General features: G+C 57.8%; 10 protein-coding genes across 26 annotated transcripts in view; 6 read left to right on the top strand and 4 right to left on the bottom strand.

Moving 5' to 3' along the window:
* Positions 1-13,501, top strand: part of STRIP2 (striatin interacting protein 2) — a 24,567-nt gene extending 11,066 nt beyond the window's left edge. The window contains exons 15-22 of one of the 3 annotated variants that reach the window (XR_008448481.1): positions 815-912; positions 1,997-2,123; positions 4,015-4,115; positions 5,875-5,941; positions 8,711-8,815; positions 9,670-9,874; positions 11,523-12,253; positions 12,404-13,501. Coding sequence is in view for 2 of the 3 variants with exons in the window: in XM_054058436.1 (XP_053914411.1) it covers positions 815-912; positions 1,997-2,123; positions 4,015-4,115; positions 5,875-5,941; positions 8,711-8,815; positions 9,670-9,874; positions 11,523-11,773 (954 nt within the window). In the remaining variant the exon portion in view is untranslated. Of the gene's footprint in view, positions 1-814; positions 913-1,996; positions 2,124-4,014; positions 4,116-5,874; positions 5,942-8,710; positions 8,816-9,669; positions 9,875-11,522 lie in introns of all 3 variants that reach the window. The other 2 variants (XM_054058436.1, XM_054058448.1) reach the window with 2 other exon arrangements.
* A 480-nt stretch (positions 13,502-13,981) lies between these two features.
* SMKR1 (small lysine rich protein 1) lies at positions 13,982-22,899 on the top strand. The gene is made up of 3 exons (XM_054058491.1): positions 13,982-15,002; positions 15,606-15,663; positions 16,852-22,899. The coding sequence occupies exons 2-3, from the start codon at positions 15,661-15,663 to the stop codon at positions 17,077-17,079; spliced, it is 231 nt and encodes a 76-aa protein (XP_053914466.1). The 5' UTR covers positions 13,982-15,002; positions 15,606-15,660; the 3' UTR covers positions 17,080-22,899.
* A 999-nt stretch (positions 22,900-23,898) lies between these two features.
* NRF1 (nuclear respiratory factor 1) lies at positions 23,899-80,041 on the top strand. Of its 3 annotated transcripts, none has more exons than XM_054058461.1 (12): positions 23,899-23,989; positions 33,931-34,162; positions 35,192-35,306; positions 39,763-39,889; positions 40,606-40,746; positions 46,032-46,190; positions 47,073-47,270; positions 48,269-48,370; positions 52,296-52,453; positions 54,651-54,775; positions 61,925-62,074; positions 79,869-80,041. In XM_054058461.1, exons 2-12 carry the CDS (start codon positions 33,940-33,942, stop codon positions 80,030-80,032), a joined length of 1,662 nt encoding a protein of 553 aa, XP_053914436.1. In that variant the 5' UTR covers positions 23,899-23,989; positions 33,931-33,939; the 3' UTR covers positions 80,033-80,041. The 3 variants fall into 3 exon arrangements, with proteins under 3 accessions (XP_053914436.1, XP_053914452.1, XP_053914444.1); XM_054058469.1 differs by lacking the exon at positions 23,899-23,989 and adding an exon at positions 30,675-33,818; XM_054058477.1 differs by lacking the exon at positions 61,925-62,074.
* Positions 80,042-99,777: 19,736 nt separating this feature from the next.
* Positions 99,778-150,213, bottom strand: UBE2H (ubiquitin conjugating enzyme E2 H). The gene is made up of 7 exons (XM_054058484.1): positions 149,977-150,213; positions 125,260-125,336; positions 124,188-124,262; positions 111,093-111,132; positions 110,073-110,125; positions 106,076-106,204; positions 99,778-102,049 (listed from the first exon to the last, which is right to left on the bottom strand). Exons 1-7 carry the CDS (start codon positions 150,027-150,029, stop codon positions 101,925-101,927), a joined length of 552 nt encoding a protein of 183 aa, XP_053914459.1. The 5' UTR covers positions 150,030-150,213; the 3' UTR covers positions 99,778-101,924.
* Positions 150,214-154,086: 3,873 nt separating this feature from the next.
* On the bottom strand, positions 154,087-168,163 carry ZC3HC1 (zinc finger C3HC-type containing 1). Its single transcript, XM_054057906.1, has 10 exons — positions 167,940-168,163; positions 166,203-166,313; positions 165,281-165,432; positions 162,153-162,236; positions 161,582-161,709; positions 159,069-159,226; positions 157,684-157,909; positions 157,190-157,396; positions 156,784-156,993; positions 154,087-154,493 (listed from the first exon to the last, which is right to left on the bottom strand). Exons 1-10 carry the CDS (start codon positions 168,002-168,004, stop codon positions 154,425-154,427), a joined length of 1,410 nt encoding a protein of 469 aa, XP_053913881.1. The 5' UTR covers positions 168,005-168,163; the 3' UTR covers positions 154,087-154,424.
* A 2,018-nt stretch (positions 168,164-170,181) lies between these two features.
* On the top strand, positions 170,182-186,214 carry KLHDC10 (kelch domain containing 10). The gene is made up of 9 exons (XM_054057917.1): positions 170,182-170,318; positions 174,462-174,683; positions 175,199-175,353; positions 177,963-178,111; positions 179,045-179,129; positions 181,253-181,319; positions 181,903-181,950; positions 183,509-183,648; positions 185,225-186,214. The coding sequence occupies exons 1-9, from the start codon at positions 170,213-170,215 to the stop codon at positions 185,432-185,434; spliced, it is 1,182 nt and encodes a 393-aa protein (XP_053913892.1). The 5' UTR covers positions 170,182-170,212; the 3' UTR covers positions 185,435-186,214.
* A 5,181-nt stretch (positions 186,215-191,395) lies between these two features.
* LOC104061371 (uncharacterized) lies at positions 191,396-199,480 on the bottom strand. The gene is made up of 19 exons (XM_054057882.1): positions 199,399-199,480; positions 197,489-197,836; positions 197,281-197,389; positions 197,078-197,194; positions 196,844-196,911; positions 196,636-196,770; positions 196,324-196,509; positions 196,124-196,226; positions 195,892-196,033; positions 195,629-195,812; positions 195,427-195,526; positions 195,225-195,343; positions 193,950-193,987; positions 193,641-193,753; positions 193,399-193,547; positions 193,084-193,178; positions 192,714-192,792; positions 192,327-192,435; positions 191,396-191,959 (listed from the first exon to the last, which is right to left on the bottom strand). The coding sequence occupies exons 2-19, from the start codon at positions 197,834-197,836 to the stop codon at positions 191,886-191,888; spliced, it is 2,268 nt and encodes a 755-aa protein (XP_053913857.1). The 5' UTR covers positions 199,399-199,480; the 3' UTR covers positions 191,396-191,885.
* Positions 199,481-204,835: 5,355 nt separating this feature from the next.
* Positions 204,836-218,169, bottom strand: TMEM209 (transmembrane protein 209). 2 transcript variants are annotated; one of them, XM_054057897.1, is made up of 15 exons: positions 218,001-218,169; positions 216,738-216,879; positions 216,567-216,625; positions 215,148-215,279; positions 213,421-213,656; positions 212,879-213,083; positions 212,094-212,269; positions 211,458-211,529; positions 209,702-209,798; positions 208,695-208,820; positions 208,104-208,201; positions 207,826-207,940; positions 207,656-207,753; positions 206,488-206,561; positions 204,836-205,266 (listed from the first exon to the last, which is right to left on the bottom strand). In XM_054057897.1, the coding sequence occupies exons 2-15, from the start codon at positions 216,875-216,877 to the stop codon at positions 205,212-205,214; spliced, it is 1,683 nt and encodes a 560-aa protein (XP_053913872.1). In that variant the 5' UTR covers positions 216,878-216,879; positions 218,001-218,169; the 3' UTR covers positions 204,836-205,211. The 2 variants fall into 2 exon arrangements, with proteins under 2 accessions (XP_053913872.1, XP_053913866.1); XM_054057891.1 differs by having other exon boundaries at positions 204,840-205,266; positions 213,421-213,659; positions 218,001-218,165.
* On the top strand, positions 216,950-247,691 carry LOC128852719 (cadherin-related family member 5-like). The gene is made up of 22 exons (XM_054071889.1): positions 216,950-217,011; positions 217,904-218,043; positions 218,101-218,205; positions 222,673-222,682; positions 222,929-223,063; positions 223,688-223,828; positions 226,486-226,586; positions 227,461-227,678; positions 228,995-229,054; positions 229,129-229,221; positions 231,211-231,297; positions 231,386-231,496; positions 233,833-234,003; positions 234,081-234,171; positions 236,583-236,689; positions 238,212-238,412; positions 240,078-240,203; positions 240,977-241,055; positions 241,527-241,717; positions 243,003-243,023; positions 244,052-244,161; positions 247,619-247,691. Exons 1-22 carry the CDS (start codon positions 216,950-216,952, stop codon positions 247,689-247,691), a joined length of 2,433 nt encoding a protein of 810 aa, XP_053927864.1.
* A 2,474-nt stretch (positions 247,692-250,165) lies between these two features.
* Positions 250,166-276,905, top strand: IMPDH1 (inosine monophosphate dehydrogenase 1). 12 transcript variants are annotated; one of them, XM_054083213.1, is made up of 16 exons: positions 250,166-250,288; positions 255,420-255,515; positions 257,373-257,421; positions 258,762-258,863; positions 260,187-260,261; positions 260,344-260,550; positions 263,316-263,430; positions 264,998-265,197; positions 267,516-267,606; positions 269,113-269,208; positions 269,291-269,434; positions 270,978-271,113; positions 272,023-272,154; positions 272,231-272,314; positions 276,402-276,418; positions 276,590-276,903. In XM_054083213.1, the coding sequence occupies exons 2-16, from the start codon at positions 255,421-255,423 to the stop codon at positions 276,739-276,741; spliced, it is 1,695 nt and encodes a 564-aa protein (XP_053939188.1). In that variant the 5' UTR covers positions 250,166-250,288; position 255,420; the 3' UTR covers positions 276,742-276,903. The 12 variants fall into 12 exon arrangements, with proteins under 12 accessions (XP_053939188.1, XP_053939198.1, XP_053939179.1 ...); XM_054083223.1 differs by lacking the exon at positions 250,166-250,288 and adding an exon at positions 250,322-250,329 and having other exon boundaries at positions 255,417-255,515; XM_054083204.1 differs by lacking the exon at positions 250,166-250,288 and adding an exon at positions 252,207-252,352 and having other exon boundaries at positions 260,187-260,246; positions 260,347-260,550; positions 276,590-276,905.
* The last annotated feature ends 249 nt before the right edge of the window (positions 276,906-277,154 follow it).

Genomic DNA, 277,154 nt, shown 5'->3' with positions numbered 1-277,154 from the left:
ATCTGGAGCAGAGTTGAGTGGAAAGTACAGTCCAAGAGGAGGGTTTCAGAGGATCAAGGGCTGCAGATACCCAGGGGCACTAAATGGTTGGAGGTGGGTCAGTGGTTGGAAGACAGGAAGCGTGTGGAGGCCTGGGAACAAGGAACAAAGTCCTCCACACTGGTGGGAGCTCAAAACTGGGCTTCACAGGTCCCTTGAGCCTTTATCCTTCTTGCTGGGATGAACCGTCCATTACGATATCTCGTTGATGTCCAAGCGAGGTGGCTTGCTGGGCCAGGGAGCAAACTAGGCCATCAGGACACTACATGGCTCAGCAGGCGAGGATGGAACACCCTCAGGTCTCTGCCACCCTGGCTGTGCTCTCAACAGCTTCCAAACTGTGGAGGGCCTGTAGGTCATGACCTTCCTTGCAGCCTTCCCATGGCCCCAGGAGATTCCCAGAGGAATGCAATGAGTGTCCTGTAGCTTGGCTGCATTAAGGTGCTCATTGGGTCATGTGCGCTGCGTCTGTAGGGAGACACAAACACGGATTTAGCTGCACTGAGCTCCTGGTGGACCTTGCATGGGTTTATCTGTGCTACTGGAGCTCCGATGCTCACAACACCTTAAGCAAATGCCACAGCAGAGTTGCCATGCTCCTCTATGTCCAGGGTGAAAAAGGAGAGGCTGAGCCTTGGCACATGCACTCCAACACGATGGGTGGCTGATGAAACCCCATAGGCTTGGCTTGAAGTTTTCCAGTTTCAGCAGATGAAGGAGAAGGAAGGAATGCCCCTTCCCAGGAGCGTCCCTCCATGCCTGTCCTCCCCTACAGATCGCTTTGCTGAAGATCCTCCTGGCTGCAGCGCCAACCTCCAAAGCCAAGACAGACTCCATCAACATCCTAGCAGACGTGTTGCCTGAAGAGATGCCGTAAGTCCCTACCAAGGTGGCAACCGGCCATACCAGCCTTGCCATGGACTGAGCAGGAGCTGGGGTTTGCCAGCAGAAGCATAGAATCACTTGGTTGGAAAAGACATTTGAGATCATTGAGTCCAACCGTCCCTGACCACTACTGAACCATCCCTGAGCACCTCGTCTGCCCGGCTTTGAAACCCCTCCAGGAATGGGGACTCTACCACCGCCCTGGGCAGCTTGTTCTAGTGCCTGATAGGTTTGGGAGGCTCCAGATTTGCCTACCTCTCCTTAGATAGGTGTGAGCTGCTGTTGCCACCATGGCAGACGGGTGGAAGCCAAGGAAGTGGTGCTATTTTTTCAGGACTGTCGGCAGATGCTGTGCTCTGCTGGCATAGTGACACACGTCATGAAACTCTGCTGATTGACACAAATAATGAAGACACGTCCATATGAGTTCAGGCTGGGAGAGCTGGGGTTGTTCAGCCTGGACAAGAGAAGGCTGCAGGGAGACCTTAGAGTAGCTTCCATTATGGAAAGGGGCTCCAGGAAAGCTGGGGAGGGGCTCTTGATCAGGGAGTGCAGGGATAAGATGGAGGGAACAGTTTTGAGCTGAAAGAGGGGAGACTGAGATGAGATCTTAGGCAGAAAAGTTTTGCTGTGAGGGTGGGGAAGCCCTGGCCCAGGTTGCCCAGAGAAGCCGTGGCTGCTTCATCCCTGGAGGTGTTCAAGGCCAGGTTGGATGGAGCTTGGAGCCACTGATCCAGTGGGAGATGTCCCTGCCCATGGCAGGGGCTGGGACTGGATGGGCTTGGAGGTCTCTTCCAACCCAAACCATTCCAGGATTCCACAGTTCTACAAACACGTGGCAGATGTCCTTCACACTGCTCCCCCAGGATTGCTGGCAGAAGACAATCAGCTTTTCTTTGCCCTTTTTTCATGCATTTTGTTGTCACCACGCAGGAGGAGATGGAAACGGGGGGCCCTGGGAGGATCAAAGGTCCCTGTGTCTGTAGAGCCTGCCCAGATAGGTATGAACTCAACAGTCCCCATGTCCTCCTTGCTCCTGTACCCACTGTTCTGTTGCCTTCCTCCCACCCAGCATCACTGTTCTTCAGAGCATGAAGTTGGGGATTGATGTGAACAGGCACAAGGAGATCATCGTGAAGAGCATCTCGGCTTCACTGCTGCTGCTCCTCAAGCACTTCAAGCTGAACCACATCTACCAGGTGAGCGCAGAGAAGGTGTCAGCCAGTGTGTCCTGACAGACCTTCTCCTAAAAGACTTCCTCAGGAAGGGGTTCCGTGAGCTGCAGGTCACTTTTCCATAGCGGTGCAGCCCAACTTCAGGGCAGGATCTGTACAGGTCTCCTCGGGCAGGGACAACCTGTACCTCTGCCCGTGGTTTGACAGGGACATTTTCGCTCACGTGGAATGAGTTTTCAGTCTTCTGGAACACTGTGGTTGATCAGGTTAAAGTCCAGGAGGTAGCATGAGCATGAGCCTGCCCAGTGGTCAGACAAGACTGTCCTTGCTCTCTCCTACCTCCAGTGGTCAGAAATAGTGCAGGGCGGGACCTCTCGAGGTCAGCTAATCCAGCCCCTGTCCCTGTGGTGGGATCAGGTTCTTGGGGCTCAAGTTTCAGCAGAGCCTGGAGGCCTGGGTCATAGATGCAGTCTGGTTTCTGGACCCGTGGGAGGCCTCTCCTTGGTTCAAACACCAGCAGGGACTGGTGTGGGCTGTGGCCTGGGCCCCTGTTCTCCGCCTGTTCTGCAATCAAACAATTGGCATTTCGTAATTGTTTTTTCATTTAAAGATTTCAGCACTGTATAAATCCATTTGTTGTGAAGCCCCCTGCTATTTATCTGAGGACAGATATAAATATTTTGGTGTTGTGTTGATGGTTGGACTTGACCTTAGAGATCTTTTCTAACGTGATCGATGCTGTGATTCTATAAACCCATGTACTGGAATGGATAAAATGAAAAAAACCCCAAACCACAACTCCCCTCATACTTTCACAATCCTGCCTTTGCTCCAGGTCCCTTCAATGATTTTTCTCGCTTCACCTCTGAAACACCTCCCTTCACTTCTTCCTCCATGGCAGGAGGACCCTTGCAGCCTGGTGCCACACGTGGAGAAAGCTGTAGGATTTCCTCTCCTGATTCCACTCTTGTGTCTGGTTTTGGGTGACCCATCATTTTTTTGGGTGCTGGTCACCCCTGTATTAAGTTGGCCTCCAGAAGTCAGGGACCACCCTGAAAACCAGCGCAGGGGCTGACACGATGCTTCTAGAAAGCAGTAGTGGACAATGGAGAGCGTGGCTGGTCCAGACTCCGCTGGGAGCACCCAGCGTGAGCACATGGACCTGCACACTCAACACAGATCATGAGGGGTTTGTCTCGCTTCTGTCAAGGTGAGGTTGGATGGGCTTGGAGCCCTCTGATGCAGTGGGAGGTGTCCCTGCCCATGGCAAGGGATGGAACTGGATGGGCTTGGAGGTGTCTTCCACCCCAACCATTTCAGGATTCTATGATTGCAAGTTAGCAGGAAGCATGAGACGAGAGGAGAGGACAGGACAGGACAGGACAGGAGAGGATATTGCTGCTGTTTCTGTCCCTTTAGAGCACAGAACAGTTTCATTGGGTTACGCAGCTGCACATACTCAGACCATTTAATGTTTAGAGGGAAGATGATTTAAAAGCAGGTGTCGAGGTGGGGGTCATTTTTTCAGTCAGATTCCAAACAGGGCCCGGGATCAGCATGTGGCAGCTGTGGTAATTAGGGTACATTCTCATGTAAGAACTGTCTCCTCCTTCCATCTGCCCCAAACACTGCTTTGCCACAGGTTTCTATCTTCAAAAGCTGTGCTGCATTCCTTAAGTGCAGCTGTTCCTAAACTACCACCTCAAAGTTTGTGTCCCTGCTCTCTAGCAGTTCTCCAGAGGTTGGGAGTTGCTGTAGGTGATGCCAGCCTGACACACGACAGGAAGATGGTCTGCAAGGTGCCCAGAGCAAACCACGAGGCTGCTTTGCTCTTGGCTGAAGATGGGTTTCCATTCCCAGGTGATGCTTCCTGTCATTCCAGCTAAAGCTGACCTGTTTTCCTTCTCTTCCTCAGTTCGAGTACGTGTCCCAGCATTTGGTGTTTGCCAACTGCATCCCGCTGATCCTCAAATTCTTCAACCAAAACATCTTGTCTTACATCACAGCCAAAAACAGGTACAACTACTTCTGGGGAGGAGAGACATGATTGGACAGGGAGGCTTTGTGCATGAGGAACCCAACACGTGAATATGTGGTGGGACCAAGTGACACCTCCCACTGGATCAGGGGCTCCAAGCCCCATCCAACCTGGCCTTTAACACCTCCAGGGATGGGACAGCCACGGCTTCTCTGGGCAACCTGGGCCAGGGCCTCCCCACTCTCATAGTGAAGAATTTATTCTCTATGTCCAAAATAAATCTATCCCTTCCAGTTTAAAGGCATTCCTTCTAATCCTGTCACTCCAGGCCCTTGGAGAAAGCCCCTCCCCAGCTTTTCTGGAGCCCCTTTCCACACTGGAAGCTGCTCTAAGGTCTCCCCACAGCCTTCTCTTCTCCAGGCTGAACAACCCCAACTCTCCCAGCCTTTCCTCACAGCAGAGGGGCTCCAGCCCTTGCATCATCTCTGTAGCCTCCTCTGGACCCATTCCAACAGTTCCATCTCCTTCTTACATTGGGGACTCCAGAACTGGAAACAGGCTCCAGGTTGGGTCTCCCCAGAGTGGAGCAGAGGCGCAGAATCCCCTCCCTCCCTGCTGGTCCCACAGCTTTGGTTGCAGCCCAGAACATGAGTGGTTTCTGGGCTGCGAGTGCACATTGCCGGCTCCTGTGGAGCTTCTTCTCCCCCAGCACCCAAAGTCCTTCTCCTCAGGGCTATTCTCAATAGAAAGCAATGTATTAATTCTCTTGCTGATAAACATTTCCGCTTCGGATCCTGTCCTTGAAAGGCTCATAAGCGACGAGGAAACGTAGAACAGGAGCATTTGGCTCCGTCTGCCCTCTGCTGGAGGTTCCAGGGGCAGGATGCTCTGCAGTGAGGTTGAGGTTTGCAGCGGGGAGCTCTGATCCAGGGAGGTTTCCGTTTGGGAGGCAGCGGCCAACAGTGCCCGGCACGGCCCTGCAGAAAAGATCGCGGGATTTGGTCATGTTCTGATTTATGGAACCAAGTCCAGTGATGCCACAACGGGAAATGTCAAGCGGTGCCCCTACAGTGACGACTGGTGTCAAATGAGCCGAGGGGCTCCTGGTTCCGAGCTGGCTCCCTCTGAGCACTCCTGCCTCTACCTGCAGGGCACTTCCAGCTTTAGGGATAGGATGGGCATGGATCTGTCGGAGCAAGTCCAGAGGAGGCCACAGAGATGCTGCGAGGGCTGGTGAACCTCTGCTCTGAGGACAGGCTGGGAGGGTTGGGGTTGTTGAGGCTGGAGAAGAGAAGGCTATGGGGAGACCTTAGAGCAGCTTCCGGTAGGGAAAGGGGCTCCAGAAAAGCTGTGGAGGAGCTCATGGTCAGGGAATGTAGAGACAAGAGGAGGGGAAATGGCTTTAATTTGGAAGGGGGAAGATTTAGATTAGATCTTAGGAAGAAATTCTTCACGATGAGGGTGGGAAGGCCCTGACCCAGGCTGCCCAGAGAAGTGGTGGTTGCCCCATTCCTGAAGGTGTTCAAGGTTGGATGGGGCTTGGAGCCCCTGATGCAGTGGGAGGTGTCCCTGCCCATGGCAGGGGGTAGGACTGGATGGGCTTTGAGGTCCCTTCCAACCCAAACCATTCTGTGATTCAAACTCTGTGCTGCTGAAGGCAGCACTGCCACTGCTGCTCAAACCCCCAGCATAGGGAAGACATTGCAGATCACTGGGCGTAATCACGGAGCTCAGCTTAAAATCTTGCTTTCCTGTTTACCTGATTCTTATGAGTCCCCTCTTTCCTGTCTTCTGCAGCATCTCTGTCCTGGATTACCCACACTGCACAGTCTGTGATTTGCCCGAGCTCACTGCAGAAAGCCTGGTAAGCAGCACTGAAAGGGTCCCTGTAACCAGTCTCACTTTGTGCAAAAGAAAGATTTGTGTTTTCATTTTCCTGTCTTCTTTTTCTGTACACTCAGCCTTTCCAAAATTAGGCTTATTTTCCCCTCCAGACTTGAAAATTCCATCACTGTTCAGACTTGCTGTCAGCTGTGGGGAGGTGGGGAAGGGAACTGCTGCCATCGGGCACCTCAGGATTTAGAGTTTTCTCTTTGGCTTCTCCAAATGGGAAAAGGACACTCCTTTGTAAAAGGCTTGGCTCAGTGGCCATGGCCTCCCAGGTTTAAATTGCTCTGAACACTCATTTTCATGGAATCAATTATTTGGAAAAAACCTTTGAGATCATCAAGTTCAACTGTCCCTGTCCACAACTGAACTATCCCTAAGCATCTCATCTGCCCAGCTTTTAAACCCCTCCAGGAATGGAGGCTCCACTACCGCCCTGGGCAGCCTCTGCCAGGGACTGAGAACCCTTGAGGTGAAGAGATTCTACCTGATGTCCAATCCGAACCAGCCCTGACACAACTTGAGGCCATTCCGTCTCATCCCATCCCCTGTCCTTTGGGAGAAGAGCCCAGCACCCACCTCTCCATAGCCTCCTTTCAGGCATTCGCAGACAGCGATGAGATCTCCCCTCAGCCTCCTCTTCTCCAGGCTAAACAGCCACAGGGCTCTCAGCCACCTCTCAGAACCCTTGTTCTCCAGCCCCTTCCCCAGCTCCGTTCCCTTCTCCGGACACTCCATCCCCTCAAGGTCCTTCTTGGAGTGAGGGGCCCAAAACTGAGCCCAGGGTTCAAGGGGCAGCCTCCCAAGCGCTGAGTCCAGGGGCACAATCCCTGCCCTGCTCCTGCTGGCCATGCTGTTTCTGGTACAGACCAGGATGCCATTGGCCTTCTTGGCCACCTGGGCCACTGCTGGCTCATGTTCAGCTGCTGTTGACCAACACCTCCAGGTCCTTCTCCTCCAGGCAGCTTTCCAGCTGCTCTTCTCCAAGCGTGGAGCTGCTCAGGCTGGTGCCCATCCAGGCTCCTACCAACCGTATATGTCCCGATGGGGACATCTAGTGACACACTGCTGAGTGCTCCAATGGCTCCTGCTAATCCTTACTCTCACAGTGGGCTTTAGGTCTGTAGGAGCAGACAGAACTTGTTTAGGGCAAATATTCCCAGCTACACTTTCCCAGCAGGATCTGCTCCCCGGTTTGGGGGTTTTTTAGTTGAATGATGTGCCTCATCACCTCCCTCCAGCAGACAACGATGTCGGCCTCATATGGGTGACCAGTTCAGTTGGAAAATACACAGAAACCAACTTGAATTCCACCATTTGTGTTCATACTCAAGAGGATTCCTGTGACTGAAAGGATTTAATTGGAATTGAGCATGCCTGAGTGCTTCAGAGGTGCACTTTGTGCACACATTTGTGTTTCTTCAGCCAGCGTTGCTGTAGTTTTTTCTATACTCCAGTACACTGATTTTAGCATCAGAGCTGTAACGCGTTTCTTAGCAGGTGTAACAGACGATTATGCTTTCCTTGGGCTTGATCACAGGAGAGCACTCGGTTTATTCCTGTGGAAGACACGGATGGGTTCAGCAGTGCTGCCTGCAGAGGAGGGACCTGTTGGCTGCAGGTGTAAATCAGGAGCAGCTGTGGTCCTGGCAAGACAGCAGCTGCCACTTGCACAGGAGCCTTTGGCACAGACGTTGCCTCTCCTGGCAGAAAAACGCATTTGCTCAGTGGGGCTTTTACCAAATCCCAGAATAAATCAGTCAGCTGTACCTCCATTTTGACCTCTAGAAATTACGGATACACCCATGGTTTTGCCAGCTTACCAGAATGACAGATTTGGTGCTGGCTTTTAGGAGCAAAGGCAGTGCTAGTGGGATTTTTTGGGGTAAATCCAGTTTAAAGCTGGATTGGACGCTGACAGAAGGGGCTCCTGGGGTGTCCCCAGTGTCCTCCTACTGATGCTCTGAGCCTGGATTGTGCAGTGATCTCTAGGGCCGGCCAGGAGTGCTGAGTCTAGTTCTATTCAATATCCATGATCTGGATGAAGGGATTGAGTCCTCCCTTAGTGACTTCACGGGTGACACCAAGCTGGGCAGAAGGCTTGATCTGCTGCAGGGCAGGGAGACTTTGCAGAGGGACCTGGCCAGGCTGGCTCCATGGATGGAGAGCAGGAAGGCTCTGCAGAGGGATCGGGTCAGGCTTGATCCATGGGCTGAGACCAATGGGATGAGGGGCTGGAGTGCGTCCAAAGGTGAACAAGCTGAGGAAGGGGCTGGAGAACAAGGGTTCTGAGAGGCGGCTGAGGGCACTGGGTCTGTTTAGCCTGGAGAAGAGGAGGCTGAGGGGAGACCTCATCGCTGTCTGCAACTGCCTGAAAGGAGGTTGTGGAGAGGTGGGTGCTGGTCTCTTCTCCCAAAGGACAGGGGATGGAACAAGAGGAAATGGCTTCAAGTTGTGCCAGGGCAGGTTCAGATTGGACATCAGGAAGAATCTTTTCACAGAAAGGGTTCTCAGTCCCTGGCAGAGGCTGCTCTGGGCGGTGCTGGAGTCCCTATCCCTAGAGGGGTTTAAAAGCTGGGCGGCCGAGATGCTCAGGGACAGTTCGGTAGTTGACAGGGACAGTTGAACTTGATGATCTCAAAGGTCTTTTCTAACCAAGCAATTCTGTGATTCTGTGAGTTGTTCCAGCTGTAGCTGGCTTTGGGTAGCTTATGGATCAGGCAGCAATTGATTCTTTGTTTTGCAGGAAGCCGGAGACAACAACCAGTTCTGCTGGAGAAATCTATTCTCTTGCATCAACCTGCTGAGGATCCTCAACAAGCTGACCAAGTGGAAGCACTCAAGGACAATGGTAAGGTGATGTTCCACCTCCCTGCCTTGCTTCAGCTGAGTCTTCCTGCTGGGAGCTTCTCCTGGCAGTGCTGGGCCTCTGCTCCTTCATAAGTCGCCCATTTTTCTGTCACAGATGGAGCCTTAAATGCAAAAATACCTTTTGTTTTCTGAAAAATACCTATTTCTGTGACCCCGGCTCCCTGTGGCCACTGCTGGCTATGCTGAACATTCCTGTTCTGCCTGCTTGGAGTCGGTGTCGCACGTGCCCCAGGTGTTACAGCCCAAAGCTGCGCAGAGAGCAGCCCCGGAAAAGCCCTCTGAGCTCATCCAATCCAACATCAGCCAACCCCACCGTGCTGACAGAAACCTGTCTCTAAGTGCCATGGCCACATGGTGTTTGAACCCCTCCAAGGATGGAGACTCCAGCACCGCCCTGGGCAGCCTCTGCTGGGGCTTCACCACTCTTTCTGTAAGGAAATTTTTCCCAATATCCAATCTAAGCCTCCCCTGGCGCATCCTGCGGCCGTTTCCTTTCATCCCATCCCCTGTCCCTTGGGAGAAGAGACCAGCACCCGCCTCTCCACAACCTCCTTTCAGGCAGTTGGACACAGCAATGAGATCTCCCCTCAGCCTTCTTTTTTCCAGGCCTCTCATAATCCTTGTTCTCCAGACCCTTCCCCAGCTCCTTTCCCTTCTCTGGACATTCTCCAGCCCCTCAAGGTCCTTCTTGGAGTGAGGGGCCTAGAGCTGAGCCCAGGAATTGAGGGGTGGCCTCCCCGGTGCCGAGTCCGGGGACAAAATCCCTGCCCTGCTCCTGCTGGCCACACCATGGCTGATGCAAGAGTTCATTGGTTTGGGCTGATTCCTTGGCAGATGCTGGTGGTCTTCAAATCGGCCCCGATACTGAAGCGAGCCCTGAAGGTGAAGCAGGCCATGATGCAGCTGTACGTCCTCAAGCTGCTGAAAATCCAGACCAAGTACCTGGGACGCCAGTGGAGAAAGAGCAACATGAAAACCATGTCTGCCATCTACCAGAAGGTGCGACATCGCATGAATGACGACTGGGCTTATGGCAACGGTGAGTGGTGCCGCGGGTGTGTCTGAGTTCAAATCTGCATGTGGGAGGTTGGATGTGTTTTGGGCTGTGATCCATTAGGATCCCATAAACTCGTTTGGATCAATATGGGGATATTTTCAGAAACCTTAAGGCTCTGTTCGGCACCATTAGGAGGAAACAAATGACAGAGTAAATGAATCACGGAATTGTTTGGGTTGCAAAAGACCTTTGAGATCAGGGAGTCCAACCGTAAATGCAGCACTACCAACTCCACTGAACCCTGTCCCTGAGCTCCTCATTCCACATGGCTTTTGAACCCCTCCACGGATGGGGACTCCACCGCTGCTTTGGGTAGCCTCTGCCAGGGCCTGACAGCCCTTTCCCTGGAGGAATCTTTTCCAATATCCAATCTAAATGTTTTTTCCTGGAGCATTTATTTTTATCTCTGTGTATCTGGATTGATATCAGCTCAGGCCTTTCCCTCCCTTAAGAACAGCTGAGCTTTCCTGATGAATTTACCAAACTTTTATGAAGTGAATGAGTATTTCGCACAGAGGTAGAGCTTGTAAAAAACAAAGTACTGCAATTTTTAACACATTATATTTTTACATAATATATATGTATTATGCTTCATTGTGGCCAGCAGGGTGTGGGAGGGGATTCTCCCCCTCTACTCCTCTCTGGTGAGACCCCACCTGGACCCTGTGTCCAGTTCTGGATTCCTCAATGTAAGAAGGACCTGGATCTGTTGGGATGGGTCCAGAGGAGGCCACGGAGGTGGTGTGAGGGCTGGAGCCCCTCTGCTGTGAGGACAGGGTGGGAGAGTTGAGGTTGTTCAGCCTGGAGAAGAGAAGGCTGCGGGGAGACCTTAGAGCAGCTTCCAGTATGGAGAGGGGCTCCAGGAAAGCTGGGTAGGGGCTTTCTCCAAGGGCCTGGAGTGGCAGGATGAGGGAGAATGGTTTTAAATTGGAAGGGGGAAGATTTAGATGAGTCATTAGGAAGAAATTCTTCACTATGAGGGTTGGAGGCCCTGGCCCAGGTTGCCCAGAGAAAAGCGGTGGTTACCCCATCCCTGGAGGTGTTCAAGGCCAGGTTGGATGGGGCTTGGAGCCCCTGATGCAGTGGGAGGTGTCCCTGCCCATGGCAGGGGGTAGGACTGGATGGGCTTTGAGGTCTCTTCCAGCCCAAACCATTCCATGTTTCTATGATATGAAAATCCCATGATTGTCACAGCCAGTTGTTAGCATTTCAGCATCATTCATAGTTAAATTTGTCCACGTTTTAGAGAACTTTGCTTTCAGTAGCCCATAATAGCGCTCCAGGTTTTAGCAACATGCATTTCACCTTGACCTCCACTTCAGACATCAGTAAAAGCAGAAGCTCAGGAATTGCAGAGCAACCTTAAAGCACACAGTGAAACTGAAATGATGGCATTTCTACTGGAAGCATTTCTATTTACAAGTTATTTTAATGCATTTCATTTAAATACCTTAAATTACAATGCACAGAGATTGGGAATTGATTAGGAATGATAATTAGGAATAACTGACTGGCTAATATTTCATCAATTTGGGCATGTGGTTGCTGTAAAACCTTCATCCTTTCTTTTGCCCAGACGGCACCACAGTTGTCTTTTCCTCAATGCTTTGGTGTTGTTTCTCCAATGCAGATATCGATGCGAGACCGTGGGATTTCCAGGCTGAAGAATGCACCCTGAGAGCCAACATTGAAGCCTTCAACAGCCGGCGCTACGACAAACCTCAGGACTCAGAGTTTGCACCAGTGGACAACTGCCTGCAGAGCGTGCTGGGGCAGCGTCTGGAGCTCCCCGAGGACTTCCACTGCTCCTACGAGCTCTGGCTGGAGCGGGAGGTGTTTTCCCAGCCCATTCGCTGGGAGGAGCTGCTGCAGTGCCAGTGAGAGCAATGCCTCCTCTGCCTCTGTCCCACTCTGGGTGCTGTGGGATGAGGAAAGGATTATCTCGGACCTGGGGGTTCGTAAGCACAGCTGGAAAAGCATCACAGTCTTCCCAAAGAGACCACAGCTCTTTATTTCTCCCCAGACACCCCCGAGTATGCCACTGCCACCTTTCTGGTGGACACCCCTTTCCCATGATTCCTTGGAGACCATGTAGTGCCAACTGATCTACATGGAGGCCATGGAGCAGCCTCTAGCATCGCACCAGTTGCAGCATGAGGAGCGAGCTTCTCTGGTCCATACTGCAGATCGACACGAGCGTAAGAGAGCTCAGAGCTGTCTCCTGGCTGGGTTGACAACTGACAAGGATCATAATCTGTTACCTTTCCACTGCTCCACTTTCCTCTACCACTCCCTTCACTCACCCATGGCATGAGAGTAGAATGGTTGGAACGCTCTGCAGTGTTCGGAGCTGTGAAGGAGGTGAGTGCCACGTTTCTCTCCACCTGATTGCAGAAATTATCCTTCAAAAGCAACGGTAGATGTCCAGATAGCTTCTTTCACCACTCTTTAGCCCTTCTAACCCCGGAGGAGATAGAAAGCAGCATGTTTAATACCCTAATATTTACACAGATGTTTCGTTATCTGGAGGAATTTTTATGCCGGGCATTAAAGCAGGGAGAAGAGGTGCTCCGGGTGACAGCATACCGCCCCCGGATGAGGAAGAGAGCAGACGCTGCGGTTGTAACCTTCAGAATGAGTAGCATGTTAAACTGTAAGCTTTCTGCAAGCCCAACACCACAACTTTTTGGGTAAAGTCATGCTGCACGAAGACGGCAGTGGCAGGCAGGTGGGAAGACTTCACGTCCAGCTGGAGTTGTGGGCTGCGCTGATGGATGAATATGGGCCCCTGGCACCAGGATGGCTGACAGACCCTTCTTGTGAAAAGGCAGGCTGTGTGTTGCTGCGCTTCCCTAAGGAAGTGACAGAGCCCCCAGAATCCTCTGCAAAGCTGTATCAGCCCAGGACTGGGAATATGAGATCTGACCTCACAGCGACAAAACCAGGAGCTCAACTTTTGTCGAAGCAGCATGTGGCAATGCAGGGAGGCACTTAGGTCATACTATTATTGATTTATTGAGTGATAAACCCATGAGTATTTCTCATTACAAGATTTGTGCTCATTGCTGTGGAATTCAACCGAGAATGTTTCCTTATCATGGTTTGTAAAAGGCATTTTTCAGAGAAATAGCATTAGTGAACCCGCTCACAGTTTTAAATCTCCTTTTGTTCAGAATAAATCAGAGCAACTTTTAAAGTGCATGCATTTACCTAAGCTTTTTTTCCTTCCTGCGTCTTAATTTCAATGCCTCTTTTGCTGTTTTGAAGGACAAAATCACCCTCCACGAAACAAACCATGAACTCGGCTCAGACCCCTGCCATCTCCTCTGTCTGCCAAGGAAAGTGCTCCTCTCTGATGTATTTCTCTTTCAGCTTAAAACCGTTCCCTTCGTCCTACCCCTGCACTCCCTGGTCAAGAGCCCCTCCCCAGCTTTCCTATAAGTTCCCCTTTACATAGGGTGCCACAAACTCAGCCTTAACCTTAATCCTAACCTTTCCTGCAGAGAGTTGTCCTGCGGACAGTTGGGTGCTGCAGAGTTGCTTCTTTCCACTTAGCAAGTGCCTTTTGCACTTTTTAGGCTGAGCTAGGGGGCATTGAGATGAGATATTGGGGAGAAATGGGGGGGGGCGAGGCCCTGGCCCAGGTTGCCCAGAGAAGCCATGGCTGCCCCATCCCTGGAGGTATTCAAGGCCAGGTTGGATGGGGCTTGGAGCCCCTGAGGCAGCGGGAGGTGTCCCTGCCCATGACAAGGGGTGGAACTGGATGGGCTTTGAGATCCCTTCCAACCCAAACCATTCCACGATTCTATGATCGAAATTTATTTTGTAGCCTCCGGTTCCCAAAATTAAAATTAATTAATTCTATGATTAATTTTAAATTAATCATAGAATCATAGAATAGTTTGGGTTGGAAGGGACCTCAAAGCCCATCCAGTTCCAACTCCCCTGCGATGGGCACCTCCCGCTGGATGAGACTACCCAAGGCCCCATCCAGCCTGGCCTTCAACATCTCCAGGGATGGGGCAGCCACGACTTCCTTGGGCAACCTGGGCCAGGGCCTCCTCACCCTCAACGTGAAGAATTTCTTCCTTATATTCAGTCTAACTCTCCCCCTCTCCAGTTTATACCCATTGCACCTCGTCCTGTCACTCCAAGCCTTTGTAAACAGCCCCTCCCCACCTTTCTTTTAGCCCCTTCAGGTACTGGAAGGTCGCTCTAAGGTCTCCTTGCAGCCTTCTCTTCTCCAGCCTCAACAACCCCAACTCTCACAGCCTGTCCTCAAAGCAGAGGGGTTCCAGCCCTCGCATCATCTCCATAGCCTCCTCTGGAGCTGTTCCAGCAGTTCCAGGCCCTCCTTATGGTTAGGATTCCAGAGCTGGTCACAGAGTCCAGGTGGGGTCTCCCCAGAGCGGAGCAGAGGGGCAGAATCCCCTCCCTCCCTGCTGGTCCCACAACTTTGGATGCCATTCAGGACACGGGGGGTTTCAGGGCTGCGAGTGCGCATTGCCAGCTCATGTCAAGCTTCGCATTGACCAAGACCCCAAGTCTTTCTCCTCAGGGCTGCTCTCAATTGCATCGTCCCCCATCCTGGATTGAAACCCAGCGTTGCCCCAGCCCAGGTGTAGGACTTTGCCCTTGGCCTTGTTGAACCTCATGAGGGTCACACAGCCCCACTTCTCCAGCCTGTCCCGCTCCCTCTGGATCCACACCATCCTTTTGGTGTGGTGACTTCCCCTCTCAGCTTGGTGTCATCTGCAAACTTGCTGAGGGTGCACTAAATCTCACTGTCGATATAATTAATGAAGATATTAAACATCACTGGTCCCAGTATGGACTCCTGAAGGACATAACATGTCACGGAAGGTGAAGACTCCCTTGGCCCCACAGGCTTTTCCTGCCATTTCCCTCAGCCCGTAACAAGCTCTTCCCGCCCTTTTCAGGCCGCGACCGTTGCCCGCGCAGACTCCGCCCCCTCCGCGCTCACTGACTGAAGGGCGTGGTCTCAACCCAGGCCCCGCCCCCGAGGGTGATTGACGGGGCGCGGGTGCCATGGCAACGCGACGCGGAGGGGAAGCGCGGAGGCACGGAGGGCGGCTGCGATCCGGGCCTGGTATGGGGTGGGTGGAGGGATGAGGTTCCACCTCGTCCTTGGAGGGAGGGATGGGGTGGGAGGAGAGGGTGAGGTCGCACCTGCGTCCTTGCAGGCAGCGGTGGTGTGAAATTGAGATGAGATCTTGGGGAGAAATGTTTTCCTGTGAAGGTGGGGAGGCCCTGGCCCAGGATGCCCAGAGAAGCCGTGGCTGCCCCATCCCCGGAGGGGTTCCAGGCCAGGTTGGATGGCGCTTGGAGCCTTTGATCTAGCGGCAGGTGTCCCTGCCCATGGCAGGGGTGGAACTGGATGGGCTTGGAGGTCCCTTCCAACCCAGACTGTTCCAGGATTCGCAGTCCCTGACACTGAGCTGAGGTTCAGGTTTTCCTCGTTCTGCTGTCTCCTCCTGCGTTATTAGAGAACAACTCAAGGGCTGTGTTGCAAAACTCCGAGTCCTGGGATCTGGCAGAGTTTGTAGATGACTTCACAGGTCTGCAAAGAAATGCTTTTAGTTGTGGCACAGCTCGACCTGTTCTTGCAAGGCCCTGGCTTTAACCGTTGTTTCCTTTTCCCCCTTTCACTGCTAACGGTACGGTTTGTAACCTGCTGCCTTGTGTGTTGCAGTGTCCACCTGCAGGGCCTGATGCGGAGTTCCCGTGCTCACTAAACAGACACAACCATGGTAAAAACAGTTTGAGTCTTTTGAAGCTTTATGTATACTGTTTTTTAAGGAAACGGAGTTATATCTAACAGGTTCCCTCACAGGGCTGCAGGACCTGCATCTGCCCAGATTCATGTTGTGTGCAATGATACACCTGATTCTGATTTTTAGCTTTTGCTGCTGTTCTCAGCAAGAAGCTGTAAAACTTGGCACACATATTTAGCCCCCTTGTCCAGTGGGAGGCGTCCCTGCCCATGGCTGGCAGTGGAACTGGATGGCCTTTAGGATCGCTTCCAAGCCAAACCACACCACTCCAGGATCTTATAAAGCCTCAAATCTTGTTTTCTGTGGGCAAGCAAAAATACTACCAGCCATGCTGTTTCTGGTACAGGCCAGGATGCCATTGGCCTTCTTGGCCACCTGGGCCACTGCTGGCTCATGTTCAGCCACTGTCGACCAACACCCCCAGGTCCTTCTCCTCCAGGCAGCTTTCCAGCCACTCTTCCCCAAGCCTGGAGCTGCACGGGGTTGTTGCGTCCCAAGTGCAGGACCCGGCCCTGGCCTTGTTGAACCTCATCACGTTGATATCTTTACTTCGTTCTGGTGAGACCCTATCTGGACACTGTGCCCACTTCTGGAGTCCCCAACAGAAGAAGGAAATGGATCTGTTGGAACAGGTCCAGAGGATGCCATGGAGATGATGCGAGGGCTGGAGCCCCTCTGCTCTGAGGATAGACTGGGAGAGTTGGGGTTGTTGAGGCTTGAGAAGAGAAGGCTGTGGGGAGACCTTAGAGCAGCTTCCAGTGTGGAAAGGGGCTCCAGGAAAGCTGGGGAGGGGCTTTTTCCAAGGGCCTGGAGTGATAGGATGAGGGGCAATGGCTTTAAATCGAAGGGGTAAGATTTAGATGAGATCTTAGGAAGAAATTCTTCACATTGAGTGTGGGGAGGCCCTGGCCCAGGTTGCCCAGAGAAGTGGTGGCTGCCCCATCCCTGGAGGTGTTGAAGGCCAGGCTGGATGGGGCTTGGAGCCCCTGATGCAGTGGGAGGTGTCCCTGCCCATGGCAGGGGGTAGGACTGGATGGGCTTGGAGGTTCCTTCCAACCAAAACTGTTCCACGATTCTAAGATCTCAGTGCCTGCAAGAGGGGAAGCACGTAACATCTCATTCTAGGATTCTATGACTGTTTCTGTGGTCATTTTCTCTCCACAGGCAGGCAAAAGTAAAAAACCCAAGCATGGCAAAGGCAACAAACCCAAGCATGGCAAAGGCAAACGCTCCAAGAAGAAAGCAAAGGGGGCAGCAGAGGAAGTGAACATCCTCAGCCCAGCTGCCATGCTTAACGCCTACTACATCTGCCACAATGCTTCCGCCTGCCTGTTTTTCCGTGGCTTTGCCTGGCCTGGCTCCCCCAAAAAGAAGGGGAAGAAGAGAAAGTAACCGAGTGAATGGAAATCAAAGGACGCAGCGAACACCGAGCTCCCCAGTGCAGAAGAGAGGTTTTTGCAGAGCAGATTTGTGCTGACCTCTCCAGCTCAAACATTTTGTCACGGCCACTGCTGTGTCTGAACAAAGATGCTCTTACAGCTCCACCGTAGAGACAAATGGTTGGTGACACCATGCCTTTGGGAATTCACCCATGGCCCCTCACCCACTGCGTCTGTGCCTCAGCGGTCCGGAGGATTTGTGGTGACCTTCGCTTTACCCGTGTCACTGCTATCCTTTGATAGCTGGAATGTGCTCTCCAGTACTGTTGAGCACCTCCATCTGGTGTCATCAGTGCAGGTGGAAACAAGCTCAGAGATGGGTACCATGGGTGGACAGTGCTGAGTCTGATCTCGATAACATCAGCTCATCTATGTGAAAGTCACCCAGCGCTCGCTCTCTGGGTCAGCAGAGCCATGCATCTGCCATTCACCTCCTTCCAAAGAAATGGCTCCATGTGCTCAGATGAGCAGTACTTGAAGCTCCAGTGAACTGCCACCAGCTCTGCTTTGGCTGTAGGGAAGACCTGGAGATGCAGCTTAGGTGTTGTCAGTGATGCCGTGCCTTCAGGACATGAAGGACATAGATCTGTTGGAGTGAGTCAAGAGGAAACCATGGAGATGATGCGAGGGCTGAAGCCCCTCTGCTGTGAGGACAGGCTGAGAGAGTTGGAGTTGTTGAGGCTGGAGAAGAGAAGGCTAAGGGGAGACCTTGGAGCAGCTTCCAGTATGGAAAGGGGCTCCAGGAAAGCTGGGGAAGGGCTCTTGATCAGGAACTGCAGGGACAGGATGAGGGGAATGGTTTTGGGCTGAAAGAGGGGAGATTGAGATGAGATCTTAGGGGAAATGATTTCAGTGAAGGTGGAGAGGCCCTGGCGCAGGTTGCCTAGAGAAGTGGTGGCTGCCCCATTCCTGGAGGTGTTCAAGACCAGGTTAGATGGGGCCTGATTCAGTGGGAGGTGTCCCTGCCCATGGCAAGGGTGGGACTGGATGGGCTTTGAGGTCCCTTCCCACCCAAACCATTCTGTGATCCCTTCTATGACACCAGAGCAGCTGTGAGCATGCAAGGCCGCTCTCCCCACGAAGTGGCACCGATGTGCGCAGGAAATGCGTTGGAGTTTCAGTTGGTTTCTCGGGGATGAACATGTGCAGTGTCAATCTGGTGGAGCAGAAGCCTGGCTCTCAGGGCCACTTCTGACTGCTCAACTGCAGGAGGAGCTGCAGCTCTGTTCCAATAACAGAACAGTCAATTATGCGATCATCTCAAACCAATCAAGTCCTGTCAAGCCTTGTGCTGTTTCTGCAGCTTAAAATGGTCCATCTGAGAAGAAATGTTGACCAGGTAAGATGATAGTTTTGTGGTGTTGCTCATAGGGCAGCTGCTGTAACATGGGCTGCTGTGCTGCATCTGTTTCATAGAATCATTATGGAATAGTTTGGGCTGGAAGGGACCTCAGATCATCTCCATGGCCTCCTCTGGACTCGCTCCAACAGATCCATGTCTTTGCTGTGCTGAGGACTCCAGAACTGGACACACGGCCCCAAGTGGGGTCTCCCCAGAGTGGAGCAGAGTGGCAGAATCTCCTCCCTGGCCACGCTGGTCCCACAGCTTTGGATGCAGCCCAGGAGGAAGCACTGGGTTCTTCATCTTGGCAAGAGACTGTACTGCTCTCCATCTTCTCCTGCAAACGGAAACTGGGACCCAAATTGATAGTGGGGGCTGCCCCATGATGCCAACTGGCTCCAGCCTCAGTGCTCAGAAACATCCGTACCTTAAAGCTCTGTGTAGCAAAGGTATCACACAAAAATGATTTTTAAACAATTGGGTTAAGATGCTAAATACAGAGATCACAAGAGGTCTCTTGTGAACACTGATACTTGGAGGAAAAAGCTGCAGGTCTGTGCTGTGACCAGAGACTTCCTGGTGGGTGATGGGAAAGTGAGAACATGAGTAAGTGCTGAGGAAGACACAGCAATGCAAACATAGCACAAACTGGTCCTGCAAACCACATCTCTGATTCGGCAGAACGCACGAATTGCAGGCAAACTGGCGAGGGAACAGGGTACCCACCATGTTCTGCTTGATGTGTAGGTGCCATCCAGAGGGACCTGGACAGGCTGGAGACGTGATCCTGTGCAGACCTCATGAAGTGCATAAAGGCCAAGTGTAAGGTTGAGAGTAGAGAGATTGAGATGAGACCTCAGGAAGAAATCTTTTGCTGTGAGGGTGGGGAGGCCCTGGACCAGGTTGCCCAGAGAAGCCGTGGTTGTCCCATCCCTGGATGTGTTCAAGGCCAGGTTGGATGGGGCTTGGAGCCCCTGATCCAGTGGGAAGTGCCCCTGCCCGTGGCAGGGGGTGGGATTGGATGGGCTTTGAGGTCTCTTCCAGCCCAAACCATTCCAGGATTCTGTGAAGAAAAACCCAGCTGCAATAATTAATGTAACTAATTACTTAACCAATACAACCTGGGCCAGGGCCTCCCCATCCTCACAGGAGTACATTTCTCCCTAAGATCTCATCTCAATCTCCCCTCGTTCTGTCCCTGCAACCCTTGATCAAGAGCCCCTCCCAAGCTTTTCTGGAGCCCCTTTCCATATTGGGAGTTGCTCTAAGGTCTCCCTGCAGCCTTCTCTTCTCCAGGCTGAACAACCCCACCTCTCCCAGCCTATCCTCAGAGGAGAGGTGCTCCAACCCTTGCATCATCTCCATGGCTTCTGGACTTGCTCCAGCAGATCCATGTTTCCTGTGCTGTGGACTCCAGAACTGGACCCGGGGCTGCAGGTGGGGTCTCTCCTACTCCCTGTGATATGTAAAATTGTACCCAAAAAAATCAAATTCAGTGTGGATACAGAAATGCAAGTTCTTCACAAAGTGATGAGTCCAGGGAAACCAACATGGCCATGGTTTGGTAGCCATGAGGAATTTGGGCTAAAGGCCATAAGAAGGGGGATCTTTCATGACTCTGGTGTCTCTGATGACAAGGGTAAAATTGTGTGGGACATTCCCTCTGTCTAATTTTCTGCTAAAAAGAAAACAGCCAGCCTGTGCATTTGGGCATCTCTGTTTAGAGAAGGGAAACTCCTCCTGACTGCAGCGCGGCAGAGCCTTGGCGCAGGGGAGGGGAGCAGAGCCAGATAGCGCCTTGGAGGGGAAGCGCAGTCGTCTTGAGCTTATCAGTCCCGCGCAGCTATGAACTCGGCCCCGCTCGCACCCCCTAAGAATAGCCAGGCGTGGCTGCGTTCAGACAGCCTGCGTGGGGGAAAGTTGCCCTGCCTGCCTCACAGCTTGGTGAAATGAAAATATCCACCGCATCAGTCTGCAGAGATGGCTTGGGGAGTTTGTTTCCCTAAGAAAAGCAGATTGGACCTGAAGAAGCATCTCGTGATGAGTGGATGTACAGTCCGATATAAAAGGCATTGAAGCAGCACCTTGTTTGAATCATAGACTCATAGAACGTCCCGCAGTGGAATGGACCGACAAGGACCATTGAGTCCAACTCCTCTCCCTGCACAGCACAATCCAAGGTTCACACCGTGGGGCTGAGGGCCTTGGCCAAACGCTTCTGGAACACTGTCAGGCTCGGCACTGTGGCTGCTCCCCTGGGAGCTGGTCCAGTGGTCCACCACCCTCAGGGGGAAGAACGTTCTCCTGGTGTCCAACCTAACCCTCCCCTGGCACATTTTCCTCCTATTCCCTCAGGTCAGAGAGAAGAGCTCTGCACCTACTCCTCTTCCTCCCCGTGTGAGGAAGTTGCAGAGCGCCATGAGGTCTCCCCTCAGCCTCCTCCAGGCTGAACAGACACGGTGACTTCAGCCGCTCCTCACACGTTTCCCCTCTAAACTCTTCCTCAACTCTGTGCCCTCCTATGGATGCTTTCCAGGAGCATTGGATCCTGTTAATCCTGCGGTGTCCAAACTGCCCCCAATGCTTGAGGTGGAGCTGGCCCAGTGCAGAGCAGAGCGGGACAAACTCCACCCTTGCCCAGCTAGTGATGCCGTGCTGGATGCGATCCAGGTAGCAGACGTTCTAACTCTGAGGCAGCTCAGACATTTTGTGGCAAGCAGACCCTGAGGAGAATCCTGCCAGGAACCTGTCTTCTGCTGCACAACCACATCCTTTACCTCCAGCGTGTGAGAGATCCACCTTCCCATATAATCCTGGTAAGGTAACAGATTCTTGTCTGTTGCAACGCCTGTTGTCATAAAATAAGCACAGGCTTGTGCATTCGTGAAGTCCTAAAGCTACACTCACGTCTCTGAAACTATTTTTGGAGACATCTCCCTCCTGCCTACGTTTGCTCAGCAGACAGGAACAACTTGTTGGACTGACCTGGTCTGCAAGATGTGCTACCAAGGGCACCCGTCTCATCCCTTCCCAAAGGTGTGACTGCTCTTTGTGGTCCCTAGAAGCCCACAGCCCCTTTTCACACATGCAGACCCTCTGGTTGAGGTGTACTCATGCTCCCACAGAAGAGAAGTCATCACAGGAGATTGTGGTCTTCACCCAGGGCTCTTACTCATGCATGGACCCTTCTGTGGCACCTGAAAACACCCAAAATGTGTGCCCCTAGGCTGGTGGCACTTTCAGGCCAGACCTGTTTTAGGCTGTTGGCCGAAGCCCAGAAGCTGCTTGTGCTGTTGTAATAAGACACTCGCCTTACAGAGTAGTGCCAACTGACTGACCCAGGCACTCGTGTTCCCCTTCTGCTTCCCTGTGCCTCTTTTCCTACGCAATCCTTCTGCATTACTCATCTGTTTTCCTGTTCTGTCCCAGAAGTCACCAACCAAGGATCCGGTGACCAGCTAAACCAGCCTGTACGTCGTCTCCTGCCCCTTCTTGCACGGCCTTGCAGCGCCTGAGCCCACACATCCAGCTGGTAACTTGATAACATTGTCCTCACATGATCCCTCTGGCATTTTCTCTCCCCAGACCCAAGATGGGGACAGGGAAACTTTTCTGGGCCTGCCCTGTCACCAAAGTTCCCTCTCCCCATTGTGCATCACTGTTCCTCCCCCATCTTCCCCTGGATACGGCATCTCCTAACCAGCCCCTGGCGTTTCCGTGCCAGCCAGGCTTCCCACCCTTCGGCTGGCCAAACGCACATTTGTGCTCACAATTAATCTCTTCCCAACCCTTCTCACATAGGGTTATGGGTCAGCACAGCCTGGGTCTCCATGAGAACCTGGGGAGGTACGTGCTGGTGTTTCCAAAGAGAAAGAGTGAGTTTGTTCATGTTGGGAAATGTGGTTTCTCTGGTGGACCTTTCTGGTACATCCTAAATGAATGTCCATGCTCCCCATCCCCGGAGGTGTCCCAGGCCAGGCTGGATGGGGCGGGAGGTGTCCCTGCCCATGGCAGGGGGTGGGACTGGATGCAATTGGAGGTCCTTTCCAGCCCAAACCATTCTGTGATTCCATGATCTGGGCCAAGGGACGATTTAGGCCAGCGGTGTAGATGAACATAGGTTCTGTGGTAGAGCCACGAAGGTGGCTCTGCACGGCGGCAGCTGCTGAGACTGTAACAGCAGCGCGGTTCCCGTGTGAGAATCGGCAGCTTTGAACCCGCGCCCCCCCCACTGCGCCCCGCAAAGCAGAGGCGTCGCGACCTCACCAATATGGCGCCCGGCGGCGCGGTCCTCATGCTCACCCGCAGGGCTGAGCCGCCGCGACCTCCCAAAGATGTCGCCCGCGCCCCAGCCACTGCATCCCCGCAGAACGAAACGGTCGCGACCCTCCCAAGATGGCGCCCGGTGACGCACACATTGACCCTTCCAAGATGGCGCCTACACTGCCCCCCCCCCCCCCCCCCCCCCCCCCTTTCCCCCCGACTCCCACACGTCCTTTGCCCCCTCCAAGATGGCGCCTGCGCCCCCTCTCCCCTCTATTGCGTTCCCGCAGATCAGACCCGCGGTCCCACAGAGCTGAGCCGCCGCGACCTCCCCAAGATGGCGCCGGGCAGGGAGGCCATCGCCCTCATCAAGATGGCGTCCATTCCCCACCCCCCGCAAATTTCGCATTGAACCACGCAGGGCACATCCGCCCCGATCTTCCGAAGATGGTGCCTGTACCCCTCCCTGCTTCCTATTGTGCCCCCGCAAGGCAGAGTCTCCCCGACCCCGGCGCCCGCTCCTATCGGACTCGTCGCCGCGAGCCGGTGCCCAGCCCCTCGTCCTGCCTAAGATCGCGCCCGTGCCCACCCTCTTCCCTCCCGCATCTTTACTGCGTCCCCGCAAGGCAGAACAACCCCAAAATTCCCAAAATGACACATGTGCCCCTCTGCCCACACCCTCCGCCAACTGCGCTCCCACAGGGCACAGTGTCCCCAACACTTCCCCCGCGCCGTGACCCCGCGCGGCCCTCAGCCCCTCCAAGATGGCGCCCCCTTCTATCGGGCCCGCCGCGACCTCACTAATATGACGCCCAGCCTATCGCCCTCACCAAGATGGCGTCCCTGGTTTCCCCCTCCTCCCCCTCCCCCCATGGCGCACACGCAGGGCAGATCCGCCCCGACCTTCTCAATATGGTGCCCGTGCCCCCTCACCATCCCCCAATTGCGCCCCCGCAAGGCAGAGTCTCCCTGCTCCCCCACTCCCCCCCGACGCAGCACTCGCCCTTCCCAAGATGGCGCCGCGCTCCTCGCCCTCCCCAAGATGGCGGCGGCGCCGGGCTGTGACGCCGTGCGTCGCTCCCCTCCCCCCCCCCCCCCGCTCCCCCGCCCCGGCCTCCTCCTCCACCGCCGCCGCCGCCGCCGCCGCCGCTTCTCCCGCCGCCGCCGCGCGCGGCCCCGCGCCCGCGCCCCCCCCCGCGCCGCCCGCGGCCCCGCCCGGCCCCGCCGCCGCCCAGCGCCGCAGCGCAGCCGCTCTGAGGTGAGCGCCCTACCGCGCAATCTCCCAGCCCCGCCGGCCCCGGCGCAGCCGCAGCAACGCGGGGCCCCGCCGGCCGCTCCGGACCCGTCGCGCCGGCTCGAGGCTGCGGAGACGGGCTCGGGGCGCGGGGGCGGCTATGGCGGAGGGGGGCTCGGCCTGAGGCGCGACTGGCCGGCGGGCCCTGCTCCTGCCTCCATTTCCCCTGCCCTCCCGCTTTCCTCCTCCTTCTCCCCTTCCCTTTCTTCCCTCCTGCCTTTCTGTTTTCTTCTCCCTTCCCTTCCCTTCCCTTCCCTTCCCTTCCCTTCCCTTCCCTTCCCTTCCCTTCCCTTCCCTTCCCTTCCCTTCCCTTCCCTTCCCTTCCCTTCCCTTCCCTTCCCTTCCCTTCCCTTCCCTTCCCTTCCCTTCCCTTCCCTTCCCTTCCCTTCCCTTCCCTTCCCTCTATTTCCTCCTCTTTCCTTCCTCTACTTCCCTGCTGTTTTCTTCAGCTCCCTTCTCTATTTTTCTCTCCTTCCCTCCTCTTTTTTTTTCCATTCTATTTTCCCCTTCCCTTCTGTTTTCTTCCTTTCTCTATTTTTCTCTCTTTCCTTCTGTTCTCTTCCCTACATTTCCCCTTCTCTTATATTTTTTCCCATTCTCTTTCTCCTTTTCTTCCCTCTTTCTTTTCTATTTCCCTCCTATTTCCCCTTTGCTCCTGTTTTTTACCTCCCATTTCCCCTTCCCTCCTGTTCTTTTCCCTCCCATTTTCCCCTTCTCTCCTGTTTTTTTCTCTTTACCATTTTCCCCTTCCCTTCTGTTTTCTTCCTTCTTCTCCCCATCCTTTTCTTCCCTCCTTCATTTCTATTTCCTCCCCTTTCCTTCCTCTCTTTCCCTTCTCTTTTCTTCCCTACTTCCCTCCTGTTTTTATTCCTTCTGTTCTCTCCTGTTTTCCCCTTCCCTTCTGTTTCCTTCCCCTTCCTTCGCTATTTTTCTCTCCTTCCCTTCTGTTCTCTTCCCTGCATTTTCCCCTTCTCTTCTCTTTTCTTCCTCCTCGTCCCCTTTTCTTCCCTCTTTCCTTTCTGTTTTCTTCCGTTCTCTTCTGTTTTCTTCCCTTCTCTCCCCTCCTTCCTTTCCCTTTTCCCTCTCTATTCTCTTCCCTTACCTTCTTTTTTCTTCCCTCCTTCCCCCCTATTTCTTCCCTTCCCGTCTGTTTTTTCTCTCCCATTTTCCTCTTCCCTTTTATTTTCTTCCTCCTTCTCCCCATCCTTTTCTTTCCTACTTCCTTTTTACTTCCCTTACCTTCGTCTCCTTCCCTTCTGTTTTCTTCCCTTGTTTCTCCCCTCTTTTTCTTCCCTTCCATTTTCCCCTTCCCTTCTGGTTTCTTCCCCCTTCTCCCCCTCCTTTTCTTCCCTCTTTCCTTTCTCTTTCCCTTCCCTTTCATTTTCTCCTTCCCTTCTGTTTTCTTTCTTCTTCATCACCTTTTCTTCCCTCCTTCTCTTCTATTTTCTTCCCTCCTCTTCCTTTCCATTTTCCTTTCTCCTTCCCTTCTGTTTTTCTCCCTCCTTCCCTTTGCTTTCTTCCCCCTTCCCTTCTGTTTTCCTTCTTCTCTTCCCATCTGGTTTCCTTCCTCCCTTCCTCCTTGCCCCCCTCCTTCCTTTTTGGTTTTCTTTCCCCTTCCCTTCTGTTTTCCTCCCTTTATTTATTCCTTTTCCTTTCTACTTTCCCCGGGGCCGGGAAGCAGGGCTGTGGGTGAGCAGCGAGCACAGAGGCCTCTCATTGCGCTCGCAGCTCTCGCCCCCTGTACCATCAGGATTTGGAACTCTGCTGTGTGTGATTACCCTCTGGTGGCACTGTCCTTCTTTGCAGAGTTCAGGACTTTTTAGCTTTGGAAGGGCTTTGCTGCTCTGGGTTTTGTCCCTGCTGCCTCGGCTGTGCTGCGATCCAGGCACGCTTTGGGCTCTTCCCAGATCTTGGGTGCGCTTTGGGCTCTTCCTGGATCCCAGTCATGGTTTGGGATCTTCCTGAGTTCCGGGCATAGTTTGGGCTCTTCCTGGGCACAGTTTGGGCTCTTCCTGGTCATGGTTTGGTCTCTTCCCAGATCCCGGGCATGGTTTGGGCTGTTCCTTGACCCTGGGCACACTTTGGGCTCTTCCTGCACCCCAGGAGCGCTGGTGGTGTTGCGGTGGCTATGTGCGGCCCAGATCTGCCCAAGTTTTGTGCCTGACGTCATGGCCGCCTGCATTTGCCTGCGTTTTCACAGCAAAAGAGGAAATATATCTGTGTTTTAACCCTTTCTTCAGGGTTTTACTCTTCTCGGTCATGGATGAATGTTAGAATGAAGTGTAATTAATTAATGTCATGTACTTGTCTGGTTTTCTGCCAGCGTTTGCTCTTTTTCCCCTGCATCCTGCGTGTTTTTTGACTGTTTCTCAGTGGTATCACATCATTTATGTATAGGCTCTATGATGAACAACCTACAGGCTCTTACACACAGGCCATAAATACAGCCGGGACCCCTCTTACAACACCATACTCTGCAATAGCGTCCGTTTCACAGGGTGTGAGGCCCGGCATGTGCTTATGTTGTGTCTCTTGTAAACCCCTGGTGCTGGCAGCCTGAGTAGAATCCTGGAATGGTTTGGGCTGGAAGGGACCTCAAAGCCCATCCAGTTCCACGCCCTTCCATGGGCAGGAACACCTCCCACTGGATCAGGAGCTCCAAGCCCCATCCAGCCTGGCCTTGAACACCTCCAGGGATGGGGCAGCCACTGCTTCTCTGGACAACCTGGGCCAGGGCCTCCTCACCCTCAGTGTGAAGAATTTCTTCCTAAGATCTCGTCTCAACCTCCCCTCTTTCACCTCAAAACCATTCCCCTCATCCTTTCCTGGCACTTCCTGATCAAGAGCCCCTCCCCAGCTTTCCTGGAGCCAGCTGCTCTAAGGTCTCCCTGCAGCTTTCTCTTCTCCAGCTCTTTTTTCCAGCCTCAACAGCCCCAGCTCTCACAGCAGAGGTTCTTCAGCCCTCGTATCATCTCTGTGGCCTCCTCTGGAGGCGTTGCAACAGTTCCAGGTCCTTCTTACATTGGGGACTCCAGAACTGGACACAGGGTCCAGGTGGGGTCTCACCAGAGCGTTTTTGTGTCAGTTTGCTCTGTTACCTGTGGACCCTGTCAATAATGGATGAAGTGCTCGGGTGCTGCAGACTGATAGCGGCACGCAGGGTAACTGAACTCCTTCAGCAGAGACAGAACTCATCTGACTGCACATGAGCAGGAGAACACGAAGGTCTGTTCTCATGGACAGAGAATCATACAGGCATAGAATTGTAGAATTGTTGGATTGGAAAAGACCTTTGAGATCATTGAGTCCAACTGTCCCTGTCACTACTGAACCATCCCTAAGTACTTCATCTACCCAGCTTTTAAACCCTTCCAGGGATGAGGACTCCACCACCACCCTGGGCAGCCTTTGCCAGGACCTGAGAACGCTTTCAGTAAAGAAATTCCTCCTGATACAACTTGAGGCCATTTCCTCTTGTCCCATCCCCTGTCACTTGGGAGAAGAGACCAGCACCCACCTCTCCACAACCTCCTTCAAGGCAGCTGCAGACAGTGATGAGATCTCCCCTCAGCCTCCTCTTCTCCAGGCTAAACAGCCCCAGGGCCCTCAGCTGCCTCTCAGAACCCTTGTTCTCCAGACCCTTCCCCAGCTTCATTCCCTTCTCCGGACACTCCATCCCCTCAAGGTCCTTCTTGGAGTGAGGAGCCAGAACTGAGCCCAGGAGTTGAAGGGTGGCCTCCCCAGCATTGAGTCCAGGGGCACAATCCCTGCCCTGCTCCTGCTGGCCACGCTGTTTCTGGTACAGGCCAAGAAGCACACTTTTTGCTTATCACTAAGAAATGCAGTCTGAGAGGAACTGAGTCCCTCCCACTGTTCATTATATAACCATCTAATTAAAGTAGTCAAGCGGGGATGATTTAAATTAGACATTGGGAAGAATTTCTTCACTCTGAGGGTGGGGAGGCCCTGGCCCAGGTTGCCCAGAGAAACCGTGGCTGCCCCATCCCTGGATGTGTTCAAGGCCAGGTTGGATGGGGCTTGGAGCCCCTGATCCAGTGGGAGGTGTCCCTACCCATGGCAGGGGTGGGACTGGATGGGCTTTGACGTCCCTTCCAGCCCAAACCATTCCAGGATTCTGTGAATCTGAAATTGGGATTTCCATGTGGATCTGTAAATAAAATGAAGGAGTGTGTGAGCTGACACATCTTCACTTGGAGAATGCCGTTTATCACACATTGTGTTTCCAAACCCGTGGCTGCCCCATCCCTGGAGGTGTTCAAGGCCAGGTTGGACGGGGCTCTGAGCAACCTTGTCCAGTGGAAGATGTCCGTGCCTGAGTTATCCTGGTGTCCATGTGAGCTTTCCCTGGAGCTACCAGTGCTCTGGCTGAGGCAAGCGGTGGAAGAGAAGGGCTTTGGCCACTAGGCCAGCCTAGTTCAGCTACTGGGGTGATGTAAAAGTGGATTTTTCCCTCTATGGTCTCTCCGATGCGTAGCTCCTCCTCCCTGACGGCCTGGGCATGAGGGAGACCAGGCGTCTGCTCCATCTATGTGGAGTACCATGGTGAAATCCTTCCTGCTCTTATCATTGTGCTGGAGCCGGAGGACAGTCTTCAGGTGGAAACCACCTCATCCATGCGTTCTGAGTCTTCAGGTGGAAACCACCTCATCCTCGTGTTCCAAGTATTCAGGTGTAAACAACCTCATCCTGTGTTCTGCCCATCACTTCCTGACAGTTCTGGTGCTAAACACGTGACGTTGCACTGTGAAAAGGGCTCCTTGCAAATTGTGTTGCCCTTCATGGAAAGAATGTCCTGTTGCATCGCCAAATGGCTGCTTCCAGCAGAAGCCTTGACAGTGAAGAGGAGGGGCTGTGCCCGATAAATGTGTAAAATCCCATTTGTTGCTTTTTCACACTCTGTGATGTTTTCCCTGCAGTGTGAGGGGTTTGCTCCTTGCAGTGAGGTGCTGGTAGGAAGTGCACGTTAATAAAAGGAGTATTGGGTTATTTTAGGTCTTTTCATGTTGAGCCTGGTAGCGTAGGGTATTTTTCTTCATCCTAATTAAAGGATCATTAAGCTTATACCGCGCCACGTGAGGACGCTGTGGAACGAGGTCTGGTTTCTCTTGTTCCTCTTAGTGCTGGAGTCACTGCGTCTCTGGTTTGCGTGTCCACGTGCTGCTGGAGCCGGGTGACATGAGGTATTCACTTCAGATGTGGTGTAAGGTGTAAATAGGCGCATCTTATCTCGCCTCTGTGCAGGGGACCCGTGTTTGCTGCTGACAGGAGGCGGCATCCCAAGTCCTGGCATGGCTGTCCCACCTGAAACCTCACACCACTTCCAGGGTGACAGGTGCTTCACTGGGAAAAAGATGGGGTTTTGAGGTGCAGGCCAGCAAATGCTCCCCATGAGCGAGGGAAGGTGTTTTCCACAGTCAGGGGAAAATAGGATTTGGGGATTTAAATGTGGATTTTAAATGAGTTGTGGTGATAATTAAGGTGTTAATCAGGCTTGTCCCTGGTGAGGAGCACTGGGGACATGGTCTGGTGGTGGGCTTAGCAAGGCTGGGTTGATGGTTGAACGCAATGATCTTAAAGGTCTTTTCCAACCAAAACCATTCTGTGATTATTTCGATGTCAAACCTGCAGCGCCGATTCCCGCTGGGCACCATTTTATACAAGAACGGTGTCAATTTTATCCTGAAGGTGAATTAACGAATAACGTTTAATGAGTCAGAGGCACCAGTGCAGCGTGACGGGTGGACATTGTGGAAAGAGCTGAATCTCTGCTCTCAGAGTCTGAAACCACTGGCTGAGGCGGACGTGAGCAGCCTCTCCTTTCTCCCCATGGAAGCGAGACCAGAAGACCCAGGTCTGGCTTGTTGGTCTGTAGCAATGAGAGATGAGGGTTTTCTCCTGCGTTTGGTCACAAGTGGCATGCGCAGAAGCCAGCATGGTTGTAATGGGCTGGTGCAGACCTCCTGCCATCTTGGGTTTCACTTGGAAGTGGTTTCTCAACCAGCACTGTCAGGAAATGCTGTGAGCGAGCTCTGTGCCCATGCAAGTCCAAACTGGCTGCAAAGTGGACACCTCTGCATGAGATGTGGCTTCCAGGTACTGGACAGTGTCAGTACTGGATAGAGAAATGCAGCTGGGACAGCACCAAGCTGGGACTGGCCTTCTCTCTTTTGTCGGAGGTTGCCCTCTGTCCTTCTTTAGGCGTTGGCCTCAGTCCTTCATCAGAGGTTGCCCTCCCTCCTGCCCTCGAGGTTGTCGTCTCTCCTCCCCTCAGCTGGAGGCTGGCAGCTCCTCTAATCCAGACCATCTCAAGAGCTATCAAAGCCAGAGCAGTTCTGGCTGTTGTCATTGGAGGGCAGAGACTGCTCTCGCAGGACTGATGAGGTTTGAACACTGGTGATTCTGGTCATGAAAATCATGGGGTCTAGAGTGTGTCTGGAGAAGGGAACAGAGCTGGGGAAGGGTCTGGAGCCCGGGGTTTCTGGAAGCAGCTGAGGGACCTGGAGCTGTTTAGTCTGGAGAAGAGGAGGCTGAGGGGAGACCGCATCACTCTCCGCAGCTCCTGGAAAGGACGTTGGAGCCAGATGGGTGTTGGGCTCTGCTCCTGAGGAAGAAGGGATGAAATGAGAGGAAATGGCCTCAAGTTGTGCCAGGGAAGGGTTAGACTGGATATTGGGAAATATTCCTTCATAGAAAGGGTTCTCAGGCCCTGGCAGAGGCTGCCCAAGGCAGCAGTGAAATCTCCAGCCCTGGAAGGGTTCAAAAGCTGCATGGATGTGGTGGTGAGTGACAGGGTTTACTGGTGGGGTCGGCAGTGTCAGGTTTATGGTTGAACTTGACAGTCTTTTCCAACCTGAACATTTCCATGATCCTGTCATCTCTGGGTTCATGTTGCCGTTGTTTCCCAACAAGGTCAGCTCTTCATAGTTAGTGAAACCATTGTAATCTGCTGCTGAGGAACCAGCCCTAGCAGGAGTTGATTCCGTATCTACTCAAAGAATGTGTAGGGACCTTTGTGCCAGCAGAGCCGCAAGTGGTACCAGACACATCCAAAGGGTTAATTACCCCAAGCAAGATTTTATTTTATTGGTGAATGCAAATTATTGTTTCTCAATGGGCCAGTTTTCATGTCGGAATTGTTCCAGGCTGGTCATGGGATGTAAAATGCCAGCAGAGAGATCATGGAATCATGGAATCATTAAGGTTGGAAAAGACCTCCATGATCATCCATCCCAACTTCACCATGGTCATCTCCAAGTCCAGACTGTCCTGGAGGGTGGTGCCTGCGCTTCCACAGCAGCTGAGGTTAAACTGCTTCAGTGGCCAGAGGGATAAAAATAAGTCCAGGCTGGGCAAAAGATTTTCCAGTGATTTCTTTTATGATGTGGACGATTTATTTTCGGCTCAGTTCAAAGCAGCCATGAAGCAATGTTAAACCAGGAGGTGGTGGCAGAGGGCGGTTTCCCCAGCAGGACGACCCACATGGCCCCATGTGGTTCTATACTGTTCAGATTACATCTTCGTATTCACAGCACAGAATACACTGAGCAGATGAGACCTTCCATTTAATCCATGTGGGTTTTTTGGTGGATCAGAAGCTCTATGTGAGCCGTCAACATGACCTCGCAGCTCAGAAACCACCCATGTCCTGGCTGCATCGAAAGCCGTGGGACCATCAGGGAAGGAGGGGATTCTGCCCCTCTGCTCCGCTCTGGGGAGACCCCACCTGGAGCCTGTGTCCAGTTCTGGAATCCTTAACGTAAGAAGGAGATGGAACTGTTGGAACGGGTCCAAAGGAGGCTACAAGGATGATCCGAGGGCTGGAGCTCCTCTACTGTGAGGGCAGGCTGGGAGAGTTGGGGTTGTTGAGGCTGGAGAAGAGAAGGCTGTGGGGAGATCTTAGAGCAGTTTCCAGTACGGAAAGGGGCTCCAGGAAAGCTGGGGAGGAGCTCTTGATCAGGGAGTGCAGGGGTAGAATGAAGGGAAAAGTTTTGAGCTGCAAGAGGGGAAATGGAGATGAGGTCTTAGGGAGAAATGTTTTGCTCTGAGGATGGGGAGTCCCTGACCCAGATTGTCCAGAGAAGCCGTGTCTGCCCCATCCCTAGAGGTGTTGAAGGCCAGGTTGGATGGGCTTGGAGCCCCTGATCCAGTGGGATGTGTTCCATGGCAGCAGGTGGAACTGGATGGGCTTTTGAGCTCCCTTCCAACCGAACCCATTCCGTGGTTCTGCAGTTCTGTGAAAGCTGTGCATGATGACTCTGCCTGTCTGAGCTCTTGGAGCCATGTCCTACCCTTTTGTCTGTCTCTGTGCTCCTGGCTCTCTACTCCTGAGAACATGAACATGTTTCCATGAAGAAGGTGTCCATCCAGAGCTTTGAATTCCATGGCTCTGCTTATGGGTTCAGAACTAGCTGGGTGTATTTTGTTGTCCCCCACTGCTGCTCATCTCTCTCCTCCTGCTCTTTGCCACGAGGGGCTTAGAGAATCTGCTTCTGATATCCTGATTCTTCTAATGCAGCTGGAAAATCCTTAAGGATGAGCACTTCCTTCTCCACAGCTAGATGGTAGGCACAGACTGGAAATACCCACGTCCCTCCCATTTTGTTCCTTCCGCCTGGATTTGTGTTCCTGGCGTGTGGTTCAATCCCAGCTGACTGCACCGTCGGCCACTTTAGTCAGGGCTTCACCTCGAGGCGCAATGAATAAACACACTTTATATGATGTTAGTGCTTGGGGTGCCATGATTTTGCCAGTAGCCGGGCTCTGAAGGAAGGGGATCTCAGGGTCCTGGTTGATGGTGAGTTGACTGTGACCCCTGGTAGGCAAGAGGGCAACCGTGCCCTGGGCACATCCAGCATGGCATCACCAGCTGGGTAAGGGTGGGGATTGTCCCGCTCTGCTCCGCACTGGGGCAGCCCCACCTTGAGCACAAGATGAACAGGATCTAAAGCTCCTGGAGAGCATCCAGAGGAGGACCCGGAGCCGGGGAAGGGTTTAGAGGGGTAGCGTGTGAGGAGCGGTTGAAATCCCCGAGTCTGTTTGGCCTGGAGAAGAGGAGGCTGAGGGAAGACCTCATGGCGCTCTGCAGCTTCCTCACACAGGGAGGAGGAGGAGCAGGTGCTGAGCATTTCTCTCTGACCCGAGGGAATGGCAGGAAGATTCCAGGAGAGGGTTAGGTTGGACATCAAGATGAGGTTCTTCCCCCTGAGGGTGGTGGAGCACTGGACCAGCTCCCAGGGAAGCAGTCATGGTGCCAAGCCTGTCAGTGTTCCAGAAGCATTTGGCCAAGGCCCACAGCCCCATGGTGTAAATGTTGGATTGTGCTGTGCAGGGACAGGAGTTGGACTCGATGGTCCTTGTGGTTCCAACACAGGGTGTTTTATGAGTCTATGAATACAACAGAAGGGGTTGATAGAGCACAGCTTGCTGCCAGGAGACTCTGTCCTGGCATCCTCAGTTGTGTCCTGAGCTGTTGAGGTCAGAGGAGAGAGATCATGTATCACCCTGGAGTGTCTTCCGTGAGAGCTGGGTCCCAAAGTGGCCAATAGAGGATCCAGCTTCTGTTGGAGCTCTGAATGTGCTGTGTGTGGGGCATATTGCCTTGGGGCTATGGGATCCTTGGAAATCCTTCCTCCAGCAAAGCTGACCACTTCGGTGTGCCGACCTGTCTTGTATGAAGTAGGGATGTTTCAGAACTCTTAACTTGAGTTTCCTCCTCTGGCTCCTGGCATGGTGATCGTTTCCCTCTCGTGGGAGAGCTGTGAAACTGGGGGAGGTAATCCTTGGTTCCTCATGGTCACCGCCAACTCAGAAGGCTTTAGTTGCCCTCTGTTGACCCACATCGGTGTCAGTAACTCCTGCCTATGGTTTTTGTCTCCCTCCAACAGTAGGTATTGATGGAAGAACACGGAGTGATCAAAACAGAGCACATGGCTACCATCGAGGCCTGTGCAGTGGCCCAGCAGGTGCAGCAGGTCCATGTGGCCACCTACACAGAGCACAGCATGCTGAGCGCGGACGAGGACTCGCCATCTTCACCGGAGGACACCTCCTATGATGACTCTGACATCCTCAACTCCACAGCTACCGATGAGGTCACAGCCCACCTGGCTGCCGCAGGTAAAGCCCGTGGGCCGCTTGCCTCTGTTTGCCTTGCACGGTGTTTGTGCAGAGGCTGTGAGCAGCGCTTGGGGTGCTGGGGGATCAGGTCACCCCGTGGGAAGCTCTGGATGCTTCCTCACCACCTTGGCTTTGAGAGCACCACTTTGCAAGGTCTGCTGGCGCTCAAACCCTGCCTCTTCATGTATGTGTAACATAGGGGTGCTGGTACGCCTGTGAACCTCGTGAGGTTCAACCAGGCCAAGGGCAAGGTCCTACACCTGCGTCGGGGCGATCCATGGTTTCACTGCAGACTGGGAGACAACGTGATTGGGAGCAGCCCTGAGGAGAAGGACTTGGGCTTTTGGGGGAGGAGGAGCTTGACATGAGCTGGCAATGTGTGCTCCCAGCCCAGAAACCACTCGTGTCCTGGGATGCATCCAAAGCCGTGGGACCAGCAGGGAGGGAGGGGATTCTGCCCCTCTGCTCCGCTCTGGGGAGACCTCACCTGGAGCCTGTGTTCAGTTCTGGAATCCTTAACATGAGAAGGAGATGGAGCTGTTGGAATGGGTCCAAAGGAGGCCACGGAGATGACTCAAGGACTGGAGCCCCTCTGCTGTGAGGACAGGCTGGGAGAGTTGGGGTTGTTGAGGCTGGAGAAGAGAAGGCTGCGGAGAGACCTTAGAGCAGCTTCCAGTACGGAAAGGGGCTCCAGGAAGGTGGGGAGAGGCTTTTTAAAGGGGCCTGGGGTGATATGATGAAGGGGAATGGCCTGGTTGAACCTCAAATAAGTGACTTCCACCTGGGCCTGCCGTGGGACTTGCCAGTCTGGAAAATGGAGCTTTTTGATTCACCTCTCCATGCGATTCCCAGCGCCATTCATAGTGGGACCATGTGCTGTCCAGAATTTCTCCAGTGGCAGAGAGGAGGGAGCATGGCTGCAGGGAGCTCAGCGAGGAGTTTGGGTCCCCCCAGTCCAGTGGGGAAGCCCTGGAGCTGAGCTCATAGGAGCCACCTATGCTGATTCACCCTTTGTGGTTTGCTTTCTAGGCCCTGTGGGGATGGCAGCAGCTGCTGCTGTGGCAACGGGTAAAAAACGTAAGCGACCACATGTCTTTGAATCCAACCCATCCATCCGCAAGAGGCAGCAGACGCGTTTGCTACGGTAAGGACTCCTGCCTGCCTTCACACCTCAGTCCACAGGCGTGATCTGATCCCAGTGCCGTGCGTGGTGAGACTGCACTCTGCCCCGAAGCTGTCCAGCTCGGGGGCGTTTGGAGCGTCTTGTCTGGAACCCAAGAGCTGCGCTTTGGTTTGCAGAAATGGGTTAAGTTGCAGCCCTGCTTATCTTTGATGTGATATTGGGATCGCTGGGACTCGAGCGACCCTTCCAGTGGGATCTACCGTACTGCTTGGACCCCAGCTGGGTTACAAGTGAAAGCTGTTGGGTTAACACTGCCCTGCGAGGTGTTCACAGGGGCTTTAGAATCATAGAAATTCTTGGTTGGAAAAGATCTTTGAGAACAACAAGTCCAACCATCCCTGTCACTACTGAACCATCCCTGAGCACCTCATCTGCCCAGCTCTTAAAACCCTCCAGGAATGGGGACTCCACCACTGCCCTGGGCAGCCTCTGCCAGGGCCTGAGAACCCTTTTCATGAAGAGATTTTTCCTGATGTCCAACCTGAACCTCCCCTGGCACAACTTAAGGTCGTTTGCTCTCGTCCCGTCTGCTGTCACTTGGGAGAAGAGACCAGCACTCGCCTCGCTCCAACCTCCTTTCAGGCAGTTGCAGACAGCGATGAGGTCTCCCCTCAGCCTCCTCTTCTCCAGGCTAAACAGCCCCAGGGCCCTCAGCCGTCTCTCAGAACCCTTGTTCTCCAGACCCTTCCCCAGCTCCGTTCCCTTCTGTGGACGCTCCAGGCCCTCAAGGTCTTTCTTGGAGGGAGGGGCCACTGAGCAGCACTGAGTCCAGGGGCACAATCCCTGCCCTGCTCCTGCTGGCCACACTGTTTCTGGTACAGGCCAGGATGCCATTGGCCTTCTTGGCCACCTGGGCCACTGCTGGCTCACGTTCAGCAGCTGCTGACCAACACCTCCAGGTCCTTCTCCTCCAGGCAGCTTTCCAGCTGCTCTTCCCCAAGCCTGGAGCTGCTCAGGGTTGTTGTTTCCCAAGTGCAGGACCCGTCGCTTGGTCTTTTTGAACATCATCCCATTGGTCTCATGGATCCAGCCTGGCCAGATCCCTCTTCAGAGCCTTCCTGCCCTCCATCCATGGATCCAGCCTGGCGAGGTCCCTCTGCAGATCCTCCCTGCCCTCCATCCATGGATCCAGCCTGGCCAGGTCCCTCTGCAGATCCTTCCCGCCTCTATCCATGGACCCAGCCTGGCGAGGTCCCTCTGCAGATCCTTCCTGCCTCCATCCATGGATCCAGCCTGGCCAGGTCCCTCTGCAGATCCTTCCTGTCGCCATCCATGGACGAGCCTAGCGAGGTCCCTCTGCAGATCCTCCCTGCTCTCCATCCATGGATCCAGCCTGGCCAGGTCCCTCTGCAGATCCTTCCTGCCTCCATCCATGGACGAGCCTAGCGAGGTCCCTCTGCAGATCCTCCCTGCCCTCCATCCATGGATCCAGCCTGGCCAGGTCCCTCTGCAGATCCTTCCCGCCTCTATCCATGGACCCAGCCTGGCGAGGTCCCTCTGCAGATCCTTCCTGCCTCCATCCATGGATCCAGCCTGGCCAGGTCCCTCTGCAGATCCTTCCTGTCGCCATCCATGGACGAGCCTAGCGAGGTCCCTCTGCAGATCCTCCCTGCTCTCCATCCATGGATCCAGCCTGGCCAGGTCCCTCTGCAGATCCTTCCTGTCGCCATCCATGGACGAGCCTAGCGAGGTCCCTCTGCAGATCCTCCCTGCTCTCCATCCATGGATCCAGCCTGGCCAGGTCCCACTGCAGAGTCTCCCCATTCGCAAGCAGATCCATGCTTCCACCCAGCTTTGTGTTATCTCAGCAGCTGCTGGCCTGAGTGTCTGGGGCTGCAGCCGTATCCCAGCTCTGCAGCAGCACAAAGGACTTCTCTACCCAACTAAAAAAGTCTTTTCTGCAGCATGAAATGTGAACAAACCCAGTGTGTGCATGGTTGAGCGTCCTCTGCCAGCAGAGCCCGCACGAGCTCCACACTGGAGACCAATGCAGCCTGTAGTGCCTGGTGTGGCATTGAATGACTGCAGGGAGCTCAGTGCCAGAGCCCAAATGCTTCCTTTGCTTTTGGGAACTTGCTCTGCAGGCAGGAAACTTGCACAGCCCTTCAGGTGTTGCCTTCCAGGTGCTCTGAGCCTGCCTACCCACCTGATGGCCACCTCGGAGCGCCACAGACAGAGGCTGCTGCCGGCGCCCACAGTGCTGTCTGCAGGAAGACTTCATAAACAGTGGCTGGCACTGTTTCCTAGGGTTTGGAACAAGGCAATTCCTGCTTTTTTAAACTGTTTGGGGTTTAATTGTGTTCTCTCACAAGGGCTGCAGTATTTGTCACCCTTATTACCTGCTGGCTTCCTCCTGCGTGCACATTAATGCATGGAAATAGGGATGGAGTTTTGTCTGCTCTCCTTCCCCTCTGCTTCCCCTCTCCTTCATCTCTCCTTCCATTCTCCTTCCTCTTTCCTTCTCCTCTCCTTCTTCTACAAAGCTGGTGAGAAATTAAGTTGATTTCCTTGTATTCTGCTCCCTTCTGAGTTCCACGATGCCCTTTGCATGTGGTCACACTGGAATAACATGGAGCAGGGTTGTTGTTAAACACTGTTTCCTGGGCATGAACTCCATTCTTCGATAGCTTTGTTCTGGTTTTCCCTCCTCTCCCAACTCTGGTGCCTCAGCCTCGTTTATTGCGACGTTCCTAAAGAGCAAATTCTTTTCCCTATTGAACTGTGGATGATGGATTTTGAAAGAAACTCCTATTTAAAGGAATTCTTCTCCCTTCCTGCGACTACTTTGTTTTCCAAGGCACTGGCAGAACACACGGGCCTTTTGCACTCTCATCTTTTGAGGTGCTTGTGCTCGGTTTTTACACCGCTGTGAACTGGGCAGGAAGCTGCGGTTTCTGATTCCGGGCTCTCCGCTGCTGGTGGTGACAACATGTCTGCTGCTGACAGAGGGTTCTGAAATGGCCAGGGCTGCCAAACTGCCACCTTATGGAGTGCTCAGGTTGTCTGGAACAACCACTGCTTCTCTTGCTTTAGAGAATCATGGAATTGTTGAGGTTGGAAAAGCCCTTCAAGCTCACCCAGTCTAACCTCAGCTGAGCTCCACTGTGCCGACCAAACCCTGTCCTGAAATCCCACAGCCACATGTTTTTTAAACTCCTCCAGGGGTGGGAACTCTACCACTGCCCTAGGAAGCCTCTGTCAGTACCTGAGAACCTTTCCATGAAGGAATTTTTCCTGATATCCAATCTAAACCTCCTCTGGCACAACTTGAGGCCATTTCCTCTCATCCCATCCCCTGTTCTTGGGAGCAGAGCCCGACTCCCACATGACTCCAACCTCCTTTCTGGGACCTGCAGAGAGTGATGAGGTCTCCCCTCAGCCTCCTCTTCTCCAGGCTAAACAGACCCAGGGCCCTCAGCCGCCTCTCAGAACCCTTGTCCTCCAGCACCTTCCCCAGCTCCATTCTGTTCTCTGGATGCACTCCAGCCCCTCATGGTCTTTCTTGGAGTGAGAGGCCCAGAGCTGAGCCCAGGATTTGAGGGGCGGCCTCCCCAGTGCCGAGTCCAGGGACACAATCCCTGTCCTGCTCCTGCTGGCCACGCTGTTTCTGGTACAGGCCAGGATGCCACTGGCCTTCTTGGCCACTTGGGCCACTGCTGGCTCATGTTCAGCTGCTGCCGACCAACACCCAAGGTCCTTCTCCTCCAGGCAGCTTTCCAGCTGCTCCTCCCCAAACCTTGAGCTGCTCGGGGTTGTTTCCCAAGTGCAGGACCCGGTACTGCCATCATTTCTGCCAAGTTCTCTTGCATTGCTTAGAAGTGAAGAAAAGAGGGACAGTGTTTATGGGACATTTTCCTCCTCCAGAGGGAGCATTCCAAAGCAACTTGCTGGTGTGCAGGTGCCTGTGGCCCTGTGCATGCTGTGCTGAGCTGGTGCAATGTTTCTGGTTCTTGCCAGCCGTGTCACTGTTGGTCAAATGCTCTGGTTGGAGCAGGACTTTGGTTCTAGAGAATCGCCATGTGCTGTTATGAAGCTGAGTGTAAAATAACCTGTGTTTGCAGACCTCTGGTTGAAACATTCGAGTTCTCTGCCTTGTGAGTTCTTTCTCTCACTCAAGCAGTGAGGGAGCAGCCAGGCGGGCTTTTGCTATCCCAGTGTTGCTATTCCGGTGGTTTCTCCTTTTACATTAATGGAAAATGGAAAGAAGGGAGAATAATGGATATTTGAGCTGCTGGGTGGCTGAGGGAGCACAGCCGGCCTGCAGGAGTGGAGGAAGCAGCCATGGATTGGCTGACCTGGCTAGCTGGGGTCCGTTCCTCACCTGGTTTGTGAATGGGTTGCACTAAGAAAAGAGTTTACAATGCGAAGGGTTGTGTTTCCGCCAGCACTTGTTCACTGTTTCCCGCCTCTGTTGCAGGAAGCTCCGAGCCACACTGGACGAGTACACCACCCGCGTGGGGCAGCAGGCCATCGTCCTCTGCATCTCACCCTCCAAACCCAATCCCGTCTTTAAAGTGTTCGGCGCAGCACCCTTGGAGAACGTGGTAGGTGTCAGTAAGAAGAGTCATGTGATGACTGCTCACCACCTCAGTGGGTTTCGTCCTGCGCCAGGCAGCCTCGCAAGCCTGGTTGGGTTTAAAACCCTGGAAACGGGAGCTCAGGTTGTGTGGACATGAGATCCCATCTCACCTGCATGGGTGGGTGCCTTACGCATCTCACCAGGGCTGGGTGTCCTGGCTTAGAAATCAGAGGGAACAGGGAGTGATGAGTTGTTTGAGCTCAGCTCCACTGTCAGTGCGTGTGCCTTAGAATCATGGAGGCGTTTGGTTGGGAAAGACCTTTGAGATCGAGTCCAACCATCCCTGTCTACGACTGAACCATCCCTGAGCACCTCGTCTGCCTGGCTTTTAAGCCTCTGCATGGATGGGGACTCCACCACTGCCCTGGGCAGCCTCTGCCCCTGTTACAGACCAGACAGTGAATGAAGCAGATCCTGACCATGTTATCATGTCTTGCTTCACAACTTTACTTTTAACCCCATAAACACTTCCGCTTGCCAGTGTTGCTTGATGTTTCATCAGCAGCTCCTTGATATGGCCACGTCCCTGGGGCCAGTGGTTATTTTTCCTTGCCGGCTGTGGCATTGTTTGCTCCTTCTGCTCTGCCGCGCCCTGGGGAAGGCAGCTGGCCCTGCGCCCTTGTCCTCGCCTCTCCTGGTGCTCCTTACCCTTGTTTACCTGAGCCTAACAACTCCCCACAGGTACGCAAATACAAGAGCATGATCCTGGAAGACCTGGAGTCCGCGCTAGCAGAGCATGCTCCTGCGCCTCAGGAGGTTAACTCAGAGTTGCCACCCCTCACTATCGATGGCATCCCTGTCTCTGTGGACAAGATGACCCAGGTAAGCAACCAGACGTGGCAGAACCAGAGAGAGAGAGGAATCTGACATCTAGCAGTCACATCCTGTTATTCTGCACTGGAGCCAATCTCTGCATCTCCAGGGGATGCATTGGATCTTTTCTTCCCCAGAGGACTGCAGCAGCTCAGGTGGTTAGAAGTGCCACCTTGGTTTTGGTGCAGGGAACAGCAGAGATGCTGGTGAGATCTGGAGCTCAGGCTGAGGGCAGCATCCCCTTTTGGGCTCCTTTTGTCACCTCTCGTAAACAGTGAACAGGAAGGATGTTTGTTCTGCGATTCGCAGTGGGTTTTAGGCTCTGATTTCAGGAACGTCACTTGTGCGGAACTCACAGAATCATAGAATCACAGAATGTCCTGCCGGGCAACTTTCCAGCTGCTCTTCCCCAGGCCTGGAGCTCCATGGGGTTGTTGTGTCCCCAGTGCAGGACCCGGTACCTGGCCTTGTTGAACCTCATCCTGTTACAAGCCTCTTATTTCACATCCTTTCGCACTGCATGATGGTAAAACCAAGATCTCGTTAGGAGCAGCTCTGTTCTCTTGGGTGGTGGTAACTCAAAACAGCTTTATGAAGGTTTCTTCTGATCTGTGGGCAGTCCACACTCTTTGAGCCCCACTTGGCCAACCATCACTGTGCCAGTGAGCCCAGCCACTAACTGGTGCTGCTGTGGTACGTGCGGGTTGGGCACCCAATGTTGCACTGCCTCAGTTTCCCCACATTGCATATGGGGATGGTTCTCTAAGTGCCCTCCATTGGCTGCTGGAGGATGGAGACCTGGATTTAGTGTACAGGACCTTGGGCTCCTGAGTGGGTTTTCCCAACCCTGCAGGTCCTGGAGAATTCGCAAGGAGTTGGGTGGGGTGCATGGTGCTTTGGAGGTGAGTTGGTGGCTGAGAGCATCCAGCCTTTGCCAGGCTTGGGGACAAACTTTAAACAGAAACAAAACACAGAGATGCTGAACACGATAAGGACACCATGCTGGAATCACAGCTTGAAACATGTGGGTTTGAGAGCACAGCTGAGAACTCTGCCTCCCACATCACTGCGACCTGTTAAGCCTTTGACATGGCCCCCACAACGTCCTCTCTAGACTGGAGAGATATAGATTTGATGAGTGGATAAAGGATGGTTGCATCCAGAGGAGAGCAGTCAGTGGCTCGGTGTCCAGGTGGAGATCAGTGTCGAGTGGTGTCCTTAGGGGTTCGTACTGGGACCAGTGCTGTTGAATGTCTCCATCGATGGCATCAACAGCGAGATTGAGGGCTGCCTCATCAAGACTGCAGATGACACCAGGCTGAATGGTGCAGGTGTCACACCGGAAGGATGGGATGGACGCAGAGAGACCTGGGCAGGCTGAAGAGGTGGGCCTGTGAGAACCTCATGAGGTTCGACCAGGCCAAGGGCAAGGTCCTACACCTGGGTCGGGGCAATCCATGGTTTCACTCCAGGCTTGGGAGCAGCCCTGAGGAGGAGGACTTGGGGTGTTGGGGGAGGACAAGCTCCACATGAGCCAGCAACGTGTGCTCCCAGCCCAGAAACCACCCGTGTCCTGGGCTGCATCCAAAGCTGTGGGACCAGCAGGGAGGGAGGGGCCCTCTGACTGCCCCTCTGAGGGCCCCACTGACTGCCCCTCTGCTCCGCTCTGGGGAGACCTCACCTGGAGCCTGTGTTCAGTTCCGGAATCCTTAACATGAGAAGGAGATGGAGCTGTTGGAATGGGTCCAAAGGAGGCCACGGAGGTGACTCAAGGACTGGAGCCCCTCTGCTGTGAGGACAGGCTGGGAGAGTTGGGGTTGTTGAGGCTGAAGAAGAGAAGGCTGCAGAGAGACCTTAGAGCAGCTTCCAGTACGGAAAGGGGCTCCAGGAAAGCTGGGGAGGGGCTCTTGATCAGGAAGCGCAGGACGAGGACAAAGGGAATAGTTTTGATCTGCAAGAGGGGAGATTGAGATGAGATCTTGGGGAGAAATGTTTTGCTGTGAGGGTGGAGAGTCCCTGGCCCAGGTTGCCCAGAGAAGCCGTGGCTGCCCCATCCCTGGAGGTGTTCAAGGCCAAGTTGGATGGGGCTTGGAGCCCCTGATCCAGTGGGAGGTGTTCCTGCCCATGGCAGGGGGTGGGACTGGGTGGGCTTTGAGGTCCTTTCAAAGCCAAACCGTTCCAGGATTCCATTCAATTGCCATCATTTTTGTGTCGGAACCCTGGTTCCTGGAGGTGCCAGTGTGGTTCTTGGTATTTGCTACCAAGAAATGAGCTTTCTCAGCCACGTTGCACTAAGCCCCATGGAAAACCCAAGTCTTCGTGGGTCCAAATTGGGTGGCACAAGGAGCTGCGTCACAGGGAGTGGAAAAACTTCTGCATTCAGGAGCTGCAGGCGTCAGCAGGGGTGGGTGAGGCGGCAGCTCCTCAACCAGGAGATGACAATAACTCGCCTTTTAATTGCTCTGCTTCCGTGGTGACCCTGGGGGAAATGAGGCCTCTGCTGCCCCAAGCAAAGACACTTCCCTGATCTTGGAACGGAGAGCATCGCCAGGACACCCCACTTTGCAGTGGGCTCTGACGTTGCCGCTGTCTCACAGAGAAATCCTACTGCTTTTGGGGCGGTGGCTGTGCTGGTGCTGTCAGAGCCTGGTTTGCCCCTAAACTTGTTCTCAGTTGATGTAATTGAGGAGTAGGGTTGGGCAACGCTGAAGTCAGTGCTTCAGTTGCCTCTCACTGAGGTCATGAGATTCACTTATGCTTTTCCGAGCAGGTGATTTGGCCTCTAATCTGGCTTCTTTTAAACTTAATATCATGGGATCGTGGAATCCTGGAATGGTTTGAGTTGGAAGGGAACTCAAAGAACACCCAATTCCACCCCCTGCCATGGGCAGGGACACTTCCCACTGGATCAGGGGCTCCAAGCCCCATCCAGCCTGGCCTTGGACACCTCCAGGGATTTGCAACTGCCTACTCGTACAGCCCACATCCTGCCTCCCTTCTAGGAGGAACACGTGGTCACATCCTGTGCTCGGATCTCCGCACTCTGCTAAGAGGTCATGATCCCATGAGGGACATAGTGATCCTGAGAGTGCTGTGGTGATCTTGAGAGAGATGTGGTGATTCCAAGAGGGACGTGGTGATCTTGAGAGGGGGCATAATGATCTTTAGAGGTATGTGGTGACCCTGAGAAGGATGTGATGATCCCGACAGGTGAACCCTCTGTACCAGAGATCATCTGAGCCCTTCCCAGAGGCAGGAACCACACAGACCTGTGTGTGCTGCTCTGTTTTCAGAGGGTTTTGGGTTTTGGGTGGGTTTTGGCTGCTCTGTTTACAGAGCTGACTCTGTTTTCGTGGACAGAGTCAGCAGAGCTGTGGATCCCATGAAGGAAGTGGCTGCACAGGTTCCTCCCAGCCGCGTCCCGAGGGACGTGGGGTCTTTGTCTCAGTGCCTCCGTCAGAGCCCTGCGAGCTGCCCGGCTGAGCTCTCATTATAGCACTAATTAGAGAAGGTTGTGCTGCTGCTGATTGTCTCCCTGGCGGATTAAAACAAACTCTCCTTAACAAGTGCCTGGAGTAGCTTGAGCCACTGAACTCCCCAGGACTAGTAATTAATCCATCTGGTAACAAGGACTCTGATTGTAGGGAGCAGCTCTGGGAAGCAGCTTTTAACTGTTTTTGTGCCAGGCGATTCCATCACCTGGTTTATTTGAGCACACGGGGCCTCGATGGGGGACCCTTGAACAGGCTTGGGCAAAGAGCATCACCGAGGAGTTTGTGCCTCTGTGTATGATTCAGGGTCTGGTGTGGCTCAGCTGTCTGTGGAGTGGAGGAACTGAATGGCAGCGACTTCCCTGAGTGGGGCGACGGGTTTAGGGTGCACAGCAGATGTGCTTTTCATGGACCCACGAGCATATCAGGTTTTTATTGCCTTTGAAGTCCTGAGCTTCTGCTGCAGACAGTGTGCAAAGTAGTAAATCATCTGTACAAAGAAGTTGCTGGAAAGCTGCCTGGAGAAGGAGGACGTGGGGGTGTTGATTGGCAGCAGCTGAACATGAGCCAGCAGTGGCCCAGGTGGCCAAGAAGGCCAGTGGCATCCTGGCCTATACCAGAAACAGCGTGGCCAGCAGGAGCAGGGCAGGGATTGTGCCTCTGGACTCAGCACTGGGGAGGCCGCCCCTCGAATCCTGGGCTCATTTCTGTGCCTCTCCCTCCATGGAGGACCTTGAGGGGCTGGAGCGTATCCAGAGAAGGGAACGGAGCTGGGGAAGGGTCTGGAGAATAAGCAGCCTGATCTCGTGGGTGGTGTCCCTTCCCATGGCAGGAGTTGGAACTGGATGATCTTTAAGGTCCCTTCCAACGCAAACCATTCCATGATTCTATGACTTTACCGTTACAAGCTCAACTTGCTGTTAAAGCTGTGAAGGGATGCAGGGAGATGTTCTTAGTTGCAGCCATTTAACTTTTGGTTTACATGGTCTTCTCTGCCAATGGCAGCCGTGAGCTCTGCTCTTCCTGCTCTGTCCCTGCAGCTGACCCAGCCTTTTCCCAAAACTCCAGGCAGTTCCTGGTACAAAAACGAAAGGGGTCATAAAACCCTGGGTGAGTTTGATGTTCACTTTAGTAACGCTAAGGACATGACTTGCTCTCAGTTACGTACCTGCTCGATGTTCTTTGCCAGCCCCTTTCCAAGGTATCATCTTCTGCTGGAAGGGCAGGCGCTGGTTGAGCAGTTCTTGTGAGTGCCAAGAAGTAAAATCAGGGTGAAGAGTGAACATCAAAAATAGATTGAGAAAATCAGTCTGGTGAGCATTGTGTTCTGCAGGGCTGGAGTGTGCGTGGGTGAGACCTTGTTCTACACTCGAGCGGCTCGCTGGTGTTGCGTCCTCTTTGCAGCATCGCTGCACAGTGTTCGTCAGCTCCCATCTGCATCGCTGTTGCTGGGGGACCTTCGACTGGGGGCTTCCTCTGCATTATTTTTTCCTTTTCCTTTCAGGTTCGCAGCTCTCTTCACGGTGGTGTTTGAACTGTGGGCTGTGTTAATACAGTGTTTGGGCCTTGTTGGTGTCATCACTGACTTGACTTTGTTTCTGCTTTTCCACATGCAACTGAGCTGTTCTCAGCCAAGTCCTGGGAGAGGATGGTGAAGTGTTTGTCCACCTTCCTTAGACACTGAGGCCTCTCTGGCTGATGGTTCCAACAGGGTGGAAGTTAAAAGCAATAAGTCTGTACTCTGCACCCCAAAGCTACCACAGATGTGAGTTCCTGAAAACCTTTCAACCCTTTTTGTTCCAGGCCCAGCTGCGAGCTTTCATCCCTGAGATGCTGAAGTATTCCACAGGTCGTGGGAAACCAGGCTGGGGCAAAGAGAGCTGCAAGCCCGTCTGGTGGCCCGAAGACATCCCATGGGCCAATGTTCGCAGTGATGTCCGCACAGAGGAACAGAAGCAGCGGGTGCGTATTCCATGTCTCTCTGCCTTCAGACTGAGCACAGGGTCTTGCAACCAGTTTTTGTGGGAATAGTTTTCCCCTCAAGTGCCAGAAGTAACCAGGACATTGGACTCTCCTTGAATTCATGTCAGACATTTGCCCACCATATCCTGAGCTGCATCCAAACAGTGTGGCCAGCAGAGCAAGGGAGGGTTCTCCCTTGATTCTCCCCCTCTACTGCTTTCTTGTGAGCCCCCACCTGGAGCCCCGGATCCAATTCTGGAATCCCCAACATAAGGAGGAGATGGAACTGTTGCAACAGGTCTAGAGGAGGCCATGGAGATGATGCGGGGGCCGGGGCCCCTCTGCTGTGAGGACAGGCTGGGAGAGCTGGCGTTGTTCAGCCTGGAGTAGAGAAGGCTCTGGGGAGACCTTAGAGCAGCTTCCAGTATGGAAAGGGGCTCCAGAAAAGCAGGGGAGGAGCTTTTTCCAAGGGCCTGAAGTGACAGAACGAGGGGGAATGGCTTTAAATTGGAAGAGGAAGATTTAGATTGAACATAAGGAAGAAATTCTTCACTCTGAGAGTGGGGAGGTCCTGGCCCAGGTTGCCCAGAGCAGCGGTGGCTGCCCCATCCATGGAGGTGTTGAAGGCCAGGTTGGATGGGGCTTGGAGCCCCTAATCCAGTGGGAGATGTCCCTGCCCATGGCAGGGGGTGGAACTGGATGGCCTTTGAGGTCCCTTCTGACCCAAACCATTCCATGGTTCTGTTGGAGGCCTCTATTTGTTTGGGAATGTGTTGAAACCCCCCAAGTAAAGACAGCCCTGCATTTCCTAACAGCAGCAACCCTGCAGTGGTCCAGAGGGTTTCTCCATGCCAGCTCTCCACTCTTTCATTCTGCTGACAGGTGTCGTGGACCCAAGCGCTGCGGACCATTGTGAAGAACTGCTACAAGCAGCATGGGCGCGAAGACCTGCTCTATGCCTTTGAGGATCAGCAGACACAGCAGCAGACTACGACCACGCACAGTATAGCACACCTGGTGCCCTCACAGACGGTGGTACAGACCTTCAGCAACCCCGATGGCACTGTCTCCCTCATCCAGGTGAACGGAATCCTCCGGCTTTGCCGCTTCCTGCACAGCACACTCGAGATTGAATTGCCTCCATCAGGGAGGTGCTTTAGAGCAAACTCCTTTTCGTAACTTGACTTCTCCTCCAAGTATTGTGTCTTTATCTGTATTGTGGCCCGCGGGCTCGTTAACCCAACGCTTCCACCCAGAGAAGCAGCCTCATCCTCCCATTTCCCTGCTCCCATCCCTTGTTGTCCTGTTCTGGCAGCACAAAAGTTTCTGCAGCTCTTTGGTCAAGGGATCCAGGGCTCTGACCTGAGTTTAAAGAATCCATTTATGAACAAATACAGTTCATGATGTGGCCACACAATGCCTGGGGTGGCAATGGGATAGAGTGATGTGGGGAGAGGTGGTGGGATTGCCCTTCTGGTGGCCAAGAAGGCCAGTGGCATCCTGGCCTGTACTAGAAACAGCATGGCCAGCAGGAGCAGGGCAGGGATTGTGCCCCTGGACTCAGCATTGGGGAGGCCGCCCCTCGAATCCTGGGCTCAGTTGTTGGCCCCTCACTTCAAGAAGGACCTTGAGAGGCTGGAGCGCATCCGGAGAGGGGAATGGAGCTGCGAAGAGTCTGGACAACAAGGGTTCTGAGAGGTGGTTGAGGGCCCTGGGGCTGTTTAGTCTGGAGAAGAGGAGGCTGAGGGGGATACCTTATCGTTGTCTGCAACTGCCTGAAAGGAGGTTGTCTCCCAGCCTGTAAGTAAAACCGTGGATTGTCCCAACCCAGGTGCAGGACCTTGCACGTGGCCTGGTTGAACCTCATGAGATTTTTAAATGTTGCTGTAGTGTGCAGTTTCCTCCCCCATCCCTCCGAGTCAGCTCCATGTTCTCTGCGAGAGCTGCACTTATTGATGTTCTCTGTTTCTTGTGATGTTTTCTAACCTGAGAGCATTTGAGTTTCCCTTTGTCTGAATTATGTGGATGTTGCCCTGCAATAACAAACACGTTCACCTGCATTTTGGTGTCTTCCATAGGTTGGCACTGGTGCCACAGTTGCCACGCTTGCCGATGCCTCGGAGCTGCCCACCACCGTGACCGTAGCACAAGTCAATTATTCTGCAGTGACCGATGGAGAGGTGAGGATCTGGGCCATGTTTGTGGTGCCCAAACCAAAATTGTCCAATCTGAGCTTCAATGAAGTTAAAAGTACTGTAGAACATAGTGCTCACAGGAAACACCAGGCCTGGCTTCCCCCACTGCAGTGATAGAAGTTAACGCACATGTGAGCACAATTCTGTATGATTTAGAACAGAAAGCCTTGAAATGCTTTCACTTTGCCTTGGGACGGCACAGATGCAGTTGTGGGGGAAGCCTCAGTTCTGAATTTCATACACTTTATTGATATCTTCTATAGATTCTTTATTTTGTGTGATTTGCTGTAGCACGTGGGGACTTAATCATAGATCTTGGAATGGTTTGGGGTGGAAAGGACCTCAAAGTCCATCCAGTTCCACCCCCTGTCATGGGCAGGGACACCTCCAACTGGACTGGGGGCTCCAAGCCCCATCCAACCTGGCCTTGAACATCCTCAGGGATGGGACAGCTGCAGCTTCTCTGGGCAACCTGAGACGGCACCTCTCCACTCTCAGAGTGAAGAATTTCTTCCCAATATTTCATCTAAATCTTCCCCTTTCCAATTAAAAGCCTTTCCCCCTTGTTCTGTCACTCCAGGCCCTTGGAAAAAGCTCCTCCCCTGCTTTCCTGGAGCCCCTTTCCATACTGGAAGCTGCTCTAAGGTCTCCTCAGAGCCTTCTGTGCTCCAGGCTGAGCAACCCCAACTCTCCCAGCCTGTCCTCAGAGCAGAGGGGCTCCAGCCCTCACATCATCTCTGTGGCCACCTCTGGATCCATTCCAACAGTTCCATCTCCTTCTTATGTTGGAGATTCCAGAACTGGATGCGGGCCTCCCGGTGGGGTCTCCCCAGAGCAGAGCAGAGGGGCAGAATCCCCTCCCTTAGCCCTGTGACTCACAGAGATAGCTGTTTGTGAGTTCGTACTGAAAAACTGTTCGTTGTGAGCTGTGGCTCCTGGGTTCCTGTTTGCCAGCTGAGGGTTGGGAGTGACGCCTACGATATCTGAGCCTGCGTTAGCAAAGGCTGTCGTATGGCTGTGAACAAGCTCTGCCAGTCAGTGGCCGCTGATCTCGGCATCGAGCAGGGCTGTTCCTTTGCTGCAGCTTTAGGGAGGTCTGCAAGGAAATGCCAGGGAGCACTGTGTGAACACAGAGCAGAGCACAGACAATGGCAGCTGCTGTGGGGTTACTACTGTTCTGTTTGCTCTTGCCTAGAGCAGCTCCAGGCCTGGGGAAGAGCATCTGGAAAGCTGCCTGAGGAGAAGGACCTGGGGGTGTTGGTTGACAGCAGCTGAACATGAGCCAGCAGTGGCCCAGGTGGCCAAGAAGGCCAATGGCATCCTGGCCTGTACCAGAAACAACATGGCCAGCAGGAGCAGGGCAGGGATTGTGCCCCTGGACTTGGTGCTGGGGAGGTCGCCCCTCGAACTCTGGGTTCAGTTCTGGCCCCTCACTCCAAGAAGAACCTTGAGGGGCTGGAGCGCATCTAGAGGAGGGAACGAAGCTGGGGAAGGGTCCGGAGAACAAGGGTTCTGAGAGGCAGCTGAAGGTCCTGGGGCTGTTTAGGCTGGAGAAGAGGAGGCTGAGGGGAAACCTCATCACTGTCTGCACCTGCCTGAAAGGAGGTTGTGGAGAGGTGGGTGCTGGTCTCTTCTCCCAAGTGACAGGGGATGGGGTGAGAGGAAACAGTCTCAAGTTGTGCCAGGGCTGGTTCAGATTGAGCATCAGGTAGAACCTCTTTATGGAAAGGATTCTCAGTCCCTGGCAGAGGCTGCCCAGGGCGATGGTGGAGTCCCCATCCCTGGAGGGGTTTAGAAGCTGGGCAGATGAGGTGCTCAGGGATGGTTCTGTTGTGAACTGGGACAGGTGGACTCGATGATCTCAAAAGTCTTTTCCAACCAAGCAATTCTGATTCTGTGAAATTTTCTTTGGCTGCTCCACCCTTTGGCCCAGCCGTTTCTCTTGAGGACCCGATTGGGCCATTTCAGCCCTTAAATCTGCACACAATTTGCATACGTGTATTTTTCACCTTCTTTTAAACCAAGTAACAAACTCATTTTGTGCCTGTTTAGGAAACATTCCTTTAAGACTACAAAGATATTTTTATCACTTTTTCTACCGACAAACTCACCTTTAAGTAAGGGTCCAGGCAATTTGTGCCCCTTTGCGGGCTGGGACTACTGGCCAGACGTGCTGCGTGGCGACAGATGGCAGCACAGATCAGCTTTGCGCTGCGCCAGACCCTCGTCCATCCCTGACCCGTGCAGCAGCTCCTGGTGCTGGGGCCTCACCTCGAGGTTCTTGGCAGCTGCTGCAAGGGTTTTCGAGGAGCAGTTTTAGCTCGTGAGGTTGGAAGGACATTTCTCAAAGGCACAAAGAGAAATCGGGAACACAGGCATCCAATTCCTAACATGAACAGAATGTCTGAGTGATGTCTTGGGCAGAATAAGGATACAGAAGTGACCTTGCTCTGGGGTTGGGCGCTAATTCTCTGCACGGACAGATCCCCAGCACGCTGGCAACCTCTCCAGGGATGCTTCTGCCCTGCCTCTCACTGTGTGAAGATCTGAGCAAGCTCTGAGTAAATCGATGTGATTGTAGAATCATAGAATGGTTTGGGCTGGAAGGGAGCTTAAGCCTATCCTGTCCCACCCCTTGCCATGGGCAGGGACATCTCCCACTGGATCAGGGGCTCCAAGCTCCATCCAGCCTGGCCTTGAACACCTCCAGGGATGAGGCAGCCATGGCTTCTCTGGGCAATCTGGGCCAGGGCCTCCCCACCCTCACAGGGAAACATTCCTTCCTAAGATCTCATCTCAGTTGTTTTCATAGAATCATAGAATCACCAGGTTGGAAAAGACCTCTTGGATTATCGAGTCCAACCATTCCTATCTGCCCCTAAACCATGTCCTTGAGCACCTCATCTGCCCGTCTTTTAAATCCCTCCAGGGATGGTGTATCAACCCCCTCCCTGGACATCTCTTCCACTGCTTGATGACCCTTTCTGTGAAAATTTTTTTCCTGCTATCCAGTCTGAACCTCCCCTGGCGCAGCTTGAGGCCATTCCCCCTTGTCCTATCACCTGTCACTTGGGAGAAGAGGCCAGCACCCTCCTCTCTACAACTTCCTTTCAGGTAGTTGTAGAGAGCAATAAGGTCTCCCCTCAGCCTCCTCCTCTCCAGGCTAAACAACCACGGTTCTCTCAGCCGCTCCTTGTAAGACTGGTTCTCTTCACCAGCTTCGTTGCTTTTCTCTGGACGTGCTCCAGCCCCTCAAGATCCTTCTTGGAGCGAGGGGCCAGAACTGAACACAGGATTTGAGGTGCGGTCTCACCAGTGCCAAGTCCAGGGGTAGAATTACCTCCCTTGACCTGCTGGCCATGCCATTTCTGATACAAGCCAAGATGCCATTGGCCTTCTTGGCCACCTGGGCCACTGCTGGCTCATGTTTGCTGTCAATCAACATTCCCAGGTCATTCTCCTCCACGCAGCTTTCCAGCCACTCTTTCCCTAGTCTGTAGCTGCACAAGTTTGTTGTGTCCAAAGTACAGGACCTGACATTTTGTTGCGGATGTGGCTGGACAAGAGGGGTTGTGGGAGGTTGAGGGGCTTTGCAGGTGTTTGTGAGGTGCATTTTCCGTGTGCGTAAGAGAATTAAAGTTCTGGTTTCAAGACTGAATATACAGAGACAGCAACTGAAATTGTGGGCTGGCTGGAGATACTCGTGGCTGACAGAGGGCTGTAGTGTCCAGCAATGTTCTCAGGTGGATCCCAGGCTTCATCCCTTCTTTCCCTGTATCTCAGAGTCGGGACGTGTGCAAGATTCTGCAAAGACTTCTTGAAACTGTCTGTGTCTTTCATTTTAGGAAGCAACTGTGTACTCGTGGCACAACATCCATCCTATGGCTTTTCTTTTTTATTTTCTCCACAGGTGGAGCAGAACTGGGCCACGCTACAGGGGGGTGAGATGACCATCCAGACGACGCAGGCATCAGAGGCCACACAGGCAGTGGCATCGTTAGCAGAAGCAGCGGTGGCCGCATCTCAGGAGATGCAGCAAGGAGCAACTGTTACCATGGCACTCAACAGGTATGGGTGAGAGGAGGCTCAAAGCACACGTCTGTGACATTTCCCTTTGTGTTATCACCCTGACAGCACAAAGACCGCTATGTACAGGCTTTTCCTTAGCAAATTCCTACACTAGCCTGTGTCCAGGTGTCTGCAGGACAGTTCCTGATCTCCGCTGTAAGACCACTGACATGGATGCTTCCTGAAAGAGGAAGATATGAGTGGTAACCGTATCCTCTAAACTGTCTTGTTTGGGCAGCAAAGGTCCAGTGACAGAGCTGAGCTTGCTGAGCGAACAAGAGTCGTGATGGGCTTGTAGGACCTTTGAAATGTGCTGGTCTGGGCTTCCCTTGATGGGATCAACAGTTTCTCACTAAGAGGCAAAGGCTGGATCTCCCCATTGTCACAAAATCACAGGATGGTTTTGGTTGGAAGAGGCTTTTAAGATCATCGAGTCCTACCATTGATCCAGGCCTGCTAAGTCTGCCACCAGACCATGTCCCCAAGTACGACAACTGGTTGTCTTTTAAACCCCTCCAGGGATGAGGACTCAACCACCTCCCTAGGCAGCCTCTGCCAGGGCCTGAGAACCCTTTCAGTAGAGAAATTCCTTCTAATGTCCAACCTAAACTTCCCCTGGCACATCTTGAGGACATTTCCCCTTGTCCTGTCACGGGTTACCGGGGAGAAGAGATCAGCACTCAGCTCACTCCAGCCTCCTTTCAGACAGTTGCAGAGAGCGATGTGGTCTCCCCTCAGCCTCCGCTTCTCCAGACTAAACAGCCCCAGGGCCCTCAGCCGCCTGTCATAACGCTTGTGCTCTAAACCCTTCTCCAGCTCCATTCGCTTCTCTCGATGCACCCCAGCCCCTCAAGGTCCTTCTTGTAGGGAGGGGCACAAACCAGTTCTGTGGCAGCACAGTCTCTCTGTTGAAGGCAGAATCTCTTCTAGAGGCCAGTGGTTTTGAGCTTTCTCCCAGATGGGTTTCTGAAGTAGAAAGTGAATGGACTGCAATGGCAATGCTGCCTCTTCACTGTGGAAGGAGCTTGGTTAGATTTTTGGTTGTGCTCAGGTTACCTGCAGCTTAGTTCTCTGCAGGTCTGTGCAGCAGGAGGCAGTGTCTTTGCTCAGCTCATAGAATCATGGAATGGTTTGGTTGGGAAGGGACCTCAAAGCCCATCCAATCCCACCCCCTGCCATGGGCAGGGGTGTCTCCCACTGAATCAGGGGCTCCAGGCCCCGTTCAACCTGGCCTGGAACACCTCCAGGGATGGGGCAGCCACCACTTCTGTGGACAACCTGTGCCAGGGCCTCCTCACCCTCAATGTGAACAATTTCTTCGTAATGTCCAATCTAAATCTTCCCCCTTCCAATTTAAAGCCATTCCCCCTCGTCCTGTCACTCCAGGCCCTTGGAAAAAGCCCCTCCCCAGCTTTCCTGGAGCCCCTTTCTGTACTGGAAGGAGCTCTAAGGTCTCCCTGCAGCCTTCTCTTCTCCAGGCTCAACAACCCAAACTCTCCCAGCCTGTCCTCATACTAGAGGTGCTCCAAAGAGCGTGTAGGAAGGGAAGGGTCGTACTCACTCCTTCCTAAATACCAGCTCCTGGCTGTTCTCATAGCAGAGTGGCTGCACAAGAAGGACTTTTGGTCTGACCTCATTTGTGTGAGCAAATGGAAGAGTACAGTGCTCAGCTGCTGATTACTCTTTAAAAGGAATTATGAAACCACTTGGCTGGGGAGAAGCTCTCCATCTTTGCTAAGAACAGAGCGGCTGAAATCCTGGTCATGGTGACCTCTCGGCCTGGCCCAGTGCAAGGTGAACTGGCTGGATTGGTGAGGAGGGGTGGAGCTCTCAAATCCATAGAGATCGGGAATGTGGCAGTGCCAAAAGAATGAGTTTTGAACCAGAAATTTACTTGGATTGTCCGAAAGCTTTTAGTGAAGACCCAGGCAGAAAGGTGTGGAGGTAAGAGAGTAGGGATGCTCCAAGAGATCCACAAGCTGGCAAAAGCCAGCAGAAGAAGCTTCTTCCCATGTTTTCCTCCTCCACTGTAGGCTTTCTGCTCTAGATGACTTCATCTGGGCCCAGTAAGGACCCCTCCTGTCTGGATTTGTTCCCTTGATGTGCAACACCTGGTTGAAATGGGTGCCACTGGAGGGGAGTTTTTTGGTTTTTCAGTCCTCTCCCTAATGCTCCTTCTCCTCTCCTGTGCCCGCAGTGAAGCAGCTGCCCATGCAGTCGCCACGCTTGCCGAAGCCACTCTTCAAGGTGGAGGACAAATTGTCCTGTCCGGTGAAACTGCAGCGGCAGTAGGAGCGCTTACCGGAGTCCAAGATGCCAATGGTAAGGCTGTCTGGTTTTTTCCTTTGCTCTTAGCTGGGGGTTTTTACCTCTCTTTTACTTGAAAGATCAAGTTTTCACTGGTAAAATGATTCTCCCTGACTGCTGGTGGTCGTGAGCCGCCTTGTGACTTCAAATCTCAGAACAAAGAGGTAGCAGCAACCAGTTTATTTCCAAAGAGCTGGTGGCTCTGCTCTTCCTCCTCCTGCTTGCTTGCTCTTTAGCCTTAGGTTTTGGGAGGAAAGTGGCTCCCCATGCTGTATCCGTACAGCACCTCGCGCTGGCAGGACAAGGCTTGGGCAGCTGACACAACTCATCAGTACCGTAATGAACTCCATCCAAACGCGTCCCTGGGATGTGGCAGGAAGTACAACCAACGCTTCATTACCCACTCGTTGCCTTCCCTTCTCAAGACTCTTTTGTTATGCTTGGTGACAGCTCTGGAGCGACTGCTGCTTGGGTTCCACCTTCCAGCCCTCCCTCGACTGTAAGCCTTGGGCTCTTCGACTCCTGCTTTATTTTCCATCTCCCCACCGTAGCCAGTTGCTTGGTTCTAGGGATTCTCTAGCATTCCTCACTTATCTGGGGGTCTCTTTTGCCAAGGCTGGCGACCTCAGCGGTTATTCAAACTAAGCAGTGAGTTCATTGAAACTAGTCCAAGAGGCAGCACTGGAACATGCGAACATATTGAGTTGGTGCTCATCTGCTGCCTCCCGTTGCACTCTGCATTTGCCCAATGCCTTTACCGTGCTCTCTCCATTTGGAGCTCAAACTCACTGGTTCCATTTATGAAATGGAAGGAGGTGTTGTTGAAAGAACCTCAAAGCAAGTGCAGAGTGTGAAACTATAAAGAAGGGGCACCTTGGAGATGGGACTGTTTGGACTCATCACTGGGGAACAGGCACGTGCAGGCGGGTGGCAGAACAGTGATTTCTTGCCTTGTTACTCTGCGCCTGAAACAGAAATGTGGCAAATGAGACGTCGAGTTGGCCTCCCATCAAAATCCTTACCTGTTAGTGAAAATATTCTCTTTTTAAACACCTCACTTTATAATGTCAGCATTTAGTTTGCAGCGAAAACGAGCAGTCGAAGGAAGAGTAAATTCACTTGAGGTGTGTGACTTGATGCCTCTTGCTATGGAGTCAGCCAGCCTGAAGAGGGAGCAGAAATTAAGTGGAAACCCTGTCCTCGGAGCTGGGAATGCACCTGATGCTGAGAGGGAAGAGCAGGGCTGTGTTGCGTTCTGCTTTGCCAGGAGCCTGGAGTGAGGAGGATCGGTGGTGTGCGTTTATCGAGGGAAGGATCTGACCCTGGATGGTCAACACCAGCAGCTAATCAGATTCATGGAAGCACGTTGGCGTCCTTTAGCTGCACCGCTGACTCCTTTTGGTCTGCTTCCAAAGTGCTGTCACGGGCTGGATTCCTCTGGATGCTTCCCCTGAGCACCTCAACTCCTCCCACCCTTTCTGAGTTGCTTCACCTCACTCGCCCAGCATCGATATTGTTGCAATTCAGTCTGGGCTTCCTGTCTTTTGCAGCAGAGCTGGAAATCAGATGGGATTTGGAGTGCATTAAGGGGAGAGACTGAAGCATTCTCCTCTGTGCAAACCCTCACCTGTGGCCCCTCGCCGTATTTCCACTCTTCGATTGTCCGGTGGCATTAGGGGAAGGCTTTGTCGGCACGGCCGTGCTTGGTAGCGCCATGCTGTTCGTTTCCTTACGTAACCAGCTAATTTATCTTCCCTAGGGACGGGGGCGATGCCGGTATCCATTCCTGCTGTCTCTGTCTGGGGAGGGAGAGCAGATGGATTCGCAGTGCTGGCTCTCCTGGGGGGGATTTGTCTGCCTGCTTCTTACCCTGGAGCCCAGGGCATGAGTGTGAGCGTCCTCCTGCCACTGTGCCGTTATAGGGTGCGGTGGGGACAACCGCTCCACGTGTCCCTCTGTCTGGAGGAGGTGAAACAGGGAGCGATTTGGTGCCCTTAGTTGCAGGAGGGAGAGGGGCAAAATGACTGAAGCTCTGCCAGGGAAGGTTCAGGCTGGATATGAGAAAAAAATTCTTCATGGAAAGAGTCATCGGGCACTGGAACAGGCTGCCCAGGGAGGTGGTCGAGTCACCTTCCCTGGAGGTGTTTAAGGAACGGGTTGATGAAGTGCTTAGGGACATGGTTTAAGGGAGTATTAGGAATGGTTGGACTCGATGATCCAGTGGGTCCTTTCCAACCTGGTGATTCTATGATTCTATGACTGCCACAGCCCTAGTCGTGTTAACCGCAAATTCCCTCTGCTCAGTGTTGGTGGCAAAGCCTTAATTTACTTTGGGAATATCAGTTCTCCATAAAGGCTCCTCTCCAGGAATGCTCTTGCCCCTCTGTAGGTCCTTGCTGAGGGATCCCAACCCCTTATCCACACCACTTTTCCCTGGAAGGGACATCAAGTTTATCCCAGTCTTATTAATATGGAAAATGAGGCAGTGGTTTAGCAGAATGGCTTGATTGGTAAGGTACGGGGTTTTGTTCCCGGTTTTAGGCGTTAGATGCCATTATCTCTTTTTGTTTCTTTTTGGAATTTCCCATCCCTTCTCTGACATCTAAATAATAATTAGTGACACCAGAGAACCAGGAAGTCTAAAGAGAGGCACCTTCTGTATGATTGCGGCTGCCTCAGCAGCTCAGGCTACGCTTGGTCTCGCAGGGAGCTGAGAGTGCGGCAGAACTGCCAAAGGGCTGCGGATAATCTTGTGATTGGTTATGTTCCTGGCCGAGGGAAATGAGATCCTCTGCGCCCGGGCAGCGTGAAACTCGCTAAGTGCATTACGGCTTCCTTGATGCTCCAGAGCATCTGCTCTGAGTCGGGATGTTGGAAGCGATGACCCCATGGTTTGAGCCTCAGATGTTTTGTGCTTAAGTGGTTGGCATGAAAGCAAAGCAGTGCTGAAAGTGGGGAAGGGATCAGAGCAGCACTGGCTCCTGGAGCTGGCTGGAAACTAGAAATCGTGGAATCATAAAATCAGTTGCTTGGAAAAGACCTTTGAGATCATCAAGTCCAACCATCCCTGTCCTCTACTGAACCATCCCTGAGCACCTCATCTGCCCAGCTTTTAAACCCCTCCAGGATGGGGACTCCACCACTGCCCTGGGCAGCCTCTGCCAGGGCCTGAGAACCCTTTGCATAAAGAGATTCTACCTGATGTCCAGTCTGAACCAGCCCTGGCACAACTCGAGGCTGTTTCCTCTCGTGCCATCCCGTGTTATGTGGGAGAAGAGCCCAGCACCACCCCCTCCACAGCCTCCTTCCAGGCAGGTGCAGAGACAGTGATGAGGTCTCCTCTCAGCCTTCTCTTCTCCAGGCTAAACAGCCCCAGGGCCCTCAGCTGCCTCTCAGAACCCTTGTTCTTCAGCCCCTTCCCCAGCTCCATTCCCTTCTGTGGACACTCCAGCCCCTCAAGGTCCTTCTTGGAGTGAGAGGCCCAGAGCTGAGCCCAGGATTCGAGGGGTGACCTCCCCAGCACCGAGACCAAGGGCACAATCCCTGCCCTGCTCCTGCTGGCCACGCTGTTTCTGGTACAGGCCAGGATGCCATTGGCCTTCTTGGCCACCTGGGCCACTGCTGGCTCATATTCAACCACTGCTGACCAACACCCCCAGGTCCTTCTCCTCCAGGCAGCTTTACAGCCGCTCCTCCCCAAGCTGAGGTCTACCTGAGGTTCTTGTGACCAAGGTGCAGGACCCGGCCTTGGCCTTGTTCAACCTCATCCCATTGGTCTCAGCCCATGGATCCAGCCTGGCCAGATCCCTCTGCAGAGCCTTCCTGCCTCTGTCCATGGATCCAGCTTGGCCAGATCCCTCTGCAGAACCTCCCTGCCCTCAAGCAGATCAGCCCTACCACCCAGCTTCATGTCGTCCGTGAACTCCCTGAGAGAATACTCAATCCCCTCATCCAGGTCGTGGATAAAGATGTTGAACAGGACTGGACCCAGCACCTAGCCCTGGGGTCACCACTTGTGCCCGGACTCCAGCTGGATTCAGCTCCAATCCCACCACTCTTCGGGCCCGGCCACCAAGCCAGTTTTTCATCCAGCTGAGTTCACCTGTCCAGGCCAGTGGCAGCGCCTTTCTCAAGCAAAGAAGTGTGAGGAACAGTGACAAAGGCTTTACTGAGTGCAGGTACACAACATCCACACCTTTCCCTCATCCACTGAGCAGGTTACTTTGTTATAGAAGGCAATCAGGTTGGTTTGGCAGGACCTGCCATTCATGAACCCATGTTGACTGCGCATGATCACCCGCTTGTCTCGTGTGTGGTGTAAAAGCTCCAGTAAGAGTGAGCTCGGATCTCCGGGGCTGCTGTGAGTGTGTGCTCTGGGCAGCTCTGTGTGTTGCGCCGGTGCTGGAGCCGTCCCAGCCCGCCAGGCTGCAAGAGAGAAACTCGATCTGCAGCAGCAGGACAGAGAGAGGACCATGGCAGCCTGGCAGCCAGGGCCTCGCTCACATGGAGCATCCTCACACTGCAGCCTTTTGTTTGACATTGATCTGATCAGGGGCTTGAAAGCTGCTGCAGCTACGAGCTTCCTGCCTGCAACTTTAAATATTGATGAAGCTTTCGCCTGAGCAGGGCCAGAGCAGGGCTGGAGCAGCGCAGCGCTGCCTGCAAAGGACGTAACAGGCTCCCTGCCTAAGGAAGGTCAGTTTAATGCCCTCCCCATAAAACCTCGGGGGTGTCACAGTTTTGCGCAGTGTGAGGCGTTCTGAAGAGCTGGTTTGAAGGTGAGAGGGGTAGTGTTCTTGGAGCTCTAGCTGGGGTTCAGCAACAGAGCGTGGAAGAAGGTGCGATGGAAAGAGCTGATGCTGGGAAGAGATTCGGCTCCAGAAGATGTGAAATCAGGCCATGATCAGGGAATTGATGTCACAGACCCGAGGTGTGGCCAGAGACTCAATGGATCCTTGCTTGTGCACCTTGGTCCTCATGTGCCACAACTGCTGCTCTTTGCCCTGGCCCCAAAGCACATTTTATGGATTTAAGAGAACATACCCCCACTGATGGTTGGGAATGGTAACCAAGTGCAAGGTCCTACGCCTGGGTTAGGGCAATCCTCGATTTCAGTACACAATGGGAGATGATGCGATTGAGAGCAGCCCTGTAGAGAAGGACTTGGAGGTGCTGGTTGATGAGAAGCTTGACATGAGCAGGCAATGTGCACTCACAGCCCAGAAAGCCAACTGTATCCTGGGCTGCATCAAAAGAAGCATGGCCAGCAGGGAGGGAGGTGATTCTGTCCCTCTATTCCTCTCTTGTGAGACCTCATCTGGAGTATTGTGTCCAGTTCTGGAACCCTCAATGTAAGAAGGATATGGAACTGTTGGAACGGGTCCATGGGAGGGCTACAAAGATGATCCGAGGGCTGGAGCACCTCCCATACGAGGACAGACTGAGAGAGTTGGGGTTGTTCAGCCTGGAGAAGAGAAGGCTCTGAGGAGATCTTATAGCGACCTTCCAGTACCTGAAGGGGGACTACAGGAAAGCTGGAGAAGGGCTATTCATAAAGGCTTGTGGTGATAGGACGAGAGGGAATGGGTATAAACTGGAGAGGGGCAGATTTAGGCTTCATACAAGGAAGAATTTCTTCACTATGAGGGTGGTGAGGCACTGGAACAGGTTGCCCGGGGAAACCATGGCTGCCCCATCCCTGGAGGAGTTCAAGGCCAGGTTGGATGGGGCCTTGGGCAGCCTGATCTAGTGGGTTGTCCCTGCCCATGACAGGGAGTGGAACTGGATGGGCTTTAAGGTCCCTTCCAACGCAAACTATTCTATGGTTCTATGATTCATCTCCTCCCTATGCTGCTGGGGATGCTCCTGGGAGCTCTGGTTCCAGCGCAGCAGCTGTGTGGGTGAGAGCAGCCTGCGGCGTTTCTTGCCCTTCTCCATTCAAACCATCCAAACCAGTCAAACCCTTTCTCCCCACCACCAAAGGGAGCTGGGTGAGCCAGGATTATCATGTGGTGATGGCAGCACAGGGAGAGCATTAGGACTCTGCCAGGGGGGATTACCAAGTGCTCTGCTTTCACAAACAGAGGAAATAAGGCATCAGGGTGTGTCTTGTGAGGCAGTGCAGGGCGAGGAAGCCCACAGCAGGCATTTAGGGTGATGGGTACCTTGCTGCACAGAAGAGCTGGGGTGATTTCTGTATCAGGAGCGGTTTAAATGCTAAAAAGCCTTCAGCCCTGGGTGAGGCTGACGAGCTTCCCACAGAGAATCAAGGAGGTGTCAGGTGGAAACCTGCCACCACCCTCGGCTGTGCAGATGGGAGATGGGAGCCCTCCCCTCGGCAGCAGAGACCTCCGGGCGGGAGCGCGGCTGCCAGTCCCGTTGGGCGCTGTGCAGGCTGTTTACAGTGGAAAACGCATCCAGGAGGGGAAGGCAGAGTCAAATCCCTGTATCCCCAACGTAAGAACGACCTGGAATGGTTGGAACGGGTCCAGAGGAGGCCATGGAGATGATGCAAGGGCTGGAGAACCTCTGCTGTGAGGACAGGCTGGGAGAGTTGGGGTTGTTGAGCCTGGAGAAGAGAAAGCTGTGGGGAGACCTTATAGCAACTTTCCAGTACCTGAAGCAGCTACAAGAAAGCTGGGGAGAGGCTTTTTGCAAAGGCTTGTAGTGTTAAAAGAGGGGAAATGGCTTTAAATTGCAAGGGGGAAGATTTAGACTGGACATTAGGAGGAAATTCTACATGCTGAGAGTGGAGAGGCCCTGGCCCAGGTGGCCCAGAGAAGCTGTGGCTGCCCCATCCCTGGAGGTGTTCAAGGCCACAGTGGATGGGGCTTGGAATCCCTGATCCAGTGGGAGGTGTCCCTGCCCATGGCAGGGGGGTGGAATTAGATGGTCTTTAAGGTCCCTTCCAACTCAAACCATTCTGTGATTCTGTGATCTCGGGGCTGTGCTCATCTCCCAGAGCGCTTGGAAGCAGAGGGAGGTTCGCCAGGTAGACCCAGCGCAGGAGACTGCCTGTTTCTGCTTTTGGATGCCCTCAGAACAGGGTAGTGTGGCACCTGATCTGCTGGAAACCTGGAAACGGGGAAATGGGGAGAAGGGGGGCAGGGCCTGTGAGGCTGCTTTGCTGCAAATGTGTTTTTCCTGTTGGATCTCCTTTTTTAGGGAAGAAGGACCCAAATGAGTCGCTAGCAACTTGGCAAAGTGCAGATCAGCTTGCTTGCATCCAAGCGGACAGGAAGGAAAGAGTCGAGCTATTTGCAGGGTCTTCCCATTGCGAGCAGATTTTTTTAATGAAGTATTGCCCTGAAACAGGTATGATTTAATCCCAATCAGAAGGAGAAGGGAGGAAAGTCGCTTTTGCAGATGTGTTTCATACCGCAGGGGAGGAGACAGGCTGGTGGCAGCCAGCAAGGAGAGCTGGAATGGATGAGTGAGAGTTGCTGGGTGTGTGTGCTGAATAGGTCCAGGACAAGGAGAGGGGTTTCCTAGAGGAGCAACGGGGCCATGATGCACTCTGAATAAAACATACTGGCATAAGTCCCAGTTAAAACGAACTTATTCTGTGTCAGGTACACGCAGTTCCCTGCGTGCGCTCTGTAGAGAACGGGGTACTTGACCACAGCTCAGCTGTCTGTGCCCCTGCCCCTCTCTGTCCCGGCAGCCCCAGTGTGGGAATGAGCCCTTCTGGGGTCGTGGGACAGCAGCCATAGGTTTGATGCCAGTGGTCAGCATGGTGCTGCTACGTCTTTCTCAGCACCATGAGGGCCAAAGTGTTTCCAAGAGCCTTGACCGCAGCTCTGACTGCACCGAACTGTACCAGCATGGGTGGTTTCTGCTTACTCTGATCAGATCTGCTTTCCCTGCTGCTTTATACCTATCACGGTGGATCTCATGCCTTTTGCTGCTCTTCTGCACCACCCTTGGGTGCTGATCCTGGGCAGCACCGGCGGGGTATCGGCGTCGGGTGTCCTTGCGATGTTGGGCTGCCACAGGCGCTGTGCGGCTTTACTTTGACATCCTGGGGCTGATGACGAGACGGCCGCCGCTGACGATTAGGATTTGTCTGCTCACCAACCAGGACTAAAAATAGCGACTCAGTCCCTTTCATATCACACTGGTGGCCAGATTTTCCCTTTGGTCCAACCAACCAGGCGCTACCTTCGCCCGTGCGCAGTTGTGTCGCATGGAGCTGGCTTCGTGCAGCCCAGCCCAGTTTGCCAGGATGGTTTGAGCAGCGCAGGACGCTGTGGGCGCCGCGGCTCTTGAGACATGCTGGCTTTAGCGCTTCCCTTGCCTTGTCAAATGCCCTTAGCAGGGTCGTTTCAGGCTTTTGAGGCAGGGGGGCTGGCAGGCTCTGTCATCTGACTTCCCTGGGGGAAGAAGTTTTGATATGATGAATGCTCCTGGTGAGCTGCCTGCCTCCTTTTTGTAAAGGCTGCGGTGTTGAGGAGCACGGGGAGGCCTCCCAGGTGGGTTTGTGCCCCCGCTCTCTGTCCAAGCCTCATGTGAAGTCCACAGGCCGCTCTTTTCATTCCAAATGTGCCTTTGAGATTGGAAAGGAGAAGGCGGTGTCCTGGGGCAACACCAGGAGCTGTGCAGTTCCTGCCTTGCTCTCTTGCCATTCCCTAAAGACACTCACCATTCCTCCCCAGCATGTTTGTGATGGCGCTAGGACACTCCAAGAGGGGAGCCAGCTTCCTTACAGGTGGGGATCACTGCCAAGTGCTTTGCTCTTTGATCAGTCCCAGCCTTTCTTTGAGTCCTGGTGGCTTCATAGAATCCTGGAATGGTTTGGGCTGGAAGGGGCCTCAAAGCCCTTCCAGTTCCACCCCCTGCAATGGGCAGGGACACCTCCCACTGCATCAGGGGCTCCAAGCCCCATCCAACCTGGCCTTCAACACCTCCAGCAATGGGGCAGCCACCACTTCTCTGGGCAACCTGGGTCTCCCAACCTCAGAGTGAAGAATTTATTCCCAATGTCTCATCGAAATCTTCCCCCTTCCAATTTAAAGCCCTTCCCCCTTCCAATTTAAATCCATTCCCCCTTGTCCTGTCACTCCAGGGCCTTGGAAAAAGTCCCTCCCCAGCTTTCCTGGAGCCCCTTTCCATACTAGAAGCTGCTCTAAGGTCTCCCCGCAGCCTTCCCTTCTCCAGGCTCAACAACCCAAATTCTCCCAGCCTGTCCTCAGAGCTCCAGCCCTCCTTCCATGGCCCTCAGCCGTGTGATTCAGTGTGTTCCCAGCTGGTACCTGAGCTGAGCCCTGTCTGGCCTTATCTCCTGGCTTCCCACTGACCTTAAGGCATCTCCAGCACCTCCCTTGCCCTCCCCAACTCCCCTCCCCATGCGAGCTCTGACATCCATCCCGGTTATCAGGCTGTGGAGACTTACAGGCTCTCCAGCTGTCGCAGCTGATGCTGCCCCGGTTTAAGCGCAGGCCATTTACCTTCCACGTGTCCTGAATTAGAGGGAATGGACAGGAGGGTTGGGTCTGTTTAAAAATTAAAGCTGATTACAAGGCATTAACATTACATTTAAAGAAAGAGGCAGCACAGCCGCACTCCTCTCCCAGCGTAGCTGCAATATGTTCGCTTTTGTTCCAGGCTGGAAGAAGAAGCAGGACCGGCATCAGCTTCGGGCTGGGCAGGATTTCTTTCTTATCCTAAAAATCATAGAATCCTGGAAGGTTTGGGTTGGAAGGGACCTCAAAGACATCCAGTTCCATCCCGCTGGATCAGGGGCTCCAAGACCCATCCCACCTAGCCTTGAACACCTCCAGGGATGGGGCAGCCACAGCTTCTCTGAGCAGCCTGGGCCAGGGCCTCAGGTCTTTTCATTTGGCTTTACCATTGTCAATGTTCACCTTAAATTCCAGATGTTTATTTCCATTTATGGTGACAAAGTCTTCAAAAACTTGGCTTTGAGAGCCACATTACTGAGGTCCTGAGCTCTGCCGGTTCCCTCCGCTCACGTCCCGGTACCTGGGGGTGACAGAGTGCATAGCACTCAGCTCACTGGGTGCTTGAGATCACCTCAGGCTCCTGGAGAAGCTGCGTTCTGCCTGATGGCTGTGCAGGGTGACAGGGGTGGGCAGCTCTGCACAACTCCGCCCTGGCTCAGCCAAGACAGACACTGAACAGGAAGGAGTCTGTGCATCTTTATCATAGAATCATGGAATGATTGGGCTTGCAAGGGACCTCAAAGCCTATCCAGTTCCACCCACTGCCATGGGTTGGGACGCCTCCCACTGGATCAGGATGTTGAGCACCTCATCCACCCATATTTTAAACCCCTCCAGAGATGGGGACTCCACCACTTTGGCAGCCTCGGCCAGCACCTGAGAACCCTTCCTGTGAAGGAATTTTTCCTGATGTCCAATCTGAACCTGCCATGGTGTGACTTGAGGCCGTTTCCTCTCATCCCATCCCCTGTCCCTTGGGAGAAGAGACCAGCACCCACCTCGCTCCAACCTCCTTCCAAGCAGTTGCAGACAGCAATGAGGTCTCTTCTCTTCTCCAGGCTAAACAGCCCCAGGGCCCTCAGCCACCTCTCAGAACCCTTGTTCTCCAGCCCCTTCCCCAGTTCTGTTCCATCCTCTGGACATGAAGTTCAGTGTGATGGATTCTGCCTCTAATTGCAACTTATTCAAATCAACGCTGAATGTGTGGCAGCTCCTTTTGGCTTTTTGAGCCCTGTGCGATGTTTGGTATTGTAACCCATCTCTGAAAGGCCTTCCAACTTAACATCAGACTGGAGACAACCAAGGACAACATCCTGCAGGCTCAATCACCACTCATTCTCCTGCTCCTCCAGGCTGGGAGGTCGCAGCTCTCCCTCTTTGAACTCTGGCCTGGTGATCTGCTGCCCAGAGAGGAGCAAAACTTGCTCCTTGAGTTGCAGGGAATTGTTTCTTCTGCAGCTGATCCTAACTGACTTCTCACTGCCTGGGAGTAGGGATGGGCATTGGTGTGTGCTGTGGAGCAGCCGTAGCATCTTCAAGTGCAGATTTTAGCTTGCAAGGTGACTGGGCTCCTGCTTGGAGAAACAGCATCCCTTCATCTCCATCCATGTGATGAGTGAGTGCTGCAGCCTCAGGCAAAGCCAGGGATGTCACGGGATGATCTTTAAAGTCCCTTCCAACCCAAACCATTCCATGACACTATGTCCTCGCTGATTTTCTACCCATGCCGTGTCACTGCTACCCCTTGCGTCAAGCAAGGGCTTGGGGAGTTGAAAGAGCAGCCCGTGATTACACTGAACTGGGGCAGATGGAGAGGGGCTTTCTAATCCCCCTGCACCTCGCAGAACTGGGCTGCAATCTGCTGTTTCATGACAGCCGGGCACAGTTCTTGCCGGCCCTAGCAGGTACCTCATGGCTACGAGCTGGGCTGGATCCAGCCACCCTCTCCTGCTCTGCACCAGGAGCTGCAGATGATGGGATGATGTAGATGCTGGGCTTGGGATGGATGGAGGCTCCTCTGACCCCAGGGCAGTTTGTGCGCTTGCTCCAGGCTCTTAATGGCTGTCAGCAGGCGCAGGGAGCAACCTGATCCAAGCTGGCTGAAATCCCAGCAAGCTGTTGTTACTGCGTGAGGCATCTTGTGGCATGAGATGGATTTTGTGAGCCCTCCCCCCCACCAGGCACCCCATTCAGAGGAGAAATCCCTACTAGCTGAGTTGTGAGCTGGGCCTTCCCTCAGCAAGGTTTTTTGGTGCGATGTGGCTCGGTTTGCCTCTCTCAGTGTGATGAGGCTTGGTTTGCCTCTCTCAGTGTGATGAGGCTCGATTTGCTGGCTCAGTGTGATGCGGCTGGGATTGCCTGGCTCGGTGCGATGAGGCTTAATTTGCCCAGCTCGATGTGATGATGCTTGGTTTGCCCAGCTCAGTGCAATGAGGCTCTGTTTGCCTCTCTTGGTGCAATGAGGCTGGGATTGCCTGGTTCAGTGTGATGAGGCTCGGTTTGCTGGCTCAGTGCAATGAGGCTTGGTTTGCCCAGCTCAGTGCAATTAGGTTCAGTTTGCCTCTCTTGGTGCAGTGAGGCTCGATTTGTATTGGTGTTTACAAAGCTTCTAGTCCCGTGTTTCAGACCAGAGCTCCCTCCCTGCAGAGCCGCCTGTGCTTTCCGCTCTCAGCGCAGCCTCCACGCTCCTCTTCAGACTCTACGTTCCCACTTCCAGCCCCATGCGATGCAGGGTGGACATCTCCGAATGGCTCAAGGTGCTGTTGATTTTCCTTACAAGTGCTTGGCCCCTCTTTGAGAGCAGCCACTTTCCTAGCAGGGCCTGACCTTGAGCTCTGCTGTCGCTCTTTCGTTCTGGGGCTGCATTTGTCCCCTGCGTTGGGTTTCTGTAGCAGGTTCTGAAGCTCCATCTGTGTCATGCCTCTGGGACAGAGGAAGGAGCCCTGTCTTGTGGCTGCCGAGCTTGTGAGTGATCTCACTTGCAGAAATGCTTTCATTGCCCACCAGCCTTGGAGGTGCCAGGTCTCAATTCATTCACTAGAGTGGCCGTGCTGGACCTTCAGCCTCCTGTGTTTCTCAAGTGGAACCTCTTCCCCTTCGCTGCCCCTGATGTTCAGCAGATAGGCTTTGGGTTTGGAGAGAGCAGCATTTCTTGCTATAGGATTGATTCATTTATGCTTTAAGACATCAGCAGGTGTCCCAAGAGCCTGGGGTGGTGCAGCTCCATCTTGGAATCCCTTGGCTAGTGACACTTGGGCAGCCTTGTCCAAAAGGCTGGTGGGATGCCCTCGCCTGTGGGTGCAGAAGGAAGAAAAGGTAAATTTGTTACCATAAGGACCATTCCAGCCTTCCAATGACCCTTCTGGGCAGAAGTGTTGATCTGCTTGAGAGTCGGGAGGCTTTACAGTGGGATATGAGCAGCCTCGATCGGCTGAGGCCGATGGGATGGAGCCCCTGTCATTTAAAAAGCTAGGAGTCGTTTAAAAGCTAGGCAGATGACGTGCTTAGGGCTGGTTCAGCAGTGGGCAGGGACGGTTGGAGTCGATGATCTCAAAAGTCTTTTCCAAACAAGCGGTTCTCTGGTTCCATGCCTTGGCTGCAGCCTGGCCCATGGATAGCGTTAGACTCGCCCTCCTCTCGCCTTTTGCTGGGTGAGTCCCAACGATAGCTGGGTTTGAAGTTAAAACCTTTTTTCATTGCCCTTTGACCAGGAACACTTTTCCTGGTGCCTGGCATCCCTCTGGGGAGTAAATCGTGGTGGCGGCAGAGAGTGGTGTGTTTGTCCCTGGAGGCCCTTGTCTCCCAGTGACCTTCTCAGCTCATGGAGACAGCTTGGCTTTGCTGTAAAGCAGCTCATGTGACGTCTGTAATCTGCAGCCAGGAAACAGCTGGGCAGGAAGATTGCAGGGAAGCGCCCTATTTTCCTGGCACTGCAGAGCCTGGCAGGGTGGCACACGAGAGCGGGATGGTGGCTTCTGCTTGCCCGTGGTGGCTGCTGCCTCCTTGGTTGCACCAATCCATCAGCAGGTTAGTGTGATTGAAGCCACAGCAGCCACCGTTCGCCAGGTCAGGAGCACACGTGAGCTTGCTTGAGTCAACACCAGCTGCCAAACAGGGACTAAGAAGGGAAAAAAGCAGTTCCTCCTGAAGCGAGGGGACTCTTCCAAAGCCAGAGGTGACATCTCTTAAGTCTGAAGTTGCCTTGCTTCTCCCGCCCCGTATGCTTTGGCTTAATTTACTCCCTGATGGACACAAATTCCTTTTGGAACAACACATTCCAATGACTCCATGGACCCCTTTCTGCTCCAGGATGCTCGGTCACTGGTGGAGCTTTTGCCTTTTGCCCACAGAAAGTTGAAGTGAGCCCCGGAGAAGAGACAGGGGCTAAAAAGGGAGAGACTGGGAGCGCTAGCTTGGAACTGGTTTAATCTGAGGTTATTGGTTATTTCCACACCCAGCTTACAGACTGGAGCAAATTCTCCCTCCCTACAGGTTTGTCTCCTTATTGCCCAGATCACAGGGCTGGAGCCCTTCTGCTCTAAAGACGAGGTGGGAGAGTTGGGGTTGTTCAGCCTGGAGACGAGAAGGCTACGGGGAGACCTTAGGGCAGGGAAAGCTGGGGAGGGGCTCTGGATCATGAAGTGCAGGGACAGGATGAGAGGCAATGGCTTTAAGTTAGAAGAGGGAAGATTGAGATTAGATCTTGGGGAGAAATGTTCTCCTGTGAGGGTGGGGAGGCCCTGGCCCAGGTTGCCCAGAGAAGCCGTGGCTGCGCCATCCCTGGGAGTGTTCAAGGCCGGGTTGGCTGGGGCTTGGAGGAACCTGATCCAGCTGGAGGTGTCCCTGCCCATGGCAGGGCGTGGAGCTGGATGGGCTTTGAGGTCCCTTCCAACCAAACTGTTCCATGATTCTGTGATCCCAAACTCTCTCATCTCTACTTTCCCCCATGTTTTTAACCTTCAACAACTCAAGTGTGTCCAAACTGACAGATCAGTGATTGGGAACTGGTGCTGATGAGCTGGAGGAGCTGATGGCAGCTCGTACAGGTGATCTCAGGCCCAGATCCAGGCTTGGGCAGCCAGGGGTTCCAGCGCCATGCCACAGCTATGAGCTGCCCGCAGTTTGCCTTGGTTCCCTCCAGGAAGCAGGTGCCTTTGATCAAGGAGGGCAGCACTTGCTCCGTACCTGCGTAATCCCTCGGTTTCTCTACCATCTCTGCCAGGAACCACCAGCAGCTGCGAGTTTGTGTCTGCACTCAGTTGTCCACCAGTGGCCTGAGACAATCCCTCATATCATGTAAGCACCAGCCCTCAGCACTGGCCATCTGTTACCACTGCCCTCTGGCAGATTGGAGCGCGAGGCCTCGCACTGAAAGGCTCTCTGCTATTCCCCTGAGCTGGCTCATCTCCTCCCTTCCACCCCTTCACATCAGGAAGAAGAAAAAGCTTTGTGCTCCCAAGTGTCAGGGAGCTCTAATTGGTGTGTGCGGCGCGGGACCACTGTGTTTAAACGGTGATCGCAGGGCTAATGGAAGCCAAGTTTTATTGCTGGCATAAATAGCGTGCATTCAGCTCTTTTGAAGTTGCAGGGATCGGCATCTGGGGGAGTTGTGTTCAATTATTCACCATCAGCGAGCTCAACCCATAGTTGTTTCCTGTTGCTCTCACCCACGGATTAGAGCAACCTGGAATGGTTTGGGCTGGAAGGGACCTCAAAGCCCATCCACTCCCACCCCCTGCCAAGGGCAGGGACACCTCCCCCTTGATCAGGGGTCTCCAAGCCCCATCTACTGTGGCCTTGAACACCTCCAGGGATGGGGCAGCCACAGCTTCCCTGGGCAACCTGGGCCAGGGCCTCCTCACCTCATCGTGAAGAATTTCTTCCTAATGTCCAGTCTAAATCTTCCTCCTTCCAATTTAAAGCAATTCCCTCTCAATCTACCACTCCAGGCCCTTGGAAAAAGCCCCTCCCCAGCTTTCCTGTCACACAGCAGCTGCTTGAGTCTTCTTGCAGTTGTTGTCCACGTGGGTCTGTGTGCCATGAGCCTCTGCTCCATGGGCTCCTGCGCACCCAGAGTGAGACCCACAGGCAGAAAAGACCTGGAAGAGCCCTGCTTTCTGCAAAGCAAATGTCACACCAGAAGGCCTAGAGCTGTGACAGGGGAGGTTCAGATTGGACATGAGAAGAAACTTCTTCACTGAAAGGGTTCTCAGACCCTGGCAGAGGCCGCCCAGCAAGGTGATTGAGTCTCCATCCCTGGAGTTATTTAAAAGCCAGGCAGACGAGGTGCTCAGGGATATGGTTTAGCAGTGGATAGGAACAGTTGGACGTCTCAAACATCTCTCTCAAATGTCTTTTCCAGCCTAGAGATTCTATGATTCTATGTCATCTAGAGGAACCTGGACAGGTTGGAGAAGTGGGGCTGTTTGAAACTCATGAGATTCAACAAGGCCAAGTGCAAGGTCCTAGATCTGGGTCAGGACAAACCATTGGTGTGCTGGGAGAGGAGAAGCTCCCTGTGAGCTGACAACATGCACTCACAGCCCAGAAACCACCCATGTCCTGGGCTGCATCCAAAGCCGTGGGATCAGCAGGAGGGAGGGGATTCTGCCTCTCTGCTCCGCTCTGGGGAGACCTCTTCTGGAGCCTGTGTCCAGTTCTGGAATCCTCAACATAAGAAGGAGATGGAGCTCTTGGAATGGGTCCAGAGAAGGCCACGAAGATGATGCAAGGGCTGGAGACCCTCTCCTGTGAGGACAGGCTGGGAGAGTTGGGGTTGTTCAGCCTGGAGAAGAGAAGGCTGTGGAGAGACCTTAGAGCAGCTTCCAGTATGGAAAGGGGCTCCGGGAAAGCTGGGGAGGGGCTTTTTCCAAGAGGCTGGGGTGACAGGACGAGGGGGAATGGCTTTAAATTGGAAGAGGAAAGATTTAGATGAGATTTTAGGAGGAAATTCTTCACTCTGAGGGTGAGGAGGCCCTGGCCCAGGTTGCCCAGAGAAGCCGTGGCTGCCCCATCCCTGGAGGTGTTCAAAGCCCAGTTGGATGAGACTTGAAGCCCTCTGATGCGATGGGAGGTGTCCCTGCCCATGGCAGGGGTTGGAACTGAGATCCCCTCCAAGCCAAACCATGATTCTATGATCCTTTCTCTCCCTTGAACCCATCGCTGCCTTCTCTTGGCATGGCTTGGGCATCTGTGCACCCTCTGTCTCCAGAACAAAGCCCAAGCTCCTTTTTCCATTAGCAGATGTGCAGGGTTTAAAAAGGAGGAATCTGCCAGGGGCGGTAGCATGCCACAAATACGTTCTCTCAGGAGAGGTGGGTAGGAACCCATCCCACCTACCTGCGCGGCCCAGGTAGTGGAAGATGGTTCTGTGTGAGGAAAGGAGGAATGTGGACTGTAAAAACTTGCTCTTCACATGATATGTTCCACGTCTGGGTGGTGTGTTCACTGTGATTTATTGCTTACCTGGCTGAGGATGGGCTTGTCCTGTGCAAAGGGAGGAGGGGATCTATGCCAAACAGGTCCCCTATCCTATAGAGAAGACACCAAAGCTCTCTGGTGCTGAACACTGCTGCAATAAGGGCGCACGCAGGTTTGTAGCAGGGATGCTTTCATAGCTGGATTTGAAGGGTTTGCTTTGAAAAAGAGAAAAAAGGGGCCTTAAGGTGTGTGTCTGGCCCTGTTTTCCCCCCAGGCAAAAAGAAGAGTGAGTCCAGAGGAGGCCACGAAGATGATGCAAGGGCTGGAGCACCTCTGCTGTGAGGACAGGCTGGGAGAGTTGGGGTTGTTGAGCCTGGAGAAGAGAAGGTTCCAGGGGGACCTTAGAGCGGCTTCCAGTATGAAAAAGGTCTCCAGGAAAGCTTGGGAGGGGCTCTTGATCAGGGAGCGCAGGGACAGGATGAGGGGAAGGGCTTTGAGCTTCAAGAGGGGAGATTGAAATGAGATTTTAGGAGGAAATGTTCTCCTGTGAGGTTGGGGAGGCCCTGGCAAAGATTGCTCGGAGATGCTGTGGCTGCCCCATCCCTGGAGGTGTTGAAGGCCAGGTTGGATGGGGCTTGGAGCCCCTGATCCAGTGGGAGGTGTCCCTGTCTGTGACAGGGGGTGAGACTGGATGGGCTTTGAGGTCTTCCAACCCAAACCGTTCCATGGTCTTAGGAGTGCTTACCTCCTCGTAGCTAGCGCAGGGGCTTGCATAAGGTAAGGATCCAGCAAAGGCACCGGCACTGCAGCTTCCTGTATCGTGCAAGGTAAAGCTTTGAGTGCCTTCCCAAGGCGTTGTCCTCCTCCAGAAGCCATGCACTGTGCTTGGCTGTGCATTCACGTCGCTCTGTTGGATTAAGACCACGATGTCCCCCAGTGAAGAGGCACAGGGGCTGGGAGAGGGGCACTAGGGGAGAGAGCCCATCCCTTTGGATGTGCCGGTTGTCCATGAATGTGTGCTGTGTTGTGGCAATGCAGCTCTCACTGAACGACTCTGCAAAATGCTGGGAAAATGGGTTTTAGATGAGGCCAGGGACTCTCCGGTTACGGCTCACCTTCCTGCTGGGACAATAGCTGCTCTGTGTCCCCGAGTGCTAAATGCGCTGTCGTGTATGCTAATGTCCGTGTTCACATGTGATCCCTCACACAGTCTGCGAACCTGTGAAACCCAGGGAGATCCGAGTCCATCACAGAATCCTAGAATCACTTGGTTGGAAAAGACCTTTGAGATCGTCGAGTCCAACCATCCCTGTTCACAAACCATCCCTCAGCACCTCTTCTGCCTGGCTTTTAAACCCCTCCAGGGATGTGGACTCCTCCACCACCCTGGACAGCCTCGGCCAGGGTCTGAGAACCCTTTCCATGAAGAGATTCTTCCTGATGTCCAATCTGAGCCTGCCCGGGTGCAACCTGAGGCCCCAGGGCCCTCAGCCACCTCCCATAACCTTTGTTGTCCGGCCCCTTCCCTAGCTCCGTTCCCTTCTCTGGGTGCACTCCAGCCCCTCAAGCTCCTTCTTGGAGTGAGGGGCCCAGAACTGAACCCAGGATTCGAGGGGCGACCTCCCCAGCACCGAGTCCAGGGGCACAATCCCTGCCCTGCTCCTGCTGGCCACACTGTTTCTGGTACAGACCAGGATGCCATTGGCCTTCTCGGCCACCTGGGTCACTGCTGGCTCATGTTCAGCTGCTGTCAACCAGCACCCCCGGGTCCTTCTCCTCCAGGCAGTTTTCCAGGCAGCTTTCCAGCCGCTCTTCCCCAAGCCTGTAATTCAAGTGACTTTATTGTAAAACAGGCTCTTGTCATTCAAGTAGGAGCATTTCATCAGTTCTAGGTGGCTCCTCGCCTCTATTCTCGCCGTAGCCTTTAGTAGAACCACAGAGAACATGCAGGGCCCCAGAGGATGTTTATGAAGGAAGGACAAGAATCGGTCTCTCTACTCAACTCTGCCTCTGGAAGAGTTTGCAGCGAGCAGGCAGGTCAGTATTTATGGCAAAAACTCCTCCCTGCAAAGTGCTGGCCCAGGAACCCTGAGGTTCTGTGCTGCCCAAGGAGCAGTTTAATGTCTTGATTTCTCATTAGAAGAGCGGACTAATTATTTCTGAGGTGTTTCCTATCTCTGCTTTGCACCTAAAACACCAATCTGCTCCAGAAAACACGGTGAGGACGGTGCATCCCAACACTGGGATTGCTGTGCTCCCTCTATTTTTAACTGTGTTCCTATGTCCATGATGACCGTGATGGGCTCTAATCCTATCAGGGGTGCCCTTCGCTCCGCAGCAAAGCCGCCCGGTCAGCAGAGCTTAAAAGGGTTATTGGCTAAGCTCTTGTCTGTGCAGTCCGGTGAAGAGCGTTGCTTTCCATAGGTGGACGCGGCTCCGGCCGTGTTTGCCAGCACACCAAATCAGGGGGGGTTCAGAGTGACGAGCCGTGGGGGCCCAGCATGACTGTGTGAGGGCTTGGTAGGAGCAGAGCTTGAACGGACACGGCTTTATCCACTTCAGCCCACATCCAGGTCCTGTTGTTGGGCTCTGCATCCACCACGAAGGGGAGAGGGAGGGACCTTACGTAAGGCACAAGGGCTCAAGGAGTGAAGCTGATCCACCGCCAGGGGACCAGGTCTCTGCTCTGCCTTTGTCCCCCAGCGCCCTTTCCTTGGGAGTTCTCGGCTGTGTCCAAACAAGCGGGAGAGGGAAGAGCTGGGATTTCAGATTAATCATTGCCAAAGTTAGAAACCATTGTAGGCTTTTCTTGTGATACTGTCCTCGCTGCACATGGAAGAGATCCAGTGTGTCAGGGGCTGCAAAGACAGAGGTGGTAGCAGTTGTGACATGTCATAGAATCTTGGAATGGTTTAGGCTGGAAGGGACCTTGAAGCCCATCCAGTTCCAAGGGACACCTCCTACTGGATCAGGGGCTCCAAGCCCCATCCAACCTGGCCTCCAGGGATGGGGCAGCCACAGCTTCTTTGGACAACCTGGGCCAGGGCCTCCCTACTATCATCATGAGCTATTCCTAATGTCCAACCCAAATCTTCCCCCTTCCAATATAAAGCCATTCCTCCTCGTCCTCTCCTTGCAGTCCCTGATCAAGAGACCCTCCCCAGCTTCCCTGGAGCCGCTTCTTCCCTGGAGCCGCTTTCCATACTGGAAGCTGCTCTAAGGTCTCCCTGCAGCCTTCTCTTCTCCAGGTTCAAACAACTCCTACTCTCTCAGCCTGTCCTCAGCACAGAGGCACTCCAGCCCTCGCATCATCTCCATGGCTTCCTCTGAACCCACTCTAACAGATCCATCTCCTTCTTATGCTGAGGACTCCAGAACTGGACACAGGGCTCCAGGTGAGGAGTACTCCAAGGAATAAATCCTTCCAACTATCATCTTGTCCTAGGAGACATCTCCTTTGAGTTAGTCACGGATGCCCTAGCAGTGGTTGAGGGAAGAGAGAGAGGAGGGCATGCTTTGAGAAGACAACTCATCTTATCTTAAAGTGGGCGCTTGTGTTAAGAGACGTTTTCTGCTGCCTTTGTCACCACTGAGTTTGGTGGGATTCCTGAAATGCTCGATTTCTCCAGCTGACTTTGGGCAATCTCCTCCAGTGGGAGGTGTCCCTGCACATGGCAGGACGTTGAACTGGATGGTCTTTGAGGTCCCTTCCAACCCAAATCGTTGCGTGGTTCTATGCTGCAGGTAAACAGAGGCAGGACCTTGGTGCCTGGTTCATCACCTCCTCTGCCATCCCTCTCGTGCAGGAGGGGACATCGTGATCCGACAGGATCCTTCTTCCCTCTCTCAGCCTGGGCTCTCCCCACGTGCCCAGTTCCGTGCAGAGCACCCCAGCATGGCTCCACCTTCTTTGCAGATGGGTCTTCTTCAATGACCCAAGAACTCGGTGTGGTTTTTTTTTGGGTCTCATGAATTTTCTGGTTTTAATACAGTTGTAAGGGTCTGAAATCCATGCTTTGGATTAACATCTGCTGGCTCGATTAGGGCTAATCAGGGTGCAGGCCTGAGCAGAAGCAGATGCAGTGTGGGGCCAATCCTGGCCCTGATTACGGTATCTCGGTGGTTTAGTCGTCTCCCTCCCAAGGGCGATCATCTCTGTGTTAATGCACGGCAGACCTTCCAGCCCTCTCCTCCGTTGGTTTGTTGCCACCCCTGGCAGGAAGGCCTCTACGTCAGACGCTGAGACGATTTAGTTTAATCCCATGCAGAAAGGGATCTGCTTGTCGCCGTCTCTCAGAGACTTCCCTGCTCATCTGTGCGCTCCAAGATGACACAAACTGATCCTCTCCAAAGAAAACCCTGTTTGGGTCTTCACATCTCACCATCTTTTGATGGCACCCACCTTTGGCAGCAGCCCCACCATGCCCAGGGTGTGTTTGAATAGCATGGAGGGATCAGGTTTTTAGTGTTGTGTGCTCTGTTGTCCATGAGGGTAGCAACGACTCTGGTCTTTGGGTTGGCCATGGGTTGTAGACTCATTTGAGAGCTCCAGCAATCTCCTTTGAGTTAGCAGCTCAAGTAACCAAAAGGCTTGGATGGGTTGTTGGTCTGGAGTGGGGATTTTAAGTGCATGCCGGGCCAGATCTCCATGTCTATGCCACCACCTGCTTAAACTGGGATGGGCTGCATTTCCTCAGGAGGTCTGATAGGAGATGGTCTTCAAGAGGGCTGAGTTCTCATTTCAGTGTTTTGTGGCCTAAAACTCTAGTCTGGTGGAAAGCGCTCTGGGAGCTTTGTACCTTCTGACTCCATGCTACTCGTAGCAGTCAGTGTTCAACCATCACACCAGGAAAGCAATCCCTCAGCTGGTCCATGGACTATTCAAACATGGATGGAACCCTTCTGGCATGGGTTCTCCTGCTTCCACACCGCTCATAGCAGTCAGCGTTGAACCATCACACCACAAAAGCGATCCCTTGGCTGGGTCGTGAACCAGAATAATGTGAATGGAACCCTTCTGGAATGGGGCAGCCCTTTGGCTGGGGGATCCCAAGACTCCCTACCTGCGGAGCGCTTTGAGATTCCCAAAGGAGTGGTGCTGAAGGGCTGTGAAGCGTGCTGAGCTCCACCGGGGTCACCCACCTGGTCAGCACGATTAACTCTTAAGCTTTCCTGTCTGTACTGTAAGTCGTCTGAGGACACCGCGGCACTCCACCACCTCGTGTTATTAATGATGTGCCTTTGGTGGGACAGAGCTCTGCTCTCTGCCACAGAAACCTGAAGCAGAAGGGATTGTGCTGCTTCTTCGGGGAAGCCTAGAACAGGAACTCGTTGTCTTAACCCTCCGGAATGTTGGAAAGAGATGGAGATATGTGACGAGTGGTGTCCTCAGGGGTTCATACTGGGACCAGTGTTGTTGAATGTCTCCATCGATGGCACAGACAGTGAGATCGAGGGCACCCTCAGCAAGTTTGCAGATGACACCAAGCTGAGGGGTGCAGGTGTCACCCCAGAAGGATGGGATGGATCCAGAGGGACCTGGACAGGCTGGAGATGTGGGGCTGTGAGAACCTCGTGAGGTTCAACCAGACCAAGGGCAAGGTCCTACACTTGGGTTGAGGAAATCCATGGTGTCACTGAACACATGGGGACAACGGGATTGGGAGCAACCCTGAGGAGAAGGACTTCGGGTGCTGGGGAAGGAGAAGCTCCTCATGAGCCGGCAACCTGTGCTCGCAGCCAAGAAACCACCTGTGTCCTGGTCTGCATCCAAAGCCGTGGGACCAGCAGGGAGGGAGAGAGGGAATTCTGCCCCTCTGCTCTGCTCTGGGGAGACCCAACCTGGGCCCTGCGTCCAGTTCTGGAGTCCCCAAGATAAGAGGGAGATGAAACTGTTGAAACGGGTCCAGAGGAGGCCACAGAGATGATGTGAGGGCTGGAGCCCCTGTGCTGTGAGGACAGGCTGGGAGAGTTGGGGTTGAGCCTGGAGAAGAGAAGGCTGCGGAGAGACCTTAGAGCAGCTTCCAGTATGGAAAGGGGTTCCAGGAAAGCTGGGGAGGGGCTTTTTCCAAGGGCCTGGAGTGACAGGACGAGGGGGAATGGCTTTAAACTGGAAGGGGAAGATTTAGATGAGACAGTAGGAAGAAATTCTTCACTCTGAGGGTGAGGAGTCCCTGGCCCAGGTTGCCCAGAGAAGTGGTGGTTACCCCATCCCTGGAGGTGTTGAAGGCCAGGTTGGATGGGGCTTGGAGCCCCCTAGTCCAGTGGAAGATGTCCCTGCCCATGACAGGGGTGGGACTGGATGGGCTTTGAGGTCCCTTCCGACCCCAAACCATTCCATGATCCTGTGAACACTTTTCCAGGGCTGCTCAGCCTGTGCTGTGGGGGTGGAAGGATCTGTTGGCTTTGAAAAGTGTTTTTTCCCCAGCAGAGGTGTGAACAGTTTCAAAAATGTCGTGTACGAGTTAGCGTTTGCAGGCTCGTTTGTCTACTTCACGCAAAGCTGAGGCGGTGGTGGGTACATGCAAGTGGAAAACACCAGAGTGGAGAGATGAAATTTCCATGCTTCCTGCAGGATTTGCTGTTCCCCTGCCTGGCTGTTCCCAAGGACTACCAGCGCTCCTTGCTGTTCTTTCCACCTCTTTTCGTCATCCCCGGTGTGATGCCCTCGGGGCCCTCATTTTTTCGCCTGGTTGGTGTTACCCAGCTAACCAGGACTCGCCGCGTTTGCCACACCAGTGCTCTCCTTTGTGGCCAAAATCATGCCTGAAGCGTTGCTGGCTTCAGCGTGGGAGCATCAGATCCCACTCTGCAGCTGAGCCACCTTGGGAAGATGTTCCCTGCTTTGCCAGACCCATCCATGTTTGGGGAAGGGCTGAGGAACGTGGTTCACATTCCTTCATCTCTGATGTTTGTCACATAAATACGTGTGTGAGTGCCTGGAGGCAGTGGTGGAGCCAGCATGACTTGACTGAGGCTCACTGGTCCCACCTGCCCTTTCCCCATCTCAGCATGAAGGCAGGAGGACCCAGCTGGGACGGAGAGCAGGCTGGGTGCGTGGTTTGTGGTCTGCACACCGATGGGAGCCTCCTCATGCGCCACCGCAGCTGGAAGGTGTTTGAGGAGCGTACGGAGTTACAGGAGATGGAGGAGAAGTGGAATTTCTCCCTTCTCCAGTCCCAGGGTCCCCAGTTCTGGGCAAATCAAGTGTAAAATGTGTTTCGGGAATGCTTTCCTTATCTGTGGGCAACCACTGGTGGGAGCAACCCCTGCTTCCAGCAAAACACCACCTGACAGGGTGGGATGCACAGGTACCTGCTGGGCCACGCCAGCACCTGCTTGGGGCTCCTCCTCCTATCCCATGTGGCACCATGATGGCGAGTCCAGCACAGCGAGGCCATTGGCGTGGACACTGCTGGGCAGGGTGTGGGTGTCTTCCCTGAGCGCTGGCTTTCTGCGCAGAGGATTGTGGAATCAGAGAATGGGTTGGGTGGGAAGGGACCTTTCAAAGCCATCTTGTCCAACCTCTGCAACACACAAAGACGTCTTCCACTCAGTCAGGGTGACCAGAGCCCCATCCAACCTGGCCTTGAACACCTCCAGGGGTGGGGCAGCCACGGCTTCCCTGGGTCACCTGGGCCAGGGTCTCACCACCCTCACAGCAAAACATTTCTCCCTAGATCTCGTCTCAGTCTCCCCTCTTTCAGCTCAAAAACATTTCTTTTGTCCTGTCCCTGTGCTCCATGACCAAGAGTCCCCTCCTCCACTTTCCTGGAGCCCCTTTCCCTACTGGAAGCTTCTCTAAGGTCTCCCCACAGCCTTCTCTTCTCCAGGCTCAACAACCCCAACTCTCTCAGCCTGTCCTCACAGCAGAGGTGCTCCAGCTGTTGCATCATCTCCGTGGCCTCTCTGGACCTGTTCCAACAGGTCCTAAACAGGTTTAGCAGTGGACAGGTAGGGCTGGACTTCATGATCTCAAAGGTCTTTTCCAACCAAATGGTTCTCTGATGATTCTAGGTCCACATGTTTCCTGTGCTGAGGACTCCAGAACGGGATGGATCCACTACTCCTGCCTGGGGTGCTCAGAGGATCCAAAGGATCATCTCCGGAGCAGCACTCCCTGTGTCAAAGCCCTGTGTGGCCACGCCATCCTCATCCCTTGCGCCACTCTCACTCTGCTCCTTCCTTCCCAACTAACCCCACTCCAACGTGTGTTTTTGTCTCTGCAGGTCTCGTCCAGATCCCCGTCAGCATGTACCAGACGGTGGTGACCAGCCTGGCCCAAGGCAACGGCCCCGTCCAGGTGGCCATGGCACCTGTGACCACGAGGATAGCAGACAGCGCCGTCACCATGGACGGGCAGGCAGTGGAGGTGGTGACCTTGGAACAGTGACGATGCCCAGACCAGGATCATGGTGATTTTTTTTTCCTCGTCTCTTAACGCGAATAAGTTTTTTTACGCCTCTCCAGCGATGCAATCAGGTGGCATCGAATCTCCCGGCTTCGGAAGCAAAGGGTTTGGTAAACATTTTTTTTTTTTAAAAGGAAAAAAAAAAACAAAGAGAAAAAGAAAAAACACTGCTAGCAGAGAGGGTGTGTTCCGTGCATTTGTGTAGCGCCGCTCTGCTCCTGCCGGAGCGTGAAGCCACGTTGTGATGGGACTTTCATTCCGAGGAGATTTAAAACGAAGCAAAGCAACCTCTTCAGCCCCCTCCGGGATGGGATTGAGCAGGGGCGAGGACGGGGGCAATTGAGGCACAGGAGGGAGCATGGACACCCTAGGCCAAACCCATCGTTCCTGGGCTCCATGGGTGCGAAACCCATTGCTTCGAGCCTTGGTGGGCACCAAACCCATCGCTCTGAGCCTTGGTGGGCACCAAACCCATCGCTCTGAGCCTTGGTGGGCTCTAAACCTATCGCTCCTGGCCTTGGCAGGTGCCAAACCCATCGCTCCTGGGGCTCATGGGTGCCAAACCTATTGCTCTGAGCTCTGGTGGGTGCCAAATCCATCGTTCCCGAGCTCCATGGGTGCTGAACCCATTGCTCCCAGGCTCTGTGCCTGCTCCCAGACTCCGCGGGTGCTCCCAGGCTCTGCGGGCGCCCCTGAGCAAGCAGCTCCACCATCCTTGGATGGTTGAGTTTCACCAATTTTAATGTGGACTTCTATATTAAAAAATACCACCCACCTAAAGGAAAAGAGTTCAGAAAAGGTTCCTCTCTCGGGAAAACTAAACGCATGTGTGGCTGCAGGGGCGGCAGCCTCCCGGCAGGTAAATGCTCCTCCTGGAGCCCATGAGGCCACTGCTGACTTTGCCGCCTGCATCGTGGCCATACTCCTTTCGGCTCGCCTTGGTGCACACTGGAGACCCGTTCTTTGCTCTCGAAACGTACCTGCCATCTTAGAGCTAATTTTTTTCCTCATTATTATTATTATTGTTTTATTATTATTTCCTGTTTTTTGTGGATCCGGAGTGGAATCGCCTCTCCAGGGGCTGCGTCCCCACACCTTCCTGGGACTCCTCATTGCCAAAGAGCCGCCCAGGCTCATCCCAGTCCCTGCTGCCATCCCTGGGACCCTGTGTCCTCCCCGGAGCATCCGCTCCCGCGAGGAAAGCCTCTCTCAAAGGCAGCGGGGCTGGATGAGCATGCAGACCCTTTCCTTTGGGGACCCCTCTGCGCCCCCCGAGTAGCCCCACTCTGTGCAGCTCTTGTCCCCGTCACCCAAAATCCTCTCCAGGAGGGGTAAATAAAGTCTTGCGAGTGGTTTCTGGGGGGCAGCTCTGACTTGGCTTCCCTGTGAGCTGAGCCTTACTGTCCCAGCCGAGCCCTCCTCCCGCCCCAGCCGAGGCCACAGCACCGCATGGTATTTAACTCTTAATTTTTTAATGATGATTTCTATTAACAAAGCTCTTCCCATCTCGCTCCGCCTTCGAGGGAGCTCTCAGACTCTTGCATTGACTTGTTTTTTATGGAAAACTGCCGGGTGTTCTCTGTACCCATCATTTCCCTGCTCGGAGAAGGGCGATGCTCCCCTTGGCCTGTCCTGGTTCTCCACTTTGGATTTGCTTTTGGTTTGTTGTTTTTTTTTTAATTATCATTTTTTATTGTCATTGTGAAGATGTTGGTGGCTTCCAGTCGGTGTTTCTTTGGCAATGAAATGAGGTTCTTTTAGTCCCAGAGGTCCCCCCTGCCCTCCCGTCCCCCAAAACAGACAAAGACCAGGCAAGTAGCAGAGCATGGCCCCCCCTGTTTTCCCGGTGTCTGTTATTGCCTCATCCAATAAATTGTTACGGATGTGTCCACCCCTGTGTCTGCTCCCCTCTTTTGGGGCACCTGCCGGGGTTTTGGGGTGTCCCACCATTCCTCCCCATGCCAGCTCCGCTCCCACTGCGCCATCAGGGCTGGAGAGGAGGAGAAGTGTGATTTTGTGGCTTAATTCTTCCTTTGTGCCATTTCTCTCATTCCTTTTGACTCTCCCAGGCGCGATCTGGGGCTGAGGGGGAAGCCACGGGGCTGCTGGAGCATCGCTGCGCGCTCCCACCCCAGGGCTGAGCCCACTTTTGGGTCAAAATCCTTCCATTTCCAGCTGAGAGGGCATGATTTGGGGCGCAAACCCAAGGAGGAGCTGGGAAACGCAGCGATGGGGTTCAGCAGCTTTATTGGAAAGCCATCACGGGACTGCTCATCCCGGGGAATCCTGCGGGGCCAGAAAGAGAGCGGAGGAAGAACAGAGGGAATGAGACTGCTTTCCCTATGGGTGCTGGGCGTCCTCAGCCGAGCTCGATCTCCCCAGACACAAACGATGCGGGGAGGGTGACCTGGGGGTCCAGGTGCTCCCCCGGCATCGCTGGGTGACCCGGAGGGGCCCCGGATCAGGCAGAATCGCTGCAGGGGAAGCGCTTGGTGTGGCAGACGCTACTGCCAGGCTTTAATCTTTGCTAATCGGGCTTTAATAAGCAGGTCGGGGCCTCCCGCTGTGGCTCCGCTTTGTTCTTCCTGGCCGGATCCTGCTCCCTTCCCACCCTGGGTGCAATGTGGGGGTCCCTGGGCAGCGGGAGCTCCTGTGCCTGGCCCAGCAGAGTGTGCTGCCTCTGCCCCCCATCCCAGTGCTGCCTTGCCCAGGACAGGCTCCAAAAGGCAGGATTTGAACCCAAAATTGCAGGATTTGGCCCTGAAATTACAGGATTTGACCCACAAATTTGGAATTTGGCCCCAAAAAATCAGGATTTGACCCCCAAATTCCAGGATTTGACACTGAAATACAGGATTTGGCCCTGAAATGCTGGATTTGGCCCTAAATAGCAGGATTGGCTCTCCAAATTGCAGGATTTCCCCTCCAAATTGCAGGATTTGACCCCAAAATTGCAGGATTGGCCCTCCAAATTGCAGAATTTGCCCTCCAAATTGCAGGATTTGGCCCCACTAGTGCTGCTGGGTGTTCGAGGTGACCCCAGCTGCTGCAGCTTGGGGGGGGACAGGATGGGGGTCCTGAGTCCCTTTTGGGGGCTGGGGGTGGAGCCTGAGGGGGAGGGGCAGGGGGGAGGGGCTGGGGGGCTGGGAGTGACCCTCTGCCCCCCAGCCTGGGGGGAGGGAGGGACAGACGGACAGACTGGTGGATGGGTCAGTGGCTGCCTGGCTGGAGAGAAAGACAGATGGACAGATGAATGGATGGACAGACGGTTGGATGGATGGACTAGTACATGGAGCAATGGGTGGCTGAAGAAGCGGATGGATGGATGGATGGATGGATGGATGGACGGACTGCTGCATGGAGCAATGGCTGGCTGAAGAGACAGATGAATGGATGGATGGATGCATGGATAGATGCATAGACGGATGGATGGACAAACTGGTATATGGAGCAGTGGCTGCCTGAACAGATGGATGGACAGATCGATGGATGGACAGACAGACTGGTAAAGGGAGCAATGGCTGCCTAGACAGACAGACGAATGGGTGGCTGGAGTGGTGGATGGGAAGATGGACTCGATGGCTGGAGAGCGGGATGGGTGGGAGGAGGGATGTTTGCCGTCCAGCTGACCAGACGGATGGATGGACGGACAGACAGTCTGTGTCCACCCCCAGCAGGCGATGGGGACCCCGTCCGCTGCTCCCCGCCCCCCGGCGCACGAGGATGGTTTGAGCGTGCAGCCTAATCCCGCGTGATCCAATCTCTGCGGGCTTACGCCGAAAGCCCGGTAATCGCCCGGCGCTGCCCTACATACCCTGACCGCCCCCCACACCCCGGGGCCCACACACAGCAGCCGGAGTGGCCCCCTCCCACGCTGTCCTCCAACGTTGTCGCCGTCCTTTTTGAGCCAGGGATGTGGCGACCGCCACCACCAGCAGCTTCACCAGTGCCTCAGTTTCCCCAGATTCGAGACCGGGGGCCAGACCTAATGCCCCTCCCAGTGTCGTGGGGCTGGATCAGCCTGGAGTCACACAGGGATGCGGGGCTGGTGCCTGGTATCCAGCAGGTCCCCATGTTCAATGCCACGGGGACACCCAGAGGGTGCCGGACCCCCCTCCACGGAGGCTCAGCATCACCATCCCCTGTGCCCCACGTGCACCGACACCTGCTGCAGCCCCCAGATCTGTATGGGATGGAGCAGGACCCCATGAGCCCCTTCCAGCCTAACAGCAGCACTCTAGACAAAGGAGCAGCACTGCATCCCCCCAGATCCATACTGGATGGAGCAGGATCCCATGAGCCCCTTCCCAACTCAACAGCAGAGCCTTGGGTGGGTTTGGGGACATTGGATCCCCCCCAGATCCATATGGGATGGACCAGGACCCCATGAGCCCCTTCCAGCCCGACAGCAGCACCATGGATGAGTGGGGGCCACTGGATCCCCCCCAGATCTGTATGGAATGGAGCAGGACACCATCAGCCCACTCCCAACTCAACAGCAGAGCCCTGGATGAGTGGGGGGCACTGGATCCCCCCCAGATCCATATGGGATAGAGCAGGACTCCATGAGCCCCATCCCAGAGCCCTCCTAGAGCAAGGGTGTGTCCGCCTGCACCCATGGGTGCTGGTGCCCATGTCCGTGGCGGTTCCCTGGGGCTGTAGTTGGCAAGTCTAGAACCACCGGATCCTGCTACCGCACCAGTGTGAGTTCTACCATTGCCAAAGGCAGCCCCGGGGCCGGGCACCGCCGGCACTGCCGGCACCGTTGCAGCAGCCAGGCCCCGGCGTGCAGACGGGGTGGGGGGGACAGGCGGCGCTGGATCTGGAATGCTGCAAGAGAACAGGAAAATAAAGACAATTTCACCTCTCCAGCCAGGAAAGCCCAAGCGCGGCACCTGTGGACTCCTGGGGCGACGTTTGGCTCAACCCTCGGCAGATGCCACCACCGTGGGCCCATGCTGATGGTCACAGCCTGGTTGAGATGCCTCCACTGGCTTGGACCCCACATTGGGATGAAGCCCCTCGGATGGCTCCGTGGATGGGGTCTGATGGGCATTCCTCCATCACCCCGCAAATTTGAGGTGGGTTCCTCGTCCCCAGCCGCACCCCTCACTCCCAGCTCGCCCATCCTCTGCCCCGGCGCTGCTCTCTCTGCCTTCTCCCATATTGGCACTACACATAATTGCTCAAAAGCTACAAATAAAAGCAAAAATGTGCTAGTGCCAAAACGGGCCAGGCGACATCGGCGACGGCCCCGGCGCTCGCGGGTCTTTCTCTGCTCTGTTTATGGCCCTATGGTAATTCACTGACCGCGGGGTTGCACAGTGAATTCTACCAGTGCCATACACAGAACAGGAGTAGCGAGCTCCAACTGCCTTTTTTTCCCTGAATTTCCCTCAAAATCCTCACGGAGCGAGAGCTGAGCACCCCCCGCCCGTGCTCCAGCAATAGGAAAAATGGGAATAAATGATTATCGACCTACAAAACGCTTTGGAAACTGCCAAGCAAAGGGAGATGCTCACCCCGATGCCAAATCCCTGATGGGGAGGATCCAGCCCCCGGCTCGGCTTCGGGGACACCGGATGGGGCTGAGGCAATGCCGGGCCCCGCGCTCGAAGCCATTTCCCAGCCCTCGTGGGGAAACGCAGGAGCCTCGGACCCAGAGTGGATGCTGGTGGGTGGCTGCAGCCCCCCAGGCTGGCTGCGAGCCCCCCCACATGGGCACAAATCCTTGCATGGTTGAAACCCTCCCATCCCCAGGAGGTTGCAAACTCCGATGGCTGCAATCCTACCCCCCAAAAAAGTTGCCAACCTTCCAAAATGGTTGCCAACCCCCTCCTGCTTGGTTGTAAACCATCCTGATGGCTGCGACTCCCCTAAAATGTTGTACCCGGCCCCCCCTCAAAGAAGGTTTCCCATACCCTGGATGGCTGCAAAATGCCCCAGAAGGTTGCAAACCCTCTGGATGGTGCCAGATCCCCCCCAAAAAAGGCTGCAACCTGCGTGGTTGCAAAGCATTGAGGTGTCTGCAAACCCCACACAAGGCTGCAAACCCTCTAAGTGGCTGCAAACCCCCCCAAAACGTCACAACCTCCTCCTCAGAAGGCTTCACACCCCCCACACACACCCCCCAGATGGCTGCAAACCCTCTTGATGGTTGCAGATGCTTCAAATGGCTATAACCCCCCCAAAACCTGTTGTAACTCCCCTGGATGGATGGAAGCCCCCCCCTCCCCCAAAAAAACATTGCAGACTGCCCCAAAGGTTGTAGACCACCTTCAAATGGTTGTAGATCCCACAAAAGGCTGCAGACTCCCCAAAATTGTTCCAGCTTCCCCTGCCCCAAAAGACTGAAGACCATTCTCCAACGGTTGCAGAGCCCCCAGAAGGTTGCGACCTCCCCTGCATGGTTGCAAAGCATCCAGATGGCTGCAACCTCCCCCAAGAAGCTCGTAGCCCCCCCGCCGATGGCTGCAAAGCCCCCCCAGATGGCTGCAAACCCCCCGGGACGGCTGTGGGTCCCCCGGGGCGGCAGCGATGCTGTCCCTGCAGGGCCGCACTCGGCCGTGCCAAGCGGCCATGGCAGCAGAGGAGGCACAAAGTCTCCTTTGTGTCGGCGATGCCGAGGCCGCATCGATCCAAGCAGCTGCGGGATGAGCTTGGGGTGCCCCAGACCCAGTGGTGGGTGCTGACCCCCATCAAGGATGTGGCCACTGACCCCCGGCACCTTGTCTGGCCTCGAATCTGGAGCGGAAGATGAGCAACGGCGTTCGGCTGTCTCGGCCGTCTCTGCGGTTTGGGGAGCGTTGAGCACGGAGGGGTCAACGTCAGCAGGGACAGTTGTGTCCCCCCATCCGCACCCACCGCCACCTGCAGCACCCTCACCCACAGCAAAGCCTTTGCCCCACGGCAAATCACCCTGAGAACACAGAAGGATCCCCAAAGCCCCATCGGCCGCGTTGTCGTCCTCACCTGGGGGACCCAGCTGGGGTGGCGAGGGGTCACCACGCCCCCCGCCATCCTTGGCGTGACTTTGGCAACGATGGCTTCATCCGATTCCCCGCTGTTGGCCGACCCCAGCACCGCACTGGCCAGGATCCGGCCCCTTCCCACGCCAGCGGGTGCCACGTCCCAGCCGGTTTGGGGGTGTCAGCTTTGGGGGTGTCCTTGTCCCCTGCCTCCGCGCTGCGGCAGCCCCAGGCGCGGGGCTGAGACTGCCCCTCTGCAGCCGCCGCACCCCGGCTCGTGACGTTGGGAGCTGCCGCATTGCGGATGCTGCCCTCCCAGGGCCCCCCCCGGCCCCCGCTGCCCCAGACGCCTCCGAGCGCGCCAGAGAGACCTTTGGTGGGGGGACAGGGGGTGCCCGGGGCTTCGAACCCCATTTAGGGGCTCCTTGGGGCATGAAAAACCATCCCCAACCCCAAAAGGCCACGGCGGCACCCGGGGCTGCTCGTGGCACCAACGGCACCAAGATGGTGCCCAGACTGCAGCATTCCGGGAGCACGGACACTGCCCGCGTCTTCCCGGCACAGGGGGCTGCGGGAGCGGGCACTCGACACCCCAAGTTCCGTGGGCGCCGGACATCGCCAACGAGGGGATGGCGAGAGCTGGGGTGGGATGGGAATGGGAATGGGGATGCAGATGGAGATGGAGACAGGGATGGGTTGGGATAGAGATGAGATGGTGACGGGGACAGAGACGGGATGGGATGGGAATGGGGATAAAGATGGGGATGGGGATAGAGACAGGAATGGCGATGGAGCTGGGCATGAGGGAACAAATGGAGTTGCAGACGGAAACAGGAACGGAGATGGGGACAAAGATGGGAATGGGGATGGGGATGGGGATGGGAATGAGGGTGGGAATGAAGTTGGGGATGGGGACAAAGATGCTGATGGAGACAGGAATGGGGACAGAGGTGGGAACAGAGGCAGGAATGGAGAGGACAGAAATGGGAATAGAGATGCGGACAAGGAGATGGAGACAGGAATCAGGACGGGAATGGGGATGAGGATGGAGATAGGGATGGGGATGGAGAAGGCAATGGGGACGGGAATGGGGATGGCGACGAGGTTGGGGACAAGGACGGGGATGAGGATGGGGATGCAATCAGGGACAGAGACAGGGACCAGGATGGGTACAGAGCCGCTGGGTGCAGCCGGGAGCCCCGTTTCAGGGCTAAACTGGGCAGATTTGGGCTGGGGGCGACTGCCACGGCCCCACCGGCTGCTCTTAGGGGACCCCCCCCCACCCCACGGCACCCCCAGCCCAGGGCAGGACCCACTGTACCCCCGATGGAGACTGCAGTGTCGCCGGGGCGGGTTGGGGTCCCCCCATCCTCCGCAGCGGGACGGGGAGGGGGGGGAGCTCACCTCGAGGGGGGTCACGGGCAGCCCCCCCAGGGCAGAACCCGGGGTCGGGGGGTGCCCCCAGTCGGGCGTTGTTATGGGCACAGCTTGGTGACATCCCGGCTGCGAAGCAGTGACAAATTGCCCTGGGACGACACGACCGAACCCCCAAATACCCACCCTGGCCACGAGGAGAGTGTGGGCGATGGGCTACACCCCCAGTCCGTGTCACCTCCTCCGTGGCGGTGCGAGGCGATCGCTGCCGCCTCCGCTGCCCCTCGACGGCAGCGGGTTGGGGGTTCCCTGCCTGCAGGGGGGTGACCTCTGCCCCTCGCCCCCCTCAGCAGCAGAGGTTTGAGGGGTCCCTGCCTGATGGGAGGCGATTTCTGCCATCCCCCCCCAGCAGCTGAGGTTTGGGGGTCCCCGAGAGCTGGGGGCGCACCGTCAGGTGGGGGATGAATTGGGGGGTGAATCGCGGGGCTCAGCCGATGTCGGGGAGGGTCTTTACGTCGAGGAAAAGCAAGGATGGGGGGGTCCGCCTCCGGAGGGAAGGGGGTGGCCAAAGGGGGGGTCCGAAGCCCCGGGGGGGTCCCCCCCAGCCCCGACCCCCCCCTCCCTGGGCTGCACTCACCTCTGCTCCGGGCGCTGCCTCGGCTCCGGGGCCGGGGGGTCCCCCAGGGGCTGCGGACACAGGACGGGCAGGGCCCCCCCCGCCCCCCCGCCGCCCGCAGCCCCGGCGATCGCCCAAGTGTCGGGGAGCGGCGGCGGCAGCGCCTTAGCCCGGAGGGGGGGGACCCCCCCGGGGCTCCCAATTGGCCCAGGTGCCCCGGGAAGGTGGAGCCGGGACCGGGGCGGGGGGGGGGGGTGGGGATGGGGGGGGCCGGGTTCACCTTGGGCCGCCCCCCCCAGCCCCACATCCCACCCCGAGGGTTGCATCCCCCTGTTACCCCATCATCCATCCCGGGTGGGGGATGCTCGGACCCCCTATCGCCCCCCCCCCCAAGAGCGAGGGGGGGGTCCCAAGAAGGGCAAAGATGTCGTTCTCCCCCTTCCCCGTCTGTCGCTGGGGCAGAGATGTCACTCTCGCCCATCCCCGTGGCCTCGGGGTGGAGAGATCCATCCCCTCGTCACCCTATCCCGTGGGGTTATGGTTGGACCCCCTATGGCTCCCCAAGAGGGAGGGGGGGGTCCTAGGAGAGGGAGAGATTCCTCCTCCGCCCCTTCTCCTCCCTTAATGGGGCGGAGGCGGCGCCCGCCCATCCCCGTGGTCTCGGGCCGGTGGGTCCCTTCGTTACTCCAGCGTCGGGGGGGAATGCTGAGATCCCCTATCGCCCCCCAAGAACGAGGTGGGGTCCCAAGGGAGCAGAGTGCCCACCCTCCCCGTCCCATTCTCGTCCCTCTCCGGGGCGGAGACTGTGTCCGCCCATCCCCGTGGCCTCGGGGCAGTGGGTCCCCCCATTACCCCATCCCGGGGGGCAGATGATGCGATGCTGGGACCCTCAGGAGCGAGAAGGGGTCCCAAGAGGGGCAGAGATGCCTCCCCTGCCCCTTTCCCTCCCTCGCTGGGGCAGAGATGCCCCCCATTCGCCCATCCCCGTGGCGTCGGGGCGGTGGGTCCCCCCGTTGCCTCATCCCAGGGGGTGATGCTGGGACCCACAATAGTCACCCCAGCCCGGGGGGGGTCCCAAGAGGCTCAGAGATGCCCCCCTCGTCCCGTCCCGGACCCTCGCCGGGGCGGCCGCCCATCGCCGTGGCCTCGGGGCGGCTCGGTGGCGGCGGGAAGGGCTCCGGGGGCGGCCGAGCCGCAGCCGCCGCTGCCTTTCCCTCGGGGGGGCGCTTTTATGGTCGCTCCCCACCCCCCCGGGGCCGCCCGCCGGCTGTTCGACACCGGACACCGGACCCTTCGCACCTGAACCCCCCCCCCCCCCGACACCGATCCGGTTTCCCGCACCCCCAACACCCCCCACCGGGGAGGGGGAGATGGAAAACGATCCCGACCCCCCCTCCCCTTTTCCACCCTCCCCCCCCCCTCGGCATCGCAACCCGAGAGGCAGCGCCGCGCCCGCAGCTGCCGCCGCCCCGAGGGGACGGGGATGGGCGCCGGGGCAGGGGGCGACCCCAGGGGGAGAGAACTGGGGGGTGGACGTGGCTGGGGTGGTGGCCTGGGAGGGGGACACGGCTCCCACGGTGTCCTCGAGGGGATGGAGGGGTCCCCTCGCTCCAGCCCGGCAGCCACGGGGAGGGACGCAGAGGTACAGCCCCTCGAAACGGCATCCCACCCCCCCAAAGGGCATCCCACCCCCCAAAGGGCATCCCGCCCCCCAGACGGCATCCCACCCCCAAACTGCATCTCACCCCCCAAAGCGCATCCCACCCCCCAAAGCGCATCCCACCCCCCAAAGGGAATCCCACCCCCCCAAAGGGCATCTCACCCCCCCCCAAACAGCATCCCGCCCCCCAAACGGCATCCCACCCCCCAAAGGGCATCCCACCCCCCCAAAGGGCATCTCACCCTCCCCCAAACAGCATCCCACCCCCCAAACGGCATCCCACCCCCCAAAGCGCATCCCACCCCCCAAAGGGCATCTAACCCCCCCCAAAGGGCATCTCACCCCCCAAAAGGGCATCTCACCCCCCAAACAGCATCCCACCCCCCAAACAGCATCTCACCCCCCCAAACAGCATCTCACCCCCCAAACAGCATCCCACCCCCCAAAGCGCATCCCACCCCCAAAGGGCATCCCACCCCCCAAACGGCATCCCACCCCGCAAGAGGCATCCCAGCCCCCCGAAAATGCATCCCAACCCCCTGAAACTGCCTCCCAGCCCCCTCCAAACACCACCCTACCCTGCCTCAAAATTACATTTTCTCCACAGAAATTAAATCCTTCCCCCAATGAACTCCCTCTCCCCAAAACACACACAAACACCCCCAAATCACACACAAACAGAATTGCACATAACCCCCTGAATCACATATAAACACCCCCAAATTGCCCCCCTAATCACACTCCAACACCCCCAAATCTCACATGAACCCCCGAAATCACACACAAACCTCTGAATTTCACACACACCCCTCAATTGCACACAAACACCCCCAAATCACAGACTGTCCCCCTAAAATGACACACAAATCCTCCCAAGTTGCACACAAATACCCCTCAAAATTGGATACAAACACCCCTAAATTACACTCAAACCCCCAAATCATATGCAAACCCACCCAAACCCCCCCAAATCACACATAATCCCCCAATCGCACCCAAAACCGCGCACAAACCTCCTGAAATCACACAAACATCCCTGAATTGCACACAAACACCCCCAAATTGCACATACCCCCCCAAAAAAAAATCAGACGAAAGACCCCAAAAATTAGACAGGATCCCCCAAAACCATGCACGATTCCCCCCCCCCCCCGAGTCGCATCCACTCCAAATCTCCCAATTGCACACAAACACCTCAAATTGCACCAATCCTGCCCAGAGGTCACACACTCTATAGCAAATACAGAGATATTGGGGGGGGTCACTGCAGCCCCCCGCGGCACTGAGCTCCAGTGCCACAAACCAGCCTGACCAGTTTGGGGCCAGGCTGGCGCTGGGACGGGATCGGGTGTCCACAGGCCGCGGCCAAGGAGGGTGGGAGACGCCAATCGGAGCCTCCTGGGATTTTTGGGGGGTCAAACCCCCTGGAAACAGAGGTTTGGGGATTGTAAACTGCTGGGGGGGCGGGGGGGGGAGCAGCCCCCCCAGAAGGAGTGGAGAGGAGGGAAGAGTTGGGATGGGTGAGGGTGTCGGATCTTAGGGTGTGGGGCTGAGCTTGGCCCCACGCCGGGGTTGGGAATGTGGTGTCTGTGGAACCCCGAGGTGGTGCTGGAGAAAGGAGGGACCCTGGAGGTTCCCCAGGATGGGTCCCAAATCCTGGGATGGTCCCCAAGTGAGGGCATGCACTGTATGGTGTCCAAGAGCCCAGGGCGGGCCACAAGTAGGGAGGCACCTCAGATAGTTCCCAAGATTTGAGATGGTTCCGAAGAGCCCAGGGTGGTCCCCAAGGGCCCACATTGGTTGCCAAGCAGGGAGGAACCTTGAATGGTCCCCAGGGTGGTTTCCTGAACCTGGGATGGTCCCTGAAGTCTAGGATGGTCTTCGAGATCCTGGTTTGGTCCCCCTGCCCAGGGATGGTCCTGGAGACTTCAGGGTGGTCCCTAAGCAGAGAGAGCTCCCAGATGGGCCTCAGAACCCAGGATGATTCTCAAGACCCCATGATGGTCACCAAGCAGGGAGGCACCTTGCGCACCCTCTCCCAAGACTCCAGGATGATTCCCTAGCAAGGAGGAACTCAAGAAGATCTCCATGACTGGGGATGATCCCTGGGACTCAGGGATGATCCCTGAGACTTGAGGATGATCCCGAAGCAAGGAGGAACTTGCAATAGTCCTCATGCCTGGCCATGATCCCTGAGAGTCGATGATCATCAAGCAAGGAGGAACTCTGATCTCTGAGACCTGAGGATGATCCCCAAGCCAGAAAGCACCATGGGTGGCCTACATGACGCCAACCCAAGCATGGAATGGGGCTCCTTGGCACTGGACTCATCTCTCTCCCCAGCATCATCAATATTTCGGCTCCGAAACTTCGCTGGGGCCCCAACCTGCGTAAACCGAGCAGAGCAAATGGCCCTGTTTAAAAATTTACACCGTCTTCTTTTGTTCCTCAGCCGAATATTTAATGTGGACGGACCTGGAGGAGCGTCTGGGAAGGCGGAGGGGGTCGGGCTGAGCCGCCCTGCTGGCGCGAGGGCTCAGCCCGGTTTCTTTCTGCAGCTCCTCGTGCAGGCTTTGACGGGGATGGAAACGATAATGCAATATTGATGTGGAGGAACGAGGGAGCGCGACCCAGGTCCATTAGCCGGGAGCCCTCCCGGAATGTTTTACGGCCCCAGTGAGGCTGGCGCTGGCAAAATCCACCCCATCCCAAAGCCCTGGCTTAAAAATAGGGTGGAAGCTCAGGGATGGGGAGGTGGTCGGCATCGCTCATCCTGCTGGTATCACCCTGAGGTGGATGTGCAGGGAAGAGCATCCCAACCTCCTACCCCAAAATCCCAGCTTAAAAATGAGGTTGAAGCCCACGGACACGGAGGTGGTTGGCATCGCTCGTTCTGTTGGGTGTCACCTCGAGGCGGGACGCCCAGGGAGGAGCATTCCACCCCATCAGGGTGGATCGTCCCAGCTTTGTGGGGGATCTTGGTCTGGGAAGGGGGTGAAGCCGCTGGGCTCAGCATCCCAGCATCCGAGAGAGGAGTCTGGGAAAATGAGCTGAAACCTGGGAAGGAGCAAAGGTGGAAGGAAGAGCCCTTGGCTGCAGATGGGTGAGAATGACCAGTTATGGGGGCAAACAGACGTGTTTGGCAGTGAACACTCTCTGAGCCGATGCCATTCTCTGCAGGATGAATCGTGGTCACCTGGGATGTGCCAGGGTCATGGGCTCATGGAATGGTTTGGGTTGGAAGGGACCTCAAAGCCCATCCAGTCCCATCCCCTGCCAAGGGCAGGGACACCTCCCACTGGATCAGGGGCTCCATGCCCCATCCAACCTGGCCTGGAACCCCTCCAGGGATGGGGCAGCCACAGCTTCCCTGGGCAACCTGGGCCAGGGCCTCCCCACCCTCACAGGAGAACATTTCTCCCCAAGATCTCATCTCAATCTCCCCTCTTTCAGCTCAAAAATGCTCCCCTCGCTCTGTCCCTGCACTCTCTGATCCAGAGCCCCTCCCCAGCTTCCCTGGAGCCCCTTTCCACACTGGAAGGAGCTCTAAGGTCTCCTCGCAGCCTTCTCCAGGCTCAACAACCCCAACTCTCCCAGCCTGTCCTCACAGCAGAGGGGCTCCAACCCTCACATCATCTCCGTGGCCTCCTTTGGACCTGTTCCAGCAGTTCCATCTCCTTCTTCTGCTGGGGGTTCCAGAACTGGACACGGGGTCCAGGTGGGGTCTCCCCAGAGCAGAGCAGAGGGGCAGAATCTCTTCCCTCCCTGCTGGTCCCAGTTTTTCGGATGCAGCCCAGGACACGGGGTTGTTTCTTGGCTGTGAGCGCACGTTGCCGGCTCATGTGGAGCTTCTCCTCCCCCAGCATCCCAAGTCTTTCTCCTCAAGGCTGCTCCCAATTCATCCTCCTCCCGGTCTAGATTTGTGCTTAGGATTGTCCCGACCCTGGCGCAGGACCTTGAACGTGGCCTGATGAACCTCGTGACGTTCACACTGTCTGAACTCTCCTGGATGCCTCCCTTCCCTCTGGACGCATCCCATCGCTCCAGCGTGTTAACCGTGCCACACAACTTGGTGCCATCAGCAAGGATCGTTGGCCAGGATCCCTTTGGCACCTTGGCCATGGCCGCAGCCTCATCGCGCCCACGCTCCAGCAGGCCCGGCACGTCCAGAGCTGGCGTCGATGGAACGAGGTGGGAGCGCAGACCCTTCTCCAGACCTCTCTCCGTCGCCTGCCCTCTGGGGACCACGGTGGGGGCGCAGCCGCATCCCGCCATGCATTAGTAATGGCCACCGATCCACCAGCATGACGGCATTTCTTCCAGCCGGGAGGAACAATTCCGGCCGTAACCGGAGCCGGTGCGGGGCAGGCGGAGAGGGCTCAGGTGTCCCCCGCAGCCTTCGGGGTCACCGCCACGGTGCTGGTGGCACTTGGCGTGTCCCATGGGACATGGCTGCCTGGGCCGGGCTGTGGCGCTGGTGTCGCGTCCCCACGGGCGCGCAGGGCCCTTCAGGTGGGGCAGCGCCCATGGGCCGTCGGGTCCCCATGGGGGTGGTGAGAGGTCCCAGGGTGGAAGGTCCTGGCACCCGGCGTGGGAATGGAGCTGGGAGGGAAGGGAACGCCACGAGTGGAGCTGGAGCATCTGCCAGCGCTGGATTGTGCCCCTGCGGCACAGGGGATGTGGAGCCCTCAGAGTCTGAAGGTGTCACCAGGAGCCCTGGGGTGGCACACAGACCCCGAGGATGTCATCCAGAGCCCAGAGATGGCACCCAGAACCCCTGGATAGCAACTGGAGTCTGAGGATGGCATCCAGAATCCTGGGAGAGCACCCAGAGCATTGGGATGGCACCTGGACCCTGAGGATGTCATTCAGAGCCCAGGGATAGCACCCATAGCCCGAGGATGGCACCCAGAGCCTGAGGATGGCATTCAAAAACCTGGGATATCACCCAGACCCCTGGGACTGCACCTGAGATGGCACCCAGAGCCTGAGGATGGCACCTGGGATCCCTGGGATGGCACCCAGAGCCTGAGGGTGGCACTGAGAGCCTGAGGATGGCACCTGGGATCTCTGGGATGGCACCCAGGGCCTGAGGGTGGCACTGAGAGCCTGGGGATGGCACCTGGGATCTCTGGGATGGCACCCAGGGCCTGAGGGTGGCACCCAGACCCCTGGAATGGCACCCAGAGCCTGAGGGTGGCACCCAGATCCCTGAGGATGGCACCCAGACCCCCGAGGATGGCACCTGGGACCCCTGGGGTGGCACCTGGGACCCCTGGGGTGGCACCCAGAGCCTGAGAGTGGCACCTGGGATCCCTGGGGTGGCACCCAGAGCCTGAGGATGGCATCTAGAGCCCGAGGATGGCACCCAGAACCCCGAGGATGGCACCTGGGACCCCTGGGGTGGCACTGAGAGCCTGAGGTTGGCACTGAGAGCCTGAGGGTGGCAGTGAGAGCCCGAGGGTGGCACTGAGAGCCCTTAGGATGGCACCTGGGATCCCTGAGATAGTACCCAGACCCCTGAGGATGGCACCTGGGACCCCTGGGATGGCACCCAGAGCCTGAGGGTGGCACCTGGGACCCCTGGGGTGGCACCCAGAGCCCAGGGGTGACACCCACAGGGTGGCTCCGGGCGTGCAGGGGACGGAGCATCGTTATCCGCCGCCGGGGAGGGGGAAGGAGACAGCCCCGCCCCGCCCCGCCCCGCCCCGGAGGAGCGGAGGCTCCCGGTGTGGCACGGGCGCCACCTGCCGGGCTGAGGGGGCAATGCCACCCCCTGGCCCAAACCCCCCCGGAACGCGGGGGCAAAGCAGGGGGGGCGCGGCAGGACAGGGGCTGATGGCCCGAAAGGTGGAGCTGGGACAGGGTCCCCTCCCAGCATCACCCCGGGGACCAGGGCGGGGTGCGGGCACCAGATGGAACCGTCACCACATGTAATGTCACCCCCTTGTCCCCATGGTGGGACCCAGAGCCCCGTCTGGAGCGAGGGAACCGCAAGATGATGGAATGGATCAGGTGGAAGAGACCTCCAAGCCCATCCAGTCCCACCCCTGCCACGGGCAGGGACATCTCCAGGTGGTTCAGGGGCTCCAAGCCCCATCCAACCTGGCCTGGAATCCCTCCAGGGATGGGGCAGCCACAGCTGCTCTGGGCAACCTGGGCCAGGGCCTCCCCACCCTCAGAGTGAAGAATTTCTTCCTAAAATCTTATCTAAATCTTTCCTCTTCCAATTTAAAGCCATTCCCCCTTGTCCTGTCATCCCAGACTCTTGGAAAAAGCCCCTCCCCAGCTTTCCTGGACCCTCTTTCCATACTGGAAGCTGCTCTGAGGTCTCTCCACAGCCTTCTCTTCTCCAGCCTCAACAACCCCAACTCTCCCAGCCTGCCCTCACAGCAGAGGGGCTCCAGCACTCACATCATCCTTGGAGCCTCCTCTGGACCCGTTCCGACAGTTCCATCTCCCTCTTACGTTGAGGATTCCAGAACTGGACCCAACCCTCCGGATGAGGTCTCACAGACAGAAGCAGAGGGGCAGAATCCCCTCCCTCCCTCCCCGCTGGCCACGTTGCTTTGGATGCAGCCCAGGACACGGGGGGGTTTCTGGGCTGGGAGCGCACGTTGCTGGCTCGTGGAGTTTCTCCTCCCCCAGCATCCCAAGTCCTTCTCCCCAGGGCTGCTCCCAATTTGTGCTTGGAATCGCCTTGACCCTGGTGCAGGACCTTGCCCTTGGCCTGGCTGAACTCCATGAGGTTCACACAGGTCCCTCTGGATGGCGCAGGGAGGAGGAGGGAGAGACGTTATTCAGCTCCAGCAGATTTCCGACAGCAGCTGCAGCGAGTTGGAGCAGGATAAGCCAGATGCCAGGCTGATGCCACCTTTCCTGTCCCACCCGTGGTCATCCCAGAGTGCCACTTCAGAGGTCCTCGAGCTGCTCCCACTCTCCATCACATCCCCTGCTCAGATTACCCCAATTCTCACGTAGCATCCAGCCAAAATTAGTTGTGATTGTACAGAAAAGAGCCATTTCTGCTGCAATTACTGGCCCAGGACACCGAACGGCTCCCACGACATCTGCAGCATCTTGGACAGCGTTACTTGTAACGACTTGTCCTGCTGCAAGGAGAAACCCCAAAAGAAATCCACCCTACGAGGCTGCGCAGGTGAAGGGGTGGGGAGGGACGGATGCCCTGTAGCCACATCGATCCCTCACTTCCAGCACAAGACACTAAAAATCAGCTTTGGTGCCCAGAGTCGGTCACCAGGCATGGAAGGACATCACCCACCTGCTTGCAAACTGTGAAGAAGGTGCCGGCGTCCTGAGCAGCACCATCAGCGCATTGGGAGTGTGCAACAACCTCCGCTTCCACCTCCAAGCGGGTCCTCTCCGGGCAGAAGATGCCCCAGGATGACTTTGATCCATTATAGATGGGCCAAGGGTGGAGTCCTGAAGGGATGCAGAGTCAACGCAACGAAGTCCAGGGTGTTTCCTGCCAAGCTCTGGGTGACCGAGCACGAGCCAAGCTTCAAGGTATATACAGATTTTATTTGAAAAAAAAATGGTTTACAGTTCTTTAATTATACACAACTACCAGAGCGGTTGTGGTCTTAGAGAAGCATCTTGGCAGGGTGGTGGATACACCTCCTGCGTCAGGAACGCAAGAAAAAGAGGTGAAAAAAAAAAGAAAAGAAAAAAAAACATGAAAAGCTGCCTCAAATCAAGGTCAAAACCCACCCCTGACCTCTTCCAGTGTCGCGTGATGGGTACCAAGCACAGGCAGCAACACCAGGGCCACCTCTCCTGCTGCAGCCTCACCACTCGAGCGCCGGCAGAACTTGGATGAGCAAAAAAAGCAGCAAAAAAGGGGCGAGAAATGGTCAAATACCTCCCAGCGGTTGGTGAGGAGGGTTCCTGCCCGTGGCGGCGTGGGAAGGTGCTTTGATGCGTTGAGGGATGAGTAGACACGTAAAGAGGAAAGAGATGGGTTGGGGTTCCACCACAGATGTGGTGGATGCAGGAGGATGAGCTGGTGCTGACCCGAGCCCTGGGACAGGGGAACGCGCAGGGGGGTCACGGCGAGGGCTGCAGCCGCTCAGCTCCTCGCATCGGCAAAAGGAGAAGCTGTGGGAACACAAGCGGAAAGTTGTTTCCAGAGCAGCACCGAGGGGTGAAGAGATCAGCCCAGGGTCTGTCAGGGCTGGCTGGCAAATTCCCATTGCTCCAACAGAGAGTGAGGAGACACCACCGCTGTTTCCAGGGAAGAAGAAAAAACCCTCAAACTGACAAAAAAAAAGCCTTATCTTGCTTGCATCCGGCTCCAACTTCTCCTCCAGACTCTGCAGGTGCAGCTGTAGGTACAAACTGGTTGGGGGAGGTTTCTTCTGGGAGAAGGAGGGGGATTTGGGATAAAAAGGAGAGAAATGATGGAGGGGAGAAGCAGTGGCGGCTGGGAGCTGGGAGCAGGCGTTCCCGACCCCATAGCAGACCCAGATCTACTCCAACCCCCGGCAGCATCCCATGCCCAGGACAGGTGTTTCTTTACAGCAGCGCTTTCGCAGTTGGGTCTTCCTTGGGTGATGCTCTGCGCTGGCGCAGCGAGAGTTGGCACAGCTCGGAGTGCCGGGAAGAGTCCTGGAATGGGTTGGGCTGGAAGGGACCTCAAAGCCCATCCAATCCCACCCCCTGCCGTGGGCAGGGACACCTCCCACTGGATCAGGGGCTCCAAGCCCCATCCAGCCTGGCCTTGAGCACCTCCAGGGATGGGGCGGCCACGGCTTCTCTGGGCCACCTGGGCCAGGGCCTCACCTCCCTCAGTGTGAAGAATTTCTCCCTAAGATCTCATCTCAGTCTTCCCCCTTCCGATGTAAAGCCGTGAAGAACCGGTCTCTGTGGCTCTCCGCACAGAACCCGGCAGAGCTCCGGGAGCCCTGCGCATCCTCCTGTGGCAGAAGTCGGCCCTGGCGCGCCACAGCTTTGTTTTGGGGGGATCCCTGTGGAGCAGAAGAGGGGAACGCGGGAGTGGTTTGAGGCTCTGAGAGGATGGAGCGATGGGGAAGAGAAACGTGCAAAAGAGGAGGGGGGGAGGGAATTAGAACACTGTTTTTATACAATATTGAAAAAATACAAATTTTTATTGTGATTTTTTTTGGGTTTTTTTTTTTTTGTCTTTTGAACCGATATCACCACCCAGCACTTAACTCTACTCCTAAGTAGCACCTACAGTAAAGGTTATAGCACAAGCAAACTGCTAGGCCAGCAGGTAAGCAAGTTAAACAGTGCCAGCAAAACGTGGCCCCTCCCTCCCCAAAGTAATGAGACAAACAGCGTGCTAGATAAGAGTTAAGGACACCATTACATGTTAAATAGTTAATATTACCCCTCCGACAAGCCACAAATGCTAGAGAGAGAGAACTTCAGCACAGTCACTAGCCACAGCCCTAACACCACTGCTTCAAAATGAAAACGGGGGGAAAGGCGAGGAAAAAAACCTTCGTTTCATGCCCGTAAATCAACCAAAAGGAAACTCTTTGTACGTTTTTATTAAGGAAAATCATGCTAAAGCAAAGTGGTACTTTATGAGGGGTTTTTTTTTCCCCCCCAAAAGAAAAAAGAATAAACTGATTGTGCTTTATGAATCAGAAAGAGGATTGTAACCTTCCAACCCCGACAACTCAAAACTCGGTGGCATTTCTAAAGCAAAAAAAAACCCCAAACCCCAATGATTCTGGGACAAAGGAACTGCTCTGGCATCCCAAACCCAGCTCGAGTCGCTTAGGGTCAGAGGATCTTCCCATGTGCCATCCCGTAGGCCGCACCATAAATTAAAAGAGCTTGACTGAATAACCCCTCCAACCCTCCCCAAAGAGCACAGCAGGTAACATTCTGCTTTAAAAATTCATCTTAGTTTGGATCTCCAATGCACAATCATCCAAATTCAAGTACAGCGGCGTCCCAGGGCGACTTCTACCACGTCAGATTTCATCGAAACAAAGAGAAACTTCAGCTGGCGGAAGGACACCAGGAGAAATCAAACATTCCAACTCGGAAGCATCCTGGAAAACAAAAAAAAAAAAACCCAAACAAAACAGAGCAGATTCACTTCCTTCCTCAATTGGTGCTTTTAGGCTTTTTTTATTGTCTCAATTGTTTTCTAGCTCATACTCTTTGTTAACTCTTAAGGAGCTTTAATCCTGTTGCACACACACAAGCAGATGGGAAACCAAGCTGAAGGAGAAAAGGAGAATGAAATGCGTGCCGATGGGTTCGTGGACGACAGCCAATGGGCCGGTCTTCATGGGTCGGAAGCTCTCAGCGAGGCTCATCCCTCCAGTCAGGGGCCCTCATGGGAGACGGAGAGAGTTCACGAGGTGTTTGACCAGAAAGAAAGCAAACTTGAAGCTGTTAAAGGGCAGCAGGTTCAAAACTACGACAAGGTAAGAGTCTGGCTTCGCCCGCGCTCCAGCTGCGTCACAGAGAGCATCCTCTGTGGTCTGTGTCGGGTTTTTATCCTCCCGGAAAGGGAACAGCTTGTAATCCAGACCGAGAAAGTGAACAACATCCAGATGAAGGCTTTCCAAAGTCCCAAAAGCGAATAGAGCAGTGGTTGTCAGTCCCTGCAGTTCAGGAGGGCAGGCAGGAGCCCACATACAAAACCAGACCGACAATCCAAGTCGGAATATGTTTACGCCTCGACGCTCTGAGTAGCTCCACGCATTTGTATCGTCTGTTCTTGTTTTATTCTCTTTTAAATGTGACTCCATGTGAAGTAACGATCAGCAAGGTTGACCTCAAGGAGCACCTTCCACCCCACCGCTCTACACAGTCCGTGCACCGTCCCCCCGACTTTACACTCTGAGAAAACGTCATTCCACGTTCACGTCCAAGGTGGTGTCTTTGGAAACATCGATAAGAAAGCAAAAGTCGTCTTGCTAAACTCCCTACCTACCAGGGCAGCTCTTCCGGCTGACAGTTCAGTAGCACACAAGTTGATGACTTGGCCAAATGGAATCTGAATGCATGCATTCGGGCTGCATATTGCTACCAAAATGGAATGTGGGAATATGCGATGCACCTCGGGTTCAAGAAATGACCAAGAAAATCAAGATCTAAAGGGTGAGATATATATATATCAATGCTATTATTCATAAAAACCTTGTTTAGTAATAAAAAAAATTGCTTTGTTTAAATATGAATATTATAGTCTGCTTCTCACGGTTAGGAAATTAGAGTCTCTCTCTGAAAAGCAGGTTGCCTCTTCTACTACAACTCCATGTCCTGAGCCTCGTCTTCCGAGAAGTCAGACATGGAACTCTCGGATGAGCTGTCTCCGGTGCCTTCTTCCTGTTCTTTTAGTGCTTCTTCTGTTGCATATTTCTGGATGTATTCTGTGTGCGACAGGAGAGAAAAGACAGGTAAACGGTGCATACTTGCAGTCAGAAGGTGAGGGGATGACCACCGGTGACTGGTCGGGTCACCTCAGGTTTGGGAAGTCACACGGGCAATCGCATGGTGTAGACCAAAGGCGGCAATCATGGAAACCTAGAATCGCTTGGTTGGAAAAGACCTTTGAGACCATTGAGTCCAACCGTCCCTGTCCACAACTAAACCATCCCTGAGCACCTCGTCTGCCTGACTCTGAAACCCCTCCAGGGTCCACTACTCAAATACAACAAAGCCACCTCCAAACAGCAGATTAATATAGTGAAGAAAGAGGGAACAGGAATGTCACATCCCTGTCCCAGCCCAGCAGCTGGCCCAGCTGTATGTTCTTTACTTCATCCCCAGGAATGAGGTCCGCAAGAAGCAGCTCTCCTCTGGGAGCACAATCATAGGATCCTGGAATGGGTCGGTGGGAAGGGACCTCCAAGCACATCCAGTCCCACCCCCTCTGCCATGGGCAGGGACACCTCCCAATGGATCCGGTTGCTCCAAGCCCCATCCAACCTGGCCTTGAACACCTCCAGGGATGGGGCAGCCACGGCTTCCCTGGGCAACCTGGGCCAGGGCCTCCCTACCCTCACAGCAAAATATTTCTCCCTAAGATCTCATCTCAATCTCCCCTCTTGCAGATCAAAACTGTTCCCCTCATCCTGTCCCTGCACTCCCTGATCAAGAGCCCCTCCCCAGCTTTCCTGGAGCCACTTTCCATACTGGAAGCTGCTCTAAGGTCTCCCCACAGCCTTCTCTTCTCCAGCCTCAACAACCCCAACTCTCCCAGCCTGTCCTCACAGCACAGGGGCTTCAGCCCTCGCATCATCTCCATGGCCTCCTTTGGACCCGTTCCAGCAGCTCCATCTCCTTCTTCTGCTGGGGATTCCAGAACTGGGCACAGGCTCCAGGTGGGGTCTCTCCAGAGAGGAGCAGAGGGGCAGAATCCCCTCCCTCCCTCCCTCCCTGCTGGTCCCACGGCTTTGGATGCAGCCCAGGACACAGGTGGTTTCTGGACTGTGAGTGCACGTTGCCAGCTCATGGGGAGCTTCTCCTCCCCCAGCACCCCAAGTTCTTCTCCTCAAGGCTGCTCCCAATCACATCATCCCCCAGCCTATATTGAGGGTTGCTCTGACCCAGGTGTAGGACCTTGCTGGTTGAACCTCATGAGGTTCTCACAGCCCCACTTATCCAGCCTGCCCAGGTCCCTCTCGATGACATCCCTTCCCTCTGGATGGCATGCTGTCCCTCAGGAGTGTCACCATTACCACTCAACTTGGTGTCACCTGTAAACCTGCTGAGGGCGCCTTTAATGCAAGGAGCACTTGGCTCCGTGTCTTGAACCACTGCATCTACTCGACAGTCCCGATGCCAAGAATCTCTGTCTGTGGCCGAATATTGGTAATGCGAGCGGACATTTTCATGCACAGCTTGCTCAGGTCTCCTACCAAGCATCACAGGAACTACAAATCTCAGGCCACATCTCTACCCCAATGCCCATCTCCTCACCTCCGCTACATCAAACAACTGCTCCATGAGCTCATAACTAAAATATAAAGAAAAGCATGAATCTGTTATTTAATTGTGCTGCTGAGCTTTCCAGAGCAGAGAAGCCACTAACTACAACCCAGGGCATCAATTTTAACACGTCCAAGGCTATTTTGAAGAGCGCTACATCATGAGGAATGACGGCGTTGAGCTCCAACCTACACTTGTCACGCAAAGCCTGGGAAGAGACAGCAGGAGCCAGACTCTTGGGTACATACGACATGAGACGTTGCAAGCACTTAAAGCTCCTTCCAGATCATCTCCACAGCTGGTACTGGGCTGTCAGGATGGAGACGAAGGAGCAGATACCCCATTTAGCTCCTCTGAGGTGTCCTCAGATTCCCCCTGAAGCTCTGGCTGGAGGCTAGCATCCATTTGCTTTTTTCCAGGGTCCATCTCTTTCTATTCCTGTTTCATTAGAGCACAGAGGACACCCCGAGTGTCCCTTGTGCTGGCCCTGGAGGTTGTATCCAACATATTATTTTCCCTGGAAAGCTTGTTCGTATGAAAAGGCTGCAACAGGCTCAGGATATGGAGCAGGACAGATTCGCAGGGCACCTCACACACTGCCATCATGCAGCTGCCAGAGGAGTCGGGCAAAGACAGCTGAGAAACTCGGTGCCTAAATCATGGCTTTTCTTGGCTTGGCTTGTGGTTCCACCTCTGAACGAAAACTGCAGCTGATGAATAGTAGAATCCCAGAATCATTCAGTTGGAAAAGATCTTGGACATCATCGAGTCCAGCTGTCCCTGTCCACAACAGAACCATCCCTGAGCACCTCATCTGCCCAGCTTTTAAACCACTCCAGGGATGGGGAATCCACCACTGCCCTGGGCAACCTTCGCCAGGGACTGAGAACCCTTTCTGTAAAGGAATGTTTCCCAATATCCAGTCTAAACCTCCCTTGGCACAACTTGAGGCTGTTCTGTCTCGTCCCATCCCCTGTCACTTGGGAGAAGAGACCAGCACCCACCTCTCCACAACCTCCTTTCAGGCAGTTGCAGACAGCGATGAGGTCTCCCCTCAGCCTCCTCTTCTCCAGGCTAAACAGCCCCAGGGCGCTCAGCCACCTCTCAGAACCCTTGTTCTCCAGACCTTTCCCCAGCTCTGTTCCCTTCTCCAGACGCTCCAGGCCCTCAAGGTCCTTCTTGGAGTGAGGGGTCCAGAAATGTGCTCAGGATTCAAGGGGCGACCTCCCCAGCGCTGAGTCCAGGGGCACAATCCCTGCCCTGCTCCTGCTGTTTCTGGTACAGGCCAGGATGCCATTGGCCTTCTTGGCCACCTGGGCCACTGCTGGCTCATGTTCAGCCGCTGTCAACCAACACCCCCAGGTCCTTCTCCTCCAGGCAGCTTTCCAGCTGCTCTTCCCCAAGCATGGAGCACTGCACGCCCTTGCAGCTCTTCCAGAGGCAGACACAGAAGCTCTCCCTGCCCTCCCCAGTCACCAGCAATGTTTCATCGGGTCTTCCCGAGCCCGGCTACACTGGTGACCATATCCTACTCATGTTGATTGCAGGATAAATCATTCCCTTCCTCTTTGAAGGCTCCTTTGACACCTCAAAGCTCATTGCCCTGTTTGGTCCTCCAGACTGAACTCCTCCAGTTCTTTCCACCTCTCATCCTCAAGACCTCTGCCCTTCTCACACCCTTTGAGATGTTACTAACAGGCCTGGATCCTTCTCAAAACGGCAGCCCTAGAACCAGGCACAGCACTAGAAAAGCCCTGGATTAATGAAGAGGGAGCAAGGAACAATTATCTGGCCTTTAATGAACATTCCTGCTCTGTCAGAGTACAAAAGTGCTTTCCAAGCTGTGTCACTGACTCCTCGGTGGCTTCTCTTGGCTCCTTTTTCCATAGATGAGCCACTTTCTATTCTGTAACAGTGCAACCAGACGCTCCCGTTTCAGGTCCCTTCTTGGGTCGCACACCCTTTCTTCCAAACTGTTTCTCTGCTCTCTCACAGCCGTGTTGAATCCTAACCTTACAGCCTCCCTGTTTAGGCTCTGCTAATGGAATTAACGCCGTGCAGGTGCCGAAGCAGCACCTCATCACCCTTCGCTTCGAATCGTTGAGGGTAGAGAAGCCCTCCAAGCTCATCCAGTCCAACCTCAGTCAAGCCCACTCTGCTGATCGAACCCTGTCCTGGAAAGCCCCGTCTACATGTGTTTTAAGCCCCTCCAGGGATGGAGACTCTACCACTACCCTGGGCAGCCTCTGCCAGGACTTCACCACTCTCAGGAAAGAAATACTTTCTGATATCCGATCTGAATGTCCCCTGGTGCCACGTGAGGCCGTGCTGCTCCCATTTAAATGGACGGGGCCCCTGAAATGGGAAGGGACAGTCACTGACACAGATGTGCAGCACAGTCCTTGTCCCCAGGGAGGAATCGCAGTAGCGCCGCTCGCAACGCACGGTGTTATTTAGACCCTTACCTTTAATTTTCTGTTTGTACTCTTCTGGTCGGTGGAGGTACATGGCTGCAGCATCGCCATTTAGAGGATCTATAGGGTTAGGATAGGCCAGCAGCTGGGGCAGGAACGATTCAAAGATATTGGTGAGATCTGCAAAGGAAAGGCACATTATTCATGTCCCGCAGGCCCACAGTCAGCCCGATTGATTGCCCTTTGAGCGCCGGCACTGCAGCATGAAGCTTCAAGGGCAAACGCCCTGAAAACCCGGGCAGGAGCTGAAATAAAGGAAACTAGGGTGGGGGAAGCCCCGCGGCTGCAGGAGCTGCTCTGCTGGGGCCACGCTGCGGCTCCTAAGCTGCCTGCAGTGACTGCTCGATACCCACCAACGCAGACAGAGACACCTGCACGTTAGGCAAAGACGAAGATCACAATCGACTCATTTCCCACTGAGGATCAGCCCTGGCTTGAAAAAAGGAGACAAGAACAGTGCCATGCTTCACCCCTCACTGAATCCTTCTGCTTCCACTCCCATTACTGCCTTTAGATGTCTTGTGCCCCATGGCCAAAGTGTTGTACCTCGAGCACAAAGCACCTTCCTGAATGCTGTGGTTGGAGCTAAACTGGAATGAGTTTTCTGACTTTAGCTCAGTCTCATCCAAGTAATTTCATTTTCTGAGTTCACTGCATGTTTTTCAGGTAGTTTCTCTCTAGCAAGGATCACATGAGGCACTGGAACACAAAATGGCCAATGTCTGTACTTATTCCTACAGAAATCAAAGCCACCCTCGAGCTGGAGGAGCCATGAATCAAACAGGAGAACAAAGGTCACACCTGCAGGGAGGGGTGGACAGGACAGAAGACCCCAAACTGACCAGCAGCGGGTTCCATCCCATAGACATCACGCTCGGGATAAAACTGAGGGATCATGAGGGTCTCTTCTGCGACAGCCGATGCCCAGCGAGGACCTCGTCTGTCTGCTTGCCCTGATCTGGATCCACGCATTCCTGAATCCAGCGCCTGAGCTCAGCTCCCTCCCAGCCTGGACCCATTCCCTCACGCTTGCTCTCCAGCATCTGTGGTGACGTGAAGTCATCGAGGGGTTGGGGCACCACCTCAGATATTCGTAGCTATTATTATTTCATTACAGCTGTAGTTTTAGTTTTCAATCTATGAGTCTTTTTCCTCTCATTTCCCTTTCCTGGAGTGAGGAAGGAAGGCAACTGGGAGCCCACAACTGCTCGTTTTAGCTGCCAAAATCAGCCAGGCCAGGGCTAAACCGTGACACAGGTGCTTTAGGGGACTCTGTTCACAGTAAGAGCAACCAAGGAGTTCCTTCTCTGACTCAAAACAACTCGCAGAGCACAAAGTGCTTACGGTAACACCTTGGTGCTGGCTGGCATCTGTCACCAGAAAGCCCACAACAGCAAACGCGCTCCCGGTGCCGACGAGTGACCGTGGAGACACAAAACCCTCTTCCCCCACCCCCAAGATGACAAGTCCTGCTCTTGGGCAGTGTGGATGCTCAGAAACAAGCCCTGTGCCGTCACCTCTCCTCAGGCCGCAGATGGATCACGTGCACCCAGGCAGAGCAGAGACTGAACCCCCAGTGCAGGGCGGTGCGCCTCAAAGCCGCTGATACAGGCAGAGCAGCACCCGTCATGTGGGGTTGCACGTTGGTGTTCGTTTGCAAATGTTCTCCACACATTGCATCGAGATCCTCCCTTCCTCCCACACTGAAGGGAGCATCTCTTTCCTTGTGGGAGAGAAATCCTGCCTGTGGAGGAGCATCCCCAGTCTCTTCCAGCATGGACCAGAGTGGAGCTGCCAGAAGGGAAGCCCGACGCTCCCTAGGATTTGTCACATGAGCAGTTGCCCATCCCAACCTGTCTCGCGCAGGAATGAGGCTCTGTGATCATTCCTGAGCCCTGGCACCACCAAGCCTCGCAGAGCTGCCATTCATAGAACTGTGAAATCGGTTGGGTCGGAAGGGACCTCGAAGTCCATCCACTCCCTGCCACGGGCAGGGGCACTTCCCACTGGATCAGGGGCTCCAAGCCCCATCCAACCTGGCCTTCAACATCTCCAGGGATAGGGCAGCCACCACTGCTCTGGGCAACCTGAGCCAGGGCCTCCCCACCCTCACAGGAGAACACTTCTCCCCAAGATCACATCTCAATCCCCCCTCTTTCAGCTCAAAACCATTTCCCTCATCCTGTCCCTGCACCCCCTGATCGTGAGCCCCTCCCCAGCTTTCCTGGAGCCCCTTTCCGTACCGGAAGCTGCTCTAAGGTCTCAGCGCAGCCTTCTCTTCTCCAGGCTGAACAACCCTAACTCTCCCAGCCTGTCCTCACAGCAGAGAGGCTCCAGCCCTCACGTCATCTCCGTGGCCTCCTCTGGACCCGTTCCAACAGCTCCAGGTCCTACCTGCACTGAGAGCTCCAGAACTGGTCGCAGCGCTCCAGGTGAGAGGTTGAACCAGATTTGATGGAGGGCAGTGACCTCAGAGCCCTTAACTCTGGACACTGAGCGGAATCCCTGCTGTGGCCACCTGGAGAGCGCGCTGAGGAACGCGGACGGGGTCTCTCTGCACGGCTCCCAGAGCAGAGCCCTGGCTACCAGAGCACAAAGCCAGCACCACATTCACACTTTCATCCTCACGATCTGCAGGTGGCATTTCAGGCTGAGGAACAGCAGCACATGCCGCACCTGCTGACGACTGGACCATGCAGGCTCATCCCCAGCATAGGGCTTGGTCTGCCAACAGGGCTTTAACTCCTCCAGATCCTCCCAGGACACAAGAGCATCCTCTTCCTCCATTAGCAACATCACCAGAGTCATGCCTGCACTCATCACACCACATGTCTACTACACAAGGACCGGTCACGCTGTTTCTGGTACAGGCCAGGATGCCATTTGCCTTCTTGGCCACCTGGGCCACTGCTGGCTCATGTTCAGCCACTGTTGACCAAGAGCCCCAAGTCCTTCTCCTCCAGGCAGCTTTCCAGCTGCTCCTCCCCAAGTCTGGAGCTGCTCGGGGTTGTTATGTTCCAAGAGCAGGACCCAGCACTTGGCCTTGTTGAAGATCATCTCACTGGTTTCAGCCCATGGATCCAGCCTGGCCAGGTCCCTCTGAAGACCCTTCTCACCCTCTGTCCATGGATCCAGCCTCGCCAGGTCCCTTTGCAGAGCCTTCCCACCCCCTGTCCATGGATCCAGCCTCGCCAGATCCCTCTGCAGAGCCTTCCTGTCCTCCATCCCTGGATCCAGCCTGGCCAGATCCCTCTGCAGAGCCTTCCTGCCTCCATCCATGGATCCAGCCTGGCCAGATCCCTCTGCAGAGCCTTCCTGCCCTCCATCCATGGATCCAGCCTGGCCAGATCCCTCTGCAGACCCTTCCTGCCTCCATCCATGGATCCAGCCTGGCCAGGTACCACTGTAGACCCTTCCTGCCCTCCAGCAGATCGACACTTCTGCCCGTCTTTCCCCGTATGCTATTTTAACAAGTCTTCAGCTACCAGTTGATCATCTTATATGTCTGAAAAAGGCGAGTTATAGCCAGAAACAACACATATGACCACCTGCAATAGAGTGATGCTGCCGCGAACAACAGGAATGGTTTCTGGTGCCATCTTTTGTAGAAGTGGGATCATAGCCTTGAGCACAAAGAACAGCAGCTCAAACGCACATACAGGACATGGACTGGGAAGCTGGGACTAGGTTTCACTTTAGCTAGAATCGCTCCTCAGTCTCAGTGCTCAATCACAGGCCGATGCCATTGTCAGGCAACGGACCAAGCGATCCTTTGTGAGGTTCATGGAATATTTTTGCCTATCTGGCTGCAAGGCTGCTTATGGAAGTATTTTAATAGGAAAATTTTACCTTTCATGCGATCTTGGCTCAGTGAGAAGTCTAAAAATTCATTAAAACAAAAGATTTGGCCCAAGATCACCTGCTGCCAGCTCTGTGTTGCCTCAGCACATCAAACACGCGACTGGCTTTCAGGGAGTGTCCAACTCACCGTAGAGAGCTGTCCAAGTTTGATTGATTACATCTAGACATACGGTTCCCGACCTGAAACACAGGGAAAGGGCGGAATTAAACAGTCACACTCAGAAAGACCCAGCGGATTTAATGCCGTCTGCCCCCTCCCCTGCTCTGCCCCATTTCAGAGAAGCTGTGATTTATCCCTCTCCTGTGGTTAAGAGAGAGGTGGCCTTCAACTACATGAACCTTCATGGTCTGCACAAAACAAAGCAAATTGAAGCCATTACTGAATTATTTGGTCCACGTGGGGCTCTGCTGGAGAGACTCACGCACTGGGGGCTCTCCTCAACAACTTTAACTGAAAACACACGTGGAATCACAGAACCATGGAATGACTTGGGTTGGAAGGGACCTCAAAGCCCATCCAGTCCCACCCCCCTCTGCCATGGGCAGGGACACCTCCCACTGGATCAGGGGCTCCAAGCCCCACCCAACTTGGCCTTCAACACCTCCAAGGATGGGGCAGCCATGGCTTCTCTGGACAACCTGGGCCAGGGCCTCCCTACTCTCATTTTGAACAATTTCTCCCCAAGATCTCATGCCAATCTCCCCTCGTCCTGTCCCTGCACTCCCTGATCAAGAGCCCCTCCCCACCTTTCCTGGAGCCCCCTTCCGTATTGGAAGCTGCTCTAAGGATGCTATCTTCTCCTTTGAAGGATTCTAATACAGACATGAACTTCAGTTAAAGAGGGAGCAATGGCTTAGCCAATGGTGTTCCTTGTTCCTAGGAAGCCGGCGTGATGCCAGCGAGGAGGAGGCCTGGCAACCTGTGGTTTCCTGTCAATGAAGATGCTCACAGCTGCAGCAGGGTCTGCAGCACGCAGCTCCCTGGTCCTGACTCACTCCCCAGGTTAACTTGTGACACCTACCGAATTCCCCCTCTATTCGGTCAATGAAAGCATTGTTCAACTAATCAGCTTCCTATCGTGAACCCAAAATTCAGTTAAGATTAGACAGTCTTCTTAGGAAAACCACACACAGAGGATCTACTTACGCTTCATCGATGTTGGGGTGGAAAATTTTATTCATGAATCCTGCAAAGAAAGACACCATAAATAACAGAAAACAACCAGTCTTTCTTTTTCACAAGAGAAGTCTGGATTCCGTGGACCAAGGACTCATCTGAGCAGTTTCAAAGCAAACCCAACCTTCGCTATACAGAGCGCAGTCACCTTTACAACAAGCAGGCATCATCCTGACCCTCGGCTCTGCGTCTGTTCCCTCAAAACTCTCAGCTCCGTGGCTGTTCCCCTAAAATTCATCAAACTCCTCTGCTGGATCCATCCTGGCCAGATCCCTCTGCAGAGCCTTCCTGCCCTCCACCCATGGATCCAGCCTGGCCAGATCCCTCTGCAGAGCCTTCCTGCCCTCCATCCATGGATCCAGCCTGGCCAGATCCCTCTGCAGAGCCTTCCTACCCTCCATCCATAGATCCAGCCTGGCCAGATCCCTCTACAGAGCCTTCCTGCCCTCCATCCATGGATCCAGCCTGGCCGGATCCCTCTGCAGATCCTTCCTGCCCTCCATCCATGGATCCAGCCTGGCCAGGTCCCTCTGCAGAGCCTTCCTGCCCTCCATCCATGGATCCAGCCTGGCCAGATCCCTCTGCAGACCCTTCCTGCCCTCCATCCATGGATCCAGCCTGGCCAGATCCCTCTGCAGAGCCTTCCTGCCTCCATCCATGGATCCAGCCTGGCCAGATCCCTCTACAGAGCCTTCCTGCCCTCCATCCATGGATCCAGCCTGGCCAGATCCCTCTGCAGAGCCTTCCTGCCTCCATCCATGGATCCAGCCTGGCCAGATCCCTCTGCAGACCCTTCCTGCCCTCCATCCATGGATCCAGCCTGGCCAGATCCCTCTGCAGAGCCTTCCTGCCCTCCACCCATGGATCCAGCCTGGCCAGATCCCTCTGCAGAGCCTTCCTGCCCTCCATCCATGGATCCAGCCTGGCCAGATCCCTCTGCAGAGCCTTCCTACCCTCCATCCATAGATCCAGCCTGGCCAGATCCCTCTACAGAGCCTTCCTGCCCTCCATCCATGGATCCAGCCTGGCCGGATCCCTCTGCAGATCCTTCCTGCCCTCCATCCATGGATCCAGCCTGGCCAGGTCCCTCTGCAGAGCCTTCCTGCCCTCCATCCATGGATCCAGCCTGGCCAGATCCCTCTGCAGACCCTTCCTGCCCTCCATCCATGGATCCAGCCTGGCCAGATCCCTCTGCAGAGCCTTCCTGCCTCCATCCATGGATCCAGCCTGGCCAGATCCCTCTACAGAGCCTTCCTGCCCTCCATCCATGGATCCAGCCTGGCCAGATCCCTCTGCAGAGCCTTCCTGCCTCCATCCATGGATCCAGCCTGGCCAGATCCCTCTGCAGACCCTTCCTGCCCTCCATCCATGGATCCAGCCTGGCCAGATCCCTCTGCAGACCCTTCCTGCCCTCCATCCATGGATCCAGCCTGGCCAGATCCCTCTGCAGACCCTTCCTGCCTCCATCCATGGATCCAGCCTGGCCAGATCCCTCTGCAGATCCTTCCTGCCCTCCATCCATGGATCCAGCCTGGCCAGATCCCTCTGCAGATCCTTCCTGCCTCCATCCATGGATCCAGCCTGGCCAGATCCCTCTGTAGATCCTTCCTACCCTGCTGTCACCATTTGGCAAACTCTGTATCTTCCCCACCTTCACTCAGCCACTCCATTTGAGCCACCACAGCAGTGCTGAGGAATGATCGCGTTGAAGTGACACATGGTTCCCATCTGCAGTAGGAGCTGCCATATGGATTTAACTCCCTTTCTTTCCATGTATTATGACACAAACACAATTCCATGTTTACTCGTACTGCTCAGATTTTACAAAATACAGCTCAAGTCTGAAGTGACGCTCCAAGCCAGAGCGATCTCTAACAAGAGAGCCGAGCGCAGCATCAACGACTCGTGCTAACAAGTGTCTTTCAGGAACACATTGCCATGATTTAGCTTGGAAAACAAGCAGACTTAAAAAAAAAAAAGAAGCCATAGTTCCATGAAATATTTACACTACGGCAGCTCTCTCAGGTTTAAATCAGGTCACGGATCCATTACGCCAGCACTGGAGAGCTGCAGCGAGCACTCATCCTGATTCCAAATCCTATCTCTCTCTCACGGGGGAAGGAGGAGAAGTTAAGTTTCTGATAGAGCAGAACAGAAGAGAGGATCCTGTGTGAGCCTCGTAACAAGAAGACACCAATCAACAAGAAGACAATAACGTGTAGACCTGCTGAACTGCAATCACACAATCACAGAATTGCTTCGTTGGAAAAGACCTTTGAGATCATCGAGTCCAACCATCCCTCTCCATGACTGAACCACCCCTGAGCACCTTGTCTGCCCGGCTTTTAAATCCCTCCAGGGATGGGGACTCCACCTCCGCCCTGGGCAGCCTCTGCCAGTCCCAAGAACATCCCTTGGTGCCTCTCCATCACGTCAGGAACTGGCTGCAATCCAACACGCAGTGCTTCGAAAGGTGGCCCAGTCTTGCCTCAGCTCAAAGTGCAGCTGGCTTGGCTGGCCGGTCAGGTGAGAGGCCCTCAGGAGACTTTTTTCCCACATAGCAGAGCTTTTAGAAGCGATGTGAGTGCTGCTGGCCCTGCTGAAGCCGTCAGGAAGGAGGAGAAGCAGTGCACCAACCAACCCAGCTCATCTCGGCCTCCACGCTCCACACCGTCTCAGTCAGCGGGGAGTCAGCTGCTCGAATGGACCGTGCCGGAGTAGCTGCAAGAGGACTTCCCACCGGCTCCGGAGAACGTGCCGGCATGGAGCGAGTTCATACCCACTTATGCTCGCCCATGCATCGGCTCTCTGTGCTCAAAACATAAAGCCCGCTGGACACTGCTCTACCTGGCAACTGCGACAGCAGATTCATATCTGTGTTCCACCTCGGTGCCAAACAAACACCCAACCCAAGCACTCACAACTGCTCCCGACATCCCCGTCCCGACTTCCACCAACAGCCTGAAAGTTTTATTTTTAACACGAGATTAAGGCCAAGCCAGGGACTGCTCAGCTCGCCCGGTGGGCGAGGTAGAAAGGTGATTAGGGGCTCTCCAAAGCAGGATGCAGCGAGTTTTAAATACCACACCAAGTCAACGTGGCTTCGGTGGCCACCTCGCGCTCGGGGCATGACCACGTGCCCAGCGATCAGCACACGGCAGAGCTCACGAGCAGCACAGCGAGGTCAGAGCAGCGTTTTCCCTCTGCTTTTTTTAACCACCGGACAACCTACCTAATGGAAAAAGATCCCCCAAGCGCTCGTGCAGCGCTGCCAAACGGCCAGATAAGATTAACATCAACTTCACGTTCATTGCTTCCCCCTCCCCAAACACCCAAAAGCGTGCACAGGAACGTGCGATCGCTTTGCCATTTCTAAAAAGCCCATTTTAGTCATTTCAGGGACTGCCTGCTCGGGTGACAAACCCTGAGCCCACCAGGCACCACAGGATGAGAAACCACGGCGAGAGACGGCAGAGAGGGCGCGAGAGCCCCGGTCCCAGCCCAGCACCCATTTCCCACTGCGGACTGGGACAAGCGGTTTAGCACTCGGAACGCTCCCCATTTGATGGGCACAGGTCCAGCGCCCTCTCTCCCTAGGGAAGGCAAGGATTCCTTTTGGATCAGGGCTGGAGGTCAAGAGCCCGTTCAGAGCCCTAATGACAGGGTCAAATATAACGCTGTGCCCTCACCGCAGAGGCATTCGCAGCACGGCTGCGGCGTGAGGTGCTGCACAGCGTCAGCTCATTAACAGCAGATGCAGAATGGTTTATGTCACTGTACTCCAACTCCAGTAGCTTTTCAAAACAATACCATAAATAATTCTGCAGCAGCTTCACAACAGAAAGAACCGGACAGGAAAACGTGGCTGCAGCTCACAAAAACCACTGGCAGAGCGATAGGCTCCGGCCCTCCTGCACAGAGTGAATCGCCAGCAGATCTGGTGGGAAGCAGAAAAGCAGCAATGCAAGCGTAAGGACTGGTGCAAAGTGGAGATCGAGTCCAACCGTCCCTGTCCACGACTGAACCGTCCCTGAGCACTTCATCTCCCGGCTTTGAAACCCCCTCCAGGGATGGGGACTCTACCACTGCCCTGGGCAGCCTCTGCCAGGGACTGAGAACCCTTTCCATGAAGAGATTCTTCCTGATGTCCAGTCTGAACCCGCCCCGGAGCAATTTGAGGCCGTTCCCTCTCATCCCATCCCATCACTTGAGAGAAGAGCCCAGCACCCACCTCTCCACAACCTCCTTTAAGGCAGTTGCAGACAGCGATAAGGTCTCCCCTCAGCCTCCTCTTCTCAAGGATAAACAGCCCCAGGGCCCTCAGCCACCTCTCAGAACTCTTGTTCTCCAGACCATTTCCCGGTTCTGTTCCCATCTCTGGACACGCTCCATCCCTTCAAGGTCCTTCTTGAAGTGAGGGGCCAGAACTGAGCCCAGGGTTCGAGGGGCAGCCTCCCCAGCGCCGAGTCCAGGGGCACAATCCCTTCCCTGCTCCTGCTGGCCACGCTGTTTCCTCCATCCATGGATCCAGCCTGGCCCGTTCCCTCTGCAGGTCCCTGTCCTGGAGAGCAGCGCTCTCTGCAACACCATGCAGAACGAGCACAAAGCCACTGCCCACTATCGTTCATCTCACTGTTTAGGTGCTCCACCACCTGATGCCCAGAAAGCGGTAGTGGATCCGTGCCAAGTCAGGCTGAAAACAGTCACCCTGTTCTGTCCATCTGACCCTACCTCCAATCGGAGCGGGGAATCCGCAGAGGGTGCTTGGTTGTGCGTCAGAGGGGTGTGGAGACGGGGACACAAATCACCTCTAGGAGTCTCATCTTTCCCCCCAGACAAAACCGAGCGTGTTTGAAAGAAGAAGTGTTTTGATCACTTCTAGGTCAGAATAAAGATCAACACAGAGGGAAGAGCAACCTCGAAGTGGTCACAGGCGATAAGTGACTTGCCAATTGCTAAGGAGAAAAATGTACAGCAATCTTTAGAGGAGCCGAAAGCAAAAGCAGCAGCTGCAATCAAAAAGGAAAACTAACAGGCTAAGCAGCTCCAGGGCCCTCAGCCGCCTCTCATAACCCTTGTTCTCCATCCCCTACAGGCCAGGAGAGATCTGTTAATCCTGGGTGGACAGAAACACAGCCGCATTCCTGCACCGTCTGCTACAACCTCCATTACACACATACACAGGCACGCAGGGGCACCTCCATGTGTTCCAGAACCACGGAATGGTTTGGGTGGGAAGGGACCTCCTCAAAGCCCATCCAGAACCACCCCTGCCATGGGCAGGGACACCTCCTAATGGATCCGGTTGCTCCAAGCCCCATCCAACCTGGCCTTCAACACCTCCAGGGATGGGGCAGCCACGGCTTCTCTGGACAACCTGTTCCAGGGCCTCCCCACGCTCACAGGAGAACATTTCTCCCCAATATCTCATGCCAATCTCCCCTCTTTCAGGTCTAAACTGTTTCCCTCATCCTATCCCTGCACTCCCTGATCAAAAGCCCCTCCCCAGCTTTCCTGGAGCCCCTTTCCGCACTGGAATCTGCTCTAGGGTCTCTCCACAGCTTTCTCTTCTCCAGGCTGAAGAACTCCAACTCTCCCAGCCTGTCCTCACAGCAGAGGGGCTCCAGCCCTCACACCATCTTCATGGCCTCCTCTGGATCCATTCCAACAGCTCTATCTCCTTCTTATGTTGGGAATTCCAAAAGTGGACACAGGCTCCAGGTGAGGTCTCCCCAGAGCGGAGCAGAGGGGCAGAATCCCCTCCCTCCCTGCTGGTCCCACGGCTTTGGATGCAGACCAGGACTCGGGGGGTTTCTGGCCATGGCGAGCATTCGTGGCCAGCTCATGTCAAGCTTCTCCTCCCCCAACACCCCAAGTCCTTCTCCTTAGGGCTGCTCCCTACCCTGTTGTCCCCCAGCCTGGGAAACCAGGGATTGCCCCGACCCTTGTAGGACCTTGCCCTTGGCCTGGTCGAACCTCATGAGGTTCTCACAGGCCCACCTCTTCAGCCTATCCAGGTCCCTCTGGATCCATCTCCTGCACCCTCAGCTTGGTGCTATCTGCAAACTTGCTGAGGGTGCCCTCGATCACCTTGTCTTTGCCATCAATGGAGAGGTTCAACAGGACTGGTCCCAGTACTGTTTTGCAAAGCACTTAGGAGGAAGGTGAGATACAAATAAGAGATCTCTGCAGATCACTGGGACCGAGAGGGGAGGAAAATGGGGACTGTGTACAAATACACAGAAGTTCTTTGAGGAAGGAGGCTCTGAGCATGTTGTTTGTAAACTCAGCTGCGACCTTTCATTAAGGAACCCTTGCGAGACGGTGCCAGCCTTGCTGCAGGTTTTAGCAATAAAATAAAACATAGAATTGCAGAATTGCCTGGTTGGAAAAAACCTTTGAGATCAAGTCCAACCATCCCCATCCACTATCAGATCATATCCCTAAGCACTTCATCTCCTTGGCTTTTAAACCACTCCAGGGATGGGGACTCCACCACCGTCCTGGGCAGCCTCTGCCACGGCTTAACCACGCTTTCTGTGAAGGAATTGCTCCCATATCCAATCTGAACCTCCCCTGCTACAACTTGAGGCCGTTTCCTCGTCTCATCCCCTGTCCCTTGGGAGAAGAGCCCAGCACCCACCTCTCCACAACCTCCTTTCAGGCAGTTGCAGACAGTGATGAGGTCTCCCCTCAGCCTCCCCTTCTCCAGACCTTCCCCTTCTCCGGACGCTCCAGCCCCTCAGGGTCCTTCTTGGAGTGAGGAGCCCAGAACCGAGCCCCGGATTCAAGGGGCAGCCTCCCCAGCGCCAAGTCCAGGGGCGCAATCCCTGCCCTGCTCCTGCTGGCCATGCTGTTTCTGGTGCTTCCAGGGAAGAGCTCGGGCTTCCAGGTTCATGTGTTTCTGCTCCCATCGCCTAAGCGGGGCAGGACACTCACACTCTGCGCTTCCTCCCACGTTTATGGCATCCAAGAGCATCAATCTCTGGCTCCTTGCAGGCGCTTGGACTGATTACAAACATACAAAAGCTCCCACAAAGCGTTCTCATGACTCAGGAGCTCCGAGCAGAACTCCAAGTACTCCACAAGTCCCTTGGAAAGAGCACGAACAGAGCAGGCAGAAAGGTCCATGAAGATACTAAATCCCAGAGGAAAGGGGAAAGCAGGGAAGCAGCGCCAGCAGGGATACCAAAACTATCAACAGCTCAAAAGGTTTCGTCTAGGAGAAATGACAAACAGAATCCAACATCCAACCAGGAGTGCTCTGGGTCCTTATGAGCACGTGGGATATTTACACTGACTGACAAAGCACAAAGAGCAGCAGCCACCATGGGCTTTACAAGCAACCGTGTGGTCCTCACAAGCTGGGTTTGTGCTAAGAAACGGTTCGAGTTCAGGAGGTTTGCTCCAACCCTGGAGATCTGGATATTAAGGGAAAGGAGGGTGTTCATCCCAGTCAGAGCGGCTCAAGCCAGAGCTATGGATGGAGGCTCTGGTTAGACCAGGATTCTCACAGCACGTTTTACCGTGCGCTGCACAGCTCCTGCCAGGAAAAGTCATCCTGCACCAGTGTGGGATCTGTGCAATCCCATGGCAACGACTGAACACGGATCCCGGTGTGGGATCTCTGCAATCCCGCGGCAACGACCGAGCGCGGATCCTCGTGTGGAATCTCTGCAATCCCACAGCAATGACCGAGCACAGCAGGTACTGCAGGACACAATGGAACACATGAAGCTCTCCCAGGATCTGCTCTTTTCAGCTCCTGGAATGGTTTTGGTCTTTAAGCAGAGGCGTCCCCTGTGCTGTCAGGTCAGCCCTGTCCCTTGGGTGGCATCATTTAATGGACTATGGCAAGAATTCCCAATCCAGGAAGGGCAGGAAATAAATGCCACACGTATTTGAGAAGGGAGCTGTGGATCACAGAATGTCCTGAGTTGGAAAGGACCCACAAGGACCACTGAGTCCAACTCCTGTCCCTGCACAGCACAACCCAACGTTCACATCACGGGGCTGAGGGTCTTCGTCAAATGCTTCTGGAACATTGTCAGGCTCAGCGCTGTGGCTGCTTCCCTGGGAGCTGGTCCAGTGCTCCACTACCCTCAAAGGGAAGAACCTTCTCCTGATGTCCAACCTAATCCTCCCCTGGAATCTTCCTGCCATTCCCTCTGATCAGAGAGAAGCTGCAGAGCACCATGAGGTCTCCCCTCAGCCTTCTCTTCTCCAGGCTGAACAGATCTGGGGACTTCAGCTGCTCCTCACATGCTTCCCCTCTAAACTCTTCCCCAACTCCGTGTCCTCCTCTGGATACTCTCCAGGAGCTTTGGATCCTGTTAATCCTGCGGTGCCCAAACCGCCCACAGTGCTCGAGGTGGGGCTGCCCCAGTGCAGAGCAGAGTGGGACAATCCCTCGCCCGGCTGGCGATGCTGTGCTGGACGCGCCCAGGACACGGTTGCCCTCTTGGCTACCAGGGCTCCCTGCTGGCTGACAGTGGATGGGACCAGGGAGCAGAGATCTGGCAGGAGAAGAGCCACCGCAGAGAGGGAAGACTTCTGCTGGACACCCCAAAGGTGAGGAGCAACACCGCTCACTTGGGGTTTAAGAAAAGGTCTGGATGACAAACCCAGAACACACTTTCAAAGCCTTTTCAAAGCCACACTGAAGGGAACACCAAGTTTTCACACACCTTGCGCTCAGAGCCATGCTGGGATAAAAGCAATTAGAGCAGAGCAGAAAGCGACTATTAACAGTCATTTCTCAGGAGCAGCTTTCTCCAGCACATGGATGTGCTTCCAGCCATCGTGTTATTTGCTGCAAAAAGCCCACGCCACGTTCAAGACTGCATTAAGAGTTTCTAAGACGGAAAGAAAGCGTTAGCCTAGAGCACCAGAGGAGCAAGGAAAGCTGTAAGGACAGTGTTTTTGCTTTCAGCTTCAGAATAAACATCTAGTTTATGAAAGGAAAAGAAACTGTTGGATCCTGTTCTTATACCAGGTGACGACTTACAGGATGATTTGAACTCTGCAAGTCACCCTGGCAGCGTGAGCCACGCAGTGCTGAGAACAGAAAGGCTGCGAACAAGCTACACGTGTGCTCTAGGCGAGCTTCCATCCATCTCTGGGCTCTGCCATCTCCGAAATCCTTCACTTCCACCTCTTTGCGGGGCAGAGATTGCCACTGCAAATCCTTCCCTACTCACTGCTGCCCACGCATTACCCAGAGCTGGGTTAGGATGCTCGTCCTCACAGGAACGGGCAGACCTGGGAGAGAAGAGCATCCCGTCTCACTCACAAGCTTGACTCACAGCTCAGAAAGCTCTCGGTGGGCCGCAGCCTGGCTCCAGAGCCATCTGTGACACCAAACCCCGTGCTATCGGGCACCGCACACCGCGTCCGCCTCCGAGAGCCGCGGTGTGGAGATCAGTCTGGCCCAGAGGAAGGCGCCCAGACGTCACTCAGCCCTGGTGGCCCAGATAAGCTGGGCTGGGGCAGCAGAAATGGGCCAGACAAAGAAAAACAAACCTCTTCCTGCAGCTGGTTGGGAGCTTCCTGGGGTCCTAGTGCTTGGCATTTCCACTCTCCAGCTCTTTCCTCCCCGTAGCAGAGCTGAGCCCTGCTTTACTAAGCCAGCTCTCGTCTAGAAGTGACTGCTTATTCAACCTGAAACTTCAGCTGCACATCACTCCTGGGGCAACCAGCCCTGGCCCAGGAGGCACCAAGGCAGACCTGGAGCAAGAGCAAGCCTTGTGGGGAACTCAGAGGAGGTTTCAGCCACTCAAACAGACTCACAGGGCAAGAGAAGCTCGGTAGAAGGTCTGGGGAGTCTGGAATAAACCAGCAGGCACACAGCAGGTAAAATCATAGAATCCTGGAATGGGTTGGGCTGGAAGGGACCTCAAAGAACATCCAGTTCTACCCTCTGCCATAGGCAGAGACACCTCCCACTGAATCAGGGGCTCCAAGCCCCACCCAGCCTGGCCTTGAACATCTCCAGGGATGAGATTTCTCTGGGCAACCTGGGCTGGGGCCTCCTCACCCTCACAGCAAAATATTTCTTCCCAAAACCTCACCTCAATCCCCCTTCCTTTCAGCTCAAAATCATTCCCTCTCATCCCATCCCAGCACTCCCTTATCAACAGCCCCTCCCCAGCTTCCCTGGAGCTCCTTTCCATACTGGAAGCTGCTCTAAGGTCCCTCGCAGCCTTCTCTTCTCCAGGCTGGAGACTCCCCCAGCCTGTCCTCACAGTAAAGGTGCTCCATCAAGCCGACAGATTGAAAATGCTGTACTAAATGGAAGGTGGGAAATGCAACACTAGAAGGGACAAAGTCACTTGGTGATTTGAGCAGAAAACAACTCCTGCACACACCCCCTGCACCCCGAGTTCAAAAGGAGAAAGGCCACCCTTGTGGTGTCAGCTCCAGCTTCGGATCCTGTTTATCCTGCAGCGTCCAAGCCAGCCCCAGTGCTCGAGGTGGGGCTGTTCCAGTGCGGAGCAGAGCAGGACAATCCCTTCCCTTGCCTGGCTGGCAATGCCGTGCTGGATGTGCCCAGGACACGGTTGCCGTCTTGGCTACCAGGGCTCACTGCTGGCTCACGGTCAGCTCACTGTTGACCAGGACCCCCAAGCCTGTTCCGCGGGGCTGCTCTCCAGCCTCTGCTCCGCAGGCTGTTCGTGCATCCAGGGCTGCCGTGTCCCGGGGGCAAGAGCCAGCACTCACCCTTGTTGAACTCCATCCCATTGGCAATGGCAGCTCCCTCCAGTTTCATGTCATCAGCAAACCTGGTCAGTAAACCTTCAAGTCCCTCATCCAGGTCACTTATTAAGATCACAGAATTATAGAATGGTTTGAGTTGGAAGGGACCTTAAACATCATCTGATTCTGCCCTCCCTGCCATGGCAGGGACACCTCCCACTGGATCAGGGGCTCCAAGCCCCATCCAACCTGGACTTGGACATTCCCAGGGATGGGGAAGCCATGGCTTCTCTGGCAATCTATTCCAGGGCCTCCCCACCCTCATTGTGAAGAATTCCTTCCTAACTTCTCATCTAAATCTTTCCCCTTCCAATTTAAAGCCATTGCTTCTCATCCTGTCACTCCAGGCCTTTGTAAGAAGCCCCTTCCCAGATTTCCTGGAGCCTCTTTCTGTACCGGAAGCCGCCCTAAGGTCTCCCCTGAGCCTTCTCTTCTCCAGGTTGAATTAAAGATATTAAAGAGCACTGGCCCTACAATGAATCCCTGTGGAACTGGGACTGCTCGCCAGCAACCTCGACACACTGGAAGAACTTCAGAAGAGGGAAAATATTTGGCGTAGGGGAGCACCAAAGCAATTCACAACGAGGAAACTGGAGTGGGTAAGCTTTCTGAGAGTTTTGTAGCCAGTCCACATCTACGATTGCCAAAATAACAGCACCCTGACCTGCATCCGCCTGCGGCGCTTGAGAAGTGGGGAAGGAAACATGACCAGCGCTGAGTAAGACGCTGTGCACCTTGTAAACAGCCTCTAAGTGACGAGGTTTAGAGCAAACTTGAGGGCTGACTCAAGAGGAAGGAGAGGAGGGCTGGCATAGCTGGCAGCAGCACCGCGTCGTCACTCAGCCGCGTGCACATTGCTGTGGTTCAGCTAAGGTTTCAGCAGCAAAACCAGAAAGGTGAAGGACGGCAGCTAAACGGCGTCACTCTTCCCTAAAGGGCACAGCTCACGTTTGGAATGAGACAGTTCTCACACCAGAGAAACCTTAAACAGGAGGCACTTTTAGCCTCAGAGTCTATTTTAAGAGCAGCCAATACTTATCAACCCCAAATCAGGATGTTGGTGTTGGACGAGACCCATCTCATCCAGCCCAGACAGTCACGCTTCCACATCATTTCTCCTCAGGCTGTCTTCTCCACAGCTTCAGCCACAAGCACGCCCTTCTGATGGAGCAGCACCATCCGAGTCACAAGCACTTACCACATAAACCAGAACGGAGATGTTGAAACCTCCTACACCTGCTCCAGTTTCCCAAACAATATTGGCTGTTTTGTTTAGAGATTAAGAGACTGGAATAAAGTCAGGTACTGGGAGACATCTGAGTTGGATCACTATTACCCAAGGACAAAGACAGGATGGAGACTGTCTAAAGAACATAGAATCCTGGAATGGTTTGGGTTGGAAGGGACCTCGAAGCCCATCCAGTCCCACCCCTGCCACGGGCAGGGACACCTTCCACTGCATCAGGGGCTCCAAGCCCCATCCAACCTGGCCTGGAACCCCTCCAGGGATGGGGCAGACACCACCGTTCTGGGCAACCTGGGCCAGGGCCTCACCACCCTCATCATAAACAGTTTCTTCCTAATGCTCAATCTAAATCTTCCCCCTCCCATTCCCTCTTGTCCTGTCACTTCAGGCCCTTGGAAAAAGCCCCTCCCCAGCTTTCCCAGAGCCCCTTTCCATACTGGAAGCTGCTCTAAGGTCTCCCCACAGCCTCCTCTTCTCCAGGCTCAACAACCCCAACTCTCCCAGCCTGTGATCTCCTTATCAAACTTCTATCTGCTTTGAAGGTTAAACAAGCCAAATCATCCCAGCCAGCTGCAGTTTCGTCAGTGATAGGTTCCTGTTCCCTTGTTCTTCCACACACGCATCACCTAGTCTGAGGTTTCAGCTCCTGCCTTCACTGCCAGCCGCTCTGGACAGGAGCTGGGCTCACCCCAAAGCCATGAACATGTGCTGCTGCCTTTGCTCGCAGGACCTTGTGAGTCATTTTCTACAAACAGGCTCCACGCTCACCGTGGCATCCCCACCTCAACCACAAACGGAGGTGTTATTCAGAAAGCACATGGCCAAAACAGCTCATCAACACATGAACACGTGACCAAACCACCTTTCCAGCTCTCAGCCTTTGTGCCCAAAGACCAAACGTGTGTGGCAGGTGATATCTGGAATACCACGGACAAAGCAGCCCACAGACTCCAAGTAAAGATCTTCTGGCTGCACCTCAGGTTGGTGCAACTTCACCTGCGAGCAGTAACATCTCTCCTGAACCAACAGTAAAACCATTTGGACCAAAAGTGATTATTTGTTACCTATAGACGGGGATTTGAAAGGGTATTTATCAGGAAGGTCGACTCTAACTTTCCATACTCCGCCTTCGTACGGTGCTGCAATGAAAGAAACACAGGCATTAGACACCTCCTAACACAGAGAGAATAAATAGAACTACGGCATTAAGCAAAACACATCTCTAGAAGAATCCTCAGTTCCATCAGGGGTGAGATTTCATATCAAACTCCTACAGTAAAAGCCTTTTTTCCTGTGCTGCCTGACAAGAACGACACGAGTTTAACCGATAATGCAGAATATCTCAGCCCCGAGACACAAGAGCCCTATTAAAAACAGAGACTTTGGAATAATCTACTTACCTTTAGAGGCATTACTAACTGAGGGCACGCTGGAGACCTGACCTGCCACCCAGTCACCAGAAAAGTCATCTTAATTACCAACTGCAAAAATCCAGATCGCTGATGCAAAAACTGATGAGCCAGGTCTACAAAAGCTAAGGGTCATCAAATCACACAGGTTGGAAAAGATCTTTGAGATCATCGCATCCAACCATCCCCATCCACTACCAAATCATATCCATAAGCACTTCATCTCCTCAGCTTTAAAACCCCTCCAGGGTTGGGGACTCCCATCATTGTCCTGGGCAGCCTCAGCCAGCGCCTGAGAACCCTTGAAGTGAAGAAGTTTTTCCTGATGTCCAATCTGAACCTGCCCTGGCGCAACTTGAGGCTGTTCCCTCTTGTCCCATCACCCATTATGTGGGCGAAGAGACCAGCGCCCACCTCTCTACAGCCTCCTTTCAGGCAGTTGTAGACAGTGATGAAGGTCAACAGGAGCAGCGCTGAGGATCGCAGCAGAGTGCTTTGTTGTTGGAAGGCAGCATCCAGTGCTGCTCAGCTCCAAGGGAGGTGGCTCATCTGCATTAACGCTCACAGTCATATTTCTCCCTGCCCTACAGAGTGGCCTTCAAACGCTTCTGCCCTTTGATTTCTCACCCCCACTTAGATGTGCTCATCTCTTCTTCCACTCCAGAGGAATGTGTCACTTCCGTGTTCCCCACCATGAGCCATTAGAAGGGCTGGGTCACATACTTACTTCCTTGTGGTCCATAAAACTTCACGACAAATTCATTGAGTCCTCCTAGGATCGTGACTTCGTGTTTGCTCTCAATGCTGATACCGCAAGTAAAGGAAAGCATTTGGTCCAGGACAATAAAACCCCATCTACTCAGACACGAGGAACTAGTTGGAAGCCCCACCAACCAAATAGTTTAAAACCAAATGGTCACAACAGCCTACAAAATGCAAATGAAATGCCATGACACATCTGAGTGACCACAGCACCACACTGACGTTAGCAAAAGCAGGTTCCACACACTGAGGAATCCCTCCCACTCCACGCTGAGCAGTCCCGACATGAATCATAGAATAGTCTGGGTTGGAAGAGACCTTAAAGCCCATCCAGTTCCAACTTCTCTGCCATGGATCAGGGGTTCCAAGCCCCATCCAACCTGGCCTTGAACACCAGGGATGGGGCAGCCACCACTGCTCTGGGCAACCTGCGCCAGGGCCTCACCACCCTCATCATGAAGAATTTCCTTCTCATGTCCAGTCTAAACCGGCCCCTCTCCAGTTTACCCCCATTGCCCCTCATCCTATCACTCCAGACCTTTGTAAACTGTCCCTCCCCAGCTTTCTTGTAGCCCCTTCAGGTACTGGAAGGTTGCTATAAGGCCTCCCCGCAGCCTTCTCTTCTCCAGGCTGAACAACACCAACTCTCCCAGCCTGTCCTCCTACAGGAGGTGCTCCAGCCCTCACATCATCTTTGTGGCGTCCTCTGGACCCGTTCCAACAGCTCCATCTCCTTCTTCTGCTGAGGATTCCAGAACTGGACACAATCCTCCAGATGAGGTCTCCCCAGAGAGGAACAGAGGGGCAGAATCCCCTCCCCTGACCTGCTGGCCACGCTGCTTTGGTGCAGCCCTTCCCGTCGGAGCCCTTTCATGCTCTCCACCTACTGCAGAGCATGAGCTCTGACCCGGGAAAATGCCGGGTCCGTCTCAGACACAGATTTGGGCCGTGGAGGGGAGCTCAAACCCAGAAACAGCAACAGCCCCAAAGCCCCACCACACGCCGAGATGTAACTGTGGGTTCGGGAGTGAAGCCAGGACCAGGAGAGACCTCCCTCCTTTGGTACACTCAAGCCACAAAGCAGAAAGTCACCCTCGCCAGCCACTCGCATTAAATGCTTGCTCTCCTGCCCAGACCGGAGGAGCAGAGCTCCCCCAGCCCCTGCTCTGACACCAGTGAGAGCTGATGGATTCAGTCCTCCTCTGCGCTGTTGGTGGCCTCCCACAGCTACAATGCAAATCACTGCAATCTCATGTTAATTTGACTTGCAAGACCAAAAAACTCCAGGTCTTTGGAGAGACAGCAGAAGGGCGAGATGGTGAGGCAGCGCAAAACACAGCAGCTGCATTTCTCAGCACTTCAAGGGAAGAATCAAAGCGCCAGCGCTTTGGGAAGAAGAGAATCCAGACAGAAAGGCAAGAAATCTTCATTCCAAGTAAGGCTCAGTGAGGACAATTAGCAGAGATGTTTCAGCACCCCAGCTTGCTGAAGAATTCTGCTACAAATCAGGGTTAATGGATTGTGAGTAATATCCTACAGCAATTACCTTTAATCAATAATCTTAATAGGAATTACGAGGGAAGCATCAGGAATAAAAAACAGAGCAGGAGAAAATCCAAGGTTTATTCCCATCAGCACTCCTGGGTGCTTCAGCTCCACGGCACAGGGGCTGCCCCTGCTTGGGCAAGGGCGCAACGGCACCGAAGAGCAAGTTAAAGATCCTTAACATCGCAGCAGCAGAAACACTCAGGCTGAGAGGAACCGAGGCCCTTTGACGATCAAGACTCTTCACTCTGATGCTAAAGGATTTCTGCTCTCAAGGCACAAGACTCACAGAGGTGACACACACACACACTTGCCTATTCCCAACCCACCAGGAATGTCACATGCTGGGATCCACCACCAGGAACAAACCACACTCAGCTCAGGTCGAATCCTGATCGCACATTACGATCCATGAAGTCTGCTTGAGGCAAGCCCCACAAAGCACCTTCAGAGCGGAGGCACCTGCAGCCAGAAGCGCCAGCTCCATCCCGGCTGCCTGTGTGCGCACGAGGTCCAAGTCCCATCTGCAGGGTCTGTCAGGATTTATTACCATTCCTCAAGTACAATGATCAGGCAGAGCTTTCCCACAGCACCAGCTCCAAAAGAGTCTGGATGCAACAGCCCTTTTCTCCTCATTCTCTCAGGGAGGGAGAAAAGTTTATGGCCATTTGTTTTGGCTGACGAGTTCTCTCGGCTCAGCAGAAGCTGCTCTGCCCTACCGTCCCACGGCAAGTGGCCTGCTGGTCCTGGCAGCCACCCAGGAGCAGCCCGCAATAGGCAAATCAATGCCCGACTGCTCCGAGCTCAAGCAATTTCTCTGCCGAAAGCCAAGGGGCACCTCTGGGAAAAGGTACAGCCCCACAGGTTTGCGGGAAGAAGGACCACAGTTTGCTTCAGACCTGGCGTTAAGGGATGCGCGTCACCAGATCTTTCCACGTCACCCAGTGCTGTGGCAGCAGCTTTGAAACACAGGCTCCCCTGAGTTCAAGTTCGTTTGGAAAGGGAGCAATCTTGAGATGAAGCCTCCCTTCCCTCAGAGCTGTTCAGTGCTCTCCACTTACTGAGAGAGAGCGCTCCAACCTGGGAGACGCCAAGCCCCTGTCAGACACGGATTCAGGCTGCAGAGGGGAGCTCAAACCCAGAAACAGCCCTGGAGCCCCAACTCCCAGCAATGCACCCCAGGGTCAGTCTCACGCTCACCTAATGGATAACGATTCCAGGCTCTGCAAACCTGCCACGTGCAATGATGCCCAAGAGTGAAACGTTTAACGCGGAAGTGTGTTAACGCTTTCAGCAGCTTCGTGGATCAGGTTCAATACACGTGGTTTTAATTAGGACTAAATCAAGTGCCACTTAATAAGAACCAGGTCGCCCAGCCTGATCTTCAGCGCAAGCTCCCCAGCAGCTGCAGCTCCACATGTTAACACCGACCGTGAAGCTTTCCACGCTGGCTCAGAACTGGCGCTCTCAAGTTCAAAACACAACGAGCAATCAGAGCAGTGCCGTGTTTGATTTGATTGTTCTCCAGGGGCAGGACCTAAAATCCCTACAAAAACAACATGAAGGGAATCATATCCCTAGGTTGGAAAAGACTTTTGAGGTCGAGTCCAACTGTCCCTGTCCACAACAGAACCATCCCTGAGCACCTCGTCTGCCCGGCTTTGAAACCCCTCCAGGGATGGGGACTCCACCACCGCCCTGGGCAGCCTCTGCCAGGGACTGAGAACCCTTTCCATGAAGAGATTCTTCCTGATGTCCAATCTGAACCTGCCCTGGCACACCTTGAGGCAGTTTCCTCTCGTCCTAGTCACAGAGAGCACCCACCTCTCTACAACCTCCTTTCAGGCAGTTGCAGACAGTGATGAGGTCTCCCCTCAGCCTCCTCTTCTCCAGGCTCATGAGAATCTCCTGCCTCCCTGCTGGTCCCACGGCTTTGGATGCAGCCCAGGACACGGGTGCTTTCTGGGCTGCAAGCACATGTTCCCAGCTCATGGGGAGCTTCTCCTCCTACACCCCAAGTCCTCCTCAGGGCTGCTCCCAATCACATCACCGCCACAATCTATGGTGACACCACAGATTGCCCTGACCCAGGAGTAGGACCTTGGCCTGGTTGAACCTCATGTGGACCAGCAAGGAAAATGACTTGCAGAGCCATGATGAACAAGCCTGGATAAGGCCCTGGACTTTTCTTGGATAACCAGAGAGACAAAAAGGTCCCCACAACACGACCACTCTGGTCTCCTCCAACCCTACGCTCAAGATTCCCAGTAGAGTTCAACAAAAGCTGCTCACCCAGCGTGAAGAAGGTGGAAACGACCAGGGACCTCACGCTTTCAACCCACCAACGAGCCAGGAGCCACAGAACTCCCTACACTCATATTCAGAGTCAGCCACGGGGAGAAACCAGAGTCGGATCCAGAAGCATCAAAGACGGCAGCAGCACTAGTTCTGGTGGCCACACGGCTGTCTCTAAGCCTGGACACGGTATTTCCACCAAGAGATGTTTGTCACCATGGCAATTGTACACACTGGTGGGAACCGAGCATCTAACGCACAAATAACAAACTCCTCAAAGCAGTGAGAAATTTCAAGTGCCTTTTAAGTGAAATATCAGAAGGTGAACACACAGTCATTTCTTCTTCCAGTTGGATGAGGCACAGTTGATTTCCTCTTTGGAAGAGCTCAAGAAGAGCCGAAGTGCTGCTGAAAGCAAAGCTGTGGCTGTGAAACCTCAGCAGAGAGAGCGTGACCCCAAACGAACACTGGACCTGACACCAAGCCTAAGATCGCCCTGCATTTGTGCGCTCGCCCCACGTGTTTTACAAGAACACACCAGGTCTGTTAAGAACAAAACGCTTCTCGTGTGTTTGTGCAGTTGGAAGACTTCCTGAAGTCGGGTGTTACCTGAACACGTAGCATTTTCCCCCTCAAACAAACTTGGTTTTAACTTTCTGTAGACTTTACTGAAATGCACTCCAATAAACCAACAGAGTCATTTAGAAACTGCAAGCACATCGAGCCACGAAGCGAAGTGAAGCCCTGAGGGGGTGTTTCCTGATGTCCGACCTAAATCTCCCCTGGCACAACTTGAGGCCATTTTCTCACATCCCCTGTCACGTGGGAGAAGAGCCCAGCACCCACCTCTCCACAACCTCCTTTCAGGCAATTGCAGACAGCGATGAGATCTCCCCTCCGCCTTCTCTTCTCCAGGCTAAACAGCCCCAGGGCCCTCAGCCGCCTCTCAGAACCCTTGTTCTCCAGACTCCTCCCCAGCTCTATTCCCTTCTCCGGATGCTCCAGCGCCTCAACATCCTTCTTGGAGTGAGGACCCAGAACTGCGCCCAGGATTCAAGAGGTGTCCTCCCCAGCACCGAGTCCACGTGCACAATCCCTGCCCTGCTCCTGCTGGCCACACTGTTTTTGGTACAGGCCAGGATGCCAATGGCCTTCTTGGCCAACTGGGCCACTGCTGGCTCATGTTCAGCCGCTGTCAATCATCATCCCCAGGTCCTTCTCCTCCAGGCAGCTTTCCAGCCACTCTTCCCCACGCCTGGAGCTGCTCAAGGTTGTTGTGTCCCAAGTGCAGGACCCAGCACTTGGTCTTGTTCAACCTCATCCTGTTGCCCTCAGCCCATGGATCCAGCCTGGTGAGGTCCCTCTGCAGACCCTTCCTGCCTCCATCCATGAATCCAGCCTGGCAAGGTCCCTCTGCAGAGCCTTCCTGCCTCCATCCATGGATCCAAGCCTGGCCAGATCCCTCTGCAGACTCTTTCTGCTTCCATCCATGGATCCAGCCTGGCCAGATCCCTCTGCAGAGCCTTCCTGCCTCCATCCATGGATCCAAGCCTGGCCAGATCCCTCTGCAGACTCTTCCTGCTTCCATCCATGGATCCAAGCCTGGCCAGATCCCTCTGCAGACTCTTCCTGCTTTCATCCATGGACCCAGCCTGGCCAGATCCCTCTGCAGACCCTTCCTGCCCTCCATCCATGGATCCAGCCTGGCCAGGTCCCTCTGCAGAGCCTTCCTGCCCTCCATCCATGGATCCAAGCCTGGCCAGATCCCTCTGCAGACTCTTCCTGCTTTCATCCATGGATCCAGCCTGGCCAGGTCCCTCTGCAGAGCCTTCCTGCCCTCCATCTATGGATCCAGCCTGTCCAATCGCTCTGCAGAGCCCAAGGTGCTCTGGCACGGAGCATTTACCAGTTCTGGCACCAAAGCCCTTCATCCTCTTTGCTCCCCGTTCCCAGGATCTTCTCTTGCCTGCCCAGGATGCTGAACTGGGCCACGGAGACTCCATGAGGGGATGCTGATGTGCCGCATCAGCTCGAGCTGCATCACAACCCGGAACCGAGAAAGTGTTAAACATGGGAATCCCGAGAACTGCTTGAATAAACGCTTCGACCTGGGACGTCTCTTCAACTCGAATCCTCTCTAAAAGCAGCCTTGCACAAGCGCACTCAAGCTTGAACTATTCAAACATCGAGGGAACGTGGAGGAAACACATGCAAAGCCCCGTCTAGGATCCCGCTCCCTTGGAATCAGGATAACAACAGCTCCTCACGGCCTGCCAGAACATCAGTGTTTTGTACAGGCACAAGAACAGCGAGACTCACCACGAAGCGCTGGGCTAGCCCACACGCCCTGGAGCAAACCAAGAGCTGCTCGATGTGATAAAGCAGATGCAATGGGAGCAGCTCGCGCTGCCCTCCAACATGTACAAAGGGGTTTGGCAGCACGACCAAGGGAGCCGTCGGCACCTACTGAGCCTCCGCTTGCTTTAAAGCCAGACCTATGGCAGAGTCTGGCTTTGCTGGCTGCAAACCAACAGAGCCAACAGTGGGGGCAGAGATCCAGAACATCAGAGCAGGAGCAAAAAGACAGAGCAGCTCCATAGGCACCTCTCCCACCAAGGCCGCTGCGCTGTCTACAGCAAAGCGTTGCGTTCCAGAGCTCCTTCCAACGCAGCACCAGCAGATGTGAGAGCGCATGAAAACACAGGGACGTAGTCCTTCCTCACTGAGTCCATTCCAGCACTGGTGGGGCTCTAAAGGACTTCGTAAAGCATCACCTTCAGAATTGACACACCAACAAGTGCTTGAGCGCTGCCAGGCAGAGTGCTTCAACGGCAAATAAGACTCGGAGCAAGCACTGGGGTGGACAATGCCAGAGGAAATTCAGCAGCGATGATCCTCACAAAGCTCCTTCAACTTTAAGCATTCAATGATAATTCATTTCCTGAGCTGACATGCTTAATATCAGAAATCCTAGAATCATAGAATGTCCCAAATTGGAAGGACCATTGAGCCCAGCTCCTGTCCCTGCACAGCACAACCCACATTCTCACCATGGGGCTGAGGGCCTTGGCCAAACACTTCTGGAACATTGTCAGGCTCGGCACTGTGGCTGCTTCCCTGGGAGCTGGTCCAGTGCTCCACCACCCTCAAAGGCAAGAACCTTCTCCTGATGTCCAACCTAACCCTCCCCTGGAATCTTCCTGCCATTCCCTCCGGTCAGAGAGAAGAGCTCAGCACCTTCTCCTCCTCCTCCTTGTGTGAGGAAGCTGCAGAGCACCATGAGGTCTCCCCTCAGCCTCCTCTTCTCCAGGCTCGACGGACCCTGGGACTTCAGCCGCTCCTCACACGCTTCCTCTCTAAACTCTTCTACCAACCTACTTCATCCTCACAGAGAGCTGCCACCCACCCAGGTGTTTTCTGCACCAGCCACGATGGCAATAAGGTCTCTCAAAGAGATCTTGGAAATTATTTCTCCCCTCGAAGAACAGGGCACAACGGACTTTTTGTTACAGAACTCTGTGCTGCTTGAGCCAGAAGCTCCAGCCCTTCTGAGCCTTCCTGGCTGTTCCCTGCCAGTCCTCAAAGAAACAAGCTTCAAACCCAGTCTCAGAAAGCACCGGTATTTTCATAGCACAGATGTAGGAGATAAAAGCAACCTGAATTTGGAAATGAAGCTGGAGAGAAGTACAACTCCCTTGATTCTAAGCAACAAAGGGGAAAAGGGTGGCCTCACTGCAGACTTCCCATCACCTACAAGAGCCCGAGCTGAAGGGCACATGATGCTTCACTAGACACGGGTACTCATTTCGGGGCACACCAGCCCCCGAGGCACCTGCAGTTTCTGTTCCTTTCAAACTGCTTTGTTAGAAACATATCTTTTTTTTCAAGAAAAAGTTAAATCCCGCTCCTCTGAGGGTTCTCCCGGGTTCTCAGGTTCAGCAGACGAGACACGGAGCAGCTCACGAGCAGGTGGAGAACCACCAGGGTGAACGGCCGTTAACAAAAGGCTGGCACAAATGAGTCTGCGGATACGGCACTGCCACCTTGTAAGGGCACATTAGAATGGTGATGGGGAAACTTTAAAGATCACCTCAACCCACAGTGATCCGATCCGTCCTTTCCCCTGAGCTACAGCCAGGAGCCCTGACAGAGCCTCCAGAAACCCTGGAGAGATCAGATTTGCTCCTTGTGGAAAGGCATCTCAGGAACCACATTTTAAAGGAACAGCCGAGACAGGACTGTCGGGTTTCTTTAACCCAAACATAGAATCATGGAATAGGTTTGGGTTGGAAGGGACCTCCAAGCCCATCCAGTCCCACCCCCTGCCATGGACAGGGACAGCTCCCACTGGATCCAGCTGCTCCAAGACCCATCCAACCTGGCCTTGAATACCTCCAGGGATGGGGCAGCCACGGCTGCTCTGAGCAACCTGGGCCAGGGCCTCCTCACTCTCAGCATGAGGAATTTCTTCCTAAGGTCTCATCTAAACCTTCCCTTTCCAATTTAAAGCCATTCTCCCTCGTTCTATCACTCCAGGCCTTTGGAAAAAGACTCTCCCCAGCTTTCCTGGAGCCATTTTCCTTACTGGAAGCTGCTCCAAGGTCTCCCCACAGCCTCCTCTTCTCCAGCCTCAACAACCCCAACTCTCCCAGCCTGTCCTCACAGCACAGGGACTCCAGCCCTCGCATCATCTCTGTGGCCTCCTCTGGACCCATTCCAACAGTTCCATCTCCTTCTTATGTTGGGGATTCCAGAGCTGGACACAGGGTCCAGGTGGGGTCCCCCCAAAGCAGAGCAGAGGGGCAGAACCTCCTCCCTCCCTGCTGGTCCCACAGCTTTGGATGCTGCCCAGGACACGGGTGGTTTCTGGGCTGTGAGCACACGTTGCCGGCTCATGTGAAGCTTCTCCTCCCCCATTACTCCAAGTCCTTCTCGTCAGGGCTGCTCCCAATCCCGTTGTCCCCCAGCCTGCAGTGAACCCATGGATCGTCCCGACACAGTTAAATCAAGCCAGTAATCACGTTCTGCATACATCACCACAACACAAGCCCTGTCATCGACAGCGCCGCTATCGTCAAACCCACCTTTTAAACCACGACACTGATCTTTGAAGAGCGCAGGCAGCAGTTTCTTCTAATTAGTTAAATTCAGCTGAAACAGAAGATTCCTTGACATCATCCGCTCGGATCACCACTGTGGAAGTGACAAAGGAGCGCCACCACAACTGCACTAAGAACTAATTAACACAGTTTAGTCGTTAGCGGGTGCAGCTGCCTGAAAAGTAGGATTTTTTTCAGAGTTTGAAGCCTCTCCTCCTTCAGAGACAAGCTGAAAAAACCCAAAGCTCACAGCACTGCGGAACAAAAACCAAGCGCTGACCCCTGCCAGATGCTCCGAATCACAGGTGACCTCCAGCAGCCCCGGCAAGCGCTTCAAAGACGCACATTTATCACAGCCTCCTCTAAAGCACCAGAATTAAGCAGACTTGACACACTTTAAGCCATTCTGGATGACAATATTACTAATCCTCCGAACCCCCCAATTAACCAGCGCGCTACTGCACGTAAACAGAATCTCGCAGCCACCGAGTAAAACAAAGGACAGTGTGGAACCGTGGAACCACTGCTCCCTGACACTGAACCTCACGCTGTCAGAGGGATTTGGTTTCCCCCTTTGCTCATCTCTGCCATCCCGACAATTCCAGCAGAGATGTGGGGCTCAAAGGAAAGGAGGTGGGAATGTGCCCTACCTGAGATGTGGGTTAAGGTGAATGAGAGATACGCTTCCTCCCTTGCTCTGAGCAGGAGCCTAGAGCCGTGCAGAGCTCCAGCAGCTGCAGAGTTCAACAATCCACAGCTGCTGGGCTGTGGAGGCAGCCAGCCGACCAAAAACTGGGCAGGCTTCTCTCAGAATCACGGAATCACTAAGGTTGGAAAAGACCACTGAGCTCATCCAGTCCAACTGTCAGCCCAGCCCCACTGAATCGACTAAAGCATGTCCTGAAGCACTACAGCCAATTGTTTTTTAAACCCCTCCAGGAACAGGGACTCCACCACCACCTGGGCAGCCTCTGCAGGGACCGAGAACCCTTTCAATGGAGAGATTCTTCTGATGTCCAATCTGCCCTGGCACACCTTGAGGCCATTTCCTCTCTTCTCATCCCCTGTCCCTTGGGAAAAGAGCCCAGCACCCACCTCTCCACAACCTCCTTTCAGGCAGTTGTAGAGAGCAATGAGGTCTCCTCTTAGGCTCCTCTTCTCCAGCCTCATCAGCCCCAGGGCCCTCAGCCACTTCTCAGAACCTTTGTTGTCCAGCCCCTTCCCCGGCTCCGTTCCCTTCTCTGGACGTGCTCCAGCCCCTCAAGGTCCTTCTTAAGAGTGAGGGGCCCAGAGCTGAGCTCAGGATTTGAGGGACAGCCTCCCCAGCGTCAAGTCCAGGGGCACAATCCCTGCCCTGATCCTGCTGGCCACCCCATGGCGGATCCAAGCCAGGATGCTACTTGCTTTTTTGGCCACCTGGGCCACTCCTGGCTCATGTTCAGCCACTCCTGACTGGCACCCCCAGGTCCTTTCCCGCTGGGCACCTTGGCCACCTGGAACTGCTGTCAGCCCTAGCCAGGCTCCAGTCCACCATCTGCAGAGCAAGAAGCTCCCAATCCTATGCCCAGCTTGGCAAACTGCCCGTGCTTTTAGTGACGGCTCTGTCTCCACTTCCTACGGTGTTATTGGGGAACCTGGCAAACCACCCTCAGTGCTGCGAACAAAGCAGGAGACAGGGATTCCACCCTTCATCATCAGCACGACTGGCTGCAGGGCACAGCCCAGAGACACCGGGCAAGAGGTTGGATGCAAAGCCTCACACTTCTGGCTCATGAACTAAATCTAGTCCAGTCTGGTAACGATCTAAAACCAGTTGATGAGGGTTTCTGTGATGCGTGTGGCAGCCTGGTCAGCTCCATTCAGTCCCCGAGAGAAGAACGTGCATGCTGCAAAGTTCTGATGCCTGTGGGTGACTCTGGAGAACTGGACAGTGAGAAGCAGTTACCGACCCATGCCTACAAGCAACGGCTCTCAGCCAGGCAGTTCCAGCTTCTGATCCATCCCATATCCACAAGAAGTAGGGGAATGCCAACCCCAGCCACTTTGCACACCCTTGACCACAGTTTTTGTGTATTAAGGAAAACTGGCAAGAGAAAACTAAGACCAGGGACAAGGCACACCTACCCAGAGAGGCAAATCTGCCAGCTCAAACCCTCTCTTCTTCAAGGGTTTTTCCTGCTGTTTGAAGCTGCTTGTAATGGAGAGTAAAAGCCTTCAGCATCACAGCACCAACGCCAGCCTGCACTGCCTTTCCCTTGGTGCGACAGACACCCAGCCACTATCTGGAATCAAACGACACCTACAAAGCCTTACGAGTACACCTCTTAGGACTTGCTTCTTGTGCCTTCCAAGTCTGCAGAAAGCTGGCGAGAGAGCTGCACACAGAATATCCCAAAGCATCCTCGTTATACTGGGCTTCAGGTGGCAGCAGAGAAACCTGGGGCTTTGGAAGCCACCAAAGGTACAGAAGAGAACGTGGAATCACAGCTTTAGTAAGGTTGGAAAAGACCTCTAAGATCATAAGTCCAACCATCAACACAATACCAACATGCCCACTAAACCACACCCTGAAGCACCACATCTACACATGTTCTGAACCCCTCCAGGGATGGAGACTCCACCACTGCCCTGGGCAGCCTCTGCCAGGGCTTCGCCACTCTTCCAGTAAACACATTTTTCCCAATATCCAATCTAAACCTCCCACGGTGCAACTTGAGGCCATTTCTTCTTGTCCTGTCACTTGTTCCTTGGTTGAATAGATCAGCACCCACCTCTCCACAATGTCCTTTCTGGGAGCTGCAGAGAGCAGTAAGGTCTTCCCTCAGCCTCCTCTTCTCCAGGCTAAACAACCCCAGGTCCCTCAGCCACTCCTCCTAAGGCTTGTGCTTCAGACCCTTCCCCAGTCACCTTGCCCTCTTCTAGACACACTCCAATCCCTCAACATCTTTCCCGTACTGAGGAATTTAAACCCACATAATGCAGCAGCTCCCGACCCTGAAGAATCCCATTGTACCCCAGCCGCATGGAGCAAGAAGCTCTTGCACAGAGATAAAATGAAGTCCAGAGAAAAGGAAACTACATCAAACGCAACGTTCACCAGCAGAGGACGGAAGTTTTCAGCTCTAACAAGGCAGAGGTGCTGGTTCCAACTCAGCAGGTTGGAACAGAAGGCATTCTCATACGCCATCTCCACTTATGCAACAGCTCCAGAGGAAAACTAACAGAGGAAGAATTTAGGCAACCTCAAAACCATGTGCACAACACCAAGAAGAGGCACTAGCAGCATCTGGGCTCCCCTAAGGCACGACGGCCTCAAACTGCCTTCTCCTGAAACCCCATGCGGATGATAACCTCGCAAAACACATTTCTTGCTATGACCAAATGGGTGTAATGGGTGAACCTTCTCTGCTTCATCCCGAACCTTCTCCTGATGCAGCGCGCTGGAGCGACAGATCTCTTCCTTTTCCAGGGAACCAACGTTCGAAGAGCTCCACCAGGTCAGTGGAAGAGGGACAGGTTTCCACCAAACAGCACCATGAGAGTGGTGAGGCCCTGGCACAGGTTGTCCAGGGAAGTCGTGGCTGCCCCATGCCTGGAGGTGTTCAAACCAGGTTGGGTGGGTCTTGGGCAGCCTGATCTAGTGGGAGGTGTCATTGCCCACGGGAGGGGGAGGAACTGGATGGGCTTTAAGGTCCCTTCAACACAAACTATTCTATGATTCTATGATCCGTAGAGCTGAGCTCAGCAGCAACGGGTGGGCCAGTGGTCAATGGGGTGAACATGGAAGCTCATTTCAGTGGCTCAGCAGTTTCCTAGAGCTCACACACCTTTGGGGGTGCTTTTAAATGCAAAATAGTGCCTTCTCATAGATGCAAGGGCTTAATATCAGGACCACATTACTGCTAATCCCTTCGATTTTGCAATATGCTCCGTTTCATTTGGCAAGACGAGAGTCGCAATATTACATTGGGGAAATCCAGGTAGTGACCGATAACTAAAGTGGGGTTCACAGCTTAAATGACTCACTGAAGCCACACAAGCGCATTTCTCCAGCCCTGCACTTAACCACAACTGGCGGTTTGAGATGCCCTCATCCCTGGCTCTTCTCGATGCCTACAACACAGCTTTTGCCTCCTGCAAAGCTCGCAGAGTGTGGCTTTGAGTGGCAAAATACCCTCCTTATTGACCCAAATAAGGCAAAGCCTGAAACTTACTCTTTCATGGTAACCTTCCGGCCACGCTGCCAGCATCAAACAAAAGAAAACATGGCAGAAACCATGAAGTAATTAAAAAAAAAAATAGATGATGACTTACTTGTAACTTCCCTGGCAGCTGCAAGCACGCCAGAATCTGTTTAAACCCAAGACCTCGAGCTCTGCACAGAGCACACAAGTTCCACGTGGTGCCCACAACTTTTAAAGGCGCGCGAGGCAGTGTCAGCAACCAGCTCTCTCACGGGAAGCAGTCGCTGCTACCGGGCACAAGAAAGGCGAGTTAACACCTCCTCACATACCTTCCCTTTCAAGGAACACGTGCTCTGGTACTGAGCCACCAGGATCTGATTTCTGACATGTCAACTCTCCAGCCGAGGGCGGTGCCCCCCAGGTTCTCAGAGCCATGCTCTCCTCTTGGGATCTTAGCTTCCCCCAACAATCACGCATGGATTCCTCCCCTCAGCCAGGGGTATGATGTTACCTACAATGCCAGGCCAGTTAAACAAAACGCCGAGCTTTCAGCTTCCTTATTTTCACACTGCTTCCCTCACTTCACCGCTGACACAGTGGCAGGTTGAAAGCCTTCCGAGTAGGAGGTGGTTTGGGAGCATAACACAATCAGGCAGCATAACCACATGGAGTCACATCCAGGTTAGATTTGGCATCTCCAGGATAAATGCTTCACCCCGAGAAGGGCTGTTTCCTTATCTCAACCTTGTTCACGCCACGATCCTGCCGTACAAATTAGAGGATTACAAAGCAAGGCCATCACCAAAGCTTTTGCAGAAATCGGTCCACGACGCATCATTCTCGTCCAAGCAAACTGCCACCACCCAGCACAAAGCAGATCCCAGCACAGCGCATGAGGACCAGTCCCAGGTCCCATCAACACGGACACCTCTCTTGTGCAGAACAGGACCTCGTCATGAGAGCAACACAGCGATTGCAAGGTCTGAAACATGTCTCGCTGCTACACGAACATTGCACTCTGCACACACTCAGCTGTGTCGGCTTTGAAGATCACAGGGGGAAGGTCAGCGAGTCTGAATTAATGGTATTAGATGGAAGAAAAACATAACCAGATTCATTTGCCTTCAACAGAAAGGAGAGTATAAGAGAGCATTGGCTTCCAGCAGCTTTGACCGAATGTATTACCAGGGAGAAACCTCTCCCCACTTCTAAAGAGAAAAAAAAGACTAAAGAAAGGAAGGAAAAAAAAAACCAAAAAGAGGAGTTTCCCCAAACAAAACAGATTGGGAACAGCCAGGAACCAAGGGCAAGTTTTGGACCACATTCATCACCACCTCCATGCCACATTCGCTTCCTTCAGGTTCCAAAAGCATCAGGTTTCTCTCTATGCAGATCTCCGAAAGCAGATGCAAGGTTTCAGAAAAGCCACCACCCTCCTCTCCTCCTCTGGGACCCAAACCTGGTGCTTTTCAAAACAGAAGATCCGGCTTAAAACCATTTACAGTCGGCTGAACAAGGCTTAAAGGAGCAGCTTCATGTGCCCCTAAAACCAAGATGAGTTTAAACTCTTCAGCCATGCCTGCAACATGGATCAAGAACTGAACTACCCCTTCACAGCAGCCTCAGATCCACATTCAGATCCAGAGGCACCAAACGGTTCCCAAGCTGTGCTCAGACCTCAGCTATAATCTGGGTTTGTGTTCTCACCCAGCTTTTCTACTGCAAGGAATGGGCGTCCTGTTGGACACCCTCCTCCGCCCCAATGCGTCGCAGCTCCAGAGCACACCTGGTCCTGCACCACCAAGGCAAAACAAAGAAGCACAGCCCACCAAGAGCTGCCAAAGCGCTCTGGTTAATAATTTACCAACCTTTTCAACTTTGCATCTATTAACCCACCACACCAGAGGTTAATCAGGGACACGCAGGCCTGAGTTAGCACCACACACTAACTTTTACCTTTTTTAGGGAGTATGGAATTGTGGAATGGGTTGGTTTGGAAGGGACCTCAAAGCCCATGCAGTTCCTCCACCAGCGGGACGCCTCCCGCTGGATCAGGGGCTCCAAGCCCCATCCAACCTATCCTTGAACACCTCCAGGGATGGGGAAGCCACAGCTTCTCTGGGCAACCTGGGCCAGGGCCTCCCCACCCTCACAGCAAAACATTTCTGCCTAAGATCTCATCTCAATTTCCCCTCTTTCAGCTCAAAACCATTCATCTCATCCTGTCCCTACACTTCCTGATCAAAAGCCCCTTCCCAGCTTTCCTGGAGCCCCTTTCCCTACTGGAAGCTGCTCTAAGCTCTCCCCAGAGTTGGACAACCCCAACTCCCTCAGCCTGTATGCTCAATAATTGTTTAAGTATCTGATCCCATCCTAAGCCCTGTTTGGTTTTAATCAAAATCTCTGATTTTATGGCCTGCCAGAACCTCTCTCTCCAGTGCAAACACGCTCGAGCTTACCTTCCCGTGTCGTACCTTGCCCTGGGGCCGGGAGCGGGCAGACGGGGCACTGTTCATCCTCTCGTTATGCACACCACTACCTCATCCCTTCTGGCTCCCCTCCATCCAACTCCTGCTTGTCCCAACATGGTCACTGGAAAAAGTCCACAGACAACTGACTGGAAACAACTGGCTGCGGCAGGGAGTACAGGGAGCTGCAGTTTGCACACTCATCATTTACACACTCGGTCCCCTACAGCTGCCCTCACAGGGGAGGGTGCTCAGGGCCACCAGAATCAGGAAATAAGGCACAATTTCTCTAACAGTCAACTTTTACCCTCAAACTTCCATGGCGGATGACAAACACGCCCGAGGCTGAGCCACAAAGGGCAGCAACTGCACAAACACAGGCTTCTCCTAACAAGAACATGAACACAAATGTAAAACATCCAGTTTTAATGGAGTGCCACAGAAAAAAAATTAATGCCAACCACAGGTAGACAGTGGAAAACATTTTGGAACAATCAACCCAGACTCTCACTCTGTACCATCCAACGCAAATACTTTATCACAGAAACACAGAATCGCTTGGTTGGAAAAGACCTTTGAGATCATCGAGCCCAACTGTCCGTGTCTACGACTGAGCCATCCCTGAGCACCTCATCTGCCCAGCTTTTAAACCCCTCCAGGAATGGAGACTCACCACTGCCTGGGCAGCATCCGCCAGGGCCCGAGAACCCTTTCCAGGAAGGAATCTTTCCCAATATCCAATCTAAACCTGCCCTGGCACAACTTGAGGCCATTTCCTCACGTCCCATCCCCTGTCATGTGGAAGAAGAGACCACCAGCACCCACCTCTCCACAACCTCCTTTCAAGCAAATAAAGACAGTGATGATGTCTCCCCTCAGCCTCCTCTTCTCCAGCCTCAACAGCCCCAGGGCCATCAACCACCTCTCAGAACCCTTGTTCTCCAGACCCTTCCCCAGCTCCGTTCCCTTCTCCGGATGCTCCAGCCCTTCAACGTCCTTCTTGGAGTGAGGGGCCCAGAACTGAACCCAGGGTTCGAGGGGTGGCCTCCCCAGCGCCGAGTCCAGGGGCACAATCCCTGTCCTGCTCCTGCTGGCCACGCTGTTTCTGGTACAGACCAGGATGCCATTGGCCTTCTTGGCCACCTGGGCCACTGCTGGCTCACGTTCAGCTGCTGTCGACCAACACCCCCAGGTCCTTCTCCTCCAGGCAGCTTTCCAGCCATCCTGCTTTTATGCTGCTTTCTTTTAGGACGTGGCCCACGGAAAGCCGGCACCAGTGACAGGGAAAGCAGCTTCTGACCCTCTGAAAATGGCTGAAAACAGCTACCCAAGAAATCCCTTCCTCACACCATATCACCTATATCTGGCATTCCACACCACCTCCTGTGATCTCCCATGCGTGGATCATGCGGAATACACAGGTGTGTTCCATCACCCACAGGTCAGGATGGATCAGAGCCAACAGAGCACCACCAGCTCGATGCAAAATCACTGCTCGCAGACCAACTCCTCCACCAGACGCCAAGAAAATGGACTGCGAGTGATCCGACTGCTCTGCGAAGGCTGAATCGATTTGCTCCAGGCGATCAGTCAAAGGATTTAAGGCCAAAGCTCTTGGAAGCTGCAGCGGTAACAACAACAAAAAAATAGTCTCTTGATCCTGAATCCAGCCCCAGTTTGCAAGGAATCATTAATGGCTACATAGGCCCAAGAGGCAGCGAAACCACCTTTTTCTGAGAGACTGAATCCACCCTCAATTTCAGAGAAGCTGAGGAGCTGGGAGGAGATGGAGACAGAAGATGAGGAGATGGCGTTTAGAAGAGAGAAGAGCCTGGCAAAGACTAAGCAGAGATTGCCTTAGTGGTGAGCGAGTGCTTGTGCCTCTCCGCCATGGCTGACCGGTGTTCCAGGTGTGTCCAGAACAAACAACTCGGAACATCCCAAGACAGTGGAAAAAAAGGAACAAAAAATCATTGGGGTGGGGGTGGGGGAAAGGAGAATGTGTTGTTCTGCCAGCAATAACTCAAAGTCAGACCATTTCCCTGGTATCTGGTGGAAGATCCATCACTCGGGGCGTTTCCCAGCAGCGAGGGCCGTTCACCCGCAAGCTCCCTGCTGGAATCAACAGGCACCGGCACGCAGGCTGCGTGACCGGGGAGAAACCGGGGATGGCAAGGTCGTATGATTCTTCAGTCACGCGAGAGCCCTGTTTTGGTGAAGAAAAACAAAGACCCAGGCTCTGCGTCCATCATTCCAGAAATACACAGACAAAATCCACAGGGAAACGGAGGGAGTGAAAGGAGGGAAGCTGAATGCACACAATAAGGCGCACAATGGAGCGCTGAGCTCCTATACGCGGCACCCACATATATCATTCACACGCAATATTAAAGTTATTCAGCCAACTCTCATCTTTGCTGCCGGAATAATGTCAGGGGAGCAAAGTGGAAAATCCAGGCACCTCTCCCCCACCATGGTGTCACTTCTGATTTAAGCAGAGAGTAAAACGGAGCTGCTTGGCTGGGAACCTACTCCATACAGGAGCCTGTGGCTTCAACTGCAGGCAATTCCCTGTCCGCACAACAACCTGGGACATGTTTATCCAGGTTGTGACTCCAACTGAACCACGGTTTAAGGACACCGAGTACCAACGGGCGCTGAGAACACGCAGTTATTCTGCAACAAGCCGTCCCTCCACAGCGGGGTGGTTTCAGACACTTCCTTCCCTTCTGAACCGCCTGCTCCCGCTGCATTAGCTTGCTTGAAGAAAGAAAATAGGAAAACAATCGAGGAGAAAAGTCTTTCAGAACTCTTCATTTAAGTACTCCTTGGTTTTTGTTCGCAAAAGGGATAGAGGGAAGGGCAGAAGGCTCCAAGGATGGGATCCTGCCCAAGAAGCAGGCGTCCGTGCCGCAAGCTGGCCCTTGGGAGCAGGGCAGGATTGCCAAGCACCGCCTCTGCCCTCGGGCAGCCCCTCTGGTCCTCACCTCTCCCTCTCAGTGCCCATGCTGGCACCTCCAAGGAGCGAGGTGCCACCTCCTTCTGACAGGGCGATGACCCAGCAGCATGGTGCGAGCTCCACACAGGCCTCTGAAGGAGGCACATGGCTCCTTGTAGGATTCACTCCCTTGGCTTCCAAGCTAAGAGTCCGTTCCACCTGCTCCAGGTACAACAGGGAGGCAGAAGGTAAGACAGGAGCTCAGCACGTCTTTGAAGGATCAATTGATTGATGTCCTTCTAAAAACCAAGAGGGAGAAGATGCTCTGAAAATACAGAGCCCCGCTTTCCGTGAGAGCAAGGTTGGAGAGGGGAACGCATAAACATGGAGCAGCCCCTCCTGCTTGCCGTTCCGGCACCCACAAAGCAAGCACCCAGCGACCTCAAGGCTTTGCTACAAACTCTTCATAAAACTGTTTTTTATCTGAAATAGGAGGACACAACTGTACCACCAGTGCTCAGCAAGGACCAGAACCTGGACAAAACGCGAGCTGTACTTACATGAAGATTAAATGGAGCATTTCCCTGGCAAAAGAAACAATGAGGAGCCTCATCAGGGGGCATCTCCTACTTAATCCTGCACATTAAGACTTCAGTGGGTCCGGAAGGGTCGCAGCCGCGCTCGGAGCAAACGGCATTGGATGCTGGTGCTGAGAGACGCTGAGCACGTGGGAGTACGCTCAGTGAGACACACTTCCAAAAGCTTGCCAGGATTGTAAGACATTCGAGATGACACTTAAAAACAATCACCTACTACAAACCCAAGTCTGCCTGCATCCCAGCACAGCCTCACTAGGAAAGAGAGGAGGAACTCCAAGCATGCCCTTCAGACAGAGCAGCAGAGAGGAGCAGGGACACTATTTTCCCAGGCAGGCCCCTTGGTTTACTGAAATTCCACCTGCACGTGGGTTTTTTCCCGAAGAAACAGCCACCATGATTTGTTTCATCAGCATTCCGTAATCTAATGCCTGTTTTAGCCTTAAGAACCGGGCACCATAGGCATAATCCTACAGATGATGGCCACACTACTCAGAATACCGAAACCACCGCTCCGAGTCTGGGGAATGAGACAGAGAAACAGTTAAAATTACCCAAACGCAGAGCGGTACAAAGGCTTTATTTGTCTTCCCTCAAATAAGGCTGGGATGTCAAGCGGGAACAGGTGCTCTGCTCCGAATTCACATTCTACAGCTTCATCTCAATGACCGCTGCAATTAAATGATTAAGCAGGTGCACAGCGCTTTCAGGTCTGCTCGATGAGCCCAAGTGCCGACGGCCTCCACAATCCCACTGACGGGGCAACAATGGGAGAGCAAACTTACAGCAGCAGCCAAGAGCCCATCCTCTCGGGGGAAGGAAATCTGGCCACCGGCAAAGCTGTCGCGCTTGGTTCTGACAGCAGCGAGACAACACCCTTGGAGCTGTCATCTGGGCAGCACAGAGGAGTCATTGGTGTCCTCCCTCTGCTTTTGGCAGAGCAATCCATGGATTTGAAGTTCTTGTTACGGCAGGTAGCACTACATGGTATCTGGATTTGATTTATGAACCTCAACCTGTGTGAGCGTTTCAGGGGGAGGCAGGGGGTCTCCCTGCTCCGAAGTGGGGCCGTTGCCACGTCTGAGTGCATTCTGAAGCACCACCACGCCATTCACCTCATCCCCGGAGACCTCATTAAAACAGAACCCCAGAAGCAGAGCAGGAAGTGTGGTGCATGACGGCTTAAAATCCACATTCTGGCTCGCCAAAGTTTCCAGAAATGTCTATCCTTTAAAAAAAAACCCACCGCCACCACAACAAAACATCCCCGAACCCTCCCCAAACACGACGTTCCAGCGCACAGGCTCGTCCCCTAGGGACCAGCCAGAGGGAACGGCGCCACGTGACCGCCCGGTTGCTCAACGCCGTTCTTGGAAGGTGTTCAAGCGGGACGATAAGTGAGGCGTAAGCCTATAATGAGCATAAAAAGGAATCCATCCCAAATGTAAACCGTGTCCTACCCTTTGCCTCGGCCGGTCTTGGTGGAGCAAACATGGGAGCGTTGCAATTACAAAATACTCCGCAGGTGAACTTAAGAGCTTTGTGCCTTTATTCTCCTTGACTCAGGACAAGCCTAAAATTAGAAGGGAGCGCAATGCTCCGCATGTTACGCTCCGGCACACGTCGCAAACATCCAGCTCTGTAAACTGGTCCGAGCAGGGAGATTCAGATGACGCTGGGTGCTATTTGTAATACCTTGCATGCACAAAACAGGGCAACACTTCCCTTTTCCAGCCCCGACGCTTAAAAATAGAGCTTGGGGTTTATGACCCAGCCAGCAGCATATATCCAAGGGGACCGCAAGCATCTCTCCATGGGGATTAAAGCCAGCCAAGAGCATCTCTCCATGGGCACCACAACTGTGCCAGGAGCATCTCTCCATGGCGACCACGAGCATTCCTCCACAGTGACCACAAGCAGGCCAGGAGCATCTTCCCATGGCGACTATGACCCTGCCAGGAGCATCCCTCCACAGCAGACCGTGACCATCTCTCCACAGGGATCATGATCATCTCTCCACAGACACTAAGACCCCACCAGGAGCATCTCTCCACAGGGACCACAAGCATCTCTCCATGGGCACCAAGACGCCTGCCAGGAGCATCCTTCCACAAAAGGAGGAAGATAAATCAGCACAACACAAACTCCTGGACGAGGGGAGGCTGCAACCCTGTTGCCCTGCAGCATCCACGCTGCTCCCTGGCGCAGAACAATGAGCCCGAGCTCAGAACAGCCGCGGCTGGCACGGTCAGGGGTATGCGAGGTGCCAGGGTGCGTTCCCCCCAGCTGGCTGGGGCACCCCATCAGCTGCCGCTCGCTCCGCCCCAACCCCGGTTTCCGGGTAGTAACAGAGCAGCCAATCCCTGGAGCTGCTCCGCTCGAGGCCTCTTGCCTGCAAAACACAGCTGCTCACCCCAAAGACGGGGGGATTTGGGGATCCCTGCTCCAGTACCTGCAGTCGGGGCTGCCCGGAGCTGCCCTGACTTTGAGCACTTCCCAGTGGGATACCCCTACGCCTCCATGGGGGTGCCAAGGTGTTTTGGGGGGAGCAGGGAGCCTTTCTGCAGAGCCAAGGGTTCAGGAAGAGCCCCCCACACTGCAGGGACACGACTCACCCCAAACCCTGGGGTTCAGGGGGCAGCAGCCCCCCAGGAGGGAGTGAGGCAGCGTGGTTCCCCACTGCAGGCCCTCCCCCGGCATTTGCACAACGCCGCGATCGGCGGAGAAACAATGAGTGACTCAGAGTTTCAGCACATAATCGTCCAGGCGATTATTAAACATCGCTTCAACACGTTAACGTGCACACGCAGCGCTCTGCACCCCCCCATAGCCCCCCCCAGCCCCAGGAGCCAAGTAACCCTGCCCTGCTCACAAAGAGGCATCCATAAAGGACACGGACGTGTCGGGATTGAAAATAGGAATAATAAAGAGACCCCACTCTGCTCCTAAACCTGTCAGAGCGGGAGCAGCAGCGACGCTGCCCACCCTGGCCATCACCCCCTTCCCACTCAGAAAGGCAGCCCTCGGCAGGCCATAAATCCATGGCGTTATTCTCCATCGGAGGCACGAAAAGGGGCCAAAAAGGGAAAAATGTAATGAAAACGGCAGCAAAAAAGGGGGAAAAAAACCCAAACCCAAACACAACAACAAAACCCCAGAGCCCCGGAGAGAAGCTGCCCTCAAGCACATTCCTTCAGAGAAGCCCTTGGCCACCACGAGCCCCTAGTGGCTCCCCCATCTCCAAGCAGACCCCTGTTCCAGGTGGGCCTCCAGAGAGGACCTCTCCCTAGGGAAGAGAGCCTGGGCCTGGCGAGCTGCGCTCACCGGCAAGGCGAGACAAACAAAAACGGCTGGGGAGGGAGGAGTGCTGAGGAGTCATCTGACACAGCCAACTTCCCAAGTTTGTTGTCCACAGGAGTCTGAACGCTCCAGCCCTCGCCCCTCAAAACACTCGGAAGGCCACGTTGAGCTTCGTGGTTGGAAAAGCCTTGGGTTTCTTTTGTCAAGGGGTAGAAAGAAAGCGGGGTGTAAACTGCCCGGGGTTGGGAGGAACGCCAGGTCCTCAGGGCTTTCCACCTACCACCGAGCGCAGCCACCTCAGGAAAACCTTCTCTTTGTCTCCAAAAACACCAGAGATACTGGCTAGGAAGGGAACAAAAAGGGGGAATAAAACAAAATAAAGGGGGGGGAGGGAAAAGGAAAGCAGCACCAGCTCAGGTTGGGCCTTGGCCCTTCTCCAGCCCAGACCTCCTTCCAGGTTATCCCTAAGGAGAGGTTTATTCCCCCTCTGTGCACCAAACAGCTGGAATTCCCAACCCTCCTCCCGGTGTGCCAAAGCATCGATCACCATCGGCGTTCGGCAGAGCCTGACATGTGTGTAACTTTAAACCCCCGGATAAAAATAGCTCCGGTTCAAGCGATCGGCAGTCATTTCCTATTTGCTCAAAAACAAGGCGAAAGAGAGCAGCTTTGTCAAGGGGACGCGCAGGCTGGGCGTCCAGCAGAAGTTTCCTTCGATAAGGCACCCTCGCACCACAAACGGGAGCGGGGCTGCTCCTCCCTCTGAGAAAACACACCGAAATCCAAGCGAAGTTTGTTTATCTCTCTCAGGAAAACCAAATCAGACCCAATTCTGGACCCCCTGGCAATGCTGAGTCCAAGCACGTTGAGCCAACAGAGCCCAAAGCCATTTCGGCCACTCGGGTCCTTTCGACCCCCACCACCTCGTAAACAAAAAAACAACATAAAACAACCCCAGAACCCAAATCCCAAGGATATTTTTCCACGCCACCCACACTCTAGACAAGAGAGAAAAAGGATTCGCCGCGCTGGAAAGGGCCAAAGGATAAAAATAAGGAGGAAAAACATAAACAGATCTATCGCGGGGGGAGGAATAATAAAGGCGAACCCAGACTGGGGCGTTACATAAACGGGAGCTGCGAGAGTGGCCACCAGCCTAGAACCCCTCGCCCACCCAGGACTGTGGGGCCCCCCCACCGCCCCCTCCCCAAATCGAACCCCTAAACCGGCACGAGGAGCTTCACGAGGCTGAAAACAACAATGAATCTCACAAATGCCTTTCTCCAGGCTCCCCCCGGTCCTTGGCCAGAGTCTGGGGGGGTGAGGGGCACCCAGGCTGGAGGGGTCACCGAGGGGTATCAGTCCCCCCAAAAGGAGAGTGGAGGGGGTCAGGCCTCACCCCCAGGAGGGGGGGGTCACCCCACAGGGACAGGGGAGTGGCCTTCACAAGAAGGGGGCCACAGGGGCACTCCCAGGCCACAAAGGGGGAGAAGATCCCCCAAAACAAGGGACAGGGGGTCAGGCCTCACCCTGGGGAGGCGGTATCTTCACCTCATGGGAGTGGGGGACCCATAAGGGCTCCCCCAGGGCCACAGAGAGGGATCAGGGCCCCCAAAATAAGGGGTGGAGTGGGGTTAGGCCTTACCCCACAGAGGGGGGAGCTTCACAAGGGCTGGAGGTGGGGGAAAAGTCCCCCAAAATAAGTGTGGACTCACCCCCAGGAGGGGAGATCTCAGCCCCCAGCAAGGTGGGGGCAACGGCGGGGGGTGTCCAGTGCCCCCCAACCCCCCATTCCAGTGCCTCCCAACCCCTCCACAGCCCGAGAGTGAGGGGTCCTCGTGCCCCCTGCTCCCACCAGCCCCGGGGGGAAAGAGGGCGATGGGAAGGGGGGGTCTGGGAAGGACCCAGTGCTGCTCCCCTCAGCTCCGATTCAGCCGGGGGGAGGGCAACGGGGGGGGGGGGGGGGGGGCAGTATTGGTGGCGGGGAGAAGGGGGCAGGGGATGTTAGGGGGGATCTCGGTGCCCGTACAGCCCCGGGGGGGGGGGTTGGGTGGGGGGAAACCGGTGCCCCCCCAGTACAGCCCCGGGGGGGAATCCCGGTGCCACCCTCCCTGCGGGGGCTGCACGGGGGAGGGGGGGGCTGCTGGGGCGGGTTCCCCCGTTCCCCCCGCGATGGGGCAGTGGGGGGGCGATGCCGGGGGGGTGTCCTCGCTCCCCGGTGCCCCCCCTCCGGGGTCCCTGTGGGGGTGAAGGATACAGCTTGACCACGTCGGTGTCCATCCGCCTCTTGCCCGGGCTGGGGGAGGACATGGTGTCCGCGGCCGCCCCCGCTGCTCCGGGCGCGTTGTCAGCGCCGCCGCCGGGGAGCGGGGGGGCTGTTGCGGGCCCCCCCCTCGGTCGCTGTCGCCGCTGTCGCCGCTGTCGTCGCCCGCGCCCCCTCCGGCCCCGCTCCGGCCGCCGCGGCCCCAGCCTCTCTCTGGGCCCCTGACGTCACCTTCGCTGACGTCACAGCCCCGGCGCGTCCCCATTGGCTGCGCCGCCGGCGCCGCCGCGGACACGCCCCCTCCCCGCGCGGCGCTGTGGGAGTTGTAGTGCGGGGGGGGGGGGGGGGGCAGGGATCCGGGGTTCGCGAGTTCGAGACCCGACTGGGGTCATTGGGGTAGGGGGGGGGCGGTAAAGAATCTGCGAGGTTCACTGGGAGAAGGGATTGGGGGGGGTGGATTCGAGAAGACCCCACTGGGGACACTGGTACTGAGGGGAGAGTGATTGAGGGGTTGAGGGTCTGAGACCCCGTTGGAGACATCGGGGGAAGCAATTGGGGATCGAGGGTTCGCGACCCCACTGGGGACACTGGGGGTGCGGGGGAAGTGATTGGGGGTCCCGGGTTCAAAACCTCTGGGGGGGGAAGGAGGGGAGAGGGATCGAGGGCTCACAGGTTCCAGAGCTCTCTGGAGCCACTGGGGGGTGGGGGAGGTGATGGAGGGGCCCTGGGTTGGAGACGCCTATGGGGCCACCGGAGGGGTGTGGGGGGTGATTGGGTTCCAGACCCCACAGCGGACACTGGGGGGTGAGGGGAAAGTGATTGCGATACCCCAGTCTGGAAACCCCACTGGGGACACCGGGCGGTGGGGAGGAAGTGATTGGGGGTCACAGGTTTGAGACCCCACTGGGGCTGGGGGTAAAGTCACTGGGAGGGGGTCATGGGTCTGAGACCCCACTGGGTCGGGGGGTCGCGGATTTGGGGCCCTGCTGGAGACACTGGAGGTATGGGGGGAAAATTGATTAAGAGACCCCCGAGTTCGAGACCCCTCTGGGGCCATTGAGGATCACCATTGAGGTGATCGAGGGACCTCAGGTTGGAGACCCCACCAGGGTCACTGCGAGGAGGGGAGGAAGTGTTTGAGACCCCACTGGGGCCACTGCGGGGGGGGGAGGTGATCGAGGGGACGTGGGTCTGAGACCCTGCCGGGGCCTCTGAGGGTGGGAGAGAAGTGATTGAGGGCCACTGGTGGGGTTGGGAGCAGAGAGGGATCGAGGGACCCCAAGTTTGAGACTCTGCCGAGGCGGGGGGAGAAGGGGACAACAGTGTCCAAGAGGGATTGAGACCACTCCAGGGCAACAGGGTCAGCATGTGGGGGGACACGGACCCCGGGTTTGAGACCCCGCCAAGGCTCCAGGGCCATCGAGGGGCTGCAGGTTTGACTCCCCCTTCAGAGCCAGCGCAGGAATGGGGGGGGACGTCAGAGCAGCCCGGGTTCCAGCCCCCACGGGGCACCACGGCCATCGAGGGGCCACAGGTCAAGACCCTCATGTTTTGGGGCCAGGGGGAAGCGTCCAAGGGGTCACAGGTTCCAAACCCCAGAAAGGACCATTGAGGGGCTGTGAGTAAAGACCCCACTGGGGCCCCAGGGCCAGCACAGGGGGGAGGGAGGGTCCAAGGGATCGGGGGTCCCAGACCAGGGATTTGGGACCCCACTGGGGCCCCAGGGCCAGCGCAGGGGAGAGGAAGGGTCCAAGGGATTGGGGGTCCCAGACCAGGGATTTGAGACCCCACTGGGGCCCCAGGGCCAGCACAGGGGAGGGGAAGGGTCCAAGGGATCGGGGGTCCCAGACCAGGGATTTGAGACCCCACTGGGGCCCCAGAACCAGCGCAGGGGAGGGGAAGGGTCCAAGGGATTGGGGGTCCCAGACCAGGGATTTGAGACCCCACTGGGGCCCCAGAACCAGCACAGGGGTCCCCAACCAGCAGGACATGAAGGTGGTGTGGGCAGCATCACCTGGGTGAAGCCACCACTGACCTCAAACACCGCCCCGATGGCAAAGCAGGGACGTGGCTTGGAGCCCCTGCTCCAGTGGGAGGTGCAGGATGGGACTGGATGGGCTTTGAGGTCCCTTCCACCCCAACCCATTCCATGGTTCCATGGGGAGCCCTCGCAGTGCCAGTCACCTCACCGGCTTTCCGGTGCAACACCACCAAAGCATCCCCTCGTGCCTCAGTTTACCCAAGCGGATGGGGGAGGCACACGCCAGCGCCCCGGAGGTGACAGCAGGCGTATGATGGTGACTCTCCAGCCGGCGGGGCTCTGGCGTGGCACCTCCACACCCCAAGGCGGACATCCCACATTCCTGACCCTACTATCACCTCAAAATTTGTCCCAGCGCTTCCTCCCTGCTGCCGGGGAACCCCAAAACAGGGTGACTTCACCCCACACATATGTGTGTTGGGGGGGAAGGTTATTTCCTCCATTTAATGCCCATCACACCCCTCCAGCCCCGACTCCGAGCGGGGTCGGATCCACAGCCCAGGCGAGGAATTTGGAGAGGCAAAGGAGAAGAGGGTTTATATTTGAGCAGAGAGAGAGGTTGGGGCAGAGGGTCCCCTGTTTTTTGAGCCCTCAACACTCCCCGAGTGGTTCCCGGCAACTGGGAGAACAGGAAAATCAGGATTTTCCCTTAATTTCTTTAAATCCTTGTATTTCATCCCCGTAATGAATCATAGAACCAAAGAACACCACAGTTTCACAACAGGGACGACGAAAGCATCCTGTTTGGGTTTGTTTTGGTGGGGGTGTCCTTAGGACCCCTCCCGTGGCACCCAGATCCCCACCTGCGGGAGCACAAGGCATTTGGGGCCCCCCTGAGCTCTCCTGGGTCTTAAAATCGGGGGGCGCGGGCAGGGGTGGTGCCCCCTGGTGTGGGTGTACCCCACAGTTCGTGGGGTGCTGGGGGGCTTCAGGGGGGACGGGCAGGCAGAGATGGGAGGCAGCAGAGCCATGGGACACCATCAGAAATGGGGGAGCCATGGGGAGCCACAGGCGATCCGGGGAGCTACGGGGGCACAAAAGAAGCTGGGGGAACCCGTGGGGGTGCTGTGGGTTCGGGGCTCTCTGTGCACCACTGTGGATCCCAGACGATGCCCAGCCCATCTTCAGGCTTCTGGGGGTCCCGGGGGCTGTGGGGGGACACCCCCATCCCCACCCCAATGTCCAGCCATGGCGTGAAGCAACTCCTCCTTAGGGCCATGCAATCAGAACCCTCTTAGGAGAGAAAGGTGACCCCTCAAATTCAGGCCCTGCTGCTTCCCAGCACGTAAAGGGGGGCTCAATTCCCAGCGGGGGCAGGTGCACCTGCAAGTTTTGGGGTTCAGGGACAGCGTGGATCAGCCCCGACTACAGCAGCCGCTGCTTCCCCAGGCACAGAGTGGCCAGACAATGCCCCAGAGGGGATGGGGCAAGGTGGGATGCAGAAGAAGCCCTGGAGCTGGGGAAACTGAGGCAGGGGCTCCTCCTCCAAAGTGGGGGGATCCTTTGCTCGAAAAAACACAATGGGGCGACATTTCCTTATGCCCTCGTTCACACCCAAGTGGCTGTAGCAGACCTGGGGTGGGGAGGTCCTCGTCTGCACAGTCTCAACGCTCCCCAAAGCCCCTTCACCCTCGAGTATGGAGATGACAGATGAGGGTTTCCCTTCTTGGCTTCTCTCCCTTGCACGAAGGCCGACCCCTCTCCAGCCCTGAGCCACGGGAAGCCCTAATCCCCTTCTTCCCAGGTTTCAGCTGCGTCCCAGCCTCCCCTGCACTCCACGCCGGGGGACTTATCACCCCGGAGAGGCTGTCAGCCTCCAACCAAACCTGCTTTGAGCGGTGATTGCCGGAGCAGACGCTGGCAGGGGCTGGGGCACGAAGCTCTGCGCGTACGGGTGGCAAAGAGCCCGCGTCAGGCAGGGGGGAGAGTGAAACGAGGGGCGGGAAGCAGGAGAGGGAGGCAGGGGGACATCGATCCCACAAAGATGAGCGTCCTGAGGGATGCAGGGAGCCGCACGCAAGAGCTCATCCCACCCAGGAAAGAAGCACCACACCAGCAGTAACTAAAAAACAACAGTGAAATGTTTATTCCCACCTGGCATCGCCTCCCGGTGGCGGTCACAGCTGGACAGGATGGTCACCCCCGCCAGGTGACCACGTTCGCCCCCCACCATCCCGGCTCCAGACGAGGCTGTCGGAGCCCTCGGAGCCAAGGGCTCCGGCAGCAATTGGTGAAGGCAATCTGCTCCAAGGAAGGCAGTTGGGAAGAGGGGATCCCAGCTGGGGGCTGCGTTTGTCACGGAGCCTCCTCAGCGTCCCTTCCGTGGGGCATGGAGCTGCCACGGGAGCAACCGCGAAACGAATCTCTGCCCCACGCCAGGCAGCGCTTCCCCGAGGGCCCCTCAGGAGGAATTCATGCTCTCCCACTGACGGAAAATGCGGAACACCTTACACGACTTCACCGAGAGGCTCTGCAAGAGAGGGGAGCAAAGAGACAACCAGAGGTTAAGGCTCCGCAACAGCCCCGAGGACCACCGCACAAAGCTCGTGAAGAGAACCTGCAGCACAAAACTCCATCTGAGATTCCCAAGGCAGCTTCCAGGACAGCGATTTTCTCCTCTTCCTCGTTAACCCAACTCCCCAGAACCAGAGGGGAAGACAGCAAGGTGACAGCAAGCAAGAAGCGGGACAGGACCCCATCCATCCCCTGCTCCTGCCAGGTTTCACACCTCCCACTCGTGTCCCGTCCCACAGGACCCGTGGGCACCTTCCCCCGGCACAGCCGGCAGGGACCGACCTGCTGGGGCACAACCCGCACGGGGTCCCCGAGAGAAATGGTGGCCCAGCACAGCTCCACCACCGAGCACAGCCGAGAGCCAGCAGCAGGAACCCAAGCGGATGACGGAGGACACGGACCTCTTAAAGCAGGTCCAGAGGAGGCCACGGAGATGACGTGAGGGCTGGAGCCCCCCTGCTCTGAGGACAGGCTGGGAGAGTTGAGGTTGTTCAGTCTGGAGAAGAGAAGGCTGCGGGGAGACCTCAGAGCAGCTTCCAGTATGGAAAGGGGCTCCAGGAAAGCTGGGGAGGGGCTCTTGGTCAGGGAGTGCAGGGACAGGACGAGGGGGATGGTTTAGAGCAGCAAGAGGGGAGATTGAGGATGAGATCTTGGGGAGAAATGTTCTCCTGTGAGGGTGGGGAGGCCCTGGCCCAGGGTGCCCAGAGCAGCGGTGGCTGCCCCATCCCTGGAGGTGTCCAAGGCCAGATTGGATGGGGCTTGGAGCCCCTGATCCCGTGGGAGGTGTCCCTGCCCTTGGCAGGGGTGGGACTGGATGGGCTTTGGGGTCCCTTCCACCCTAAGCCATGCCAGGACCCCATCGTTCTACGATAAAAACATGGCAGCCGTTCAGGCAGGAGGCCGTGGCCTCAGCTCTGCTCCCTGCTCGGCAAAGCCACCGGTCCAGCAGCCGGGCCCGGTGGCTGCAGGACGACTGCAGGGAGGCTCAGGAGAGCTCTCTGTTGAGACAAGAAACACAACTGGATCTTGGGAGGCGCTGAGCCGCTCGGGAAAGGTGGTTATTTATAGCAGCCCTTGGGCAGATCTGCACATAACTCGTCGTTGTAAAGGACAAGACCAGGCCGAGCGGCCGTCAGCACAGCCGGAGCGGAAGCCGAGGCTCTGCAGACACACGCTTGGTCCTCACAGAACTCTTTAGGCTGGAGAAGACCTTTAAGATCGTTGAGTCTGACCATTAACCCAGCGGAGCCGAACGGCGCTGCCTGCTGAGGTTTTCGATAGCGCCTTTGCTTGCTCAGGACCCTGAGGCTGCCTCGGACAAAAACAACAGGCATTTTCGAAGATAATACCAAAATTTTGTATAGAATGGGATCAAACGTCTGTCTTCGTGCCATGCTGAAAGCTCCTCCCGAACGGCTGGCAATGCCAACTCGTTTCATTGCTGAAGAAAGACTTTGGTCAACGAGGATAAAGAAGAGAGAGAACCAGGGCTTCTCCTGCCTGCATCCCTTATACGTGACAGCCAATACTGAATTTCATTGAATCATAGAACAAGAAGGACCTTGAGGGGCTGGAGTGTATCTGGGGAGGGGAACGGAGCTGGGGAAGGGGCTGGAGAACAAGGGTTCTGAGAGGCGGCTGAGGGCCCTGGGGCTGTTTAGCCTGGAGAAGAGGAGGCTGAGGGGAGACCTCATCACTGTCTAAAACTGCCTGAGAGGAGGTTGTGGAGAGGTGGGTGCTGGTCTCTCCTCTCAAGGGACAGGGGATGGGAAGAGAGGAAACAATCTCAAGTGGTGCCAGGGCTGGTTCAGATTGGATATCAGGAATAATCTCTCCATGGAAAGTGTTCTCAGGCCCTGGCCAAGGCTGCCCAGGGCAGTGGTGGAGTCCCCATCCCTGGAGGGGTTTCAAAGCCGGACAGACAAGGTGCTCAGGAATGGTTCAGTCATGGACAGAGATGGTTGGACTCGATGATCTCAAAGCTCTTTTCCAACCAAGCGATTCTAGGATTCTGTGATGACAGAATTATTAAGGCTGGAAATGATCTCCAAAATCATCAAGCTCAACCGTGAGCCCCATACCACCATGCTGACTAAACCACATCACGATGTGCTACATCTACACACTTTTACATATCTACAGCCCAAGTGAAGCCCATCTACCCCAAATCCTGCCTACAGGCTTTCAGCCCCGGGCAAGGCCGGGGCAATAGTGCTCTGAGTGGTGGGGTTTGGGGTAGGACTCACCACAGGCTCCGTCTCAGGCACTCGGTCACAATCCCTGGTGCTGAGGAGCACGTTCAGTACCGCTCGCCATCCCGGCTCTGCCTTTGCAGACTCCTTCTCCGTCTGGGCTGCGGTATCTTCCAGGGCTTCCCCTCCCTCCACTGCGTTGACCCAAGGACACCAGTCACGATGCTGCGAGCTGGGGTCAAAGAAGCTCCTCAAAGAAGTGTCCTGGGGGAGGGAGGAGATGACAGTGAAGGAGGGCAGCAACAGCATCATTTAAGAACACGATAAAACCCTCTGTGACTAAATACCAGCCCAGATCTGGCCAGGGCTGCACCACGGGGACAACTCTGGTGGCTGGATGAGGAGCACCCTGCCCAGAGCCCTCTCCTCCCCACCCAGGCTCCTGCCCCGGGTCATTCACCGAGCTGCTGGAAGAGCAGAGCCGTGGCCTTTTTGCTCTGCGGAGAGGACTGGATGGCACCTCCACGTTGTCACCTGGCCCCATGCTGCGGGTGACGGGACGGCTCCTCAGAGCGGGGCTGGCCACCTCGACATCACTTCGGTCCACGGAGACTGGAGAGTCCCAACCCCGCGGGCGAGAGATTGCGGGTGACAGGCTCTTCTCATGCTGCCAGTGGGGAAAGAACAAGGAATGAAGAGCTCCTCGAGTCCCCAGCACGTCCTCTGCCTCACGTGGGCAGAAGGGCCCTGCCCAGCAAAAAGAGGAGATGAAAGCCTTCCCAGCCACCCTGGCAGGAGCTGCGCCACCTCCCCATCACACAGAAGATGGAGACGTGGCACTCAAACGAGCCCCTTGCAAGGTCAAAGACAGTGGACACCCAAACCGCATTGATCTCGACTCCCGCACACCCCCGTGCAACACAGACGCCCTGAGGTGGAAGAGCGCGGCCGTACCTGGTCGGAGCCCGGTGGCGGAGTGTCCTGGCTGCGCGTCAGCATCCTGCGCGGTGAAGTGGGCACCAGCGGGAAGCGCTCAGCGGGCGCCACTGGGGCGATGCTGGCGCCGCACGAGTCGAGCTCCAGCCCCACAGACTCCAGCTGGTGGAAGCCCCACAGTCCCACCTTCCTCATGCAGCGGGAGCAGGTGATGACGGAGAGGTGCACGGAGCCAGAGGCGGCGCTGCAGGGACAGAGCCAGGGCACGAGGGAAGGTCACGGAGAGCCTGGGTGCCACCAAAATCACAGCTTTCGGAGCAGATGCAGGTGCTCAGCTGTCCGCTACGGAACAATCCCTGAGCACCTCATCTGCCCGGCTTTGAAATTTCTTGAGGGATGGGGACACCACCATCATCCTGGGCAGCCTCTGCCAGGGCCTAAGAACCCTTTCCATGGAGAGATTCTTCCTGATGTCCAATCTGAACCAGCCCTGGCACCACTTGAGATCGTTTCCTCTCTTCCCATCCCCTGTCCCTTGGGAGAAGAGCCCAGCACCCACCTCTCCACAACCTCCTCTCAGGCAGTTGCAGACAGCGATGAGGTCTCCCCTCAGCCTCCTCTTCTCCAGGCTAAACAGCCCCAGGGCCCTCAGCCGCCTCTCAGAACCCTTGTTCTCCAGACCCTTCCCAGCTCTATTCCCTTCTCCGGATGCTCCAGCCCCTCAAAGTCCTTCTTGGAGTGAGGGGCCCAGAGCTGAGCCCAGGATTTGAGGGGTGGCCTCCCCAGCACTGAGTCCAGGTGTACAATCCCTGCCCTGTTCCTGCTGGCCACGCTGTTTCTGGTACAGGCCAGGATGCCATTGGCCTTCTTGGCCAACTGGGCCACTGCTGGCTCATGTTCAGCTGCTGTCAACCAACACCTCCAGGTCCTTCTCCTCGAGGCAGCTTTCCAGCCCCTCCTCCCCACGCCTGGAGCTGCTCGAGGTTGTTGTGTCCCAAGTGCAGGACCCAGCCCTGGCCTTGTTCAACCTCATCCTGTTGGCCTCAGCCCATGGATCCAGCCTGGACAGGTCCCTCTGCAGAGCCTTCCTGTCCTCCAGCAGGTTAACACTTCCACACAGTGTAGTGTCCTCTGCAAGCTTGCTAAGGGTGCCCTCAATCCCCTCAACCAGGCCACGGATAAAGGTATCGAACAGCACTGGACGAGCTCTGGGGAACCAGTGGGGATCAATTTCAACATCTCAAAGAGCAACAGGTGGGCAACCAGCAGCTCAGAATTTCAAACTCTTTGCTGTCTCAGGGAGATGACTGTTTTAGAGGGACGTCCACATCCCTCTGACAGGTTTCACCAGCAACCACAAAGCGTGGCAGACGCTTTGTTACCAGTCCCATCCCAGCACCCACCTGCAGGTCCAGCCACACAGCGCCAGGACACAGGCTGGAATGTGCACTTGCAGCGTTTCCGTGGTAGCCTTCGTCGATGGTTTCTCTCCTTCTGTTTTGTGCTCGAGTTCCTCCCCAATCAGCTGGAGGAGCGCGTTGATCTTCTCCTCCGTCAGGGACTGTGGGACAGAGAAAGGTGGCAGAGCTGGCAGTTGGACAAAGCTTGCTGCTGCTACTCAGAAACCATGTCCTACATGGAGGAAAATCCCTTTTTTACTCCCCAGAAAGCACACGAGCGAGCACCCTCAGCACTTCTCCTCTGCTTAATGGCTTTAAACTAGGGAGGGGAAGATTTAGACTGGACATGAGGAAGAAATTCTTCCCCATGAGGGTGGGGAGGCCCTGGCCCAGGTTGCCCAGAGAAGCCGTGGTTGCCCCATCCCTGGAGGTGTTGAAGGCCAGGTAGGATGGGGCTTGGAGCCCCCGATCCAGTGGGAGGTGTCCCTGCCCATGGCAGGGGTGGGACTGGATGGGCTTTGACGCCCCTTCCAACCCAAACTATTCTATTGATGACACCAAGCTGAGTGGGGCAGTTGCCACACCGGAACGATGGGATGTCATCCAGAGGGACCTGGACAGAATGGAGAAGTGGGGCTGTGAGAACGTCATGAGGTTCAACAAGGTCAAGCGTAAGGTCCAGCACCTGGGTCAGGGCAATCCCTGATTTCAGTACACAATGAGGTATGATGTGATTGAGAGCAGCCCTGCAGAGAAGGACACAGAGGTGCTGGTCGATGAAAAGCTCGACATGAGCCGGCAATGTGTGCTTACAGCCCAGAAGGCCAACCGTGTCCTGGGCTGCATCAAAAGCAGCGTGGCCAGCAGGTCAAGGGAAGTGATTCTGCCCCTCTTATTCCTCTCTTGTGAGGCCTCATCTGGAATATTGTGTCCAGTTCTGGAATCCTCAACAGAAGAAGGAGAAGGAGCTGTTGGAATGGGTCCAGAGGAGGCTCCAAGGATGCTGCGAGGGCTGGAGCACCTCCCATACAAGGACAGGCTGAAAGAGTTGGGGTTGTTCAGCCTGGAGAAGAGAAGGCTCCAAGGAGACCCTATAGCGACCTTCCAGTACCTGAAGGGGCTCCAGGAAACATGGAGAGAGGCTATTGGGGGTTGGAGCTAGATGATATTTAAGGTCCCTTCCAACCCTAACTATTCTATGATTCTATTCATAAAGGTGATAGGATGTGGGGAATGGGTATAAACTGGAGAGCGGCAGATTTAGACTGGACATTAGGAAGAATTTCTTCACTCTGAGGGTGGGGAGGCCCTGGCCCAGGTTGCCCAGAGCAGTGGTGGCTGCCCCATCTCTGGAGGTGTTCGAGGCCAGGTTGGATGGGGCTTGGAGCCCCTGATCTAGCGGGAGGTGTCCCTGCCCATGGCAGGGGTGGGACTGGATGGGCTTGGAGGTCCCTTCCAACCCTAACTATTCTATGATTCTACCATCGCTCGGCACTAGGCTGTCCCTGCTTGGGAGGCTCTGATGGGTTCACCACTCAGCCAGCCCACAGTCGCAGCCACAAAACCCTTCTGCGATTCCTGCTAAATGGATGTTTCCCGGTTCCCACACGGCTTCTCGCTGCTGAGAGTCATTGTTTCCCAGACAGCGAGCGCCCACCAGCCAGACGCGGCCACAGAAGAGCAAGGCCTGGCAAGGAGGCAACCTCACTCCTGCTCGTGGCTGCAGCGATGCTTCAGCCTCTCCTGTTGGAGCTTCTGCTTTTCTGAGCCTCCTCGCACGAGAGCCCCCTCTGCACCACGTTCCCAGGGCTCCCTCACCTTCCCGAGCTCTACCCACACCTCCGGCACTTCAACCTCCCAATCCCATCCAACACAACCACAGCCTCCAGTCATAGAATCATAGAATAGTTTGGGTTGGAATGGACTCCAAAGCCCATCCAGTCCCACCCCCTGCCATGGGCAGGGACACCTCCCACGGGATCAGGGGCTCCAAGCCCCATCCAACCTGGCCTTCAACACCTCCAGGGGATGGCGCAGCCACGGCTTCTCTGCACGACCTGGCCAGTCTTGTGGGCTTCCCCAGCTCAAGAGGCGATCCATGGGTGGCTGTGGCTCACAGAGTGAGCACGTAGGACCTCAAATCACTTCTCCTGGGCAGCAGAGAGCACCGTGAGCACCAGGAAAGCATGGAGTAGGAATCGGACACCACAGCCCGCTTCCCACCGGCAACACCGTGGTGACATGAGCCGGCTGTGCCTGTGTCAGCCAGGGGCCTGAATGGTGGATGAGCCTTTCCAAAGTCCCTTTTATGCACTTCCAAAACTACCAGGTGAAGCCACCATGTGGGGAATGTTCAAGGAGAAAGCCAAGATGGCAGGGCTGGGTTTTGCCTGCCCACCACGCTGGAGCCTCCAGGCTGAACCTTGTTTCAGATGGAATTTGCTCAGCACAGGGATGTGGGGAATCGTCACTGGGGACCCGGACACCCCCAACGCCCCGGGCACCTGGGAACTCACCATGTTCTTCATGTCCTCTGGTCGGAGGGAGGGCAGCTGCAGCTCCAGCCGACACAGGCTCTGGAAGCGCTCCAGGAAGTCCTGGAGAAGGGCTCTTGGCTCTTCCACCAGCAGCATGGCAAAGCGATCTGGCAAAAGCAAACGCAGGAGGCCTGAGCGGTGCCATCAGCCTCCCAACCCCTCCTCATCCCACAAGGCAAGAGAGCAGATGAGACCGGCCAAGTTCTCCCCATCACAGCCTCCTCGCTTTTAACAGAATCTGAGCACAGGCTTTTCCTTCGCAACCGCCCTTCCTGCTGGAGAAGACAAGATCTACCACCCTTTGAGTGTCCCATGGCAGCCAGCCGCCCCCGTCTCCTCTCAGTTAGAACCCAAACAGCGTTTTGACTGCCCTGGAGGCACGGAAAGCGCAGCCCGGCCTCGGACTCAAGGTCTGGGGCTTGTGCAATGGCTCAGTTGTTGGGGCGCCAAGGTTGCTCACAGGTTATGTTCTACTACCGCGGGTTCCATGGGACAAAAATGAGGACTGTGACCCCAGAGGCGTGCGTGAGCCAGGCTACAAGACACCAACCTGGGCAGGGGCTGTCGGGCCAGAAGCAGAACTTCTCGTGAGCGGTGCACAAGGCCTTCTTCATCTCAGCGCAGCGCTCCTTATCTGCAAGGCAAAGCTCATCTCCACTTCCTGCGGAGCCACCACCTCAGGGAATGGTTGGGAAAACCCAACCAGGAGAGGAAGGCTCCAAGGGCTTCCCTGCTCATCCTCTTCAGCGCTCATCCTCTTCAGCGTGGCTCAGAGGACAGATGCCACCTGAGGCTGTAGGTTGGAGAGCCTGAAGTTCTCACCTCAACCTCATCTCCCTGCCCACCAGCAGGAGCTGCTGCACCTCCAGCCTCCCCGACGGCAACCACGGAGCCTCAGCTGCGGCAGCGAAGTCAGGTGGGTCAAGGTGGTGAGGGCCAACAGAGCAGGGCCACCGCCCTGCAGCCAAAATCCCCTCCTGTTCCCTGGCGCAGAGAACCATGGAACAGGTTGGGTTAGAAGGGACCTCAAAGTCCATCCAGTTCCACCCCCTGCCATGGCTCCAAGCTCCCTCCAGCCTGGCCTTGAATCCCTCCAGAGATGGGGCAGCCACCACTTCTCTGGGAAAACAGACCGGGCCTTCCACCCTCAGCGTGAAGAATTTCTTCCTAATGTCTCACTTAAATCTTCCCCATTCCAATTTAAAGCCATTGCCCCTCATCCTGTCACTCCATGCCCTTGGAAAAAGCCCCTCCCCAGCTTTCCTGGAGCCCCTTTCCGTACTGGAAGCTGCTCTAAGGTCTCCCCGCAGACTTCTTTTCTCCAGGCTCAACAATCCCAACTCTCCCAGCCTGTCCTCACAGCAGAGGGGCTCCAGCCCTCGGATCAGCTCCGTGGCCTCCTCTGGATCCATTCCAGCAGTTCCAGGTCCTTCTTATCTTGGGGATTCTAGAAGTGGACACAGAGTCCAGGTGGGGTCTCCCCAGAGCGGAGCAGAGGGGCAGAATCCCCTTCCTCCTGCTGGTCCCACAGCTTTGATGCTGCCCAGGACACAGGTGGTTTCTGGTCTGGGAGCACACGTTGCCGGCTCACAGGGAGCTTCTCCTCCCCCAGCGCCCCAAGTCCTCCTCAGGGCTGCTCGCATTCATGTAATTTCTCAGCCTGTATTGATACAGAGGGTTGCCCTGACCCATGTGTAGGACCTTGCCCTCATGAGGTTCTGACAGCCCCACTTCTCCAGCCTGTTCAGGTCCCTCTGGATGTCATCCCACCCTTCTGGTGTGACACCTGCACCCCTCAGCTTGGTGTCACCTGCAAACTTGCTGAGGGTGCCCTCGATCTCACTGTTGATGCCATTGACGGAGACGTTCAACAGCGCTGGTCTTAGTATGGGACCTTCTTCCAACCTCTGGTTCTTCCAGGGTTCTGTACACCAGCATGGGTGTTGGCAGAATAATTGGGCCAAGGTTTATCTGAGAAAGATGGCCTGAGCCATTTGCTGGTTGATGAGAAGGTCGACATGAGCCGTCAACATGCACTCGCAGCCCAGAACCTCCCCATGTCCTGGGCTGCATCCAAAGCAGTGTGGCCAGCAGATCAAGGGAGGGGATTCTGGCCCTCTGCTCCTCTCTGGGGAGACCTCATCGGGAGGGTTGGGTCCAGTTCTGGAATCCCCAACATAAGGAGGAGATGGAGCTGTTGGAATGCATCCAGAGGAGGCCACGGAGATGATGTGAGGGCTGGAGCCCCTCTGCTGTGAGGACAGGCTGGGAGAGTTGGGGATGTTCAGCCTGGAGAAGGGAAGGCTGTGGAGAGACCTTAAGAGCAGCTTCCAGTACGGAAAGGGGCTCCAGGAAAGCTGGGAAGGGGCTGTTCACAAAGGCTTGGAGTGATAGGATGAGGGCGAACGGAGATGAACTGGAGAGGGGCAGAGTTAGACTGGACGTAAGGAGGAATTTCTTCTCAATGAGGGTGGGGAGGCCCTGGCCCAGGTTGCCCAGAGAAGCCGTGGCTGTCCCGTCCCTGGAGGTGTTCAAGGCCAGGTTGGACGGGGCTTGGAGCCCCTGATGCAGTGGGAGGTGTCCCTGCCCATGGCAGGGGTGGGACTGGATGATCTTTAAGGTCTCTTCTAACCCAAACTATTCTATGGTTCTATGGTTCCATGATAACCAAAGTTGGGTGTCAGCACTCGGTGACCCAAGAGGAACCGCCCATGGCCTCCGTCCAGCACCAGGGCAGCACCCTCTGCTGCCTTCCAGACGACAGCAGGAACAGCCGCGCGGATGTGGTGCTGAGGAACACAGTTCAGTGGTGGGCAGGGCAGTGCGAGGTTTACGGTTGGGCTCATTCTTAAAGATCCTTTCCAACCCAAATAACTGTGATTCTATTCCAGCTCGTCTGTGACAGCAGGAGCCTGAAGTTCCACCACGTTCTCACAAACCAAAGGAAATGTGACTTGAGCTTCATTTTCACAGACCCTTAGAATTGCTTGGTTGCAAAAGACCTTGGAGATGACTCAGTCCAACCATCCCCGTCCACTGCTGAACCGTCCCTGAGCACCTCGTCTGCTTGGCTTTGAAACCCCTCCAGGGATGGGGACTCCACCACCGCCCTGGGCAGCCTCAGCAGGGACTGAGAACCCTTTGTGTGAAGAGATTTTTCCTGATATCCAATCTGAACATCCCTGGCACAACTCGAGGCCGTTCCCTCATCTCATCCCCTGTCCCTTGGGAGAAGAGACCAGCACCCACCTCTCCACAACCTCCTTCCAGGCAGTTGCAGACAGTGATGATGTCTCCCCTCAGCCTCCTCTTCTTCAGCCCCAGGACCCTCAGCCGCCCCTCAGAACCCTTGTTCTCCAGCCCCTTCCCCAGCTCCATTCCCTTCTCTGGACGCTCCGGCCCCTCAAGGTCCTTCTTGGAGTGAGGGGCCAGAGCTGAGCCCAGGATTCGAGGTGTGGGCACACCATGGGGACAATCCCATCCCTGCTCCTGCTGGTCACCCCATGGCTGACCCAAGCGCGAGAGCTGTTGTCCTTCTTGGCCACCTGGGCCACCGCTGGCTCTTCAGAGACACCCAGCACCACCCAGGATGGGACTGTGGGAGCTGTTCACATGCCCAGTAAGGCAGAACCCCCCCCAGATGCCACCTCCCACCCCACGGGACGCTGGCGTACATACATTTGTTGAAGTCGAAGGCGAGCTGTAGGCTGACGCAGAGGAAGGCTTGGCAGCTGGAACATTTGAGCAGGTCACACTCCACGTTGGTCCAACCGTACCGGGCGCACACCAGGGGGGACAGCTCGTGGGGTTTGCCCGCCCACTTCAGCGGGTGCTCGTGTTAAGGACAGAACCCAGAAAACTGGGGGTTAAACCATGGGAACGTGGGCCAGAGATCACTGGGCCAAAGGAGAAAAGTGGGGCTGGAGAACCTCATGAGGTTCAACCAGGCCAAGGTCCTACACATGGGTTGGGGCGATCCATGACGTAACTGCAGGCCGGGGACAACGAGATTGGGAGCAGTCCTGAGGAGAACCTCCCTGTGAGCAGGCAACGTGCACTCCCAGCCCAGAAGAGGCCACAGAGATGATGTGAGGGCTGCAGCCCCTCTGCTCCGAGGACAGGCTGGGAGAGTTGGGGTTGTTCAGCCTGGAGAAGAGAAGGCTGCAGGGACACCTTAGGGCAGCTCCCAGTAGGGAAAGGGGCTCCAGGAAAGCTCGGGAGGGGCTTGTTCCAAGGGTCTGGAGTGACAGGACCTGGGGGAATGGCTTTAGATTAATCAGAAGGGGAAGGTTTAGATGAGACATTGGGAAGAAATTCTTCACTCTGAGGGTGGGGAGGCCCTGGCCCAGATTTCCCAGAAAAGCAGCCCTGGAGGTGTTCCAGGCCAGGTTGGATGGGGCTTGGAGCCCCTGATCCCGTGGGAGGTGTCTCTGCCCATGGCAGGGGTGGGACTGGATGGGCTTTGGGGGTCCCTTCCACCCAACCCATTCCAGGACTCTTCATAAAGCCTCTGAGAAGATGGAGGCTGTCGGGAGGCCAAGGGAAGGGACTATGACCCAGGGCAGGAGGTGGCTGGAGGCCCGGTGTCCTCGAGGATATGGTGAACGTTTCCACCCGGCTGAAGTAGGCGTCCTTGCTGGTGGACTCCAACGAAGGAGCATCCAGTTGGGAAGATCCATTGGCTGACTCGGACCATTCGGCCGTGTCCTTCCTGAAGGGAACATGGGTCAGTGAGTGGAACTCCTGGAGAGGTTCCACCACCAAAACCTGCACCATGTTCTGCCCCGGCGTCCTCTGGGCTCCCCTCGTGAGGGCCCCAGCCCTTCATTAAATGACCAAGAAATTAATTAAGTCCAAGGCAGCAAACGAGGCCACACAGTGGCTCACACGATGGCCGACAGAGGCAGTGGGAGAGGAGGAGGCAGGTGGAGAACGTACCCAACGTTGGGGATGATCCCAAAAGCACATCTGTATCTGGAACCCACACCAGTGCCTCCCAGTAGCCCCCACAGTGTAATCGCACCCTTTAGGGTCAGAGCACCAGAACGTGTCCCATTCATGGTGCTCAGGCCACAGTGACACCAGGACCCACCAGGTCACCAACCCATCCCTGCCCTCCCAGTGCCACCAGTACCACCTCCCAGTGCCTCCAGTGGCCCCTTTAGGGTCACAGCCCCCTCCACGTTCCGTTCATTGCCCTTAAGTCATGGGGACACCAGGACCCACCAGGTCACCGCCCAGTCCCTGCCCTCCCAGTGCCACCAGTGCCTCCCAGTACACACCAGTACCTCCCATTACTGCCTCCCAGTATTGTTGAGGTTCAGCTACTGCCTCCCAGTGCCCCTTAGTGCCTCCAGTACTTCCAGTGCCACCAGTACTGCCTCTCAGTGCCCCTTAGTGCCTCCAGTTACTCCCAGTGCTTCCCAGTCCCCACACAGCAGCTCCCAGTTCCCCCATAATCATTCCCAGTGCTTCCCAGTTCCCCCATAACTGCTCCCATAACCACTGCCAAACTCTCCCAGTGCTTCCTAGTTCCTCCACAATAGCTCCCAGTTCCCCCATAATCGCTTCCAGTCCCTCTCAGTGCTTCCCAGTTCCCCCATAACAGCTCTCAGTCCCTCCCAGTCCGCTCATAGCTGCTCCCAGTACCTCCCAGTGCTTCTAAATCCCACAGTCTCCCATAATAGCTCCCAGTGCTTCCCAGCTTCCTTATAAGTGCTTCCAGTCCCTCCCAGTGCTTCCCAGTTCCCCCCATAACTGCTCCCAATCCCTCCCAGTGCTTCTAAATCCCACACAGTCTCCCATAACTGCTCCCAGTGCTTCCCAGCTTCCTCATAAGTGCTTCCAGTCCCTCCCAGTGCTTCCCAGTTCCCCCCATAACTGCTCTCAGTCCCTCCCAGTCCACTCATAGCTGCTCCCAGTCCCCCTATAACTGCTCCCAATCCCTCCCAGTGCTTCTAAATCCCACCCAGTTCCCCCATAACTGCTCCCAGTGCTTCCCAGCTTCCTCATAAGTGCTCCCAGTCCCTCCCAGTGGTTCCCAGTTCCCTCCATAACGGCTCCCAGTCCCCTCCAGACCCCCATGCCTGCTCCCAGTCCCTCCCAGTGCTTCTGAGTCCCCCCCGGCCCCCCCATACCCACTCCCACTCCCTTCCAGTCTCCCCATAACCACTCCCAGTCCCTCCCAGCTCTCCCACAGCCCCTCCCAGTCCCCCCCAGTTCCCCCACGACTGCTCCCAGTGCCCCCAGTCCTTCCACAACCGTTCCCAGTCCTCCCACGCCCGCTCCCAGTCCCTCCCAGTGCTCCTAGTCCCTCCCAGTGCCCCCAGTCACTCACCCCGCCCCGGGTGCGATGCCTCCCGCGAGGAGCGCTCGGATCTGCTGGGGGGGGGCAGCGGCCATGGCGGGGGCGGGGACAGCGGGGACCCGCCCAGTGACACCAGTGACACCGCCCAGTGACACCAGTGACGGGGGCGGGGACAGCGGGGACACGCCCAGTGACACCGCCCAGTGACACCAGTGACGGGGCGGGGACAGCGGGGACCCACCCAGTGACACCAGTGATAGCGGTGTCCCCAGTAAGAGGGTCAGGGACATCACCCAGTGCTCCCAGGGACACCAGTAACACTCCCAATGACACCAGTAGCGGGGCCAGGGACACCAGTAACACCAGTGACCCCAGTAATGGGGCCAGTGACGCCGCCCAGTGCTCCCAGTGACACCAGTAACGCCTTCAGGGACACCAGCAATGCCTCCCAGAGCTCCCAGGGACACCAGTAACACCAGTGACCCCAGTAATGGGGCCAATGACGCCGCCCAGTGCTCCCAGTGACACCAGTAACACCCTCAGGGACACCAGCAATGCCTCCCAGTGCTCCCAGGGACACCAGTAACACTCCCAATGACACCAGTAGCAGGCCAGGGACACCAGTAACACCAGTGACCCCAGTAATGGGGCCAGTGACGCCGCCCAGTGCTCCCAGTGACACCAGTAACGGCCCCAGTGACACCACACAGTGCTCCCAGGGACACCAGTAACGCCCTCAGGGACACCAGCAATGCCTCCCAGTGCTCCCAGGGACACCAGTAACACCAGTGACCCCAGTAATGGGGCCAGTGACGCCGCCCAGTGCTCCCAGTGACACCAGTAACACCCTCAGGGACACCAGCAATGCCTCCCAGTGCTCCCAGGGACACCAGTAACAGGGCCAGTGACACCAGGGACACTGCCCAGTACTCCCAATGACACCAGTAATGCCTCATAAGGACGCTAGAACTGCCCCCAGTGATACCAGTAAAAGGGCCAGTGATGCCAGGGACACTGCCCAGTGCTCCCAGGGACACCAGTAACAGGGCAAGGGGCACCAGTGATGCCTCCCAGTGCTCCCAGGGACACCAGAAATGGGGCCAGTGACACCAACGACACCTCCCAGTGACACCAGTTACAGGGCCCAGCACTCTCAGGGATACCAGCGACACCAATAACTGGGCCAGGGAAACCTCCCAGTGCCACCAGTAATGGGGCCAGTGCCACCAGTAGTGCCTGCCAGTGTTCCTTAGTCCCTCCAGTGCTCCCAGTGCCACCAGTCCTCCCCCCAGTGTCACCAGTACTGCCTCAAAGCACTCCCAGTGCCACCTCCCAGTACTCCTTAGTGCCACCAGTGCCCCCAGAGATGGGGTTGGGGGTGGGGGGACAGGGTTAGGCTGCCCCCAGCAGCCCCCATAACCACTCCCAGTGCTTCCCAGTTCCCCCATAACAGCTCCCAGTCCTTCCCAGTGCCCCCCAACAGCTCCCAGTCTCTCCCAGTGTCCCCCACAACAGTTCCTAGGGCTTCCCAGTGCCACCAGTTCCTCCATAACAACTCCCAGTCCTTCCCATTTTCCCCATAACAGCTCCCAGTCCCTCCCAGTGCTCCCCACTTTCTCCATAACAGCTCCCAGTGCTTCCCAGTGTCCACTCCAACAATCCCCAGTGCTCCCCAGTTCCTTCGTAACAGCTCCCAGTGCTTCCAGTTCCCCCACAACAGTTTCCAGTGACTCCCAGTGCCACCAGTTTCCTCTATAACAGCTCCCATTCCCTCCCAGTGCTTCTCAGTTCCCCACAGTCAGTCCCAGTGCTTCCCAGTTCCCCACAGCCAGTCCCAGTGCGCCCCAGTGCCACCAGCTCGCCCCGTAACAGAGCCTCGGGGCCACCCCGTTCGCTCTTTCCGCACTCAATTGCTCCTGTCTGCCCCCCCCTCGACACGATCTCGCGCTGCACTCTCAACGCGCCCTTCCCATCACCAGCCAAGAATCCCGCGTCCCATTGGCCGCCGCCGCGAGCTCTCGGAGCTGACTGGCTGAGAGGAGACACGGCGCTGATTGGCTGCGCTCGCCGGCGCTCGGCGCTGACTGGCTGTGGCAGACTGGGCTCTGATTGGATGAGAGGGCGGGGATCAATGGATAATTGACAGCTGGGAGAAGGCGCTGATTGGCCAAGAGGGCGGGAGCCGTCTCTGATTGGCCTATGGGGCGGGGTCTGGCGCTGATTGGCGGGGCGGGGCGGGGCGGGGCCTAGGCGTTGATTGACAGCGGGGGGCGGGGCCTGGTGGCGCCGGGGCGGAAGCGGCCATGGCGGCGGCCCGGGAGGGCAGCGAGGAGGGAGGCGGCGATGGGCCGGGCGGCGGCAGCGGCCTCAACCGCTTCGTGCAGCTGCCGGGGCGGCCGCGATCGGCGGGTGAGTGGGGAGGGGGCGGGAGCTGGGACCCCTGAGACGTTGCGTGGGGGGTCAGTGTCCCTGAGGGCCTGGGACAGTGGGGGTGTGGGTTCCCATGGACACGGGGTGGGGGTCACCCCCTCCTCAGGGCATTGGGGTTTGAAGTCACCGTGGAGCCAGGATAGGGGTCACCCCCTTCTCAGGACATGGGAATCTGGGATCCCCATGGACACAGGATGGGGGTCACCCTTCCCCAGGATATTTGGGGTCTGGGGTCCCCGCAGAGCCAGGATGGGGGTCTCCCTCCGGGCATGTGGGGTCTGGAGTCGCATGGAGCCAGGATGGGGGTCACCCTTCTCCAGTATATTTGGGGTCTGGGGTCCCCGTGGAGCCAGGATAGGGGTCACCCCCTTCTCAGGACATGGGAATCTGGGATCCCCATGGATACAGGATGGGGGTCACCCTTCTCCAGGATATTTGGGGTCTGGGGCCCCCATGGAGCCGGGATGAGGGTCACCCCCCAGGCATTTGAGGTCTGCAGTCACATGAAGCCAGAATGGGGGTCACCCTTCCCCAGGATATTTGGGGTCTGGCGTCCCCATGGACATGCGAGGGTGCTGTGGGAGGAGAAGCTCGACAGGAACCAGCAACGTGCACTCGCAGCCCAGAAACGCCCTGTGTCCTGGGCTGCATCTAAAGCCGTGGGACCAGCAGGGAGGGAGGGTATTCTGCCCCTCTGCTCCGCTCTGGGGAGATCCCACCTGGAGCCTGTGCCCAGTTCTGGAATCCCCAAGATAAGAAGGACCTGGAACTGTTGGAACAGGTCCAGAGGAAGCCACGGAGCTGATCCGAGGGCTGGAGCCCCTCTGCTGTGAGGACAGGCTGGGAGAGTTGGGGTTGTTGAGCCTGGAGAAGAGAAGGCTGTGGGGAGACCTTAGAGCAGCTTCCAGTACAGAAAGTGGCTCCAGGAAAGCTGGAGAAGGGCTCTTGATCAGGGAGTGCAGGGATAGGATGAAGGGGAGCTTCCTTGCCCTCCAGCCTGGCCAGGTCCCTCTGCAGACCCTTTCTGCCCTCATCCATGGATCCAGCCTGGGCAGGTCCCTCTGCAGAGCCCTCCTGTCCTCAAGGAGGTTGACACTTCTGCCCAGCTTCATGTCACCCGTGAACTCCATAAGGATGCACTCAGTCCCCTCACCCAGATTGGATGGACGTGATGTAAAATTGGTTTAACAGTTTCACCCAGCACTGAGGGCAGGAGTTTCCTGGCTGCTGCTCTTTGTACACGGAATATCCACCTTTCCTGTGAGTGCCCGTGCCATGCCAGGTGCCCGGTGGCACCGCGCGGTCAGCGGCCATGCCAAAATCTACCCTCAGTTCCTTCATTTTCTTCCCCTCTTTGAGCCAGCGCTTATCAATTTTCTGAGCCGGGATTGCTGCAATATGCAATTCTTACTGGAAACAACGCAAATCTGTCAAAACTGCCCCACGAGGAGCTGGTCTGAAGCCCTACTGTAACTTCACTGTGGACAAGAGTTGGAGCTTAAAGCAGCAGCAGATGGGGCGAAGCAAAGCTGCTCGTGCTCAGTGAAACTTCATTATTCAGCCTGGACAAGTCCTTTAGTTCACCTTTGCTGCTGGGAAGAGGCTCGGTGCCTCCTCTTATGCCTCTCATTCACCGCTGGTCTTTGTAGCAGGCTCTGAGAAGAAAACTGGGCGCATCATGGTGCGATGGTCACTGGGTGTGATGAAGTGCGTACGTGGGGCTGTAGGAGGAGGCCGGTGGTGGAGATTGTTGCGTGCTTGGGGTGAGGGGTCTTCTGGCATCTTGTTTTATCGGTTTTCTTGATTTGCTCTTTATTGTTGAGGGAACCAAAGCCAGGTTGAGGTGCAACGAGCAGAGGGTGTAAGTCATAGAATCATTACAGTTGGAAAAGACCTCTCAGCGCATCAAGTCCAACCATCAACAATAAAGCCCACTGTGTCAACTAGATCATGTCCTGAAGCACCACATCTACACGTGTTTTGAACATCTCTGGTGACTCCACCACACCCTGCACAGCCTCTGCCAGGGCTTCACCACACTTTCCATGGAGAGATTCTTCCTGATGTCCTATCTGAACCTCCCCTGGCACTACTTGAGGCCATTCCCTCTCTTCCCATCCCCTGTCCCTTGGGAGAAGAGCTCAGCACCCACCTCTCCACAACCTCCTTTCAGGCAGTTGCAGACAGCGATGAGGTCTCCCCTCAGCCTCCTCTTCTCCAGGCTAAACAGCCCCAGGGCCCTCAGCCGTCTCTCAGAACCCTTGTTCTCCAGCCCCTTCCCCAGCTCCGTTCCCTTCTCCAGACACTCCAACCCCTCAAGGTCCTTCTTGGAGCAAGGGCCCAGAACTGAGGCCAGGATTCAAGGAGCGGCCTCCCAGGGGCACAATCCCTGCCCTGCTCCTGGTGGCCAACCCATGGCTGATCCAAGCCAGGATGCTGTTTGCTTTCTTGGCCACCTGGGGCTCCGCTGGCTCATGTTCAGCCACTCTTGACCAGCATCCCCAGGGCCTTTTCCGCTGTGTGGCTTTCCAGCCGCTCTTCCCCTGTGTGCTCGAAGGGGCCGTGGTCTCACATTGATATTTACATTTAGGGGACTGTTACGTACCCTCCTCCTCCTCAAGCTGAAGCTTGGAGTTGCACAGAAAAAATTAGTTTGGAATCCTTCCTGGTTTATCCAGCTTGAAACGTTCTACACGTGTCTCGCAACCAGCTCCTTTGTTCAGGGACCTGGTCATTTTCTGTCCTTTCAGCTTCCTGGTTTGTTACGTGGTCCCGTGTCTTGTTGAGGAGAAACATCCACCCCTGTCACTGTGTGGGGCTCTTCCTCTGCATCGAATTTCAGCACATGCAGCATTACTTTTTGATCCCTTGTCAGCTGAGACTTCGGTCACTGTTGTCCAACAAGAATATTGCTTTTCAGATTTTTCTGGACTGAATCCATATTTTTGTCTCTTCCACTTGAGGTCTGAGCTTGAATTGTCCTCCCTTCTTCTTTTTCCGTCAGCTTTTAGGGAGGAGGTTGGTAGACAGAGGGCTTCCTTTTGGGAAGGGCTGCCTCTGCCACTTCATGGAACTCTAGAATCGCTTGGTTGGAAAAGACCTTGGAGTCCAACCATCCCTGTCCACTGCTGAACCATCCCTGAGCACCTCGTCTGCCGGGTTTTCAAATGCCTCCAGGGATGGGGACTCCACCACCACCCTGGGCAGCCTCTGCCAGGGCCTGAGAACCCTTTTCATGAAGATTCTTCCTGACGTCCAACCTGAACCTGCCCTGGCACAACTTGAAGCCGTTTCTTCCCATCCCATCACTGTCCCTTGGGAGAAGAGACCAGCGCCCACCTCTCCACAACCTCCTTTCAGGCAGTTGCAGACAGTGATGAGGTTTCCCCTCAGCCTCCTCTTCTCCAGGTTAAACAGCCCCAGGGCCCTCAGAACCCTTGTTCTCCAGACCCTTCCAGGAAGTTGCAGACAGTGATGAGGTCTCCCCTGAGCCTCCTCCAGGCTAAAAAGCCTGGTCCTCTCCATAACGCTTGTTCTCCAGCCCCTTACGGTTGTCAGGCTTAGCCTGTAGGATCTCAGATGGGTTCCATGCTGCTCTTCCTCCTGGTGCGAATGGGAGGTGCTTCAGCCCTCACATCATCTTTGTAGCCTCCTCTGGACCCGTTCCAACAGCTCCATCTCCTTCTTATGTTGAGGATTCCGGAACTGGACACAATCCTCCAGGTGAGGTCTCCCCAGAGAGGAGCAGAGGGGCAGAATCCCCTCCCTCCTTGCTTCCTACAGCTTTGGATGCAGCCCAGGACACGGGTGGTTTCTGCGAGCACGTGTTGCCAGCTTATATCAAGCTTCTCCTCCCCCAGCACCCCACGTCCTTCTACTCAGGGCTGCTCTCAATCACGTCATCCCTCAGCCTGGATTGAAACCATGGATTGCCCCGACCCAGGTTTAGAACCTTGCCCTTGGCCTGGTTGAACCTCACGAGGTTCTCACAGGCTCACTTCTCCAGCTTGCTTCCCTACAGATGAACACTGCTCTTGTTGGAGCACCACCATAGCTGTTCCGAGTTTGGCTCCTCTGCTGACATCTCACTGAAGCTCTTTTCACCTTCTATTTTTGCTGTAGGCCACAGGTCTCCACCAGCAAGAAGTGGCCATCGTTGTGTGGCCGATAATGCCAACCTGTATGTGTTTGGAGGCTACAATCCTGACTACGATGAGTCAGGTGGGCCAGAGAATGAAGACTACCCACTCTTCAGGGAGCTCTGGAGGTACAACTTCGCCACGGACACCTGGCATCAGATGGGCACCGAAGGCTACATGCCGAGGGAGCTGGCCTCCATGTCACGTATGTATGGAAATCCAATTCCTACGCGCCTGCTCCTCACGCTATTTTAATCGGTGCCCCTGGTGGAATGCAAAACTGGGCAAGAACTGGGAAATCTGGATCCTCTTTCTGACTCTTCTTCAGGCAGGCCTTAAGTTCGGGATGGTTTGGTGGTTCTTCTTTCCTGTTCTGCTCTGATTGAAGCAGAAGGAGAGAAAATTTCAAGTGCAAGAGGTGGTTTTGAGGTTGAGCTGGATCGTGCGAGACAGCTGCGCTTTGAGCAGCTCCGGCTCAGCACAATCAGACGTCGCGAAGCAGCCAAAAATAGTTCTCTTTGTTCACTGGCCATCGTTTAAAGCCACCTGGTTGCCATGGTTTTAGCTTGTATTCTTTCTGTTTTAAAGCGTTTCAAAGCCATAAATGTGTGGTGTGAATTGCAAGGTGTTGGAAGTGCTGCCTGCCATCTCCAGAGTGGGCAGCGGTTCCGTTTTACTGCATCTCACGGCACAAATCTCTCTGCTCTGATTCACTCCTAGTGGTGCTGCACGGCAACAACCTGCTGGTCTTCGGGGGCACTGGCATCCCCTTCGGGGAGAGCAACGGCAACGACGTCCACGTCTGCAACGTCAAGTACAAACGATGGGCTCTGCTCAGCTGCCGAGGAAAGAAACCCAATCGGATCTATGGGCAGGTAGGACGGGCAGCCCTCGCCGGGGCGCTGCGGGGTCCCAGGGCACAGAGATTTCTGCTGGCCACCAGGCTCGGTTTCTGTGTGTGTGCTGAAGGATTTTCACCAGACAGGGGATAACTCTAGGTTTGCTTTATTCACAGCTCAGAGCTGGGCCATCGCCTCAATGAGTGGCAAAGGCCCACACAAAATCATCCAATGTTTATACACTTTACACAATAGGTATTTACTTCAAAAAGTTCTCGTTCTTCCCATATTTTCCTAGTTATTTATTCTTCATTAACTCCGAAGTCCTCTAAAGTCCACCTTGATCATTCATCTCTGCTGTCTCATTGTGGTTCTCCCTCAGAAGTGATGCTTCAACAGGTCACGTTCCTCCTCCGGTCATTAAAGTCACCCGTCTTCTCTCTTGAGACACATATTGCCTTTTACAAAGACCTGGGTTGACAGGACGAGGGGCAATGGCTTTAAATTAGAAGGGGGAAGACTTAGACTGGACACTAGGAGGAAATTCTTCATGATGAGAGTGGGGAGGCCCTGGCCCAGGTTGCCCAGAGAAGCCGTGGCTGCCCCATCCCTGGAGGTGTTCAAGGCCGAGTTGGACAGGGCTTGGAGCCCCTGATCCAGTGGGAGATGTCCCTGCCCATGGCAGGGTGTGGGACTGGATGAGCTTGGAGGTCCCTTCCAGCCCAAACCATTCCGTGATTCTACGATTCTCCTGTGGTGGAAAAAGCTGTTTTCTCCTGCTGGTGTTTGGGGCAGGCGGTGTGTGGTACTTATGGGTCACTGGCAAAGAAGCTCCGTGCCATCGGCCTAGCGTGTCATCAGCAGTAAGAGTGCGTGGGAGGAGGGATGCTGTGGGGGAGCCTGCGACCGTGGGGCTGTTGGAGACCATGGGAGGGAGGGAGCAGCTTTAAAACTCTGCCGCAGTCTCCGCTGGTGTGCCTCGGTGGGGTGTGGAAGAGCAGTAGCTGCTGGGAAGTTTCATCTTGGAGGCTCTATTTTTGGTTTGGTTCTGCTGCTCAGTGTTCACCCAGTGTTTGGTCTATGGTTTTGGTCACACGTTGTGTCCCCAGGGCTCAGTGCTGGGTCCAGTCCTTTTCCATGGCTTTATCAGTGACCTGGATGAAGGGATTGAATGGACCCTTAGTGAGTTCATGGATGACACAAAGCTGGGTGGAAGGGTTGATCTGCTGGAGGGCAGGAAGTCTCTGCAGAGGGACCCGGCCGGGCTGGATCCATGGATGGAGGGCAGGGAAGCTCTGCAGAGGGATCTGGCCAGGCTGGATCCATGAATGGAGGGCAGGGAAGCTCTGCAGAGGGATCTGGCCAGGCTGGATCCATGAATGGAGGGCAGGGAAGCTCTGCAGAGGGATCTGGCCAGGCTGGATCCATGAATGGAGGGCAGTAAAGCTCTGCAGAGGGATCTGGCCAGGCTGGATCCATGGATGGAGGGCAGGAAGGCTCTGCAGAGGGATCTGGCCAGGCTGGATCCATGGATGGAGGGCAGGAAGGCTCTGCAGAGGGATCTGGCCAGGCTGGATCCATGGATGGAGGGCAGGAAGGATCTGCAGAGGGATCTGGCCAGGCTGGATCCATGGATGGAGGGCAGGAAGGGTCTGCAGAGGGATCTGGCCAGGCTGGATCCATGGATGGAGGGCAGGAAGGCTCTGCAGAGGGATCTGGCCAGGCTGGATCCATGGATGGAGGCAGGAAGGCTCTGCAGAGGGATCTGGCCAGGCTGGATCCATGGATGGAGGGCAGGAAGGCTCTGCAGAGGGATCTGGAGAAGCTGGATCCATGGATGGAGGGCAGGAAGGCTCTGCAGAGGGATCTGGAGAAGCTGGATCCATGGATGGAGGGCAGGAAGGCTCTGCAGAGGGATCTGGCCAGGCCGGATCCATGGATGGAGGGCAGGAAGGCTCTGCAGAGGGATCTGGCCAGGCTGGATCCATGGATGGAGGGCAGGAAGGCTCTGCAGAGGGATCTGGCCAGGCTGGATCCATGGATGGAGGGCAGGAAGGCTCTGCAGAGGGATCTGGCCAGGCTGGATCCATGAATGGAGGGCAGGGAAGCTCTGCAGAGGGATCTGGCCAGGCTGGATCCATGGGCTGAGACCAACAGGATGAGTTTCAATAAGGCAAAGTACTAGATCCTGTTCAGGTCCTCCCAGGTCCAGCTGGCTCATGTTCAGCCACTATTGACCAACACCCCAGGTCCTTCTCCTCCAGGCAGCTTTCCAGCTGTTCTTCCCCAAGCCTGGAGCTGCTCCGGGTTGTTGTGTCCCAAGAGCAGGACCTGGCACTTGCTAAACCTCATCCCGTTGGCCTCAGCCCATGGATCCAGGCTGGCCCGATCCCTTTGAAGAGCCTCCTTACCCTCCAGCAGATTAACCCTTCCTCCCAGCTTAGTGTCACCTGCAAACCTGCTGAGGGTCTGTTCAATGCCTTCATCCAGGTCATTGATAAAGATATTGAACAGGACCAGACCCAGCACCAAGCTCCGAGGACACCACTTGTGCCCGCTTTGCTTTGGGAGAGCAGGAATTCCCTCTTTCCCAAATGCTGATGTCACATGTCCTTTATAACTGGTTTCTCTCTGTCACCTGTCAGGCCATGGCCATCATCAATGGCTGTCTGTACGTGTTTGGAGGAACAACCGGTTACGTTTACAGCACCGACCTACATAAGCTGGACCTCAACACCAGAGAGTGGATCCAGCTGAAGCCAAACAACATGTCCTGTGACATGCCGGAGGAGAGGTGAGCAGTGGGGCGGCCTCAGAGCGTCCACACCGCCTTTACTGGGCCTGAAAGGCTGAGAGAGCACGGACAGGGCTATCGGAGCAGGGCTTGGAGCGGTGAACCTCGCACAGCTGGAGCTCCGGGAGGCTGGCGAGCAGGGAGATGTGGAGATGGGAGTGGATGTGGGGATGGGAGTGGATGTGGGGATGGGGGTGCAGAGACAGGACAAGGGGGGCGGTTTTGAGCTGCAGGAGGGGAGATCGAGATGAGATCTTAGGGAGAAATGTTTTACTGTGAGGGTGGGGAGGCCCTGGCCCAGGTTGCCCAGAGAAGCTGTGCCTGCTCCATCGCTGGAGGGGTTCAGGGTTAGGTTGGATGGGGCTTGAGGCCCTGATCCAGTGGGAAGTGTCCCTGCCCATGGCAGGGGTGGGTACTGCATAGGCTCGGAGGTCCCTTCTGACCCAGACTATTCCCTGGTTCTGTGAAGCCTCTCAGGACACTGCTCTGGGCTGTGTGGTGCCGGGATAGTACTGGGGACCTGGGACCACCAAGGTAGGTCACTCCTAAGGAGGGGAAGAGCCTGGTGGGTCCCCATGTCCTGTTTGAGGCATAGAGGAAGGAGGGCTGGGACATTAATCCGTGACAGTCTTAGTGAGAGAAGGGGTCAGAGTATGGATGGCCATCATGGTGCTCCATGAACCATCGTTCTTAAGGCTGGTTATGATCTGCTCTCAGAAAATGCCTTTCAGGCTTCTGGGATGTTGCTTAGATTGTTTGTGAAATCTTCCACAGCTTCTGAAAGTTCCCAGCCTGAGAGGCTGACACAGCACAGCCAGGTTTGGGAGCCCTGCCTGAACCACTTCTATAGGATAGCGTTTTCCAGCAAGCTTTGTTGTTGCTCACTTGCACCAACTCCTTGTGCTGCTTAAATGTCCTTCTTCGCCCTTTCAGGTACAGGCATGAGATCGCACACGATGGTCAACGGATTTATATCCTGGGAGGTGGAACTTCCTGGACAGCATATTCCTTAGATAAGGTAAGGTGAACGGGAACCTGGAGCGCTTGCCTGGACAGGAGGTGTTCCACAGGGAAGCGTAACCAGCACAGGCATTTCAGTTGGCTTTGTCTGAAGAGCTTGGTGAAAGCAGCATGACCAGGAGCAGGTTCTCCTACTTCTGTAAGCATCGGGGTTGTCACAAACGTGTCCTATTGCCTTACAACTGATAAATCCAGTGGAATCATAGAATCATGGAATCACTTGGTTGGAAAAGACTTTTGAGATCATCGAGTCCAACTGTCCCTGTCCACAACAGAACCATCTCTGAGCATCTTGTCTGCCCGGCTTTTACACCCCTCCAAGGATAGGGACTCTACCACCACCCTGGGCAGCCTCTGCCAGGGACTGAGAGCCCTTTCCATGAAGAGATTCTTCCTGATGTCCAATCTGAACCTCCCCTGGCACAACTTGAGGCCGTTTCCTCTCGTTCCATCCCCTGTCACTTGGGAGAAGAGCTCAGCACCCACCTCTCCACAACCTCCTTTCAGGCAGTTGCAGACGGTGATGAGGTCCTCCCTCAGCCTCCTCCAGCCTCAACAGCCCCAGGGCCCTCAGCCACCTCTCAGAACCCTTGTTCTCCAGACCCTTAGAATCATAGAATCACCAGGTTGGAAAGGACCCACTGGATCATCGAGTCCAACCATTCCTAACACTCCCTTAAACCATGTCCCTCAGCACTTCATCAACCCATTCCTTAAACACCTCCAGGGAAGGCGACTCGACCCCCTCCCTGGGCAGCTGTTCCAGTGCCCCATGACTCTTTCTGTGAAGAATTTTTTATCTGATATCCATCCTGAATCTCCCCTGGCGGAGCTTCAGGCCATTCCCCCTTGTCTTGTCCTCAGTCACTTGGGAGAAGAGGCCAGCTCCCTCCTCTCCTCAACCTCCTTTCAGGTAGTTGTAGAGAGTTCTGGCCCTCAGAGGGCCCAGAACTGAGGCCAGGAGTCCAGGGGCACAATCCCTGCCCTGCTTCTGCTGTTTCTGGTACAGGCCAGGATGCATTGGCCTTCTTGGCCACCTGGGCCACTGCTGGCTGATGTTCAGCCGCTGTTGACCAACACCCCCAGGTCCTTCTCCTCCAGGCAGCTTTCCAGCTGCTCCTTCCCAAGCCTGGAGCTGCTCAGGGTTGTTGTGACCAAGGTGCAGGACTCGGCTTTGGCCTTGTTCAACCTCATCCTGTTGGCCTCAGCCCATGGATCCAGCCTGGCCAGGTCCCTCTGCAGATCCTGTCTACGCTCAGGTAGATCAACACTCCCACCCAACTCAGTGACATCTGCAAACTGACTGAGGGAGCACTCGATTCCCTGTCGTCGATAAAGCCATTGAACAGAACTGGCCCCAGTACGGAGCCCTGGGGACACTGGTTATGACTGGCCATCAGCTGGGCAGAGCTCTGCTCGCCACACCCCATCCCACCTGTGTTTTACCTGGTGAAGCCTGTGAGCCGCCAGCCCCTCCAGGAGAACGCTGCGGGAGAGACCGTGTCCTCTCTGTTAACGTCTGCTTTCATTTCCTCTTGTGGTAATTCCTTATCCCGTTCAGTCTGGGGAGGGAAGAGTGCACTCATCTCAGAGGCTGCAGTGATAAACGAGGAGACTTTAAACAGTGCTCTGCTTCCAAAACATATTGAGATCCAGCAGTTAACGTGACTTTTTCTCTGTCCCATTCTCTGCACTTCTTTTCTCGTTTGGTGAAACGGGTATTTCTGAGTACTTTGGAGAGCTGGAGGGTTTGGGTTTCACTTTGCCCAGTTTCTCCTTTTTCTTCAGCTGTGGGGCTCGAGCAGCAAAGCCTGAGGTGAGAGTTTGCTAAGCTGGTACTCTTCGAAGGCTGGATGGGGCTTGGAGCCCTCTGATCCAGCGGGACGTATCCCTGCCCATGGCAGAGAGTGGGACTGGCTGGGCTTTGAGGTCCCTTCCGACCCATTCCATGATTGTATGCTTTCACACCTGCGTGTCACTGCCTGCCGTTAGCTTGTTGGGTTTTTTTCCACTTCATTAAAATCATTATTTCAAGTCTCTCCCTGGGTCAGGGCCTGTCACTGTGTCCCTATGGCACTGTGAGAGCTGGGAGGAACTCATGGCTTTTCTTTGTCCCTTCAGATCCACGCGTACAACCTTGAAACCAACACCTGGGAGGAAATTGCCACGAAGCCTCATGAAAAAGTTGGTGAGTCTGGAATTTCATCTCTCGTCCCCTGTAAATCAGAGTGCGGCCAACGGGCTTGGAGGGGCGGTTTCCTGGAAGGCTTTTTCATCACCTTTTTGTTGTACAGGATGTGACTTTGAGGTCCTGCTTGTTTAGAGCTCCAGAAGGGAGGATGAACCCACCTGAGACATTTCTAGCAGTCTGGCTTTTCTCCCTCCCTGATGGGGAAAGGTGGTAGGGACTGGTTCTCCTCCCAGAAGAAGACACACATCATCTCTGCCCCCTGTGAGCGACCGCGTGCCGACCTGAGTAGCAGCAAGTGTTTCCCTGAAACCTCGTAGGGCCTTTGGCTGCTGCAGAGCAGAGGGGAGAGCCAGAGTGGGGTGGGGATGAGATCCCAGCACATTTCTTCCTTCTCTGGAGCGCAAGCAGGAGTCGGACCCTCTGGAAGAGCCGCTTGCTAGATTGGAGATGTCACCCCTGTGGTTGTAGGAAAGCAGAACCCCCCACGTGCTGCCTCTCCAGGGTGATGCCTTCAGATACAATCACTGCTTGCCCATGCCCTTTAAAGCAACCTTTGTTGACTCTTTTTCTATTCTCTCAGGCTTCCCAGCAGCCAGAAGGTGCCACAGCTGCGTTCAGATCAAAAATGGTAAGATCAGCCTCTTGAAACTTGGCGTTTCTCAGGCCACCTGGCAGTGACGAGCCCGTCCTTCTAGCCTGCGCTGCCAGCCTCCAGCAAGCGCTTGAGGGAACTGGATGTGTCTCTTGTGGATAAGAGCCTCTTCGCGTGTGTCCAGAAAGGGCAGGAGAAAAAGGGTTATGAGAGGCGGCTGAGGGACCTGGGATGTTAAAAAGATGAGTTGATTAGGGGGTGATCTGATTCATTAGCAAACAGGGATGTTTGGATTTTATGATCTCGAAGGTCTTTCCCAACTAAGCGATTCTGTGATTGTGGAAGAGGATTTCTTTCTCATTAAAAGGCCTTAAGCTGCCCAGCTGGCACCACTCTTCTTAGAATCATAGGATGGTTTGGGTTGGAAGGGACCTTAAAGCCCATCCCGTCCAACCCTCCTGCAGTGAGCAGGGACATCTTCAAGTCTATCAGGTTGCTCTGAGCCCCATCCAATGTAGTTGACTATTTCCAGGGATGAGGTGTCTACAGCCTCTCTGGGCAACGTGGGCCAGGGCCTCCCCACCCTCAGCGTAAGAGATTTCCTCCTAGTATCCAGTCTAAACCTCACCTCTTTTCGCTTAAAACCATTACCCCTTGTCCTATTGCTACAGGCCCTGCTAAAAATCTTTTCCTCATCTTTCATATCAGCCCGAGTTCTTTAGAGACAAGACTTCAGGGATTTCTTGGATAGCACATCCTTTCCATGGTGTTGTCCATCTGAGGTGGATGATGAGGCCGTAGCAGAGTTAGCACCTGGATCTTCCATTCTCTACTAAAGTGAGGGTGTTTTGTAGGTTAAGATCTCCATGGAGCTTAGCAGAATCATAGAGTAGTATCGTAGACTGCTGAGGTTGGAAGGGACCTTGAAGATCACCCAATTCCACCCCAGGAGCAGGGACACCTCCCATGGGATCAAGGGCTCCAAGCCCCATCCAACCTGGCCTTGAACACCTCCAGGGATGGGGCAGCCAGGACATCCCTTGGCAACCTGGGCCAGGACCTCCCCACCCTCATCATGAAGAATTTCTTCTTAATGTTCAGTCTAAATCTTCTAGTTTAAAGCCATTCCCCCTCGTCCTGTCACTCCAGACCCTTGGAAGAAGCCCCTCCCCAGCTTTCCTGGAGCCCCTTTCCATACTGGAAACTGCTCTAAGGTCTCCCCGCAGCCTTCTCTTCTCCAGGCTGGACAACCCCAACTCTCCCAGCCTGTCCTCACAGAAGAGGAGCTCCAGCCCTCACATTACCTCCGTGGCCCTCCTCTGGTGGGAGGTGTCCCTGCCCGTAGGGTGGAATTGGTGATGTTTAAAGGTGCCTTCCAGCCCAGACCATTCCATGATTCAGTAAGCGGGCTCTGTGCTGGTGATTGCTGGGCTGGAACTGATCTGGGAGGTTCTGAGAGCTTGTGGTGAGGCAAGTGTGAGTCCTAAAACTGTTCTGCCAAGGTATTCCTTTACTCCAGTCTCCGCCATGTTCTCCGATTGCTGAATTGAAGGGTGGCTGGGACTGGAAGCACCGTGGGTTTCCTCTCTTACAGACGTATTTGTTTGCGGTGGCTATAATGGAGAAGTGATTCTGGGAGACGTTTGGAAGCTGAACCTGCAGACATTCCAGTGGGTCAAGCTCCCTGCCGCCATGCCGGAACCCGTGTACTTCCACTGCGCCGCTGTCACACCGGTAAGTGACTCGATCCTTTCCTTCACAGCTGAACGTCAAGGTGTTCCTCCTGGCGCTCTGACGCTCGGGTGGGCTGCAAGTAGAGCTGAGCTGATGTTCCCGAGGAGGTGACCACTGCTGCGATGTCTTTAAGGAGGCTGAGGGCTTGTGTGAGGTCACTGCGTCAACACCTCGTACTCCTGCAGCTGGTTAGAGCGGGTGGCACTTGGAATATTTTGCTTTTTAAAAGCAATGATGCAGGATTTTAGCTTTTAAACTGCATCTAGGGGGTAATTCTGTGGGCGGACAGCAAAAACCCACAAATATTCCGCCAAATAAACTGGATTTGGCCTATTGACAGCAGCCAGGGCTGAACAATCAGGAGAGGAGCAGCCTTCTTTGGAAAGAGCTGCCGCTGGAATCCTGGAGTGGTTTGGGTTGGAAGTGACCTCAAAGCCCACCCAGTCCCACCCCTTGCCATGGGCATGGACACCTCCCTCTGGATCAGGGGCTCCAAGCCCCATCCAACCTGGCCTTGAACACCTCCAGGGATGGGGCAGCCACGGTTTCTCTGGGCAACCTGGGCCAGGGCCTCCCCACCCTCAGCGCAAACAATTTCCTCCTATTGTCCAGTCTAAATCTCCCCCTTCCAATTTAAAGCCATTCCCCCTCGTCCTGTCACTCCAGGCTCTGGGGAGAAGCCTCTCCTCAGCTTTCTGGGAACCCCTTTCCATACTGGAAGCTGCTCTAAGGTCTCCCCACAGCCTTCTCGTCTCCAGGCTGGACAACCCCAGCTCTCCCAGCCTGTCCTCACAGCAGAGAGGCTCCAGCCCTCGCATCATCTCCGTGGCCTCCTCTGGACCCATTCCAGCAGTTCCAGGTCCCTCTTCTGCTGGGGATTCCAGAAGTGGACACGAAAAGTTCAGGTTGGAGATGGGATGGTTTGGTTGTAAGAGCCCATGTCACCAAGTTTGGAGACGGTTGGCGTGCAGTTTTTCTGGGAAGCTGCAGGCCTGACAAAGGTGAGGTTTCCCTCGGTGACTGCAGCAAGAAGTGAAGCCCTTCGCAGCAGAGGCCAGTAGCTGGGCTCTTCCTGCCTCTCCGTGCTCCTGTGATTCCTGGCGCGCCTCCTGTGCGAGGGTTGGGCTCGTTCAGCCTGGCTTCTGCTGAGGGAGCTCAGCGTGGCTTTGTGTGGTGGGGGGTAGTTAGAAAACACACATTCCTTTCAGCTGAAAACCAAGGAGGGTTCTGGATGAATTTATTAACGCTTTGCCCCACTCCCAGAATGGATTTCTTGGGGCAGAATTCACCTAAAATAGGGAGCAGAGGACTCTAAACTGGTGGATACAGGTTTGAGGGTCCTTTAGATGCGCCGTTTCCTCCCCTTGGCCGTGAGAGGATGCTGGGGTGACGGGCTCAGGTGGTGACACCGCTGTCACCGGCATGTCAAAGTGTGCGAGATGAACCTCGCTCTGTGATCATCCAGCTGGGAATCTGAAGAGCCAAAGCCTGTTTTTCCTCACGGCTCAGCACCTTCTGCTGTGCCAGCTTGGTCTGCTCCCCGTGTAACCCCTCCTCTCCGCCTTTTCCCATCCAGGCTGGCTGCATGTACGTTCATGGAGGGGTGGTCAACATCCACGAGAACAAACGGACTGGCTCGCTCTTTAAAATGTGGCTGGTGGTGCCCAGCCTGCTGGAACTGTCCTGGGAGAAGCTCCTCGAGTATTTCCCTCACCTCGCAACTCTCTCCCGCTCTCAGCTCTTGCACCTCGGACTGACGCAGGGACTCGTCGAGCGACTAAAATGAGGCCCCTGCATGCTTCCATCCGGGACACAGTACGTTCCAGGAGCCCTCTCCCACCCCCTATTTATGGATACCGTGGATGGTCTCGTTAAGAAGATGGAGGAACCCGCTCAACGCCTTACTCTGCAAATGCATCGATGCCTTTCTAGGAATTTTTACTTTAAGTTGTTGAAAAATTGACTTTTAATTTATCTCTAAATTACACCGTTACTCAGAAACGCTCTCTGGGATGAATCCGTAACATCCAAGCCAGCCCACCCTCATCAGCGCTTGCTTGTGGCTTCATGGAGGAAGCAGCGGGAGCTCTGTGAGCACCTGAGCCCGTGTTTACACACGGCACATCTGGCTCAAGGCTCACAGTGAGGCCTGTTCTGCTTGGGGTGGCGCTTCCTCCCGCTAACGCACAGCCGAACTCTCCCGCTGTCCAAGTGAGAGCTCCTCCCGCTCGAAGGCTTTGCATGCGTTTCACGGGCATGTTCCCACCTTGCGCTGAGCTTCGGAAGACGGCTGGAACGTCACGTGGGGTGGTGAGCAAAGCTTTGCCTCTGCCACTGCTCTTGGTTTGAAACGCCCTGCGGCCGCGTTCCTCACCTTTTCATATTGAAAGGCTCACTTGGAAGACCGGTGACAAGTTGCCACTCAATGGACTACTGTGTAGTTTGCTCCGGGTGGTGACTGGGGAGGGAAAAAGCTTTTGCTGAGGCTTTTTAACCCCTTCTGCTCACGTCCACTGCAAAAAAAACCCCACGTCACCCTGTAGATTTCAGAGCTGTCATCTTCAAATCCGCAGTGTTTTCTGTCGCGTCCTGTGAGCCACCCATGCCAGCGCAGTCCTGGTCGCCATCAGCTGACTCCAACGTGTACCTTTAAGCTTTGTGCTCTTCTCCCTGTCACACGTTGGCCTTTTTCCAGTTGGCTTCACCTCCCTCGGCGTAGGGGGATGGTTTTAGTGCGGGTCCTCGGGAGCTCCACGAGTGGCTCCTCTGCTGCAAGATGTGCAGCTCCCAGGTGGGAACCTCGGCTGCGCGGGGTGGCCTTCGCAGCCCCCAGCTCTCTGTGTTTGAGCTGGTTTCCCGCTTGGAGCCGGCAGGGCACAAAGCCTTCACTCCTGGAGAGTGCTGGCATCCCATTTCCAGCCCTTCCAAGCCTCCCTGGCTGCTCCCTGCAGCCTCTCCCGGCTCAGGCTGACCCCAGAGCCTACTGGCAGCAGTGACCTGGTGAAGGGCCGCCTGCTCTCTGCCCCTGGCTTGCCTGCCCTCGTCTGAGGGACCACACTGGGCCTTTTCTCCAGCTCCTTCTGGCCCGAACTCAGTGGCTCTCGCTCTTCCTGAATGTCCGCACTTAATCTTTGCCTTCTGGCCTCCAGTTCTCTGGGACCTTTGTACTGGAGCAGCCTGGTCGTACATGTGCTGGTTCTTCCCATTTTCTTGTCATCACCAAGGAAATATTAAAACCATCTGAGCCTGGAGCTCCTGTCCAGCAGATTCCTTAAGCTCTTACGTCTTCCTTGCTCTCCAGCCTTTAGGGGGTAGCCAGGAGCTTCCGCCCTGTGATGTGATTACAGGGGAGGAGGTGGTGGGTCTTGAGCTGGGGCACATGCGGCCTCAGCCCAGCTCTGTACCCACATGTGTAACACTGTCACTTCATCTTAGCTTTGAACCTTGGTGAGGAACGTGTTCAGCTACCCTGGCAGGAGAATCCAGTCCTTGATGGCCCTGCACGTGCCGATGGGACACCCAGACACAAGATGCAAACCCAGAACCTGCCCATGCCCTCCACCGCTGCCCTGGAGCTGGTTTCACCCCTCCGACACGGCTGCGCTGCAGCCCCAGAGCACCACAGGACACCTTTATCCATGACCTGGACAAGGGGGTTGAGGGCACCACTAGCAAGCTTGAGGACAACACTAAACTGGGCAGAAGGGTCCATCTGCTGGAGGGCAGGGAGGGTCTGCAGAGGGACCTGGCCAGGTTGCATCCATGGATGGAGGCAGGAAGGGTCTGCAGAGGGATCTGGCCAGGCTGGATCCGTGGATGGAGGCAGGAAGGGTCTGCAGAGGGATCTGGCCAGGCTGCATCCATGGATGGAGGCAGGAAGGCTCTGCAGAGGGATCTGGCCAGGCTGGATCCATGGATGGAGGCAGGAAGGCTCTGCAGAGGGATCTGGCCAGGCTGGATCCATGGATGGAGGCAGGAAGGCTCTGCAGAGGGATCTGGCCAGGCTGGATCCATGGATGGAGGCAGGAAGGGTCTGCAGAGGGATCTGGAGAAGCTGGATCCATGGATGGAGGGCAGGAAGGGTCTGCAGAGGGATCTGGCCAGGCTGGATCCATGGATGGAAGGCAGGAAGGGTCTGCAGAGGGATCTGGCCAGGGTGGATCCATGGATGGAGGGCAGGAAGGCTCTGCAGAGGGATCTGGCCAGGCTGGATCCATGGATGGAAGGCAGGAAGGCTCTGCAGAGGGATCTGGCCAGGCTGGATCCATGGATGGAAGGCAGGAAGGCTCTGCAGAGGGATCTGGCCAGGCTGGATCCATGGATGGAGGGCAGGAAGGCTCTGCAGAGGGATCTGGCCAGGCTGGATCCATGGATGGAGGGCAGGAAGGCTCTGCAGAGGGATCTGGCCAGGCTGGATCCGTGGGCTGACAGCAATGGGATGAGGATCAACAAGGCCAGGGCCGGGTCCTTGACACAACAACCTCAAGCAGCTCCAGGCTTGGGGGAGAGCAGCTGGAAAGCTGCCTGGAGAAGGAGGACCTGGGGGTGTTGTTTGACAGCACCTGAACATGAGCCAGCAGTGACCCAGGTGGCCGAGAAGGCCAATGGCATCCTGGCCTGTACCAGAAACAGCGTGGCCAGCAGGAGCAGGGCAGGGATTGTGCCCCTGGACTTGGTGCTGGGGAGGTCGCCCCTCGCATCCTGGGCTCCGTTCTGGGCCCCTCACTCCAAGAAGGACCTTGAGAGGCTGGAGCATCCGGAGAATGGAACAGAGCTGGGGAAGGGTCTGGAGAACAAGGGTTCTGAGAGGTGGCTGAGGGCCCTGGGGCTGTTTAGCCTGGAGAAGAGGAGGCTGAGGGGAGATCTCATCGCTGTCTGCAACTGCCTGAAAGGAGGTTGTGGAGAGGTGGGTGCTGGGCTCTTCTCCCAAGGGACAGGGGATGGAACGAGAGGAAACGGCCTCAGGTTGTGCCAGGGCAGGTTCAGATTGGATATTGGAAAGAATCTCTTCATGGAAAGGGTTCTCAGTCCCTGCAGAGGCTGTCCAGGGCGGTGGTGGAGCCCTCATTTCTGGAGTGGTTTAAGAGCCGGGCAGATGAGGTGCTCAGGGATGGTTCAGTCATGAACAGGGACAGTTGGACTCGATGATCTCCAAGGTCTTTACCAACCTAATGGTCCTGCATCCCACCTGGGACTTGCGCTTGCTGGTAGCGTCCAGAACAAGCGTTGCCCGCTGCTGCAGCCCAGGGCTTCTCCTCTCCCCGTGTCCCCGCGTGGTGGCTGCATAACGGACACAAGATCTTGGAGGCTGCTCTTCCTCAAAGCCTGTTCCAAACATGCAGAGCTCACGGCTCCCTTTGCGGGAGGCACCACTCGCTCCGCTTGCATGGAGATTCTGGATAATAGAAGCTGCTCGCTGGCTCGCAGTGAGGCTTCGCTCCGGGGCACAGCCTGAAGGAGAAGCTGATGGAGGGAGGAGTTCAGCGCCGCTGTGCTGCTGCCTGGAATTGGGATGTTGAGATGGAGAAAACCACCTTAGACCCGGGTTTTGTGGGGTGGCTCTGCTGCTGTCACCTCCTGCTGCAGCTCTGCCCCTGGCACCGAGCAGAGCCACTCAGGACAATGCAAGACCTCACTGGGGGGTCCTTGCAGCCTCCCGTGGCCACAGCTGGGCTTTGCTGAGGAAGGGACTCGGTGGTGGCCCTGCCACGCTTTCCCCGACGCCACGGCTGGGTCCAGCTCCAGAAGTCCCAAATAACCCTCACCCAAGGGTGATGAGTTCTGTTTAGCTTGAACCATCATCTCCCCCCCTCCCATGCCACGCCGTTCCCTCTGCCACCGCCCCGTGCTGTCCAGCCCCTCTGCCACCATCAGCTCACCCAGGAACCCTCCCAGTTCTGGGACCTTCTCCCCTACCGACAATGGCAGCGTTGCCCAGACTGATGCTCTACTAGGAAAAACTCGATTAAGCAGCGTCGTTAGTTGCTAATGAGCAGCTCCCTCCTCTGGGAAGGAGAGATCCAGGCCTGGTTTATTCCGGGCTGTTCAAAGTCTTATCTTGTTTCTCTGGTGACCGTGGGATCTTCTGGATCCTTTGGAGTCCACATTCCCTGCACGGACAGGGAGCAGCGCTCCGTTGCTGCCAGAGCCGATCCCGGTGGGGTCAGGGATGGGCACAGGCATTGCGGTGCCGATGTCAATGGATGGGGCTGTGTTTTGCTTTTGAGTTGGTTTTTGTTTGTTTTTAAAGCTCTGACAATAAATGAGTCCAAGGACCCGCTTTGTCCTCAGCCCCTGGTGGTTCCTTCAGCAGGAGAAGGGATGGTCCCCTGCACCCACGCCAGGAGCGCCCCTGCTCCCGCCCGGGAGGTGGTCAGAGGACAGGCAGACAAGGCCAGGCTGGAGGCCATGGGAGGGTCATGGAGAGAGACGGAGAATCATGGAATGGCCTGAGTTGGAAGAGACCTCCAAGCCCATCCAATCCCACCCCCTGCCATGGGCAGGGACACCTCCCGCTGGATCAGGAGCTCCAAGCCCCATCCAACCTGGCCTTGAACACTTCCAGGGATGGGGCAGCCACAGCTTCTCTGGACAACCTCTTCCAGGGCCTCCCCACCCTCACAGGAGAACATTTCTCCCTAAGATCTCACCTCAATCTCCCCTCTTTCAGCTCAAAACCACCCCCTCCTCATCCTGTCCCTGCACTCCCTGATCAAGAGCCCCTCCCCAGCTTCCCTGGAGCACCTTTCCATACCTGAAGCTGCTCCAAGGTCTCCTGGGAGCCTTCTCTTCTCCAGCCTCAACAACCCCAACTCTCCCAGCCTGTCCTCGGACGGGAGGTTCTCCAGCCCTTGCATCATCCTTGGAGCCTCCTCTGGACCCGTTCCAACAGCTCCATCTCCTCCTTATGTTGAGGATTCCAGAACTGCCCCAACCCTCCGGATGAGGTCTCCCCAGAGCAGAGCAGAGGGGCAGAATCCCCTCCCTCCCTGCTGGTCCTACAGCTTTGGATGCAGACCAGGACATGGGTGGTTTCTGGGCTGGGAGCACATGTTGTTGGCTCATGTGGAGCTTCTCCCCCAACACCCCAAGTCCTTCTACTCAGGGCTGCTCCCAATCACCGCATCCCCCAGCCTGGAGTGAAACCATGGATTGCCCCGACCCAGGTGTAGGACCTTGCCCTTGGCCTGGTTGAACCTCACGAGGTTCTCACAGCCTCACCTCTTCAGCCTGTCCATGTCCCTCTGGATTCCAGGGTGTCACCTTGGCTAAGGGTGCCCTTGATCTCCTTGTCTTTGCCATTGATGGCGACGTTCAACAGCACTGGTGGCAGTACAGATCACCGAGGCTGCTGCTCCTGCTTAGGAGACGGTGGCTGTAGCCCTCTCGGCAAGAATGACCCAGGAGTGGCAGACAAAGACCAGGCTGGAAATGAGCTGGAGGTCAGAGAGGGTCACGGAGAGAGCCAGAGCCCACAGCCACCCCACGGCTGGCTCCATCCCGGTGGCATGGTGGTGGCACTCTCCTGCCACCTGCTCCGGTGCTGTGAGAGGACACCGAGTGCCGTCCTCCTCCCCTCCCGGGGATGCTGGCTCCAACCGCCACCCAGCACCCACCACCCAGAGCCGCCTTGGTGGGCGCCAAGAGACCATCACCCCAAGACCTCACCTGGCTGGTGGGAACCGAGAGGCAACCGAAGGCTCGTTTAAGGAGAAACGACTTTGTTTCTGGTTTGTACAAAACTGCTTTAATGACAAAAGGGCTGAAAAACAGTTTTTGGTGCATTTCTAGTACCATCGAGAAGCCCCATGTGATTCCCAGACCCGAGTCCCTCCCAGGCCCGGGATCACCCACTGCCTGGAAGGATGTGGGTCTCCTCTTAAGCATCTTCTCCCAGTGCATCTCCTCCTGAGGAGGGATCTGTCCTCAAGGCCACGCAGAAACCTCCTTCAAGACCCTCCACTAAGGACAATTTCCCTCCCAGCCACACGTGTGTGCTGGAAACCCCTCTGTGAGGTGCACCGAGGCCATGGGTTCAGGGGTGCTCCTTGGGGCCACCACCCTTCCCACCACCGAAGCCCCGTTGGGATTCCACCGGGGAGCCAGGCAGCGGCAGGAGCTTCAGCAAACGGTGCTTCTGGACTGGAGCCGGCCCAGCCGAATCCCGGAGACACCGGACAACGCCTTGATGAGCGCTGAGCCCAACGAGAAGGTTGGAGAAGGCAAGAGTCCAAACCTCAGCAGCCGCTGGGCGATGGGGCAAAGAAGTACACAGCGAGGAGGATGAAGTAGACCATCACCAGCACCGTGCCTGGGGCAGACAGAGATGTTGGGAGGAGTTACTCTCTGGGGCAAGGAGGTCACCTTTAAGACCTTCTGGCATGGTCTGGACTCGGCTGCTTTAGAGGACTTTCACAATCCTCTGCAAAACCTCAAGAGGGGTTTAAAACTCCCTCTTCAGGGTGAAAAGAGAGGGATACCCTTTGGAGCTGCTGCAGGGTGGCAACTCCAGAGCCTCCGGGATGGTCAACCGAGACCCCAGTTGCTCAACTCACAGCATGCCAAGAGCTGCGGCAAGCAGATGACCCCAAGACCTTCTCCAGGAACCCCCCCACTCCACCGGCACAAGGAAGGCGGGTACCCCAAGTCCCACAGCAGCCTCACGGGCCACCAGTCACCTTGGAAGTAGTCACATTTGCCATCCATGAAGATGTAGTTCATGAGCACCACACTGAACATGCTGGCGTAGACGTGGAGGTCGCTGAAGACAAGTGTGAAGTTGGTCGGCTGTGGGGCAGAGAGGATGTTGGATTTATGGGCTACCAAAGACAACCCCACACCGACTGTGGTCACACGTCACCCCCTGAGCCCCCTCTGCCCCACATCCCTGGGGATGGGGATGGCATCAGCCAAGGTAGGAGACATCTGACCCCACTTTCCCCAGTGCTGAGCAGAGGAGAAGAGGCGCTGGGGACGGTGGCTGTGCCCTTGCCGTGTCCCATGGAGCGCTGGGTGTCCCCAGCCCCGCAGGGGATGTCACCAGGATCTCTCCCGGGGCTACTCACGTAGAAGACTGTGAAGAGCACCAGGATGGGGATCTGGAGCATGCAGACCTGGACGGCGATGCAGTTCCCAATTTCAATGCTAGGGAGGACAAAGGACTTACGAGCTGCCAAACTCCAGGTCTCCGGAAGCCATTGGGTTGCTCAGCTCAACGTAAGGAAAAATCCACCTCAGGGAACCAAATCGTGGAGCCCAACCTGGTTCTGGCCCCATTTTTGGGTGGCTTTAAGTCCTCTGGAGGGCAGGTTGGCAGGGATCTGACCCACCAGTGGCACAAAGCTGGGCAGCCCATCACTGGCACCGAGGCACAGCTACGGGACAGGGCAGGGGGACCACGCCGAAGGACACCCCAAAACCTTCAAGTCACCTCACCTCAAGCTCAGGTTGTTCTGCAGGGCAAACTGGATGCCGTTGACGATTTCCGGCAGCTCGGGCACCATGGCCAGGACAGTGACACCAATGAAGTACTGCAGGGAGGAGGCAACGTCAACGCACACGTATGGTGTGATCCTGACCACATCCAAACCCTGGGCAGCCACAGCTCCTCAGTGTGTGGAGCAGCTCAACCCTTCCCCCAGCTTTTGGGGCTCAATCCCACAGCCAGGGCGGGGTCCTCTCCCTGGAGAGCACATCTTCGTCCCCAGGGCCACCCAAGCAGGTTGGCTGCCGTCCTGTCCCCACACTCACCTGTGAGATGGTGGAGTTGGTGAGGATGGGGCTGATGTGCTCCGTGGCCAGGTCTGCGCAAGCCGACATGCAGAGGGTGGAGAGCAGGAGGATGACCAGGGCCCGCCAGCGAGACCAGTGGACCACGGCGCTGTGGTGGTGGCCGGGCACTGGGGGAAGGGCAGAGAGGAGGTGGGACATCCCAGGGCGCTGAGAAGAACCGGCCCTGCAGCCAGGGCATCCCGCGGTCCGGGGACACTCACTGTGACAGTCGCTGATGTGGATGTCGTAGATGTGCGAGTGGGTTTTCAGGGTGAAGAAGAGGCCGATGAGGTAGGCGGCAGGGAGCAGGAGGGACACGGTGTACACCAGGGGTCTGTGGGACACGGGTGACAGGCGCTCAGTGCCACCAGGGTCTGGCATGGAGACCCCATGGGGTGCCCTGCGCCGCGGCTGCAGGACTGGAGCCCCTCGGGGTAGTGGAGACCCGGGAGGGACACGGGACCACAGTGCAGCCCAGGAGATGCCACCCCAGCGCGAGGTCAGTGCGTCCCCACCCCAGAAACACTCACTGGACGTGGCTGTAGTAGAGGGTACCATTGCTCCCCATCTGCAGAGAGAAAGAGAGTCTGTCAGCAGGGGACAGGGGACAGCCCCGCTGCCACCGCGGGACTGGGGACACCCTTAGGGAGTCGAGGGGTGACACGAAGCTGTGTGGAAGGACTGATCTGCTGGAGGGCAGGAGAAGGTCTGCAGAGGGACCTGGCCAGGCTGGATCCCCGGATGGAGGGCAGGAAGGCTCTGCAGAGGGATCTGGCCAGGCTGGATCCATGGATGGAGGGCAGGAAGGGTCTGCAGAGGGATCTGGCCAGGCTGGATCCATGGATGGAGGGCAGGAAGGCTCTGCAGAGGGATCTGGCCAGGCTGGATCCCCGGATGGAGGGCAGGAAGGCTCTGCAGAGGGATCTGGCCAGGCTGGATCCATGGATGGAGGGCAGGAAGGGTCTGCAGAGGGATCTGGCCAGGCCATGGAGACCAACAGGATGAAGTTCAACAAGGCCAGGGCCGGGTCCTGCACTCGGGACGCAACAACCCTGAGCAGATCCTGGTTTAGGGAAGAGCAGCTGGAAAGCTGCCTGGAGGAGAAGGACCTGGGGGTGTTGTTTGACAGCGGCTGAACATGAGCCAGCAGTGGCCCAGGTGGCCAAGAAGGCCAAGGGCGTCTTTGCTTGGATCAGAAACAGCGTGGCCAGCAGGAGCAGGGCAGGGATTGTGCCCCTGGACTCAATGCTGCAGAGGCCACCCTTCAACTCCTGAGTTCAGTTCTGGGCCCCTCACTCCAAGAAGGACCTTGAGGGGATGGAGTGTCCGGAGAAGGGAACGGAGCTGGGGAAGGGGCTGGAGAACAAGGGTTCTGAGAGGCAGCTGAGGGCCCTGGGGCTCTTTAGGCTGGAGAAGAGGAGGCTGAGGGGAGACCGCATCGCTGTCTGCAACTGCCTGAAAGGAGGTTGTGGAGAGGTGGGTGCTGGTCTCTTCTCCCAAGGGACAGGGGATGGGATGAGAGGAAACGACCTCAAGTTGTGCCAGGGCTGGTTCAGATTGGACATCAGGAAGAATCTCTTCACCTCAAGGGTTCTCAGTCCCTGGCAGAGGCTGCCCAGGGCGGTGGTGGAGTCCCCATCCCTGGAGGGGTTCAAAACCCGGGCAGACGCGGTGCTCAGGGATGGTTCAGTAGGGGACAGTGATGGTCGGACTCGATTTCCAAGGTCTTTTCCAGCCTAGGGATTCTATGAAGGGCAGGAGCCAGGTGGGCTCGGAGCACCCCGGACCCCCGTGCCGGCGCTCACCAGGTCAAAGTGACAGCTGTGGCAGAGGTAGTGGCCCAGCGGGTTCTGGGTGACGTTGTGGCACTCGCCGCAGATCAGCTTCCCGTACACCTTGGAGAAGAGCGTCGGGGCAAAGACACCTGTGGGGATGGACAGACACGGGGTGGGTGCCGGGGCTGGTGGGACCCTCCCCAAGACCGGGGACACCCCCGTCCCCACTCACCTCCCACAGAGAGGAAGAGCAGGGCCGAGCTGACGCCCGCCGAGCGGCTGTTGAACCGCTGCTCCTGGTGCCGGATGCCCCCGATCACCATGCACAGACCCTTGGGACGGAGAAAGACCCCCCCAGCGTCTCCATCAGCGCTTTGCTCGCAGCACCCTCCCAGCTCCCTGCGGAGCCCCACGGGGAGGCCGCCCCATCTCACCGGGATGAAGAGGACGCAGCCCACCAGCGTCCCCGTCAACGCCGACTTGACGATCTCGGCGTAGCAGCGGTTGCCCTCCCGCGAGCCCTTGATGAGGGCGGTGATGTAGAAGGTGAGCTCCGTGATGGAGCCGAACGTGGCGTTCACCACCGCTCCCACCGCAAAGTTGCTCTGGGCTGAGATGCTGGAGGAGGAGGAGAGAGTCAGCGGGGCCGGCACGTGTCCCCCATTTGTCACCACGTGTCCCTCCCGTTGCCGCTCACCTGGCGATGGCCATCCCGATGTAGTAGGAGAGCGGCATGATGGAGAGCAGGGCCAGCGAGAACTTGACAGGGGAGCTGGTCAGGCGGTTGTGGCTGTCCACGTAGCCCAGCACCAGCGTCACCAGCACCAGCGGCAGCAGGTCTAGGGTGGCCAGTCAAGGAGACCGCAGAGGTGGGGTGGCCGTAGGGGGCAGCCCCCGCACCCTCCCCGCTCCGCACCACGCAAGGATACTGACCGCAAAGACGTTGATGCCGTCCACAGCGTATTTGTAGTAGTAGGGGTTGACGGCGCGGTAGCAGCAGAGGATCACCGGCCCCTCCAGCGGCACCTCCGTCTGCGGGGGACGAGCGGATGACACTGCCCCGAGCACCCCCCTGCCCCCAAACCCCACCGAGCGGGGAGCGGGACCCTCACCCCACAGAGGCACCCACCATCCGCAGGTGCCGGACGAGCACCCGCTCCGGGGGCAGCAGGAGGACGCGGACGGCGGCGCGGGCGCTCAGCTTAGCCACGGGGATGAGGACGATGAGGAGCCACGCGGTGACGCACACCAGCCCGTGGGCCAGCGCCAGCGCCGGGTACGCCAGGCACAGCCACGCCACGGTGCCGGCACGGTGCTGCGAAACGGCAGTCGCCGTTAGGGTTTGCCACCCTGAAACCCCCCCCCAGGGGCACCCACCGGTGCCATCCCCACGACGGGGGCGCCCAGGACGGGGTGTCACCGCATCCGGCGTGGGGCTCACCCAGGATCCGGCACCTGCCCAGCACCGCAGGCGCCAGCGCGGCGCAGGGTCACCGAGCAGGGCTGAGCTCTCCCGCGCGCCACTCGCCTCCGCGCCGGCCTCGTGGGCGCCCAGTGCCCGGCGGGACTTGGGGACCTGGGGAGACGGCGGTTGTCACCGTGCGGCACGGGACACCCCCGCTTGTCCCTCGGGGCTCCCAATCCGTTACCTCTGCCTCCTGGATGACTTTGCCGAAGGGCCAGAGGAAATACCCGGCCAGGGCCCAGCAGAGCCGCCCTGCGGGGACACGAGTGTCAGCTCCGCCGGGGACAAACGTGTCCCCATCAGTCACCCTGCACAGAAGGAGCCCCCCCCAGCACCCATGGGTGCTGCTTCGGTCACAGCCGGGAGGACCCACGGCTCCCCCAGCCCTTCGCACGAGGGCCCCAAACCTGGGACTCACCATAAGGAGCCCCCACGATGGTGATGAACATCACAGCAGCCATGAGGACGTAGAGGACCGAGAGCCACCAGCCAAAGAGCAGCAGGTAGAGGACGTTGCCGCACGTCATCGTGGACCCTGCGGGAGGGGAGGGCACCGGATGGAACCGTCATCACCATCCCAAACCCACGCCACCACGGCACGGGGGGTCCAAGGCCACCCACCGCTGGAGCCCCGGATGATGTTGAGGTCGGAGTAGAGCTCCTTGACGATCTCCGATCGGTCCTCCCAGGGCCGCGCCGTCACGTGGCTCTTCCATTTCTTGAAGCCGAACTGCACAGACATGGGGAGGGTTTTGAGTAAAGGGAGAAAAACCATTACCGCCGCCCAAGAGCCCCCCCAGGTGCCCCCACCCACGCCACGGCCGCCCACCTTGTAGTTGTTGGAGAGCTTGTTGGCCTCCACAGCGTTCTCGGCTGTCAGCGTGGTTTTCACCACGCAGCTCTCACAGACCTCCTCCGAGTGCTGGTGGCAGCAGGTGGCGGGGGACACGGCTGCGGGCGAGATACGGGGTGACAGGGGGTGTTGGACCCCCCTGGGCTCCACGCCCAGCCCGGCCCACGGCCCACCTACCCGGGGGGACGCGGGGACGGTGCAGGTGGCAGCCCAGGTCACCGAGGTCACCCTGCACGTTGTTGATGGCGGCGCAGTGACGGTCGCAGAGAGAGCCCCGTCGGGGGGCATCGCTGTCACCCGGGGGCTCGGTGACTTTGGGGACATCTGTGGAGGGGGGGGGGCGGAGTCATGCTGGGGCCGAATCCTGCCCAGTCTCAGCACCGCAGGACAACCATGGGCTGCTGTGCTGGGATGTCACCCGGGTCCCCAAACCCCACCAGAGATGTGCAGAACCCCCAGGTGGCACCAAGGTGACACGGGGGGGGGCACCAGTGCCCAGGGAGGAATAACAGAACCATGGAATGGGGTGGTGGGAAGGGACCTCCGAGCCCATCCAGTCCCACCCCCCACCATGGGCAGGGACACCTCCCGCTGGATCAGGGGCTCCAAGAACCATCCAACCTGGCCTGGAACCCCTCCAGGGATGGGGCAGCCACAGCTTCCATGGGCAGCCTGGGCCAGGGGTTCACCACCCTCTCAGGAGAACATTTCTCCCCAAGATCTCACCTCCATCTCCCCTCTTTCAGCTCAAAACCATTCCCCTCATCCTGTCCCTGCACTCCCTGATCCACAGCCCCTCTCCGGCTCTCCTGGAGCCCCTTCCGGCACTGGAAGCTGCTCTGAGGTCTCCTGGGAGCCTTCTCTTCTCCCCAACCCCAACTCTCTCAGCTGTCCTCGGACGGGAGGTTCTCAGCCCTCGCAGCATCCTTGGAGCCTCCTCTGGACCCCTTCCAACAGCTCCATCTCCTCCTTCTGCTGAGGATTCCAGACCTGGACACAATTCTCCCGAGGAGGTGTCCCCGGAGCGGAGCAGAGGGGCAGAATCCGTCCCTCCCTGCTGGCCACGCTGCTCTGGATGCAGCCCAGGACACGGGGGGGCTCCTCTCGACCTTCTCCCCCACTGCACCCCAAGTCCCTCTCAGGGCTGCTCCCCACTCCAGGTCCCCCCCCCTCGGTGTGAGGAGGGGGGGATCTGGGACCCCTTGGCACCCACAATGGGGTGGGAGCCCCCCCGCTGCCTACAGCGGCACTTGGGGGGAGGTCCACACGGTGCCCTGGGGGGGGGGGGGGCACCCCAGTACCAGGGTGATCCATGGAGGGGGAACCCCCAATGCCCACGCGGGGGGGTCCATCCCCGTGCTCAGAGCGATGGTCAGGGTGGGACGAGGTGGGGAGCCCCCCCAGTGCCCGGGGTGGGACAAGAGGGGGGAGCCCCCCCCCCCCAGTGCCCGGGCTGAGACAAGGGGGAGCCCCCCAGTGCCCGGGGTGAGACGAGGGGTGAGCCCCCCCCAGTGCCCGGGCTGAGACAAGGGGTGGGACAGGGATCCCTCCAATATCTGGGATAGGATGGGGGGACCCTCCAATACCTGGAATGGGGGAGCCCCCCCCAAATACAACGCTCGGGGTGGAACGGGGGACCCCCGGTGCCCAGGATGGAACAGGGGGACCCCCTGGTGCTCAAGAAGGGGGGGGGGGGACACCCCCCGGCGCGACGCTCGGGGTGGGACAGAAACCACACCCCCCCACACTGCCCGAGGTGGGACGGGGGGAGCCCCCCCAGTGCCCGGGGTGGGACGGGGGGAGCCCCCCCAGTGCCCGGGGTGGGACGGGGGGAGCCTCGAGGTGTGTGGGGGGGGGGGGGGAGCCCTGGGGGAGCCCCCCCTCACCGTTGCCGTCCCCGGCGCAGCAGCAGCGCGGGGCTCTCCCCTCGCTGTCCATATCGGGGGGTGCGGAGGGTCCCGGGGGGTCCCGCCCCGACCCTATTTAAGGGAGGGGCCGCGCATGCGCGAGAGCCGCGGCGGGGGGGGCGGGGGAGGAGGGGGCGGGGAGAGGAGAATGGGGGGGGTGGGGATGTGGGGAGTGGGGGCATTGGGGGGTGCGGTGTATGGGGGTACGCGGGGGTGTGGGGCACGGGGGTGTGGGGGGTGTGAGGATTGGGGGGTGCGGGTCAGGGATGCACTGGGATGTGGGGGTGTGAGGATTGGGGGGTGCGGGTCAGGGATGCACTGGGATGTGGGGGTGTGGGGATTGGGGGGTGCGGGTCAGGGATGCACTGGGATGGGGGGGGTGTGGGGATTGGGGGGTGCGGGTCAGGGATGCACTGGGATGTGGGGGTGTGGGGATTGGGGGGTGCGGGTCAGGGATGCACTGGGATGTGGGGGGGTGGGGATTGGGGGGTGCGGGTCAGGGATGCACTGGGATGTGGGGGTGTGGGGATTGGGGGGTGCGGGTCAGGGATGCACTGGGATGTGGGGATTGGGGGGTGCGGGTCAGGGATGCACTGGGATGTGGGGGGTGTGGGTCAGGGATGCACTCGGATGTGGGGGTGTGGGGATTGGGGGGTGCGGGTCAGGGATGCACTGGGATGTGGGGGTGTGGGGATTGGGGGGTGCGGGTCAGGGATGCACTGGGATGTGGGGGTGTGGGGATTGGGGGGTGCGGGTCAGGGATGCACTGGGATGGGGGGGTGTGGGGATTGGGGTGCGGGTCAGGGATGCACTGGGATGTGGGGGTGTGGGGATTGGGGGGTGCGGGTCAGGGATGCAGTGGGATGTGGGGGGTGTGGGGATTGGGGGGTGCGGGTCAGGGATGCACTGGGATGTGGGGTGTGGGGATTGGGGGGTGCGGGTCAGGGATGCACTGGGATGGGGGGGGTGTGGGGATTGGGGGGTGCGGGTCAGGGATGCACTGGGATGTGGGGTGTGGGGATTGGGGGGTGCGGGTCAGGGATGCACTGGGATGGGGGGGCGTGGGGATTGGGGGGTGCGGGTCAGGGACGCACTGGGATGTGGGGGTGTGGGGATTGGGGGGTGCGGGTCAGGGATGCACTGGGATATGGGGGGTGTGGGGATTGGGGGTGCGGGTCAGGGATGCACTGGGATGTGGGGGTGGGGATTGGGGGGTGCGGGTCAGGGATGCACTGGGATATGGGGGGTGTGGGGATTGGGGGTGCGGGTCAGGGATGCACTGGGATGGGGGGGGGGTGGGGATTGGGGGGTGCGGGTCAGGGATGCACTGGGATATGGGGGGTGTGGGGATTGGGGGTGCGGGTCAGGGATGCACTGGGATGTGGGGGGTGTGGGGATTGGGGGTGCGGGTCAGGGATGCACTGGGATGGGGGGGGTGTGGGGATTGGGGGGTGCGGGTCAGGGATGCACTGGGATATGGGGTGTGTGGGGATTGGGGGGTGCGGGTCAGGGATGCACTGGGATGTGGGGGGCGTGGGGATTGGGGGGTGCGGGTCAGGGATGCACTGGGATGGGGGGGTGGGGATTGGGGGGTGCGGGTCAGGGATGCACTGGGATGGGGGGTGCGTGGGGATTGGGGTGCACAGTATATTGGGCTGCGTGGGGATCAGGGCGCACAGTGTATGGGGGTGCGTGGGGATCGGGGCGCACAGTGTATGGGGGAGTGTGGGGATTGGGGTGCACAGTATATGGGGGCGTGTGGGGATTGGGGTGCACAGTGTATGGGGGGCACTGGGATGTGGAGTGTGGAGGGCTGGGGGGCGCGGGGATGTGGGGTGCATGGGGATATGGGGTGTGTGGGGGTCGGGGCCACAGGGATCGGGATGCACAGTGTGCAGTGTATGGGGGTGCGCGGGGATATGGGGTGCGTGGGGCTGGGGGGCACTGGGATGTGGGGATGGGGGTGCAGGGGAATCGGGGTGCGTGAGGATGTGGGGTGCAGGGCTCTGGGGTGCACGGGGATGGGGGTGCGTGGGGCTGAGGGGCGCAGGAGTGTGGGTGCATTGGGATCGGGGGCGTGAGGATTGGGGTGCGCAGTGTGTGGGGGAGGCACAGGGATGTCGGACATCAGGGAGTGGGGGGCACATGGTAGGGGGGTGCACGGGCATATGGGGTGCGTGGGGCCGGCGGCGCAGGGATGTGGGTGCACGGGGATTGGGGTGCACGGTGTATGGGGGTGTGTGGGGATGTGGGGTGTATCGGGGTGCCTCAGGGATGGGGGGGGTGTGGGGCTGGGGTGCCCGGTGTATGGGGGTGCCCGGGGCCACGGATGTGCAGGGTATGGGGGTGCACAGGATGCGGCATGTGTGGGGATTGGGGTGTGCAGAGTATGGGGGTGCGCAGCGTGGGGGTGCACAGGGATCCTGGTTGTGCCGAGGTGTGGGGTTCACAGTGTCTGGGGGTGCACGGGGACAGGGATGCTCAGGGATCTCGGGTGAGTGGGGACGTGGGGTGTGTGGGGATTGGGGTGCACGGGGATGGGGGTGCACGGGGATCCAGGGTGCACGGGGATGGGGGTGTGCGGTGTTTGGGGGTGCACAGCGACCAGGGGGTGCGGGGCTGGGGATGCTCAGCGATTCAGAGTATGCAGGGATGAGGCCACGCGGTGTTTGGGGGTGCACGGGGATGGGGGTGCACAGGGATGGGCTACACGGTTTGGGGGGGTGCATGGGGTTGTGGGGTGTGTGGGGCTGTGTGTGTTAGAGCAGAGCACACGGAGACTGCGGTATGGGATGGATCGGGGTGCACACGGATGGGGTACACGGGGACCAGGGTGTGGGGCGTCTGTGAACAGGGAGTGGGGCGCATGGTGAGATGGGGCGGAGAGATTGGGGTGCACAGGGATTGGGGTGCACAGGGAGCGAGGTGCAGTGAGTTGGGGTGCACAGGCAGCGGGGTGCACAGGGAGCGGGCTGCAGTGAGTTGGGGTGCACAGGGATTGGGGTGCACGGGGAGCGGGGTGCAGTGAGTTGGGGTGCACAGGGATCGGGGTGCACAGGGATTGGGGTGCAGTGAGTTGGGGTGCACAGGGATCGGGGTGCACAGGGAACAAGGTTCAGTGAGTTGGGGTGCACAGGGATTGGGGTGACAGGGATTGGGGTGCACAGGGAGCGGGGTGCAGAGGGATTGGGGTGCACAGGGAGCGGGGTGCAGTGAGTTGGGGTGCACAGGGATTGGGGAGCACAGGGAGCGGGGTGCAATGAGTTGGGGTGCACAGGGATTGGGGTGCGGTGAGTTGGGGCGCACAGGGATTGGGGTGCAGCGAGTTGGGGTGCACAGGGATTGGGGAGCACAGGGAGCGAGGTGCAGTGAGTTGGGGTGCACAGGGATTGGGGTGCACAGGGATTGGGGTACAGCGAGTTGGGGTGCACAGGGATTGGGGAGCACAGGGAGCGAGGTGCAGTGAGTTGGGGTGCACAGGGATTGCGGTGCACAGGGATTGGGGTACAGCGAGTTGGGGTGCACAGGGATTGGGGAGCACAGGGAGCGGGGTGCAGTGAGTTGGGGTGCACAGGGATTGGGGTGCACAGGGATTGGGGTGCAGTGAGTTGGGGTGCACAGGTATTGGGGTGCAGCGAGTTGGGGTGCACAGGGATTGGGGTGCACAGGGAGTGGGGTGCAGTGAGTTGGGGTGCACAGGGATTGGGGTGCACAGGGAGTGGGGTGCAGTGAGTTGGGGTGCAGTGAGTTGGGGTGCACAGGGAGCGGGGTGCAGTGAGTTGGGGTGCACAGGGATTGGGGTGCACAGGGAGCGGGGTGCAGCGAGTTGGGGTGCACAGGGATTGGGGTGCACAGGGAGCGGGGTGCAGCGAGTTGGGGTGCACAGGGATTGGGGAGCACAGGGAGCGGGGTGCAGCGAGTTGGGGTGCACAGGGAGCGGGGTGCAGCGAGTTGGGGTGCAGAGGGATTGGGGTGCACAGGGAGCGGGGTGCAGTGAGTTGGGGTGCACAGGGATTGGGGTGCACAGGGAGCGGGGTGCAGTGAGTTGGGGCGCACAGGGATTGGGGTGCAGTGAGTTGGGGTGCACAGGGATTGGGGTGCACAGGGAGTGGGGTGCAGTGAGTTGGGGTGCACAGGGAGGGGGGTGCAGTGAGTTGGGGTGCACAGGGATTGGGGTGCACAGGGAGTGGGGTGCAGTGAGTTGGGGTGCACAGGGAGCAGGGCGCATGGCACTATCAGGGTGCGATTTATTGGGGTGCACGGGATCCAGGGGCCGCAGAGGACCCTGGAAACACAGAGTATCCCGGGCTGGAGGAGCCGGGCAGGGACTGCGCCCCTGGACTCGGCGCTGGGGAGGCCACCCCCAAACCCTGGGCTCAGCTCTGGCTCCTCACTCCAAGGACCTTAAGGGAACGGAGCGTCCGGAGAAGGGAACGGAGCCGGGGAAGGGTCTGGAGAAGAGCCCCCATCGCTGTCTGCAGCTGCCTGGAAGGAGGTTGTGGAGAGGTGGGTGGTGGTCTCTTCTCCCAAGGGACAGCGATGGGATGGGAAGAGACGGAATGGCCTCCGGTTGTGCCAGGGGAGGTTCAGATCGGACATCAGGAGGAATCCCTTCATGGGAAGAGCAGTGAAGCCCCGGCAGAGGCTGCGCAGGCGGTGGTGGAGCCCCCATCGCTGGAGGGGTTCAACCACTCTGTGTCTGTGGCACTTGGGGACAGCGTTTGGTCGGCGTCGTGGGGTTGTCCGCGTGGTTGGATTGGATGAGCTTGGAGGGCTTTTCCAGCCTTAACTATCCCGTGATTCCATGACCCGCAGGCTGGTGCTGCCACGTTTTAATCACAGAGGGAAATGTCACCTCCTTGGAGCCTCCCCTGGGGTCCCGCGCTGCCCTCGGGGTGTGAGACGTGGGGCAAAGCTCGGGGGCGTCCAAAGGATCCAAAGGAGAAGCTGAGGGAAGCCAAAGGCGGTGCAGGAACATCCCACTGAGCTCCAGTCGGGGACCGAACGCTGCTCAGCCACAGGAACGACTCAAACAGGCGTTCGATAAAACCACTGCCTTTAATGGGGTCTCCAGGGGAGCCGGGGGTCTCCAGGGCCCTCGGAAAAGCACAGCCGCTTTGCACCGAACCCACCGTACGGCACTAATTCCTCGTTTTCTTCCCGTCCGAACAAAACACAGCACAACCCCTCCCGAAACGCAGGGAGTCCCGGCCCTGGGCAGAGCCGGTGGCATCCCCGCGTCTCGCGTGGACGGGGAGCGGTTGTGACGGAGCGAAGGACGCAGCCGAACCGCGGCTTCAGCTCAGGGACCTCCGGACTCACAGTTTGTGGGTGCAGTACCACAGCAGCGACCGCGCTCCTACGCCCTCACCCAGCGCCACGGACGGTTCTCCCCCACCCCTTACATCAAAAGTTCTTCGGCAAATACTGAGCGGCCCCTTCTTTAAAACGAATTTCAAATGTATTTCCCCCCCTCCCAGAAAAGCACATCCCAAAGCGGAGAGGCTTCAAAAGAAACAGCACAGGACTTCTCAAAGAAGATTTGTGCCGGTGAGGAGCTGAAAAGATGGAACCTGCGTAGTGTTTAGATGGGGCAGCACTTGAGGAGCAAAATGGTTTCGATGTCCTCATAAAACCGGCACAGGAACAACTGCTTCCCCTCTGCCCGCCGAGCAGAGCTGGAATGATCCCATTCCAAAGGAAGTCTGTGTTTAAATCACCAACGCATGGGTGTTGCTCGCTTGGCCCCGCGTGGGAGCAGTGTTCCTCAGACCCGGTGTCCACCGCAGGCGTTACTCTCCAAAAATCCAGAGAACATTGACTCCCGATAAACCGAGGTTGACGCGCCTGCAACAAAAGTCATTGCAATAAATCGCCCATAAATCAAAGTGCTTACTTCAAAGGTTACGTGGAAAACTGTGACCAGGGTGAGTGGTGCAGGTGTCACCCCAGGAGGATGGGATGGATCCAGAGGGGCCTGGACAGGCTGGAGAAGTGGGGTGTGAGAACCTCATGAGGTTGAACCAAGCCAAGGTCCTACACCTGGTCGGGACAATCCATGGTATAACTGCAGGCTGGGGGACAGTGGGATTGGGAGCAGCCCTGAGGAGAAGGACTCGGAGTGCTGGGGGAGGAGAAGCTCCACAGGAGCCACAACGTGTGCTCCCAGCCCAGAAACCATCCGTGTCCTGGGCTGCATCCAAAGCACTCGGACCAGCAGGGAGGGAGGGGATTCTGCTCCTCTGCTCCACTCTGGGGAGACCCCACCTGGAACCTGTGTCCAGTCCTGGAGTCCTCAAAATAAGGAGGAGATGGAGCTGTTGGAATGGGCCCAGAGGAGGCTACAAAGATGATCCAAGGGCTGGAGCCCCTCTGCTGTGAGGACAGGCTGGGAGAGTTGGGGTTGTTGAGCCTGGAGAAGAGAAGGCTGCGGAGAGACCTTAGAGCAGCTTCCAGTATGGAAAGGGGCTCCAGGAAAGCTGGGGAGGGGCTTTTTCCAAGGGCCTGGAGTGACAGGATGAGGGGGAATGGCTTTCAATTGGAAGGGGAAAGTTTAGACTGGACATTGGGAAGAAATTCTACACAATGAGAGTGGGGAGGCCCTGGCCCAGGGTGCCCAGAGCAGTGGTGGCTGCCCCATCTCTGGAGGGGTTCCAGGCCAGGTTGGATGGGGCTTGGAGCCCCTGATCCAGCGGGAGGTGTCCCTGCCCATGGCAGGGGGTGGGACTGGATGGGCTTGGAGGTCCCCTCCACCCAACCCATTCCACAGTTCTATGAAAACTGCCGATTCCACACGTCAGCCCTCGAACACAGATGGAGGCACCGTGGTTCGCTGCGAATTGAGCCCGGCACTTTCAGGATGAAGGGGAATCCGGACTTGACTTTTCTTGCTCACACACATATGATCTACTGAGTTCTAGGAAAAGCTGCTCTTGTTTTGGAAGAGAAGATGGTTTAACACCAGGAACATCCCCCCGCTGTGGCGATTTCCGTTTGGGGTGCCTTTGGACAAGGCACTGCGGTCACACCTCGTACACAACGGGAAGATGCGCAACAGCGGGTACCTACCCCAGCATCCCAGATTCCTTTGTCTTTATGATGTACAGGAACATCAGCAAAGTATGGAACATGTTGTTTCTGCCCTGAATCCACAGGAGAGACAAGAATCAGAAATCAAGTCACTGATGAGAAACTGCAGCGATATTTCAGGCAGAAAAAGCGACCATAGGTTGTCATCCCAGGAGGACGGGATGGATCCAGACGGACCAGGACAGGCTGGAGAAGTGGGGCTGTAGAATCTCATGAGGTTCAGCCATGCCCAAGGCAAAGTCCTACACCTGTGTCAGTGCAATCCCAAGCACAGAATGGATTGGGAGCAGCCCTGAGGTGAAGGACTTGGGGTGCCAGGCCAAGAGAAATCAAAGTTCACAGAGGCATTTCGCCAGTTTGAGACTGGCAGCTTCCCCCCAGAATTCCTACGGACAAGCACCGCGATGACATGACTTGGTCTTCTAAAATGAATTGTCAGAAAATAAACCAGATGAATCAGAATCACAGAATCGCTTGATTGGAAAAGACCTTGGAGACCATAGAGTCTAACTGTTCCTGTCCACGACTGAACCATCCCTGAGCACCTCATCTGCCCGGCTTTGAAACCCCTCCAGGGATGGGAACTCCACCACCGCCCCGGGCAGCCTCTGCACTCTCCTTTCCGTGGAGAGATTCTTCCTGATGTCCAACCTGAACCTCCCCACGTGCAACTTGAGGCCATTTCGTCTCATCCCATTCCCCGTCCCTTGGGAGAAGAGACCAGCACCCACCTCTCCACACCCTCCTTTCAGATGTTTGGAGACAACGACGTCTCCCCTCAGCCCCCTCGTCTCCAGCCCCAGGGCCCGTAGCTGCCTCTCAGAATCCTTGTTCTCCAGCCCCTTCCCCAGCTCCGTTCCCTTCTCTCGATGTGCTCCAGCCCCTCAAGGTCCTTCTTGGCGTGAGGGGCCCAGAGCTGAGCCCAGGAAGCCACTACCGAGGTACTTCTGTATCTCAAATGGATCTTACAGCTGTTCTTTAGCTTCAGACTACGTAATGCATTGTGGTTCAAGACCAAACATTTAATTCATGCACTGAGCCAACGTGGAAATAGTCGATCCATGCAGCTGATTCCTGAGAAACCAACCCCAGATCAGAGCTGGCACCGATTTCCTGGCCGAGGAGAACCCCGCCGGCCCTGTTGTACCTTGGGCAGGTTGTAGACGTGGCACTGGTAGATCAGCTCGTAGTGGGGTGGGTTGATGCTGCTCTGGTAGATGCAGAACACGTTTTCGTTTGAAGTGTCTGTGGAGAAAAGGTTTAAACCATGACGGGGATTTCAAGGGGCAAAGAGCAGCGAAACGCGAGTGCAGGTACCTGGTTTATCGGGGGTCTGAATGAAGTGCTGGGAAGTGAAGGTTTTGCCATCCGGATACTTGGGGTGAGGCGGCAGGCGGGAGTCGAGGTAAGTGCAGAAGACGTGCATGATGATCTGGGCAAACAAAAACACATCTCCTTTGGGTCTCGTTAAAGATACAGCGGCTTTCCGGCCACAACCACAGCGTTTGATAGTCTGTGGTCACAGCGCAGACTTGGAATCCTAGAATCACAGAAGGGTTTTCAGCTGCTGCATTGAAACGTCTCTGAACACTTACAGCGGAGTCAGTGGGTAAGTCGGTGTCCCACTTGCGGCCTTTGAAATCCCCCCCTCTGTTCCATCGAAACGAACTCATGCATCCACCCTGAGAAAGCTCTGAAAGCAACAAGGTTTACTCAGTTACTGGGCACTGAAAGTATATGAAAACTGTGGTTTATGCTAGTTTCAGGGGCTTCAGACATCATTCTGGCGTGCACAAGAGGAAAAAAATCCACCACGGAAATGCTTGTAAACATATTAATACAGGGAGTTAAATTACAGGATAATTTTTATTCATAAAGAATCACAGAATCATTAAGGTTGGAAAAGATCTCTAAGATCGAGCCCAACCATAACCATCGTGGTTAATGATGGGATTAAATCCAGCTCTTGGCACCCCGAGCACGTAGGAGGAAAATGAGAACTAAGGCTTCTAAAAGCATTCCCCAAGTTACATCGGAGTCCCACAACTCCATCGCAGAGAAGCATCTCTCCAGCTTAGAGCTGCCGTGACTCTTCCACCGTCCCCCCCTCAACGGAACATCTGATGCCACCCACACCTGCAAGCGGTGACGGGAGCGGTTTAAGCTGGGACGGCGACACCACGTACCTTTGATCCTTTCGACCAAGTACTCCTGGTTCGGTGTGAGATCCAAGTACTGCACTATTGTGTTCAGGGTTGGAATGAGGGGAGCCTTAACGAGTGCTGCCTGCTTCAGACTGCTGATGCTGGCTTCTGCAACACGGGAAGAGGCAGCGCGGTCAGCTACGACCCCCACGCGACGCCCCAGGCCTCCCTCGCCTGCCTTCCCTGCAGAGATCTCCGTCCTGGCGCTCCCTTTAAAGCCCTAGAAACGTTTGACCCGTGACACTACACCAAACACTCCTTTCAGTCCCAACGAAGCAGATGTCAGCGTTACATCACAGAATACAACAGCCAGAAGGAAGCAACATTGCTTTGAGGAGGAGACGGAGAGCACTGAGGTGGGGACGAGGCCAACACCGATCAGTTCTTCCCGAGGCATCGCCACGGAGAAGACACCACAACAAACGGGACGCAAGAGTGGGGTTAATTCAAACACAGCCCATCAAATCCCGGTGAAGAGGCTGTGAATTTGAAGCAAGGAGAGAAGCGGTTCCTTCGGAATTGTATGATGACACAAGAAACAGAACTCTGGTTCATCGAAATGACAACCTCATTTCTTTCGGAAAGCAGACGGAATTTAAGGAAGATTTGGAAAAGCACAGCTAAGTGGAGACAGGGAGACTTTATAGGGAGTCACCGAAAGCCTGTGGCACCTCTGTCCTTGAGCTGCTTGCTGGCAGTTTAATACGCAATAATCGGTGACACTTTGAACCTGGAATTCCCCAGCAGTAAGTCCAGAGGGAAAAAAAGAGTGAATTTTGTACGAGACAATCACTAGTTTGACTTCATTAATGTTCCCAGGAGTCTTATACCAAACGTTTCTAGCGTAATGAAGCACAGGTCGCGGAACAAACCCCACACCGACGCAGGGCAGAAACAGTGATGTTAACCAGACCTAATTTATCTAAGAGCTAATTTATCTCAGCTGCCCCTCCATCAGCCACCGCTGCAATGCCAAGGCCTTGCCCTACCTCCGATCTGCAGCTCCGGACATCCCATTCTTCTCAGCTGAGTGCTCACAGACTCGATCTCCTGGACAAGCGGCACCAGAATGGTCTCGTTAATCCACTAGGAAAGAATGTGAAAATTCAAAAGGTCAGAGCAACAAAAACAAGTAAAAGCCACCCGCCCTTAGCTTACACCCTACTGATCATCACCGCTGCCATCGCAAAGAAGGTTCACAACAGAAACTCCGAAGTCAAGCAAGGAGAAAAGTACTTCAATTCGACTATCAGGTTAGGCAGAGTTTAAAGGACTCTTCCAAAAGGCCAGAAAATTCGATGTAAAGGAGTGAGGGAAAGAAACCTCTAGGAAGTACCCGATAAAGATCTTCTGAACGATGAGGGTGGGCTATCGCGGAGCACAGCGCTCCAACCATGAAGATTATTTATCCTTTGATGGGCCCACTCCCTCCCACGCTTGTTTTGGGAAACTAAAGAGCTGATGAACGCTGCCTGTGGGATTTGTGTGTGGCAGGAGCGGGGAGCTGAAGCAAGGCGGCCCTAGGTGTACGAACAGACGCTCAGGAATCCGGTATGGATCTCACCCCCGTCCTTGCTTTTCACTGATCTTACTCCTTTAAAGAACTCACACAAGCGAAACTGTGTCCTCGAGAGAGGCTGGGACTGAAGGAGCGATTCAGAGCTTGGTTTAATTGTTTTGCCATTGTGTGCAATTCTCTCCTCTGTGGCAGGAATTCCTATTGGTAAGGTCAAGGGTTTTTTGCTTCTTGTGTTTTATTACACTGCTCAGGACCATCAGAAAAAGTCAACCTTTGGGTTGGAATTTTTCATGCTTTGAGTCCAGGAGAATGACCCTGAAATCCTGGCATGGTTTGGGTGGGAAGGGATCTCCAAGCCCATCCAGTCCCACCTCCTGCCATGGGCAGGGACACCTCCCACTGGATCAGGGGCTCCGAGCCCCATCCAACCTGGCCTGGAACCCCTCCAGGGATGGGACACCAATGGCTTCTCTGGGCAGCCTGGGCCAGGGCCTCCCCACTCTCATTGTGTAGAATTTCTTCCCAATGTCCAATCTAAACCTTCCCTTTCCAATTTAAAGCCATTCCCCCTCGTCCTGTCACTCCAGGCCCTTGGAAAAAGCCCCTTCCCAGCTTTCCTGGAGCCCCTTTCTGTACTGGAAGCTGCTCTAAGGTCTCCCCACAGCCTTCTCTTCTCCAGGCTCAACAACCCCAACTCTCCCAGACTGTCCTCAGAGCAGAGGGGCTCCAGTCCTTGCATCATCTCCATGGCCTCCTCTGGACCCATTCCAACAGCTCCATCTCCTCCTTATCTTGGAGACTCCAGAACTGGATAGAGAGTCCAGGTAGGGTCTTCCCAGAGCAGAGCAGAGGGGCAGAATCCTCTCCCTCCCTGCTGGTTACGCTTCTGATGCAGAAACATCAATTCAGCAGTCCAGCTTTCATCAAAGAGAACCAAATCTTGTCATATCCACGAGGCTTTTGTTTCCCATTTTGTTTTCCCATGGGTGAACTTTACAGAGGTGGGAATTTTTTAGAATACAAAGCGCCGAGCTGCTGTTGGAAGCACATCTCGGCAGCCCCCTCAAAGCCTGCGGTGTTTGGATCTAACTGCGCAGCCCACCCCAACCCTCAAAGAGACGCCGCAGCTCCTGCTGCCTTCCTCGCACCCAGAGGGCACGGAGGAGCTCTGCTGCCCTGCTGCTCTTGTTCTATAAACCCAGGCAGTCCTGGGAGACGGGACTCACGTTTCTGAACTTCGCAGTCCAGGAATCCATGTGATCCAGGAGCTGTCGGTTCATCGTCACCCGCGCCCAGACCTGTGGGAAGGTGTATTAAGGACAGAAGAACTTCACAGAACACCAAGAGCTCTCCAGGGCCATGCCCATTTCTGACACTGGCAGCGCCATCATCTTGCAAGAGCCCAGTTCTCCACTGAGATAAAACCGGTCTGCGCTGTCGGACTGATTTAAGAAGTACCGGAGTGGGAAGCTTCAGGAGATTTATGAAGGAAATAAAGAAAATGGATCAAATTTCATTTCCGCCACATGAATTGTATTCCTTCGCATCACAGTTCAGGCATAAAGGCCTTAGGCTTTCTACCTTTCAGCTGTTCCGCTGGGTTAAACACAGAATGGTTTCAAATCAATGTTCCTGTCACAAATGTGTTTTATCCAGAGCATGTCTTGCTCTCCAAGGGAGAAATCATTCTCCAACTCAAACTCAGGGTCTGAAAAGCCCATCACGGTGAGGCTGTATGAAGACAGTTAAATGCTAGAGGATTTCTCTCGCTCCAGCAGCTCGGATGCAGCTCAAACCCAAACCTTCGCACAAAGCCTGGAGCCTGTTTCTCCCTCTCCCGACCATCTCGCTGCCGAACTCACCTCTTCTGCAGCCTGTTTGGAGCTCAGATCAGCTTCATCCTTGTGCGCCGATGGAGCCTGGGACCTGCAAGCCAGCTGATACTGGAACTTCCTCAGCATCTGTGCGTTGTCTGCCATGGAACGGCTGTAGTTCCAGAAAGTTGGGCTGCTGGAAGGAGAGCTGGAATCGGAACTTCCTGAAACGATTAATTCATTAGTCATGTACAATTACCACCAAGTAATTCTGGAAGAGTACAGGCAATAGGTGAGTATCTCAAGGCTCTAAGAGGAGACATGAACTCAAACCACCGTGAATTCAGTCTGCAAAAACACCGATTTCACCCTCGTGCTCCGTGTCCCAGGACAAAACCAGCCTGCAGGTAACTCCCCCCTTTATGTGAAAAGCCTTCACCACGAGATATCCCTCTCATTGAGGTGATAAAGCCTGTCATCTTATCGTGGTCAGCCAACCTTGGCACATGATAACCTATCGGCACACACTTCCATGAGGCCCAGCAACGGCACCATCCGTCCTGTCCAAAGGGTGACTTTAGAGAACTTCCTGAAGCTCCCGAGCCATGGAGGTGTGTAGAAACGGTGGTGTCCTACCTAATAAACTCAGTAGGATACTAAACTGGTCAGCGGCCACCTTTCCCAAGGTCACAGGCGATAACCACCAATGGATTAGGGCTATTCCCCAGTACGAGAACGCTGGGATCCTGTGCAACTTCTCTCATCCACAAAAGCCAATCTCCAATCAAACCAACACTTCCCAAGCTTTTCCCCCATCACATCGGTTTCTTTACCTAGCTGAACCCTGTGCTGCTTCTCCTCCTCATTTCGAAGGAAGGTGTCCAGTGACTTGAGGTCCGTTATATAGTCTTCTTTGCCAGAAGGAGAATTATACAGAACAGGTGAAGAGCGGTAACGCGACCGCAGCCCACCGCTTTCCACTTGTCCAGTACTGGTGGAGTACAGGGATCCACTGGGAGAGGGGCTGAAGCTGGAAACCTTGGGCGAACAAAACCAAAGAGTTGTGTCGTATGAGGAAGACAGAATTCCACCACGATCTGTGAACAACGGGACTATAAGAGACCCTTGCTTGGGGGTTGCGTTTGGTTTTTTCCTTTCTCCTTTGCATTTACATATTGGTTTCTCATTTTTGCTCTGTTCTGCAACAAACCGGCAATGCTAAAACAGGGGAAGGGGAAAGGACAAATCCCAACAGTACAAGTTTACTTCTACGTTGCAAAAGGAGCGAAGTCCAGAGCTCCCCACCGCCTGCTGCTCCCCTTGGACAGCACGTGGCACAGCACGAGGATCAAAGCGGAGCTGCACTGGTCGTTACCTTGTTGTTGTAGCTGCTGCCGGGCAAGTAGGTGACAGCGCTGCCGTATGGACTGCTGCCCGACAGAGCCTGCAGCTGGGGGCTGTACCCCGCCACACAGCCCGCACCGAACTTCGGACTGGCGCTAGGGGAGCGGGACGGGCTGTAACTCAGCACACTTTGGCCCTGGATCGGAGGAGAAGGCGTCGAGGACAGGACTTTCTTTGCTGCCAGTTCACGTGGCGGAGTGGTTTGTACTGCTGCAATAAGGAAAAGCAGAATTAGCATTGTGGATGTAGCAGCCCCAAACCTTCCTTCCTTTGAAGACACGACAAACCACATAGGCAACACTGTCTTAAGGCAGTTTTATAAAGATGTCAGAAGAGGCATGAAAAAAATGTGGCCCCTACAGAACTCAGCAGTCACCCCACTGGCAGGAAAAAGAGGCTGAAGCCCACGACCACAACTCAGAATAACATCTGCAGCACCAGACATCAGTTAAACGTTACCAGGCGCCTTGTGTAACGTGGGTGCTCCTCCAGCCTGTTCCATCAGCCCCACGTCCTCCCTGCTTTATGCATCTTTAGCACATGGGAGTGTCTCAATCCTTCTGTGCAAACAAACAGATGAGATCCCTGAACTGTGGCAATCCAGCAGCACTCCTGTCCGCTTCCCATCCTCTAGCGGCAGCCAAGCAGAGCGCAATACCCGCACCTGCACCCTGGGGCCAGTTCTGGAATCCTCAACAGAAGGAGGACCTGGAGCTGTTGGAATAGGTCCAGAGGAGGCTACAAGGATGATGTGAGGACTGGAGCCCCTGTGCTGTGAGGACAGGCTGGGAGAGTTGAGGTTGTTCAGCCTGGAGTAGAGAAGGTTGCAGGGAGACCTTACAGCAGCTTCCAGTATGGAAAGGGCCTCCAGGAAAGCTGGGGAGAGGCTTTTAACAAAGGCCTGGAGTGACAGGATGAGGAGGAATGGCTTTAAATTGGAAGGGGAAGATTTAGAATAGACATAAGGAGGAATTTCTTCATGCCGAGGGTGGGGAGGCCCTGGCCCAGGTTGCCCGGAGAAGCCGTGGCTGCCCCATCCCTGGAGGTGTTCAAGGCCAGGTTGGATGGGGCTTGGAGCCCCTGATCCAATGGGAGATGTCCCTGCCCATGGCAGGGGGTTAGAATTAGATAATCTTTAAGGTCCTTCCAACTTAAACCGTTCTATGATTCCCTAACACCCCATGCCAGCGTTTGCTTTTGGTTTATTTCCCTTGCTGGTTCTGCTGTATTATGAAACTTTGACGCTCAAAAGTTTCCTGAGCGACAGCTGTCCCAGCTGGCATTTTCAGACTTCACACTCAGCTCTGTCTGCCCCTCTGATTTGGTTCTCGTTCCCCACCACAACAGTCGTAGGTTATCAAATGTAAACCCGCACACTCCGTATCGCCCCCACTTCCACGCAGAGGTCACAAATCCCTCGTCCAACCTGATGACGTTGCAGTCTCTCTCTCACTGTCCTTCAGCAGCCCCCGTCACCCTCTCACTGCGTGTTCGCCTCCCCTCCAGTTCTCCCCAAAAATACTCATCAAATCTCCGCTTGGCGCTGTGAATTGGCGCTGCAGGTCATTCAGTTTACCACTCGCGTCAGAGGTGGTAAATCAGAACTCGCCTCACTGAAGAATCCCAAATTGAGAAAGACACTGCCTTGAAACAAACCCAAGGCATAAAAAGCGTTGCCCGGGGTTTGGTGCCACCCACCCGTGTTCCGCAGCCCCAGCAGGGTCTGCTGGCCAGGACTCACGACCAGGCTCGTCGGTGCCACCGTGTATTTGAAGTACCTCCAGAAATCAAACAAGGCGTTCAGGCTGAAGAGGGACGCAAAGGCGAGTTCTAGAAGAAACACAGAAATTTTTACCATTGCTTGAGCACAGGAAATCCTAGAAGTACACTGTCTGCAAAACCAGGCACACGCTCATTGAAAACAGGGCATTATTAGTGCTATCAATAAGTAAATCCAGACAAGTATCTAAGATTTCTTCACCTTCTTCTGCAGGAACCACTGCAGACGATTTTCCTTTCTATGTTGAGATTAACTGATATAGTTGAGAGTGGATTGTTAAAAGCTGATGGTCATTTTCCGTAAGGGACATAAACTACTGCCATGAAGTGTCACAGTTATTTCTCAAACACCGCCTTCCACCACATCATTTCTGCACCACTCAGGAGTTTTCTCTCCCTCGTGCTTCATCCTGGAGCCACAGAACCACTGAGGTTGGAAAAGCCCTCCAAACCCACCCGGTCAAACCTCAGCCCCCAAGTGCCACAGCCCACGCGCTTTGAAACCTCTGGGGCTGTTTAGTCTGAAGAAAAGGAGGCTGAGGGGAGACCTCATCGCTGTCCGCAACTGCCCAAAAGGAGGTTGCGGAGAGGTGAGTGCTGGTCTCTTCTCCCTGGGCATGGAGAAGCGGACAGGTCAAGGAGAAATGGCCTCAAGTTGAACCGGGGGAGGTTCAGATTGGATATTTGGAGGCATTTCTCTACTGAAAGGGTTCTCAGGCATTGGAAGAGGCTGCTCAGGGAGGTGGCGGAGTCCCATCCTTGGAGGGGTTTAAAAGCCGAGCGGATGTCATGCTTGGGAACATGGTCTGGTCATAGACTCGAGCAGGGCTGGATCGTCTTACAAGGAGCGGCTGAGAGAGCTGGCGTTGTTTAGCCTGGAGAAGAGGAGGCTGAGGGGAGACCTTATTACTCTCTACAACTACCTGAAAGGAGGTTGAGGAGAGGAGGGAGCTGGGCTCTTCTCCCAAGGGACAGGGGACAGGACAAGAGGGAATGGCCTGAAGCTCCGCCAGGGGAGGTTCAGGTTGGATATCAGAAAAAAATTCTTCACAGAAAGAGTCATCGGGCACTGGAACAGCTGCCCAGGGAGGTGTTCGAGTCACCTTCCCTGGGGGTGTTTAAGGAACGGGTGGATGAAGTGCTTAGGGACATGGTTTAAGGGAGTGTTAGGAATGGTTGGACACGATGATCCAGTGGGTCCTTTCCAACCTGGTGATTCTGTGATTCTGTGGTAGTTGGACTCGATGATCTTAAAGCTCCTTTCCAACCAAACCCATTCTACAATTGCAAAAGAAGAAAAGAACCCTGACCACGAATGGAACGGCTGCAGCGACTCACCGATGTACCAGAGAGGCCAGTACGTGATGTTGTAATACGAGCTGATGAGTTTTCCAGTCCTGAGAAGGGAAACAAGAAGTTATCATCTCGCAACAATAAAGGCCCCGGGAAATATTTAGGGCTGTAGAGCAGACCCATTGCTCGTTCCAATCAGAATAACAATTAACGTACATTTCGGTGTATATCATGCCTGCAACAGAAATGTTAAGGAGTCCCCAGGCCAACACCACCTTCCGGGCTTCAGTCTCCTTCCTCATCTTGATGGTCCTATCGATCAGGGACGCTGCTGGAATCTGTTCTGGTGTCATCATCTCTAAAAAACAACGCAGAGAGAAGACAAAATCTGTCAGCGTTCAGACAGGAAGATTCTCAGCCAGCACGAGATGAAAGAAAACACAGATGGCCAAAACAAACGACATAAACGGGCTTTGCTTTTAGACCCCAAGTAACGTTTAGCATGGTAAAACCAGACAGAACCAGTAAAAACAGGCAATATTTCTTGGATGAACTACTGGCACTGGCACCTCGTTACTGAAGTATAGTGCCCATCTTTCCCACCGAGGAGCAGATGAGGGGACAGAGATGGATTCCAACCTCATTTTTGGAAAGGCTCCTGCCTGCTCCAGGCAAACGATGCCAAAGGAAGGAAAGGCCTCAGACAATTCCACAGAATCTTTACTGATCCCTCTCCATTTCTGTAGGGGACAGAGTTTCCAGACTGCACAGCCACCTCTTGGGGGCTCAGAACATCTCAAAGGGAGAAACTTTTACACTCAGTCACACAAAACTGAGATTTGTTCATGTTCCTCTCTGGAAGAGGTTGGGTCAGAAGGGACCTCAACACCCATCCAGTCCCACCCCCTGCCACGGGCAGGGACACCTCCCACTGCATCAGGGGCTCCAAGAACCACCCAACCTGGCCTGGAACACCTCCAGGGATGGGGCAGCCACGGCTTCTCTGGGCAACCTGGGCCAGGGCCTCTCCACCCTCACAGCAAAATATTTCTGCCTAAGATCTCATCTCAATCTCCCCTCTTGCAGCACAAAAACATTCCCCTTGTCCTGTCCCTGCACTCCCTGATCCAGAGCCCCTCCTCAGCTTTCCTGGAGCCACTTTCCTTACTGGAAGCTGCTCTGAGGTCTCCTCGCAGCCTTCTCTTCTCCAGACTGAACAACCCCAACTCTCCTGTCCTCAGAGCAGAGGGGCTCCAGCCCTCACATCATCTCCGTGGCCTCCTCTGGACCCGTTCCAACAGCTCCAGGTCCTTCCTGTGTCGGGGATTCCAGAGCTGGACACAGCCTCCCGGTGGGATCTCCTATGTCCTCCCCGGCCCCAGCTCTCGTCTCCGAGGCCTCACCGTCACCCCCGTGCCCTACACGGCAGTCCCTCCATACTCCCCGTTGCCCCAGCTCCCCCGCGGCTGCCCGCAGTACCTGCCGAGGCCCAGACGAGCCCCGGTTGCCTCCGGTCCCCTCGGTTCGGTCAGGCCCCGTTCCGGGCTCTGAAACGAACTGCTCAATCCTCGCCCAAAAGGCCGCGCCGCGCGCTCAGCGGCGGCGCACCCGCGCAACGTCATCCGGGCGCGCGGCGCGCGAGAGGCGGGGCGAGGCTCCGAGACCTGCGGGGGCGTGGCCTACGGTGAGGGGCCGGGAAGGGGCGTGGTCTGGTGGTAAGGCGTGGCCGGAGGGAGAGGGCGTGGCCCCAGAGGCGGAGCAGGTAGTTGAAATGGGCGTGGTTTTGAAAGGGGCGTGGCCTGTGATTGACGGAGGCGTGGTCTGTGGGAAGGGGCGTCGTTGAGACGATGAGGTTTAAGGAAATGGGGGAGGCTTGTGGGCGTGGCCTCAAGACAGGGGGCGTGGCCAGGAACAGCGTGGCCTTAAGGGGCGGGGGGTGGGTCTGAACAAACTGGATCCATGGATGGAGGCAGGAAGGGTCTCCAGAGGGATCTGGCCAGGCTGGATCCATGGATGGAGGGCAGGAAGGGTCTGCAGAGGGATCTGGCCAGGCTGGATCCATGGATGGAGGGCAGGAAGGCTCTGCAGAGGGATCTGGCCAGGCTGGATCCATGGATGGAGGGCAGGAAGGCTCTGCAGAGGGATCTGGCCAGGCTGGATCCATGGATGGAGGCAGGAAGGCTCTGCAGAGGGATCTGGCCAGGCTGGATCCATGGATGGAGGCAGGAAGGCTCTGCAGAGGGATCTGGCCAGGCTGGATCCATGGATGGAGGGCAGGAAGGGTCTGCAGAGGGATCTGGCCAGGCTGGATCCATGGATGGAGGGCAGGAAGGGTCTGCAGAGGGATCTGGCCAGGCTGGATCCATGGATGGAGGGCAGGAAGGCTCTGCAGAGGGATCTGGCCAGGCTGGATCCATGGATGGAGGCAGGAAGGCTCTGCAGAGGGATCTGGCCAGGCTGGATCCATGGATGGAGGCAGGAAGGCTCTGCAGAGGGATCTGGCCAGGCTGGATCCATGGATGGAGGGCAGGAAGGGTCTGCAGAGGGATCTGGCCAGGCTGGATCCATGGATGGAGGGCAGGAAGGGTCTGCAGAGGGATCTGGCCAGGCTGGATCCATGGATGGAGGGCAGGAAGGGTCTGCAGAGGGATCTGGAGAAGATGGATCCATGGATGGAGGGCGGGAAGGACCCCGCTTGTGGGTCGGGGAGTGTGGTCTGAGTCTTGGGGTGGAGCTCGTGGACGGGGGCGTGGCCTAATGATCAGATGGGCGTGGCCTGAGGAGTGGGGCGTGGCCTGAGGAGGGGCGGGGCACGGAACACGTGCACACACACGCACACACACATGCACACCCATGCACACATGCACACACACAAACACGAGTGCACAGACGCATGCGTGAACACACCTGTGCACACAGACATGTGTGAATGCACTGACACGTACAGAGGCACATGTGTGCACAGACATGCGTGCACACGCACCGACACACATGCACACAGACACACACAGACACACACACAGACCCACACGCCCATGTGCGTACGCACACACGCGTGTGTATATGTGCACGCAACCATGCATGAACACACACATGCAGGCACATACATGTGCGTGCACACACAGTCACATGCGCACACATATGCACTCAGACGTGCTGGCATGGACACGTGTGCACACACAGGCGTATGTGCTCACACACATGCATGTGCACGCGTTGGTGCACATACATGCACTCAGGCACATGCATGCAGGGACACGCACACACCCAGACATGCCGGCACAGACATGTGTGCACAGGCGTGACCCGTTGCATGTGCAAAGCAAAAGCTCAGCCTCTTGCACACACACACGCACCAGACACACATGCACACATGCACCGACACAGCTGCAGACGTGTGGGGTGCGCGCGCACACAGAACCATGCGTGTACACAGGTACGCCGCACACTCATGCGTACACACACAGCTCTACGTGCAAGCACACACAGACAGGCATGCACACATGCATGTTCATCTGCACACGCATGCACACACACCTGCCCCCACCCCCATCCCCGCAGCCGGACGCGCTGATCCGCTTTGTCCCAAAGCAGCTTAGCACGGCTCAGCGCCAGGACACCCCGACACGGCCTTGCACACCCACCTGGGCGTGTGCGGGGCACTCACACCCCAACATCACCTCGCACACCGACCTGGACTTGTGCAGAATGCTCACACCCCAACACAGCCTTGCACACCCACATGGACACAGCCTTGCACACCCACCTGGGCGTGCACAGAGTGCTCACACCCCAACACAGCCTTGCACACCCACCTGGGCGTGTGCAGGGCACTCACACCCCGACACAGCCTTGCACACCCACCTGGGCGTGTGCAGGGCACTCACACCCCGACACAGCCTTGCACACCCACCTGGGTGTGTGCAGGGCACTCACACCCCGACACAGCCTTTCACACCCACCTGGGCATGCACAGGGCACTCACACCCCAACACAGCCTTGCACACCCACCTGGGTATGTGCAGGGCGCTCACCCCCCAACATTGCCTCGCACACCGACCTGGGTGTGTGCTGGGCACTCACACCCTGACACAGCCTTGCACACCCACCTGGACTTGTGCAGAATGCTCACACCCCAACACAGCCTTGCACATCCACCTGGGCGTGTGCAGAACACTCACATCATGACATAGCCTTGCACACCCACCTGGCATACACAGAATGCTCACACCCTGACACAGCCTCGCACACCCACCTGGGCGTGTGCAGGGCACTCACACCCTGACACAGCCTTGCACACCCACCTGGGTGTCTGCAGGGCACTCACAGCCCGACACAGCCTTGCACACCCACCTGGACTTGTGCAGAACGCTCACACCCCGACAGCCTTGCACACGCACCTGGGTGTGTGCAGGGTGGTCACTGTGGGCAGCACAGGGTGGTCAGTGCAGATACGGTGGTCACTGTGGTCGGTGTGGGGTGGTCAGTGTGGTCGCTGTGGTCAGGGTACGGTGGTCAGGGTGGTCAGTGCAGGGTGGTCACTGTGGTCACTGTGGTCACTGCAGGGTGGTCAGTGCAAGCACAGTGGTCACTGTGGTCACTGTGGAGTGGTCAGTGCAGGCAGGAGCCACCCCGGTCAGGGTGGTCAGTGCAGGGGAGGTCACTGTGGTCAGTGCAGGGTGGTCAGTGTGGTCACTGCGGTCAGGGTACTGTGGTCACTGCGGTCAATGCAGGGTGGTCACTGTGGTCAGTGCAGGGTGGTCAGTGTGGACAGGGCAGGGTGGTCAGTGTGGTCACTGCGGTCAGTGTGGGCAGCACAGGATGGTCAGCACAGGGCGGTCAGCGTGATCGGCATGGTCATTGCAGGCAGAGTGGTCACTGCAGGGGGGTCAGTGTGGTCATTGCAGGGTGGTCAGCACAATGTGTGGTCACTGCAGGCAGGGCGGTCAGTGTGGTCACTGCAGGGGGGTCAGTGCAGGCAGGAGCCACCCCGGTCAGGGGGGTCAGTGCAGGGGGTTCACTGTGGTCAGTGTGGGGTGGTCAGTGTGGTCACTGCGGTCAGGGTATGGTGGTCACTGTGGTCAGTGCAGGGTGGTCAGTGTGGACAGTGCAGGCAGGAGCCACTCTGGTCAGGGGGGGTCAGTGCGGCCACTTTGGTCCTTGCAGGAGGGCCAGGGTGGTCAGTGTGGTCACTGCGGTCAGTGTGGGCAGCACGGGATGGTCAGCACAGGGCAGTCAGCGTGATCGGCATGGTCATTGCAGGCAGAGTGGTCACTGCAGGGGGGTCAGTGTGGTCATTGCAGGTAGTGTGGCCACTGCAGGCAGGGCGGTCAGTGCAGGGTGGTCAGTGTGGTCAGGGCAGGCAGGGTGGTCAGTGTGGTCACTGCAGGCAGGGTGGTCAGTGTGGTCACTGCAGGCAGGGCAGGGTGGTCACTGCAGGCAGGGTGGTCAGTGTGGTCAGGGCAGAGTGGTCACTGTGGTCACTGCAGGCAGGGTGGTCACTGTGGTCACTGCAGGCAGGGTGGTCACTGTGGTCATTGCAGGGTGGTCAGTGTGGTCACTGCAGGCAGGGCGGTCAGTGTGGTCACTGCAGGTAGGGTGGTCAGTGTGGTCAGTGTGGGGTGGTCAGTGTGGTCACTGCAGGGTGGTCAGCACAAGGCGAGTGAGGTCACCACAGGGTGGTCCGTGCAGGCAGCGTGGTGTGGTCAGGATGGTCAGTGTGGTCAGCGCAGGGTGGTCAGCACAGGCCGGGACGTCTGCGCGAGGTGGTCAGTGTGGTCAGCACGGGCACAGGTGGAGGATGTTGTGGTCAGTGCAGGCAGCACAGGGTGGTCAACGTGGTCGGTGCAGGGCACTGTGGTCAGGGCAGGGTGGTGGCTGTGCTCACGATGGTCAGTGCGGAGTGGTCAGCGTGGTCACTCTGGTCACTGTATGGTCATAGAATCACCGGGTTGGAAAAGACCTCTTGGATCATCAAGTCCATTGGTCAGGTCAGTGTGGTCCCTGTGGGCACTTCGGTCAGTGCCAGGTGGTCCCTGTGGTCACTCTGCTCCCTGCAGGCAGAGGATGGTGTGGTCACTGTGGTCACTGTATGGTCACTTTGGTCCATGTGGTCACTGTACGGTCATTCTGGTCCCTGTGCTCCCTGCAGGCAGCGGACGGTGTGGTCACTGTGGTCACTGTATGGTCAATGTGGTCCATATGGTCACTGTATGGTCACTCTGGTCCCTGCAGGCTGAGGGTGGTGCTGTCCCCGTGGTCACTGTATGGCCTCTGTGGTCCCTGCGGTCCCTCTGGTCACTCTGGTCCCTGGTCCCTCTGGTCACTCTGGTCCCTGGTCACTCTGGTCACTCTGGCCCCTATGGTCACTGTGGTCACTCTGGTCTCTGGTCTCTGTGTCCCCGCAGGCAGAGGGCGGTGCTGTCCCCGTGGTCACTGTATGGTCACTATGGTCACTCTGGTCACTCTCTGGTCCCTGTGGTCACTCTCTGGTCCCCGCAGGCAGAGGGCGATGTTGTCCCCGTGGTCACCGTATGGTCACTGTATGGTCCCTGTATGGTCCCCGCAGGCAGAGGGCAGTGGTGTCCCCGTGGTCACTGTATGGTCACTCTGGTCACTCTCTGGTCCCTGTGGTCACTCTCTGGTCCCTGCAGGCAGAGGGCAGTGCTGTGCCCGTGGTCACCGTATGGTCACTGTATAGTCCCTGTATGGTCCCTGTGGTCACTCTCTGGTCCCTGTGGTCACTCTGGTCCCTGTGGTCCCTGTGGTCACTTTCTGGTCCCTGTGGTCACTCTGGTCCCTATGGTCACTCTGTGGTCCCTGTGGTCACTTTCTGGTCCCTGTGGTCACTCTGGTCCCTATGGTCACTCTGTGGTCCCTGTGGTCACTCTGGTCCCTGTGGTCCCTGTGGTCACTCTCTGGTCCCTGTGGTCACTCTGGTCCCTATGGTCACTCTGTGGTCCCTGTGGTCACTCTGGTCCCTGTGGTCACTCTCTGGTCCCCGTGGTCACTCTCTGGTCACTCTCTGGTCACTCTGGTCCCTGTGGTCACTCTGGTCACTCTCTGGTCACTCTCTGGTCACTCTCTGGTCACTCTGGTCCCTGTGGTCACTCTGGTCACTCTCTGGTCCCTGTGGTCACTCTCTGGTCACTCTCTGGTCCCCGCAGGCAGAGGGCGGTGCTGTCCCCGCTGTCACCTCGTGGTCAGCGCAGGAGCCTCTCCCCCCTCTTCCCCCCCCCCCCGGCTCAGCCGCCCCCGCGGATCCGCCCCCCCCTCCGGGCTGGGCTGGGGCAGCGGCGCGGCGGCAGGTACGGGGGGGCTGGGGGGGCTCCGAGGGGGGAGAGGGCTGCACTGGGGGGGGGTCTGCATCCTGGGGGGGGTCCGGTGCAGGTACTGCGGGTGCAAAAGGGAGGGGGTCCGGGGCAGGTACGGGGGGGCTGGGGGGGGCTCCGAGGGGGGAGAGGGCTGCACTGGGGGGGGCTGCATCCTGGGGGGGGTCCGGTGCAGGTACTGCGGGTGCAAACGGGGGGGGGGCGGTCCGGGGCAGGTATGGGGGGGCTGCAGCGGGGAGGGGGCTCCAAGGGGGGAGAGGGCTGCACTGGGGGGGGGGGGGCTCTGCATCCTGGGGGGGGTCCGGTGCAGGTACTGCGGGTGCAAAAGCGGGGGGGGGGGGTCCGGGAAGGGAGGGGGTCCGGGGGGTGCAAAGGAGGAGGCGTCCCGGAGCGGGGGTCCCGGGCAGGTCCGGGGGGGGCTGCACCCGGTGTGGGGGTCCCGGGGCGATGGGAGGAGGGGGGGTGTCGGAGAGGTATAGGGGGTATACGGGGGGGGAAGGGGGGTGTCCCGGGCAGGTTCGGGGGGGGCTGCACGTGGTGGGGAGGGGTCTGGGGCGGGTCCGGGGGTGTCCTGGGAGGGGGGTCCAGGGCGAGGCGGAGGAGGGGGGCTGCACCTCGGGGAGAGGGTCCCGGGGAGGTCCCGGGGGGGGTCCTGAGCGGGTCCGGGGGGGCTGCACCCGGTGTGGGGGTCCCGGGGCGATGTGGGGGGGTCATCTCGGGGGGGGGTCTCGGAGAGGTGTAGGGGGGATACGGGGGGGCGCGGTCCCGGGGGGGGCTGCACCGGGGGGGAGTTCGGCCCCCATCGAGGGGGAGGGGGTTTGTCTTCATGTTGGGGGGGGGTCCCAGGGAGGAAGGGGGGCTGCACCCCTGGGGGGTCCCGAGCAGGTGGTGGGGGGGGGGGGGGCTGCCACCCCGGAGAGGGGGTCCTGGGGAGGAAGGGGCACCCCGTACCCCTGCGTCCTTGGCCGGGGGGGGTCAGGCTGAGGCAGGGGGGACCCCCGGGATGGGGGGGACACCCCCTCCCCCTTCTGCCCCCCCCCGCGCGGGGGAGATCCTGGGGGGGGGGGGCAGGATAAAGGGGGACACCCCCCCCCCCATCCCGGTGCGGGGGTGGGGGCGGGGCGGCAGATGGGGAGAGGCCCCCCCTCCCCCTGCCCTAATTAGTTAATTGGGGTGGGGGTGGGACCGGCAGCTGCGGGGGGGGGGGGGGAATGCCATATGGTGTGTGTGGCCCCCCCCAGGCTGGGGGACCCCAACCCCTGTGACCCCCATGGCGGAGGGGGGACACCGGGGGGGGGCAGCGAGGGGGGGACACTGGGGGTGACAGCGGGGGGGACAGCGGGGGGGGACACGGTAGTGGCAGTGAGACCAGCGGGGAGGGGGACAGCGGGGAAAGGGGGGGACCCGGGGACAGGGAGGGGGGTCCAAGGGACGGGGACAGGGATGGGGACAGGGATGGGGACAGGGAGGGGGGCTCAAGGGATGGGGACAGGGATGGGGACAGGGATGGGGACAGGGATGGGGACAGGGAGGGGGATCCAAGGGATGGGGACAGGGATGGGGACAGGGATGGGGATCCAAGGGATGGGGACAGGGATGGGGACAGGGATGGGGACGGGGAGGGGGATCCAAGGGATGGGGACAGGGAGGGGGGTCCACGGGATGGGGACGGGGAGGGGGACAGGGATGGGGACAGGGAGGGGGACGGGGATGGGAATGGGGACAGAGATGGGGATCCAAGGGGACAGAGATGGGGAAGGGGACAAGGATGTGGCACAGGTACGGGGACGGGAAGGGGGACAGGGGTGGGAATGGAATGGGGACAGTGATAGGGACAGCGATGGGGACAGGGACCTGGGCATGGGCGATGGGGATCCAAGGGGACAGGGATGGGAGTGGGGACGGGGATGGGGTGGGGTGGGGTCAGGAGGGGGATCCGTAGGGATGGGGACCTGGAGACAGGGACATGGGCATGAGGGCATGGGACAGGGACAGGGATGGGGACAGGGATGGGGACCTGGGAACAGGGACAGTGATGGGGATGGGGACAAGGATGGGGACTTGGGGACAGGGATGGGGATGGGGACAAGGATGGGGACTTGGGGACAGGGTTGGGGATGGGGACAGGGACAGTGATGGGGATGGGGACAGGGATGGGGATGAGGACCTGTGGACAGGGACATGGGAATGGGGAGAGGGATGAGGACTTGGGGATGGGGACAGGGCCAGTGATAGGGATGGGGACCTGGGGACAGGGATGTGGGGATGGGGACAGGGGTGGGGGCCTGGGGACAGGGACATGGGGATGGGGACAAGGCCAGTGATGGCGATGGGGACAGGGACCTGGGGACAGGGACAGTGATGGGGATGGCGATCTGGGGACGGGGACATGGGGATGGGGACAGGGACAGCGATAGGGATGGGGACCTTGGGATGGAGACCTGGGAATGAGGACATGGGGACAGGGGCAGCGATGAGGATGGGGACCTGGGGATGAGGACAAGGGGACGGGGATGGGGACGCGGATGGGGACAGGGATGGGGACCTGGGGATGGTGGGACCGTGGCTGATGGGACACGGAGGTGGGGACTTGGGGACACAGATCCGAGGGTGCCACCCCGTCTCCTCCCCAGCGCAGGCTGCCACCGCGGCCCCGTCCCCGTCACCGTCCCCATGGCGGCTCCGTGGTGGCCGGCCCTGCTGGCCGCGTGCCTGGCCCTGCGGCTGGGAGCAGGTGAGCGTGGGCTGGGGACACCGGGGACATCGGGCTGGGAGCGTGGTGGCCTGGGCCATGGGCACCTTGGAGGTGGGGACGCAAGGATGGGGTCACCAGGGGATGGGGACCCTGGAGATGGGGACCTGGGGGTGGAAACCATGAGAAATGGGGACCCTGTGGGTGGGGACACAAGGACGGGGTCACCAGGGCACGGGGTTACCAGAGAATGGGGACCACAGAGGTGGGGACCTTGGAGATGGGGACCCTGGGGATGACAATCATGAGAAATGGGGAGCCAAGGAAGGGGTCCTCGGGGATGGGGACCCAAGGGATGGGGTCCCCAGGGCATGGGAACCCTGGGGGGGACAACCATGAGAGCGGGAGGCCCAAGGGTGGGGGCCCAGGGGTATGGGGTCACCAGGGAGTGGAGACCCTTGGGGTGACAACCATGAGAGATGGAGACTCAAAGGGCAGAGGTGCCAGGGAATGGGGACCTGGAGATGGGGACATGGGGACCTTAAGGGATGGAGACCTGGAGATGGGGTCATGGGGACCTTAAGGGATGGAGAGCTGGAGATGGGGACATGGGGACCTTCAGGGATGGAGAGCTGGAGATGGGGGCATGGGGACCTTAAGGGATGGAGACCTGGAGATAGGGACATGGGGACCTTAAGGCATGGGGACCTGGAGATGGGGACATGGGGACCTTAAGGGATGGGGTCATGGGGACCTTAAGGGATGGAGACCTGGGGATGGGGACATGGGGACGTTATGGGATGGAGACCTTTGGCTGGGGTCATGGGACATGGAGACCCTAAGGCGTGGAGACCCTGGGGAGGTGTCCCTGGGGTGGGTGGGCGCGTGTCCCTTGTCTGACCCCGCGGGGTGGCAGCAGCCCAGGGTGACGGGTGCAGCGGCTTCGGGAACCTCTTCACGGAGATCGTGGAGAACAGCGCCCATGGGAGCCTGGTGGCCCGGCTGCCGTCGGGGGGGGACGCGGGCAGCGCCGGCCTCCACCTCTGCCTGGTGGGCGCCGACGCCGCTTGGTTCTACCTGGATGGACGCAGCGTGCGGCTCAACGTCTCAGCTGGGCGCCCGCTGGACCGCGAGGTGATGCCACCACCCCCACCACTGCCTTGTCCTCCAGCTTGGCCCATCCTGCATCCATCCGTCCCGTCTCTGTTCTTCCCATGTCCAGTCTGGGTCCACCTGGCTCCATCCCACATCCATCCATCCTGGCTCCATCCATCCCACCTCCAGCCTGGGTTCATCTGGCTCCATGCTGGATCCATCCGTCCTGTCTCCATCCATCCCACATTCAGCCTGGGTCCACCTGGCTCCGTCCAGCATTCACCCGTGTCCATCCTCCATCCATTGTGCATCCATCCACCTCCATCCTGGATCCACTTGGATCCACCCTCCATCTACCCGCGTCCATCCTCCACCTCCAGCCTAGGTCCAACTGTCTCCATCCATCCATCCATCCATCCATCATCCACCCATCCCACATCCATCCATCCCATGTCCAGCCTGGGTCAACCTGGCTCCATCCTGCGTCCATCCTTCATCCCTCACGCATCCAACCACCTCCATCCTGGGTCCACTTGGCTCCATCCTCCACCCACCCGTGTCCATCCTCCATCCATCGTGCACCCACCTGTCTCCATCCTGGGTCCTTCCTCCACTCACCCGTGTCCATCCTGGATCCACCTTCCAGTCCTCCTGCCTCCACCCTGCATCCACCTTTGTCCATCCTGGGTCCACCTGTACCCATCCTGCGTCCATCCTATGTCCATCCTCCATCCATCCTGGAATGCCTTCCGTGTTATGTCCATCCTCCATCCATCCTCCATCCATCCTGGAATGCCTTCCGTGTTATGTCCATCCTCCATCCATCCTCCATGCATCCTGGAATGCCTTCCGTGTTATGTCCATCCAGTGTCTATCCTCCATCCATCCTGGAATGCCTTCCGTGTTATGTCCATCCTCCATCCATCCTCCATGCATCCCTCATGCACCTGTGTCCATCTGGTGTCCATCTTCCATCTGCCCTTTGTCCACCCTGTATGTCCTTCCTTCCTTCCTTCCTTCCTTCCTTCCTTCCTTCCTTCCTTCCTTCCTTCCTTCCTTCCTTCCTTCCTCTATCCATCCATCCATCCATCCATCCATCCATCCATCCATCCATCCTGTGTCCATCCATCCATCCATCCATCCATCCTGCGTCCATCCTCTGTCCATCTATCCTGTGTCCATCTGTCCACCATCCGTCCGTCCATCCATCCTTTGTCCATCCATCTGTCCGTCCATCCACCCGCGTCCATCCCATGTCCCTCCTCTCTCCCCCCACCCCATCCTTCCCACTCCCCCCGAGATGTCCCCGTGGGGGTCTCCCCCACGTCCCCATTCCGACGCCCCATTCCTTGCAGGAACTGGAGTCTCCGGTGCTGATGGTGGCCCTGACGTGCGCCGAGGACGGCTTCTCCCCGGTACGCCCGTGGGGATCCCGGGGGGCACGGGGCTCTCCGTGGGGCGCGGTCCCACCGCGTGTCCCCCCCGGCAGGTGGAGTACCGCATCATCGTCCAAGTCCTCAACGAGAACGACAACCGTCCCCACTTCCAGGGGGCCTCCGACGTCACCCACAACATCAGCGAGGTGCCGGGATGGGGACCGGGAGCGGGGTGGGGACAGGGGCGGACACCGGAATAAGGATGGGCATGGATTGGGAACAGGGGTGGGGATGGACAGGGATGGGAACGGGGATGGCTTTGGGCATGGATTGGGGAGAGGGATGGGGATGGACAGGGATGGGGATGGACAGGGATGGCCTTGGGCATGGATTGAGAACACGGATGGGGATGGACAGGGATGGAGATGAACAGGGATGGAGATGGACAGGGATGGAGATGGACAGGGATGGCTTTGGGCATGGATTGGGGACATGGATGGGGATGGACAGGGATGGAGATGAACAGGGATGGAGATGGACAGGGATGGCTTTGGGCATGGGTTGGGGACAGGGATGAGGATGGACAGGGATGGGGATGGACAAGGATGGCCTTGGGCATGGATTGGGGAGAGGGATGGGGATGGACAGGGATGGAGACTGGGACAGGGATGGAGATGAACAGGGATGGAGATGGACAGGGATGGCTTTGGGCATGGGTTGGGGACAGGGATGAGGATGGACAGGGATGGGGATGGACAAGGATGGCCTTGGGCATGGATTGGGGACAGGGATGAGCATGGGGACAAGGATGGGCACTGGAATAAGGATGGGCATGGATTGGGGACAGGGATGGGGATGAAAAGAGATGGGGACGGACAGGGTTGGGGATGGGGACAGGGATGGCCTTGGGCATGGATTGGAGACAGGAATGGGTGTGGGGACAGGGATGGGGATGGACACCAGGACAGGGATGGGCACCAGGATAGGGATGGCCTCGGGCGTGAACTGGGGACAGGGATGGGGATGGAGATGGAGACAGGGATGGGGATGGACAGGGATGGCCTTGGGCATGGATTGGGGACAGGGATGGGGATGGACACCAGGACAGGGATGGGCACCAGGACAGGGATGGCCTTGAGTGTGGATTGGGGACAGGGATGGGGATGGACAGGGATGGCCTTGGGTGTGGATTGGGGACAGAGATGGGGATGGACACCAGGAGATGCACCAAGACAGGGACTGGAATGGTCATGGGGACACGGATGAGGATGGGCGCCAGGACTGGGACGGCCATGATCATGGGTTGGGGACAGGGATAGACACCAGGATAGGGGTGGGAATGTGCGGTTATGGTCAGGGGTGATTATGGTCGTGGGGACAGGGATGGCCATGGGCATGGATTGGGGACAGTGACTGGGATGGGGCAGGAGTGGTCACGGTCACAGTGACAGGGATGGGCACCAGGACAGGGACAGGGGGAGACAGCGGGACAGGGTGGTCATGAGCGTGAGTTGGGGATGGGGACAGGAGTGGGGACACCCAAGAGCGATGGGAGCACCGGGATGGGATGGGGTCACCCATGGAGAGTCTGAGGACACCCATGGAGGACATGGGGTGACTAGGAGGGATGGGGTCACCAGGAGACATGGGGGCACCCATGGAGGGTCTGAGGTCACCCATGGAGGGTGTGGGAGCACCCATGGAGGCCATGGGGTCACCAGGAGGGATGGGAGCACCCATGGAGGGTCTGGGAGCACCCATGGAGGCCATGGGGTCACTGGGAGGGATGGGGGCACCCATGGAGGGTCTGGGGGCACCCACGTAGGCCATGGGGACACCAGGAGGGATGGAGGCACCCACGGAGGCCATGGGGTCACCAGGAGGGATGGGGGCACCCATGGAGGCCATGGGGTCACCAGGAGGGATGGAGGCACCCACGGAGGCCATGGGGTCACTGGGAGGGATGGGGGCACCCATGGAGGCCATGGGGTCACCAGGAGGGATGGGAGCACCCATGAAGGGTCTGGGAGCACCCATGGAGGCCATGGGGTCACCGGGAGGGATGGGGGCACCCATGGAGGGTCTGGGGGCACCCACGGCGGCCACGGGGTCACCGGGAGGGATGGGGGCACCCACGGCGGCCACGGGGTCACCGGGAGGGCGGTGTTGGTGGGGTGGTGACGGGGGTGTCGCAGCTGGCGGCCGTGCACTCGGTGGTGTTCAGCGCGCAGGCGGAGGACGCGGACGGGGACACGCTGATGTACGTCATCGACACGGCCTCGGTGAGCGCGGGGTCCCCCGGGGGAGCACTGGGGACCCCCTGGGGGGACCACCTGCCCGCGCTGACCCCCCCCATCGCCCCCCCCCCAGCCCGACGCCCGCTTCTTCCGCATCGACCTCCCCAACAGCGGGAAGGTGGTGCTGGCGCGCGCCCTCGACTTCGAGAGCCGACAGCACCTGGAGGTGGTGGTCACCGCCGTGGTGAGACCCTGCGCGTGGCGGCGTCCTGCTGTGTCCGTGTGTCCATCCGTGTGTCCGTGTGTCCATCCGTGTGTCCATCGCTGTGTCCGTGTGTCCATCCCTGTGTCCGTGTGTCCATCCGTGTGTCCGTGTGTCCATCTGTCCATCCGTGTGTCCGTGTGTCCGTGTGTCCATCTGTCCATCCGTGTGTCCGTGTGTCCATCCGTGTGTCCGTCCCCACCTCCATGTCCCCATACATTGGTGTCCACGTGCAGGAGATGATGGACACCATGGAGCAATTCAACGCCTCTGTGTGTCCATCTGTCCATCCGTGTGTCCATCCGTGTGTCCTTGTGTCCACCGCTGTGTCCGTGTGTCCGTGTGTCCATCTGTGTGTCCGTCCCCACCTCCATGTCCCCATACATTGGTGTCCACGTGCAGGAGATGATGGACACCATGGAGCAATTCAACGCCTCCGTGTGTCCATCTGTCCATCTGTGTGTCCATGTGTCCATCTGTGTGTCCATCCGTGTGTCCGTGTGTCCATCTGTGTGTCCGTCCCCACCTCCATGTCCCCATACATTGGTGTCCACGTGCAGGAGATGATGGACACCATGGAGCAATTCAATGCCTCCGTGTGTCCATCTGTCCACCTGTGTGTCCATCCGTGTGTCCGTGTGTCCATCCATGTGTCCATCTGTCCATCCGTGTGTCCATGTGTCCATCTGTGTGTCCATCACTGTGTCCGTGTGTCCATCCGTGTGTCCGTCCCCACCTCCCTGTCCCCATACATTGGTGTCCACGTGCAGGAGATGATGGACACCATGGAGCAATTCAACGCCTCCGTGTGTCCATCTGTCCATCTGTGTGTCCATCCGTGTGCCCGTGTGTCCATGTGTCCATCTGTGTGTCCGTCCCCACGTCCGTGTCCCCATACATTGGTGTCCACGTGCAGGAGATGATGGACACCATGGAGCAATTCAACGCCTCTGTGTGTCCATCTGTCCATCCGTGTGTCCATCCGTGTGTCCTTGTGTCCACCGCTGTGTCCGTGTGTCCGTGTGTCCATCTGTGTGTCCATCCGTGTGTCCGTGTGTCCATCTCTGTGTCCGTCCCCACCTCCATGTCCCCATACATTGGTGTCCACGTGCAGGAGATGATGGACACCATGGAGCAATTCAATGCCTCCGTGTGTCCATCTGTCCACCTGTGTGTCCATCCGTGTGTCCGTGTGTCCATCCATGTGTCCATCTGTCCATCCGTGTGTCCATGTGTCCATCTGTGTGTCCATCACTGTGTCCGTGTGTCCATCCGTGTGTCCGTCCCCACCTCCCTGTCCCCATACATTGGTGTCCATGTGCAGGAGATGATGGACACCATGGAGCAATTCAATGCCTCTGTGTGTCCGTGTGTCCGTGTGTCCATCCGTGTGTCCGTGTCCCCGTGGCAGGAGATGAACGCTAAGGAGTAGCTCAAAGCCTCAGCCCATGCCTCTGTGTCCGTGTGTCCATCCCTGTGTCCGTGTGTCCATCCCTGTGTCCGTCCGTGGCCCCGTGTGTCGGTGTCCCTGCAGGAGATGAGCTCCAAGGAGCTGTTCAAGGCCTCTGCCCGTGGCTCAGCGTCCGTGTGTCCGTCCATCTGTGTGTTCATCCCGGTGTCCGTGTGTCTGTCTGTCCACCCGTATGTCCGTGTGTCCGTGTGTCTGTCCGTGTCCATGCGCCCATGTCGTCCCCACAGGAGATGAACGGCAAGGAGGGGTTCAACACCTTGACGTGCGGCAGGGTGTCCGTGTGTCTGTCCATCTGTGTGTCCATCCCTGTGTCCATGCATCCGTGTGTCTATCCATGTGTTTGTGTGTCTGTGTGTCCGTCCGTGTGTCCGTGTGTCCATCTGTGCCCGTGTCCCTCAGGAGATGAACACCAAGGAGCGGTTCAACGCTTCAGCCCATGTCCATGTGTCCGTGTGTCCATCCCTGTGTCCATGTGTCTGTGTGTCTGTCTATGTCCCCGCAGGAGATGAACACCAAGGAGCGGTTCAACGCCTTGGTCCATGTCTGTGTGTCCATCCCTGTGTCCGTGTGTCCATCTGTGCCCGTGTCCCCTCAGGAGATGGACACCAAGGAGCGGTTCAACGCTTCAGCCCATGTCCATGTGTCTGTGTGTCCATCCCTGTGTCCGTGTGTCCATCCCTGTCCGTGTCCCCGCAGGAGATGAACACCAAGGAGCAGTTCAATGCCTCGGCCCATGTCCGTGTGTCCATCTGTGTCCGTGTGTCCGTCCCTGTGTCCGTGTGTCCATCCCTGTGTCCGTGTGTCCATCCCCGTGTCCGTGTGTCCATCCGTGTCCGTGTCCCCGCAGGAGATGAACACCAAGGAGCGGTTCAACGCCTCGGCGCGCGTGCGGGTCAACGTGCTGGACGGGGATGATCAGTACCCGCAGTTCCTGCCGTGCACGCCGCGCGCCCACCGCGGCCTCACCATCTGCACCAGCCCCGTCTACACGGCCAACGTCACCGAGGGGCAGCTCGAGGTGGGGACGGGGACGGGACGGGACGGGACGGGGGGGTCGGCGGTGCCGTGGGGCTGAGCTGGACCTGTCCCACCCAGGGGGGACCCCTGCGCTTCAGCCCCGGATCCGTCTACGCCGAGGATGGGGACAGGGGCTTGAGGGCCACCATCACCTACTCCCTGCTGGCAGGTACGGACACACGGACATGAGGGGCAGGGACAGATGGACACAGGGGGCAGGGACAGATGGACATGGGTGGGCATGGACACACGGACATGGGTGGGCATGGACACATGGACATGGGTGGGCATGGACAGATGGACATGGGTGGGCATGGACACACGGACATGGGTGGGCAGGGACACATGGACATGGGTGGGCAGGGACACATGGACACAGGGGGGCAGGGACAGATGGACATGGGTGGGCATGGTTATATGGACATGGGTGGGCAGGGACAGATGGACGTGGTTGAGCAGGGACACACGGACGTGGTTGGGCAGGGACAGATGGACATGAGTGGACATGGATACATGGACATGGTTGGGCAGGGACAGATGGACATGGATGGGCAGGGACACACAGACACAGTTGGGCATGGGCACATGGACATAGTTGGGCAGGGACAGATGGACACGGGGGGGCAGGGACATACGGACATGAGTGGACATGGACACATGGACGTGGTTGGGCAGGGACAGATGGACATGGGTGGGCATGGACACACGGACATGGGTGGGCATGGACAGATGGACGTGGATGGGCAGGGACACACGAACATGGGTGGGCATGGACACATGGACACAGGGGGGCAGGGACAGATGGACATGGGTGGGCAGGGACAGACAGACACGGAGGGGGCAGGACAGATGGACATGGGTGGGCAGGGACAGATGGACGTGGTTGAGCAGGGACATATGGACATGAGTGGACATGGATATATGGACATGGTTGGGGAGGGACAGATGGACATGGATGGGCAGGGACACACAGACACGGTTGGGCATGGGCACACGGATGTGGTTGGGAAGGGACACATGGATGTTGGTGGACAGAGACACAGACATGGGTGGGCAGGGACAGATGGACACAGGGGGACAGGGACAGATGGACATGGGTGGGCAGAGACACAGGTATGGGTGTACATTGATATATGGACATGGGTGGGCAAGGACAGATGGACGTGGGTGGGCATGGACACACGGACATGGGGGGGCATGGATATATGGATATGGGTGGGCATGGGCACACAGACATGGGAGGGGCAGGACAGATGGACGTGGTTGGGCAGGGACAGATGGACATGGATGGGCAGGGACACACGGACATGAGTGGACATGGACACATGGACGTGGTTGGGCAGGGACAGATGGACACGGGTGGGCATGGATATATGGATATGGGTGGGCATGGACACACAGACACGGGGGGGCAGGACAGATGGACATGGATGGGCATGGGCACAGATATGGGTGGACGTGGATATATGGACATGGGTGGGCAAGGACAGATGGACGTGGATGGGCAGGGACACACGGACATGGGTGGGCAGGGACAGATGGACATGGGTGGGCAGGGACAGATGGACATCGACACGGTTATGGACACAGACACACGGACATTGTTGGGCACGGACACACGGGCACAGGTAGACGGACACACAGACACGGGTGGGCATGGACAGACAGACACGGGGGAGGGGGCAGGATTAGTCCCCCAAAGTGGGGCTCAAAGGGTCGATAGCGCCCCTCCAGGTGTCCTCTCAAGATAAGGGGGTGCTCCCAGTTCCCCCAAAATAGGAAGGGGGTCCCCAACTCAGCCCTGGGGGCAGCAATCCCTGGGACCCCCCCAGGGATGCTCCTGGGGAGTTTCCCATCATGCCCCACGCTGGGGGGGTGCAGGGGAACCCTGAGGGGGTTCTGAGGGCAGTCCGGGGGGTTTGGGGTGTCCAGGGGGGCTGTGAGGTCTGGGGGTGCCCGGGGGGATCTGGGGGGGCTCTGGGGTCCGGGGGGAGTCCCAGAGGGTCTGGGGGTGCCTGGGGGGATCTGGGGGGGCTCTGGGGTCCGGGGGGGGTCCCAGAGGGTCTGGGGGTGTCCGGGGGGATCTGGGGGGGCTCTGGGGTCCGGAGGGGGTCTCGGAGGGTCTGGGGGTGCCCGGGGGGATCTGGGGGGGCTCTGGGGTTTGGGGGGTGTCCCAGAGGGTCTGGGGGTGCCCGGGAGGATCTGGGGGGGCTCTGGGGTTCGGGGGGTGTCCCAGAGGGTCTGGGGGTGTCCGGGGGGATCTGGGGGGGCTCTGGGGTCCGGAGGGGGTCTCGGAGGGTCTGGGGGTGCCCGGGGGGATCTGGGGGGGCTCTGGGGTTTGGGGGGTGTCCCAGAGGGTCTGGGGGTGTCCGGGGGGATCTGGGGGGACTCTGGGGTTTGGGGGGGGTCTCAGAGGGTCTGGGGGTGCCCGGGGGGATCTGGGGGGGCTCTGGGGTTTGGGGGGGTCTCAGAGGGTCTGGGGGTGCCCGGGGGGATCTGGGGGGGCTCTGGGGTTTGGGGGGGTCCCAGAGGGTTTGGGGATGTCCGGGGGGTCCCCATGTGCCCCCCCTTCCCCCCCAGGGCACGAGAGCAGTCGGTTCCACATCGACAACCGGACCGGGGCCATCACTCTGCTGCGGGCGGTGGAGAGCAGGGGCCGAACCCCCACCATCAGCCTCAGCGTCATGGTGCGACTGGGGGCACTGGGAGGCACTGGGAGGTGCTGGGGGGCACTGGGAGGGACTGGGAGGGACTGGGGGGGCACTGGGAGGGAACTGGGAGGGACTGGGAGGCACTGGGAGGGGCTTGGGAGGGGCTGGGGGGGCACTGGGAGGGGCTGGAAGGGACTGGGGGGCACTGGGAGGGGCTGGGGGGGCACTGGGAGGGGCTTGGGAGGGGCTGGGGGGCACTGGGAGGGGCTGGGAGGCGCTGGGGGGGCACTGGGAGGGGCGGGGGGGGCACTGGGAGGGGCTGGAAGGGACTGGGGGGGCACTGGGAGGCGCTGGGAGGGGCTGGGGGGTCACTGGGAGGGAACTGGGGGGCACTGGGAGGGGCTGGGAGGGGCTGGGGGGGCACTGGGAGGGGCTGGGAGGGCGCTGGGAGAGAACTGGGGGGCACTGGGAGGGAACTAGGGGGCACTGGGAGGGACTGGGAGAGAACTGGGGGGCACTGAGAGGGAACTGGGGGCACTGGGATGGACTGGTGGGGCACTGGGAGGGAACTGGGGGGCACTGGGAGAGAACTGGGGGACTGGGAGAGAACTGGGGAGGGACTGAGAGGGAACTGGGGGGCACTGGGAGGGACTGGTGGGGCACTGGGAGGGACTGGTGGGGTACTGGGAGGCACTGGGGAGGAAATGGGACGAACTGGGGTGGAACTGGGGTGCGCTGGGAGGGAATGGGAGGCACTGGGAATGGGCAGCGGTTGTTGGGGCAGCGGTTGTTGCGGCAGTGGGTGTTGGGGCAGCGGCTGTTGGGGCGGTGGTTGTTGCGGCAGCGGTGGGTGTTGCGGCAGCGGCTGTTGGTGCAGCGGGTGTTGGGGCAGCAGTTGTTGTGGCAGTGGGTGTTGGTGCAGCGGCTGTTGCGGCGGCAGTGGGTGTTGTGACAGCAGCGGGTGTTGCGGCAGCGGCTGTTGGGGCAGCGGCTGTTGGGGCAGCGGCTGTTGCGGCAGCGGCTGTTGGTGCAGCGGCTGTTGGGGCAGCAGCGGGTGTTGGTGCACCGGTTGTTGTGGCAGCAGTTGTTGCGGCAGCAGCGGGTGTTGCGGCAGCGGCTGTTGGTGCACCGGTTGTTGCGGCAGTGGCTGTTGGGGCAGCAGCGGCTGTTGCGGCAGCAGCGGTTGTTGCGGCGGCAGCGGTTGTTGCGGCAGCGGCTGTTGGTGCAGCGGTTGTTGCGGCAGCGGGTGTTGCGGGGGCAGCGGCTGTTGCGGCACCGGTTGTTGGGGCAGCAGCGGGTGTTGCGGCAGCAGCGGCTGTTGGGGCAGCGGCTGTTGGTGCAGTGGTTGTTGCGGCAGCAGCGGGTGTTGGTGCAGCGGGTGTTGCGGCAGCGGGTGTTGCGGCAGTGGCTGTTGGGGCAGAGGTTGTTGCGGCAGCAGCGGGTGTTGCAGCAGCGGCTGTTGGGGCAGCAGCGGTTGTTGCGGCAGCGGCTGTTGGTGCAGCGGCTGTTGGTGCACCGGGCAGCGGGTGTTGCGGCAGCGGCTGTTCCCGTCCCGCAGGCGTCGCAGCTGAACGATCCGTCCAAGTTCGCGGTGACACAGGCGCTGGTGCGGGTGTTGGCCCCCAACCGCCACCCCCCGCGCTTCCCCCTGGCGCGGTACAGAGCCTTCGTCCCCGCCGGCGCCCGCGAGGCCGCGCTCCTCCTCACCTTCGGCGGCCGCGTCCTCGCCCTGCGCGCCCGCGACAACGACTTCCCCGAGGTGCCGCAGGAATGCGGGGATATAGGGATATAGGGATATGGGGATGTGGGGATATAGGGATATAGGGATGCGGGGATGTAGGGATATAGGGATGTGGGGATGCAGGGATGTAGGGATATAGGGATGTAGGGATGTGGGGATGTGGGGATGTAGGGATGTGGGAATGTGGGGATGTGGGGATATAGGGATATGGGGATGTGGGGATATAGGGATATGGGGATGTGGGGATATGGGGATATGGGGATGTAGGGATGCAGAGATGTAGGGATGCAGGGATACAGGGATGCAGGGATGTAGGGATGTAGGGATGCGGGGATGCAGGGATGCAGGGATGCAGGGATGTAGGGATGCAGGGATGTAGGGATGTAGGGATGTAGGGATGCGGGGATGCAGGGATGTAGGGATGTAGGGATGCGGGGATGCAGGGATGTAGGGATGTAGGGATGCGGGGATGCAGGGATGTAGGGATGCGGGGATGCAGGGATGTAGGGATGTAGGGATGTAGGTAGGGATATGGGGATGTGGGGATGTAGGGATGCAGAGATGTAGGGATGCAGGGATACAGGGATGCAGGGATGTAGGGATGTAGGGATGTAGGGATGTAGGGATGCGGGGATGCAGGGATGCAGGGATGCAGGGATGCAGGGATGTAGGGATGCGGGGATGCAGGGATGCAGGGATGTAGGGATGTAGGGATGTAGGGATGTAGGGATATGGGGATGTGGGGATGTGGGGATGTAGGGATGTAGGGATGCAGGGATGTAGGGATGCAGGGATGCAGGGATGTAGGGATGTAGGGATATGGGGATGTGGGGATGTAGGGATGTAGGGATGCAGGGATGTAGGGATGCAGGGATGTAGGGATGCGGGGATGCAGGGATGTAGGGATGCGGGGATGCAGGGATGTGGGGATGCGGGGATGTAGGGATGTAGGGATGTGGGGATGCGGGGATGCAGGGATGTAGGGATGTAGGGATGTAGGGATGCAGGGGTGTAGGGATGCAGGGATGTAGGGATGCAGGGATGCAGGGATGTAGGGATGTAGGGATGCGGGGATGCAGGGATGTAGGGATGTAGGGATGCAGGGATGTAGGGATGCGGGGATGCGGGGATGTAGGGATGTAGGGATGCAGGGATGCGGGGATGCGGGGATGCAGGGATGTAGGGATGTAGGGATGTGGGGATGTAGGGATGCGGGGATGTAGGGATGTAGGGATGTAGGATTGTAGGGATGTAGGGATGCAGGGATGCGGGGACAAAAGGACGTAGGGATGCAGGGATGCAGGGATATAGGGATGTAGGGATGCTGGGATGAGGGCAGGGATGCAGGCAGGGATGTGGGGATGTGGGAACACAGGCACGGATGCAGGCAGGGATGTGGGGATGTGAGCAGGGATGCAGGGATGCAGGCAGGGCTGTGAGGATGCGGGGGGCTCTGGGGGTCACGGGGGGCTCTGGGGGGCTGCGAGGGACTCTGGGGGGCTGCGGGGGGCTCTGGGGGGCGCGGGGGACTCTGGGGGGTACAGGGGGCCTCTGGGGGGCTGCGGGGGACTCTGGGGGGCGCGGGGGGCTCTGGGGGGCTGTGGGGGTCACGGGGGGCTCTGGGGGGTGCAGGGGGGCTCTGGGGGGCGCAGGGGGCGTCGGGCACTGACGGCGGCCCCCCAGGCCCTGAACCCCCAGGTGCGGTACAGCCTCCCCCCCGCGCAGCGACAGCTCTTCCAGGTGATGCCCAACGGGCTCCTCGTCGCCCGCGCCGATCGCCTCCAGCCCGGGCAGCGCCACCGCCTCCAGGTGAGACCCCTCCGGCACTGGGGGCACTGGGGGGAACTGGGGGGAACTGGGGGGCACTGGGGGGCGCTGGGGAGAAACTGGGGGCACTGGGGGGCACTGGGGAGAAACTGGGGGGCACTGGGGAGAAACTGGAGGGCACTGGGGGGCACTGGGGGGCACTGGGGAGAAACTGGGGGGCACTGGGGAGAAACTGGAGGGCACTGGGGGCACTGGGGGGCACTGGGGAGGAACTGGGGGGCACTGGGGGGCACTGGGGGAAACTGGGGAGGAACTGGGGGCACTGGGGGGCACTGGGGGACACTGGGGAGGAACTGGAGAGGAACTGGGGGACACTGGGGGGGCACTGGGGGGCACTGGGGAGAAACTGGGAAGGAACTGGGGAGAAACTGGAGGGCACTGGGAGGCATTGGGGAGGAACTGGGGGGCACTGGGAGGAACTGGAGGGCACTGGGAGGCATTGGGGAGGAACTGGGGGGCACTGGGAGGAACTGGAGAGGAACTGGAAGGCACTGGAGAGGAACTGGAGGGCACTGGGAGGCACTGGGGAGGAACTGGAAGGCACTGGAAAGGAACTGGGAGGCACTGGGGAGGAACTGGGGGGCACTGGGGAGGAACTGGGGAGGCACTGGGAGCACTGGGGAGGAACTGGGGGACACTGGGGGGCACTGAGGGGGCACTGGGGAGGCACTGGGAGCACTGGGGAGGCACTGGGAGCACTGGGAGCAGTGGGGGGCACTGGGAGCACTGGGAGCACTGGGAGCACTGGAGCGCAGGTGCTGGCGCGGGACGAGGAGTCGGGGGAGACGGCGAATGCCACAGTGGAGCTGGAGGTGCTGCGGCCCGGGCAGGCGGGTACGGGGACCCCCGGCACCCCCAGAACGGGACCCCCAGAGACCCCCGGGATAGGAACCCCCAGCCCCACAGACCCCCAGAATGGGGGACCCCTGGGGTGGGACCCCCTCGTAAAGCCCCAGAGACCCCCGGGATGAGACCCCCAGAATGGGACACCCCCACCCTCAGGGACCCCCACAATGGGGACCCCCAGAAATTCCCAGGATGGGACCCCCCCGAAACCCCCAAAATGGGGGACCCCTGGGATGGGACCCCCCCCCAAAGCCCCAGAGACCCCCGGGATGAGACCCCCACAATGGGACACCCCCCACAATGGGGACCCCCACCCCCAGGGACCCCCACAATGGGGACCCCCAGAAATTCCCAGGATGGGACCCCCCTAAATCCTCAGGGACCCCCCCCAGCCTCATGAGCCCCCCGGGTATGGGGGTCCCCCCGCCGGGTTTCGGGGTACCCTGACGCCCCCCCCAGCGCCGCAGGAGCCGTCGGAGGGGGGGTCGGCGCTGGGGCTGGGGGCGCTGGGGGCACTGGGAGCACTGGGAGCACTGGGAGCACTGGGAGCCGCCGTCCTGGGCCTCATCCTGCGCGCGCGGAGCCGTCGGCAGCGGCAGCGCCAAGCGGGGGGCACAGCCGCGCTGCCCAACGAGAAGCACCCCAACGTGGTAGGAGCCCCCCAAAACCCCTGCACCCCAAAAACCCCTCCTGAACCCCCAAACCCCAACGTGGTAGGAGCCCCCCAAAACCCCCTGCACCCCAAAACCCCTCCTGAACCCCAAAACCCCTCCTGAACCCCCAAACCCCAACGTGGTAGGGGCCCCCCAAAACCCCCTGAACCCCAAAACCCCTCCTGAACCCCCAAACCCCAACGTGGTAGGGGCCCCCCAAAAACCCTGCACCCCAAAACCCCTCCTGAACCCCAAAACCCCTCCTGAACCCCCAAACCCCAACGTGGTAGGAGCCCCCCAAAACCCCCTGCACCCCAAAACCCCTCCTGAACCCCAAAACCCCAACGTGATAGGGGCCCCCCAAAACCTCCTGAACCCCCAAAACCCATGAACACCCAAACCCCAACGAGGTAGGAGCCCCCCAAAACTTCCTGCACGCCAAAACTCCTGAACCCCAAAACCCCAAAGTGGTAGGAGCCCCCCAAAACCCCCTGCACCCCAAAACCCCCCCGAACCCCCATACCCCAACGTGGTAGGAGCCCCCCAAAACCTCCTGAACCCCCAAAACCCGTGAACCCCCAAACCCCAATGTGGTAGGAGCCCCCCAAAACCCCCTGCACCCCAAAACCCCCTGAACCCCCAAACCCCAATGTGGTAGGAGCCCCCCAAAACCCCCTGCACCCCAAAACCCCCTGAACCCCCAAACCCCAATGTGGTAGGAGCCCCCCAAAACCCCCTTGAACCTCAACCCCTCCTGAACCCCCAACCCCCAAAGTGGTAGGGGCCCCCCCAAACCTCCTGAACCCCCAAATCCCCCTGCACCCCAAAACCCCAAACCCCAACGTGGTAGGAGCCCCCCAAAACCCCCTGCACCCCAAAACCCCCGAACCCCCAAACCCCAACGTGGTAGGGGCCCCCCAAAACCCCCTGCACCCCAAAACCCATGAACCCCCAAACCCCAACGTGGTAGGGGCCCCCCAAAACCCCCTGCACCCCAAAACCCATGAACCCCCAAACCCCAGCGTGGTAGGGGCCTCCCAAAAGCCCTGGCCTCTCGCACCCCAAAACCCTGCACCCCAATGTGTTAGGGGTCCCCCCAAAACCCTGACCCTCCCTACACCCCAAAAAACCCACTGTACCCCCAAACCACAACGTGATAAGGGGCCCCCCAAAACCCCTGCCCCCCAACAGCCCTCTGTCCCCCCAGATCTGGGTGCCCGGCAAGGCCCCCCCCCGTGCCTCAGTTTCCCCATCTGACTCCGTTTCTCCTCTCCCCCCACAGAGCCTGAGGTGGTTCCAGCCGGTGAGTGGGGTGTCTCCCCCCCCCCCAAAAAAAAAAGAGGGTGCGGGGGGAGCACGGGGCACCCTGAGCAGGAATGGGTGCTGGGGGGCACTTGGGGGGTCTGGGGGGGGGTCTGGGGTCTCGGGGGTGAATAGGTGCTGGGGAGGGAGGGATTGGGTCCGGGGGGCCGGAGAGGGAGATTTGGGGGGCTGGGGGGGGGCATCTGGGTAATGAATGAGGGGGCTGGGGGTGAGTCTGGGGGGGACTGGGGGATGGGGGGGGGGGGGTCCTGGGTGCTGGGGGGGTTTGGGGGGGAATTGGGGTCTGGGGGGGAGTCTGGGGGGGACTGGGGACTGAGGAGGGGGGGCTGGGTGGTGGTGGGGATCTGGGGGGTCTGGGGGGGGGGTCTTGGGGGGGGCATCTGGGTAATGAATGGGGGGTCTGGGGGGGGAGTCTGGGGGGGACTGGGGGCTGAGGGGGGGGTCCTGGGTGCTGGGGGGGATCTGGGGGGGTCTGGGGGGGAATTGAGGTCTGGGGGGGGGGCCCTAGGGGGCAGTCTGGGTAATGAATGGGGGTCTGGGGGGGGTCCTGGGTGCTGGGGGGGGGTCGGGGTCTAAGGGAGGTCTGAGGGGGGTCAGGGGGGGTCTGTGAGTGTCTGGGGGGGTGAGGTACTGGGGGAGTCTGGGGGGGCCTGGGGGTGTCTGGGTGCTGGGGGGGTTTGTGGGGGTCTGGGTGCTGGGGGAGGCCTGGGGGGGGTTAGGTGTTGGGGGGGGTCGGGGGGGGTCTGGGGGAGGTTGGGTGTTGAGGGGGGATATAGGGGTGTCTAAGGGGGGGTCTGGGGTCTGGGGGGGGGTTAGGTGCTGGGGGGGTCTGGGGATGTCTGGGTGCCGTGGGGGTCTGGGGGTGTCTGGGTGCTGTGGGGTGCTGGGGGGGTCTGGAGGGGTCTGGGTGCTGGAGGGGTGCTGGGGGGGTTCTGGGGGGGTCTGGGTGCCGTGGGGGGGGGCTCTGAGGCTCTGACCCCCCTCTTCCCCCCCCATGTCCCCCCCCAGGTCCCGGCCGGCAAAGCCCCCCCGAACCCCCCCACCCTCTTTTACCCCAACGAGGGCTTCATCGAGGGGGGGGAGGCGCCCCCCACTCAGCCCCCCCCTCCTCCTCCGCCGCCGCCGCCCCCCCCCCAGGCGCCCCCCCCCGCCCCCAAACCCCAAATCAACTCCCTGGGGAGACCGGGGGGGTCCCCGGGGGGGTCCCCGCCGCCCCCGCCCACCAGCCCCGCCCCCCCGCGCCCCCCCAGTCCCGACAGCGAGGGGGGGGGCAGCCCCGCGGGGGGGGGGGGCGCCCCGGGGGGGAACCGGGGGGGAGGGGGGGGGGCAGCCCATTTGTGGGGGGGTCGCGGCGGGGGGGGGCAGGAGAAGGGGGGGGCAGCCCCGTTTTGGGGGGGGGGCACCGGAGGGGGTCCGGGGATTGGGGGGGCAGTCCCGTTTTGGGGGGGGGGGCACCGGAGGGGGTCCGGGGATTGGGGGGGCAGTCCCGTTCTGGGGGAGGGGTCGCGGCGGGGGGGACCCCCGGGGGGGTCCTTGGAGGGGGGGGGCAGCCCCGTTTTGGGGGGGGGGCACCGGAGGGGGTCCGTGGAGGGGGGGGGCAGCCCCGTTCTGGGGGGGGGACACCGGAGAGGGTCCGTGGAGGGGGGGGGCAGCCCCGTTCTCGGGGGGGGGGTCGCGGCGGGGGGGACCCCCGGGGTCGCTGCCGGCGCTGGAGGAGGAGAGCGAGGAGAGCCTGGAAGAGGGGGGGCCCGGGGGGGTCCCGAGGGTGCCCCCCGCCCTCCTGCAGCTCCTGGAGGACTCCATCGAGTGCTGAGGGGGGGCGCGGGGCGGCCAATAAAGAGCTGGAGCGGCACTGGGAACACTGGGAGGCACTGGGAGGGACTGGGGGGGGCACAGACCGCAGCGTCAACCGCTGGGGGGGCACTGGGAGGCACTGGGGAGGAACTGGGGGGCACTGGGAGGGACTGGGAAGGACTGGAGGGGGGACTGGGAGACACTGGGAAGGACTGGAGGGGGTACTGGGAGGGACTGGGGGGGGGGCACAGACCGCAGCGTCAACCGCTGGGGGGGCACTGGGAGGCATTGGGGACGAACTGGGAGGCACTGGGAGGGGCTGGAAAGGACTGGAGGGGGTACTGGGAGGGACTGGGGGGGGCACAGACCCCAGAGTCAACTGCTCGGGGGAGGCACTGGGAGGGACTGGAGGGGGGACTGGGAAGGACTGGGGGGGGCACAGACCTCAGCGTCAACCGCTGGGGGGGGCACTGGGAGACACTGGAAGGCATTGGGGAGGAACTGGGAGGCACTGCGAGGCATTGGGGAGGAACTGGGAGGGACTGGGGGGGGCACAGACCGCAGTGTTAACCGCTGGGGGGGCACTGGGAGGCATTGTGGAGGAACTGGGAGGCACTGGGAAGGACTGGAAGGGGTACTGGGAGGGACTGGGGGGGGCACAGACCCCAGCGTCAACCGCTGGGGGGGGCACTGGGAGGCACTGGGAGACACTGGGAAGGACTGGACGGGGTACTGGGAGGGACTGGGGGGCACTGGGAGGCATTGGGGAGGCACTGGAGGGCATTGGGGAGGAACTGGGGGGCACTGGGAAGCATTGGGGAGGAACTGGGGGGCACTGGGAGGGACTGGAGGGGGTACTGGGAGTGGCTGTGGGGGGCACAGACCCCAGCGTCACCCACCGGGGGGGGGCACTGGGAGGCACTGGGACAGCACTTGGGAGGGACTGGGAGGGACTGGAGGTGGAACTGGGAGGAACTGGGGGGGCACTGGGAGACACTGGGGGGGACTGAGCGGAGAACAAACCCCAGCATCACCGGCCGGGGGGTACTGGGAGGCACTGGGAGGCACTGGGGCGGGCACGGACTCCAACTTCACCCACCGAGGGGGGGGACTGGGAGGCACTGGGAACGCGAGGGGGGGCACTGGTGGGGACACAGTGGGCACTGGAAGGCACTGGGAGTCACTGGGGCAGCACTTGGGAGGCACTGGGAGGGCACAAACCCCAGTATGACCCTCTGGAGGAGGCACTGGGGGGCACTGGGAGGGACTGGGAACACTGGGGGGGCACTGCTGGGACACGGGAGTGCACTGGGAGGCACTGGGAAGGACTGGGAACACTGGGGGGACACAGACTCGGGCACCGCCTGCCTGGGGGGCACTGGGAGGCACTGGGAGACACTGGGAAGGACTGGAAGGGGTACTGGGAGGGCACTGGGAGGCACTGGGAGATACTGGGAAGGACTGGAGGGGGTACTGGGAGGGGTTGGGGGGGCACAGACCCCAGCGTCAACCGCTGGGGGGGGGGGCACTGGGAGACACTGGGAAGGTTACTGGGGGGTTACAGTGGGCACTGGGAGGCAGTGGAAGGGACTGGAGGGGGAACTGGGAGGAACTGGGAGGGCACAGAGCCCAGTATCAACTACCTGACGGGTACTGGGAGCACTGGGGGGGGCGAACTGGGGGTGCTACAGTGGTTACTGGGAGGAACTGGGTACACTGGGAGGCACTGGGAGGGACTGGAGGTGGTGGACAGACTTCAGCACCACCCCCTGGAGGGGGGAACTGGAAGGAACTGGGGGCTTACTGGGAGGCACTGGGAGGGGAACACAGACCCCAGCATCAGCCGCTGGGGGGGGGCATTGGGAGGCACTGGGTGTTACTGGGAGGCACCGGGGGGCCACTGGTCGTTACTGGTTGGAGTCATGGGGGCACTGGGGTATACTGAGGTGTACTGGGAGCACCCGAGTGTACTGGGAGCACTGGGCTCCACTGGGTGCACTGGGATTTACTGGGAGCACTGGGCTCCACTGGGTGCACTGGGATTTACTGGGATTTACTGGGCTGTGCTGAGTGCACTGCGCTGCTCTGAGCTATCCTGGGAGCACTGGGATTTACTGGGAGCACTGGGAGCACCAGGCTGTACTGGGAGCACTGGGATTTACTGGGAGCACTGGGAGCACCAGGCTGTACTGGGAGCACTGGGATTTACTGGGACACTGGGAGCACCAGGCTGTACTGGGAGCACTGGGATGCACTGGGCTGTACTGGGAGCACTGGGGTGTACTGGGAGCACCAGGCTGTACTGGACTATACTGGGAGCACTGGGCTGTACTGGGAGCAGCGGACTATACTGGACTATACCGGGAGCACTGGGCTGTACTGGGAGCAGCGGGCTGTACTGGGAGCACTGGGCTGTACTGGGAGCACTGGGATGTACTGGACTATACTGGGAGCACTGGGCTGTACTGGGAGCAGCAGGCTGTACTGGACTATACTGGGAGCAGCAGGCTGTACTGGACTATACTGGGAGCAGCGGGCTGTACTGGGAGCACTGGGCTGTACTGGGAGCACTGGGATCGCCCGCGTTCAGCCCCCCCCCCTTTCTGCCCCCCTCTCCCCGTGCCCCCCCATCCCTGCCCCCCCCCTTTCAGCCCCCCTTTTCCCCCCCTTTCTGCCCCCTTTGACTCCCCCACGGACCCCCCTTTGACCCCCCCATTGCCCCCCCCGCCCTCCCCCCCTTTCAGCCCCCATTGCCCCCCACCCCCGCCCCCCCACTTTCAGCCCCCCCTTTGCCCTCCCGGTGCCCCCCCCCGCCCCCCCCGTTGATCCCCCCCGAAATAGCCGCTCCCGTTAATCCCCGTTAAATCCCCGACAGATGCCGCGGGGGGGGGGGGACCCCCCCGAACCGACCCCCCCACAACCCCCGGCGAGGGCTGCGGGGGGGCACCAGCACAGCCCAGTGCTCCCAGTACAGCCCAGTGCTCCCAGTATAGTCCAGTACAGCCCAGTACTCCCAGTACAGCCCGGTGCTCCCAGTATAGTCCAGTACAGCCCAGTGCTCCCAGTACAGCCCAGTGCTCCCAGTATAGTCCAGTACAGCCCAGTGCTCCCAGTACAGCCCAGTGCTCCCAGTACATCCCAGTGCTCCCAGTACAGCCCAGTGCTCCCAGTATAGTCCAGTACAGGCCGCTGCTCCCAGTACAGCCCAGTGCTCCCAGTATAGTCCAGTACAGGCCGCTGCTCCCAGTACAGCCCAGGGCTCCCAGTACATCCCAGTGCTCCCAGTACAGCCCAGTGCTCCCAGTATAGTCCAGTACAGCCCGCTGCTCCCAGTACAGCCCAGTGCTCCCAGTACATCCCAGTGCTCCCAGTACAGCCCAGTGCTCCCAGTATAGTCCAGTACAGCCTGCTGCTCCCAGTATAGCCCAGTGCTCCCAGTACAGCCCAGTGCTCCCAGTATAGTCCAGTACATCCGAGTGCTCCCAGTACAGCCCAGTGCTCCCAGTATAGTCCAGTACAGCCTGCTGCTCCCAGTACAGCCCAGTGCTCCCAATATAGTCCAGCACAGCCTGCCTGCTGCTCCCAGTATAACCCAGTGCTCCCAGTACAGCCCAGTGCTCCCAGTATAGTCCAGTACATCCGAGTGCTCCCAGTACAGCCCAGTGCTCCCAGTATAGTCCAGTACAGCCCAGTGCTCCCAGTACAGCCCAGTGCTCCCAGTGCGCCCCAGTACATCCCAGTGCTCCCAGTGTAGTCCAGCGTTCCCAGTATAGTCCGGTGCTCCCAGTATAGTCCAGTGCTCCCAGTATAGTCCAGTGCTCCAAGGTCAGCCCAGTATATTCCAGTGCGCCCTAGTACTCCCAGTGAACCCCAGTACATCCCAGTGCTCCCCAGTACTCCCAGTGCATTTCAGTACATCCTGGCGCACCCCAACACTCCCAGTGCACACCAGTGCATCCCAGTACCCCCCAGCACCCCTCAGTGCTGCCAGTGCATCCCAGTACTCCCACTACACCCCAGTGCATGCCGGTGCCCCCAGCGTATCCCAGTACCCCCCAGTGCTCCCCAGTACATCCCAGTACTCCCAGTACACCCCAGGGCATCCCAATATACCCCAACACCCCCAGTGCACACCAGTGCATCCCAGTACTCCCAGTACATCCCAGTACCCCCAGTGCACCCCAGTGCTCTCCAGTATACCCCAGTACATCCCAGTGCTTCCAGTACATCCGATGCTCCCAGTGCACCCCACTATCCTCAGTGCTCCCAGTGCCCCCCAGTGCATCCCAGTAGCTCCCAGTGCCCCCCAGTACATACCACAGCCCCCAGTGCACCCCAGTGCTCTCCAGTATACCCCAGTACATCCCAGTGCTCCCACTGTCCCCAGTGCTCCCAGTGCCTCCCAGTGCCCCCCGGTGCCCCCCACTACTCCCAGTGCTCCCAGTGCCTCCCAGTGCCCCCCAGTGCTCCCAGTGCCCCCCAGTGCCCCCCAGTGCCCCCAGTACTCCCAGTGCCCCCCAGTGCCCGCTCGCAGTGCCCCCCGCCCCCGTGCCTCAGTTTCCCCCCTCCGGGCCGCTCTCTCCGCTCGGGGCGGAGCCGCAGAGGCGGGGCTGCCCCCCCCCCCCGCCCCCCCCGGAGCAGCCGCATTACCCGGAGCGACCGCGGGGACCCACGCGAGTCCGACACCTCCCGGGGACCCCCCCGGGACCCCCCCGGGACCCCCCCATCCCCGAGAACCCCCCCGGGATCCCCCTGGGACCCCCCCGTATCCCCCTATCCCCGCCCCCCCCCCCCGAGAACCCCCCCCGAGACCCCCCCGGAACCCCCTCATCCCCGAGTACCCCCCCGGGACCCCCCACGAGAACTCCCCCCGAGACCCCCCCGGAACCCCCTCATTCCCGACACCCCGAGCCCCCCGGGACCCCCGCATCTCCGAGACCCCCGCATCTCCGAGACCCCCCCCGACACCCCCCCCTGCCCAGAGACCCTCTGGGACCCCCCCATCCCCAGGCCCCCCCTCGGGACCCCCCCGAGACCCCTCCTCATCCTAACAGCCCCCCCAGAGACCCTCCGCGGGACCCCCCCCCCCAATCCCTGGGACCCCCTTCTTGTGACCCCCCCCCCTAATCCCGGGGACCTCCTTCTTGTGACCCCCCCACCCCAGGACCCCCCCCATCCCCAAGACCTCCCACTTCGAGACCCCCCCAGACCCACCCCCCCCGAGTCCCCCCCGGCACCCCCTCTTTGTGCCCCCCCCCCCCCCAGGACCCCCCCCCCCCGCTCATGGAGGCCCCCCCCCGAGCCCCCCCCCCCGAGCTCCCCCCTGTCCCTGGAAGCCCCCTCCGAGCCCCCCCCTGCTGTGGGGGACCCCCCCGCGCCCCCCACCGATCTTGGGGGGCCCCACGCGGAACACGGACCCGAGCGGCGGCGTCGGGGGGGGCAGGAGGGCAGGTACGGGGGGGCAAATGGGGGGCTAATGGGGGGCAGGAGGGGGCAAAACGGGGGGGCAGGAGGGCAAGTACTGGGGTGCAAAGTAGGGGTAAAAGGGGGGACTGGGGGGTAAACGGGGGGCAAAAGGGGGGTCTGTTCCCAGTGGGGGGTCTAATTTGGGGGGGGGGGCAATTCCGGGGGGTTCTGTGCCAGAGGGGCAATTCCAGGGGGTCACTCTGGGGGGGCTGTGACACTGTAGGGAAATGGGGGACCCCCCCCCCCCGGGCAGCTTCGCACACGCGTGTGCCCCACAGCCACCCCGTGTCCCCCCTCGCACACGCGTGTGCCCCACAGCCACCCCGTGTCCCCCCTCGCACACGCGTGTGCCCCACACCCCTCTGTGCCCCCCCTTGCACATGCGTGTGCCCCACACCCCTCTGTGCCCCCCCTTGCACACGCGTGTGCGGGGTCCCCCCGGATCTGCTGTTTTGCTCCCCGCGTCCCCCGGGCCTCGTTAGCGCTAACGAAGGGGGGGGCAGAGAGTGGCCCCGGGGGGGGCCGAGGGGGGGGCAGGAAAAGGGGGTTCCCAGGGTAAAGGGGGGGCACCCAAAAAAAAAAGGGGGGGCGCACCTAAAAAAAGGGGGGAAATACCCCAAAAAGCTGAGAGAACCCCTAAAAAAGGGGGGGATTCCATAAAAAGGGGCATCCAAGTTAAAAGGGGGGGCACCTGAAACAGAGGGGGGGACCCCAAAAAGTGGGGTTCACCCATAAGAAGGGGGGCACTCTTAAAAAAGGGGGGCTCCCAGGGTAAAGAGTGGGGCAACCAAAAAAGGGGGTTCACCCAGAGAAAGGGGGGGACTCAGCGTAAAGGGGGGGGCGCCTCAAATAGAGGGGTGTCCCCAAAACTGAGGGGTGCCCTCAAAAAATAGGGGTGTCCCCAAAGCCAAGGGTGCCTCCAAAAGAGGGGTGTCCCCAAAACAGAGGGGGTGTCCCTAAAACCAAGGGTGCCCCTAAAAGAGAGGGATTGGCCTCAAAACCTAGGGGTGTCCCCAAAACCTAAGGGTGTCCCCAAAACCAAAGGTGACCCCAAAACAGAGGGGATGTCCTCAAAACAGAGGAGTGCCCACAAAACTTACAGTGACCCCCCAAAAGAGGGGGTGTCCCCAAAGCTGAGGGGTGACCTCAAAACAGAGGAGGTGTCCCCAAAATCTAGGGTAGCTCCAGAGCTGAAGGGTGTCCCCCCAAAACCAAGGGTACCCCCATAACAGAGGGGTGTCCCCAAAGCCAAGGGTGCCCCCAAAACAGGGGTAGCCCCAAAGCTGAGGGGAGCCCCCCAAAGCCAAGGGTACCCCCATAACAGAGGGGTGTCCCCAAAACCAAGGGTGCCCCCAAAACAAGGGTAGCCCCAAATCTGAGGGGAGGCCCCCAAAGCCAAGGGTACCCCCATAACAGAGGGGTGTCCCCAAAGCAGAGGAGGTGTCCCCAAAACCAAGGGTGTCCCAGAAACATAGGGGTGTCCCCCCCAAGGAAGGGTACCCCCCAAGCCAAGGGTACCCCCAAAACTTAGGGGTCTCCCCCAAAACAGAGGGTGCCCCTAAAACAGAGGGGTGTCCTCAAACCAGAATGTGCCCCTTAAAACATTGAAGGTCTCCCCAAAACCTCTCAGAACCTAGGGTCGCCCCCAAAACAGGGGTAGCCCCAAAGCCGAGGGTGTCCCCAAAACACAGGGCGTGTTCCCAAAACGGGGGGGGTCCCCCCAAGCTCGGTGTGTGACCCCCTAAACTCGATGGGTGCCCGCCCCAAGCAGCGGGCGGGGCTGGAGCAGGGCGGGGCAGGAGCGATAGGCGGGGCTTAATCGCTGACCACGCCTACCCCCGCGTCCTATTGGACGAGGGGGGCTAGTGGGCGGGACTGAGGTTGGTGGGCGCGGTCTGAGCCTCTGACCACGCCCACCGCGCAGCCCCATTGGGCGAGGGGCGCCCGGGTGTCGGTGGGTGGGGCTTAGGGCGTGACTCCGCCCCTCTCGGCCCCGCTCACCGCCCCGCCCGCTCCGGCGCTCAGCGCCATGGGCGAGGGGGAGCCCAGGTACTGGGGGAACTGGGAGGTACTGGGATGGGGGGGGGGCGCTGAGGAGGGGAGAGGGGTACTGAGAGGGCACTGGAGAGGGGGAGAGAGGTACTGGGAGGGCGCTGGGGGGTACTGGGGAGGCACTGGGATGCCGGGGGGGCACTGGGGAGGGGGAAATCAATACTGGGAGGATACTGGGGAGGCACTGGGATGCGGGGGGGGGCACTGGGGAGGGGGAAATAGGTACTGGGGGAGACTGGGGTGGTACTGGGGAGGGGTAGGTAGGTACTGGTGGGGCACTGGGATGCGGGGGGGCACTGGGGAGAGGGAGAGGGGTACTGGGAGGGCACTGGAGAGGGGGAGAGAGGTACTGGGAGGGCGCTGGGGGGTACTGGGGAGGCACTGGGATGCCGGGGGGGCACTGGGGAGGGGGAAATCAATACTGGGAGGATACTGGGGAGGCACTGGGATGCGGGGGGGGGCACTGGGGAGGGGGAAATAGGTACTGGGGGAGACTGGGGTGGTACTGGGGAGGGGTAGGTAGGTACTGGTGGGGCACTGGGATGCGGGGGGGCACTGGGGAGAGGGAGAGGGGTACTGGGAGGGCACTGGACAGGTACTGGGAAGGTACTGGGATGCAGAGGGGGCACTGGGATGCGGGAGAGGGGTACTGGGAGGGCACTGGAGAGGCACTGGGGAGGGGTAGGTAGGTACTGGGAGGATACTGGGGAGGTACTGGGGGGTACTGAGATGTGGGGCACTGAGAAGGGAAAAAGATACTGGGAGGCACTGGGCTGAGAAGGGGAGCACTGGAGAGGTACTGGGAGGTACTGGGGAGAGGTACTGGAAGGTACTGGGGGGCAGTGGCATGAGGGGGGGAGCGCTGGGAATGGGGAGAGAGGTACTGGGAGGCACTGGGAGGGATGAAGCAGCAGTGTATGGGGGGTACTGGGAGTTACTGGGGCACGGGGGGGGGGGGTCCTGAATTTTGGGGAGGGCTGTGGGGTAGTGGGGGGGGTACTGGGATCCAGAGGAGGGAGGGCCCTGGGTGATGCGGGCGGGTTACTGGGAGGCGCTGGGGGCACTGGGAGGCGCTGGGAGCCGGTCCTGGGGGATGCTGGGAGGCGGCGGGGGGGGCACTGGGAGGTGGGGGGGTACTGGGAGGCCCTAGGGACTGGCTCTGGGCGCTGCTGGGAGGCGGGGGGGGGTTACTGGGAGGCACTGGGAGCCGGTCCTGGGAGATGCTGGGAGGCGGAGGGGGGACACTGGGGCTTACTGGGATGCGGGGGGGCGGTACTGGGAGGCACTGAGGGGTGGTTCTTGGCGTTGCTGGGATGCGGGGGGGGGGTACTGGGAGGCACTCGGGGCTCGTCCTGGGCATTGGTGGGATGCGGGGGGTACTGGGAGGCACTGGGAGACGGTCCTGGGGGGTACTGGGAGGCACTGGGAGCCGGTCCTGGGGGGTACTGGGAGGCACTGGGAGCCGGTCCTGGGGGGTACTGGGAGGCACTGGGAGCCGGTCCTGGGGGGTACTGGGAGGCGGGGGGGGGTACTGGGTGTTACTGGGCTGCGGGGCGAGGGTACTGGGAGTTACTGGGCTGCGGTGGGACCGGCCCCGGCCCCTCCCCTCCCCCCCTGCCCCGCCCTGCACCAGTACCGCAATGGAGGGGGTACTGGGACTGGGGGGGGCTGTACTGGGAATGGAGGGACTGTACTGGGACTGGAGGGACTGTACTGGGGCTGGAGAGGGGGATACTGGGACTGGAGGAGGCTGTACTGGGACTGGAGGAGGCTGTACTGGGACTGGAGGAGGCTGTACTGGGAATGGAGGAGGCTGTACTGGGAATGGAGGGGGCTGTACTGGGACTGGAGAGGGCTGTACTGGGAATGGAGGGGGCTGTACTGGGACTGGAGGGGGCTGTACTGGGACTGGAGGGACTGTACTGGGACTGGAGGGGCTGTACTGGGACTGGAGAGGGCTGTACTGGGACTGGAGAGGGAAGTACCGGGACTGGAGAGGGCTGTACTGGGACTGGAGGGGGCTGTACTGGGATTGGAGAGGGCTGTACTGGTACAGGAGGGGGCCTAACTGGTACTGGAGAGGGGGATACTGGTACTGGTGGGGGCTGTACTGGGACTGGAGAGGGGGATACTGGTACTGGAGGGGCTGTACTGGTAGTGGAGGGGGGTCCCGGTGTCAGGGGGCTGTACTGGGACTGGGAGGGGTACTGGTACTGGAGAGGGCTGTACTGGGACTGGAGAGGGGGATACTGGTACTGGAGGGGGCTGTACTGGACTGGAGGGGCTGTACTGGTACTGGAGGGGGGGATACTGGGACTGGAGGGGGCTGTACTGGAGGGGGCTGTACTGGGACTGGAAAGGGGGATACTGGGACTGGAGGGACTGTACTGGGACTGGAGAGGGCTGTACTGGGACTGGAGGGGGCTGTACTGGGACTGGAGGGGGCCTAACTGGGACTTGAGAGGGAAGTACTGGGACTGGGGGGGTACTGGGACTGGAGAGGGGGATACTGGTACTGGAGGGGGTTGTACTGGTAGTGGAGTGGGGGTCCAGTGTCAGGGGGGCTGGACTGGGACTGGGAGGGGTACTGGGACTGGAGGGGGCTGTACTGGGACTGGAAAGGGGGATACTGGGACTGGAGGGGGCTGTACTGGGACTGGAGGGGGGGTCCCAGTGCAAGGGGAGGTGTCCTGGGACTGGTGGGGCAACTGGTACTGGGGGGGGTACTGGTACTGCGGGGGGCAGGTACTGGGAGAAACGGTACTGGTACTGGTGTGGGGGGGGTACTGGTATGGGAAGGGGATCCCAGTGCCAGGGAGGGGGTACTGGTACTGGGGGGGGGTACTGGGGAGTCTGGGGTTTTGGGGGTGTCTGATATTTTGGGGGGTCCCTGGGGCGTCTGTTGTTTTGGGGTGGGCTGAGGGTGTCCCGGGAGTTCCCTGAGGGCTCTATTGTTTTGGGGGTGTCTGGGGGGTGTCCTGGGAGGGGTCTGTTGTTTTGGGGGTGTCCTGGGAGGGGTCTGTTGTTTTGGGGTACCCTGGTGTGACCCCCCCCCCCCCCCCAGCATGGCCGACTACCTGATCAGCGGCGGCACCGGCTACGTGCCCGAGGACGGGCTGAGCGCCCAGCAGCTGCTCAGCGCCGACGGGCTCTCCTACGAGTATGGCACCCCAAAAACCCCTGCACCCCAAAAACCCCTGCACCCTGAAACCCCTGCACCCCGAAACCCCTGCACCCCAAACCCCCCCCACACCAAAACCCTGGCACCCCAGCAACCCCCAACAGCTGCTCAGCGCCGACGGGCTCTCCTACGAGTACGGCACCCCAAAAAACCCACACCCCAAAAACCCCTGCACCCCAAAACCCCCGCACCCTGAAACCCCCACACCCCGAAACCCCCGCACCCCAAAACCCTCACACACCAAAACCCCCCGCACCCCAGCAACCCCCAGCAGCTGCTCAGCGCCGACGGGCTCTCCTACGAGTACGGCACCCCAAAAACCCCTGCACCCCAAAACCCCCACACCCTGAAACCCACACACCCCAAAACCCCCCCTACACCAAAACCCTGGCACCCCAGCAACCCCCAGCAGCTGCTCAGTGCCGACGGGCTCGCCTACGAGTATGGCACCCCAAAAACCCCTGCACCCCGAAACCCCTGCACCCCGAAACCCCTGCACCCTGAAACCCCCACACACCGAAACTCCCCCACACCAAAACCCTGGCACCCCAGTAACCCCCAACAGCTGCTCAGCGCCAATGGGCTCGCCTACGAGTATGGCACCCCGAAACCCCTGCACCCCGAAACCCCTGCACCCCGAAACCCCCATACCCCAAAACCCCCCGCACCCCAGCAACCCCCAACAGGTGCTCAGCACCGACGGGCTTGCCTACGAGTATGGCACCCCAAAAACCCCTGCACCCCGAAACCCCCACACCCCAAAACCCCGGCACCCCAGCAACCCCCAACAGCTGCTCAGCGCCGACGGGCTCGCCTACAAGTACAGCACCCCAAAAACCCCAGCAGCCCAAAACCCCCACACTCTGAAACCCCCACACCCCAAAACCCCCGCACCCCAGCAGCCCCCAGCAGCTGCTCGGCACTGACGAGCTCACCTATCGGTACAGCACCCCAAAACCTGCACCCCAAAACCTGACCCGAACCCCCGAACTGGACCTCCCCAAACGCCAGGGGCACCCCCAAACCCGCACCCTGACCCCAGCAGCTCCGAACCCCAAAACCTGACGCCTAATCCTGCACCCCTAAACCCCTGAACCCCAAAACTGGACCCCAAAACCCCAGTAGCCCCTGACCCCCACCTGGGTCACCCCTGGTGCCCCCCTCCCACTCAGGTGCTCCCCCCAAGTGCCCCCCCCCCAATTTTGGGTGCCCCCCCCTCCTCCCCAGGTGCCCCCTCCCACCCTGAGTGCCCCCCCCAATTTTGGGTGATTCCCCCCCCCTCAGGTGCCCCCTCCCACCCTGAGTGCCCCCCCCAATATTTGGGTGCCCCCCTCCTTCCCAGGTGACCCCTCCCCACTCCAAGTGCCCCCTCCCACCCTGAGTGCCCCCCCAATTTTGGATGGTCCCCCCCTCAGGTGATCCCTCCCACCCCGAGTCCCCCCCCCCCAATATTTGGGTGCCCCCCCTCCTCCCCAGGTGCCCCCTCCCACCCCGAGTGCCCCCCCCCCCCCCCCCCCCCCCAATATTTGGGTGCCCCCCTCCTCCCTAGGTGCCCCCTCCAACAACGAGTGGCGCCCCCCCCCCCCCCCAAATTTGGGTGCCCCCCTCCTTCCCAGGTGCCCTCTCCCACCCCGAATGCCCCCCCCCCCCCCCAATTTTGGATGCCCCCCCCCCCTCCCCGAGCGCCCCCCCTCCCTTTGAGTCCCCATTTTGCTCCCGAGTGCCCCCCCCCCAAGTGCCCTCCCATAGAGTGCCCCCCCCCCCAGGGCTGTCAGCTTTGGGGGGGGTGGGGGCTGTTTTGGGGGTGCCCCCTCCCACCCTTCCTCCCCCCCCCAGTGATTTCCTCATCCTCCCCGGCTTCATCGACTTCACGGCTGATGAGGTGGTGAGTGCTGCCCCCCCCCCCCCCGGGGACCCCCCCCTCATCCCTGGGGCCCCCCAAGTGACAACGTGTCCCCCCCCCCAGGGTGAAATCCCCATTCCCCCCTCATATCCCCCCAAGTGACATCCCTGCACCCCCCCCCCCCATGATGGGGGGGGGGTCCCACAGTGGGGGCTGTCCTGGAGTCAGGATGGAGGGGTCCGAGGATGGGGGGGGGTGTCTGGAGTCGGGATGGGGGGGCCCCATGATGGGGGGGGGTTGGAGTCAGGATGGGGGTGTCCCAGGATGGGGGTTCCCATGATGGGGGGGTCTGGAATCAAAATGGGGGGTCCCTGGATGGGGGGGGTCTGGAGTCAGGATGGGGGGGGTCTGGAGTCAGGATGGGGGGGTCCCAGGATGAGGGGGGGATTCTGGAGTCAGGATATGGGGGGGCGTCTCAGGATGGGGGGGTCTGGAGTCAGGATGGGGGGAGTCCCAGGATGGGGGGGGTCTGGAGTCAGGATGGGGGGAGTCCCAGGTTGGGGGGGGTCTGGAGTCAGGATGGGGGGGGTCCCAGGATGGGGGGGGTCTGGAGTCAGGATGGGGGGGTCCCAGGATGGGGGGGTCTGGAGTCGGGATGGGGGGGTCCCAGGATGGGGGGGGTCTGGAGTCAGGATGGGGGGGATCCTATGATGGGGGTGTTTGGAGTCAGGATGGGGGGTCCCAGGATGGGGGGGGTCTCAGGTTGGGGGGGGTGTCCCAAGATGGGGAGGCCTGGAGTCAGGATGAGGGGGGGTCCCAGGATGGGGGGGTCTGGAGTCAGGATGAGGGGGGTCCCAGGATGGGGGGGGGTTTGGTGTCAGAATGGGGAGTCCCAGGTTGGGGGGGGTCTGGAGTCAGAATGGGGGGTCCCATGATGGGAGGGGTCTGGAATCAGGATGGGGGGGGGTCCCAGGTTGAGGGGGGTCTGGAGTCAGGATGAGAGGGGGTCTCAGATTGGGTGGGGGGTCTGGTGTCAGAATGGGGGGTCCCAGGTTGGGGGGGGTCCCGGGTTGAGTGGGGGGTCTGGAGCCAGGATGGGGGGGGGTCCCATGATGGGGGGGTCCCAGGATGGGGGGGGTCTGGAGTCAGAATGGGGGGTCCCATGATGGGAGGGGTCTGGAATCAGGATGGGGGGGGGTCCCATGATGGGGGGAGTCTGGAGTCAGGATGAGGGGGGGTCCCATGATGGGGGTCTGGCGAGGTCGGGTGTCCCCCTGGCAGGGGGGTGGGGGGGATGCAGAGATGTTCGGGCCGGAGTGGGGGGCGCAGGGGGGTTTGGGGGTCCCCCATCGAGGGGGTGTCTCATGCCGCTGCCCCCCCAGGATCTGACGTCGGCGCTGACGCGGAAACTGACGCTGAAGACCCCTCTGGTGTCCTCCCCCCGGGACAGCGTCACGGAGGCCGACGTGGCCATCGCCATGGCCGTGAGGGGGCGCCCGGGGGCAATGGGGGGCAATGGGGGGCAAAGGGGGGCAGGGGGGCAATGGGGGGCACCGTCGGGAGGGGACCCCATGAGGGTCAGTGTCCCCCCACTTGATTTGGGGTGGTGGGTCAGAGTCCCCCCAGCCTGATCTGGGGGGTGCAGGGTCGGGGTCCCCCAGTCCGATCTGGGGGTGCAGGGTTGGAGTCCTCCAGTCCAATCTGGGGGTGCACATTTGGGGTCCCCTGGTCCAATCTGGGGCTGCAGAGTCGGAGTCCCCCAGTCTGATCTGGGGGTGCAGGGTTGGGGTCTCCCAGTTTAATCTTGGGGTGCAGGGTCGGGGTCCCTCAGTCCAATCTAGGGGTGCACGTTTGGGGTCCCCCAGTCCAATTTGGGGGTGCAGGGTCGGGGTCCCCTGGTCTGATCTGGGGGTGTAGGGTCGGCGTCTCCCAGTTTAATCTCGGGGTGCAGGGTCGGGGTCCCTCAGTCCAATCTGGGGGTGCACGTTTGGGGTCCCCCGGTCTGATCTGGGGGTGCAGGGTTGGGGTCTCCCAGTTTAATCTCGGGGTGCAGGGTCAGAGTCCTCCAGTCCAATCTGGGGGTGCACATTTGGGGTCCCCCAGTCTGATCTGGGGCTGCAGGGTTGGGGTCCCCTGGTCTGATCTGGGGGTGCAGGTTTGGGGTCTCCCATTTTAATCTCAGGGTGCAGGGTCAGAGTCCTCTAGTCCAGTCTGGGGGTGCAGAGTCGGGGTCCCCCGGTCCGATCTGGGGGTGCAGGTTCGGGGTTCCCCAGGTCTGATCTGGGGGTGCTGGGTCGGGGTCTCCCAGTTTAATCTTGGGGTGCAGGATCAGAGTCCTCCAGTCCAATCTGGGGGTGCAGGGTTGGGGTCCCCTGGTCCGATCTGGGGGTGCACAGTCAGGGTCCCCCAGTCTGTTCTGGGGGTGCAGGGTCGGCGTCTCCCAGTTTAATCTTGGGATGCAGGGTCAGAGTCCTCCAGTCCAATCTGGGGGTGCATGTTTGGGGTCCCCCGGTCCAATCTGGGGGTGCAGGGTTGGGGTCCCCCGGTCTGATCTGGGGGTGCAGGGTTGGAGTCCTCCAGTCCAATCTGGGGGTGCACGTTTGGGGTCCCCTGGTCCAATCTGGGGCTGCAGGGTCGGGGTCCCCCAGTCTGATCTGGGGGTGCAGGGTCGGCGTCTCCCAGTTTAGTCTTGGGGTGCAGGGTCAGAGTCCTCCAGTCCAATCTGGGGTGCAGGGTTGGGGTCCCCCGGTCCGATCTGGGAGTGCAGGGTCGGGGTCCCCCTGAGCTCCCCCTGTCCCCCCCCGCAGCTGATGGGCGGCATCGGCATCATCCACCACAACTGCACCCCGGAATTCCAGGCCAACGAGGTGCGCAAGGTGAAGGTAAGGGGGGAGGGGGTCCCCCCAAACCCTGGGGTGTCCCCCCCCCGCGCCCCCGCTGCCCCTCATCGTGGTGTCCCCCCAGAAGTTCGAGCAGGGCTTCATCACGGACCCGGTGGTGATGAGCCCCGCGCAGACGGTGGGCGACGTGCGGGCGGCCAAAGCGCGGCACGGCTTCTCGGGGATCCCCGTCACCCACAGCGGCCGCCTCGGGGGGCGCCTCGAGGGCATCGTCACCTCCCGCGACATCGACTTCCTGGGCGAGAGCGACCACGGCACCCGCCTGGCCCAGGTGGGATCCCGCGGGGTGAAGGGATGGGATGGGATGGGATGGGATGAAGGGATGGGATGAGATGAGATGAGATGAGATGAGATGAGATGAGATGAGATGAGATGAGATGAGATGAGATGAGATGAGATGAGATGGAATGAGGTGGAGTGGGGTGGGATGAAGGGATGGGATGGGATGGGATGAGGTGGAGTAGGATGGGATGGGGTGGGATGGGATGAGGTGCGGTGGGATGGGATAGGATGAAGGGATGGGATGGGACAAGATGGGATGAGGTGACATGGGTTGGGGTGGAGTGGGGTGGGGTGGGATGGGGTGAAGGGATGGGGTGGGATGGGTTGTGGTGGAGTGGGATGGGGTGGGATGAGGTGGGGTGGGATGGAATGAAGGGATGGGGTGGGATGGGGTGGGATGGGGTGAGATGGGATGAGGTGGAGTGGGATGGGATGAGATGGAGCGGGATGGGATGAAGGGATGGGATGAGGTGAGATGGGATGAGGTGGAGTGGGGTGGGATGGGGTGGGATGAAGGGATGGGGTGAAAGGATGGGGTGGGGTGGGATGGGATGGAATGGGATGAAGGGATGGGATGGGATGGGACAAGATGGGATGAGGTGGAGTGGGGTGCGATGAGATGAGGTGGGGTGGGATGAAGGGATGGGGTGGGATGGGATGAAGGGGTAGGTTGGGACAAGATGGGATGAGGTGGAGTGGGGTGGGATGAAGGGATGGGGTGGGATGAGGTGAGATGGGATGGGATGAGGGGATGGGATGGGACAAGAGGGGATGAGATGAGATGGGATGAGGTGGAGTGGGGTGGGATGGGGTGGGATGAAGGGATGGGGTGAAAGGATGGGGTGGGGTGGGATGGGATGGAATGGGATGGGATGAAGGGATGGGATGGGACAAGATGGGATGAGGTGAGGTGGAGTGGGATGGGATGAAGGGATGGCATGAGGTGAGATGGGATGAGGTGGAGTGGGATGAGATGAAGGGATGGGATGAGGTGAGATGGGATGAGGTGGAGTAGGATGGGACGGGGTGGGATGGGGTGGGATGAAGGGATGGGGTGGAAGGGATGGGGTGGGATGGGATGAGGTGTGGTGGGATGGGATAGGATGAAGGATGGGATGGGACAAGATGGGATGAGGTGAGGTGGGATGAGTTGGAGTGGGATGGGGTGAAGGGATGGCATGAGGTGAGATGGGATGAGGTGGAGTAGGATGGGATGGGGTGGGATGAAGGGATGGGATGAAGGGACGGGATGGTGTGGGATGGGATAGAATGAAGGCATGGGGTGGGACAAGATGGGATGAGGTGACATGGGTTGGGGTGGAGTGGGGTGGGGTGAGATGAGGTGGGGTGAGATGGGGTGAAGGGATGGGGTGAAGGGATGGGGTGGGATGAAGGGATGGGATGAGGTGAGATGGGATGAGGTGGAGTGGGGTGGGATGGGGTGGGATGAAGGGATGGGGTGAAAGGATGGGGTGGGGTGGGATGGGATGGAATGGGATGAAGGGATGGGATGGGACAAGATGGGATGAGGTGGAGTGGGGTGCGATGAGATGAGGATGAAGGGGTGGGATGGGATGAAGGGATGGGATGAGATGGGATGAGGTGGAGTAGGATGGGTTGTGGTGGAGTGGGATGGGGTGGGATGAGGTGGGATGGGATGGAATGAAGGGATGGGGTGGGATGGGGTGGTATGAGGTGAGATGGGATGAGGTGGAGTGGGGTGGGATGGGGTGGGATGAAGGGATGGGGTGAAAGGATGGGGTGGGGTGGGATGGGATGGAATGGGATGAAGGGATGGGATGGGATGGGATGGGACAAGATGGGATGAGGTGAAGTGGGGTGCGATGAGATGAGGTGGGGTGGGATGAAGGGATGGGGTGAAGGGATGGGGTGGGATGGGATGGGGTGAAGGGATGGGATGAGGTGAGATGCCATGAAGTGGAGTGGGGTGGGATGAGGTGGGATGGGATGAGGTGGAGTAGGGTGGGATGGGGTGGGATGGTGGGATGGGATGAGGTGTGGTGGGATGGGATAGGATGAAGGGATGGGATGGGACAAGAGGGGATGAGGTGGAGTGGGGTGGGATGAGATGAGGTGGGGTGGGATGAAGGGATGGGGTGGGATGGGATGAAGGGATGGGATGAGATGGGATGAGGTGGAGTAGGATGGGATGGGGTGGGATGAAGGGATGGGGTGGGACAAGATGGGATGAGGTGGGGTGGGATGGGATAGGATGAAGGGATGGGATGGGACAAGATGGGATGAGGTGGGGTGGGATGGGATAGGATGAAGGGATGGGATGGGACAAGATGGGATGAGGTGACATGGGTTGGGGTGGAGTGGGGTGGGGTGGAATGAAGGGATGGGGTGGGATGGGGTGGGATGAAGGGATGAGGTGGGGTGGGATGGAATGAAGGGATGGGGTGGGATGGGGTGGGATGAAGGGACAGGATGGGACAAGATGGGATGAGGTGAGATGGGTTGGGGTGGAGTGGGGTGGGATGGGATGACGTGGGGTGGGATGGGGTCGGATGGGATGAGGTGGGATGGGATGGAATGAAGGGATGGGGTGGGATGCGATGAGGTGGGGTGGGATGAAGGGATGGGGTGGGATGGGATGCGATGGGATGAGGTAGGATGGGATGGAATGAAGGGATGGGATGGGATGGGGTGGGATGGAATAGGATGGGATGGGATGGGATGGGATGGGATGGGATGGGATGAGATGGAACGAAGTGGGATGAAGTGGGACAGGACGGGGTGGGGACGGTGGCCCCACAGGTGATGACCAAGCGCAAGGACCTGGTGGTGGCCCCGGCCGGTGTCACCCTCAAAGAGGCCAACGAGATCCTGCAGCGCAGCAAGAAGGGTGTGGGGACACCTCCATGTCACCTCCATCCCTCGGGACACCCCAGAGTCACCCCTACCTCCCCAGGGACACCCGTGTCCCCCACTCCTGGTGTCCCCCCACCCCTGGGGACACCTCCATGCTCTCCCACCTCTGGGGTCACCTCCATCCTTGGTGTCCCCCCACCCTTGGGGTCCCCTCCATGTCCCCCCAGCCCTGGGGTCCCTTCCGTGTCCCCCATCCCTGGTGTCCCCCCACCCCTGGGGTCCCCTCCATGTCCCCCCCATCCTTGGGGTCCCCTCCGTGTCCCCCCACCCCTGGGGTCCCCTCCATGTCCCCCTATCCGTGGTGTCCCCCCGCCCTTGGGATCCCCTCCATGTCTCCCACCCTTGGGGTCCCCTCCGTGTCCCCCCATCCCTGGGGTCTCCTCCATGTCCCCCTATCCCTGGTGTCCCCCCACTCCTGGGGTCCCCTCCATGTCCCCCATCCCTGGTGTCCCCCCACCCTTGGGGTCCCCTCCACGTCCCCCACCCCTGGTGTCCCCCCACCCTTGGGGTCCCCTCCGTGCCCCCCCACCCTTGGGGTACCCTCCATGCCCCCCCATCCGTGGTGTCCCCCCACCCCTGGGGTCCCCTCCGTGTCCCCCCACCCTTGGGGTCCCCTCCATGCCCCCCCTACCCCCGGGGTCCCCTCCGTGTCCCCCCCATCCCTGATGTTCCCCCCCCACCATGGGGTCCCCTCCATGTCCCCCTATCCCTGGTGTCCCCCTACCCTTGGGGTCCCCTCCGTGTCCCCCATCCCTGGTGTCCCCCCACCCTTGGGGTCCCCTCCACGTCCCCCACCCCTGGTGTCCCCCCACCCTTAGGGTCCCCTCCATGTCCACCCACCCCTGGGGTCCCCCCACCCCTGGTGTCCCCCTACCCTTGGGGTCCCCTCCATGTCCCCCTATCCCTGTTGTCCCCCCACCCTTGGGGTCCCCTCCATGTCCCCCACCCCTGGTGTCCCCCCACCCTTGGGGTCCCCTCCATGTCCCCCACCCCTGGTGTCCCCCCTCCCCTGGGGTCCCCTCCATGTCCCCCCACCCCTGGGGTCCCCCCACCCTTAGGGTCCCCTCCATGCCCCCCACCCCTGGGGTCCCCCCACCCCTGGTGTCCCCCTACCCTTGGGGTCCTCTCCATGTCCCCCACTCCTGGGGTCCCCCCACCCTTGGGGTCCCCTCCGTGTCCCCCATCCCTGGTGTCTCCCCATCCCTGGGGTCCCCTCCATGTCCCCCACCCCTCCATGTCCCCCCTCCCCTGGGGTCCCCTCCATGCCCCCCACCCCTGGGTTCCCCCCCCATCCCTGGGGTCCCCTCCATGCCCCCCACCCCTGGGGTCCCCCCACCCCTGGTGTCCCCCTACCCTTGGGGTCCCCTCCATGTCCCCCACCCCTGGGGTCCCCCCACCCCTGGGTTCCCTCCCCCCATCCCTGGGGTCCCCTCCATGTCCCCCCACCCCTGGGGTCCCCCCACCCCTGGTGTCCCCCCACCCCTGGGGTCCCCCCACCCCTGGGGTCCCCCCCCATCCCCGGGGTGCCGCGGTGCCCGCAGGGAAGCTGCCCATCGTCAACGAGCGGGACGAGCTGGTGGCCATCATCGCGCGGACGGACCTTGGGAAGAACCGGGAGCACCCGTTGGCCTCCAAGGACGCGCGGAAGCAGCTGCTGTGCGGAGCGGCGCTCGGCACGCGCGGCGACGACCGCTATCGGCTGGAGCTGCTGGCGCAGGCGGGCGCCGACCTCGTCCTGCTGGTGGGACCCCCAAACGCTGCGCCCCGCGCCCCGACCCGGCACCCCACAGCATGACCCTGGCACCCCACAGCCTGACCCCGGCACCCCACAGCATGACCCTGACACCCCACAGCCTGACCCCCTGCACCCCACAGCATGACCCCATGGCACCCCACAGCCTGACCCCGACACCCCACAGCCTGACCCCGGCACCCCAGACCCAGCACCCCAAATCCTGACCACATGGCGCCCCAGATCCTGACCCCCGGCACCCCACAGCCTGACCCCCACATCGTGACCCCCTGCACCCCAAATCCTGACCCCTGCACCCCACAGCCTGACCCCCTGCACCCCAAATCCTGACCCCGGCACCCCTAATCCTGTCCCCGGCACCCCACAGCCTGACCCCTGCACCTCTAATCCTGACCCCTGCACCCCACAGCATGACCCTGGGCACCCCACAGCCTGCACCCCGGCACCCCACAGCATGACCCCGGCACCCCACAGCCTGCACCCCAAATCCTGACCCCTGCACCCCTAATCCTGACCCCGGCACCCCACAGCCTGACCCCCTGCACCCCACAGCCTGACCCTGGGCACCCCTAATCCTGACCCCCTGCACCCCACAGCATGACCCCGGCACCCCTAATCCTGACCCCCTGCACCCCTAATCCTGACCCCTGCACCCCACAGCCTGACCCCTGCACCCCAGATCCTGACCCCGGCACCCCACAGCCTGACCCCCTGCACCCCTAATCCTGACCCCTGCACCCCACAGCCTGACCCCTGCACCCCAGATCCTGACCCCCTGCACCCCACAGCCTGACCCCGGCACCCCAAATCCTGACCCCTTGAACCCCAGATCCTGCCCCCTTGCACCCCAAATCCTGACCTCCTGCACCCCAGATCCTGACCCTCCTGCACCCCAGATCTTGACCTCTGCACCCCAAATCCTGACCCCCTGCACCCCAGACCCAGCACCCCAGATCCTGACCCCCTGCACCCCAGATTCTGACCCCCCCGCACCCCAGATCTTCACCTCTGCACCCCAGATCCTGACCCCCCCGCACCCCAGATCCTGCCCCCCTGCACCCCTAATCCTGCCCCCTGCACCCCAGACCCAGCACCCCAGATCCTGACCCCTGCACCCCAGATCCTGACCTCCCCGCACCCCAGATCTTCACCTCTGCACCCCAAATCCTGACCCCCTGCACCCCAGATCCTGACCCTGTGCACCCCAGATCTTGACCTCTGCACCCCAAATCCTAACCCCCGGCACCCCAGATCCTGCCCCCCTGCACCCCTAATCATGCCTCCTGCACCCCAGACCCAGCACCCCAGATCCTGACCTCCTACACCCCAAATCCTGACCCCCTTCACCCCAGATCCTGCCCCCCTGCACCCCAAATCCTGGCCCCATGGCACACCAGATCCTGCTCCCATGCACCCCAGATCCTGACCTTCTGCACCCCAAATCCTGACCCCCATGGCACCCCAAATCCTGACCCCCATGGCACCCCAGATCCTGACCCCATGACACCCCAGATCCTGATCCCTGCACCCCAGATCCTGACCCCCATGGCACCCCAGATCCTGACCCCATGGCACCCCAGATCCTGATCCCTGCACCCCAGATCCTGACCCTATGGCACCCCAAATCCTGACCCCCTGCACCCCAAATCCTGCCCCCCAGATCCTGCCCCCCTGCTCGTGCAGGCGGGTGCCAACCTTGTCGTGGGGGTGCTGGGGGACCCCAAATGCTTCCCTGCCCCCCACTCTCCCCCCGGGCTGCTGCTGCCCCCCCCGGCGGTGCCCCCCATTTCCCCCGTGCCCCCCATCGCCCCCGTGCCCCCCATTTCCCCCGTGCCCCCCATTGCCCCCGTGACCCCCATTGCCCCCGTGCCCCCCATCGGCCCCCGTGCCCCCCATGTCCCCCATTTCCCCCATGCCCCCCGTGCCCCCCATTTCCCCCGTGCCCCCCATCACCCCCCGTGCCCCCCATTGCCCCCGTGCCCCCCATCGCCCCCATGTCCCCCATTTCCCCCGTGTCCCCCCATTGCCCCCGTGCCCCCCATCGCCCCCGTGCCCCTCATTTCCCCCGTGCCCCCCATCTCCCCCGTGCCCCCCATTTCCCCCGTGCCCCCCATCGCCCCCGTGCCCCTCATTTCCCCCGTGCCCCCCCGTGCCCCCCATTTCCCCCGTGCCCCCCATCTCCCCCGTGCCCCCCATCTCCCCCATGCCCCCCATTGCCCCCGTGCCCCCCATCGCCCCCCGTGCCCCCCATTTCCCCCGTGCCCCCCATTGCCCCCGTGCCCCCCATTTCCCCCCGTGCCCCCCAGGACTCGTCGCAGGGGAACTCCACCTATCAGGTCGCTATGATTCAGTACATCAAGAGCCGCTACCCCCAACTGCAGGTGATCGGGGGCAACGGTGAGCGGGGGGCGATGGGGGGCAATGGGGGGCAGTGGGGAGCGGGGGCAATGGGGGGAGATGGGGGACAATGAGGGGCGATGGGGAGCAATGGGGGCAACGGTGAGCGGGGGGCGATGGGGGGCAATGGGGGGCAGTGGGGAGCGGGGGCAATGGGGGGTGATGGGAGGCAATGGGGGGCGATGGGGAGCAATGGGGGCAACGGTGAGCGGGGGGCACTGGGGGGTAATGGGGGGCAATGGAGGGCAACGATGAGCGGGGGGCACTGGGGGGCAGTGGGGGGCAATTGGGGGCACTGGGGGCAGTGGGGGGCAATGGGGGAGCAAAGGGGAGCGGGGGGCAATGGGGGGCACTGGGGGGCAATGGTGAGCGGGGGTAATGGGGGGCAGTGGGGGGCAATGGGGGGCAACAGTGAGCGGGGGGCAATGGGGGGCAATGGGGGGCACTGGGGGGCACTGGGGGCTGTGGGGCGCAACGGGGGGCAATGGGGGGCAATGGGGAGTGGGGGGCAATGGGGGGCGATGGGGGGCAATGAGGGCATTGGGGGGCAATGGGGGGCAACAGTTAGTGGGGGGCAGTTGGGGGCAATAGGGGGCAGTGGGGGGCATTGAGGGGCAACGGTGAGCGAGGGGCAATGGGGTGCAATGAGGGGCAATGGGGGGCAATGGGGAGCGGGGGGGACAGCGTTGTGGGGTGCAAGGGGTGCACCAGCTGCAGTGGGGTGGGAGTAGGGACGGATTTGGGGTGCTGGGGGTCAGGCTGTGGGGTGCCGTGGGACACAGGGGTGTCGGGGTGCTGTGGGGTGCAGGGTGTTGGGGTGCTGTGGGGCGTGGGTGCCCGGTGTGGGGTGCGGGGGTTTTGGGGTGCTGTGGGGGGTGTCGGGGTGCTGTGGGGTGGGGGTTTTGGGGTGCTGTGGGGGGTTTTGGGGTGCTGTGGGGGTTTCGGGGTGCTGTGGGGGGTGTCGGGGTGCTGTGGGGCGTGGGGTTTTGGGGTGCTGTGGGAGTTTCGGGGTGCTGTGGGGGGTTTCGGGGTGCTGTGGGGGATTTTGGGGGGCTGTGGGGTGCTGTGGGGGTTTCGGGGTGCTGTGGGGGTTTTGGGGTGCTGTGGGGTGGGGGTTTTGGGGTCCTGTGGGGATTTTGGGGTGCTGTGGGGTGGGGGTTTTGGGGTGCTGTGGGGGGTGTCAGGGTGCTGTGGGGCGCGGGGTTTCGGGGTGCTGTGGGGGGTGTCAGGGTGCTGTGGGGTGGGGGTGTTGGGGTGCTGTGGGGGGTTTTGGGGTGCTGTGGGGGGATTTTGGGGTGCTGTGGGGGGTGTCGGGGTGCTGTGGGGGTTTCGGGGTGCTGTGGGGGTTTTGGGGTGCTGTGGGGCGCTGTGGGGGTTTTGGGGTGCAGTGAGGCGCTGTGGGGGGTTTCGGGGCGCTGTGGGGGTGTCGGGGTGCTGTGGGGGTTTTCGGGGTGCTGTGGGGGGTTTTGGGGTGCTGTGGCCCCCGGGGGTGACGCGGTGGCGCAGTGGTGACGGCGGCGCAGGCCAAGAACCTGATCGACGCGGGGGTGGACGCGCTGCGCGTGGGGATGGGCTGCGGCCCCCCCGCCATCGCCCTGGAAGGTGCGCGGCCCCCCCCCCCCGGCACCCCCAAAACCCCCCCCCCCCCGGCCCCACGGGCGCCCCCCAACACTGACCCCCCCAGGGGGGGCCTGCGGGCGCCCGCAGGGCACGGCCGTCTATAGGGTGGCGGAGTACGCCCGGCGCTTCGGCGTCCCCGTCATCGCCGACGGCGGCGTCCGCACCGTGGGGCACGCGGTGAAGGCGCTGGCGCTGGGGGCGTCCACCGGTGAGTGGGGGCGCGGGGGGGCGGCCTTGGGGGCCTTGGGGGCCTTGGGGTCCCATGGCCATTGACCTTTTGGTCATCGATCCCTTGGGGTCACCATTGGGGTCCCATGGCCATTGACCCTTTGGGGCCACCTTGGGGTCCCGTGGCCATCAACCCCTTGGGGCCGTCTTGGGGTCCCATGGCCATTGACCCCTTGGGGCCATCTTGGGGTCCCGTGGCCATCAACCCCTTGAGGCCACCTTGGGGTCCTGTGGCCATTGACCCCTTGTGGCCACCATGTGTCCCATGGCCATCGACCCCTTGGGGTCACCATTGGGGTCCCATGGCCATCGACCCCTTGTGGCCACCATGTGTCCCATGGCCATTGACCCCTTGGGGCCACCATTGGGGTCCCATGGCCATCGACCCCTTGTGGCCACCATGTGTCCCATGGCCATTGACCCCTTGGGGCCACCTTGGGGTCCCGTGGCCATCACCCCTTGGTGACACCATTGGGGTCCCATGGCCATCGACCCCTTGTGGCCACCATGTGTCCCATGGCCATTGACCCCTTGGGGCCACCTTGGGGTCCCATGGCCATCACCCCTTGGTGACACCATTGGTGTCCCATGGCCATTGACCCCTTGGGGCCACTATGGCGTGATGTTGAGGTCCTGCTGGCAGGTGTTGGGGTGCTCAGGGGTGTTGGGGTCCCTGCAGTGATGTTGGGGTCCCCTGGCAGGTGTCGGAGTTCCCAGTAGTGTGGGGATCCCTGCTGGTGGGTGTTCAGGTCCCCAGTGATGTTGGGGTCCCCGCAGTGATGTTTGGGTCACTGCTGGCTGATGTCGGGGTGCTCAGGGGTTTCGGGGTCCCCAGTGATGTTGGGGTGCTCAGCGGTGTTGGGATCCCCACTGGCAGGTGTTGAGGTGCTCATGTGTTTTGGGGTCCCCAGGGATGTTGGGGTGTTTGGGGGTTTCTGGGTCCTCAGCGATATTGGGGTGCTCCTGGGTTTTGGGGTCCCCAGTGATGTTTGGGTGCTCGGGGGTTTTGGAGTCCCCAGTGATGTTGGGGTGCTCATGGGTTTCGGGGTCCCCAGTGATGTTGGGGTCCTTGGGGGTTTTGGAGTCCCCAGTGACGTTGGGGTGCTCGGGGGTTTTGGGGTCCCCAGTGATGTTGGGGTGTTCCTGGGTTTTGGGGTCCCCAGTGATGTTGGGGTGCTCATGGGTTTTGGGGTCCCCAGTGACGTTGGGGTGTTCCTGGGTTTTGGGGTCCCCAGTGATGTTGGGGTGCTCATGGGTTTTGGGGTCCCCAGTGACGTTGGGGTGTTCATGGGTTTCAGGGTCCCCAGTGATGTTGGGGTGCTCGGGGGTTTCGGGGTCCCCAGTGATGTTGGGGTTCTCATGGGTTTTGGGGTCCCCAGTGATGTTGGGGTGCTCGGGGGTTTCAGGGTCCCCAGTGATGTTGGGGTGCTCATGGGTTTTGGGGTCCCCAGTGATGTTGGGGCGCTCAGGGGTTTTGGGGTCCCCAGTGATGTTGGGGTGCTCATGGGTTTCGGGGTCCCCAGTGATGTTGGGGTCACTGCTGGCGGCCGCCGCGGAGGCTCCGGAGCTGCTCTTCCCCGAGGGGGGGCGGCTGCGGCCGCCCCGATCTTTGGGCCCCCCCGATGCCGAGCGCGGCCCCGGCCAGGGGCGCTGCTGCAGGTACGGGGCGACCCCCGGCACCCCCCAAACTGAGGGACCCCCCCTCACTACGGAACCCCCCAACTGAGGGACCCCCCTTCACCCCGGCACCCCCCAACTGAGGGACCCCCCCTCACCCCCACTGGGAACCCCCCTATTAGCCTGGGACCCCCCCCTCACCTCTCGGGACCCTCCCTCACCCATGGGACCCCATTCCCTGGGACCCCCCTCATAGCCCCCCAGGACCCCCTTATCCCTAGGACCCCCCTCTCAGCCCTGGGACCCCCCCCTCACGGCCCCCCAGGACCCCCCCTTACCGCTGCAACCCCCCCCTTTACCCCTGGGACCCCTCCCTCACAGCCCCCCAAGACCCCCTCTTACCTCTGGGACCCCCCCTCACCTATGGGACCCCATTCCCTCCCCTCGTCACAGCCCCTCGGGACCCCCCCCCTTTCCCCTAGGACCCCCCTCTCAGCCATGGGACCCCCCCTCACCCCTCGGGACCCCCCCCTCACCCATGGGACCCCATTCCCTGGCCCCTCCCCCCCCCCTTACCCCTAGGACCCCCCTCTCAGCCCTGGGACCCCCCCCCTCACCCATGGGACCCCATTCCCTGGCCCCTCCCCCCCCCCTTACCCCTAGGACCCCCCTCTCAGCCCTGGGACCCCCCCCCCTCAGCCATGGGACCCCATTCCCTGTGACCCCCCTTAGCCCTCGGGACCCCCCCTCACCCATGGGACCCCATTCCCTGGGAACCCCCCCCTTACCCCTAGGACCCCCCTCTCAGCCCTGGGACCCCCCCTCACCCATGGGACCCCATCCCCTGGCCCCCCCCCCCCATGTCCCCCCCAGTGATGGGGAGGTGGTGTCAGTGGCACAGAGGGGGGGTTCCCCGTTGGGTGCCCCCCCCCTCTCACGGTGCCCCCCCAGTGAGGCGGAGGCGGTGCCGGGGGGGTCGGCGGTGCCCCCCCGGGGTTCCATCCCCCACCTGGTGCCGTACCTCATCGCGGGGATCCAACACGGCTGTCGCGACATCGGCGCCCGCAGCCTCTCGGCGCTCCGGTGAGGATGGGGGGGTGATGGGGGGCGAGGGGGGTCCCCCCGACCCTCTGACCCTCCCCCCCCCGCGCCCCCCCAGATCCATGATGTACTCGGGGGAGCTGAAGTTTGAGCGCCGGACGGCGGCGGCGCAGATCGAGGGGGGGGTCCACGGGCTGCACTCGTGAGTGGGGGCACCAGTTACCCCAGTATGGGGAATGGGGGTGACCAGTTACCCCAGTATGGGATGGGGGTGACCAGTTACCCCAGTATGGGGATGGGGGTGACCAGTTACCCCAGTATGGGGAATGGGGAGGCCACCAGTTACCCCAGTATGGGGAATGGGGAGGCACCAGTTACCCCAGTATGGGGATGGGGGTGACCAGTTACCCCGGTATGGGGATGGGGGGGCACCAGTAACCCCAGTATGGGGAATGGGGGTGACCAGTTACCCCAGAGCTGGGGAGGGGGACAACCAGTTACCCCAGTATGGGGATGGAGGGACATCCAGTTACCCCAGTATGGGGAATGGGAGCAACCAGTTACCCCAGTATGGGGAATGGGGGTGACCAGTTACCCCAGAGCTGGGGAGGGGGACAACCAGTTACCCCAGTATGGGGATGGGGGCAACCAGTTACCCCAGTATGGGGAATGGGGGTGACCAGTTACCCCAGAGCTGGGGAGGGGGACAACCAGTTACCCCAGTATGGGGAATGGGGGCACCAGTTACCCCAGTATGGGGAATGGGGGGGCCACCAGTTACCCCAGTATGGGGATGGGGGCATCCAGTTACCCCAGTATGGGGAATGGGGACCACCAGTTACCCCAGTATGGGGATGGAGGGGCATCCAGTTACCCCAGTATGGGGATGGGAGCGACCAGTTACCCCAGTATGGGGAATGGGGGCCACCAGTTACCCCAGTATGGGGATGGGGGCATCCAGTTACCCCAGTGCTGGGAATGGGGGCACCAGTTACCCCAGTATGGGGAATGGGGGGGCGACCAGTTACCCCAGTATGGGGATGGGGGTGACCAGTTACCCCAGTATGGGGCTGGGGGCACCAGTTACCCCAGTATGGGGAATGGGGAGGCACCAGTTACCCCAGTATGGGGATGGGGGCACCAGTTACCCCAGTATGGGGATGGGGGCGACCAGTTACCGCAGTATGGGGAATTGGGGGCACCAGTTACCCCAGTATGGGGAATGGGGGCACCAGTTACCCCAGTATGGGGAGTAGGGGGCATCCAGTTACCCCAGTATGGGGAATGGGGGCACCAGTTACCCCAGTATGGGAATGGGGGGGGCTCCAGTTACCCCAGTATGGGGAATGGGGAGGCACCAGTTACCCCAGTATGGGAATGGGGGGGGCTCCAGTTACCCCAGTATGGGGATGGGGGGGCTCCAGTTACCCCAGTATGGGGAATGGGGGCACCAGTTACCCCAGTATGGGGATGGGGGGGCTCCAGTTACCCCAGTATGGGGAATGGGGGCACCAGTTACCCCAGTATGGGGATGGGGGGGCTCCAGTTACCCCAGTATGGGGAACTGGGGGCACCAGTTACCCCAGTATGGATATGGGAGGGAAACCAGTAACTCCAGTATGGACATGGGAGGGCAACCCCTAACTCCAGTATGGATATGGGGGATCAACCAGTTACCCCAATAAGGGAATGTGAGGGCAACCAGTAACTCCAGTATGGGTATGGGGGGGTCAACCAATTACCCCAATATGAGAATGGGAGGGCAACCAGTAACTCCAGTATGGGCATGGTGGGGGCATCCAGTTACCCCAGTGCTGGGGATGGGGGACAACCAGTTACCCCAGTATGGGGAATGGGGGCCACCAGTTACCCCAGTATGGGGATGGGAGCATCCAGTTACCCCAGTATGGGGAATGGGGGGGCCACCAGTTACCCCAGTATGGGGATGGAGGGGGAACCAGTTACCCCAGTGTGGAGTAGGTGGGGACACCCAGTTCCCCCAGTGCTGGGGAAGAGGGGAAACCAGTTACCCCAGTATGGGGATGGGCACCCGGTTACCCCAGTGCTGGTTATACTGGTTGAGGGGCCTGGATACTGGTTGGCTGTGGTTGGTTGCCTGATTAACCAAGACACTGGGTGACTGGTTGGGGTGCTGGTTGGCTGTGGGTGGTCAGTTGGTCAGTCAGTTGGTCGGTTGGTTGGTCAGCTGGCTGGTTAGCTGGTTGGCTGTGGTTGGTTGGCTGGTTGAGGCGGGTGGTTGGTTGGTCAGTTGGTCGGTTGGTTGGTTGGTTGGTCAGTTGGTTGGTTGGTTGGTTGGTTGGTTGGCTGGTTGGTTGGCCAGTTGGATGGCTGGTTGGTTGGTCAGTTGGTTGGTTGGTTGGTTGGTCGGTCGGTCAGTTGGCTGGTTGGTTGGTTGGTCAGTTGGTTGGTTGGCGGGTCAGTTGGCTGGTTGGATGGTTGGTGGGTCAGTTTGCCAGTCAGTTGTCTGGTTGGGTGGCCAGTTGGGTGGCTCGTTGAGTGGCTGGTTGGGTGGCTGGTGGGTTGGTTGGCTGGTTGAGGCGGGCAGTTGGTTGCCTGGCTGGTTGGTTGGTCAGTTGGTTGGTTGGTTGGTCGGTCGGTCAGTTGGCTGGTTGGTCGGTCAGTTGGTTGGTTGGTGGGTCAGTTGGCTGGTTGGATGGTTGGTGGGTCAGTTTGCCAGTCAGTTGTCTGGTTGGGTGGCCAGTCGGGCAGCTGGTGGGTTGGTTGGCTGGTTGAGGCGGGCAGTTGGTTGCCTGGCTGGTTGGTTGGTCAGTTGGTTGGTTGGCAGGTCAGTTGGCTGGTTGGATGGCTCGTGGGTCAGTTAGCGGGTCGGTTGTCTGATCCGGTGGTCAGTTGGGTGGTCGGTTGGGTGGTCAGTTGGGTGGTCGGTTGGGTGGTCAGTTGGGTGGTCAGTTGGTGGTCGGTTGGGTGGTCAGTTGGGTGGTCAGTTGGTGGTCGGTTGGGTGGTCAGTTGGGTGGCCGGTTGGGTGGTGAGTTGGTGGTCGGTTGGGTGGCCGGTTGGGTGGCCGGTTGGGTGGTCAGTGGGTTGGTTGGTTGGGTGGTCGGTTGGGTGGCCGGTTGGGTGGTCGGTTGGGTGGTGAGTTGGTGGTCGGTTGGGTGGTCGGTTGGGTGGTCAGTTGGGTGGTCGGTTGGGTGGCCGGTTGGGTGGCCGGTGGGTTGGTTGGTGGGTTGTGGGGTGGGTCAGTTGGGTTGGGTGGCCGGGTTGCGGGTTGCCCAGTTGTCTGCCTCGGCTGTGCCGGGTGCTGCTGCCATGGGTGCCCGTTCCGTGGCGGCTGTGCAGGTGCCGGTGTAGGGAGTGCTGGGGGTGCTGTGCAGATGCTGTGGGTGCTGTGTGCTTCAGTGGGTGCTCTGCGGGTGCTGTGGGTGCAGTGGGTGCTGTGCAGATGCTGTGGGTGCAATGTGGTTCAGTGGGTGCTGTGCAGGTGCAGTGGGTGCTGTGGGTGCTGTGCAGGTGCTGTGCAGGTGCAATGGGTGTAGTGGGTGCTGTGCGGGTGCGGTGGGTGCTGTGCAGATGCTGTGGGTGCTGTGTGCTTCAGTGGGTGCTCTACGAGTGCTGTGGGTGCTGTGCGGGTGCTGTGCAGGTGCTGTGCAGGTGCAATGGGTGCAATGGGTGCTCTGCGAGTGCAGTGGGTGCTGTGCGGGTGCCATGGGTGCAGTGGGTGCTGTGTGGGTGCTATGGGTGCAGTGGGTGCTGTGCAGGTGCAGTGGGTGCTCTGCGAGTGCAGTGGGTGCTGTGCGGGTGCCATGGGTGCAGTGGGTGCTGTGCGGGTGCAGTGGGTGCAGTGGGTGCTCTGCAAGTGCAATGGGTGCTATGCAGGTGCTGTGCAGGTGCAGTGGGTGCTGCGGGTGCTGTGCAGGTACTGTGTGGGTGCAGTGGGTGCTCTGCGAGTGCTGTGGGTGCTCTGCAGGTGCTATGGGAGCAGTGGGTGCTGTGCGGGTGCAGTGCAGGTGCTGTGGGTGCAGTGTGGGTGCAGTGGGTGCTGGGCAGGTGCAATGGGTGCTGTGCGGGTGCTGTGGGTGCAGTGGGTGCTGTGCAGTGGGTGCTGTGGGTGCAGTGGGTGCTGTGCGGGTGCAGTGGGTGCTGTGCAGTGGGTGCTCTGCAAGTGCAGTGGGTGCTGTGCAGTGGGTGCTGTGCGGGTGCTGTGGGTGCAGTGGGTGCTGTGCAGTGGGTGCTGTGCAGTGGGTGCTGTGGGTGCAGTGCGGGTGACGCTGCGCCTCTCTCTCTCCCCGCATCGCCGCCGCCGCCGTAGCGTTACGGTTCTGCCATGTGAGTACTGGGGGTCGGGGGGGGGGTCCAGGCCTGGGGGGGCCCCGCAGCCCCCACCCCCGGCTGCCAACTGGGGGGACTGGGAGGGACTGGGGGGGGGGATCTGAGGTGGTGCCGGGTTTTGGGGTGCAGCCCCCCCCCCCGTGACACACACACCCCCCCCCCCCACAGGTACGAGAAGCGGCTCCGCTGAGGAGGGGGCTCACGGCAGGGCCCCCCCGGCATCGCCAGCGCCGTGCCCCGGGACCCCCGGGCTGCCCCCCCGCTGCCCCCCCGGCACCCCCGGCTCCGGGGGGGGGCTGCGGGGGGGCTGCACCCCATAGCTGCTTGGGGGGCACAGAGGGGGTCTGACCCCCCTGAACCCCCCCTCCCAGGGATTTTGGGGGGCTGCACTCCATAGGATGTAGCACCTGCCCCCCCCCGGAGCCGCTTGGGGGGCACGGAGGGGGTCTGATCCCCCCAAGGGATTTTGGGGGGCTGCACCCCATAGGATGTAGCACCTGTCCACCCCCCCGGAGCCACTTGGGGGGCAGGGAGAGCTCTGACCCCCCCCCAGGGATTTTGGGGGGGCTGCACCCCATAGGATGTAGCACCTGCCCCCCCCTCCAGACCCACTGGGGGGGGCAGGGAGAGCTCTGACCCCCCCAAGGAATTTTGGGGGGCTGCACCCCATAGGATGTAGCACCTGTCGTCCCCCCCCGGAGCCGCTTGGGGGGCAGGGAGGGCTCTGACCCCC

This window comes from Cuculus canorus, chromosome 1 (assembly GCF_017976375.1).
Source record: "Cuculus canorus isolate bCucCan1 chromosome 1, bCucCan1.pri, whole genome shotgun sequence".
NCBI lineage: Eukaryota > Metazoa > Chordata > Aves > Cuculiformes > Cuculidae > Cuculus > Cuculus canorus.
This window is presented reverse-complemented; position numbering and strand designations above follow the sequence as displayed.

Bases quoted from the DNA above. Each gene is read 5' to 3' on its own strand.
- NRF1 (XM_054058461.1), top strand. From the start codon at position 33,940: ATGGAAGAACACGGAGTGATCAAAACAGAGCACATGGCTACCATCGAG. The intron at 47,271-48,268 runs GTGAACGGAATC...TGTCTTCCATAG, and splicing joins GCACTGTCTCCCTCATCCAG to GTTGGCACTGGTGCCACAGT. The intron at 52,454-54,650 runs GTATGGGTGAGA...CTGTGCCCGCAG, and splicing joins GTTACCATGGCACTCAACAG to TGAAGCAGCTGCCCATGCAG.
- UBE2H (XM_054058484.1), bottom strand. From the start codon at position 150,029: ATGTCCTCCCCCAGCCCGGGCAAGAGGCGGATGGACACCGACGTGGTC. The intron at 124,263-125,259 runs GTAAGTATGTGA...CTTTCATTGCAG, and splicing joins GTTTTATGGACCACAAGGAA to CACCGTACGAAGGCGGAGTA. The intron at 102,050-106,075 runs GTAAGGGTCTAA...TGTCGCACACAG, and splicing joins GTACAAACAGAAAATTAAAG to AATACATCCAGAAATATGCA.
- ZC3HC1 (XM_054057906.1), bottom strand. From the start codon at position 168,004: ATGGCCGCTGCCCCCCCCCAGCAGATCCGAGCGCTCCTCGCGGGAGGC. The intron at 166,314-167,939 runs GTGAGTGACTGG...TGTTCCCTTCAG, and splicing joins GGCATCGCACCCGGGGCGGG to GAAGGACACGGCCGAATGGT. The intron at 157,910-159,068 runs GTGGGTGCTGGG...CTGTCCCTGCAG, and splicing joins CTGTGTGGCTGGACCTGCAG to CGCCGCCTCTGGCTCCGTGC.
- KLHDC10 (XM_054057917.1), top strand. From the start codon at position 170,213: ATGGCGGCGGCCCGGGAGGGCAGCGAGGAGGGAGGCGGCGATGGGCCG. The intron at 181,951-183,508 runs GTAAGATCAGCC...CCTCTCTTACAG, and splicing joins CTGCGTTCAGATCAAAAATG to ACGTATTTGTTTGCGGTGGC. The intron at 183,649-185,224 runs GTAAGTGACTCG...TTTCCCATCCAG, and splicing joins ACTGCGCCGCTGTCACACCG to GCTGGCTGCATGTACGTTCA.
- LOC104061371 (XM_054057882.1), bottom strand. From the start codon at position 197,836: ATGTCCCCAAAGTCACCGAGCCCCCGGGTGACAGCGATGCCCCCCGAC. The intron at 195,813-195,891 runs GTGAGCGGCAAC...CTCCTCCTCCAG, and splicing joins ATCGGGATGGCCATCGCCAG to CATCTCAGCCCAGAGCAACT. The intron at 192,436-192,713 runs GTGAGTAGCCCC...TCTGCCCCACAG, and splicing joins TGCTCTTCACAGTCTTCTAC to CCGACCAACTTCACACTTGT.
- TMEM209 (XM_054057891.1), bottom strand. From the start codon at position 216,877: ATGATGACACCAGAACAGATTCCAGCAGCGTCCCTGATCGATAGGACC. The intron at 212,270-212,878 runs GTAAAGAAACCG...TAATCGTTTCAG, and splicing joins GCAGCACAGGGTTCAGCTAG to GAAGTTCCGATTCCAGCTCT. The intron at 205,267-206,487 runs GTAGGTACCCGC...CTTTTGTTGCAG, and splicing joins AAGGAATCTGGGATGCTGGG to GCGCGTCAACCTCGGTTTAT.
- LOC128852719 (XM_054071889.1), top strand. From the start codon at position 216,950: ATGAAAGAAAACACAGATGGCCAAAACAAACGACATAAACGGGCTTTG. The intron at 229,055-229,128 runs GTACGCCCGTGG...CCCCCCCGGCAG, and splicing joins CCGAGGACGGCTTCTCCCCG to GTGGAGTACCGCATCATCGT. The intron at 241,718-243,002 runs GTAGGAGCCCCC...CTCCCCCCACAG, and splicing joins ACGAGAAGCACCCCAACGTG to AGCCTGAGGTGGTTCCAGCC.
- IMPDH1 (XM_054083177.1), top strand. From the start codon at position 252,333: ATGGGCGAGGGGGAGCCCAG. The intron at 260,551-263,315 runs GTGGGATCCCGC...GAAGTGGGACAG, and splicing joins ACGGCACCCGCCTGGCCCAG to GACGGGGTGGGGACGGTGGC. The intron at 269,435-270,977 runs GTGAGTGGGGGC...CGGGGTCCCCAG, and splicing joins GGCGCTGGGGGCGTCCACCG to TGATGTTGGGGTCACTGCTG.